Genomic DNA, 288,358 nt, shown 5'->3' with positions numbered 1-288,358 from the left:
GAATGTATATTCAAATGAAAGCTGAGAGTTTGCAGAGATCTAGAAATTACTTTAGGCTTAAAAATGTCCAACAGCTTCCAGGTCCAATGCAGACTCTGCTACAAAACCTTTAATTTGTTGTCCTTTCGTCTTTATGTCTTATTGCGGGGACCAACTTTGTGAACTTCAAAATTAGTTTGTATCTGTTTCTGCTTAAACACACTTTAGTATTTACAGTCTGTACTCCCTCCATCTCCAGGAGGTCAATGAGGACCTTAAGTGCCAGCTAGCTTTTATCAAAGAAGAAGCAGTGCTTATGAGGAAGAAAACCGCCAAGATTGACAAAGAGAAGGACCGTCTAGAACAAGAGCTGCAGAAGTACCGCTCCTTCTATGGCGAACTGGACAGCACCCATCATAAAGGAGAGGCTGGGGGTCCGCCCACCACCCGTGAGTCAGAGCTCAAGTTACGGCTACGCCTAGTGGAGGAGGAGGCAAACATTCTGGGGAGGAAAATAGTGGAGTTGGAGGTAAGAACAGACAATGCTACATGGGTCTATAAAAGGGAGTGGTGAATGGGAATCATGTGAGATTTTATCCATCTACCCCACAGGTTGAAAACCGTGGGCTGAGGGCCGAGCTCGACGACATCCGTGGGGAAGGAGAGGGCGCAGGAAGCTCTGAGGGCGGAGCGATGGGTGGGTCTGGCTCAGGGCGAGGCCTTGGAGATGACCTGACGGAGCTCCGACAGCAGCTGCAGCTGGTGGAGGACGAGGCAGAGCTGCTGAGGAGGAACCTGGCCGATGTTGAAGATCAAAACAAGAGAGTGACCACTGAGCTGAACAAGTTACGGTTCAAAGCCGGAACCCATGAGGGAGGCGGCAGGCACGGGGGAGGCCTCGATGGAGCAAAGGCGGAAGCCCTGCAGGAGGAGTTAAAGGCAGCAAGGCTACAGATTAATGACCTAAGTGGCAAGGTATTGCAAGTTGATGGATAATATTGACACATATTAAGTTGATATTTATTTTTTCTGAAATTCTTTACTTTAGTCGTAAAATAAAAAGTAGGATATGTTGTTAAGCCTTATTAGCATGGTAACACTGACAATTAGGGATGGGTATCGTTAGGATTGTATCGATACCGATACTGCTTATCGATACCGGTATTTTTCGATAATCTTATCGATACTTTTCAATAATTTGGTGCTCAAAATTATAGACATGATTACAAGATGTGAAGATTAAACAGTCATTTTATTTTATTAATTTATTTGTATTTATTATTTAATGTAACTTTTTCAATGTCATACCAAGCAGGTATGAGTGTGTTTGACAGTGTATCTCTGGAAGGGGGGCGGTAATTAGGGGCAGTTCATAAATCCATGTAAACAACGAGACGCTGCGTGCGCACCTCCTAAAGCGGATGCTCCGGTCGGCTAACCATTACGGCCCGTCCACACAGCGGCGTGCGTTGACGCTTCACCATTCACTTTGAATGGGGTGACGTCACTTTTAGCCGAAATGCATCGTGGGAAGCGACGCGGAGCGTAGCTGGCATGGCTCGCTGCAAAAGTTGAGCAATGTTCAACTTTTGACAACTCGGCAGAAGCGTCAGCCAATCGAATCATATGCCAGCACAAGCTCTAGCCAATCAAACCGCTGCTTGTGTGTCAGGGGCGGGAGATTCATGTGATTGGTTGTTGGTCGAGTTTCAGACACGCCCGCCGGCAAGCGTCAGCGCACGCCGCTGTGTGGACGGGCCGTTATAATCCATTTATAGAGAACCACAGTGACGCGTCCTAAAACCCGGATGTAAACTCCTTCCGGTTCCTTCGTCCACAACCAATGCAATTTCTCCATAGGATTTTGGAAAATAGCTGGAAATAAGGTCTGTGGTTGACACACATTTAAGAAACGGATCACGTTTTGTTCAGCCGGATAATATCCACATGCCTACCCTACTTTTATAATTTTCGAATCATAAATCTAGTTGCCAGAAGCAAAATGCTAACGTTATGCTATAAAGGAACTACAGCAGGGTCGCTGCTCCAACGTCACGCCAACTTAAGATCCATATTAAAAACTACAGATTCTAAATTGTACAAGTTGAAGCATTTGTTTTAACAGTTTTCAAGAGCGCAGGTACTTGCTTTCAAGCAGAACAGGGCAAACAAACTTAGCGGGAGTGTTTACGTTTTTGGTGTAATGACGTACAACGGCCTCGACAACTTCTGTAGTCCTATTCAGCCACACGTTAACAACCATCGTTTTTCAGACACGTAAACTCTTCAAAAATCACCAGCGGGGTCACTGCTGATGTATTTAATGTCGTAGAACAAAACGTGATCTGTTTCTTCAATTTGTGTCAACCACAGACCTTATTTCGAGTTATTTTCCAAAATCCTATGGAGAAAATGCATTGCTTTTTGTCGAAGGAACCGGAAGTGGTAAAAATGCTAACTTACTTCCGGGTTTTAGGACGCGTCACTGCGGTTCTCTATTGCGTTTATTATTTATAATTGTTATGATGGATTATCAGTAATAATTTTAAAGTTACACAGACACATTGGATTAACCGTTGTTATGCCCTTGACATAAAATGATGTAGAAAAGATCGCATTTGCCAGTTATGTGCTAAAGTAGCCATTAGTCCGGTTAGCCCGTTTTGCTAAGTATTGATTTAGACTCTTGGTGTTGGACTTCTGTTCCGTGTAGGTCAAATGGTTAATATCGTCTGTTAGCTGAGTTTTTCCCGTTAAGTGTGTATGCTAAAATGGTGCTTTATATATTGTATTTTATACTTATTACGTTTTGATATTTTAGTAAATTGCCATGACTATGCTGGCATCTCTGCTGTAGCCTAATAGGCACATCCGTGTTTTGAGTACAAAATCTAATTTTCACCACCTCTCTGTTGTTTTTTCAGGTGATGCAGTTGCAGTATGAGAACCGTGTGCTCCTATCTAACATGCAACGCTATGACTTGGCCTCCCACCTCTCCCTGCGGCCCAGCCCGCGGGACAGTGACGCAGAGAGCGATGCGGGCGGAGCCACAAGTGGTCGCCGTGAGAGCGATGAGGACTCCTCCTCACGCCTCGTCCCACCCCACCGCAAACGCGAGGGCCCTGTAGGTGGGGAGAGTGACCCAGACGAGGTCAGAAACACTAACGGAAGCAGCCGTTGCCTGACGCCCACAAGGGGCCTCTACACCCCCTCCGGGCCTGAGGGTGCCGCCTCCTCCCCCTTGGCCCGCTTCCTGCCTGTTGGCCGGTGCAGCCTCCTCGAAAGGCAACACATGACTGATATCCGCATGGAGGCTGAGAGGCTTGTTCGGACCATTGACCGGCTCATCGCTGATACGGCCACGATCATCTCAGAGGCGAGGGTATTTGTGACAAACGGTGACCTGATGTTCAGGAGAGGAGGGGAGGAGGGCGGAGAAGAAGATGGCAGCCGGATAAGGGAACACGAGCTTCTGTATCGTATTAATGCCCAGATGAAAGCCTTCCGGAAAGAACTGCAGACGTTTATAGACAGACTTGAAGTGCCTCGACCCGAGGGCAGGGACACAGAGGAACCACTGTCGGTGAGACAAATGTTAACAAAATGTCATAAGGTGCATATAAAATATCTCAAAGAGTTTAATGCTGATTCTGTTTCTTCCCTTCTCCACTTAATCCGACCTCCTGGTTTGTCCTCCGCCCAGATGTTCCAGCCTATAATTTTGCTCATCCTCATACTTGTGTTATTCTCGTCCCTCTCTTACGCCACCATCTTTAAACTAGTCTTTCTTTTTACTCTTTTCTTTGTTCTGTGATGTACGCCTCCCTTAATTCACATCATTCCTTGTTTGTTTTTGCTCTGTTGTTTTCCATTCCTCCCCACATTCTTTGTTGCCAAGGTAACCAAAAGCACAGAAAAAGCTCAGCACTTTCCGAGGCTGCAACCACATTCAAGAAAGTGCGGCTAGATTCAACACTGCAGTCGATATTATTCATTACACATCACTGTCCACGTCTATCCCTAAAGAAGGTGAGTTACAATGTGTCACTGTTTCTGTTTCCCCCCCAGTCCCACAGCATTTCGTGTTATAGTCACAACATTTAATCTATTGATTCGTGTTCACCAACACGATGTTCCCCTTTTTTTCGTGTCACACAGAACGATTTTAAAAGCAATGTATTTCTATTGGTAGTGTGTTTCGTGCCTGCAACATGTATTTTTGTCCGGTCGGGTCTTGGAGGACCGGAAGCTGTGGGGTTCATAAAAACATTTTCTTACTCAATATAAAGCCATGATTATTGTTTTGAAATCGTATAATGTATTAATGTTGATACTGCAAGGACTATGAAGAGAAATTGAAGATGTTGTTTAATTGCTGATATATTTATGATCCACGTCACGTATTCAGTTTCGGCCGAACCGAGTATTAAAATGCCGTTATGTGATGACTTCCAAAGAGAAAAGCAAGCACACTCGGATTAAAGTTTTTTTTTTTTTTTTTTAAATGTTTTTCGGATTCTATATCGCATAAACACCATATCCCAACGTGCATTGCGGCTAAACAATCCAATCACCAAGCTTAAACCATAGCTGAGGATCTTGGGTAATCAGTTCGGTGGGTGTGTATCTGTTTCCGGTTATTTTATTTTGAAATTCAGTTACATCAGTTATTGTTGAGTAAATAACAGTGTGTTATTTAGAACAAATTAGAAGGAAAAAAAGATTTAAAAAATACAGATTTCAGTATTCTGAGGCTCTCTGAGCCCCATTTATTTTCCTCACGGATGGCAACAAAAGTCCGACATTATACTATCGGAAATAAAAACAATAATCGTGGCTTGATATTGAGTAAGAAAATGTTTTTATGAACCACACAGCTTCCGGTCTTCCAAGACTCGACCGGACAGAAAGACGTGCTGCAGGCACGAAACATACTACCAATAGAAATACATTGCATTTAAAATCGTTCTGTGTGACACAAAAAAAAGGGGAAAATCGTGTTGGTGAACACGAATCATTAGATTAAATGTCGTGACTATAACACGAAATGCCATGAGACGGGGTTGCACTGAAAGACTAACCATGTTGCTGATCCTATTTCAGTTTTATAAAAAAGTACAATTTCAACATCATTGTGTCTTGATCTGATGTTTGTAATGCAGCAGAGTAAACAACAACAACATATATGTAGATAATAAGCTTAAAAACTGATCAATTGGAATCTAATATCTGTATTTTGTACATTTGCATGATAGCAATCCTATGTGTTTAGAAATTGTCATGTCAGTTTTAAGATGCATGTCTGTTGGACCTGATGATAGGTACAGTAGCCTTTAAAAAGTTTGTTATTCACCCTATGAATATTAAGTGACGGATTAATTTAAATGATGACTGATTCTACTCTTATATCTGCATACTAAACATAAGGGGAGAGCCAGCAGCTGATTAGCTTAGCTTTGCAAAAACACTTGAAACAGGGGAAATCAGATAGACTAGTCTGGATTACAATTTTACATTTCCACGTATTAATATCATGTTAATGAGTAAGCTTTAAGGTCCTGCTATGTGCATTATTTTATTTTGGAGAGGGCCAGGCTAGCTGTTGCAGCAGTCTTTATGCTAAGCTAGCATTCATTTTGAACATCAACAGAGCAGTAACACACTTTATCCCCATCAAAATTACAACTTTTTCTCAAAATATTACAACTTATTCACAAAGTCTTAGAGAACTCAGATATGTGCGATATATTTTGAATCTGCAGAACGTTTTTAACAAGCAATAATTATTCTGTAACACATAAGAGCTATACAATTCTAGGTGGTTTATAAATTAATTTAAATAAATATCATCATTGACAGTCGCATAGCCAGACCTATCTCGCGCTTTGTCTGGCTCCATAATACCATTTTAGAAAATACATCATGGCTTGTTTGTATTTCTTTAAACTAATCACAAGCACATAGGAAAAGCATGCAAGGACAGTCACAGATAGATAATACAGATAGTGGAAGTGCTGCCTGAGAGACGCAGCCATTTGCAGCCTTAAAGCCACTATTAAGTTTCAGTGAGTCAGACTATTATCTAAAGTGAACAGGTGACACATGCACATTTAAAAAGGTTACTACTCAAAATAAACACACAAAAAAAAGAAGGAACTCAGTTGGGAGAATAAGGAAAAAACTGATGGGGTTGTGTTACAAAAACTTCTTAACTTAAGGTGCAATTGACAACAATAAAAACCTTCAGCCACTAGATGGCACACTACCCCTCCCCCCTTTTATCGAGTCACAAGAAAGTGATGCCAGTTTGAGGCACCACCTGCATTTTTCATTGATAGTTTTTATGTACGGCCAAACACATTTAAAACCCTGTTTTTCTTCACCAACTAGAAAATACTATGACTCTTGATCACTGACGACATAGAGGTACCACGTGATACAAACGTCGTTATACTATTGTCTCACAAGCCCGGTTAGCGAAAGGCAGTGGCGGCAAAAATCTTTTCAGATATCTTTCACAGAAATATAAATCATTAAACCTTACAAAAATTACAACATTAGAACAATGAGCACTTAACTTCAAGAGAGACGAGTTAGAGGTGTTGGTACAAAAAATAATTGATTCTGTCAGCAATGCTAACTCGAGAGATAAAACAAAGAAGGCGCACTTGTGGCTGTTGACATTTAGTTTGTCTTGTAAAATCCATAAAAGAGCAGCCTTATAGATTAAATAATTATCTAACACTACCTGGTGGAGAGGTTAGGACAGTTTAAGAATGTTCCTAAAGCTCAGAGTGTTGTTTAAAATGTTGTTTGGATGCTTATGTAATAACCTTTTATATCTTAAATTGGGATAGGAACATTAACATATTCATTGTAGGTCCTAATCCTGATTACCATGGTAACCAGACAGTTAAAATAGGGTTGGCAAATTGAGAGCAATAATGACATCTCAACCATAATATGTAAAGCGCTTTGAGCACTGGAAAAGTGCTATAATAAATGTAAGGAATTATTATTATTATTATTATTATTATTATTATAAATTGGAGCATAAGAATTCACAAAAAAGCAGGAAAATAAAAATTGGATGAGGACCCCCACAGTCCCCCCCCTTGATATTAACCCCACCCAAAATGTTGTGACAAACCTTTGCCTTGCGTATTAGCATTGCTTACATCGAGGTTTAAAGGTTGCAAGGCTCTAAGGGAGGAAGCATTAATCAACTTTCCATGCCACTATAGGTCTGGTTTAACCTTGTTTCTAAATATATTTGATCTTGTTCCACGTTATGACAGCAGTCACCTCTTCCTTGTTTTTCAGAATGACACTTGATGCGCCACCCCCTGTTGTTGCCTCAAGGTAAAGTAAGGATACAGTTTGTACCCCCTCTCCTAACTCCTGGGGGATGTGTCATAGGGAACACAACAGGTGGAGGAATAATGGCAATGATCCCGTAGCTTTAAACTGGAAGGAATTCTGATGATAACGTCAAGTGCCAAATGTTAGATCTTGTCCAAGGGGGACAAGTCAAAGATCCCAGTGGGACCCCCAATTAGAGTCAGGCTTTAGTAATTGATGGTGTATCAGCAGGAACTGTTTTGGACGACTCAAAAACAAGGTCTCAGCTAAAGGTTACTCCAGGACATGTTTACACATTTAGCGCTTTTGAAAGATAGATCCGTAAGAAAAATATTTCATGACATTAAAATTCCGTGGCCTCCTGAAGTTTAGTTCTTAAAAAGGAATTAAATGTTGCCTAACATGCCAGGAACGCACCTTGCCGTTTCCTCTTCGTGACTAACTTCAATAAAGATATTATTGACAGTGTGACACATTATTACTAACCTTGTCACACACACTCAATTGGCATCTCTTTGAAAATGAGTTGCAGTGGTGCATGGTCACAAGGCAAAATCTGCCCTAGCATCCTAAAGGAGAGTAGCAACAGAGAAGCCCATTGGCCGAGAGATCGCAGCAGCTGAAATAGCTATGTAAACACTTTCCCTCTCTCCGTGAGCCCCAGTAATTATAGCCAGGATGCTGGTGACGACAGTTGTCCCGTCGAGACTTCAAATGGGGGAATACATTTGACATTATGATATTTGATACCGGCTCCAATGGCGCGCCCACGTAAACAGTAAGGCGCGGTATAAAGGCTGGGGACCCCGGCTGGAACAGAAATTGTTTACCATTTAGCTCAGCGATCAGGACTTAACGCCGAGGCGTGACTAGGAGAATCAGGGCCCTTTAAATCTAGTCCTAGGGGTTATACGTAATACAGAGGTGGAAACAAGCGAGGGGGAAGCACCGGAGAGAGGAGACTTCACGTGTAGGCGCAGAGGGGAGTACATGTGTTGGAGAGTCCGGAGCGAAAAGCGCGCGGGAGGTAGAGCAGACTGAGGATTTATACTGGAGCATTGAACACGCTTATGTTGAGCAAGGTAAGAACAGCTGTTTATAATGAGGCGGAATTGTAGCTTTAATGCAAATTCATCGGATTTATGGGAATCATTTCGAATTAATGGTACATAAACTGAAAGTATACAAATTGAGACTGCCTGCATGGCAAAGCCTGGTGTTGAGTCTACTGTTATATTTGTATTTTTTTCAACATCTATTCCATATACCATGTTGAATTTTCTCATCGCACGAGGAGCCTACTTGTATCTGTCACCCTCCCATGCGCACAGGCCACGCCGTAGGTTTACTATGCATAGTTACACGATTATGAATATCTCTACTGTTGCATAACAAGTGGGAGGGAAGTGGCTGGTACATTCGGGCACCTTCATTAGGATACTTGTCATACTTTAATGATGGCAACAACATCAACAAAGCCAGGGGCTGCACAATAATAGTTAGTCCTCGCTTTGGAATCATGATGGCATCAATATATTTTGACCAGACCACATTGACAGTGTTTAAAAGTGCATCTGAGGGGCAACTTTAGAGATTAAGTTATATTTTTTCTCTCCAGGTTGGGAGACATACAGAGTCAGACTGGAGGTCAAAGTGAACAAAAGCTGTCATGACATACTTACACGACTATGCATTTTTTTAAGAATGTGAAAGAAGAGGTTGGTGATGTCTGACCTTTGTTAGGCCAGAAATTGACCAAAAATACAAGCCCTTTAACTAGGCAATTAAAAAAATGGGGCAATTATGTTTCACTTGATTAATTGGAGCCTCAATCAGGTGTCATTGGCACTAGTGCAGTATGTTTTATGCTGCCTTGTGTTGAAGACATTGAAAAAACAGTTGTGAATGGTTGTTGAAATGTTCACTTGTCTAAAGCAAAATAATTTGCACCAAAAATGTGTATTTCATAACATATACTAACAGTCTTTTCCCCCACCATGTGTTTTTCTCTACAGTGTTTCCTGGCCATTGATCCTTGAAAACCTAGGGTAACATCTGACAGTAAAGTGAAACAGGAGAAAGGGGAAATTGGCATTTAAAGGGGCCTCTGGGTATTGACCGGCCTGCGTCATGGCAGCCATTGATCTGGAGCGTGGGCTGGAGCACAGTGGCAGGGGCTGGGGGCAGGAGAGGCCGGAAATGATGGACAACTTTGATTCAGAGATGCAAGAGTGGGAGGACCAGCTTCAAGACATCCAGCAACAAATCGAAGAGGTAAGATTTTGTTAAAGAAAATTAAGTCTCAATTAAGTCTCATTCTTCAACTGGACAAGTTGCATTTAAGAAAATGGATTATTCCATGCTGCTCTTCGCACTAAAAAAACACATTGTATCTAAACATGACACATACAGCGGGTCTATGCAGTGTGAATCTAATGTGAATTATAGGACAGTTGGGGTCAGTGATTCTGCATAATACTATACCTAGGAATGTAAATATATAGAGGTAAAATTCACCAGCTTCACTAGTGTTCAAGGTATTTCTGTTTTCTGGCGTTAACTGCAGAATTTAGTTATGCAAATATTTTCATGAAAGATAAAGAAATGCATAAAAGGCATAGTCTTCTTTCGCTTAATAATGCAACAGTTTTCACCGTGTGCAAACATGCTTATGGTTCTGTGTCCAGGTTATGTATGCTTCCCTAGAGTGTGTGTTAATCAAGCGTCTTTGAGTTGTGAAAAGCGCTATATAAATAAAATGCATTATTATTATTATTAATTGAAGTAATATGTGTGTGTTGCTTGCGTGCGTGCGTGCGCGCGCGCACACACACACACACGATACTAAACGAGTATTAAAAGTCGTGATGGGAAACAGATGGTTGTGCAAAGTGGAATAACATGTGTCGTCGGTTATAAATATAGGTTAGGTTTTCTGATAATTATAAAACTTGCTTGTTGTGTAAACACAGTTTTCCTGTCATTCAGCCGTGTTTTGCATGTAGTTGGATACAACATGTTGAAGTAGGAAGTTGTTTATGTGTCCTTCTGTTTCAATCTTTGCAGTTGTACAATGGAGTCCAGGCTCGAAGAGGAGCACACGATATCCCTACTGACAACCAGAAAAATGGCAGCGAGTTGGAGTGCGGCCTGGGGCACCATGGCAATGGTCTCTTTGCGCCCGGACATCACAACAAGAATCACCCCGGAGCTATAACTGTGCCACATCACTATAGTAACAGCCGTAACTATAGCCCCAGTGGGTACAGCTACCCCAGTAGTCATCAGAATGGCTATGGTTATTGCAACGCCAACTCAGAGATCGGAGACTTGTTGCAGGATTATTTGGAGCAAGGGAAGCAAATAAGCCAGAAGAATAACGGAGCTCGCCATGTGGTAAGTGGAGGCATTTTAAGCATTTCCCTGCTCGAATGCATCATTGTGTTGGCGTCTGCACATATGATTAAACCAAACACGTAATAAGAGTCAAAGCTGGGCTTCAGTTGGGAACATATCGATTACAGTTAGTTGGTTCCTTCCAGTCTGCTTACAGACAGGTTACCACATTGGCGTTAGTTTCACATACTTTCACCAACTCCTGACAACTTAGACAAGAAGGAAGCCAAGACATTAAACTGTTTCCTGTTACACATTATAACGTTCAAGTATAGTAGATGACAGTTAGGAGTTCTTTATCGTGTGAGGATCAAGGCTCAGCCAAGGTTCTGTTTTAGTAAGTTACAGTAAACAGAACATTGCCATTGGGGGATCTTGAAGTATCACTCTTGTTAAAAGCTATAAATATAGTAGGTAAAGGTTAATATGATGATGGATATGGTGATTTAAAAATATTTGACCATTTCTTTCAGCGCTTCAGCGACACAATCAAGGTGAGCCCGGTGACAGAGATCAGAAAGAGTTCTGGAAATGAAAGGTAAGTGCCACATTCAAGAACCTTTTATAGAATTACGTGATGGGTTTGGGAAATGCCTGTTAATTCAATTGTTGTCTTCTTTGGTTTGGTACAGGCTTGGTCAAGAGCAGTTTGTGGGCAGTTTTGAGGAAACTGAAAACAGAAGGAACCATGTGTCTCACCTGAAGAGCTCCTCTCGCAGAGAGAGTTCCCCCAACAAAGAAAACACAGGCTCGAAACCTCCTCTTGGACAAAGAGATGCCCCTGCTGGTCAACCACGCTCACAGCTCCCAACCACAAAAGCTGAATCTCCGGCCCTGGACAGGAAGTCCTACAGTCCTGGCGTCATGGGAGACAGGAAGTGCGGCAGCCCTTCTGTCCTCAGGAAGTTTGGAGCCATGCTTCAGGAAAACGAGGGCAAAACACTGACTGAATCAGGGGTGGTGACCAATCAGGGGCCGGCTCCGGAGCCAAAGTGCCCAACCCCTAGCTGTCAGCGCAGAGCTCAGGGAGCCACTGCAGTCGCCAGCAGGGCGCCCATGCGCGTGCCTACCCAGAAATGCCGTGCAGATTCCGATGTGCTGACAGCAGAGATAGAGCCCGGCCAAGAATGGGGGCTCATATCAGACTCTGGTAGACAGAACCACAAGGATCACAGAGGAGCCTACAAAGGGTCCCAGCGGGGTCCTCAGCTGTCCCCGAGGAGATCACCGGTGACGGGAAGCCCAAAGTTTAGACCCAGGGCTAACAGTGGGGGAGACAGAGACGGAGGACTGGCTCAAGGGGAGAGAGGAAGGAAGCCTGCTCCCCAACATGCAGAGCCCAAAATGGACTACAGGGCCTCAAGTGCTTCCTCTGGAGCTCAGAAGATCCAGAAGGGTGGCTTAGCGGGACAAGAGTTGGCAGGTTGTGGCAAAGTGAGGGATGAAGGACTTATTGAACTGCTGGACATGTTGGATATCCAACACGAGTACAGCTCCAGTCCCAAAGCGAGACAAACAGCTTACAGACAGGATCCACAGCAGGTAGGTTTTTTTTAGCTATAGTACAATTGTTAAAAAGCTACCAGTGATGATGTACAAGCTAACATGTTTGCCATTACGTCTTTGTTCAGGTAAACCCAGACCAGTCGTCCCCTGACAATCTTAGTAAAAGCTTCTCTCGTCCTGCACGGCCAGCCAACCAACGACCTCCTTCCAGGTGGGCCGGCCGCACCCCTACCGCCATCATCACCACCCCATCAGGCCCAATGTACCGTCCCCCAAGCCCCCTGGCTCGCACATCTAGCCCCATGACCAGAACCCCAAGTCCCGCGCTGAAGCGTCGGCCCCATGTTTCCTATTCTCTTCAGACTGAGACGGTCATTATGTGATACCTGTCCATTTCAGATTAAGCTTGATCCTTTCCTCCTCTCTCTGTGTAAATAGTAAGGACTTTTTCTGTGAAACAAAGTGCTTTGAGAGTTAAAGATACGCTTAATTTCATCTTGATGCCATGTTCAAGAAAAAAAAACATTCTCCAGGGTTGCTGTGGCTTTTTGCTTCTTCTGTGCTGAAACACATTAACAGGTTGCTTAGTTGCAGCCCTCCCCTTATCCTCTTTTTGTATTACATTTCAGGTGTTTTCTGTATAATGAGATTTTGCATGCAGCCCTAGTTTAAGGGTGCATGCTCATGTGTTTAATCCTCATGGCGGCCATGTTGAATCAAATTCAACCTGGACACCAGTAGGAGTAGATGAAGTTGCAACTGTGCTCCCAGCAGCAATCTGCTTACTATCAACATCAGTGTGTTTTACTGTATCATATTGTTAAAGTAATATATTTAAGATGTTCGAATAACAGCTGTGACAAATTGCTATGATATGCCTTTAATGTATTTTTTTCCTTGGTAATAAATATGACAGTGCTTTGACGTAAAGACTCTTGTCTTTGTCTACTGCATTGTTCCATTAACGATTGCTCATATTTCATGATGTACTGCATGTCAAGCCTATGGTTATCTGAGACAGGCAGCCCTCTGCATGCCAGTGCAATGGCAGCTCAAGCAGTGTCAGTTGCAAATGAGCTAACTATCCACCAACTTCAACACATCAACTGGGTCAAACATACCTGAGGAACTGTATGATCAGGTATGGGACAATTTACAGATTGTCTAATAAAAGGAGGGTTTTTGAGGTCCATAAATTACACAGCACTTGGATTACTTAGATGTAATTATATATTTTTAAGCATTAATCGTGCATAGTGTTGGTTCAAAAGCAATTATGTAATCGGTCATTAGCACGATGCCCAGCACACACACACACACACACACACACATTTTGTAGCAATAGGGATCACTTTTCATGCTCAGTGTTTCTCGCCTCTTAACAACCTATGGCTTCCTTGACACCTCCTTCACTGAGGAAGGTGACAAAACACACCCTCTCAGCTTCTCCAGTAAACACGCAAGATATATCTTGCCGTTATCTCAACGTAAAAAAAAAACGTTTGTACACAAAAGCACATATATGCTCAGCCACACATTCATACAAACACACTCTGCTCTGAAAGAGGTGGCCACAGTGTGAAATGCCACAGAAAGGCTGTGAGGGTTTGCGGAAGTACATTGGCCCGGTGATGCCTCATCCCTGTCACCCTACCTCTCGGTGCTATGTGGCACCTGATACGGAAATAGCAAGCGTGACGTGTGTTTTGGTGCCAGAAATCTTACCCTGCTGTCTTTGGGGGTATAAATAAAGAGCGGGAGGGGGACGTTGGTTCCTCTCTCTGCCCCCCGATCTCTCTTTCATCTTACCCGTACCCTTTTCTGCATGTTATACAAATCATTTTTGACAGATTAGCAATATAGTAGTTTGCTCTGTCCTCTAATATCGCCTCTATCTATTTGTAAATAATGATAATTTGTGTGTCCTATTCTCACTGGTTTTAAAGGCAGTATCTTCCTCTTATCCCTCCTCTGTCCTCATCAGGCCCCCTGGTGACTCTTGGCAGGTTGCTGTCTGCATGCTCCACACCAAATAAATATTCTGTGGTGTGCATGTTTTCACTCCTTTTTTTCCCCCCCTGCTTCCCTGAATGAGGACACTCTTTGCATACAGCATGCAAAGCTTGGCACATGTCCTCCACTGGACAGGCTATATTCATGAGAGCATAGACAGAGGGAGAAAGAAAGAGAACATGAGAGCAGACAGCTGAACTGTAGCCATGGCTCCCCTGACGTCAGAGGACCATGTTGTCACACCCACTCTGACGCCGGAAAAAAATAGTTTGGATCACAGCACAAAAGACTTCTAGGACTACCTCTACAGTTACACAGCTTTTGTAATCCTGCACAGATACAATCAAACACATTTATGAAGGTAAAACACCATCTGTACATAGATAAGGCCTTCTCTATGACATCTGGGTTTGAGTTGCACTTGTTCTCATGGCTTTGATCATAGTAAAGGATGTTGTTCTGCCATCTTGAAAGGTTAATAAGACTAAGTTTGTGGGTGTCATCATGTGTGCGTGTGTCTACAAGGCATTCATTGATGTCACTAAAGGCAAAGTGATGTTCCGCATATAAATCTAACCTGTTAAAACAATAATAGCTAGTAACCCTTAGTTTTACGGTCTTCGGGACAGAGGTTATCCTATGGTAACACTTAAGGTCTTGTTTAGACTGCCAGAACAAATAGTTTATTGGCATATCCAAATCGATTAAAAAAAGTCTAAACAGCAACGACTATTCATAGTGAGTTGAGCAGAATCCATTGTGCTGCTAGAATAACGCTATGGTAGAGACGATCAAGGAGTTCAACAGTCCATGAGAACACCAGGCGGCTAAAAATGTAATTATGGATTTGGATTCATTTGTAGGAATGTATGTTCATATGCAAGTCATTTATTCCAGCTGCATTCTGCTAAGGCCTTGGTTGTAGATATATATTAATACTCTTTAATTAAGACTTACTTTATCTTGAGTTAGCAAGACATGTTGGCAACACTTGCTTTGCACAATGTTGGTAAAAGACAATTAATGAGGACATTAAGGGCTGTTAGATTGTATTGTCAGCAATATGCTGACTTGGAGGATGCTATCAACTTTTTTATCAATTGGAAGAATCTGAAAAACGTAATGGTTACCTGTGGATGTATTAACTTGAAACAGGAGCACTGCATTTTATAATTTGGGGAGAAAGACTTGTGTGTGCTGCTAGCTGTCTAGACTCCTCCTGTGTGCACAAATACACCAAAATGTTAGAATAGGTTGTTGAAATGGACAACCCAAATATCTTGTGCGATCAAATAAAAAAAAAGTGTTTCTCTCTTGAAGATGACTCGGGCTCCGTCTTGCTGGTTTACCCACTGACGGCTTCAGAGCTTCGGGCCTTGTAACTCAGTACTTTAGTTAACATGTTGGACTTTATTAGCGTGATTGCACAGTACACTTTGGCATTGCATATTTTATATAATTTATACTAATTATTGAGGTAGTATTTATTAACTGATTAAACCGTATTGGTTGGAATGTCGTCTGGCAGGTGCTGGTCGGGTCCTCGGCTCCGCCTGAAAAGGTAGGGGAGTTAGCGAGAGCGCCGAAAGTATTTATGCTGGTGTAAGAATGACAGCGGTCGAGAATAATTAGGGTGCAAATAATATGTTGAGGGTGTGAACATCATGATGTTAAGTTGCATTAATTGTACAAGATAATAATGTATAAAGTTGACATATCACTCACCCATGTCTGTTGCTGCTGATTGTGTGCACCTGGTGCCCTGTGTTGTCTCCCCCCCACCCTGTGTCTTGTTGATTCATTAGTCTGTGGGTATTTAGGCTCTGTGTTTCCTGTTTGTAATGTGGTGTGAGATCCTTGTGGCTGCAGGATGTGTTCAGGGAGAACAGCAGGATTGAGGCTGTGAACTATGTGCACATGATTTTAATAAATGCCCACACCGGGTTGTATTTGGGACGTTTTGCCTCTGCCTCCTTGCTTGGTCGGGCCGCTCAACGGTCAGCTTCACACCCAAGATAACAAAAAATAACCCATTACCAAGAGAAAAAGTTATTCAGAGAAAGATAGTCAACAATAGAAAATAAATTATTGTAACAATAGATACGTTTTGTAATAACATGGCATGGAAAGGGCATGATGTTTTATGTTAACCCTGGAAATTCAAAGTTCACCCGTAGCGACTGGATGTCTACAGTATAGTTGCTAGGCAGACGTCAAAGTTCTATACATCTCGATAAGCTCGATATATGTATGACCTAAACATTCGTGTTTATGAGCGTTACATCTGTGTGAATAAGCCCCTGGTGGCTGACATAATGTCTTCATGGTTGTCTGAGGCATGTGTGAATCTTGTGCTCCTTCCTGCCTCCTCTCACCAACATCCACCTGTCCCCTGTCCTTTGCCCTCTTCCCCTGTCCTGCATCCCTGTCTTTACAAGCCTCTCATTCATTGGAGCTGGGTTCGGGGGGGTCTACACTGAAATCCTCAGCATGCGTCGGTTGCCACTGCAACGGACTCAAAATAGATTGTTAACTGCCACTTGTATGTGAGTGTGTCTCACAAAAATGTGGACAGATGAGTGACAGGACCACCCTGTTCCAGAGGACGACCCGGAACTGAGCTGTTTTACAGGCTTCTTCAATTCCTCTCTTTGCATTATACAGAATGTGTTCTCTTGTTAAAGTTAACAGTCCGGAGACGTTTACATGTCTCTGACTGCATGCATGTTAGTGTACTTTCAAGTTCTACAGTGTTAGCATTTTTCTCCTACTGTAAAAAGAAAGTTCCCTCAATGGCATCCACCTGCACCTGACATCATGGATGTATAATGATGTATATAGTGTCTAGAGGCACTTCCTACTGTAAATGCTTTTAAAGGTATGCTACGATTAGCCCTTCATGAAACATGTAACTGTTTTACCTGATGCTATTGCTGATGTGATTATGCTTCTTGCCACTGCACAAATGGCCTTCTGTATTTATATTTGAATTGTATGTTTTTTTTGTTTAATGCCCTTGTTTTATGTTGAAACTTGTTGTGTGCCGTGTTGGTCAGGACTCCCTGGAAGAAGAGATCTTGTATCTCAATGGGACATTCCTGGATAAATAAAGGATAAATAAAATAAAATAAAAATAATAAGAACTGGATACAGCGTCAGAGGTGGGGTCTCGTTCTTTCCTATGAGAGCTGCTCATTGGCACATGAAGGCAAAATGGCCCAACTTTTGAGAGAGCAAAACGTCACAGATTACCCATCATGCCTGGCTGTCAGAGCAGAAGTACCCGTATGTGCCATCTCAAAGAGCTTATGTGGTTCCTTCAGAAGCCGAAGTAAAAAACGTTGATGCACACCTGACATCAAGAAAAATTGACTGCCCTCTATTTGTATATCACAATGTATATAATAATACCAAAGATTCCGCTGATTAAGATCAATGAAAGCTAGACTTGGGGTCACATGAGGTTGTTGCTGGACCTATTCATCTTGAAAACCTGTATCAATAACAAGCCCAACAAGCTATTGTTCATCTACTGGTAGTGTTGAAGGCTTACATTACAAATGTAGGGGTCAACACTGTTAGACCAAAGGTGTACTTTTAATCCCACCACTCTACACTTCAATTTTTCATCCACTTTATCAACAAAGTACAAAAACTCCCATCTGACGGACAGTAGCTCGTGTCACAATCCTGCTCGCTCCATCTTCCTTGACATGTCCGAACTGTCAGTGTGTCTGGGTCCGTCCATTGAAATCGAGATCTCAAATGCCACATGATGAGTGTGGCAGTACAAGAGTTGGAACCATCAAGGACAGCCGAGAGGACCCTAAAGGCGTTCTTAAGAATTTCAGACCTCTCCATTAAAATAGAATGGGGCCCAAATATCTCCTCTTTCAAAGACAACCCTTGAAGCTCCCCTTTCAAAACAAGAGCGGCAGAGGTGACTATAGTGGTCTATTTATCGTGTGACGAATTACCAATTTTAATTTGGTTTCAGTGGAGCGGTCCGCTGGGACACTACGCGGCACGCTGTCTGGCCTGTGGCCTACGCAAACATGTTCACCTCACACACATACAAACGCACGCACTCTTTTAGCCCGGAGGAATTAAGTCTGTCAGTAATGTTAAGAGCTGGTTGAGTTTGAAAGAAAAACGCTTCAATGTTGCCTTTCTTATCTTGTTTAGAGTAGGGTACACTGTACCATCCTTTACAAAAGGAAGTGAGATAATGCCATCCCACAATTATTGCTGCAGCAATATTTAAAGTGATGTCAGACCCAAGTTAGCATTGTCCTTCGTGCATAACTGTATATGTGAAAGTCGTAAGGAAAATATATCAAATATAATTTCTTAGAGCTTTCAACCACAGTCTGAGTGCAAATGGTGTCAACTATTTCCCACAATACATAGAACTCCAATGGAGCACATGTAGGTAGTTGATACATGCTCTGAAATGTTAAGTGCTAAATGTGCCTGACTATGGGCCTTGTTGGGTTATTTTTAGTGTCGGGATTCAAGGTGACAATGAGCATGATGATTACAGCGATAAGCCCACTCATCATTACACATCCACACTCAGTTGCCAGCTCATGGTACAATAGCTTAAACTAATGGAGTCCAATTCAACAGCCCTGCAATAAATTCTACCTTAATGAAGTCAATGACAACAAAATAACTTGATCGCTTTTCACTAAAGATGTACAAATTCATTGTCTTCAGTTATGTCTGTATGCCATTAAGCAAGCTAGTGCCAGCAGCTGATTAGCTTAGAATAGCATAACGACTGAAAACAGGAGAGTATCAGAGGCAACCAGCAGACTCCAGGAAGTCACTTCACCCCACCAAGACATAGTTACAGCATGAGACTCGACTCCCCTGATAAATTAAAACTTTATGTGTTACACTAGAAGACAGGCAGATGTATTTGTATTTTTACTTTGGATAGACAGGCTTGCACAGCATATATAGTAAAGTGGCCAAAGTGTACACCATGTGTTCCATTTTTATATCTCACCTGTCATCTTTTCATTGCAAATACGGCTCTGCAGTCATATGATACTGTATTTAGAATACCAATAATATAAACTTTACGATTACAGAAGTCATCATAGTAATGTTGTGACGCATCGCTGATATACATGGTCCAGTAGCACCAGGCTCAGCGGTGCGCGTCACTTGATCTGCTCTAATGGTGTTAGCTCGATGATGGTTATAGTAGAAGTGAAGTCATTCCTGGCTCCTGCAGGACTGAGATACCCTGTCTGTGAATCTCAGCATTATGGTGAGAAATAATGACGACATACTTGTACGCACACAACACGCACAGCCACTAAATGCTAAAATGCACCAGTATACTAAGATAGATACCGAATATGTTACACTAAGGGAGACCGGCTATCAATATCCAAGCCCATTTTCTCACACAACAAACAACACATACACGTAATGCTGAAGGCCTTTCAACCTTGTACAATAAAAACAAGGTCATAAATAATCAACAATTCTCCACTGTGGGACTCGGGATGGCGAAAGATGTGGGGATGACGGGACTATTTGTGGAGGGATTGGAGACAGCACGTGTATTTTCTGTAGTGTGAAGCGGGAGGCTACAGAAGGTATTTGACCAGGATATGATAGCACATATGAGGGAGTTAAAGGCCAAACATGTGTCTGAAAACATGTAGTAGTGTTGTCTGCCTGTCTGGCTGTGTAACTATGACTGGCGCTATCATGTAAAAGACACATACTCAAATTCTGTCTTCATTTAACTCTGGTGCAACATAATTGTCCTTTGCATTGAAAGACACTATCCTATCCATGTTGAATCTAAACACAGTCTGTTTCCATGTCATATAAACCTGTCAGTGTCTCATATAGCATGCCAGTTAATGTTATGCCCTACATAACATATGCTATATTCTTGATGTACCTAAATACAGTACAGCGGGGAATGGATACTCATCTTGCTCTGCTTGGGGACCACTTGTGGAAAAAGAGAGGCAGCCAGGGGCCAGTTTATATCCACAAAACAGACATTTGGGTCTTAATGAGTGTCACCTGCCATTTTGTCTTTTATTATGCTTCTTAACTATATATGTTCAAATATATAACACAGTATTCATCTGTTAATAAGCCCAATTTTCAAATAAATGCAGTCAATTAAAGTTGGAAACATTTTCTAACATATCTTAGTTGATAAGAAACGATGCAGAGAAACTAGTCCATGCATTTGTTACTTCTAGGCTGGATTATTGTAACTCTTTATTATCAGGGAGTACTAAGAAGTCAATCAAGTCGCTTCAGCTGATTCAAAATGCTGCGGCTCGTGTACTAACCAGAGTTAGGAAAAGGGACCACATTACTCCTGTTCTGGCTGCCTTACACTGGCTCCCTATAGAACACAGGATAGAATTTAAAATTCTTCTTCTCGCCTACAAAGCCCTTAATGGGCAGGCGCCATCTTACCTTAAAGAACTCATTATACCCTACTGTCCTACTAGGGCATTGCGTTCCAAGAATGCAGGGTTGTTGGTTGTTCCGAGAATCTTTAAAAGTACAATGGGAGCCAGAGCCTTTTCTTATCAAGCTCCACATTTGTGGAATCAGCTTCCAGTTTGTGTTCGGGCGGCAGACACCCTATCCATTTTTAAGAGTGCGCTTAAGACCTTCCTTTTTGATAAAGCTTATAGTTAGGGCTGATTAGATTCAGCCCCTAGTTTTGCTGATATAGGCTTAGTTTGTCGGGGGACATCTTACTTCTTCCTTCTCTCTGTCTATACCCGTGTACACTCATGTTCCGATTAACCCAGCTTCCCCAAATGTCTTTCTTTTTGGTGTCTATATACGCTGGGATCCGGAGTCATGGATGATCCTGCGGTCCTGTGTCCTGGATCGCGAGCGCTGGATCTTGAGTCGTGGCTGTGGTCCTGGATCATAGGTCCTGGATGGATATCCTCGTGGATTCATCTTCCTATTATACACACATGCATTTCCAAACATTTGGACTACCTATGTTGCAAATGTATTATCTTTTCAATTTACACACGGCATCTATTGCACGTCTGTCCGTCCTGGGAGAGGGATCCCTCCTCTGTTGCTCTCCCTGAGGTTTCTCCCATTTTTCCCTTTAAACTGGGTTTTCTTTGGAAGTTTTTCCTTGTACGATGTGAGGGTCTAAGGACAGAGGGTGTCGTATTGTCATACTGATATTCTGTACACACTGTGAAGACCACTGAGACAAATGTAACATTTGTGATATTGGGCTATATAAATAAACATTGATTGATTGATTGAAGAAAAAAGCCCAATGACTTATTTACATAACAAGCTTGAAAAATACCCTTCATATTGCCCCTTATTATAATCAATCTGAGGCTTCTGTTTTAAGGGATGAGCTGCAAACACCCACAAGCATAATGTATCTACATCTGATTGATTTTGCTAACTTATAACTGAATTTATGAGGCAATATAACTCTAGTGAGTGGCCCAGTCCTTTGTACATTTTTCTGTATGTAGACCTCAGTGAAAAAGGTTTGGACACCCCTGTGTTAGAGCAATTTTCCACCACCTACATGTGCTCCGTTGGAGTTTTTACGCACAAGGGGGCAAAACTGTAACAGTAACAGCTCCTCCATAAGCTATGGGTCTCACACCAGACTGTCAGTGTGTCCTGCAAGAAAAAAAGAGTTAGTGTCTTTGTCTCTTTGACCATAGAAATGGTGTGTATGCGCTCCACATGAGTTGTCATGGTCAGTTGCTACTCTAAAGTGAAAGTCTAGCAGCGTGGTTCAATGGATGGCAACATTTGTGGTTCTCTAATAGTTGCTAATGATCCCGAGGCGGATGGTTGTTGGATACCGTTTGGGTTAAATAAGTGTTCTCTAATAGTTACTAATGATCCCGAGGCGGATGGTTGATGGATACCCTTTGGGTTAAATAAGTGTTCTCTAATAGTTGCTAATGATCCCGAGGCGGATGGTTGATGGATACCGTTTGGGTTAAATAAGTGTGTGATTTATGATTTGAATTTGCCATACAAATTCAAATCATAAATCAAATGTAGGTATTGTTTTTTTCTTTAACCTGTTAAACCCCATCTGCCCGCCAGCGGGGGGGGAAAACGCATAATCTGCAGGAAACAGCGTCTGAGGGCTTTTTAATATTTAATAAACTATTAATGTTTCATATCCATGTAACGGGAAGAAACTCAGCTAACTGATATGAACCATTTTTAGCAAAAAAAACACAAGACTAACGCTGAGCCTCTGAATTAGCCCTGAGCGGAGAAATGCTAATGCCATCAGCACAGAACTCAAGGTATAAAACCCTTATTACTTATCGTAAATGCAAATCCAACCCAGCGATTAGCATCGTGAGATTACACGGATTCGATAGGTATCTGTATTAGGGCTGCACGATTTTGGGAAAAAATCTAATTGCGATTTTTCTGACAAATATTGCGATTGCGATTCGAATTGCGATATTTATTTTTAAGCGACCCAATAGAAGTTTATTGTAAAATGCGGCCATAACTGTGTCTAGGAAGGTCGTATCAACATATTCTTGTCTCTAGCGCCCCGCAGCCCGAGCTACGAGTGAAAGAACTAAACTTACATGGAACTTCCGTTGGGTTGCTTTAAAGTCAAGCTTCAGTTTAAGATTCACCCTGTCATAGAAACACGTGATGGAGCATCACTAACCTGACTCAGATGGTTGGTTTCACCAAACTATCTAGGAAGCCATTTGGAAAGGGCAGGCACTTTCAAAAGCACTTGGCAGGTGATTGGATCAATCTGTCTATCACCTTCTATCATGGGCCACTTCTGATTGATTAACAATGGCTGGTACATGTGGAGCACAGCACTTCTGATTGGTGTGGATGACTGACACACAAGAAGAAAAAAAAAAAATGTGAAAAAAAAAATGTAAAAAAAAAAATGTAAAAAAAAGTTTAAAAAAATCGCAGGCTTTGCGATTTGATAATCGCATCATCTCAAATCGCGATTTCGATTTAAAATCGATTAATCGTTCAGCCCTAATCTGTATCATCACTCCATGATCAGTACTCGCGAAATGAGAAACAAAAACAGCCATCACAACATGTGGCATTAGGTAGCCAACACTGCAATATGTCTTACCTTTGTTGTTGTCTGATCAAAAGTTGTCTTCAATGGCATTAAAACGATAAAAACGCTGCTGAAGGTTAATCCATAGGTTAATCCAATGTGCCTGTGTCACTTTGAAATGATTTCTGATAATCCATCAGCAATAAACCTAGGTTTAAGATTTTAGATTTCAGAGCGTAAAATAGGTTTCGCTTTTGGAAAACTGCACGCGCATAGCCCTCATTTCTCAATGGTAACGTTGGTGTGTATGTGGAAATCCCCCTTCGATTCTATTGGCTCTAACGGTTCAAAAGAGATGTCAATCATCAAAATCGACCAATGGGTTCCAGAGAAACGGCAACAACGCCCATTTCCACCCAAATGACCCCAGAGCTGGAGTTTTTTTTTGCTAAACCTCTCTAAAAAGGTCAAATGTCACTTATTTTGCATCAATCTTGATACAGCGTACTTATTATATGTTGTACTATGGATTCCTAAAGCTTTTAGTCTACTAACCCATCATTCTAGGGTGGTTTTGACTATAAGTAAAAAAAAATTGGACGGGCACTATAATTGACATTTTTTTTACTATGTTCAATCTGAATTTTCTTTAAAATAAAAAAGATCTATATTGATTCTGACTATTCTGCATTCAACTCACAGGTTTATCATTACTTTGAGAAAAAAGATTATTAATTTTTCCCATTTAGAAGTGTAGTTATGGTCATTTGTTCTGGAAATGTCATTTTCGAGCCTGAGACATGAAAAACAGGTTTGGGGCTTAACAGGTTAACCTATCCCATTCAATTGTCATTTGAGTTACAGGGTAGCCTACATTTTGAAGCTCTGAAAAAGCACAGGCCAAAGTCTGGCTCATTAAGCAGTGTTTCTAATTCATGTCACAGTCCATCTGCACAAACTGCGCCTTTAGTTTATTCGGATGGAAAATGCTGAATTTTAGTTACATTGGTGGCAATAGTCCTAGGGTTGCCAACTCTCACGCGTCTGGCGTGTGCTTTCACTCTCAATCTCACGCTCTCACGCTGCCCAAACTATTCTCACGCCAAAAACAAGATGAACCGGCAATCGTTTTTGGTTGGTTATTTACAATGTTGAGTTGACAACCCTCCCTGCGGACACCACTCTTAACAACGTTAACAGACAGCAGAGCAGTGGGAGCCGGTTGGTCAATCCCCGACCCGTATTGCGCATGCGCAGATCTAAGATCCAGTAGAAATGATAAAAAATGTAAAAGTCTGCTGCTTATTGTTCTACTAGGGCTAGGCCAAAATAGAGTCAAAGAGTATATGAGAGTGAGTGTGTTAATTAATATATTTGGCAGTTTGGAGTAAGTCAACTGCTAGGACTGTCTTAGGGAAGACAGCTTTTAGATGCGCAGCTCCTCTGTCTTGGAATAGTCTGCAAATGAAATGGAAACTGAACAATCTGGTGCCACTAAATGTTTTTAAAGCTCGGTTAGATGCTACTCAATCGGAAGCTATTGGTACCTGCTTATGTGGATAATTATGTAAATGATGCTGTATGATGTCCTTTTGTTGTTCTGTTTATGTTTTTATTAGGGCTGTCAAGTTAACGCGTTAATAACGCAAAAAAAAATTAACGCCACTAATTATTTTAACGCGATTAACGCATGTGTATTTTTTGTCCTCGGCCGCCCCGTAGTTTCAGAGCACATCCAGTTTAAAATACCATCTACAAGCTGATGCTGACAGCCCCGCTCCTGCTGCCCGCTTGCAGCAGACCACACTTCCACGCTCACCGGGAGGGTGTGTGTATGTGTGGCCCGAGCGAGCGAGAGACACACACACACACACACACACACACACACACACACACACACACACACACACACACACACACCACACACACACACACACACACACACACACACACACACACACACACACACACACACACACACACACACACACACACACACACACACACACACACACACACACACACACTGTATTGTATGAGAGAGGTTCCAGGTTGAATTGAGGCGAATATTTGTAATATTCAGAGGTTGTTGTTGTTTAATATTCATGAGAATATTTGACATTGTTCAAATGATAATAAACATACATATAAAGCATATTTGTCCACTCATATGTTGATAAGAGTATTCAAAACTTGAAAAATATTCCTCTAAGGTACATTTAGAACGGATAAAAAATGTGCGATTAATTTGCGATTAACTATGGACAATCATGCGATTAATCGCGATTAAATATTTTAATCGACTGACAGCCCTAGTTTTTATGTTTCATGTGGAACTAATTGAGCAGGTCTCCCTTGAAAAAGAGATCAATGATCTCAATGGGATTTATCTGTATAAATAAAGGTTTGAAATGAAATGAAATCATGTCTGTAGATTTGTGTGTGTGTTTCATGTATAGGCCTCTCACGATAATTAATTTTGTTGGATACATTTTCCCGGAAATTATTGCGATAAACGATAATATTGTCGGCACCGTTGTATGGCCATTTTAGACCACTGACATAATGATAATATTAATGCTGTCAAAATTATCGCGTTAACGGCGGTAATTAATTTTTTGAATTAATTGCTTTAAAATATTTAACGCATTTAACGCATGTGCAGAATGGCCCGCCCCATACATCCCACCAGTGGCAGCGCCAGGGTATGGCTGGGGTTGGGTAGGCTACACCCATACCAAGAAATGGCTTAGCCCCACCATAACAAATTATGTTAAAGTAAGCAAAATAAAGTCTGCCAACTCGCGGAGTAAATTGCATAGACAGCAGTTAGTAAGATTGATTTCTGTAGCCACTTGTCTGGAAATACCGAAGACTAGAAACGGTTTTGAAAACTTTTGTCACGTAGTGATCGTCTTCTCAATAGAACATCTTTGATAATGTCTTCTGGCCAATCAGAATCAAGATAACGGCGTGGTGTTGTTGCAGGAAGTCCCGACGGAGAATACTTTTGCTGTAGTACAGGGGTGCACATAACTGGTACGGGTTATGTGCGTAATCTGAAATGCGTACCGTCACTTGTGTCACAAAGTGCATTTGCGTACCGACGTATTGTGAAGCTTTTCCAGAAGGCGGTTAGATCACCGGACGACAGAGTCGGTCTCCGTGTGCACAGACAGGGCTGCTGTTAACGTCGGTGTGTACAACGGAATTGTGCCAAAAGTACGCCAACCGGCTGCGGAGGGAGACTCCCCCCCTTCACTGGAGAACTGCGCTAAAACAGCTGATCACAACGTTCACACTAGGCTTGTTTGAGACAAGCAAGACCTGCGCAGACCTGCGCAGTTGCGATCAACGTCTTGCTAGTGCGTTGCATGATGGTTAGTCATTTTGTCCGACTTGCTCTGGAGGCTCGCCCACATGAGACTTTGAAATTTCGCGGGACAAAGACGCCCGCAGCCTTGAGAGCGAGGCGAGTTGGCGCAGTTGCTCTCCAGGAGCTGCGGAAGCTAAATGCTTGATGGGAAACGGCTCGCTGGTATCTCGAGCTGAGCGCTCATTGGTGGTTTTTACCACGTGCTGCTGATGAAACTCTCCAATTGGCTGGCAAAAGTTTGTTGTTGTTTTGTGTCAGTTTTACGTCGCCACATCCATTCCCATTTTTCATCATTGTTCCACAATGTTTATCATCATGAAATTAATATCTATATATTTTATACTATACTGCTTACCGTTGTCATACTTTATATATCTTAGCATATTCATACACACTGTTCATACTGCTCACAGGCTGATATCTAGTGTATTCATACCCCACTGTGTATTCATCATTCAAATCATTCTATATGTTATTCTGTAGATTGTGTACATTACTTTCCACTTCACTGCTTGTTGCACCTGGTTAGAAGCTAAACTGCATTTCGTTGTCTCAGTACCTGTAATATCTGCAATAACAATAAAGTTTAATCTAATCTTGAGCAGGAACAAATGTATTTACTACATATCTGACATTAACGATTAAACACATTTGTGCATTCTTTATAAATGCAAACAGAGTCAAGCCGACTCCGGAGGTGGCGGTATGCACCTTAAAGTTGTTTGCAATCCGCCAAAAAACCGAGAGAAGAAGAAGAAGAAGATGAAGAAGCCGCCCGTCTCCGAGCTGTCCGACTTCAGGCGAGCTTTTTGAGACCTCCCCCGGCTGCGATCGGCTACTCTCGTCTACTTTCGAGGCGAGCCGCAATGTGTCTCAAACAAGCCTACTCTGTGGTCACGAAGTACTCCACTAGACCCCCCCCCCCCCCCGTCGACTTTCCTGAAGTACTCCCCCGTTGATAGAAACCAACACGGAATGAATTAAGACCCCACGGTTTGATGATTGATAGGTGTGTGGGCTATCTTTCATTTTGACACAGACACATGTTATAATAAACATACATACTGTATGTGAAATGGATATATCTGCCTTCTTTCATTTATCTTTCCATTCCCACAACAATATACATAAATAAATGGCATATTTTGGACATAGTTCGAATGGTGATGAATCATGATTAATTAATTTTTAAACTGTGATTAATCTGATTAAAAATTGTAATCGTTTGACAAGTACATCCTTTCAAACTGCTAGCCACATCCTCATGTAAATGGCAATTTATCGAGTTCATTTTTATTTATCGTACGATAAGTCAATTAATTGCTTATCGCGACAGGCCTATGCACACAATAAAACAGTGGAAACAAACATGTATTTGACGTTCATTAGTGAATGAAACGTTGTGCCCTTTATAGTGTGTCCCAAATATTGTGTATTTGTATATATACATCCTATATATATGCTAAGGTCCCGCTATTGACGCGATAGCAGTCATTTAGTGCGCATATGTGTAATTAAACTAAATTAAATTAATATGTGTAAATATCACAAACCTGTAATTTTGGAAGGCCATAATTGAGACAGCACAAGTAACCGTGTAGTAAGTTATCACAGGCCCACAGCCACAATTGGTAGTGTTTGACAAGACCAGAAAAAGACAGATATATGAAGGGAAAGCATTGAGGTAAAAATGTCATCTAATTAGCAGGTTTTCAACCACACCATCATTCTGTAGCTTGAAAGTGTCCGTAACACGTGGGTAAAACACTACTTCATTTATGCAACAGCTCCACACTGTGGACGTTTACGATACTACATGTAGACTAAGATAAGCACACATTGCAACAGGCCTATGTATGGATCAGTGCCATTTTGTTTCCAGGCTTCCCATAACTGTTGTATGTATCCTTAAATATATAAAAATAAATCCTACAACATATGATTTTAAATGATATATTTAATAACTTCACAAAACAGCACAAGGATGGAAGTTTCTATTGGGTCATTCAGACAGTGAGACACAAACAGTGAAAAGTTGACAGTTAAAATAATAGCAGCTGAGGCAGAAAGGGAAGAATCAGAGGGAGTGAGGACTGCTAAAGACCATCCAAGAACATGTCAGTGCCAGCGCTCTGATAGTGGCCATATCCAGAGTACTATGACGAGAAATAGAAATCCAAATGTGTCTCTCTACATATATAGCTCAACACTTTCCAGTGGTTTTGCCAGTAGCTTTTCAGCACCCAACCCCTCTCACAACAACACAGATGTCATAACTCAAAAAACAAGACTTTCACACTAAAATAGGGGGAATAAAGTCTTTAACATATACACATAGCAAACTCCAGTTTAAATATGAATCTGTTCCTACTAATAAAAGAAGGAAAAGGCAGTTTTCAGCCCCTGTAACTGTAAGCTGCTACATTTAAGATGTTCACATCATCACAAAGAGAAAGAAAAATAACATTATACAAATATCAATCAACCATGAAATCAAAAGATCAGAGAAAAAAAAAAGACACATGTTACATTTCACATACTGCATTCACAAACTGATGTAAAGGCAGTGACAGATGGTAGTTTTTGGACAACATTGATCAAAAAGTTGCCAAAGTTAATCACCCCTTTTTATCCCTAAAACAAGTCTGTTATGCTTCATTATAACATGTTGAGGAGAGTATAACTGCCAGTATACAGTATATTGCTGTCTGAAACTAGCGTTGGATGGAAGTCCTTTGACAAGAGGCTTTTAGTCATGTGTGAAAGGTCTCTTGAAATGGCTATAATGCTGTCATAAGGGTTAAGCTTGCACAGTAAAAACTAATACAAATATTGTAACGGTGAACTTATTTGGGTCGAAACCATGGGGGAATAGCACATAGAAAGGTATGCTTATTTCATTGAATTGTAATCAAATTTCACGGCATTCAGCCGCACTCCCTCCCATCACAAATACAGATCGTTTGACAGCATTCCATTAAAAAGGAATTCAATAAATGTACAACCTTCTGCATGTAGCACATTCTCAAATCACATGTACAACCCAGAATATTGCCATATCGCTTACTCTAAAGGACTCCATTCTGATGATTCTGAAGTTTTTAAATAAATGACTGAAGTGGATGTAGTGTTCATATTCCGGTAAACCAGCAGTTAATCGGCATAGGCAAAGTACACAGTTTATAACTAATAACTTCTGTTTTGCTAGCTGTGTATTTGAATACAAAATGTTAAACAATAAAAAGGTGGGCATGGGTTTATCCCAGATGTTAGGTAATGAAGAGAGCTGTTAAGGTTGTTTTTTATCAAACTAACATCTAAGAACACTGCTGTGAACTATGTTACTGCTGCTACTGCTAGTTACCTCTATAGACCTGCAGGGAAAACTAATATTACAATCAACTGGATGAAGTAATTTTCAATGACCAAATAATGTTTTGTTATAAAGTAAAATACATTTTGTATTTTATTTGGCACGCGATTGATGGGGCAAAATACACCCAATAACACAATAAAGTTTCTTCATTCTTGGTTAATGATGCATATTAGTTTTGAGATTTTTTTTTGCCAACCTGATAAAAGTTTCAGAGAGAAGTTTACAGAAACCAGTCACACCTCTGTGACAGTGCACTGTCCATCAGGACTACGTGATCGCAGACTGATTGCAGAGCTCGAAGGCCCCCCCCTCGGAGGCATCCTGGCTGGCTGGTTCTCTCTTAGCGGTCTTTGCCTATGTCTAGGTATAGATTCTGCTCTCTCGCACTCCCTTTCTTCCTCACTGTCACTATTGCCGGATGCATACTCATATACCTGTAGCTCATCATCTCCTTCCACGTCTTCACCCTCTGGCTGGCTGATAAGGAGCTGGGATACAGACTCTTCCAGGCTTGGTAATGAGGCAAGAAGGGGACTGGTAAGATGGCACCCCAGGTGTGTTGGAGGTCTAACAGGAGGAATAGATGCCATAATCCCAAAGGAAGAAGACTGTGATGGGCCATCAGTGTCCGAACCATCAGCTGAGCTGATGCGTTCTGTTGCAGCTGGGGGGACAACTGGTACAGTAGCAATGGGGGCAGGTTCGGGGTCTAACCTTAGTCCTGCAACTCCCTTCTTGGGGATATCTACAATGTCCCGCTTTATCTTGCGTCTGCGGCCATGCTCATTCCGGCGATATTGCACCATGTTCTCCAGGTCTGCCACATAAAGAAACCCCGCAATTAGCATTTCTGTGCTCTTCCTGTCCTTAGCGAAAGCCTCCTCCAACTCACGACTGGTCCTCTCATCATACTGCCACCAGCCGTTGCGTCCCTCATAGTACCACGCATAGTCTCCACAGGAGCCGCCCCCAGCCCCCCCAGCTTGGCTCACCCCTGAAACTGCTGCTTTCAGTTCTTCAGGTGAGAGCAGAACTGGCCGCTCCAGAAAGTCTTCTGGGACTTCCTGTCGGCAGAGAGCACAGCGTTTACTCTGCCAGGAGGCACCTTTGACACACAGGTAGCAGAAGACATGGAAGCATGGAAGACGTACAGGGTGGACGCAGCTCTGCAGGCAGATGGAACACTCCGGGTTGACGATGGAGGAGCTGGAAGGGTCTGCAGCACAACTATCACCCACTTCCTCCATCAGCTTGGAAGGAGCCAAAGCATCCATTGAACAGTCCACTCCTCCAGAGCCTGCCATACTACAGAGAGAAACACACCAGTGTCACAACAGATCTGCATGGAAAGACTTGCACTATTATACATAACTGTAATGTGTATACTTGAATTTAAATTAAAACATGCAGTTTGGTGCTGGTCCCACTGGACATATTCTGTTCCGTTTAGTTTTGTGAACGCCTTAATACAAAAACATAAATGTATGGTTTCTATTGTGAAACAAATTGTTCAAATCATAATAGTTTAAGAAATGTGAATATTACATGCTGGGAAAGCGGGCAGCCATGATTGTCGCCCGATTGTATTACAAACTTACTCAAAGGCCTATTTTCTGCAGTCTGACAGAGCTAGCCACCTGACTACTGCTATGCTAGCTAACTCGGTCATTTGCTACTTGTTACATCTCAATGTGTTTTATACCAAGCAGTGACGCTAAAGGCTCGTATCTTTAATATGCACTAACACTTTGACGAAGAAACTCTAAAGTCAATGTGAGAAATAACAATCACCTAGCTAACGTTAACTTGACAGCTGCTTTAGCATACGCAGTTAGCATGCTAGCTGTCAGTGTGCTTCCAGGCTATTTAACTTCTCTATTTACATATACACTCACCTGAACACTGGGATACTTCTTGAAACGTCCTCAGCAGATGCTCAGGTGGGAACAATTCATAAAGCTGCCTTCATATTTGACTATAAAGTTATGAACGCCAAGTATTGACTTATTGTCGGGAGGTGAAGTATTCCAGCCAAGCCCATCTGATTTCAGTGCTGCTGGATCGGCCTCACTGCGTCCAAAATTGCAACTCCACATGATCTGTAGATCTACTACAGCTGCGCACAGTAGCCTACTGTACCGTGCGTCAGGGTCTACGCATGTATGAATCATGATACAGTATATGATCTTTTAACAGATTCATGACATGGTGCTCATCAAAGGCTTTATAAAAGTTTGGTTTATAGTAATTCGTTATTTCATTTTATCAAAAAAAAGGGAGTCCCCAACAAGCTGCATTAAGGCATAAACTGATCAGTCTAATAAAGCAGTATCAGTAATAATAATTTTACAATCATCTATGGTTACCGACAAGTTGCATCAAAAGCACTACTATATATGAAATGTCTCTGATTCAGCTTACTCCAACAGTGTTAAATGTAACCCTGGAACACAAACATTTTACAATATAACACAATCATCCATCCATTTTCTTCCCATTTCTGTTGGTTTGCATAGAAAGATCTGTTTTATTTTAGATGAATACATCTCTGCATTTAGAAAAGTTGAATACCTCTGCCATATCAACACATAGTCTGTAAGGGGGCTCTTTTACAACCTTATACAACCCACTTGGACTCTTTGGTCTCTTTCTGTTGACACACTTCCTCATCTGTGACACGGGGGGGCAGGGGTCACCGGAGACACTCGGAGACTTCAGAACTTGTCGGTCACGCGTCTCCTGTCCCCTCCTGTAGGGCCGTGCGCTGCTTCTCCGAATACATGGACCCCAATTTGTCCATCCTCCAACCTCGCAGTGGACTATAAAGACAGAGGACGATCGTGAGAAAGATAAGGTATCGGAGTAGAAGCAATAAGTAGCATAGCATTGAAATAAGTAAACTACAAGTTTCTTAAAATTGTACTTAAGTACAGTACTTGAGTACATTTACTTAGCTACTTTACACGACTGCTTACAGGTAACGAGACATGAAAAAGACAGTGTATTTGACATCTCAGCTGTGGGAAAACAGTTTTTTATTTCCTCTCACCTTGGGGGGTGCATTGCATAAACTGCACATCCGGCTCGAATCCTTTGGGGCAGGTGAGATGACATTGGCCGTGGAGAAAGTATAGGTCTGCTCTACACCTCACACACATGTTCCTCCTTACACACATCTCACAGCCTGCACAGCACTCTGACACTGAGGGACACAAACACATCAAATTGTACTGTAGACCCCCAGTATCATGGAAGACTTGTATGAGAACACACAGTGCCTTACCTGTGCATTCACGGAGCACCGTGTTCGCAGTGAACCCGATTGGACAGCTGTCTCCACATTTCCCCCCGAACAGGAAGTGACCCGGGTGACAATGAGTGCAGAAATGTTCACTGAAACAGGAAGCGCACTCGTCCTTGCACCCTGCAGATCAAGGGAAATTAACTGGTCAGTAAAGACTGTATCAATAAAAGGGTAGTGACCACACTGTCGTTTTTAAAAAAAAATTATTTATAGAAGGACCATGCATACAAAAACATTAATCTCAGCAAAGAGAAGAGATGCAATATGCCAGATTATAGCTAATAGCTAATTTCCATCTGTGGTCAAGTTAGTTTGATATTCTTAACACTGACTTTAATCAGTTTGCACAAAAAAAAGTGGTCCAGCTGCTGTAACGATATAATACAGAAATAAGCATTTCATTTTTTATTTCATTTAGCTAAAAATGAAGAGCAACATATTCAGTTGATAAGCGGTGTCTTGTGTACAATAACTTGAAATGACTCCTCCCACACCTATTATAAATGTGAAATATATACATGTTGCTGTATGTTTATATTTGATCCATTTTCTGGTTTCTAACACACCTTTACACTCTTATAATATCATTCATGTGAGGTGTATTTAATATCTGTAATCGTGAAATTAACAGACAATTAAACTTTTACTTTAACGTTTTTCCGTCACTCGTAGATGTGTATGGACTTACTTGTGCAGGTGCCGATGTGTGGAAAGCGCCTGCCATAGTGACCCCGGGGACAGGAGGACAGGCAGGAGCCCCTCTGCCGCATCCCGTCCAGCTCCAAGTGGAAGAAGAGGCGAGGTTTGCAGGACAGACAGCCGTTCAGGGCAGAGCATGACACGCAACCTGCAGGACAGACCCTGCTCACAGAGGAGCTTCCTGCGGATTAACAGATATGAAATGAGTGCGTCCGTCTAAAAAAAAAACAGCCGGAATTTTTTATTTTTCCTAAGCCTGTAAAAAGACAATAGATAAAAAATACTCCGGAACGCTGTGCTTTATGAGAGCACAGAGCTATGCTTTCAAATTCATAGTGTGCAAGGAGGTAAAACCAATAGAAATCATTGAGTACATTATTCCCTGAAAGCACTCATATTATGTTCACATGTAGGGTCGGTCTACTGTTGACTATGTTACACTAGATACATGGGGAAAGATAAGGCACATGTTACAGAAGCTTTGCAGAACATAAGCATTAGAGAGGTGAGGCTGACAAGCATACTTACGCCTTGTGTTATCTTGGCCTTCTGTAAGAATCATGAGGTGCAGCATCCAGATCAACAAAGGTATCCACATCTTTCCCATTCAGTACGGCATCAATCCAGCCACCTTGCATCACATCCCAAATCCCATGATGTAGTTCATGGAAAAAGGTTGGATTTCTCCATAGAATTCATTCAAATGGACCCACGTTGAACTCCGGTCTGCGTAAGAGAGCGGTCGAGTGCAAAATGTTTTCTTGCAGAGAAATCCCATGTGCATTCCATGAGATCACTGAAGAAGCCGGCAGAATGCCACGAAGAATGCAAACGGAAGACAAACCATTGTATGATAGTCGCAACCCAGATGTAATGCAAGTTTGGATAAGCTGCTGTGGGCTCGTCTATGTTATCCCCTCGAACACACACACACACACACACACACACACACTCCCCCCTCTTCTGTGTTACCCGTCCTCCATGACACTCCCCCTGAGCCTTAAAAATATCAAAATATGCATATTTTCAGAATTGGAATAATAATACCACCATGATATTACATTATATTATTACTTCAACTTTTTCTGTCACAAAGTCTACATTAATTATCCAACTAAAGCTTAACATTCTGGGTATTGTAAGGTCCCCCCTCTTCCCAAACGTGTCTTGTTTTTCACTTGGATATTTGACCTTCACACCAAACCTCTGTTCTCACATTCTGCAGCTGAAGGAGGGAAGTTTTTCAATGCTCACCTTGAATCAGAGTTTAAAATGTATACGTACGTCTTTGTGACCGCACAATTGGAAGCCAATGCAAGTGTGAAAAAAAACATTCTCTTAAAATGACTTTGAAGTGAAAAGGACAATGTGTGTCCGGGATTCCAACTTTTCCAAAAACTAAACCGTTTTTGTATGTTTAGTGAGGGTTTGAAATGCATGTTTGATGGGTAAAAAAAATAAATTGCATATTTCTAGTGAGATCATTGAAATATTTCGGACAAAATGTTATCGACTGTTGCTTAGATTCATATGTTGACCAACACATAATCATTTGAGCAGATGAAAGGCATGATTGCTATTCATCTTGCCTCACAGCAGGTTGAAATTAGAGCTTGTTTAGAGGCGAATGCAACACATTAGGTACAACTCTTTCACTCTCATCTTTAAACTGTTTTCGGTTTAACCATAATGTCAAACGGGGCGAATGTGTGACCACAACACCAAAAATATCTCCTCATTTAAACAATAAAACATGATGTTTTTTTGAAGCATGTCATCAGAAGATCAACACCAGCTCATCAAAGTCTTCACATGGGCTGGATGAAGTCACAATGACGAAGACATAACAATACCCAGCACAAAATAACTGACATAACCAAGTCCCCATGCTTTTTAGATGTATTTAAACTTAAGGCATGCTTGGGCACTTCGTGTTGTCCATGAAGACTGGCTTCAGGAATCCTGAACCATAACCATAACCAGACCATACATAAATACATACTGAGTGATTTGACTACCTCCCAATGAGAAAAGAAAAGAAGAGGGCTGGAGGTGTCGGAGAGAATCTGCGGTTCCCACACAAACTCTGGAAGGTTGATAAAAGCAGTAGGCTGCAGACGATTTGTTGATTGGCATCCCACTGAGTACTATCGCCTGTTTTGGGAACTCTGTGGTTCTCAACACAGATTTGAACTCTCCAGTGCTCGCCTTCCTGGAATCAAGCTTCCCTCTGCAATTCATGCGTCTTTGCTTTGGTCTATAATCCTTTCAGAACCGGTCAACTCTGATAGAATCAAATTGTGGGGGTTTGTTGCTTTTGCTTGATTCTAAACGTTTTGTTGTATTGTTGTTAAAATAACTGTATTCCTCTTTAAGGCAAAGACAGAAAAAGTTACTCAATTGATACCATGTGATTCTTATTAAGAAAGGCACTGCAAGTTATCATAATATGATGTCTGCCAAAATGGATGGCCGTGCTTTCTTCGGCCTGTCTGGAAAAATGTCAGAAAAAGAACGAGTGGAAGCTTATCAGTGAGATTTTAGACTGAAGCTGATTTATCATCCTTGAGACGCAGCTCAGTTACACAGGGCCAGACAGGGCTACGCTGGCTGCCTTAAATTGTCACCAGGTGCTCAGACACCTGGTGTCTTTTTGTTTTTGTTTTGAGAGAGGAAGAAGAGTGCGTTTCTCAAACCCCACAGGAACAAGCACAAACTCACGATAGAATAACACCTCAGAAGATCCTCTGGACGTGCAGCCAGCTGCTGCGGAGAAACGCCATCCATCAATCTGCGTGCAGTAGATACTCAAAGACTAGCCTACCTGGCAGATGGAAACTCAACAGGGATTAGAAAATATATGCAAATGCTAGAGGGCTCTGTCATGACAATGTAAAAGTAAAGGAGAGAACAAGCAGGGCAGGTACAAGGGGTTCAAATGTCAGAAGGGTGGAGCTCCACAAACCCAGTAACAACTCCACAACCTGACTGGGAACATAAACATGACATGGCTACGCTCACTGGGGTGCCAGATCAGATTCTTGAAGAAAATAACCGCCGGAGGCCAAGGAATGTCTTAGCTGCCGCAAAGAGAAACGGGGAATGAAAGAAAATGATAAAAAAAAGGAGAGCCACGAAGAGTTAGAGAGCCATGTTTATTGACACATGTAATCATGTTTGCATGGTCTAAAGTACAATGAATGAACCAACGTTGTAATTCAAATGTTTGTATCAAATCACTTGATCTACTGTTAAATAAAGACTCTACAAGATATTAAAACAGTCCACTATAACACAAACCAGAAACAGCTTTTAGGGCATCGTCTGCCATGAGCTTTTACTAAAGCACAAAATGCATATAACATCTGTTTCAAATAAAAATCAAACAGATAATGTAGGATCAGGACATTTTACAAGACATCTTCACTGCTGCTAACAGACGCATAAGAAGGCAAAAAGCCCCTCGCAGTGATGAAGGTATGAGCAGGATAGCATCGCAGCACGTAGATAGTCTATGTAGCGTGAAAAGGAGAGGAATTTGGGAGGAGGCCGAGCCCCACGCCCAATGAAGACGCTGTGAAGCATGCAGCTTTAAAACGCTGACCATGACGGGTGATGGGGGGGGGGGGGAGATCTGGAAGTACTAACTTACTCCGAGCTGTCCACAACCTCCAGATGAAAGCTCGACACAGTCAGCACTTTGTTTGGCTACCGCTTATACAGTATGTCTCCAATGCTTTCTAATGCGAAGGTGAATGTTATTGCAGCAGCATTCATGGCATGATTACATGTGATATGATGTGTGTGAATTGAAGTGTCTACAATGGGAGGGATTGTAAGGTTTACAAGAATTTAATTAAGAACAGAAAACTCTTGTGAAAGGAAAACATTTACACAATAGTAAAAACACATTTTCAGAAGAAAAAATATGATGCTTAATAAAAAAGGAAAAATATTGCCGGCGTCCTAGAAAATGTTCATAAAAATGTCGAACTTCCCCGTCTTCATCCCTTCGCTTTTTTCAGCATTTTCTATAAAAAAAAGTTTTGTACGTTTATCCCACATTCAAAATGGAGAAATTAGAATGTGTACATAGAAATGTAAAATCATTATTAGTAAGTTGTTTGAGTAAGTAAGTTAGACTACATATGATTAACTGTCAACTCCAATTATAGATAGAAGAACCAAGACAACCCATTTTAGCTGGAATACTAGGATTGTAATGCAGGAGTGCTAATGTCCTGCAATGTGTGGTTACATGTTATTAAATGCACTCGATGTAAAAACATTTTTTTTATTGTATAGCTATATGTAACTTGAGCACCTCTTCAAAGCATACCATGAATTAATTTGATTGTTGTCAACAGTTATTATGTATATTAGTTTACATGCTTGATTAGTTACCCTTTGTAATGCAATTGCCTTAATACAATCCAAGATGGGTGCAATAATAAAAACCTTGATAAACCTCCTGCAAATTAACTAAATTCAATAAATCCACTTACATGTTATTTCACACATGCAAACACAGGACCCAAAGTCATGCGGTTGTTGTGGAGGGTTCTTTAGATAGATTGGTACCTTGCTTAAGGGCACCTCTTCAGCTCGCAGGAGGTGAAAATATATCATATTCCAATCACTTGTATATAGACTCGTATTGCACTATTTTTCTTTTTGTATTTACTTGCACTATTTTTTCTGTTTTTCCGCACTATTGGTGGAGCCTGGGACCTAAGATGTTCATTGTCATAACTACACTGTAGCTATGTAGTATGACTAATAAAAGCCTTGAACTGGCACCTCTACGTTTAACGTTACTAGGTAACACTACGTACTGACTGTCTGAGTTGACCTTTCCACCATCAGGATCCCAAGCCACCTCAAACTTAATACAGCCTAGATATAATTTATAAATTATAAGATGTGGGCCACCTCCGGAAAATTAGACATTTCACAGGAGTCTTAAATACAATCAATGACAATAAAACAACTGTATTGAAAAACGTGTGAGTGCCTTTGGAGTATTCACTGCATTTCAGAGAACAAAAGGACCATAAGAAAATCTGTTGGACTCAAACAACCACTATAAAATAGTTGTTTCTTATTGTACATTGACTATCTAATAATAACATGTGAGATTATTTAATTAAAAATAACAATAATTGCAGTTTGAATCAGGAGATTGCAATAACGTTTGAAATCTTTGTCTAGTAATATACGGTTTGGCAAGGCCCTTGACATTTGAGGCACGTGTTTAGTCGTAAAATATAAATAAAGTGGGAAACAACAGTAGCTTGTACAACTTGTGATTTGAGCTTCCTTTTTAACTAACCTTGGACACTGCTTTGAGGTGATGAGCTCTGATCGTTGCAGATTTCTCCTCAAACGCATTAGCCTTCGCCTCTTCCGCCAGGTTGCTCAAAAACATCAACATCAGGAGTTCAATCTGAGGAAAAGTAACACCATAATTGTTTATTGATTAGCTGTTAGCCATGATAGCAGCGTTAGCCACAAACAGAGCACTCAGAAACATTAGCAACATTAGCGCGTTAGCTCTTCACCATTGCTTCTGACGTCGGCCTCACGGTTATGTTAGTCTTCGCTTTTGTTTTGATTATAGATTTCAATTTGGGCGGCTTCTTCAGCATGTTGGCTAATGTTCAGGGTGAAACACAAATTCACGTTGATAAAAAAGTTTGTTTACTTTTTTTCAATCTCCCGCTTCTCTTACTTCCGGTGAACTGATTCTTCTTCGTGACATTTGCATCGTCACTTGTTGCCGTTACTCCCCACCAGCGCCATATAGATAGAAGTCTATATGGCGCTGCTCCCCACTACAGTTTCAAATGTCTGGTTTATATTTCTGTTTTTACAGTAAGGATAACATAAAATACAACATTTATTCAAGTTGCAAACTATTAAATATCTGGAATAAATAGATACCATAAACAGGCACAGATGTAAGTACTGTCTGTGGTGGCTCTTTTTAGTTTCAACTAAGGTTTGTTGTGTTGTAACGCTGTCACCTAGTGGATGAAAGGTGCAACTACATCAGCAGAACACCATCCTTTGTATCCGGGTCAGCGGGCAGTAATGGCGACCACCATGGAGACAACAACCGGCATGATCAATATGCTGCAATTCATGAAATGTATCGGACAACTAAAAGTAAGACCTTTTCCCCATGGTGTATGGTGATTTGGCCCCTTGTCAAAAATGAACGACACATTATTTTAAGCCTGGCTTCCAAAAATATTGTATTGGTGCTACTGGAGCTAATACAGTGAGGCAGTGGTTTTTTGTAGTCCTTACCAAAGTGCAACTTATCCTTATTCATCTACCCACACAAACAAACATGTTGTGACAACTTATGCGTCCTGTATGTGTCAATGTATGGTCAAATAAATACAATCGTTATCAAAACATCAGTACAAAACCTTAACAGATTAGGTTTACAATCATACAAAAACATATTCACTCTCCCTTGGCTGTTGTTAAATGTATGTTTTATTCGAATATGTGCAGTCATACAAAACATGTTTGTATGTATTTTTGGAATGTTTTATTTTCTTTCAGTGAAGACAATATCTCCAAACAGAAGCTGTCTTACTTAGTTGATGAAAAAATATCACTAGGCATATATTTTAGTTGTTGTTCTCCCTTGTCTTTGCAACTCATTATTAACTCTGTGTTGTTGTTCCCTGCAGAGGGTCCCACGGACCGGCTGGGTGTACAGGGAGGTGCAGAAACCTGAGAGTGTGTCAGACCACATGTACCGCATGGCCATCATGTCGATGACCATCACAGACCCCACAGTGGATAAAAACAGGTGATTCATTCAACTGCTCACACCCAGACCTGGAAGCAACTTTAAAAAGATAAAAAAAAGTTGACATGAATTATACTAGGTAGAATATAGCAGCTCATCAACTGTATATATTTAAATAACCTACATATTGTTGTCTTTTTCCCTTACTGTCTTTAGATGTATAAAGCTGGCTCTGGTTCATGACATGGCAGAGTGCATTGTGGGAGATATCGCTCCATCAGACAACATCAGTAAAGCTGAGAAACACAGACGAGAAGAGGCAAGTGACCAGTATCCCATATCTTAACACCTCTGTTTAACTAAACAAATAGTCTGTTCAGGCTTCCATGGCATTTTTAAGTAAACATTGATGGCTTATATTAAATTAGTAATGTCTGTGTTTGGCTCTCTAATTTCTCCATCTCACTCAGGAGGCGATGAAACATATTTCAGCTCTTCTGCCGGAGGGACTCAAACAGGAGATGTATGGACTCTGGGAGGTAAGCTTCTGCTTTGGTTGAATATCAAGTAACCTCATACCATGTCCCTTTATGATGATAATTATACCAGTGGGATATTGCACTTGTGTTTTTCTGCAGGAATATGAAAACCAGAGCAGTGCGGAGGCCAGGTTGGTGAAAGAGTTTGACCTCCTGGAGATGATCCTGCAGGCTCACGAGTACGAGGAGCTGGAGGGAACACCAGGAAGACTGCAGGAGTTCTTCGACTCCACCGAAGGTTAGTTTGGAAATCTGTGGCTCTATTCTTCCCTGGATCTCATCAATTCAGTTGCTCACATTTTTGCACCTGAGAAGGCTTATTTTTTCTTTGATATTTAGCTTATAAATATGCAACTAAGCAATTTTCTTATTATATTGGAAACAGTTTTCTCAACAGTCAACAATGCAAAGTTGTGATTACACTTTAAAACGGAAAGCTGTTTGACCATAAATGACCTTCTCCAGACAATTTCATGTTATTTTAGTCATTCAAACTAAATGTGAAATGTTTACCATACTTTTTTTGAATTTTCTGGGGGTAGCCAGAATGAATAGGCAACATTCAGATAAGATATTACAGATTTTGAAGCTGCCTTTGTTTATATTTAGATTTGTTATTCTCTCAGGTCGTTTCCAACACCCAGACGTGCTCCAGCTCCTCAGCTCTTTGAATAAAGAGAGAGATAGTCACATGAGTAAAAAGGATGAAGCAAAGGACTCTGGGAACTCGCAGACGACTGGTGGTGCATCTTCACACTCATCCTGACTCTGACACATACAAACATTTCCTTAGTGAAGGTACTGTAACACAAAATATGTGTATAAAGACGCACGACACGTACCTGCACGTTCCTGCAGTACCACTGAGGATGAGGATATTTGAATATATACTTTGTGCATACGGCTATTTTTGCAAACTGTCCTGGAAAAGCATCACCATATATAATTAATACCAAATGAAAAATACAAATGCAAAAGCTGCCAGATAATATTAAAAAGCAAAAACGTATCAATATGTAATGAAATGTCCAAACAAATGTGTTGGGAAATTATTAAAGAGCTATATAAACTCCCAGATAGTGTTGTAACATTATCACGTTTTATCATCTCAGGCTTTATTCTATTTTTCCAATCCATTGACAAATACATTTTATTACATTTTGACATATACCATACATTTATCTGGTTTAACTATCAGAAGAAAACATTTTCTGATGCAGTCTAACTTTTTACAGAATAATAGTAATCAGTTATTTACTGTTTCTTGTGGAGGAGAAAAAAAGCGGTCGGACGTGGAAGTCATTTCAAGTCAATTTGTATATTTAATAGAACTTTAGCTGCACATAACTACTTTGTTTTATCGATCACATTTCTGTCTTTAGTGTAAAAACAGTCAGAGTGGTATTTAGTTTGGGTAAACAATCTTTAATATCATTCCATCAGCCATAAAACCAGTTGTTTATAATAGTTTGTGATTATTGGTATGCAGATGTCAAACACAATGTTTTTTGAATGTCACAGATCAGTAGTTTATTTTCCAATAACAGAACATGCATTACCTCAGTATTTCAATATATGAACGTTAACATGAATATTATTGAACACATTTCATTAAACATGAAACGATCCCGGAGATCTTCTCAAACCACTGCAAAAAAGAACACAATTAAACATGAAACGGAGTATATATTGAAACTTGATGGCAAAGTTATGCAGGTACTTGAAAAGTTACAAATAAAACAATGTTTTTACACACAAATTAATAAACATGTTTCACGTTTTGTGGCACCAACCTTTTCCTAACATACTCAGTAAAACTGTATGTTATCTCGCAGCATTTAACAGTTTGTCCTGGACCAGGAAGTTAAAAGAAATCGGTATATTAATGTTATTTTGCCATCAGTAACATAGGCAAAAGGCCACAGAAACCATTTCAGGGTCAAATGTCATGTGTATGCATCCAGCACTAATGTACAGCAGTTCAACACAATGTTTAAAAATGTCAATTTTCAACTGCTAGAGTGAAGAAGGGAGGTGTGTGGTGCAGTGGGTTGTGAGTTGGTATTTGGATCAGGGGGTCACAGGTTCAAACCCCACTGCAGTCAGCATGTCGTTGTGTCCCTGCAAGACACTTCACCCCAAATTGCTCCTGTGGGGATTGCCCACAGGAGACACAGACAAGCCCAAGTCGCTTTGGATAAAAGCGTCTAACAAGTGACATGTAATGTAAAAGAAGATAATTCTCAGCATAAGTGATTTATATAATTTTGCGCAACCTCCATATTCTAGCAAGCCTCTCTGTCAGTATTTTGCATTCAGCTATGCGTAGAACAGTAGGCTGTTATTTTCAAAAAGCATTATAACTGGCTGCACTTGCAAAGTTATCCCATCAAATATATTTTTAGTTGCCATAACAACATTTCAGATCTTTAGTTGTATTGAAAAGTCATTTGTACAAGTTTACAAATAATTAGTTTCACCCAGGACTTCAGGATTCCATCAATGTCTGTTATACTGTATGTACATTTTAAAACATTTAGTATAAAGTACAAGGTACTTGAAAATGTAACATAAAGACTTATCTACTACTTATTTCTATTAATACCCTAAAAATGTAGTTTTTGGTACGACAGGTGTAGTGAAGTGAAGTTGTGATACTTCATTGGATCAACGTCTGGTATGGAGCTGGCAATACACTCCTATTGGTTGAGTGCACCACACTATCGAGTAATTCAACAAAGACATTCGCCTCTTGGTAACATTTATTTTAGATTGTTACAAAGGATGTTTCCTTTAAACCGAGTTGAGTTATGTGTGGAATTATCTGAGGGTCTCACTGGGTTTATTATTAGCCCTCCATTACAGTAGGTTTGCTGTTGTGATCTTTTAAAAAATAATAGGCAGACAACGGCCCATTTGGAATATTTAGGGTCAATTTGGTCCAAACAAGATTTTCTTTTAAACTACCTTTCAAGCATTCAGGGTTGCATCTAGTGTTAGGAGGCTTCATCTCAAACATGGTTGTAAGCATCCTAACACAAGGGATCTAATACAGGTGTTCTGTAACATTTCAGTCAAGAGTATTTAGAAGATAACTTCTGCACGACAGCAGTTCCTGGTCTTTGAGTTCAGCCTGACGGTGCCGCTCTTTCACGGCCTCTCGGAGCCGTCCGTCAAGTTGTTAGTGGGCGTGTCCTGAGAGCTGGCGTTCGCTGCGGAGGAGAGGACTTCCTCGAAGCTGCCCCCTGTCTCTGCACCGCCCACCTTTGTCTGTGGAAAAAGCAGGAAAAGATGGATACACAATATTAAAGCTGAAATGTTAAAGACTTCTACCATCACCCTCTGCCAGTGAGTACATTAAAGGGATAAGAGGTCTTTTTTTTCTTTGAAAGATAATCTACGCTTTTGTTTTTAAATTGTCTAAATATGTTTAAATTGTGTTTTAGAGAAGTGTTTGATTTGCTAAAGAGGACGACATTATCCTTATTATAACTGAAAGTCCCAAAATAGAAAAAACTCTTGAGTAATTTAGAATTCAAAATGTTCCAAATGTTTTATATTTATTTATTATTTAGCATTATTAATTATTAAATTAGTTATCAATAATAACAACACATAGTATTGCCATGCTCATCTTCCATATAAGCAAAGAAAACATTTAAAGACGTGAAAAAACCCATACATACATAAAACATAAAGTAAACAATAACATATATAATAAATAAATAAAATGAATCATACTAGATTTAATAATGAAAAATATGTAGTTTGTATAATAATAATAATAATAATAATATAGTCAATAAAAAGAGAAAAACACTATAAAGTAAATCTCACATCTGACCGTGGTCCTTTCTGTGGCTACTGTAGGAGAGAGAGCTGCTGCTAAGACTGTCTCAGGATCAGTGTGATCAGAAATAACCAGCAGGCTTACTGTGAGAGTCAGGAGTGTAATCTGGCCTCCACACAGATTACAGTGTGTACCTCTCTGCTTCACCAACACTTCACAGCACTAAGAGGCAACAACATGACCTGTGTCCCTGCGTGGCGTCACAGTGCACTACTACAGATCAGCAGGTGTTTGTGTGTGTGCTGTTAGTTAGTGTGACAGTGACCAGGAACAGCCACAGCTCAGCTCGATTAGATGCAGTTACAATATAATAAATAGGCTTGTTTCTTTTATACTAGCTTAGAAATGTGGAATCAATACACATATTGTTTTTTATCGCTTAATGCACATTCTTGCTCACACACAAACACAAACATTTGTGTTCACCTTTAGAGTGGAAACTGTCGTCTCGACTTTCTCCTCAAAAGACTTGAAGCTGGGAGAGTTTCTGTGAGGAAAATTAAATCATTATTGTATTTATTTTAAACTGCACAAAACGATTAGCTACAGTACACATTTTGCTTAAATGTAAAGATTGTATGACAATGATGGCTTATAGGCTGCTCTCACACGTACACTTGGGATACATTGAATATGTAATGTAATAGCATACATGTGCTAATATGCAGGAAAAAGGTCATGGGTGTAAACAAATATATAACGCAAAAAACATCTGATATTCAAATGTTTCCCCGGGTTTCTTCTGATTAATATCATTAAATAAATGTCAAAGGAAGGACACATTAAACAGTTTACTGGGAGTGCACTAAGCAGTGCTCTAGAGGAACATAAAGATTAGTGGAAAAACAAACACAGATTGATTCTCGATCAAACACACAAAGCCAGCAGTGGTTACCTCATGGTGGGCATGCTCATTGAGTGTCTGAAAGAGTAGCTGTCCCCAGAGAGCGTGGTGAGAGAGGAGTTAATCATTAGCACAGGATACACACACACACACAACCAGAGATAGATAGAGATATCACTGTCGTTAAGCACTTTCTTCTGACACGGTGCTCATGAGTCAGTCCCAGAGCCTCTTGGAGGACGACACGGAGAGAGGAGAGGACGTCTGAACACTAGTGTCACTGGAGAGAGTTACAGTAGGTAATAGGAAATGGAGAAATATGATTTAAGCACAGATCATGATGAAAGAATGCTCACAAGTAGTGGGGAATTTTCAATATCGACACAATAGTTCATATCCTCACATGAGAAAGCTATTATTGTAAAAGAAGAAAATGAATCTGATCATTCCTGATTTAAAAAATACAGGAATGATCATGTAAGAAAGAACAGATTTACACAATGTTGCTTTTTATTTTTGAATTTTATTTTATTCATACATGGGTACGATTATGATTGTATGTAGGTTTGATTTATTATTACCTTATTTAGGATTGTTGGATTTCAATTTCACAAATATCTTTTCCTTTACAAAAAAAAACTTAAAATAATTACAGTATAGTTTGATGCCAAGAGTTTCAAGCATATCCTGATGATTTTCAGGATAAAACTTAAATAAGTTTGGCTAGAATAATCATCATGTTGAAACCTGCTAGGCAAATGTCATGTATTGTTTTTATTATTATGAAATCGTCCTGTGTCTAGTAGGTAACAGCTGGAACCTCGGAGCACACACAGATATATGACATCTATGGTGTATTATCGCAAAGGGCTGCAGCTCACTCATCATTTGAAATAGCTCACAAAGGGAAGGCCTGCATGGCCAGTCTCATGTTTGGACCTAGTTTCGGCACGGTCCTGTAACTTGGGAAAGTGTGTGAGAGCTAGTTCACACTGAGGCTGTTTGTTTGGGCTTATCAGAGAAACTCAAATCAATTAGCGATGATTCTGCACGGCAGCAGCCTTTACTGAAGCAGACCGGCCCACCTGTTAGCGCCGTCAGCTGATCGCACTGAGATCTATTGAGTTAAGACTCCTGAGCGAGGGGCAACTAATGTGACATAATCAGCTGTGTGATGCTTACCCTATGGAGCTGGACCTTGGAAAGCATGGAGGGAGAAGGAAAACACGTTTAACGATACTTGACAAGGCCTTCAGTCACACTCTTTCACTTTAGTAGAACATGTATACCAAAAAGAGGGAAGTAAACAACATCATGGGGAACTTGATTTGACTTCACTATCTCACACGCACAGAGATGTGCTTACAAGATTAACATGTTCTACTAAAGGTAATCATCGTAAACCCACGCAAAGAAACTATCAGATAGATTTGTTTACTCAATTCAAAAACATCAATGAGAACACACACACACACACACACACACACACACACACACACACACACACACACACACACACACACACACACACACACACACACACACACACACACACACACACACACACACACACACACACACACACACACACACACACACACACACACACACACACACACACACACACACACACACACACACACACACACACACACACACACACACACACACACACACACACAAAGAAATAAGAATAAGACTCAGAATTAGTTGTTAAAGGCAACAAGTGACAGAAACGCTATCTAAAGAGTGGGAAATCTGACTTTTGACTGCACAAAAATTACAAATATTTAGAAAGATACAGTATATCCGCAGTTGCTGATATGCTGTATCCATTGTGAAGTTTGAAAATCAGTTGGAAGACAGTTGAACATTTGATGAGACAAAAGGACATGCAAGAGGACACTTCCCACAGCAAATACTAACATGCAGAAACTATGCACACCATGATCTATGAGCCTCAGACACGTACCTCCGAGGAAACAGTAACTCTAGACCAACCATGCTGCAATAACCACAGATAATGCATTGGTTCCTTTCTGCCCTTTATACTCCAACAGCACACGGTGTTCACAGGTCTTACACATCTGTCTTTGCAGCGTGAACACGGTCAACATGGCACAGACAATATGACATATTTAAAAGCTTGCTTCTGTTGCAATGAATGAGCAGACGTTGTGAAAGTAATGGTATCAAACGCTTTTACTCTTTTCAGTTTCTCCAGACTCCCAAAATAAAAAGATAAATCAAAACGTTTGCTCCAACAATACCTAATGTTTTTTTGTTGACTTAGTTCAAGGGGGCCTTTCCTCACACTTTAGAACAGCACATGTTCCCCGTTTAATCAGAGAACATGCACGTATTCACCTCATAGGGAAAACATGAGAAAAGTGCAGTAAAATCTACATTTCTGAAGGAATCTAAATGGCCTTAAAGCCTGACAGTAGAAGTCGTGCTTTTACGCTGTAATCAAAATGTGTGGATGTAATGGCTTTACACTTGTGCCCTTAAACGTCTGAGTGTCTGCATTTGATTGCAAAGTGTTGTATTAATGCAGGGGTTCTCAAAGTGCGGCCCGCGGGCAAATGGCGGCCCTCGGAAATGTTTCTGGCGGCCCGCGATAGTTAATGTGACACGCTGAAATGCATGCGTTATATTTTAATCCTCCATGGTTGTATCTAGTAAGAATTAGAATGGAATTTAAGAATGGTAAAACTGTGCCCCCTGGGTTGTCATTCCTAAATTATGAATGACAGCTTGTGGAAAGTTTGCTAGACTACTGGTTGCATGGCAACTAGGCATCTTGCGAGTTGCGGTAATTGGTTGGTACAATAAAGAAAGGATTTGTTTTGGAATTATTTTGTGTTCCGTTTTTTCTTGGGCAGCCCTCAATCCAATATTGGGTACCTAAATTGGCCCTCACTCATCAAAACTTTGAGAACCCCTGTATTAATGACTTCAACTTGAAAAATACAACGGGATAAATAAATAAAACACATCGGTAAAACATGTATGTCTTATGCTCTACAGAAAGCAGCTTACAGTGGGTTTACATCATCTCAATTCTCCCTGAGCTGGTTCGAGCAAAGAGTCAAACATCTCGGAGGGAAAGGGATGGATGGCACAAATACAAAGGGTCTGTGATTGGATGAAAGTAGAAATGAGTCATTGTTGAACTGAAGCTGGGTTATGATGCGTTTGGATACAAAGACGTTTGTGATGAGTAACATGTGTTTTCTGTCTGACTGAGTGAGACGATGAGCACAGCTAAGTGCAACTGTCTAAGGATTTACTAAATTCAGAGAAAAACGGAATCATCAATCAGAATCAGAATACTTCATTTGTCCCAGAGGAGAGTGGCTTTTGTGAAAGTTGCTCCTTTTTGGAATTACATTTAAAATATCTAATATTTATCTACATAAATGTACAATATTTATATATATATATATATATATATATATATATATATATATATATATATATAAAAGAAATGGTAAGGTAAAGTAACATTTAAAGAAACTTGTGTCATCAGTATTTGAGGGACGATTTTCTGTAAGTAATAAAGTTATGACATCACTGTGTACCTCATGTCCCCGAACTTCCTGGTGATGGCGCTGCCCAGCGTGGTGAAGGCGACGGAGGTTTTCTGTCCGGCTGTGGAGATCGTCTCCGAGGTCTTCTTATAGCTAAGAAAAAGATATGCGTACAGAATATGTCATAACTCCTTCCTTACACACTTGCATGCACTGACGGGCAGATTTGGACTATTTACACAGGCACTAAACCCACATCAATTGTTTCAAAATCTTCTTAATTAATCACCAAATGTATTTCATTGAGTGGTTTCCTTTCTAACACGATGGCCTTCATCCCTTTTTCAAACTAACAACGCATTTAAATCCATACTTCCAATCAGGTCGTATCTGTATATATAAAATTGAGCTGCCCTTTTCTTTTTTAAAGTTCTGGTGGTGTGTTGACCTTTTAATTTACATTTCATCATGGACCCAGTTTCTTTAGCATCTTCCACTCCCGCGGCCGCACTGGTCCATAATGGATGAGGACGGCGACTGTGTGTAAAGTGATCTTCAGGTTGAAATGTAACTGGATAAGAGGAGAGGCCTCTGGAGAATATCCCCTTGCTCTGTTCTGTCTCTTGGCGCACGAGCTCAGAGCGAATGGTCTGGTGAGGAGATACCTTTATTTTTCTGCACACCATGTTTTGTAACTATCCTGATTTGGTGGGTGTTTGACAGTAACACCAGTCAGGACATGTTCAGCTAGTTGTTAGCCTTCAGCAGTGTGTGGCCATTTGACGAGTTTCTAATCAGGTTTACTGTCTGTTCCAAAAACACTATGGCTAGGAGCAGGGTTTACGTCTTTCTAATTGGGTTTGTGATATCTGCGTTTATAACAGACTTTAAAGTAAGCTTTTATTGGCTGTTAAAAAACAGAACTCCCTGCTCTTTGTGTGTGTGTGTGTGTGTGTGTGTGTGTGTGTGTGTGTGTGTGTGTGTGTGTGTGTGTGTGTGTGTGTGTGTGTCTTTGAAATATCATCTATGTTGACAGCAAACAGAGAAGCCATTATTTGATGTGCAGCAGACACAAACAAACGTTCTCCCCTTCACTTCAAATCCTGCTTCCTCTTCCTCTTTCTGAAGTGGCACACACACATTGACTTACGCTGTGGAGGTCTGCATGTCGTGCCATCCTTTGCTTAAGTTGTCCCTGAGCTCGCTCAGAGAACCTACGCCAAGTTTCTGTCTGAGCTCTGCGTGCTGCTTCTCTTTGGAAGACAAGACCTGCCGCAACGTACTGATCTCCTCCTCCAGCTGGAAACACAAACAGACAACGAGTCACTGAGCAGATAGTCGTCTCTTTCCGTCTCTCAACAGTCCTTCAGTGTGTGCTTGAGAAGGGCCCAGTGTGAGCATACTTTAGCTAGCTGTTGCTGGATCTCCTCTCTCTCCTCCTCGGTCAAGAGGCAGTTGTTTAGGTTGATCTCTGACGCCATGTCTTCGTCAGCTTCTCTCAGCGGCTCCGAGTCCAGAAAACCTGAAAACAATACACAAGCGGTGAGATGTACATTAACAACCTCTGTAAAATAGTGACAAACTGGAAAGGCACAAGGCAGAGAAACATCTGGGATTGAAAATTGTTATTTTATTCAAAACTGTCACCAGTTCAACTTCTGAACAGATTGCACTGAACCCGCTAAACAAAGACAACACGTAGTCTGACATTCTCGTCTTTTTCAAATATTCTGTATCATTTATATCTGCTCCTGGAATCAGATTCAGAAATTTAGCAAGAATATTAGCAAGTTCTTGTTTGGATGCACTTGTAAGTAACTGTGATATTTAATGTAATATAATTCTTATTGCTGTCAATGAAGAGTTTGACTCTTGAACATGATCTGCTTTGATTCTTCTCAAATATATCTGCCATTTCGCTAAATGTCCGACAGCCTCTATGTCCGATTCTAAATGTCCGCCTGTCTTCATGTCTGAATGCGTGTGTCTGACAGTTATGCAATCTGTGGCGGCAGGCTGCAGCGCTCTAATCTGGATTAACTCGTGTGGATTATTATGCTGTGGGACACTACAGACTGCCACACACACAAGATGCTGTTGATGCAGTGGGGACAGATTGATTTAGAAAGTTGCAATCTTGGATTTGAGTTGAAACTACATTTTAGTTAAAGTATGTTTTGCCTTAGCACTCCCAATAAAATGACTATGAAACCATGGCATGAATACCCATCTGCTCAAACAGTTTTTACACGATATTCCCAACAGCAATTGTGGACTCGAGAAGTTCTGCAAGTAAATAACCCTTATAGTTTATGGGTAAACCTTATTAGCCTTATAACACAATTCTGCCCTGCTAAGAAGTACCTCTGGCCCTTTGACAATTCTTTCCTGGCATTTCCTTTTTAGTTGTAATTAAAAAACGAAATGTCTTCTAAATTTGTTTTATTTTACATGCAGTCTAAAAAAACAGTTACGAACACACACTCTTCGGATGATCTTTAACTAAACCACAACATTCACTTCCAAAAAAAAAAAAAAAAATGCTCTGTTTGCAACTTTCATGCAGAGGAAGGAAGCTGATTCACACATTCAGTTGACAGCTGACTCTTACACGTGACAGCAACAAACTTAAACCATCATTAAGTTACAGTTAATTTCTTTCTTCACGACAATATTCTATATTAGCGAACCAAGGCGGTGTGTGAGGAATTTTCATATCCACACCGTTTCTGTGTGATCAAGCTTGTAATTTGACAGGATATTTGTGGAAGGCAAACCCGGACAAACGGGTCCCACACAGCACCAGGCAACAGCAGGACACACTGCACACACAACCCAGGAGATGCAAACAGAAGTGGGTAATTATGATGTCACTGTAGTGGAACTGTTTACAGAAGGATTACTGTACCTTCTGTGAGGTGTCCTCTCTCTTGAAGAGGCAGCATTAAAGGCAGGTGAGGAAAGTGTAAGGTTAGTGTAGACTGGTAAAAAAAACGACCTTTCTCCACTCACTACTAAAATGGACTCAGCACCACCAGCAGTAAACACACAAAGAAACACACGTGTAGATTGCAGCACTACACACCAGTACAAGGCCTTGCTATAGTAAGGGGTTAAACTTATTTCTGTATCACAGCGTCAGGACAACAACATTTGTAAACCCCCTGTGGCTAGATAGAAATGGAAGCTGTTAAAGTGCAGGGAGAACTCGGATCACACAGTGTGTTTTTAATGGTACCACACACATGAGAAGACCTTTAAACCAGTCTGAGGTCAGTATTATAGGAGGAAGGCAACTGACAACTAAACATGAACAGTTTTATTAATTCACTAAAACATAAACACTAAAAAGCTAAGACATATTTTCTTTAAGGGAGGATCGTTTCTTTTAAGCTAACTCAGATTTTCTTTTAGCAAATGTACGTTTCCTTAGACTAACACTTTTCTTTTGGGCAACACATGTTTCTTTTAAGCTAACTCAGATTTTCTTTTAGCAAATGTAGGTTTCCTTAGACTAACACTTTTCTATTGGCTAACACATGTTTCTTTTAAGCTAACGCAGGTTTTCTTTTAGCTAGCACAGGTTGTCTTGAAGCTAACGTCGTTTTCCATGGCTCGCGCAGGTTTTCTTTTAGCTAAGACAGGTTTCTTTTTACTAAACGTATAGTAGTTCCAAAAATACTGTAGAAAATTCCACATGACATTAAGGCATTTGGCTTTACAATCAAATACAGAGTGTGTCCGTTTGTTACAAGAGTGTCTATCAAGGGTCTGAAAGATGTATAGAAAATCTGTATTACAGTTTGTCAATATAGAAACAAAAAGGCACAGTGCTTAAGCTAATTCTAATATTATCAACATCAATGGATGGCGCAGGGATATTTTGATGTAGAAAACATGTAGTAGTACAAACCGGTTAAGAAGGTCTTATGGTCAAATATAAATAAAACCGCAAAACAAATTAAATGTTGGTTTTCAGAGATCATCCCTGTCATTTGTAGGATACCGTGATACATTGCCATAGCATCGCCAAATGTCAGGAATGTGAAGAATGCTGGAAGAAGTTAATGATCCCAGTCATGGTTCACTGCATAACATCGGTTAGGTACAAATGCTCTGATCCTCAGCGCTCTACTAAATGTGGGGGGGGGGGGGGGGTCAATGAGAATGATATGGTCAGGTTTCACAGGGAACATTTGAAAGCACTGTGTCCAGGCAACCGTGGCACACACTGCTAAATGAGTATCTTGTGATTTTAAGTTGATTTATTATTCTTCTCCAAACTTGCCAACTGCATTGCTTCAAAACGTACCCATAATCGCCTGTGTACATTTTTTGTAGTTTTAGGAACTGAGGCCAGCCTTATCAGAAAATGTTAACCAGACTCCACAAAGAAAGTCTTACATTTAAAGGGTTTTCCATTTTGTATTGGTGTAGTTTAATTATGATGTGTTCTGTGCTTTTTGTTTATTTAGACCCAACATAACAGTTTAAAGCTCGATCCACACTAAATCCTTTTTAAATTCTTGGCTGACCTAAAAGTAGTAGATGAAGTCTACCTGAATTTGCCAATAAAACCCCCACAATGTGTAGAACTGAAGCATTGAATCCCTGTAGTCTGCTCAAGCCCCCAAATGCCCAGATCAAAGCTAGAACACTTGGCCTCGGTGTCTTCAGTGGCAGCTATAGCTCTACCTACAGGTCCCCACAGGGGTCAGGGATGTGGAGAAGTAAATGTTCAACTAGGGAAACAAAACATTTTCTAACTCTACGGGCTCTAATCTACATCCCTCTTCACCTGTGCTGTCCAGTTGCATACCCCAAGAGGAGGACATGACCCAGGTGTCAGAGTGGGACGCTGATGCCCACTGATCCTCCCCTGACGGTGAGGTATTACCCCATTCTGTCGGGTTTTCACCATTTTGGGCCAATGGAGCCAGGTCGTCATCATACGACTTTCTTTTAACCGATTCCTCGCCAGAGGGGTTAAACATGCCCTGATTCAAACCTGAGCAAAGTCACAGTTAGACACGGTATCTTAGATTCAACCTAAAGTGCTTTATTCATCTTATTTTGCAACTGAAAAGTGCTCTTTTAGCAATGTTTTAGCTTAACTGGCAAAAAAAAAAACAGGAAGTGTCATTGAAAGGGAAGTCTCAGCTTCTGGTTAAAGTAACACATTCATTATTTGTTACTGGAAATAATTACCTTTAATGCCCACAGACACAAACATGTTGTTGTACATTCAGATAGATGTAGATTCAGATTCTGTTTTTAATCTGTCTCCTTGGGCTCTAGAAAATGATTGGGCTTTCTTTACAACATTATTAACATCCAGGGTATTTAATAATAGCCCTGCTTCACACTAGTTCCAATTGAAACCATTTAGTCACTCAAGAAGGGTCAATCCATCTTCATTTATTAACAACCTCTGGCTAGCATAAATGACTTTTCCTCTGATTTATGAAAATATGTTTTAATATTGTAATACTTAAGGACCACTCTCACTCACTCTCCAGACTAGTATCAGTCAAATCCACACTAAATCACCTGAGGAAGAAACTTGCTCTTAAAAAGAGGTTAACACTTTGGTTTTGCAACACAGCCAGTCAGTGATGTCACAGATAACACACACATGGTTGGGCATCACTTCCTGTGTTGTGCTCTGTGTGCAGCAGCAATAGAGTGGTGCAGGAATGAGTCCTAACCCAAGAAAATGAGATAGCATTGTAATACTTCCAGCTTCCCTCGTCTCAAAGTCAATGTTTTTTGAATGAGTTATGCTTCGATGAAACAAGGTCTGTGGTTAAAACAAGGTCTGTGTTCTACAACATAACATATGTCACTAAACACCCCACTTGTGAATGTCTAAAGCTTCAATGCGTTATTAAAACCACGACAAGTGACTAACTAAACCACTAAACGTCATCACGCTGACACAAAGCCGTCTTAGGGGTGACCGTGATGTGAAGTCCTTTGTAGCCTAACGTTAGCTTTTCACTTCTAGATATTGCATCTACTCTTATAAAATAGCATTCATTATCTTAATCAAGTTTGCCACAGATCCTTTTTTCTGCTACATTTCAAACTCCAATGGAAAAATCCCATTGGCTTGAGACGAGGGAAACCTTGCGATGCTATAACCTTCGGGTCGACTCACACCCACCCTGTGATTCAGTGTGGATTTACGTTCAGTTTTTTATTTTGGAGAGTTGAGTCTTACCCTGCTCTTCCTCCTGTGTGGCCGAGTTAACCCATTCCTCTCCAGGACCCATGCTGCCCCAGTCCACCACTGCTCCATTCAGAACATCAGAGTACAACTCTGCCACGGAGCAAGGCAGCAGGGCGAGAGGAGACAAGACAACGGGTTAAACACACACGCACAGACACACACACATCGACAGGGGTTTGGTGCTTCTCCAGTGTCCATCCCAGCCCTGTCAGTAACTTGATAACAGAGAGGTCTGTTTCGTTACTGGCAGCTTATCTGACTCAGGAACAGGAAGTCTGACGTTTGACCCTTAGTGGCACGGATCTTGAAGCTGTTAGAACAAGATTGAACAGATTCCTGCTATTTAAAAAAAAACAGGCCAGGGAGAAATCTGTACCACAGAGATGACAATGAGATCATTTGTAACAATTAAGCAGGAATATCCGCTTGTTCTCTGGTTGATGATGAAATCTCATTACACCATACTCCAGCACTACAGGAGGAAGAAGACCAGCGTTACTGCATTTGCACTAACAATGATTTCCTTCTTTTTAACTTCCGCATTCAGGCTGCTAAAACACGCTTTCAGGGAAGAAAAGGTCACAGATTTCAGAGTAACACATGAATATGAATGGTGGAAGGAATATGATCTTTTACATTAATCTCAGTAGGCCACATGTAGTCTAACACTACTGATAATCAAGCATTATTTTAGCAGGTCAAAGCAGGTGATGAACCATTTGTTAGCTCATATAGCAGTCTGGCTTAACTGATTAAAAACATTGGATATACATTGATACACTACCCTTCTGTACTCTCTTAGTTACTCTCCCCCCTCTGCTTTTGTCTGGGCTGAATACCCCGGTCACAAGACTCTCATTTGGCCCCCTGGTCATGTGGCTATGCTAAATCAGAGGCCTGGGGATGGTCATATGGCTGCGAAATTAATTAATGTTAAACTGGAGGCCAAGTTGCATTATGGCCAAACAGCAACAATACTGCATATAAACCTATGTTTCCGTCCATATTCAAGACCTGTGCTTTAATGTACTGGATTAAAAACATATGGGGTGCTTTTAGAGTCCATAATTTCCTTATAGATGGAAGTTATGTTATTAAAGTTTCATGGGAAATGTGAAAGTGTTGCCTTGCTCCAGCCTCCAACTCCGGACACAATGCCCCCAGGTAGCCACACAACAAGTATACCTGCTATGCAAAGGAGTGCAATAAACTACCTGCAAAAGCAAACACTACCTTTATTCCACTTCACGGATGTGGGAGTCATTGCCTTACTTGAATACTCCTATTCCTAAGTAAAACAGCAACATGCCTGAAAAACAGTGAAGCTACCACTTGTGTCAAACGTTTGCATGAGCTTGAGTTTGGATGTAAATAAGGAGTATGGAAATCATTCCTGTGCAGATATCAGAAGAATTCGCAACACCTGACACGTTCAGCAGTAGCTACAATAGCACAAGTACCACACTCTATATGTATGTTACTATGATAAACGCCAATATCATATAAAGGGTTACATTTCCTTAAAAGATGATATAAACACCCTTCACATAGTTGTGCATGGTTCACAGCGAGCAAAGATGCAGGTGTGTAGTCCAGGACACTTCATTGATTTAGGGATACATATTAAATTGGTAAATTGGATTTACTACAAATACCAGAAACTCCTGAAAACGTGTGCATTAGAGAACCAGTAAGCACCTGAGACAGGAAACAGTATCTAGCTGCAAGACTTACTTTGGTCAAGAGTTTCAATGAAGTCTTGAATCAACAGTACCACAAACCTACAGCACACTGGCCAACTGTACTTTTGATGTTTGCTTCCTTATCCAGCCCTACAGAAAGAGCTGACCCTGAAAGCAGCATATGAATGGCACGTTTGTTAATCGACATTGAAACTGAACTAGACATGCTACATGCCAGTTTATACGTCATTAAATGGTTATTTAAAAGAGCATGTACATAAACAATCGCTCCAATAGTGTCGCGCCATTTTTTTAGACTTGTCCCTTATTTTATTTTTTCATAATTCCGCTCCTTTAAACCTCCAAAGCGTGGCGTGTGCAGCCTCACTATCACACCAACAGCAAACAGCAAACAACCAAGAGACGCAGCGACTGTTTTTAAAGTTTCGCCTTGGAATAAAGAGCTGAGTGCAACATGGAGCGACAAACACTCACCTTGTTGTCTGGTCTCCATCAGACAGCCAGGTGCACTCCGCAGAATATCCTCCCGAGACAAGAAGACAGAGCAACAACAGCAGCACGCGCAGCAGCGGCCGTCAGGTCAGTGTGTTTACTGGGGCTTCCTTGGCTGTCACGCGCTGGGCGGCAGATCGAAGAGCTCGAGCCAATGGCCTCGCGCTTCTGTTATTCACTTACCAGCCATGTTTCCTGTTGGGGAAATGAGCCCATTGGACACCAACACATACTGTATAATCAATTTAGAAAAATTAATGGATAAATAATGATGGGTTTGTCAGGGATGGAGGAAATGTTCACATCATATAATTAAAATAAAAAAGACTACAGTAAATACATACATAAATACACAATTTAAAGCAAATATGATGCATATTTGCTTACTCAAATTAAAGTTAATACTCTTCAAAAGTAAGTAATTGAAATGCAGAGTAAATGTACTACTGTGTAATGTAAGTAGCCTACAAAGTATAAAGTAGAACAAATATATAAATAAGTAGGCCTAAGCATCTCAAAGTTGTACAAGTACTTGTAGTACAAGAACAGTACTTGGATGAATACTGTATATTTTCCATCACCAGTATTTGTATAGAATGTTTTATTTTATACCTCTTACAACATGTTATCTTTGTTTTGCTGTATGCAGCTCTGACAATTAATAATAATATCACGGAAATTCACCATCAAAGGATACTAAATTAATTCGCATTAACATTTTCGTTATTTATGATTGCCAATTTATCAATAAATATGTGTTATACTAGTAATACGTTCAAGTACGTTTTTATTTATAATGTTATATTATTTCGTACTATGACAATGCATGTTTCTTTGTATCTGCATTGCATATTCCAAAAATACAAATCAAGACAATACGGTTGTGCAACCTGCAGTGCACTTATGACCCCTGCTGACAGGAAACTGTAATCACAACAGGAGGGGATGATGTCACTGATTCCCAAACAGACAGTCATTAAAGGAGACTGGCTGTGACTCACAACATGTTATATGTGAAAAACAAATGTGTCCATATCAAACAAAACAGTCAAACCAGACCATTTTGGCATTTGACCCAGTTTAATGTATTCTTCATCAGATCCTTTGAAGAAAACCATTTTTGTTCCTGGTTAAGTGTGTAATAATATCAGCAGAAGTCTTTAACGGTGGAAGAAAGTGCAAACAAGTCGCACAGTTATCAAGTTTAAGATGTTTTTTTAAATAGAAAATACACTCGAAACAAAGCAGTGTGTAGACAAACAACGTGGGCATGTATTTTTTGTGAAAATGCATCCTAATGTTACTGATGCCACACCATTTAAAGCAAAACAAATATTCACAGGCCTCCTGAGTTAAAATCAAACTATGTTATACTGTCACTAAAATGACACAGCGTTTTCATATAACCACTTCCTTTTCTGAGCATTTTGCTGCCTCATGACAGCCATCAAAGGTCTTTTTAACCTTCAGAGGACGAACGGGGAGGTTCATATGAGCCCAAATAAAGTGACAGTTGACCTTGTGCAAAACTATAATAGTGTTTGGGATACAGCTGACAACCTGTATTATGGTTACCTGTAACATTTTAGAGGTTTGGTTTTATCTTAAGCTATTTAAAATACATTCATATATCTGATTGCACTGCACATTTTCCTGTACCTTGGGGTAAGAGATCCTTACATATATAATTTACAGTGGTTTCTCATACATTAGAGTTGAATAATTTAAAACATTTGCTTTTCTTTAGCTGTTCTTACACATATCTTAATCAGGGTTTGATAGATTGTACCCCTATTCGTAATCTTTGGAGTCACCAAACCACAGGTTGGCCCACCCTGATCTAGAATGGCTGTGAAGGCACTATTGCATACTTATGCCACTATCACTGGGATTGTAACACAAACAAAACAGGCCGGGGGAATCAGCCAGCCAATAAACCCCAGCAAAGGGAAACAAATCATTGGCTTCAATAATGCTCATTGCAACAAATGATTTGTTATTGAGCAACTTTTAAAAAAGGTTCAGCATTACCCAAACAGTTGCTCAATATTTAAAAAAAATTCAAGTCAGTATTATGCAAGCATACAAAAACAAAACAAAGCAATGATGGCATCTTTACATGAGCAGACTCAACACACGTTTCTACTGATCAAAGTGAAATCAATCTGGTATAAGGGGTTGGCCAAGGGAACAACATTTGTCCTGAAGCTGTAACCAGGTGAGACTAGGGATGTCACGATACCAGAAATGTAATCGCCAACCAGTGAAACCCCACGTTAGCGATTAGATACCACAATAAATAAAAAAATAAAACAGAATATTATGTACGTCAACATTCATTAAATGGACTTCAACCTACACTACTTTACCACGTTTGTGTAATTTGTTCATGTTAAGAGGTCAGGTCATATACCCCTAAATCTAATAACAAATATAACATCTATTTGATATTGCTGGGGAAAATATCTTTATTAAAGTTTCCCTGAAAATGTGAGGTTTTACTAGACTACATTTGAGCACACGGTGATAACGTTAACTTATAATTGACTGAATGCAGCACAGTGCAATGTTCCCTGCACTTTAAACAAATGTTCTATCATTCATAGGATGACAGGTTGACGTTGGGTTGAGCCCGAACTACTGACCAAAACAAGTACAAGTAACATTTATCTGAATGTATGGCAACAACTCGGTGCCGATGATTGGTTCTCGTGACATCCCTAGGTAGCACAAATTCATATTTAAATGGATGTATGCCAGTGAGTGAAAATAAGACCAATAAAACTAAACGCTCCTAAAATGTTATTTGACGACATTTTTGGTGTTTATACTGAACTATATAATTAGAAATTAAGTATCAAAGATGCCATTTGATAACATTGCTGGTACAATGTAAACTGCAGGACAACAGTTTGTGCTTAAAAGCTGTGGTAATAGTAGAATGAAAAATAATCTGCCCACACACTGTCACTCATATTTCATTCACACAAACAAAATCAGGTCAACCTGTCAGTGTAGTACTAGCCGAGCAGTAAGATTAACACGTACGCATGGAGAAGTGAATAATAGTTAATAAGATACATGTCATGTTTATGAGAATAGCTTACACGGTTCACTTCCCCGTGCTGTGTTACCAATTCATATTCTCTTGTTCCATTTTTAGTCACCAGACCCCCGAGCAAAGTTCACAAAAACAACTGAATCACGATGGGAAACACAGACGGAAATATGGATCTCTTCTGACACTACAGTGACTTCACTTCCTGTAATCAAATATGGTTGCAAAACGGCTCTGGGGAAACAATTCTCTGGGTACAGTGAACATAAAACAAACTCCCTGAGAGCTGATTTAATCCCAGGATCTACTCAAATCAGTGTGTAACAATATATTCTACAGTTTGACTGCACTTGACAGAATCGGTGTCAGATCCATTCCCTGGGATAAAGACAAGTCACATGCACGAACATCAACCCTGCTTTTCCTTCAGGCCTTTAATCCTGCTTTCAGTGAAGATTCAGTGACGAAATGTGCTGTAACACTCTTGAAGTCTTCCACTGGAAACCACCGCAGATTTAAAAATGCATTGAACTCGCATGTGAAGAATTATTGCATAATTTGATCAATCTTTATATTTTTCTAGCATAGTTTATGTGCCGATATATTGTGCTGCACATTTCTTAAACATCTCCATAGAAGTCTCATAATGGAGCATCAAAAGAAAAACAATTTATTTTTCTTTCTTCAGTGGACGTGCACTCTTGTTCAACACTTAAGGCGGACAGCAGGAAGGATAAGTGAGGAACAGCAAGCAGGCTGCAGCCAGGTGACGACCTTTAAAGCTCTTGAAAATCTCCTGTTTCCTGGCAGCGCTGTGTGTGTGACTGAGTATTATAGTGCACGTTAAAAGCCGATATGTCACTATCCAAACCCTTATAACAGACAGACCTCCTCTGAACAGAATCACTGCACAAACCAGAAGCAAACCAACCTCTACGCATCAATTATTAAAAACCTGATTGTCTAAAAATAATCATCCAAATGTATCCTAACACACTTCAGTGCACATGATGATATCCTCTTCTTGAAATCTAACAACCGGCGTGCTTCTCAGCAAACCATCACCCACTACAAAGTCAAATCTAATATATTCTATTCCTCTATGGATACCATTTGCAATAGTGTGTTCCATCATTTTAATTCTAGGCATCTGTAGCTATCTAATGCATATCCTACACTCCTCCTATATTTCTGTATGCAGACTCCACCACACACCGACAGCAGCAGCACCGCCCGACACCTCCGCAACAAGCAGCCCCTAAAAAATAATAACAAAGAAAGCTAACAAAGAGACAGTGTTGACCTTCTGTTCAGCGATTTTGTTTTGGCACGATTGCCGCACAGCAGCTCGTTTCTTTTCTGATGATGCAGGTACGGGCAGACGGCATGTGTGAGCCACTGTCCAACGGAAGGGGAAAAGGGAGGAAGAAAGCATAAAGGAGGAGATGATTTAGAACCACAACATGAAACAACCGAGGCTTAGCAAAATGTAACTTTCTAATGTGTCATTTAGGGGTTCATCGGCTAAATATTCCCTGCAAACATGACCACGTTTTGTTAAATGATGGTGGGTACAGCTTTCAAAACTAGGAGTCAATCTGAGCCAAAGAATGGATGAGTACCACATTCTTTCATTTGAATGTGAATAGTGTGTCGATGTCAAAGACCCCGAATAGCAGTAGGAATTGTCAACATCTAATTCAAATGTCCAGCTTTTTTGAGAACACATTTTTCCATCATGGCTTGGGTCCAAAAAGTTTCCATCTTTAGTCAACTGAAGAAGAAGAAGATATTAGCTCCTCCCATTTCTCTGCTATTCATCGATGAGCTCCTCCCATCACTTTCCATCAGTGTCCATACTTTAATTCCAACTCTGAAACATTTAAACCTTTGAATTATCCATACTGTCTTCATATCAGGCTGACAAAAGGCTGCTTTCTGAGCACCGTCTCACAAGTGCGGGTGTAAACACAAACTGAATCACGTTTGTTTTGATTTGTTCTCCTGCAGGATGGATGCTGTGAAGTGTGTGACTGAAGTGAAACGCTTGCACATGTGACAGCTGGGAGATTCAGTGGGGGATGGAGGGGGATTCAAACACGTCCATCATGTGAAGAGCATACCGCAAGACAGTGTTTGCTCCATGAGTCAGCTTAACTTGCCTTTTTTTTATAGAAATATCCTGCATTCCTTTTGCAGCAGTGTTCCAGTGAGAGACAAATGTTTTCCAAGTGACAGAGTGTGATAATCCAGGCCTCGCTTTACCTCCTTCCACCTTACAAGGTCACATTGCCATTGCGTTTTCTCTGATGTTCCTTCCAAGACTTTTGCGATGACTCAGGCTGGCTTGTTCATCCCTGAGGAGATGTGGGCGTCGTCTTTCAAGCGCGTGTGTGTGTGTGTGTGGTCTAGATGAAGTGCAGGTTTCAGTTAGATCCACCGCCCCGAGCCCTGCGAGCGCTGCTTCTTCCTCTTCTTACACACATAGTAGACCGGGAAGACTACCAAACCTGCACGAGGAAGAGAGGAGCCGTTTGAATTAGAGCAAACTACCCCTCTAATTGTACTTATCTTAATTAACACTCCATTTATGTGCAATATAAGTCTTGAGTCCTCTGTTAATGTTGAGCTCTCATGAGTGTTTTATTTGATTATTCCGTTTTACAGCACACAGCCTATAGATTTTGCCATTATGTGAAATTAATTAAGCTGAACATGAGAGATTGTAATAACGATGATAATACATGTGAATCTGCCAACACGGCGTGTTACCCCGCAGAGGATCATCTGTCAGACGCACAGACACGGAAACGAGATTAACACTAATTACAGTTCAGCTCTGGCATCAATAGTTCACGATACTACAGAGGGCTGGCAGAGTGTTTTCAGGAAGTAAAAGCACAGAGAGATAATCTGGATTTTTAGAACAAATAGTGGTTACTTCTCTTACGGGACGACATCAAACTGAGAATTGCATGCATATTATCAAATTGCTCCTGCCTTATTGCAGAAACTGACCTTGTGATTTTACTTTTCTGCTATATGAATTAAGGAAGACCACATATAATTGTTCTGGTCAACTACGTACTTTCTTGAGCAGAATATTTTCATAGTACTGATATTGTATTTTTTTTTTTTTTTTTTAAACAAATCTTACATAAATGTGATTTTCTCGTATTTCTCGCTCATCTTTTAAGTTGTGCATGCCACTAGCGGGTCCTGCTTCAGTTGTCTTTGGTTGTTTTACTTAATAAAACAGTTAATTGTAACTAGCGGTTCCCCTTTTCATGCAGAAACTACATGTTGATCATCTAGCAACAAACTGTATATCCATAAATCTTTAATGGGTTAAAATGATGTTTTTTACAATCGGGAAAAAAGTCCTATCCTCTAGATTAGTCATGGAATAAATGAGAACTGCCTTTCTAATTTTGTATCAAGGCAACAATAGTTGTGGCATGACTTGTTTGAGTTATGAAGACAGTATCTGTAAAACAGTCAAACCATTTAGCTGCTATCCGTTAGCTCTTCTCTCTGGAGCTTTCCCACTGATGTATGTGCATGTGTGTGTTCATGTGTGTGTGCATGTGTGTGTTCATGTGTGTGTTCATGTGCGTAATGGTGTTACCTATCACCAGTGCGAAAGCTCCGAGCACCACGACCAGCAGAGTGACCACAGGAGCTATCAGCACCTTAGTGCCTGCAGAGAACAACAGAGAGAGAAAAACATTAATCAATAATGAATAAATGCTCCTTTCAGAAAGAATACAACTTCAAAATGCATGTTGTTTAGTTTTGTTTAAATGTTAATGAATGTTGCAAAAAATGTAAGATGCCTTCAGGGCCTGAATTTGAATGAGCAGACTTTAGGGGAAATTCTGTTCAAACTAAGATGTCCCTTATTAAATGCAGAATCTGTGCCGCTAACAGTCCACGTCATGAAGGCAGCGATGAGCGCAGTAATTGCTAAGTGCTTCTTGTTAAATGACAAATGAGCTCCCAGTTCAACAAGCTGATAGAACTAGCTGTAGCAGTCATGGAGAGCAGAGCCAAACACACCTCTCAGCTTCCTGAAGGCTTGCCGATGCAGACATGTGATAACTATGTACGGATGATTAGAACCAACATAATGCTTTTCACACTTCATTACAAAGCTTTCCACAGTGGCCGCTACAAGTGTGAAGTGTAATGGAAGTGTTGCTATCAATTCATTCAAGTCACAGATAAGTTGGGCTGGCAGCAACAACACATTTGGACTATATCCAGTGCGTGATAGGTTAAATGACACTGCTACGTTTTGTATCTTACCCTCAATTATAATCCACTGCTGAGTGAAACATGGCAGAATATGTTTTGGCAACGATACAAGTTTTTTTAAAGGAATGTTGGTACACCAGGAAGTCAAGTCAGTTCATTGCCAAATTACCCATTCAATCTATTAAATTACATATTGGAAAACATCTGAACCAAAGGCAGAGTAGCTGTCAAACTGAAAGTGTGAATATGCACTTCATCACAGTGTGCTAAGAATAAACAAGTCTACGGACATGCCAGTATATCTTTATGGCTGTACGAAAGGTGTTTAAGCTAAATGCTAATATTTGTAGCTATCTTGCTTAAGTGTAAATGTGCTAATAAGCAATACATACAAGTACAGCTGATTGGAATGGCAATAGTCTAAGAAGAATTTTGTCAAAAATGGGAGTACTGGACACAAAGTTGACTTAAACTGGCAAAAGGTGAATAATTAATAGTAGGAGGGTTTATCCTCTGGGGACCATGAATGCAAGACGTCACAGACACCCTTCAAGTTTTTGAGATTCAAGCTTCATCATTATCCTTAGAGCCACGCCGTTAAACAGCACCACAACAATCTTCAACTAACAGAGGTTAATGAGTTTCAGTATAAAGGACGTACAGACTCACACACTTACCACAGACCGACCCTCTAATTAGCCGCCTCAGGTGAGGTCTGTCAGGTAGATAGCGATACTTGCATCCAAACACGCTGAGGTTGGATGTATGGTCCCCAAAAAACCTGAAGACAGGAAGATTCATGAACATTATTGGAAATAAAGAGGTGGAAAAGGCACTCGGAGTAAAAGAGTCTGATACCTTAGGTGCCGGTAGCGCTCCCCACAGCGGTAGCAGAAGTTAGTGTTACACTGCGTACACGTCATGTGATCACACCCCTCTGTGCGCTGAATGTGGATCTATAGAAGTAGACGAAGCAAGAAAATAAGGGTGTTAATTAAACATTATATTAAAAATAGTTATTTTACTCTTTCGAGCTGGGACACAATTTGAATATGTCATTATGCTTTCCTTCTCAAGATCAGCTCAGTTCATTGTTAAATGGATTCACTTTTCCAACACTCACACTATAAGCATCTGCTTCAGCATGTATTGAACTGCACTGCAATATGCATGCAGCAGTAATGGATCTGTGCTATTTGGCTGCCTTTACTATATATTGAGCCTTTCCTCAGCTTCTTTTCCAGCAAAGCACAGCATGAGAGCAAATTGCCACACACATGGAAAGCGTTGCTGCTGTGAGCATAGAACAGTTCCCACAAACCGGCAATTAGCCAAGTCTACATCTGCTGTAGTCATGTTCTGACAGTCAAATTAGATATTGGGCAGACTTGTTTTATGACTGTGAAAGAGATGCCAGTGAGTCTTCCAGATTGTGCAGCAGTGGCATCATTATTTCCCCAATATGTTTACTGCCTGCTGCTGTTCCACATGCACTTTAAATCTGAGCACCCATCTACTTCTCGATAGCTCCCCCATCTATCATCCACTATGTGCTCTTGTGCTTCTCCTCATTGATTCGTTTCTTCTGCATTGTTTCCATCGTCCATCAGTCAACCTTCAGCCACCTCACATGGTGGCCAGGTTCAGCATTGTGCGTGGTTCCGCGGTATCAGAATAACTTGTGTCCTTACCTTGCAATGCGGACATTTCTGGGCGTTTCTCTGTCCGTGTTCTATGACACTCGCCCAGTTTCGAAGCAGCTTGTCTCCTTTCCTGTACTCGCGACATTTGACCCCGTTGTGCCATGGCGCGTGGCACTTAAAGCACCACACGAACTGGCAATTGCTACACAGGATCTATAGAAGGAACAGAATAAAGTGCATCAAGGCTTGTGTTACTTTTTAACATAAAAGTTAGATATAGGTTTGCGCAATTAATCTTATTAAAACATAATCACTGTTTACACAATTGAATGAACATGATCGTAAGGGGATAATGTGCAGAGGCTGGAACTGTGGCAACAACAACGTAACTAAGAATGACGGCAGCACTAATCGAGGATTTTTGGAACTGTCCAAGTCTGTTCACAGTCTCCTCTCCACCAACAAGTCCTTAAACAATACCAGAGAAGCCCATACCGTGTTCCTGTTAGTTATTACTTCCTGTGGTGATTTCACTGACATCCAATGATCTAACCTCTTCTCTTCTCTAACTTGATCCTCCTTAGCAACGGTGAAGTTATGCTTAGCAGCGGTGTGCTATCAAGTACTAATAACCTCTGCAAAGTCAGAATTTGCCAATCAGAGTCAAGTATTCAACTTAGTCGTGTAATAATGGCGTTTAAAATGTGTTCAATGCTCATAGAAAACGCAGCTCCATATGAAAAACACTTAAGATGTTTTGGACTATATTTGATTTTGGAGAGCCGTCATGCTGCATGCCGACTAATCCTGATTAATGATCATGATCTCAATAAACCAAGTAATCCTAAATATCGTTTTGGCCATTATCTTTCAGCTCTAATCTGCCGTTTTCTCATGTTTATTCCTTGTGTTGGAGTTTCGGAACTGTCATCTCACCTTGTACTTGTGCTCGGAGTGGCTGTGGTTCTGGTTCTTTAGCGAGGTGAACTCACTGCACTGGGGGCAGGGTTTGGTGCTCGAGTCCAGCTGACTCAGCTCCAGGAAGTAACGGTATTTTGCCACGTCTTCATTGGCTAAATGGGAAATCACCACTTCCTCGTCCAGGTAGCCGCTGCACTCTGGGATCGGACAGCTGATGTAAGATTTGGCAACTCGCACCTGGGAAACAAGTAAAAACAAATTCATATTGATCCAGGCATGTTTACTATAATACCTACAAGGTAAACAACACAAGTGTGTGTGACAGTAACACTACAATGTTAAGCATATCTTTCAACATCACCTGCTCAACTATTTGAATCTGTCTTTGTTTTTCGTGGTGGTTTCTCACTTTCAAATCCGGAATATTTCCATACTACTGATATGGGAATGGTTAATAATTGACCCAAGCAAAGAGGGAGTAAGAGGTAGATGAGTGAAGGGCTGAACGAGGCAGTGGTGAGAGAGGAAGGTAATATGTATCAAACACACACACATTGAGCTAACATCACACAGCCACAGTGAACATAACATATTTAAAATTGGAAATAATTACTCATACAAAATTATTCAAATGTGTGAAAATATATTCATAAAACAAAAAAAAAATTGATATTGTTCAAGATGCACTATTTCATAATCCCTTACCCAATTATTTGATGAAACAGCCTCCTAGCACATTGCTGACATAAAGTTCACACCTGGGTTAAATTAAAACCAAAACAGGACCCGTGTTTGTGTGTTGCAGATTTAATCTCATCTGACTTTACATACAGTCAAGATCCAACTTCCTTTTCACCATCAAGTTCTCTTTTTTATTTGCATTTCCTCCCAGGCCATCGCGGCTTCTCTGGGTCTCTAACTCTCTTCCTGCTTATTTTTCACATTGAATCCATTACAGCCCGTGAGACCAGTTGTACCGACACATGATAAGGCCTTTTCTCTTTGTGTGTGTCTGTGGAGGCTTGTGTGAAAATGTCAGCATAGAGAAAGCAAAGAACAATAGCATATCGTTACACCCAACAACCCCCACAGCACGTACACGCAGACTCAAAGCTTGTCATATAGTTATGAAAATGCATCCTCTGAGAGAGAGAGAGCTGATGTGTTGTTGTCACAAAAGTGACGCTGTGACGATGACCACTGCCAGACTGGTTGGACCAGTTAGGACTGCTGCCAGATGCATGTGTGGTGTTAAAATGTGGGGCGAAACATGAGCCAACATAAAGCCGTAATGTGATAAAAGCAGTAAAACAATTAAGCTTACAATGTTTGTCCCAGGACAGTATGACGATAGGCTCGGTTAAAGCTAAAGATAGTGCTATGTAGTGTCAATGTGCTGACAGTATAGCGTCTATATGGCTGTATGGTTTGTGCACATGATGGTGCTGTTTGAACTATTACAGCAGTGATCAAATTGTAGTATTTGCGTTCTGAGGTGTACTTAAATCAGTTAAAGATTAGGGCAGCAACATGTTGCATTTAAGATGAACATGTATGAATCTTCTTTTTAGTGTCCTGACCTGTAGATTATTTGATATGCATCATAAAAGATGAACCTTTAAATCAAAACCAGAGTGAATTATTTAAAGGACATGTCCCATGTTGAATGTATTAAAGAAGATGAATAATATTATACAAACATTCAGTTTAAATGTCACTTGGAACATGCCAGTAAAGAGGAAAAGGAGATCATCTGATAAGGCAATGTAGAGATTCAATCTAAACACCTTATGTTAAGGCATATTAAACTAGATTGTAAGGAACTATATATTTGTATATATAGCTTTTAAAATAAGCACAACACAGTTGCTTTCATTTGAGGAGGCACTGACCTACTCTCAGGGTGCCATCGACATTTGACCGCATTTCTCTCGACATAATGCTCACTGTAGCCATTGAGAGTAAACAGCAAGCATGAGTGCTGACAAACTTTGCAGTGCATCGATGGAAAAATAAATTCCGCCGACACAGGAGAGTTTACAGGGCCCTTATCTCATTCTCAGGGTGCTTATCGGAGATCCTGCTTGTCTCTTTGTTTGTGTGAGTAATGTTCATGCCTTGCTTTCAAAGCAAGATAATTGCTGTCGCGATGACTGATAACAAATGTTTTATCCAAACAGATTAAAGAAGATTATAGGAACAGTAGCAAAGGACCTAAGATCGTAACTTCTGCACAACTCGTATGAGTATGAGTACCAGCTCACGATCAAGGCACTTAAATACAAATCTGTCCTGAAACACTTAAGCTCTGTTAAGGAGCAGCGATTGGCAATATGCCTTACATTGCTGAGTCTCCACTGCCATGGCAGCTTCAGTAGGAAGTTCATCTTTCATCCATCTATTATTGAATTCCTTGACTTATGAGTGCATGTAGCGAGCAGAATCAATGCACAGGAGCTCCTACTAAACATATGTTGTGGCTGCAGAATGCATTGTTGTGTCCCCATTGTGACCTTTATTGGCTGTATTAAAGAATTACTTTGCCATGGTGCTGCTCCACTACCTAAAACCCACTGCTGCTCAATGCTCAGGCAAATGTTATGGCATCAAGCAAACTGCATTTTGGGAAGTGAAGGAAACAATGGAGAACAAGATGAAGAACATGTGTGTGTGTTGTTGGATTATAACTGGACCAATAATACACAACAGAACACAAGAAAGGTATCTGATGGTGAGATCTTCCTTCAATAGGTGAGCCTGAGACATGGAAATAATCCTATTTTAGTGCAGAATGTGTCATTGTTGGAGACCCATATTAAAAAAATAACAGTTGTCATCACAAATTGAGGATACGTGCAGATGCTGCACTGTAACATTTTAGAAACTATTACATTAAATGTTGTCCGTCATTTATTAGAGAGCCCATATAATCAAAACATGTAGGGTGAGAGTGTTCAAGGCCAGCTCCAGGCCAAATATCACAAGTGAAGATTGTGTGTGTTAGTTGTGGATGCTTCACCAGCTGCTGGCTGACCCAGCACTGCCTGGTTTCTGGGACAGGCTCAACCTCAGCACTGTGACACCCTGCAGCACTAAACAATCCCCTTTTCCCTCACACTCCCTCCCTTATACCAACCTGGGAGCTGACGTAGAGTTTCAGACACGCATCGCACACGGCCTTCCTGCAGCAGGGCAGGGGTGCGATGGTTTCATCTTCCAGGCACACCCGGCAACTCTGCATTGCAGTCTCTGCACCGTCCTGCTCCACGGACAGCCGGTGAGACATGTCCCCGAAAGGGTCCACCAGGTCCTCCAATGTGTACAAGGCCGGTTCGGGAGTCGAACCCGCATCCTGTTCTTCCTCAAAGTCCATTTCTGTTGCGTCAGAGGTGACATCGTCTGTGATTTCAGCGTCTTTTCGTTGACTGTCGTTAGCGATACAGTACACAGTGCAATAGATGTGTTCTTTAGGGTAAAAAGGCTCGTCTAAAGTGACCGTGTTGCTGTCACTGTCATATGCATAACGACGCTCACCTGTAACGCTCACAAATTCAACTCCGTGAACAGCAGAAGTGGTAACCTCGCGCAGGGTGGGCTCGTTTTTAGTCCCCGCTTCGCCCGTTTCACGCTCCGACTTTTTACATTCGCCTCGTTCCGTTCCATAACCGTTTGAAACGTCGTTATTAACGATCCCCTCGGTGTGTTCATGCTCTGCGCCGCGCGGCATCCGACTGCTTGTGTTCAGACACAGAGAGGAAGACTTTGACACCCCGAAATTCCTCCTCAAAATCTCGACAGCGCTCGCTCTCCTCCTCTCTCCTCCGCTACCGTTGCAGTTGTTGTTGTTGTTGCCCCTCGCATCCCTCTCCCCGGGGTCCCGCTCACCTCCGTCCAGAGATAATCGCGAGGTGGACCTGGTGACACGGCGGCTCAAATCTCTGACCGACCACTCAACTTTGCTGTCCGTAAAGGAAGTTTCAGTCGGCAGGTAGCGGCGGGACAACTTCACACTCCCCTCCTCCAAACTGCTGATAAAACTCGGCATTGTACAGGCGTCGGTTATCGGTCCGTCATCTTCCATCCCCGATATGGCTCTCCCCATTTATCAGCGCGTCTCTCCTGGCCTGTCCACCTCTTACCCAACTCCTACTACCAAAACAAAACAAAGCAGGCTGCTCGCTGCTTCCGGGTCTCGGCGTCAGCGTGCAGGAGAGCAGCGATAGGCCGATGGGAAGCCTAGCGGTGGGGTAACACAAATATCAGAGAAATGAATAGAACAACCTAGGCCAAAGTTATACATCAACATGTGTCCCCTCTGTGTAAAGAGATTCTGAAAGTTTCAGGAAAAAAGATTTGCTCACTTTTTGTCCTGATCCATTTATATAAAAACCTGTCTGAAAATAAGCTGACTATGGCCACTTTATGATGTTATAACGATGTTTTGGCTTGTGTAACCATTAGCCAATCACCAACCAAGGTAACCCCCCCAACCACACACACACACGCACACGCACACACCTTATCACCTGAATCTCCGACCTAGAGTACCATTGTGTTCTTTTTAACCAAATCATCTCTCATCTAAAGTAAAAGACAGAGAATCAGTACTTTTGAAGAATGGCTGAAACAGAGGGGATTATGGGATGCAATAATGATCTGTTTGGTGTTTAGAGCCAAACACTTCAGAGACATGTTTTGTATATATCTGAGACCTAGTAAAGTAATGAAAAATAGTATAATTTATCCCTTTATCTACTGGAAAAATGTTTCCCAAACATTTATGATATACTTTATATCAAAGCATATACAGGATATGCTGATTATAGTTATCTAGGAGACTACATATAGTGTTCAAACGGTTGCTCTCTTCTTACTTTTCATTGCAACACACACACACACACACACTTTTCATCTTTATTAAATCCCCAAAACTTTAATTTGTTTCATACCGACAGAGTGACACTTGAACACATACAAATGAAAGTCATTTGGACCGAGAAATGTTTTCGTTCAACGCTGTTGGCACAACTTTCGAATACATTCAAGTGGGGCGCCTGTAAAATGGGATGTTAGCTCCGTTACAAATCCTCATCAATGCCATAGGGCACAAGACGCATGGTAATACTTTTACTTGTCCTGGCTGTGCCCAGTTGCTTTTAGTGGAACATGCACATTATTTAAAAAAGCCTATACAAGTGCAAGTCATCCACTTATTACATAAAGCCTGAAAAACCCTTCAGACATTTTTCTGGATTGTACTGTTCCACTTTTAACAGGTTACAAAATGGGGATGCTCTGCAGGATAGTATTTCAAATTTTGAGCATTTACTCCATTAAACTTAGCCTATTGCAACTATCATAAAAAAAGGTTTTTCTTTCACACCGGCTTTTTTCTCTCTTAATAAGGTAGATATTTTTTTTTTTTACTGTAAAACCATTTTTCTGTAGGATTTTTAATACAGAATGTACCTTTGAGCACTAAATGAGCATGTAAGAATACCACCCACTCAATTCCCCTTAATGTTTACCATATGTTTCCTCTGCCAAGGAACAATAGTGCTTCCCGGCAATGACTTGGCAAGGATTTATTTGTGTGTGTGTGTGTGTGTGTGTGTGTGTGTGTGTGTGTGTGTGTGTGTTTAGTTAAGGACATACTGATATCACTAGGATATGTGATGTCACCCTCAGCTGTTTTTTTTAGATTCCACAGCTTTCTCTTCTTTTCAGTCACTTTGTAAGTTGATTTAATTGTCTTTCTTTTAACTGAAATTCTACAAAACATTTAGCTAGAAAGCAGAAACTCAACCCCCAGGACTTTGAAGACTTTGTTATTCACATGCACAATGTAGCAAATGTAGGATTTGAGGACACAAAATAAATGAGGACACAATGTAAACTTTCCTTCTCCACTGTCTACTTTATTCCCAACTGTCAAGTTTATGTACAGTCAGTCACCTGTGGGAAAACCATCATAAAAAGAGAAGACACCCACATAGATGTTCTAGTCAATGGTGAACATTACCAAGTCAACCCAGAGTACATAGTTTGGATAATGCCACTTTACTGGCATGTTCCTGCATTGATGACACACTGACATTGTGAATAGTTGTCGAAGGTATTATGAATATGTGTTATTGCACTTTCTAAATACTCCTATAACATGCTTGTTTCTGGTGCGTTAAAAAACAATATAGGGCAATACAGTATAGGGCAATTTTCAGAGTATTAAACAATTTGTAGGACAAATGTTTACTCTTTAAGATGAGAAGTTGTCTAATAACTGTATTTAGAAGCTAAATTAAGCTGGGAAGTACCTCAAGGTTCTGTAATGGGTCCTATGCAGTTTTCTTTTGCATGACATTCCAATTATAATTTTGTGTCCCTTTAACAGCTGCATTTTCTTATCAAACAAAGTATGCAAGCACCAAACGTAATATTTTAAGACCCAGAACACCTATTTTCTTAATTATATTGTGAATTAAGCTACATTTGAATCCAAACATGATGATAGTTGGACACTGACAATTAAATCTGCCTGAGGAAAAACATTATCTAAGATTATAAATGGTTTTCTCTTAATAAATAAAACCTAAATATGTGTTATCAACCTTAACTTTTGATTGTTGCGAATTAAGTCATACATATTTAAGATGTTATTAAAATATTTATCATTTGAAAGTTTGATGGGCTTTGCATTTTTTAAATACGCAAATATTTATCAAATTATTTGTTATTATTCATACAATTATTATTTATTTCAGTAATAATGAATAATTGCCAGAATTTGTAGGCTTAAAATAGAGTAGTTATACTTAAGGAGGGATTTTGAACTATTAGTACAGATTTAGAACTTTGCAACAAAAACATTTAACAAAATAACGGCTTGCCTCGAGCTTCTTCTGCAAATGTTTAACACTTTATATACAGATGTGCAATCTTAGATCTGCAGAGAAAAAGCTCTATTGACTGTTTCAAAGTCTAAATGTAATCGTGAAGATAAATAACAAACTGTGGAGATTCTGTCTTCATTGTTACTTTAAAATATATTATTACGGTTGTTATTGCTGTTTTTACGACACTTGATGAGTTCTTCTATTTCCTTTTTTGTTTGTGATGAGGTTGCAGGTTCTGGGTTAAGCGTTGTTCAGTTCACCATGACAGAAAAGTACAATGAACTGCAGTACAAGGTCTCAAACGCACACCCAAGCACACACACATACATACACATACAGTTGGGTTACATTATATATCCGAAATCTTCTCTATTTCCTGCCAGATTGGCGTTAATATTGGTTCCACAATACCAGGTGAAATTGAATTAATCACACAAATTAACAAATAAATTCACATTCAGTTCAAATGTTCTAATTACACCAACGACTATCTTTGTCAATTATGCTTCTAATAATATTCACAGCTTTAGTTCCTGATTTGAATTTTTCTACAAGACACTTCATCTGCAGTTCTCCTTTATGAAATATAAATCATTGGTGTTGGTTGACAATTCAAATCTAAATTCAAATTGTAACGCTAATTATCCGGTGAAGTGAAAGTGAATTTCCTGCCCTGACAGAAAGGTGAATAAAAGAATTACAGACTATAGTGCAACTACAGTAATTCCCTTTCCTCCCATTCTCCTCTTACTCTCTCATTTCAAAATACACTGTACAATTAGAAGAAATAAAACACAGTAGTCCCACTTGTACACAACATCATACATTAGTAGTCAACTAGAAAAAACAGTAAACACGGCCACATGTGATTAAAAAACGTCTAGAAGTTCAAAGTTACATTTCGTCGTTTTACGTTGTAGCTATTTTATCTCCTTTACTCAGCAGACATTTCAGACTGTTATTTATAGAAAAATCACAAAGTTCACATTTAGGACTCTTTGAAGAGAGTTGAGGAGCATTCAACAAACCAAACAGTTCCCATCTTAAGTAGCTAGTTAGTCACACGCAGCATGAGATTAAATACGCAACAGTTTGGAAACACCTCATGCAAACACACAAAACGTTGTTTCTGTCCTCCGGAGTGACTCTCGGTGGAGCCTCATGGGGCAGCGACTCTGAACGTACCCACAGAGTTTTGTTACAAAACAAGAACGGCTGAAGATATCTGGCAGAGGGGGGTGGACTTTGTAGCTTGTAGAGGGGAATAGTCCATCGTCATGCCTGTGTTACCACACAGAAATGTTCCTTGGTTGACAGAGAAGGCCTCACACTTTTGGTCCAGTGATTGCAACACAAATGCAACATGATAAGTTACATTTCCAGAAGGAATCAGTTGAATTTTCAGAGCAGAATAAAATAAAAAACCTGCTGGCAGCAATGAATGCAAATGTGTTTTATTTTGCTTTTTTATATCCTTGCTGTATTCTATCTATTTTTCTTACATGGAAACCCAAGAAACTGAACCGGAGACCCATTCTTTTTGTTCCCAGTCTGTGGATTTCAGAAACTAGGCTCCACGGATATCCATGTGGTGATATGGTTGGCACTTTGAACATTAACATTTGAGTGGTGAGGTGAAGAGAGGGAGCTGCTGTGACTCTGGAATCTCTCTGGTACCGTCTTTGACCTTAGTCTGCAGGCGAGGGCGAACGTTTGCAGATTCAGCCTCAGTCATTTACTTTCTCCTTTTTTTCACCAATCTCATCCTCTAGTGGTTTGAATATGCAACAAATAAATCAAAACATTAACTTACTAACTTAGATGCAATGATGGCCATTTGTCAGCTTCATGTCACATTTGTTATGGTACAAAAAAAATGCCAATCAATGATCAAATTCAGGTCACTTTAACTGTGATTGTCATTTCTGTTGTGTTTGTTTTTCTCATGATGTATGCCTGTGGAAGAGTGTGAACTATGTCTGTTATTCAGATGAGCTGGATGCTTCAGATTTGGCAGATTGGACACTTGATCTGACCGCCAGCTTTTAAAACAATATTATTCAGAAATACTGCAGGGAAAAACTTGCCTGCTTTAACGATGGGCGAGTGACAAGGGAAACTACAAAAGGACTGAGGTGGAAAGGAAACTGTTGCCTGACCTCAATCCCTCTCCTCGGGTTGTTTTCTTTGTCATGTTCTGTCTTTATATACCTCTACCGGTCTGTCTTGGATGGAAGACAAAGTATTTAGACAGCAAGAGACCGGAAGACACATGTGGAACATCTGTTATGTCTGTTTAATGTGGCAGAAAACACCCCGTGGCCTTTGAGATGATAGATCTTAAAAGTGTCCTGTATGTCAGTCTCTCTGTCCGGCAGACCGAATTACTATTGTAAACATTGTTAAGATTCATATTAGCAGTAAAAACGTTAACACATCTGTTTAGTTTGTGTGTGTGTGTGTGTGTGTGTGTGTGTGTGTGTGTGTGTGTGTGTGTGTGTGTGTGTGTGTGTGTGTGTGTGTGTGCGCACATGCATGTGTGAATTCACATATGCATCAGTTAATGTGTGTGTTTTTTATACACATGCACATATTGAATGAAAGTATGTAAATCTAACTGTCGCACTGACATTCAACGTTTCTGATGAAACGACAGATGAAAACGTGTGGTGTGTGCTCGAGTCTGGAGTTGTCACAAGCTCAAAACTGGCACCAATCAGAAACTGTAGAAAATATTTCTGACATTCCTATATCGGTCGTCTTGTTAGTCGACGCAGGGTCAGTCTGGTTGGAAGTCCAGTGTCTGATGTGTCAGGCACAAAGAGCAAAACCTTCCAGAGATGGTTTAACAGGCTCTTCTGTTTACGTGAGGATGTGTTTTATTTTTTTACTCTTTGGTCAGGCATATCTGCATTGTCTGCAGCAGCTTGAAGAAAAAGTGTGAACATCTTGGATTCCTGATCTTTACATCCTTTTGGTTTCTTTCACAATGCAGATACCCAAAATCACAAAGGGAAGCAAGGCATTGGTTCCTGATGTTTCCTTCAAGAAGAAAATGCACCGGAGCGGCTTGTACTGGTGTTTCACACAGTTACAGTGTTCAACCACACGAGGCCAGTGTTTCATCACGAAACAGAACTAACTCCATTAAAAAACAGCAGAAAGACAGACCAGGGAAGCAATGTGACCAAGTACTGGAAGGGGGGGTTGGAGGTGAAGCAGAATATCTTAGTATCCTCTGTATCTTGTGGTAAAAGTTGAGCAGCGGTGGTTGGTAAGGCAGCGCTCCTAGGTTTACTTTGACCTGAAAAAAGAGGAGAGAAGAAGGTTATACGAAATAGTGACTGAATCCCATTTATTGCTTTAGTATAGATTTAGCCGTAAATGTTAATGTGAACCACTTAAAACGAAACTGCTTGAGGTATAATTGAGTACAGTAAAGATTAAGAGGTTTGTGATTAAATGCTTAGCGGTGCATTTGCTCAGGATTGTCCTTGATAAAGTGAATTAATCTGGCAAATAGGCTGAACAACATAATGTTCAATGAGGACAGCTGAAGCACTTGTGCTGTGTATTTTTACAAAAGATAATACTCAAGAGGCCGCTTGAGGACATCCTCCCAACTATTAAGGACAAAAACAGGAAAAGTGAGAAGAAAAGAGCTAATTATTTAATTTGTTAGCAACAAATTCTTGACACAATATAAATGGAACAATGTTACTTTTAGCAAAATAAACACGAAAAGTTGAATTAATTGGCTGTAAAACGCACCGTTACTCAGTTATAAAACTAGCTTACGGTGGCTAATGTTAACGATATTAATAAAAGGTTATATTGAAAAAAGACGTAGTGTCCCCCTGTTACAACAGCTAAGCAACTTAGCTTAATGCTACATATGTGCCAGATTTGCTCCAGTTTGTGACTCTTACAACCTCAGATCCAGCGCCTGGATACGGTTCCAGGTTCCTGCGGCTGGGAAAAGGAGTCTTTTTCATTATGGTCCTTGGTCTTGGAATGACCTTCAATCACGCCTCAAACTGAGGGCACTTGTCTCAATAGTATGTTTTAGATTGAAGTTGTCTGAAGTCCTTACAACCAGCTGCTCTTGCAGTAATAAGTAGTGCACCTTTCTTACTGTCCTAATGTGCTCAATGTAGTGACTGCTTTTTCGTCTTTTGTTTTCTTAGTTATGTTCTCTGTATTTTATATGTTTGTGTTATGTGTAACGTTGCTGCCTTCTTGGCCAGGTCAGCATTGCAAATGAGATTCTATCTCAATGCTTTTATCTGGTTAAATAAAGGTTAAATAAAAATAAATAAAATAAAAAGAGAGGTAGTTAGAGCAGTTTATTAGTGTAGGATTCTCCTATAACGGTTTTGAGTAAGTAGTCCATTAGCTATGCTATGACTCTAAAATAAGTTGACTATTTACGTTTCTTTGAGGAAATGTCCCTCTTATAGCACTGATTCTAATCTACCCTTGACTTAAGAAAGGCTTACATTAGTTTCTTCATCAACGTTTCATAATTCCTCATTTTAAGCTCAGAGAAAGACAATAGGTTACAAGTGCAACCAAGACTGAATCGTGAGGTTGGATAAATAAAACATCAATTGTCTTAAAAGAAAGATGTGATGTTAGATGTGAGGATGTGTTTAGATTATGCTTAACTCTCATTTGAATGCACACAGAGAAAAACATGCATTTGAAGGTCAACAATAAGTTGATCTTTTTTTTATGTATTTGCAAAGAAGTGCAGTAATTCTTGTGAAGTTATTTTGTGTGTGTGGGTAGTTGGGTGTTGGAGATTTCCACTGGGACCATACAGCTGATCCTTCTTTTATTGGTCCCTGCGGCCGGGGCCAATAAACACCAAAGTGAAGGGACAACAGCTGGGGAACAATGATAGCATATTGATGATGTTTGTGCAAGTGTGTGTGTGCATACACGAGCGTGTCGATTTATCTGTTTGCGCATAAGGGTACGCGCACAATACGTCTATCAGCACATTTACAGATGTGTGTATTCACGCTTCAGCTATCGTGCGAAAGTGTGTGTTTGTGTTTGTAGCCATTATCTTGGGGGTTGATGATTTATGATCTGTGTTATTATGACTTCCACAGGGGACATATAAAACTACAGAGGGGCCCTTTATTGCCTTTCTTCTTTGTTTAGTCCTACCTTTCATCCATCACTCTGTGTTTTCTCTACCTATCTACTAGTCTCTCGCCCATCTTGATCCCAGTTTCTCTCTCTGTCCGTCTGCCTCTGGCTCTAATTTGCCCCCGCTCTTTCCTCTAATAACAGTTATTGATCTCCTGTCTCCTGCAGGTGATCAGTCGTATTTCTGTTTGTTGTTTGTAACCGTGTACTTTTGCTTTCTTGCTTAGTGCATTCAGATTGATGTTGGGATGTCTAAGCCTGGACTCAGACTACTTTTGTGTTATCCTACAGGCTTCCGGGGCCTAAGAAAAGCTGAAGATCTTGACAAACTGGCATTTGTTGTTTTGAGTCTGTGGAAATCACTGTATAAACTACAAAATAAAAGCTTCCAAATCACACAAGGATTACATCAGGAAGATGCCCTTTTCAGTTAATTTGGGTTTAACAGCTGATGATGAACAGTTTTAGCGAGAATTGTTTTTTCTCACACACCACACATTTATTTTCCACTTGTGAAGGGAGCGATAAAAGTTCTAGGAGAGACCTTGGGCTGATACATGATAAAAACTTACGCTGATGCGGCAAGAATGCGCTAATATCAGCCTCACTGCAGAACTCCAGATATTAAACACAGAGAAACGTCCCCTAACGATGCTTGCTGTTGATAGCGGGTTTGGATTTAAGAGGGTTTAAGGATGTGAGAAACAGAAACACAAAACATGCACGTATTATAATAAGTGGGACTAATATTGTGCCTATGTGATAAAAAGATGATGATTACAGATGAGTACACAGACTTCAGCTATACTCACATGTACATGGGCTGTAGCTGAAGGTGGGAGGTCTTCTGAGGGCCCTGGTAGCCGTACGAGTCGAACCCTCCTATAAAATCAACTGCACAAAACAAAAGACAAAGCACCAATTAGAGAAATCCTTGGTGGTTATCCACTGGGAGCCTGCAACCACAGATGATTCATTGCATCGGGCCTCCTACACCAACAGACGTCTCTACGGTACATTGTCTACCGGAAACACCACCTTAATCACTGCTGCTCTGACTAGATAATGGCAGATTTTGGCATTCAAATGATTCAAAAATAAATGTTGCCTCAACTGTACCACAATGTGACTCAGATGTAATTCTATTTTGAAGAGGACTTATGGAGCGGTATATGTATGCCTTGAGAATACTCTTAACTCTTAAATTATCTAGGATGGCTCGCCAGTTTCTCGGGCTGAGCGGCTGCCAGCAGGTGGTTGCTTTCCTCAGACTGAGGCAGAGTGCCTGGTCTTTTGAAGAGAGGAAGCCATGATGTATATTTATATATATTTGGGCTTTGATGTTGTAGAGCTCATAAAAGGGTACTTCCTTGCCTTGATCAGAAGCGCACTTTCTTATTTATTGAGTGAGGTTTCCTAGCGTCAAGTACAATGTGGTATTTGGCTGTCACTGTAGAGATAAAAGTAGCTTTACGTATGCCTTAAGTCGGCAAGAAGCAGGGATATAACACCAAACCTGATGTGGAAACCAAACATAGACATCCTTTTACTCTAATTAGCTTGTTTATGCCTCTATTTAAAATACCATAAATAAAACACATGAATATGTAATGGTGCGGTTATATTTTCAATTTTTCATTTCTTGGCTTTCAGAACATACAGTCACTCGCCTTAAATGACACAATATCATGCTTTATGTCTCATACTTGTATTTTTGGTTTCAAATAGAATGTGTACATGCTTTAATGTTAAAAGGAACACTTTTTTTTGTTTACTGTCTGTCTTTATATAGCTGTATTCACCCGCTTTCAATAACACACTTTTTTTTGCTCCCATCTCACAAAATGTTTTTATACTTTTGTTTTTAACCAAATTTGACAAACTAAATATTATGTAAGTAAATCAGATAAAGGCAGATTTGATCTTTAAACAGAGTCATGATGATTACGGTTTACCCCTATGTGTGGCCTCTATGCTAAGCTAAGCTAACCAGCCAGCGATACATTTTTGTTTTGGATTTGGAGCAGGGGTGGCCGATATTTGAGGATTTGAGCGAAAAAGAAAAAAAAGAAATCCGAACTAACTGGATGCAAAGTCATGAAGTGCGTTAAATGTAATCAACAGGATATTTTCGTCTGGAGGGACGCAAGAGCGGGCCATATGAGGAGACCGACGGCTAGTTCTAGTGTTCAGCCTGCGAGCTGCATTTTGAACTAACTGTAAGCAATGAAAAATGACCTGGAGAAAAGGAAAAGTATATATAATAGTTTAAGATCTATAGAAGACAAGGTACATTTTATTTTTCGTATATTTCTTACCTAAAGAAAACAACTTAAAAAAAACAGAAACCAAGCTTTAGTGAATCGGACCAACAAACTGATCATCTTCAATCTATCTGTTCATACATAATAATCTTCTTCTTTAATTCTGTCGAAGTTGGGTAAAAGAATGTCACCATAAGCCACAACGCCTTTTCACACTTCTCACTTAATCCTCTTAATGCATTCATGTGAAATTGTGATTACACCACACGACGGGACAACGGATGATCTTCTTTGTCTATCAGCGGTTTTCTCGACTGCTGCAATAATGTGATATTTTTATGATCATTGTGCTCGTTGAGCTTGTTCAGTCAGACAATGCAGAGGAGACATTGCCTCTGCCTTTCTTTTGTGAGGATCCTTTTGGTGGCAGAATGGCCCGGTGTGAACGCTAAGGGTTTCCAGCTGATTCATGCTGCAGTCGAATAATCTCGGCAGACTTTCTGCCATGCTCGACCCTTCCGACGCAAGAGGAACTGAAGCCTCTAAGCTCGTCAGAATGAATAGAGGCTCATTTAAACATTCTGATGTTATTCATAAGGTGCTGGGGTTGTCCAACGAGCGAATGAGAAGAGGAACAATTGCCCCAGAAACTGCAGTCTGATCTATAAAAGAACAGATGTTCTGATTTTGTATGACCACATTCTGTGTTGAATATATCTTACCTATGTTGAACCAATGTTAAGACTGATCAAATACATATTTAAGGCCATTTAGTAGTTAGGATTAGAGTAGTTTAGTTTTTAGGGTTTTTGGTAAATGTTTGGGATGTTTTTTGGCTTGTACATTTTCTGTATAATACATGCACTTCTCCATTTCTAGATGTGTTAATAATATATCATGTAAAAGCTTGATGTTTAGTGTCTAGGCTACTATTTTCAAACTTCGTATATCTCATCAGGGTAAACCACATGTCAGATGTCTCCAATATGTCTTTTGATGGCAATTTTGGACTAGTGAATAAATGATGAGATTATTTAAAATGATTGTGGTTTTTCCCAGTTGTCAGTTTTCACTTAAAAAGGACTCCACTCATTTAAAAGGGCGCTATGTAGTGTGTCATATAGGTTTGTGTGCATATAAATGGTCTGCAAAGGCTTAAATCCCAAAGTTCCCTCCAGAAGGAGTTTCTCTCCCACAGCCTGAAACGCCTCCATTGGACTCCTTGTTTACATAACATAGTGACATCACTATGTAACACGCATGCTTCTATTGTGTAGCGCTCCAACACATTGTACGTGATACGCTAAGGGGCGGGACAACTATAAGGGGGTAGACCTATCACAACAGAGCCGGCCAGCTAACCAATCAGAGCAGACTGGGCTCTGGTTTCAGACAGAGGGTGACAAGAGGAGACAAATAAAGAGCTTTTTGAACATTAAAGCATGTAAACATGTCAGAGGCACAAAATACAATGATGGACCGGAAAAGATATGAACCTGCATGAATGGGCCCCTTTAAAGAGTGATCAGACAACGATTCCAGGCAGATGTTTGACATGAATCTGTCTGACACATTTATGCAGCACTGAGATCATGTCCCACACACTGATACAACCACACAATCCACACACAGACTTTATCACACACAGACTTGTTCACACATGCACAGAATAATTATCAGTGTAATTAGCTTAGTCAGCAACTCAAAACCTTCATTGGTCCTCGGTGAGTATTAGCGTTTTCACCCAAGGCACATTTCCCTACAAAGCTCCCTGATTATTGTGTGGTCTCCCACACTGCATTATCGCGCAGAGCTTTTTCCCGAAGCCGTGTTAGGGACTTACGGAGCAGCAAACACAGGATTACAACAAATGCAAAAATCACACTGGAGAGAATTATCTTCTTGTCACATTGAAAATGATGCATGTGACATGACGCTGCCATTGAGTACATATTCATCAAGGCTCAATGACGGCCTCAAACCTTTCATTTCAATCCATCTGATCACATGTGTTCCTTGAGAAGAAGTGGGAAAATGAGAGGTGTGGCTTACAATATGTTTGCCCATTTGTGTGCAAAGTAAAAAAAAAAGATCGCCCGTGTTGTGTGAATGTGTTTGTCTGCATGTGTTAGCTCTGTGATAGACTGGTGACCTCTCGAGGGTGGACACTGACTCTTACCCAGTGCTTGGCTTTAGCTCCCAAACATGCATAGTGGTGAAATACCTCTGAGTATTTGTACGGCCTAAAAACGTAATGTGTTTCTTTAAAACCACTGCGAGGTCACAGATACATTTTAAATCATCACAATGTTAACAAGTTAAAAGTCATGTAGGGTTGAATTGATCTCAAATGTATGGAGTATAATCAAGCTTCAGGGGTTATTCTGAGACGTTTCTTTGTAGCACTGCATTTTAATAAGCTTTGTGATGACAGGAAACCTAAAATGCCACTTGTTCCGTGTCTGAATAATTAATGTCTCGCACTAATTATTCGCCCTTTGCTTTACTGTTGTATTTTGGCTACTGTTGTATGTTGGCCCTTGGCTCTCGATTCTGCACATTTTTGAGAGTGAGATGTACAATATTCTTGTCTTAGTCCAGGGGTCTGCAACCTTTTTGACCAAAAGAGCCATTTTGCCCCCTTTTCCACCAATTTTTTTTGTCTGGAGCCGCAAAACATATTTGATAGCTTGATAGCTTATAAAGTTGTATATATTGTTACATCATACTAACTACAGTTGTTTTGCATTTATTATTTATTACATTATAGAAAACCGTTTACCTCTAATAATAAACAAAGAACTCTTATAAGGAGAATACAAAAAATACACACGCCTACTTTAAAATAAATCAACACTTGGGGAGTCCTCTGCACACTTGAAGAAAATTAATACAATTAAAATGGGCCCGCTTTGAAATAAATAAAACATAGCTGCACCCTAAAAAGAGTTTACTGATTGCATTATGAGTGAAGATCGTCAGCTGTCTTCCTCTTCCGTGTTTCTCCTCCAATACGTAAAGGCTGCAGCACCTTTAACAACTTCTCTCTACATATCAAACATACCGGTAAGCCAGCATCGTTTGCTGTGAAAGCAGATAACTCTGTCCACGCAGAATTAAATCCTGTGTTCCTCCGATACTTTTATCTTCTTTGATTGATCCATAGTTCGCTCATCGAGCCGGGGGTCAGGTTATTCGCCTCCAAGAAAAGGCGCTCGCGCGGGACCGGAGCAGGATGTGACGCATATTTTAGTTGACCTAATTAAAACAGTTTTGTTTTTTATTTATGCGTCACATTATCACCTCAAAATACAAGATACGAAACATTTTCAACCGTGCAACATGGTGAAAGAGAGAGCCGCAGGTTGCCGACCCGTCTTAGTCTGACAGTTTATGCTAGCTACATTTTGAATGAACAATTGAGGTATTTGTTTAAACCCTTAAAACTCACATATGCTTCATCAGGACTCTGTTTTGGAAAGTTCTGGCAAACATTGGCAAAACAATCACACAACTTCATTGCTTTAGTTTCATTTAAATGTCATACTGCATGGAAATATTGCACATTGTTTTCTCCACCAAGGATGTTATGTTTTTGATTTGTTTGTCTCTGTCAGCAGGATTACAGAAAAAGCTCTATTTTCACTAAACTTGGTTTAAGGGTGAAGCATGGGCCAAGGAAGAACCCATATTCAAATTTGGAGTCCAAATCACAGCCTGAATAAACACATCCTTTTCACTTTAGTCAATATTGTAAGGTATTTGGCCTTGGCGAAGGTCTATCCTCTCAGAGATAGTTTTAGTTACATCATACTTTCCGAACAAGTGAGAAAAGCAAGGTTAAAATCTCTCATGTGAAACACCAAAAATTGTTCTAACTTTAGCCGTAAATAATGTGTTTGTGTCGGTCGCCATCACTCACACTGAGAAGCTGATTGATAAGATGGTCTTAATATGCGCTTAAAACGGGAAACTAAGGTTATCATTTAAAAGCTTCTGCCAGATATTTCAGTTGCTACAGGGAGAATGTATCAAGCCGCATTTTACATGTCACTAAGCAAATGAAACTCTGGCATAGAAACACAGCGCAACTCCTCTAGTCTGAAATGGTTGTTTATTTCTAACAAGCTCTCACTCTCAGGCTGCGAATAAAGCTAAAATGTGCAGGTATCGAGAACCAAGGGCCAAAATACAACAGTAAAGCAAAGGCCAAATAATAAGTGTGAGACATTAATTATTCAGACACAGAACAAGTGGCATTTTAGGTTTCCTGTCATCACAAAGCGTATTAAAATGCAGTGCTAACGTCTCAGAATAACCCCTGAAACTTGATTATACTCCATACAGTTGAGATAAATTCAACCTTACATGACTTTTAACTTGTTAACATTGTGATGATTTAAAAATGTATCTGTGACCTCACAGTAGAAAGGCCATACCCGGCATGAACTGCAGTTTTATAACAAATGCAAATAATAAATAAGAATGTGTCTACTCTCAGCTCTTTGAATCCTTTCCATGGATTCAGTCCTCATTTATCACCTATCAATATTGATATGTTCACAAAGACCACTCTCAATTCAGTGTTGAATAAAACATGGCGGCGTATTGATTCTCCTGCAAAGCGTCTACTTTAATGGAATAACTAAACTGAGGCCTCAGGTAAATGGGCTCATTTAAATTAATGCTCAAAGGAACACGCTGCCTTCAAAACACTAACATGTTGATTTGCCTCATTTCCCCACTTGTTACTGGTATTGGCACTTCATTGATACTGTCTAGTCTTTGACTGTAGACGTTTCATTCATCCCAATGGTTGTAATGATGATTAGATGCATTGTAAAACATTGAATAAAGATAAATGAAACATTTTGTTGGTCTTCCCTCCCTTTTTGATTCCCCCTGTGCCTGTAGATGGTGATGGCGGTTTCAAAGTGGTGAACATGAAGTCGAATGAAAGACAAACTTTGATCGAGCATGAATCTACCGAGCACTCCTTCACACACTCTCTCTTCTCGTCTCTTTCTCTGTGTGTCACTGTAAATGAATGAGCTGGAGGCTACACGTTTCACTTTGAATTCCAACTTCAAGTGTCAGTAAACTCCCTCCAGTCCGAGATGGCTTCCACTCAAACCTGCTGCTTCACTGGCAAGGGAGTGAATGTACAGATTGCATTCACTTTGGCTTGATTCCACTTTCAAAAGGGCTCGGTGAGTTACGGTCTGAAGTCGCAGAGACCATTAATGCAGTGGCTAGGCATTATTCTTCATATAGCCTGTTTATTATTAATGTATTAGCATTAGGAGAATGACACATATCAAATACTTAAACTACTTTATCAAATATATCTAATTGGTAAATCCAATTTTTTTGGATCGGGAAAATCGGTCGGATTAGTATCTCTTGGGTATAATGTCTATGATGATGACTCCAAAAAGCTATCGCCCCCTCCAGAAGCTGCCGATTACTATAAGGGATTGTACAATAAAGTCCAATGAGCTCAACTCAACTTCTCTACACATTTTGGATTACATTATAACAGGACATTTCCATGTATCCTTATATAGAAAACATATTTTTCTTCAACATATTGGTGGGACGGACCTTTGTAAACAAGATGGGTGTGTGTTTCAAAAAGGTCGGTCTGAAGTTGCAGAGACCAGTAATGCAGTGGCTCGGCATTATTCTTTATATTTTATAGTTTATCATTAGCCTAATAAACAATCATATTTTACCTGGATTTTCTCCCGTTTGACCGAGAGATTAAAACCAATTGGATGGAAACCCTGGCGGCAGGTCCTTGCATTTTTGTCACATTTTCAAGTACACAGGGCTGTAGTAAGAGTGATACATGACATTTAAAGCGTTTCGGGGGATTTGCCTTGTATTGACCTTTCCAAAATGAAAAACATAAGAGCAAAAGTTTAAGCAATAGATGAAGCGGAGCGTTTGTCAGCACTCCAACAACCACCAGCCAACGCTCCTTAAAGCCTGTCCTCTTTAATGTCAAAAAGCAAGAAAATACTGTTTGAAAATATGAACATAAATGTAATGTATAAGCGCAGAAGTGTTATGATAGAAGGAATATCAGTGTGATTGTGCACTATTCCTTATCATACTCACAATACAAGGACCAAGTAGCTTTACACAAAAACAATATTGTTCCTTTTTTCATGTCTATCTTTTTTCATGTCTGTCTTTTTTCACGTCTATTCCACACAGCCTAATAGAACAATGTTATGTGTGAAGCCATGAAGGGCGTATTTAAGTGTTCTTTTTCAAACAAGCTGGAAACAGGCTTTTCATCCAGTTCTTTGTGCTGTTGTAAGCCTAATTAGCTGGGAAATGGGGCGCGAGCTTTTTTTCTTCCTCAATCTAAAAAAAAGGAACTACTTTAAAAAAATGACAAAGAACTTGGATGTTAGCGCTGCTTCCATTATCACTTTAAACTTCATATGTGCAGAATGAAACAGTGTAGAAACAATGGCGAGACTTAGTGAAAAGGAAATAGATAGAAACAGTATATTTTACAGTGGTATGAGTAAAGACATGCAGGGTGGGTAAATGTGTGTGTTTGTGTACTTACAGCTATCCTCTTCCTCCGAAATGAGCTTGACCACATAGCAGGCGTAGATAAACCCCATCAACTAGAGACAAAGAGAGCAGCAGAAACAGAGGGGGAATGATTTCTTTGTGAGAACAGAGAGCAGAGAAAGCATGGACATCGAACAAATTGTTGGACAAAGCAGTGAAAACAGGTGTTGGTGTAAGTGGGGCAGAACAGCCTCAAAAACAGAGCACTTGAATCAATGGATACACACAAACACACACACGCCGGGTGACTGTCTGGTATCCTCAATGACAACCTCAAGGTTAACCTGACACTGTTTTAATACACATCTTCAAAACATACAACTTTAAACACACGTTGGTCGATTGTGGCACTGTGGGTGAACATTAGCGCGATCTTTGAAATTGAATTTCCAGACCCCCTTTATTGCTTCGGTGTTGTTTGATGTCAAGGCAGATAGTTTTTGTATTTGTTGCTCGAGTCAAACTGAAAACCCGCCGCCGCCGCCCTCTCTGAAAGTGCTTTATTTGGCCTCACCTTGTAACTAACTGTGTGTGTGTGTGTGTGTGTGTGTGTGTGTGTGTGTGTGTGTGTGTGTGTGTGTGTGTGTGTGTGTGTGTGTGTGTGTGTGTTGTGTGTGTGTGTGTGTGTGTGTGTGTGTGTGTGTGTGTGTGTGTGCGTGCGTGCGTGCGTGCTACGGTTGTTACCAAAAGGATTCAAATATGTAGACAGTGATATAGCAGTCCGCACTAGCAGGACACCTTTGCTCTATGATCTGCTCTGCCATTGGCTGTCTGTTTCCAAGGCGACGTGTAGGAAGTGCCCGATGCAGGAAGGAGCGGTCAATGTAAGGTCGGCTTTCGAGTGACCTTATTACTCCGCAACAATGGAGAAGGAATAAGAGACAGAGAGAGAAGTCAATGTGGTACGAGAGGAAGACGCAGGCGGAAAGTGAATGATGTGTTTGTATGAGGCATTAAACCAACACATTACCTGGAAGAAAGAGGCAATATCATTCAAAGGAGGATTTAAGGTAAAATGACATTGACCTGGTTGGTTTTCTATTGACTGCATGGAGACACACACACACACACACACACACACACACACACACACACACACACACCACACATCACACACACACACACACACACACACACACACACACACACACACCCACACACACACAACACACACACACACACACCACACACACACACACACACCCCCACACACACCACAACACACACACAACACACACACTTAAGATTCAGGGTATATCTCAAGGTCTTGACCTCATTTAGTCTAATAATGTTCAGCTCCCAAAGCACCTCTCTCCTCCCTCCTTTTCTACCCCCTCTCTGCGATATCATTCCTGCTTCTGTTTCTTTCTATTTTCCTCCAATATCTCAGCTTCCTTGTTTTATTTCTTAATTCACCTCCTTATATCTCTCCTGTTCCCGACGAGTACATGAGTCATATAAATACAGTGTTTTTCTCAGAGGGTGATGACTGTACTTAGAGCCAAATACTGCAAATAGACAATGCTGCCAGTGTCAGCATGGGGATCAGCAGTGATGAGAAAATCAATGTGGGTAACACAGAAGGCTTTTATTTATCAGATATGCTTTGAAAAATTACCACCGGTCAAGTTTATTTCAACCTTTTACTGGCTGTAAAATCTCAATGCAATTGACAGCAAGCGAGCAGCATACCTTTATGCCACAGTAGGATTTGGAAGAACTTGTCCATGCTTTTATCTTCAGTAGACTCGACTATTGTAACGGTGTCTTTACAGGTCTCACTAGAAAATCTATAGAAGCTGCAGCTTATTCAGAACACATCACTCCAGTTGTGAAGTCTTTACACTGGCTTCCTGTCAGTCGAATAATTGATTTAAAAATACTGCTGCTGGTTTATAAAGCATGGAATGGTTTATTCTGACCTCCTGCTAAATTATGAACCATCCAGATCTCTCAGGTCTTCAGGGACTGGTCAGCTTTCTGTCCCCAGAGTCAGAACTAAACATGGAGAAGCAGCGTTCAGTTATTATGCTCCAATATCTGGAACAAACTCCCAGAAACCTGCAATCTTTCAAATCCAGGATGAAGACTTTTCTTTTTGCCTTAAGGTCACCTATGCAAAATCCACTTTTCCATGTCTGTTATACATAAACATGTGTTTCAGGAAAAAGAGAAAATGGGCTGATCAGATTTTAGCCACTTTGTGATGTCATAATGTTTTTTTGGCTTGTGTAACCATTAGCCAACTGGTTAAGCCCCACCCCACCCTTATCACCTGAATCTCCTCCTTGAGCACCATTGTGTTTTAAATATATATAAATATCTCTCAGAGGGGCGTGGGGAGTGGCTCCTTATTTTCATCTAAAGTAAAAGACAGAGAATCACGCACTTTTGAAACAGGGCTGAAACAGAGGGGTTTATGGGATGCTACAATGCATGATCTGTTGGTATTTGGAGCCAAACACTTCAGAGACATGTTTTGTATAACTGAGAGCTATAATATATTGGATGAAAAACAGTATAATAGGGGACCTTTAAGCTATTAATGTCTTTCATTTTTGCAAAGCAACATGCCTTGTGTTGAAAGGTGCCATTTAAAAAAAACTTGCCTTGCCTTTAAAACCTAAGATAACCTCGAAGTAGCCTCCCCTGTCCGCTACCACTCCAGCCAGAATTATATTAGTATTCAATTAAAGGACACAAAGTAAAAAATGTTGTTTGAAAGACATTCAGGAGTTCTCGGTCACATGCAGTCAAAGCTGAGCCCGTTGTGTCTTCTGCGGGCTCATTGCCTCTGGAAATGACTTTGGGGTGCAGATATGTTGGTACTGCAACAGAGTGCAGAGAGCCGTGCCGCCCTGCGGTAGAGAGCGTTTGATCAGCTGTGACGGAGTGCATTTCCCTGCGCATCAATATCCTGTTAATATTCTGGATGCTGAAGTATTCGGTTTTGGTGTTGCTGCATGTAAACATAATATCCTGTTTACAATGATTTGATCTTCTCCCTATGCCCAAATAAGACATACCGATATTAGCTATTGGTTTGTGTTCCTTATCTCATTTCTTGTAGGAGTTCTGGCACTGAGAAGTTTTGGTGCCTGCAGTTATATTCAGACTTTTCCTGATGCATCTATCATTTTGAGTGGTGCAGGAATAAATATTTCATATCTAAAGTACATCATAAAACCCCCACAACAGATGTTGATATGACGATTATTATCAGGAAAATCTAAACCACCGTCTAACTCTTAGCCCACAGCGCTGTACTCTGACCTCGAAAGTAGCTTTATTTATTTATTTTCTTATCTACAATACTTTACTGACAGTGAGTCATGCAGTGGAGGTTACAGCTTTTAGATTATTATATTTCCACAGAGAGAAATACACAAATATGAGGAAGTGAACATTTACCAAGAGTTATGTATGGGACAAAGTATGAGTGAAATTATTATGTTACGCATAAATTATAATTACTCAATCTCAATTTCCTTAAATGTTTACATTATGATCATTTATAACGTTCTTCAACTGGAAACTTCACCGTTTTCATCTTTATTTGTTTAATTGAGAAATGATCACACTTTATGATGTCAGTTACTCTTAGTTCTTGAAATTGAACTGAATATTCCACCTCCTTTCAACACTCTAATTAATTATAAGTGTTGAATGAAGTAAACCTTAACTTTAATCAGCGCTAAAGTTCTCTCGACCAATTTTCAATGCCTTTTTGGCTTCTTTCACAAATTGAGTTTCTCCACTTCAACTTCTTTCTGGATTTCTTGTTGCAGCTCTTCTTTCGGACACACTCTGATCCATTTCTACACTGACAAAACTGAATTGTTGACTTTAATTAAATGTATTATGTCAATATATTTCACATAACTGTATTAGGTTAGTTGAAAGCAATATTTAGTTGAGCCTAATATTTAAACTTGATATTATTGCTTTCAACCAACTAATACAACCCAATACATTTATGTGAAATCTGTTGACACAATACATTTAATTATAGTCAACGTTTCAGTTTTTCAGTGTAGTTTCAAACCATTTTGATTTATAGTTTTTTTTATATAAACAGTTCATAATGGTAATTGACTACAGTGTCAGTACAAAATGTATTTCGGTTTCTTCCTTGTTCCTCTCTGTTGTCTGTCTAACATTTCTTCCCATTTTCTGTCTGTATTCGGATGGGCTGAATTAAACTGAGCTGCTCCCAATTGTGTGCTCTGACACAGGTTCATTTTTCATTTTGTCTTTGGATTAGTGTTACCTAGTTACCGCGGGCAGTACTGAAGGTGCTGGGTGTGATGAGTGGAAATGGAAATAGCGCCGCTTCAGCACGAACAGGATCCCTGCCCTGGTCAGTCTGACATGCAATAACCTGTACAACCTTCCCCCACTTCCCCTCACAGCGCTCAATCAGAGAAAAAACATTTTAATGGGCTTTTATGTGCACAGTGACACACAGTTTCCTTGAAGGCATGACGACAGTCTTTATCCCATTTCTTAAAATACTGTGCAGCAGGTGCATGATAAACAACGCAGCTAGTTAGGCAAAAAGCTAGTGGCATTATTCTAAGGCAGGAAAGAGTAACGGAATGGTTGATAAACTGTCGGTGTCAAGCATAAATGTTCTCGACTTTCTGAAAAGTTAGTCTAATGTGTTTTTCCCTTCAGAGCTAGGACAGAATGTTCTGAACAACTTTGCAAAGATAATGACTCCAGAGTGGGATTCCTACATTGCAGGTGCAGCCTCTAGTTTCACAATGTATTTTTAACATATTTTTCAGAGAGTTAGTAAATGATGGCATTGCATTAAAATGATGACTAAAGTGATTCATCCTCAGGGAAACATCAATGTGTGGTCAGAATTAAAGGACAATCCACTCAACAGTAGGGTTGGGTACCGAGAAAACATTTAGATTCCAACGGCATCATTTAGAAATGTGAATTTCGGTTCCGCTTTTCGATTCCTGAGGAAATGTTTCTCGCCGCTCTCCGTAGCCTACTGTATGACTGCGGCGGGGCGGGAAATGTAGCGTTGTACCCACACTTCCTACAGCGTAACCTGAGACCAGGGCCGGCCCGTCGCACTTGCGTTATAGATGTTCGCCTCGGGCCCAGATCTGTGGAGGCGCTGCGCTGACAGCTCTGGGAGGGAAAACATTTGTTTTGACCGTTGGGGCTCATCCTAATTTTCGGCCTTGATGTAACAACATTCATAATTAAGTAAATGTAACACCCTTTTCATCCCGGTTACACTTTTCATTTGCCCTGTACGATGGGCGCTGTAAGTGATGAAAATGGGGGATGTTGGCTTATCTGGCACCCGCAGCTCACAGCCAAAGTGCGAGCGTGGGAGCGAGCGAGGGAGAAAAGGAGGGTGCACCGGTATCAGCGCTGTTGTTATTAGCATCTGGTGCTAGCTCCTCTAACTGAAGAAGAAGATGTTTCTACAATGATGTGGAGGGAGAGTCCTCTCCAGTCAGACTGAGGCTGATAACTTCAGCTCAGTGAGGTAAAGAACTCTGAGTGTTTAGATAGTTCACTTTAATCTAAGTTATCTCAGTGGGTCTCAAACGTTTTGATCACAATTTATGTAAACACATATTTCCAAGGCACTCCTTTATAATTATTGGGATAAAACAGGTTTGAAATCATTCCAATGTATACTATAGGACAGTAAACCAGACATATCGTTTTAAACTGGAGAGATACAAACATATGCATAAATAAAATAGTAAAATAAGATATGAATGAACAAAAAAATAAAATACGTTACTTGTTATTGGCTATGGTAGGTTACTGGTTATGCTCACAAACCGATCTTTTTCATATGGGTGTTTAGAGTTGCACCCCCTAGATCTAGTCTCTAGTAATTCTGCTTAAAGTGCACCAGATTGCAGCATTTTACTTTAAAATGTTCAAACATTTCTTCCCGGTATGCCTGAGAAGGCGTGTGCTTGTTTTTCTCAACAAGAACTGTTTTTAAATGGGGGGGGGGGGGGGGGGGTTTCGTTTAAAAGTTGCACTGTTGTAGCTTCAGTGGTTCTCAGGTTACAGTTACATAGCAGTGAATATAAACAGACCGATTAATGTGAATATTACTGTAAACTAACCTGTGTAAAAGTTTCTCGAATAAATGTAATTTTTTTTCATTCCACACCGTGTTCGGACTCTGAGATAATAAAAAAAAGCTATGTGATGCTGAAAACTGGTGTAGGCCTACTTTACAGAAATAGGGCTGCACGATGTATATCGTGTCGATAATCGCGATATGCGCATGGACATCGCAGGACGTGCGATTTTTTAAAAACACGTCATGTTACAATTATTTTGCTGCTTGCTACAAAAGGAAAACTTGCGCGGCTCTCATGTCAGGGGAACTTGAGTGAGTGACAGCAAACCACCAATCACAATCAAATCTCCAAAGCAAACGGACCCGGTGATTAAAGGTAAAAACACTGAATAAAGTAGTTTCATATGTTTCTCCAGGGCAGTTCGGCGCTGCTAATGGAGCTAGCTCAGCTTGTTGCTCTTAAGATCCAGACGTCCGTGACTAAAATCCTTCATCCGGTTAAATATAGTTAAAAAAAATATCAATTGTATAGCATTACATTTCAAAAAAGGATGGTTTGCAGGGGGAAAAAACGGTCTTTTCTTCAATTCCTGTATGTTTTCATATCTCAATATATATTGCAGGGGGAAAGAAATCGCAGAGTCAGTTTTTTCCAATATCGTGCAGCCCTAATCAGAAATCAATAATAGAATCACAGCATCTATCATAACAATAGCATTGTATACATTCCCCTCCCTTCTCATAGCCTCAAAGAGCTGTATCATGGCTGTTGACTCTTCAGTGACCCAAATACAGCGCTCTGTGTTGGCAGTACTACTTGCTTGTTCTGTTTTGCATCATGCATATATTTGGTGTACATAAAATAATCCGCAATTCAAAAAATTACTTTGAAAGGTTGCAGGGAAAGCAAATACTAACGGTCCTAAAAGCTTATTATTGCGTGTTGGTTATGGGCTATTTTAAGAAAACTGTTGCAATATTTTAGATTGTACATCAAGGATATGAGCCAATTTGGAGCAAAACATCATTACCTACCAATACGGTCGAGCAGTTAGGCTAAAATGGCTGCAATTTGTGCTCATTCTCTCAGTGTTCAGAGTTGCTAACATGCAAACAAGCAGCACAGATGATACTCTTCATCACATGAACACACAGGATTTAAAATTCAAGGCTTTTTCAACTGTGTGTGCAATGGGATGCTGAGGGTATGGAGGCTGCCTTTACAGTAGGTGATTTCACTGATTAGTTTCCCCACTCTAGTTGAATTATGCTAATCACTGACATTACTTAAAGGCAGGCACTTTGGACAACCATGCCAGCAGGAAGCCTAATCTCAGTCGTTCTTTGTTGCAAAAATGTAATTTAATGATCAGCCCATGCTATTAGATAAGGTAGGAGGAGAAAAACAACAACTCTCTAAATCTCCCTGGAGAAGCCCCATGCTCCTCTTCAGCTCCTCTTCAGCTCCTATCTTCGTACTGTGCACCAAAGTGTAAATAAATCCCTATCAGTGCTGTAACAGTCAGGGAGCACGCTAATCAGCTTGTCAGTACATTTGTTTACTTTTTTACACCTCTCACTTTCTTATCTCATGTAGAAATAAGGAATAACTTAAGAGATGCGATGATGTGTGACCTAATCAATCTGTTGATCGGCAGCAAAACACTTTGAATACATTTAAGATATTGTTAATGCAAAAATGGCTGAGAATTCCAAATCTGTAGCCTATTAAAGTGAATAGGTTTGGGTTTTGAACTAACACAAATGGAAAGACTTTGGAATTGGACTTTAGGATGGAAGTGTATTTTTGACAATTTGAAGACCAAAACAACTTTACAAGGTTGCATTTGCCAAACTTTAATTTCTACAACAGATACACCTGTCACTGACTGGGGACATTAGCAATCTTTCCCAAACAAAAACAAGCTCTGTTGAAGACCTTGACAGCTGACAGTGGTTTTTCTCCCAATCCCAAACTTCCCTGACATAATGTTCATTTGAGGATTGTTTTCACGTCTGTCAAAAAGTGCCATGATTTGTAGAAAACATTCGACTCACCTGTAACCTCTTTCCTTTACACCGCTAACAATCAGCTAACCAGTAAACATGCAAAGAAGAGAGCAACCCAACCGAACCCTAACCCTGCACTTAGTCATCGAGTCCACCGGTTGGACGTGTGCTATTAAAGAGCCTGACAGTGTTTCCACCAATTACAGTGAACCAGTCAGTCAGCTAGTGAACCAGTCACAGTGTTGAGAGTGTGCTCATGGAGCATGACAGTGTTTCCACACACCAATTACAGCGAGACAGTGGTACAGCTGTGCGGTGGCTTGGCACTCAGCCACACTATAAGTACCGCTATCGATTGACAGAAAGTGCATGAGGAGAGCAAGCGAGAGAGACAGTCATGCCAAGTGAGGGGAGGAAGACGTGGAAAATAAAAAATAAAAGCCACGCTGAAACTCCTAAACTCTTTTTCTGTCTTTGTGTTGGTGTAATGATGCATGCAGTCACATTGAAGCGCCTGTTTGTTTATCGTGCATGCGTCTGTATTCATAAGCGCTCTCGAAAATCGGAGTTTCAGTTCTGAGGAGACTCAGATTAAAAGTGACAGGCCTGCCTCATTCATGCTCTTTTCTCCTCTCTCCACTGTCTCTTCTGATCCTGCTAATTACCGCAGTCTGACAGCTCAGGAGAGGAAGAAATACAGAGGGCGAGGGTGAGCGTCAGGCAGAGGAAACAAAGAGAAGGGAAATGTTGTTGTTTTGTTGTAACAATGAAATAAGGCAGAGCGAGCACGAGAGAGTTACAAAGAAACACTGATGTGGTGAGAGAGACTCTGAAGCAGTTTATCTATCTTTTTAATGTTAATAAGGGTATGAGGTTATTAACTTAATGGAGTCGGGATGCTTTATTTTACCACTAAGTTGCACAATCACCCACAATTCCCCGAACCATCGCAAAAGACAGAGAAGTTGGCATGGTTGTGGTGCACTTTAGAATACATTAAACTAAATGTACTAGCGGGGGTAACTCTATAGATCATACATATACTAATTTGATTCATTTCAAAGTTTCTCTCTCTCCGTCACGCAGACAGTGCAATATTTTGGAATTGATTTGGTCTTTTTTTCCAAGAGTAAGGTGAGAACATTTTTAGTATGTTATTTCATTAGATAGATTTCACTTTTAAATTAGTACTGGATGTGTATTTAGTAAATATCTTTTATTATTTGTATATGCATGCTTCTTGAGTGATATCAAGCTATCTTTGGCTCTTTGCTGTAACAATTGTAAATGTCCCCTCTGTGGGACGAATAAAGGTATTTTGATTCTGATCCTGATTAATGTACATTGTCTTTTGAGTGTGATTATTGTCTCTAATTCAAACTGATTATTGTTATTAATATCACTATCAATGTCTTTGGATAGAATCACTCACGATATCTAAACCCATTTTCAACAGTCTGTAGTTTCTTTAAACTCTCCTGAACATGTATTTTGTATATTTAACTATATAAACAACTTTTAAAACACAGTTTTTGTTTTCTTATAGTTACATGCTGGAGGCTTTTATGGTAATTTATTTAACAAGCGGGTTGTTTAGCTGCACTTAGCTAGCTAATTAACGCTAACTCACTGTGATGATGACTGAATAACATTCATTTGCTTTTCTCCTGTGCCCACCAATCATGATTGGAAAATTCCAAGCTAGCTGGTATGATAGCAAGGCTAAATACATCCCTAGCTACAAGCTTAAGGTTAATTTACTGCCTCATGTCAGAAAGAAAGCAAATAGGTGATGCAAATATAATAAAATAATAATATGAACTGCTACACATTTACAGCAGCACTCACTGTTAGGGACAGGTCACTTGTATTAGTTACAAGGCTGTTCAAAGCCACGAGCGTAGGCGTAACAGTGTGTGTCCTTACTGTATACTTGAGTTTGAAATTGCAGAGCATACTGGAAAGTACTCATTTAGCTCCAGTACTTACAGCCAGGAGTATCTGCAGCGAGGAGTGAGCCACCTCTATGAACTGGAAACCCATCAGACAGCCGGATATAGATATATATCGGTGGTCTTCGGGTGCCCAGGAGGGAGGAGGGGTGATGGGTGTCACCCTGCACCCCGGGCCGTTCTCCATCCACCAGGAGCGATGCATGGACAGGTTGAACGTCAGGACAAGGTCAGAGTCCTGGCGAGAAAAAGTCACAGAAACAGACAAAGAGAGAGTTTAATTACATATTCATACACGAGACGGACCTGGAACAAGCTTGAGATTTAATTAAAACTAAAGTGTTTGTCATATAAAGGTCTGTATAAGATGGAAGAGGAAGAAAAAAGGTTTGAACCGAGCTAAAAATAGATCCCAGACTTATAATTCCATTGATCAAGGATCACTCAGATTAGATGTGAATCGTTCACAGGCAGGGTTATGATGAGGACAATAACAGAGGGAGAAGGAAAATGGGAGGAGGCCACGGGAACCAGAGAGAGGTTGAGAAAAATCTTTTAAACGTTTTAGAGATTCTTTGTAAGAGATAGAGGCTTTGTGCTGTGGTGTCATTGGAGGTTTAGAAACGTAACCCTTTGGAGTCGACCGTCACGCGGCGTGATCAGATCACATGACCTGTTCAAGCCGGTGCCGCATAAAAACAACAGCCGGACAACATTGCCGTGTTTTCTGTCGAAAGTACTGGCTTGAAACTATATCCCAGTCTTTGTTTCATGCAAAAAACCCAGTAACACGGAGATACGATGATATAAAGTTAATACAGATATTTCAAAAGTATGAATAATGGAAGCACATATTTTAATATCTTCGCCGTATTTTATCATTTTACGAAACGGAAAATACTGGAAACTGTAGATTCTGCTCAACAGGATGTATTTACCAGGAGGGGGTGAGGTAATCAGGTAAACGGAGTGATACGAAGCGAGACGAAGAGGGACGGCGGGAACCGAAGAGAGACGGCGGGAAATGGAGAGAGACAAGATATACGAAGACAGGCGGCGGGAGACAAGAGAGACGGCGGGAGACTGCGATTGAAGTAAAGTGACAGACAAACATTGAGAATTTAGATATAGTTAGATTTAGAGTTTTGAAGATTCAACTATGATGAAGAGAACTCTGAACGTGAGTCAAGCTTTAAGCTTGTTTTTTGACATGGAGGAGGAGGAGGAGCCTGTGATGTTGCCCTCTGTGTCGTAGTTGACAGAAACTGCTTTGAAGCGTGGCACAGATAAAGACAGAAAAAACAGATTTTGTACATAATGTGTATATATATATTTGTATTATATTTATAATAACACTTTTGCCTTATCAGAATGAAATCACATGTACATTATTTAAGCTTTTAAATGTTTGTTGTGCCTACTGTGTCACTGTTGACAGAACTTGAGAAATGAGGAAAAAAAGCCTATGGATACACCTGTTATTTGTTCATAACATTTGTATATAGGTTCATGCTACCTAATCAAACTTTCACATTATCATAGTGACATCCCATGTATATATTTCCAGCTTTCAAATGGTTTCGTTGTGTATGTTTGTGTTACCTATATGAAAAATAATATCATTTTCAAAATCTGTTTTTACGTTTTTTTGTGATTTTGGGTCCAAAATGTTCATATAGTATCTCAAAATGACAAAATAACTATCAGGTATATAGGTGAGGTTGTCCTTAAAAAAAATACCAAACATTACATGCCAAACATTTCTTAATGGGGTTTAGTAAGACAAATCAAAAGTATGTGAAAACGGCCAAATTAGCCCAGGACTCCAAAGGGTTAAAGGTCCCCTAGTATACCGTTTTTCATCAATATATTACAGGTCTCAGATATATACAGAACATGTCTCATAGTGTGTTTGCCTCCAAACACCAAACAGATCATGCATTGTAGCATCCCATAAACCCCTCTGTTTCAGTCCTGTTTCAAAAGTGCTGATTCTGCATCTTTTACTTTAGATGAAAATAAGGAGCCACTCCCCACGCCCCTCTGAGAGAGATTTGGTTAAAAAGAACACAATGGTGCTCTAGGAGGAGATTCAGGTGATAAGGTGGGGGGTGTTACCTTGGTTGGTGATTGGCTAATGGTTACACAAGCCAAAAAATCGTTATGACATCATAAAGTGGCCAACAATCAATCAATGTTTATTTATATAGCCCAATATCACAAATGTTACATTTGTCTCAGTGGTCTTCACAGTTTGTACAGAATATCAGTATGACAATAAGACACCCTCTGTCCTTAGACCCTCTGTCCTTAGACCCTCACATCGTACAAGGAAAAACTTCCGAAGAAAACCCAGTTTAAAGGGAAAAATGGGAGAAACCTCAGGGAGAGCAACAGAGGAGGGATCCCTCTCCCAGGACGGACAGACGTGCAATAGATGCTGTGTGTAAATTGTAAATGGCCAAAATCTGATCAGCTCATTTTCAGACAGGTTGTTATATAAATGGATCAGGACGAAAAGAGAGGGGGTCTTTCTTCCTGAAACGTTCAGAATCTCTTTACACAGAGGGGACACATGTTTATGTAGAAAAGACATGAAAAAGTGGATTTTGCATAATAGGTGACCTTTAAATTATACTGTTAAGGTTTTAGTCAGCAAACTCATGATTGGTTTCCCTGGTGTATTTCTCCTCAAGCAAAAACAATGCCAACAAAACTATAGCTACCATTAAAAAGAGAGATGCATTATTGTAAATGTTGCAAACATTAGGGGGTTATTAGCCGCACTGGCATATGGCTCCACATATGGAATGTCTTTGGTCCAGACTGATGGATACTGATGGATTATAACTTCTTAAAGCATCAACAGCAAGCCCTGTGAAATATGTCTACATCTTAGAATAAGGACACATGATTAATTAAAATGACTTTAATGTCCTGGTAATAGCCCTCAATCTAGTACTGCCATGATTGATTGATTGATTGATTGATTGATTGATTGATTGATTGATTGATTTAGTTTATGGCCATCCTCCAAATATCTGGAACAAACTCCCAGAAACCTGCAGGTCCGCTGCAACTCTGACTACTTTTAAATCCAGGCTGAAGACTTTTCTTTTTGCTGCTGCTTTTAATTGATATATTCGTATCTTAAACTGCACTGTAACTTTTATTATCTTTGCTTTTATCGTTTTAAATGAGTGTTTTTAAATGTCATTTTATATCATTGCTTTTAAATGAGTGTTTCTTTTCATTTTATAATATGTTTCTTAATGCTCTTAATGTCTTTCATTTTTGTAAAGCACTTTGAATTGCCTTGTGTTGAAGGGTGCTATATAAATAAACTTGTCTTGCCTAGCCTAGCCTGCCACATTAGCAATTAGCTGTTCCTCAGTGAGGCTACACAGAGACACTATAATATCTGTGTACAATCTGAGTCTTGTTATTTCTACAGAAACAAAAACATTGTTTTCTCTTTATTTGCTCAGCCTGTCCACCACAGCATGAGCAGTCCCATCACTGGCAGAGATAACTTGAAACAACAGCCAGAAGCGGCAAAGAACTGCAACACGAGTAAATAAAAACACATCTTTGTTCCTTCGTTGTTTCGGTTCCACTTCACAGCAGCAGAGAAAGAGCACAAAGAAAGCCCTGCTGCAGTAATGTGCTGTGTAGGGTATTTGTTTGGGCTCCTCTACAATTTTACATTCTAAAAGCCTGAAAGACTCACAATACATGAGTTATAGATGTCTTGGTTTAAATAATGCAAATATTAACAACTCCATTTAGCAAGGAGGGACATAGATCACTCCACAGATGGCCATGCAATGTGTGTGCACACACACACACACACACACACACACACACACACACAAATGCATTAAACACACTTGTTTTTCTCTTGCACTGCTTTGCCATTAGTCTAATGAAAAGCCTTGATGCTTTTTAAAAGCACTCCGATAGCAAAAATGACTTTCCTTTCATTTGCTAATTTCTCCTTGATGATACATCATTTTTACCAAGGCATCAAAATAGTGATTAAACTTAGTTTGACTTTTATTCATCTATCAAGTCCTCTAGCAAGCTAAGGTTTTCTTACTGTGTGATTGATATTATACATTAACTTAAATCAATACATAATATTGAATAATCTCCCCAATGAGACAAAAACCCACTTTAAAGTACATTTCCACGCGGACTATATCATTAAACAACTGCAGTATAGAGGAGTTAAGGGGTAACACATCCCAGACATTGGAAAGCTCAGAGCCTTTTCAACTACTACGACTAATTCTAGTAAAGACCCCAAATGGCAGATCTTTAAATAGAGCCAAAGGTTTTAGTTCCTACATCAATACTATCTGTTTCTACACTGCGTATTCACTCTGTCTTTACCTGCCCCACTTATCCCCCCATCACACCTATACTTGACTGTCACCTCCCTCCATATTGTTCTCTTTCTTACTTCTTTAATTCATGCCTTGGTCTCTCTTTCCGTTCTCTCCCCCCTCCCCTTTTTCCTCCCTTCTTTTTCCCCCTTGGCCTCTCTATTTCAGGGTAATGAGTAAATGCCTCATTAGCTCAGAGCTTGATTAATGCCATCTCCCCTTGTTGTGCTCCTCTTTTTAATGAGTAAAATCTCTCAAAATGTCCCTCTCGCTCGCTCTCTCTCTGCCATCACTCTCTCCTTCTGTCTTTTACTGTCACTGCCTTGCTCCAAATCTTTGTCCCTCTCTTTTTATATTTCATAACCTCTTCTTGCTCTTGTTTTGGACTGCTTCCTCTTTCTTTCTGTTACATGGGGTTGGGAAGGAGGCATTTTTCTTTTAGTACAGTCTCCATCGGTGCTTTTCTAATGAGCCTCTCGAATAAACACACACAAACAAAGAAATAAGTAATTATCAGTGAAAAGCTGGATTTGGCTAAATGTCATCAAGGCAAAGCAGGATGAATGCTAATACTGCCTCTCACGTTGTGAAGGCAATGAAAAGGGACATACTGTAATGGGACAAATGTGCCTGTTATCTTGGTGGTGTTAGTTTGGCAAACTACTTGGGGAATACTAATCAAAATAGACTGCCCATTCTTTTTTATTCCGAAAAAGAAATTAGTATTTAAGTGCTTCTATGAATAATAAATAGACTTATAAAACATGAGCCAACAACCAGTTTAGTTGCAGAGAGCACTAGCGAGATGAAAAGGTAAGCACAATTTGAAATTGCTTCAATATGTCTACTTTAAATGTGCAAATGCCGAGAGTTGTCTAGTTGTCTATATGGTTTCACTTAGCCAATAATTAATACATTGATACGAAACAAACCAAAACAAACAACAAAAGAGACCTTGAAAAGAGATTTCCTTTTCCATTCAGCCATGTCTGAGGATCCTGTGCCTGTGCACGAGTGCATTAAGGTTACACAGTTTGTAATAAAGCTTGGATCCAGACTGGTTCTAATAATACAATTAAAACGGCATTATCTTTCTTCTTTTGTGCAGCAGCAGTGAGCGGCGACAAAAGCCTCTGCCCCCACAGAAAGAAAACAACTCATATTAAAAAACAAACTTAAGCCCATTTTTCCAAAGTAAGGATAGACCCATTGTTTGAAGAGATTGCTTTTGTATTAACATGTTTTAAGCAAATATGAACAGTTTAGTGTTTGCAACCCTGTGTGACGAAGGTAACTTTGTCACTGATGGCTTCGGGCCTTGCATATGCGCACATGTTTATATTATTTAGTGTTTATTTTATTTTGAAATGTGTTCCCCTTTCCCCATGTCTGTTGCCATTGATTGTGTGCACCTGGTGCTCTGTGGTGTCTCCTCCCCCCTCACCTGTGTCCTGTTGGGTTGAGCATTTAGGCTCTGGGTTTAGCTGTGTGGGAGAGTGTGTGTGAGATCCGTGTGGCTGCAGGCTGTGGTCAGGGAGAAACAGCAGGATTGAGGCTGTGTGTCATGCGTTCATGACTTAATAAATGCCCACACCGGGTTGTATTTTGGACGTTCTGCTTCCTTGCTTGGTCGGGCCGCTCAATTGTCAGCTTCACAATTGGTGTCAGAAGTGGGATTGACCAAGTGAGGAGGTGAAAATGCTGGAGGAGAATAACCGCAAGTTTGAGGAACTAACGGAGATGATTGTTACTCATGCAGTCTCAGGCAGCCGGAGAGCAGCAGTTGTTACGGATACAGCAACAGGTATCTGAGATAAAAGAGGAACGGAGACTCCGGAGGAAAGACGGCAGATTGGCTGAGGAGCTCGACCGCATCAACGTCCGGTATGGGGACCGGACCCAAAGAGGGGAAAAAGTGATGCAGCAGATTAAAAGAGTACCGCATGGAGCTTCGAGAGCAGGACCGTAGAAAACAACAGGAGGAAGAAACATATAAGCGGGAGGAGGGTAAAAATCCTGGAGGAGAATAACCGCCAGATGAAGAGGGAATTTGAGCGAGCGGCCGCTAAGAAGCTGAAGAAGGTGAACATCAGCCTGCAGCGTCACCTGCAGCGCAGCACGGAGGAGGAGAAGGAGGAGCGCGAGAGGGAGCTCATCCAGATGAAGCAGCAGATAGCCTTTCTGATGCAACTGCAGCGGTCCCGGGCGGATCCCGCTCAGCTAGAGAGGCCGCAGTCCGGCTCTCTAAGAAGAAACTGGCAGAGGAGGAGCGGGTGAAAATGGCTGAGAAAATCAGTCAGGAGAGAGAGCGCGTCATGCAGCAGAAACAGCAGGAGCGCCGGGAGAGGAAGAATCAGATCCCGAAGAGGAAGAAAGGGAAGCTTCCTGTCGACTTCACGGCCCCCAAAACCCTGCTGCACAAGGGGAAGCAGGTTGTTGCCGTGGGGATAGACGTCTCAAAGGTAACCATTTCAGACGCTGAAGCAGACACAGTACAGCTGAGACAGAGAAGCTCCTGGTTGATGAGCGTGTCAGGAAGGGGTACGATGAGGATCCGGTGCAGAGGCAGCTGAGGCTGGAGAAGGTCAGAGCCACTCCGCAGCACATAGAGGAGTCCAGGAAACACCGGGCGGAGTGGAGACGCATGGAGGAAAGCAAAGTGGCCAAGGCCAGAGAGATGCAACCATGCGCATTAAAACTACAGAGGGGCCCTTTATTGCCTTTCTTCTTTGTTTAGTCCTACCTTTCATCCATCACTCTGTGTTTTCTCTACCTATCTACTAGTCTCGCCCATCTTGATCCCAGTTTCTCTCTCTGTCCGTCTGCCTCTGGCTCTAATTTGCCCCCGCTCTTTCCTCTAATAACAGTTATTGATCTCCTGTCTCCTGCAGGTGATCAGTCGTATTTCCTGTTTGTTGTTTGTACCCGTGTACTTTGCTTTCTTGCTTAGTGCATTCAGATTGATGTTGGGATGTCTAAGCCTGGACTCAGCCTACTTTTGTGTTATCCTAGCAGGCTTCCGGGGCCTAAGAAAAGCTGAAGATCTTGACAAACTGGCATTTGTTTGTTTTGAGTCTGTGGAAATCACTGTAGTAAACTACAAATAAAAGCTTCCAAATCACACAAGGATTACATCAGGAAGATGCCCTTTTCAGTTAATTTGGGTTTAACAGCTGATGATGAACAGTTTTAGCGAGAATTGTTTTTTCTCACACACCACACATTTATTTTCCACTTGTGAAGGGAGCGATAAAAGTCTAGGAGAGACCTGGGCTGATACATGATAAAAACTTACGCTGATGCGGCAAGAATGCGCTAATATCAGCCTCACTGCAGAACTCCAGATATTAAACCAGAGAAACGTCCCCTAACGATGCTTGCTGTTGATAGCGGGTTTGGATTTAAGAGGGTTTAAGGATGTGAGAAACAGAAACACAAAACATGCACGTATTATAATAAGTGGGACTAATATTGTGCCTATGTGATAAAAAGATGATGATTACAGATGAGTACACAGACTTCAGCTATACTCACATGTACATGGGCTGTAGCTGAAGGTGGGAGGTCTTCTGAGGGCCCTGGTAGCCGTACGAGTCGAACCCTCCTATAAAATCAACTGCACAAAACAAAGACAAAGCACCAATTAGAGAAATCCTGGTGGTTATCCACTGGGAGCCTGCAACCACAGATGATTCATTGCATCGGGCCTCCTACACCAACAGACGTCTCTACGGTACATTGTCTACCGGAAACACCACCTTAATCACTGCTGCTCTGACTAGATAATGGCAGATTTTGGCATTCAAATGATTCAAAAATAAATGTTGCCTCAACTGTACCACAATGTGACTCAGATGTAATTCTATTTTGAAGAGGACTTATGGAGCGGTATATGTATGCCTTGAGAATACTCTTAACTCTTAAATTATCTAGGATGGCTCGCCAGTTTCTCGGGCTGAGCGGCTGCCAGCAGGTGGTTGCTTTCCTCAGACTGAGGCAGAGTGCCTGGTCTTTTGAAGAGAGGAAGCCATGATGTATATTTATATATATTTGGGCTTTGATGTTGTAGAGCTCATAAAAGGGTACTTCCTTGCCTTGATCAGAAGCGCACTTTCTTATTTATTGAGTGAGGTTTCCTAGCGTCAAGTACAATGTGGTATTTGGCTGTCACTGTAGAGATAAAAGTAGCTTTACGTATGCCTTAAGTCGGCAAGAAGCAGGGATATAACACCAAACTGATGTGGAAACCAAACATAGACATCCTTTTACTCTAATTAGCTTGTTTATGCCTCTATTTAAAATACCATAAATAAAACACATGAATATGTAATGGTGCGGTTATATTTCAATTTTTCATTTCTTGGCTTTCAGAACATACAGTCACTCGCCTTAAATGACACAATATCATGCTTTATGTCTCATACTTGTATTTTTGGTTTCAAATAGAAGTGTGTACATGCTTTAATGTTAAAAGGAACACTTTTTTTTGTTTACTGTCTGTCTTTATATAGCTGTATTCACCCGCTTTCAATAACAACACTTTTTTTTGCTCCCATCTCACAAATGTTTTTATACTTTTGTTTTTAACCAAATTTGACAAACTTAAATATTATGTAAGTAAATCAGATAAAGGCAGATTTGATCTTTAACAGAGTCATGATGATTTACGGTTTACCCCTATGTGTGGCCTCTATGCTAAGCTAAGCTAACCAGCCAGCGATACATTTTTGTTTTTGGATTTGGAGCCAGGGGTGGCCGATATTTGAGGATTTGAGCGAAAAAGAAAAAAAAGAAATCCGAACTAACTGGATGCAAAGTCATGAAGTGCGTTAAATGTAATCAACAGGATATTTTCGTCTGGAGGGACGCAAGAGCGGGCCATATGAGGAGACCGACGGCTAGTTCTAAGTGTTCAGCCTGCGAGCTGCATTTTGAACTAACTGTAAGCAATGAAAAATGACCTGGAGAAAAGGAAAAGTATATATAATAGTTTAAGATCTATAGAAGACAAGTACATTTTATTTTTCGTATATTTCTTACCTAAAGAAAACAACTTAAAAAAAAACAGAAACCAAGCTTTAGTGAATCGGACCAACAAACTGATCATCTTCAATCTATCTGTTCATACATAATAATCTTCTTCTTTAATTCTGTCGAAGTTGGGTAAAAGAATGTCACCATAAGCCACAACGCCTTTTCACACTTCTCACTTAATCCTCTTAATGCATTCATGTGAAATTGTGATTACACCACACGACGGGGACAAACGGATGATCTTCTTTGTCTATCAGCGGTTTTCTCGACTGCTGCAATAATGTGATATTTTTATGATCATTGTGCTCGTTGAGCTTGTTCAGTCAGACAATGCAGAGGAGACATTGCCTCTGCCTTTCTTTTGTGAGGATCCTTTTGGTGGCAGAATGGCCCGGTGTGAACGCTAAGGGTTTCCAGCTGATTCATGCTGCAGTCGAATAATCTCGGCAGACTTTCTGCCATGCTCGACCCTTCCGACGCAAGAGGAACTGAAGCCTCTAAGCTCGTCAGAATGAATAGAGGCTCATTTAAACATTCTGATGTTATTCATAAGGGTGCTGGGGTTGTCCAACGAGCGAATGAGAAGAGGAACAATTGCCCCAGAAACTGCAGTCTGATCTATAAAAGAACAGATGTTCTGATTTTGTATGACCACATTCTGTGTTGAATATATCTTACCTATGTTGAACCAATGTTAAGACTGATCAAATACATATTTAAGGCCATTTAGTAGTTAGGATTAGAGTAGTTTAGTTTTTAGGGTTTTTGGTAAATGTTTGGGATGTTTTTTGGCTTGTACATTTTCTGTATAATACATGCACTTCTCCATTCTAGATGTGTTAATAATATATCATGTAAAAGCTTGATGTTTAGTGTCTAGGCTACTATTTTCAAACTTCGTATATCTCATCAGGGTAAACCACATGTCAGATGTCTCCAATATGTCTTTTGATGGCAATTTTGGACTAGTGAATAAATGATGAGATTATTTAAAATGATTGTGGTTTTCCCAGTTGTCAGTTTCACTTAAAAAGGACTCCACTCATTTAAAAGGGCGCTATGTAGTGTGTCATATAGGTTTGTGTGCATATAAATGGTCTGCAAAGGCTTAAATCCCAAAGTTCCCTCCAGAAGGAGTTTCTCTCCCACAGCCTGAAACGCCTCCATTGGACTCCTTGTTTACATAACATAGTGACATCACTATGTAACACGCATGCTTCTATTGTGTAGCGCTCCAACACATTGTACGTGATACGCTAAGGGGCGGGACAACTATAAGGGGGTAGACCTATCACAACAGAGCCGGCCAGCTAACCAATCAGAGCAGACTGGGCTCTGGTTTCAGACAGAGGGTGACAAGAGGAGACAAATAAAGAGCTTTTTGAACATTAAAGCATGTAAACATGTCAGAGGCACAAAATACAATGATGGACCGGAAAAGATATGAACCTGCATGAATGGGCCCCTTTAAAGAGTGATCAGACAACGATTCCAGGCAGATGTTTGACATGAATCTGTCTGACACATTTATGCAGCACTGAGATCATGTCCCACACACTGATACAACCACACAATCCACACACAGACTTTATCACACACAGACTTGTTCACACATGCACAGAATAATTATCAGTGTAATTAGCTTAGTCAGCAACTCAAAACCTTCATTGGTCCTCGGTGAGTATTAGCGTTTTCACCCAAGGCACATTTCCCTACAAAGCTCCCTGATTATTGTGTGGTCTCCCACACTGCATTATCGCGCAGAGCTTTTTCCCGAAGCCGTGTTAGGGACTTACGGAGCAGCAAACACAGGATTACAACAAATGCAAAAATCACACTGGAGAGAATTATCTTCTTGTCACATTGAAAATGATGCATGTGACATGACGCTGCCATTGAGTACATATTCATCAAGGCTCAATGACGGCCTCAAACCTTTCATTTCAATCCATCTGATCACATGTGTTCCTTGAGAAGAAGTGGGAAAATGAGAGGTGTGGCTTACAATATGTTTGCCCATTTGTGTGCAAAGTAAAAAAAAAGATCGCCCGTGTTGTGTGAATGTGTTTGTCTGCATGTGTTAGCTCTGTGATAGACTGGTGACCTCTCGAGGGTGGACACTGACTCTTACCCAGTGCTTGGCTTTAGCTCCCAAAACATGCATAGTGGTGAAATACCTCTGAGTATTTGTACGGCCTAAAAACGTAATGTGTTTCTTTAAAACCACTGCGAGGTCACAGATACATTTTAAATCATCACAATGTTAACAAGTTAAAAGTCATGTAGGGTTGAATTGATCTCAAATGTATGGAGTATAATCAAGCTTCAGGGGTTATTCTGAGACGTTTCTTTGTAGCACTGCATTTTAATAAGCTTTGTGATGACAGGAAACCTAAAATGCCACTTGTTCCGTGTCTGAATAATTAATGTCTCGCACTAATTATTCGCCCTTTGCTTTACTGTTGTATTTTGGCTACTGTTGTATGTTGGCCCTTGGCTCTCGATTCTGCACATTTTTGAGAGTGAGATGTACAATATTCTTGTCTTAGTCCAGGGGTCTGCAACCTTTTTGACCAAAAGAGCCATTTTGCCCCCTTTTCCACCAATTTTTTTTGTCTGGAGCCGCAAAACATATTTGATAGCTTGATAGCTTATAAAGTTGTATATATTGTTACATCATACTAACTACAGTTGTTTTGCATTTATTATTTATTACATTATAGAAAACCGTTTACCTCTAATAATAAACAAAGAACTCTTATAAGGAGAATACAAAAAATACACACGCCTACTTTAAAATAAATCAACACTTGGGGAGTCCTCTGCACACTTGAAGAAAATTAATACAATTAAAATGGGCCCGCTTTGAAATAAATAAAACATAGCTGCACCCTAAAAAGAGTTTACTGATTGCATTATGAGTGAAGATCGTCAGCTGTCTTCCTCTTCCGTGTTTCTCCTCCAATACGTAAAGGCTGCAGCACCTTTAACAACTTCTCTCTACATATCAAACATACCGGTAAGCCAGCATCGTTTGCTGTGAAAGCAGATAACTCTGTCCACGCAGAATTAAATCCTGTGTTCCTCCGATACTTTTATCTTCTTTGATTGATCCATAGTTCGCTCATCGAGCCGGGGGTCAGGTTATTCGCCTCCAAGAAAAGGCGCTCGCGCGGGACCGGAGCAGGATGTGACGCATATTTTAGTTGACCTAATTAAAACAGTTTTGTTTTTTATTTATGCGTCACATTATCACCTCAAAATACAAGATACGAAACATTTTCAACCGTGCAACATGGTTGAAAGAGAGAGCCGCAGGTTGCCGACCCGTCTTAGTCTGACAGTTTATGCTAGCTACATTTTGAATGAACAATTGAGGTATTTGTTTAAACCCTTAAAACTCACATATGCTTCATCAGGACTCTGTTTTGGAAAGTTCTGGCAAACATTGGCAAAACAATCACACAACTTTCATTGCTTTAGTTTCATTTAAATGTCATACTGCATGGAAATATTGCACATTGTTTTCTCCACCAAGGATGTTATGTTTTTGATTTGTTTGTCTCTGTCAGCAGGATTACAGAAAAAGCTCTATTTTCACTAAACTTGGTTTAAGGGTGAAGCATGGGCCAAGGAAGAACCCATATTCAAATTTGGAGTCCAAATCACAGCCTGAATAAACACATCCTTTTCACTTTAGTCAATATTGTAAGGTATTTGGCCTTGGCGAAGGTCTATCCTCTCAGAGATAGTTTTAGTTACATCATACTTTCCGAACAAGTGAGAAAAGCAAGGTTAAAATCTCTCATGTGAAACACCAAAAATTGTTCTAACTTTAGCCGTAAATAATGTGTTTGTGTCGGTCGCCATCACTCACACTGAGAAGCTGATTGATAAGATGGTCTTAATATGCGCTTAAAACGGGAAACTAAGGTTATCATTTAAAGCTTCTGCCAGATATTTCAGTTGCTACAGGGAGAATGTATCAAGCCGCATTTTACATGTCACTAAGCAAATGAACTCTGGCATAGAAACACAGCGCACTCCTCTAGTCTGAAATGGTTGTTTATTTCTAACAAGCTCTCACTCTCAGGCTGCGAATAAAGCTAAAATGTGCAGTATCGAGAACCAAGGGCCAAAATACAACAGTAAAGCAAAGGCCAAATAATAAGTGTGAGACATTAATTATTCAGACACAGAACAAGTGGCATTTTAGGTTTCCTGTCATCACAAAGCGTATTAAAATGCAGTGCTAACGTCTCAGAATAACCCCTGAAACTTGATTATACTCCATACAGTTGAGATAAATTCAACCTTACATGACTTTTAACTTGTTAACATTGTGATGATTTAAAATGTATCTGTGACCTCACAGTAGAAAGGCCATACCCGGCATTGAACTGCAGTTTTATAACAAATGCAAATAATAAATAAGAATGTGTCTACTCTCAGCTCTTTGAATCCTTTCCATGGATTCAGTCCTCATTTATCACCTATCAATATTGATATGTTCACAAAGACCACTCTCAATTCAGTGTTGAATAAAACATGGCGGCGTATTGATTCTCCTGCAAAGCGTCTACTTTAATGGAATAACTAAACTGATGGCCTCAGGTAAATGGGCTCATTTAAATTAATGCTCAAAGGAACACGCTGCCTTCAAAACACTAACATGTTGATTTGCCTCATTTCCCCACTTGTTACTGGTATTGCACTTCATTGATACTGTCTAGTCTTTGACTGTAGACGTTTCATTCATCCCAATGGTTGTAATGATGATTAGATGCATTGATAAAACATTGAATAAAGATAAATGAAACATTTTTGTTGGTCTTTCCCTCCCTTTTTGATTCCCCCTGTGCCTGTAGATTGGTGATGGCGGTTCAAAGTGGTGAACATGAAGTCGAATGAAAGACAACTTTGATCGAGCATGAATCTACCGAGCACTCCTTCACACACTCTCTCTTCTCGTCTCTTTCTCTGTGTGTCACTGTAAATGAATGAGCTGGAGGCTACACGTTTCACTTTGAATTCCAACTTCAAGTGTCAGTAAACTCCCTCCAGTCCGAGATGGCTTCACTCAAACCTGCTGCTTCACTGGCAAGGGAGTGAATGTACAGATTGCATTCACTTTGGCTTGATTCCACTTTCAAAAGGGCTCGGTGAGTTACGGTCTGAAGTCGCAGAGACCATTAATGCAGTGGCTAGGCATTATTCTTCATATAGCCTGTTTATTATTAATGTATTAGCATTAGGAGAATGACACATATCAAATACTTAAACTACTTTATCAAATATATCTAATTGGTAAATCCAATTTTTTTGGATCGGGAAAATCGGTCGGATTAGTATCTCTTGGGTATAATGTCTATGATGATGACTCCAAAAAGCTATCGCCCCCTCCAGAAGCTGCCGATTACTATAAGGGATTGTACAATAAAGTCCAATGAGCTCAACTCAACTTCTCTACACATTTTGGATTACATTATAACAGGACATTTCCATGTATCCTTATATAGAAAACATATTTTTCTTCAACATATTGGTGGGACGGACCTTTGTAAACAAGATGGGTGTGTGTTTCAAAAAGGTCGGTCTGAAGTTGCAGAGACCAGTAATGCAGTGGCTCGGCATTATTCTTTATATTTTATAGTTTATCATTAGCCTAATAAACAAATCATATTTTACCTGGATTTTCTCCCGTTTGACCGAGAGATTAAAACCAATTTGGATGGAAACCCTGGCGGCAGGTCCTTGCATTTTTGTCACATTTTCAAGTACACAGGGCTGTAGTAAGAGTGATACATGACATTTAAAGCGTTTCGGGGGATTTGCCTTGTATTGACCTTTCCAAAATGAAAAACATAAGAGCAAAAGTTTAAGCAATAGATGAAGCGGAGCGTTTGTCAGCACTCCAACAACCACCAGCCAACGCTCCTTAAAGCCTGTCCTCTTTAATGTCAAAAAGCAAGAAAATACTGTTTGAAAATATGAACATAAATGTAATGTATAAAGCGCAGAAGTGTTATGATAGAAGGAATATCAGTGTGATTGTGCACTATTCCTTATCATACTCACAATACAAGGACCAAGTAGCTTTACACAAAAACAATATTGTTCCTTTTTTCATGTCTATCTTTTTTCATGTCTGTCTTTTTTCACGTCTATTCCACACAGCCTAATAGAACAATGTTATGTGTGAAGCCATGAAGGGCGTATTTAAGTGTTCTTTTTCAAACAAGCTGGAAACAGGCTTTTCATCCAGTTCTTTGTGCTGTTGTAAGCCTAATTAGCTGGGAAATGGGGCGCGAGCTTTTTTTCTTCCTCAATCTAAAAAAAAGGAACTACTTTAAAAAAATGACAAAGAACTTGGATGTTAGCGCTGCTTCCATTATCACTTTAAACTTCATATGTGCAGAATGAAACAGTGTAGAAACAATGGCGAGACTTAGTGAAAAGGAAATAGATAGAAACAGTATATTTTACAGTGGTATGAGTAAAGACATGCAGGGTGGGTAAATGTGTGTGTTTGTGTACTTACAGCTATCCTCTTCCTCCGAAATGAGCTTGACCACATAGCAGGCGTAGATAAACCCCATCAACTAGAGACAAAGAGAGCAGCAGAAACAGAGGGGGAATGATTTCTTTGTGAGAACAGAGAGCAGAGAAAGCATGGACATCGAACAAATTGTTGGACAAAGCAGTGAAAACAGGTGTTGGTGTAAGTGGGGCAGAACAGCCTCAAAAACAGAGCACTTGAATCAATGGATACACACAAACACACACACGCCGGGTGACTGTCTGGTATCCTCAATGACAACCTCAAGGTTAACCTGACACTGTTTTAATACACATCTTCAAAACATACAACTTTAAAACACACGTTGGTCGATTGTGGCACTGTGGGTGAACATTAGCGCGATCTTTGAAATTGAATTTCCAGACCCCCTTTATTGCTTCGGTGTTGTTTGATGTCAAGGCAGATAGTTTTGTATTTGTTGCTCGAGTCAAACTGAAAACCTCGCCGCCGCCGCCCTCTCTGAAAGTGCTTTATTTGGCTCACCTTGTAACTAACTGTGTGTGTGTGTGTGTGTGTGTGTGTGTGTGTGTGTGTGTGTGTGTGTGTGTGTGTGTGTGTGTGTGTGTGTGTGTGTGTGTGTGTGTGTGTGTGTGTGTGTGTGTGTGTGTGTGTGTGTGTGCGTGCGTGCGTGCGTGCTGCGGTTGTTACCAAAAAGGATTCAAATATGTAGACAGTGATATAGCAGTCCGCACTAGCAGGACACCTTTGCTCTATGATCTGCTCTGCCATTGGCTGTCTGTTTCCAAGGCGACGTGTAGGAAGTGCCCGATGCAGGAAGGAGCGGTCAATGTAAGGTCGGCTTTCGAGTGACCTTATTACTCCGCAACAATGGAGAAGGAATAAGAGACAGAGAGAGAAGTCAATGTGGTACGAGAGGAAGACGCAGGCGGAAAGTGAATGATGTGTTTGTATGAGGCATTAAACCAACACATTACCTGGAAGAAAGAGGCAATATCATTCAAAGGAGGATTTAAGTAAAATGACATTGACCTGGTTGGTTTTCTATTGACTGCATGGAGACACACACACACACACACACACACACACACACACACACACACACACACACACACACACACACACACACACACACACACACACACACACACACACACACACACACACACACACACACACACACACACACACACACACACACACACACACACACACACACACACACACACACACACACACACACTTAAGATTCAGGGTATATCTCAAGGTCTTGACCTCATTTAGTCTAAATAATGTTCAGCTCCCAAAGCACCTCTCTCCTCCCTCCTTTTCTACCCCCTCTCTGCGATATCATTCCTGCTTCTGTTTCTTTCTATTTTCCTCCAATATCTCAGCTTCCTTTGTTTATTTCCTTTAATTCACCTCCTTATATCTCTCCTTGTTCCCGACGAGTACATGAGTCATATAAATACAGTGTTTTTCTCAGAGGGTGATGACTGTACTTAGAGCCAAATACTGCAAATAGACAATGCTGCCAGTGTCAGCATGGGGATCAGCAGTGATGAGAAAATCAATGTGGGTAACACAGAAGGCTTTTATTTATCAGATATGCTTTGAAAAATTACCACCGGTCAAAGTTTATTTCAACCTTTTACTGGCTGTAAAATCTCAATGCAATTGACAGCAAGCGAGCAGCATACCTTTATGCCACAGTAGGATTTGGAAGAACTTGTCCATGCTTTTATCTTCAGTAGACTCGACTATTGTAACGGTGTCTTTACAGGTCTCACTAAAAAATCTATTAGAAAGCTGCAGCTTATTCAGAACACATCACTCCAGTTGTGAAGTCTTTACACTGGCTTCCTGTCAGTCGAATAATTGATTTAAAAATACTGCTGCTGGTTTATAAAGCATGGAATGGTTTATTCTGACCTCCTGCTAAATTATGAACCATCCAGATCTCTCAGGTCTTCAGGGACTGGTCAGCTTTCTGTCCCCAGAGTCAGAACTAAACATGGAGAAGCAGCGTTCAGTTATTATGCTCCAAATATCTGGAACAAACTCCCAGAAACCTGCAATCTTTCAAATCCAGGATGAAGACTTTTCTTTTTGCCTTAAAGGTCACCTATGCAAAATCCACTTTTCCATGTCTGTTATACATAAACATGTGTTTCAGGAAAAAAGAAAATGGGCTGATCAGATTTTAGCCACTTTGTGATGTCATAATGTTTTTTTGGCTTGTGTAACCATTAGCCAAATGGTTAAGCCCCCACCCCACCTTATCACCTGAATCTCCTCCTTGAGCACCATTGTGTTTTAAATATATATAAATATCTCTCAGAGGGGCGTGGGGAGTGGCTCCTTATTTTCATCTAAAGTAAAAGACAGAGAATCAGCACTTTTGAAACAGGGCTGAAACAGAGGGGTTTATGGGATGCTACAATGCATGATCTGTTTGGTATTTGGAGCCAAACACTTCAGAGACATGTTTTGTATAACTGAGAGCTATAATATATTGATGAAAAACAGTATAATAGGGGACCTTTAAAGCTCTTAATGTCTTTCATTTTTGCAAAGCACATGCCTTGTGTTGAAAGGTGCCATTTAAAAAAAACTTGCCTTGCCTTTAAAACCTAAGATAACCTCGAAGTAGCCTCCCCTGTCCGCTACCACTCCAGCCAGAATTATATTAGTATTCAATTAAAGGACACAAAGTAAAAAATGTTGTTTGAAAGACATTCAGGAGTTCTCGGTCACATGCAGTCAAAGCTGAGCCCGTTGTGTCTTCTGCGGGCTCATTGCCTCTGGAAATGACTTTGGGGTGCAGATATGTTGGTACTGCTGAACAGAGTGCAGAGAGCCGTGCCGCCCTGCGGTAGAGAGCGTTTGATCAGCTGTGACGGAGTGCATTTCCCTGCGCATCAATATCCTGTTAATATTCTGGATGCTGAAGTATTCGGTTTTGGTGTTGCTGCATGTAAACATAATATCCTGTTTACAATGATTTGATCTTCTCCCTATGCCCAAATAAGACATACCGATATTAGCTATTGGTTTGTGTTCCTTATCTCATTTCTTGTAGGAGTTCTGGCACTGAGAAGTTTTGGTGCCTGCAGTTATATTCAGACTTTTCCTGATGCATCTATCATTTTGAGTGGTGCAGGAATAAATATTTCATATCTAAAGTACATCATAAAACCCCCCACAACAGATGTTGATATGACGATTATTATCAGGAAAATCTAAACCACCGTCTAACTCTTAGCCCACAGCGCTGTACTCTGACCTCGAAAGTAGCTTTATTTATTTATTTTCTTATCTACAATACTTTACTGACAGTGAGTCATGCAGTGGAGGTTACAGCTTTTAGATTATTATATTTCCACAGAGAGAAATACACAAATATGAGGAAGTGAACATTTACCAAGAGTTATGTATGGGACAAAGTATGAGTGAAATTATTATGTTACGCATAATATTATAATTACTCAATCTCAATTTCCTTAAATGTTTACATTATGATCATTTATAACGTTCTTCAACTGGAAACTTCACCGTTTTCATCTTTATTTGTTTAATTGAGAAATGATCACACTTTTATGATGTCAGTTACTCTTAGTTCTTGAAATTGAACTGAATATTCCACCTCCTTTCAACACTCTAATTAATTATAAGTGTTGAATGAAGTAAACCTTAACTTTAATCAGCGCTAAAGTTCTCTCGACCAATTTTCAATGCCTTTTTGGCTTCTTTCACAAATTGAGTTTCTCCACTTCAACTTCTTTCTGGATTTCTTGTTGCAGCTCTTCTTTCTGGACACACTCTGATCCATTTCTACACTGACAAAACTGAATTGTTGACTTTAATTAAATGTATTATGTCAATATATTTCACATAACTGTATTAGGTTAGTTGAAAGCAATAATATTTAGTTGAGCCTAATATTTAAACTTGATATTATTGCTTTCAACCAACTAATACAACCCAATACATTTATGTGAAATCTGTTGACACAATACATTTAATTATAGTCAACGTTTCAGTTTTTCAGTGTAGTTTCAAACCATTTTGATTTATAGTTTTTTTTATATAAACAGTTCATAATGGTAATTGACTACAGTGTCAGTACAAAATGTATTTCGGTTTCTTCCTTGTTCCTCTCTGTTGTCTGTCTAACATTTCTTCCCATTTTCTGTCTGTATTCGGATGGGCTGAATTAAACTGAGCTGCTCCCAATTGTGTGCTCTGACACAGGTTCATTTTTCATTTTGTCTTTGGATTAGTGTTACCTAGTTACCGCGGCAGTACTGAAGGTGCTGGGTGTGATGAGTGGAAATGGAAATAGCGCCGCTTCAGCACGAACAGGATCCCTGCCCTGGTCAGTCTGACATGCAATAACCTGTACAACTTCCCCACTTCCCCTCACAGCGCTCAATCAGAGAAAAAACATTTTAATGGGCTTTTATGTGCACAGTGACACACAGTTTCCTTGAAGGCATGACGACAGTCTTTATCCCATTTCTTAAAAATACTGTGCAGCAGGTGCATGATAAACAACGCAGCTAGTTAGGCAAAAAGCTAGTGGCATTATTCTAAGGCAGGAAAGAGTAACGGAATGGTTGATAAACTGTCGGTGTCAAGCATAAATGTTCTCGACTTTCTGAAAAGTTAGTCTAATGTGTTTTTCCCTTCAGAGCTAGGACAGAATGTTCTGAACAACTTTGCAAAGATAATGACTCCAGAGTGGGATTCCTACATTGCAGGTGCAGCCTCTAGTTTCACAATGTATTTTTAACATATTTTTCAGAGAGTTAGTAAATGATGGCATTGCATTAAAATGATGACTAAAGTGATTCATCCTCAGGGAAACATCAATGTGTGGTCAGAATTAAAGGACAATCCACTCAACAGTAGGGTTGGGTACCGAGAAAACATTTAGATTCCAACGGCATCATTTAGAAATGTGAATTTCGGTTCCGCTTTTCGATTCCTGAGGAAATGTTTCTCGCCGCTCTCCGTAGCCTACTGTATGACTGCGGCGGGGCGGGAAATGTAGCGTTGTACCCACACTTCCTACAGCGTAACCTGAGACCAGGGCCGGCCCGTCGCACTTGCGTTATAGATGTTCGCCTCGGGCCCAGATCTGTGGAGGCGCTGCGCTGACAGCTCTGGGAGGGAAAACATTTGTTTTGACCGTTGGGGCTCATCCTAATTTTCGGCCTTGATGTAACAACATTCATAATTAAGTAAATGTAACACCCTTTTCATCCCGGTTACACTTTTCATTTGCCCTGTACGATGGGCGCTGTAAGTGATGAAAATGGGGGATGTTGGCTTATCTGGCACCCGCAGCTCACAGCCAAAATGCGAGCGTGGGAGCGAGCGAGGGAGAAAAGGAGGGTGCACCGGTACCAGCGCTGTTGTTATTAGCATCTGGTGCTAGCTCCTCTAACTGAAGAAGAAGATGTTTCTACAATGATGTGGAGGGAGAGTCCTCTCCAGTCAGACTGAGGCTGATAACTTCAGCTCAGTGAGGTAAAGAACTCTGAGTGTTTAGATAGTTCACTTTAATCTAAGTTATCTCAGTGGGTCTCAAACGTTTTGATCACAATTTATGTAAACACATATTTCCAAGGCACTCCTTTATAATTATTGGGATAAAACAGGTTTGAAATCATTCCAATGTATACTATAGGACAGTAAACCAGACATATCGTTTTAAACTGGAGAGATACAAACATATGCATAAATAAAATAGTAAAATAAGATATGAATGAACAAAAAAAATAAAATACGTTACTTGTTATTGGCTATGGTAGGTTACTGGTTATGCTCACAAACCGATCTTTTTCATATGGGTGTTTAGAGTTGCACCCCCTAGATCTAGTCTCTAGTAATTCTGCTTAAAGTGCACCAGATTGCAGCATTTTACTTTAAAATGTTCAAACATTTCTTCCCGGTATGCCTGAGAAGGCGTGTGCTTGTTTTTCTCAACAAGAACTGTTTTTAAATGGGGGGGGGGGGGGGGGGGGGTTTCGTTTAAAAGTTGCACTGTTGTAGCTTCAGTGGTTCTCAGGTTACAGTTACATAGCAGTGAATATAAACAGACCGATTAATGTGAATATTACTGTAAACTAACCTGTGTAAAAGTTTCTCGAATAAATGTAATTTTTTTTTTCATTCCACACCGTGTTCGGACTCTGAGATAATAAAAAAAGCTATGTGATGCTAAAAACTGGTGTAGGCCTACTTTACAGAAATAGGGCTGCACGATGTATATCGTGTCGATAATCGCGATATGCGCATGGACATCGCAGGACGTGCGATTTTTTAAAAACACGTCATGTTACAATTATTTTGCTGCTTGCTACAAAAGGAAAACTTGCGCGGCTCTCATGTCAGGGGAACTTGAGTGAGTGACAGCAAACCACCAATCACAATCAAATCTCCAAAGCAAACGGACCCGGTGATTAAAGGTAAAAACACTGAATAAAGTAGTTTCATATGTTTCTCCAGGGCAGTTCGGCGCTGCTAATGGAGCTAGCTCAGCTTGTTGCTCTTAAGATCCAGACGTCCGTGACTAAAATCCTTCATCCGGTTAAATATAGTTAAAAAAAATATCAATTGTATAGCATTACATTTCAAAAAAGGATGGTTTGCAGGGGGAAAAAACGGTCTTTTCTTCAATTCCTGTATGTTTTCATATCTCAATATATATTGCAGGGGGAAAGAAATCGCAGAGTCAGTTTTTTCCAATATCGTGCAGCCCTAATCAGAAATCAATAATAGAATCACAGCATCTATCATAACAATAGCATTGTATACATTCCCCTCCCTTCTCATAGCCTCAAAGAGCTGTATCATGGCTGTTGACTCTTCAGTGACCCAAATACAGCGCTCTGTGTTGGCAGTACTACTTGCTTGTTCTGTTTTGCATCATGCATATATTTGGTGTACATAAAATAATCCGCAATTCAAAAAATTACTTTGAAAGGTTGCAGGGAAAGCAAAATAACGGTCCTAAAAGCTTATTATTGCGTGTTGGTTATGGGCTATTTTAAGAAAACTGTTGCAATATTTTAGATTGTACATCAAGGATATGAGCCAATTTGGAGCAAAACATCATTACCTACCAATACGGTCGAGCAGTTAGGCTAAAATGGCTGCAATTTGTGCTCATTCTCTCAGTGTTCAGAGTTGCTAACATGCAAACAAGCAGCACAGATGATGATACTCTTCATCACATGAACACACAGGATTTAAAATTCAAGGCTTTTTCAACTGTGTGTGCAATGGGATGCTGAGGGTATGGAGGCTGCCTTTACAGTAGGTGATTTCACTGATTAGTTTCCCCACTCTAGTTGAATTATGCTAATCACTGACATTACTTAAAGGCAGGCACTTTGGACAACCATGCCAGCAGGAAGCCTAATCTCAGTCGTTCTTTGTTGCAAAAATGTAATTTAATGATCAGCCCATGCTATTAGATAAGGTAGGAGGAGAAAAACAACAACTCTCTAAATCTCCCTGGAGAAGCCCCATGCTCCTCTTCAGCTCCTCTTCAGCTCCTATCTTCGTACTGTGCACCAAAGTGTAAATAAATCCCTATCAGTGCTGTAACAGTCAGGGAGCACGCTAATCAGCTTGTCAGTACATTTGTTTACTTTTTTACACCTCTCACTTTCTTATCTCATGTAGAAATAAGGAATAACTTAAGAGATGCGATGATGTGTGACCTAATCAATCTGTTGATCGGCAGCAAAACACTTTGAATACATTTAAGATATTGTTAATGCAAAAATGGCTGAGAATTCCAAATCTGTAGCCTATTAAAGTGAATAGGTTTGGGTTTTGAACTAACACAAATGGAAAGACTTTGGAATTGGACTTTAGGATGGAAGTGTATTTTTGACAATTTGAAGACCAAAACAACTTTACAAGGTTGCATTTGCCAAACTTTAATTTCCACAACAGATACACCTGTCACTGACTGGGGACATTAGCAATCTTTCCCAAACAAAAACAAGCTCTGTTGAAGACCTTGACAGCTGACAGTGGTTTTTCTCCCAATCCCAAACTTCCCTGACATAATGTTCATTTGAGGATTGTTTTCACGTCTGTCAAAAAGTGCCATGATTTGTAGAAAACATTCGACTCACCTGTAACCTCTTTCCTTTACACCGCTAACAATCAGCTAACCAGTAAACATGCAAAGAAGAGAGCAACCCAACCGAACCCTAACCCTGCACTTAGTCATCGAGTCCACCGGTTGGACGTGTGCTATTAAAGAGCCTGACAGTGTTTCCACCAATTACAGTGAACCAGTCAGTCAGCTAGTGAACCAGTCACAGTGTTGAGAGTGTGCTCATGGAGCATGACAGTGTTTCCACACACCAATTACAGCGAGACAGTGGTACAGCTGTGCGGTGGCTTGGCACTCAGCCACACTATAAGTACCGCTATCGATTGACAGAAAGTGCATGAGGAGAGCAAGCGAGAGAGACAGTCATGCCAAGTGAGGGGAGGAAGACGTGGAAAATAAAAAATAAAAGCCACGCTGAAACTCCTAAACTCTTTTTCTGTCTTTGTGTTGGTGTAATGATGCATGCAGTCACATTGAAGCGCCTGTTTGTTTATCGTGCATGCGTCTGTATTCATAAGCGCTCTCGAAAATCGGAGTTTCAGTTCTGAGGAGACTCAGATTAAAAGTGACAGGCCTGCCTCATTCATGCTCTTTTCTCCTCTCTCCACTGTCTCTTCTGATCCTGCTAATTACCGCAGTCTGACAGCTCAGGAGAGGAAGAAATACAGAGGGCGAGGGTGAGCGTCAGGCAGAGGAAACAAAGAGAAGGGAAATGTTGTTGTTTTGTTGTAACAATGAAATAAGGCAGAGCGAGCACGAGAGAGTTACAAAGAAACACTGATGTGGTGAGAGAGAGACTCTGAAGCAGTTTATCTATCTTTTTAATGTTAATAAGGGTATGAGGTTATTAACTTAATGGAGTCGGGATGCTTTATTTTACCACTAAGTTGCACAATCACCCACAATTCCCCGAACCATCGCAAAAGACAGAGAAGTTGGCATGGTTGTGGTGCACTTTAGAATACATTAAACTAAATGTACTAGCGGGGGTAACTCTATAGATCATACATATACTAATTTGATTCATTTCAAAGTTTCTCTCTCTCCGTCACGCAGACAGTGCAATATTTTGGAATTGATTTGGTCTTTTTTTCCAAGAGTAAGGTGAGAACATTTTTAGTATGTTATTTCATTAGATAGATTTCACTTTTAAATTAGTACTGGATGTGTATTTAGTAAATATCTTTTATTTATTTGTATATGCATGCTTCTTGAGTGATATCAAGCTATCTTTGGCTCTTTGCTGTAACAATTGTAAATGTCCCCTCTGTGGGACGAATAAAGGTATTTTGATTCTGATCCTGATTAATGTACATTGTCTTTTGAGTGTGATTATTGTCTCTAATTCAAACTGATTATTGTTATTAATATCACTATCAATGTCTTTGGATAGAATCACTCACGATATCTAAACCCATTTTCAACAGTCTGTAGTTTCTTTAAACTCTCCTGAACATGTATTTTGTATATTTAACTATATAAACAACTTTTAAAACACAGTTTTTGTTTTCTTATAGTTACATGCTGGAGGCTTTTATGGTAATTTATTTAACAAGCGGGTTGTTTTAGCTGCACTTAGCTAGCTAATTAACGCTAACTCACTGTGATGATGACTGAATAACATTCATTTGCTTTTCTCCTGTGCCCACCAATCATGATTGGAAAATTCCAAGCTAGCTGGTATGATAGCAAGGCTAAATACATCCCTAGCTACAAGCTTAAGGTTAATTTACTGCCTCATGTCAGAAAGAAAGCAAATAGGTGATGCAAATATAATAAAATAATAAATATGAACTGCTACACATTTACAGCAGCACTCACTGTTAGGGACAGGTCACTTGTATTAGTTACAAGGCTGTTCAAAGCCACGAGCGTAGGCGTAACAGTGTGTGTCCTTACTGTATACTTGAGTTTGAAATTGCAGAGCATACTGGAAAGTACTCATTTAGCTCCAGTACTTACAGCCAGGAGTATCTGCAGCGAGGAGTGAGCCACCTCTATGAACTGGAAACCCATCAGACAGCCGGATATAGATATATATCGGTGGTCTTCGGGTGCCCAGGAGGGAGGAGGGGTGATGGGTGTCACCCTGCACCCCGGGCCGTTCTCCATCCACCAGGAGCGATGCATGGACAGGTTGAACGTCAGGACAAGGTCAGAGTCCTGGCGAGAAAAAGTCACAGAAACAGACAAAGAGAGAGTTTAATTACATATTCATACACGAGACGGACCTGGAACAAGCTTGAGATTTAATTAAAACTAAAGTGTTTGTCATATAAAGGTCTGTATAAGATGGAAGAGGAAGAAAAAAGGTTTGAACCGAGCTAAAAATAGATCCCAGACTTATAATTCCATTGATCAAGGATCACTCAGATTAGATGTGAATCGTTCACAGGCAGGGTTATGATGAGGACAATAACAGAGGGAGAAGGAAAATGGGAGGAGGCCACGGGAACCAGAGAGAGGTTGAGAAAAATCTTTTAAACGTTTTAGAGATTCTTTGTAAGAGATAGAGGCTTTGTGCTGTGGTGTCATTGGAGGTTTAGAAACGTAACCCTTTGGAGTCGACCGTCACGCGGGCGTGATCAGATCACATGACCTGTTCAAGCCGGTGCCGCATAAAAACAACAGCCCGGACAACATTGCCGTGTTTTTCTGTCGAAAGTACTGGCTTGAAACTACTGTATATCCCAGTCTTTGTTTCATGCAAAAATACCCAGTGAACACGGAGATACGATGATATAAAGTTAATACAGATATATTTCAAAAGTATGAATAATGGAAGCACATATTTTAATATCTTCGCCGTATTTTATCATTTTACGAAACGGAAAATACTGGAAACTGTAGATTCTGCTCAACAGGATGTATTTACCAGGAAGGGGGTGAGGTAATCAGGTAAACGGAGTGATACGAAGCGAGACGAAGAGGGACGGCGGGAACCGAAGAGAGACGGCGGGAAATGGAGAGAGACAAAGATATACGAAGACAGGCGGCGGGAGACGAAGAGAGACGGTGGGAGACTGCGATTGAAGTAAAGTGACAGACAAACATTGAGAATTTAGATATAGTTAGATTTAGAGTTTTGAAGATTCAACTAAGATGAAGAGAACTCTGAACGTGAGTCAAGCTTTAAGCTTGTTTTTTGACATGGAGGAGGAGGAGGAGGAGCCTGTGATGTTGCCCTCTGTGTCGTAGTTGACAGAAACCGCTTTGAAGCGTGGCACAGATAAAGACAGAAAAAACAGATTTTTGTACATAATTTGTATATATATATTTGTATTATATTTATAATAACACTTTTGCCTTATCAGAATGAAATCCCTTGTAGCCTACATTATTTAAGCTTTTAAATGTTTTGTTGTGCCTACTGTGTCACTGTTGACAGAACTTGAGAAGAGGAAAAAAAGCCTATGGATACACCTGTTATTTGTTCATAACATTTGTATATAGGTTCATGCTACCTCAATCAAACTTTCACATTATCATAGTGACATCCCATGTATATATTTCCAGCTTTTAAATGGTTTCGTTGTGTATGTTTGTGTTACCTATATGAAAAATAATATCATTTTCAAAATCTGTCTTTACGTTTTTTTGTGATTTTGGGTCCAAAGTGTTCATATAGTATCTCAAAATGAAATAAATAACTATCAGGTCATATAGGTGAGGTTGTCCTTAAAAAAAAGATACCAAACATTAACATGCCAAACATTTCTTAATGGGGTTTAGTAAGACAAATCAAAAGTATGTGAAAACGGCCAAATTAGCCCAGGACTCCAAAGGGTTAAAGGTCCCCTAGTATACCGTTTTTCATCAATATATTACAGGTCTCAGATATATACAGAACATGTCTCATAGTGTGTTTGCCTCCAAACACCAAACAGATCATGCATTGTAGCATCCCATAAACCCCTCTGTTTCAGTCCTGTTTCAAAAGTGCTGATTCTGCATCTTTTACTTTAGATGAAAATAAGGAGCCACTCCCCACGCCCCTCTGAGAGAGATTTGGTTAAAAAGAACACAATGGTGCTCTAGGAGGAGATTCAGGTGATAAGGTGGGGGGTGTTACCTTGGTTGGTGATTGGCTAATGGTTACACAAGCCAAAAAATCGTTATGACATCATAAAGTGGCCAACAATCAATCAATGTTTATTTATATAGCCCAATATCACAAATGTTACATTTGTCTCAGTGGTCTTCACAGTTTGTACAGAATATCAGTATGACAATACGACACCCTCTGTCCTTAGACCCTCTGTCCTTAGACCCTCACATCGTACAAGGAAAAACTTCCGAAGAAAACCCAGTTTAAAGGGAAAAATGGGAGAAACCTCAGGGAGAGCAACAGAGGAGGGATCCCTCTCCCAGGACGGACAGACGTGCAATAGATGCTGTGTGTAAATTGTAAATGGCCAAAATCTGATCAGCTCATTTTCAGACAGGTTGTTATATAAATGGATCAGGACGAAAAGAGAGGGGGTCTTTCTTCCTGAAACGTTCAGAATCTCTTTACACAGAGGGGACACATGTTTATGTAGAAAAGACATGAAAAAGTGGATTTTGCATAATAGGTGACCTTTAAATTATACTGTTAAGGTTTTAGTCAGCAAACTCATGATTGGTTTCCCTGGTGTATTTCTCCTCAAGCAAAAACAATGCCAACAAAACTATAGCTACCATTAAAAAGAGAGATGCATTATTGTAAATGTTGCAAACATTAGGGGGTTATTAGCCGCACTGGCATATGGCTCCACATATGGAATGTCTTTGGTCCAGACTGATGGATACTGATGGATTATAACTTCTTAAAGCATCAACAGCAAGCCCTGTGAAATATGTCTACATCTTAGAATAAGGACACATGATTAATTAAAATGACTTTAATGTCCTGGTAATAGCCCTCAATCTAGTACTGCCATGATTGATTGATTGATTGATTGATTGATTGATTGATTGATTGATTGATTTAGTTTATGGCCATCCTCCAAATATCTGGAACAAACTCCCAGAAACCTGCAGGTCCGCTGCAACTCTGACTACTTTTAAATCCAGGCTGAAGACTTTTCTTTTTGCTGCTGCTTTTAATTGATATATTCGTATCTTAAACTGCACTGTAACTTTTATTATCTTTGCTTTTATCGTTTTAAATGAGTGTTTTTAAATGTCATTTTATATCATTGCTTTTAAATGAGTGTTTCTTTTCATTTTATAATATGTTTCTTAATGCTCTTAATGTCTTTCATTTTTGTAAAGCACTTTGAATTGCCTTGTGTTGAAGGGTGCTATATAAATAAACTTGTCTTGCCTAGCCTAGCCTGCCACATTAGCAATTAGCTGTTCCTCAGTGAGGCTACACAGAGACACTATAATATCTGTGTACAATCTGAGTCTTGTTATTCTACAGAAACAAAAACATTGTTTTCTCTTTATTTGCTCAGCCTGTCCACCACAGCATGAGCAGTCCCATCACTGGCAGAGATAACTTGAAACAACAGCCAGAAGCGGCAAAGAACTGCAACACGAGTAAATAAAAACACATCTTTGTTCCTTCGTTGTTTCGGTTCCACTTCACAGCAGCAGAGAAAGAGCACAAAGAAAGCCCTGCTGCAGTAATGTGCTGTGTAGGGTATTTGTTTGGGCTCCTCTACAATCTTTTACATTCTAAAAGCCTGAAAGACTCACAATACATGAGTTATAGATGTCTTGGTTTAAATAATGCAAATATTAACAACTCCATTTAGCAAGGAGGGACATAGATCACTCCACAGATGGCCATGCAATGTGTGTGCACACACACACACACGCGCGCGCGCACACAAACACACACACACACACACACACACACAAATGCATTAAACACACTTGTTTTTCTCTTGCACTGCTTTGCCATTAGTCTAATGAAAAGCCTTGATGCTTTTTAAAAGCACTCCGATAGCAAAAATGACTTTCCTTTCATTTGCTAATTTTCTCCTTGATGATACATCATTTTTACCAAGGCATCAAAATAGTGATTAAACTTAGTTTGACTTTTATTCATCTATCAAGTCCTCTAGCAAGCTAAGGTTTTCTTACTGTGTGATTGATATTATACATTAACTTAAATCAATACATAATATTGAATAATCTCCCCAATGAGACAAAAACCCACTTTAAAGTACATTTCCACGCGGACTATATCATTAAACAACTGCAGTATAGAGGAGTTAAGGGGTAACACATCCCAGACATTGGAAAGCTCAGAGCCTTTTCAACTACTACGACTAATTCTAGTAAAGACCCCAAATGGCAGATCTTTAAATAGAGCCAAAGGTTTTAGTTCCTACATCAATACTATCTGTTTCTACACTGCGTATTCACTCTGTCTTTACCTGCCCCACTTATCCCCCCATCACACCTATACTTGACTGTCACCTCCCTCCATATTGTTCTCTTTCTTACTTCTTTAATTCATGCCTTGGTCTCTCTTTCCGTTCTCTCCCCCCTCCCCTTTTTCCTCCCTTCTTTTTCCCCCTTGGCCTCTCTATTTCAGGGTAATGAGTAAATGCCTCATTAGCTCAGAGCTTGATTAATGCCATCTCCCCTTGTTGTGCTCCTCTTTTTAATGAGTAAAATCTCTCAAAATGTCCCTCTCGCTCGCTCTCTCTCTGCCATCACTCTCTCTCCTTCTGTCTTTTACTGTCACTGCCTTGCTCCAAATCTTTGTCCCTCTCTTTTTATATTTCATAACCTCCTTCTTGCTCTTGTTTTGGACTGCTTCCTCTTTCTTTCTGTTACATGGGGTTGGGAAGGAGGCATTTTTTCTTTTAGTACAGTCTCCATCGGTGCTTTTCTAATGAGCCTCTCGAATAAACACACACAAACAAAGAAATAAGTAATTATCAGTGAAAAGCTGGATTTGGCTAAATGTCATCAAGGCAAAGCAGGATGAATGCTAATACTGCCTCTCACGTTGTGAAGGCAATGAAAAGGGACATACTGTAATGGGACAAATGTGCCTGTTATCTTGGTGGTGTTAGTTTGGCAAACTACTTGGGGAATACTAATCAAAATAGACTGCCCATTCTTTTTTATTCCGAAAAAGAGAAATTAGTATTTAAGTGCTTCTATGAATAATAAATAGACTTATAAAACATGAGCCAACAACCAGTTTAGTTGCAGAGAGCACTAGCGAGATGAAAAGGTAAGCACAATTTGAAATTGCTTCAATATGTCTACTTTAAATGTGCAAATGCCGAGAGTTGTCTATATGGTTTCACTTAGCCAATAATTAATACATTGATACGAAACAAACCAAAACAAACAACAAAAGAGACCTTGAAAAGAGATTTCCTTTTCCATTCAGCCATGTCTGAGGATCCTGTGCCTGTGCACGAGTGCATTAAGGTTACACAGTTTGTAATAAAGCTTGGATCCAGACTGGTTCTAATAATACAATTAAAACGGCATTATCTTTCTTCTTTTGTGCAGCAGCAGTGAGCGGCGACAAAAGCCTCTGCCCCCACAGAAAGAAAACAACTCATATTAAAAAACAAACTTAAGCCCATTTTTCCAAAGTAAGGATAGACCCATTGTTTGAAGAGATTGCTTTTGTATTAACATGTTTTAAGCAAATATGAACAGTTTAGTGTTTGCAACCCTGTGTGACGAAGGTAACTTTGTCACTGATGGCTTCGGGCCTTGCATATGCGCACATGTTTATATTATTTAGTGTTTATTTTATTTTGAAATGTGTTCCCCTTTCCCCATGTCTGTTGCCATTGATTGTGTGCACCTGGTGCTCTGTGGTGTCTCCTCCCCCCTCACCTGTGTCCTGTTGGGTTGAGCATTTAGGCTCTGGGGTTTAGCTGTGTGGGAGAGTGTGTGTGAGATCCGTGTGGCTGCAGGCTGTGGTCAGGGAGAAACAGCAGGATTGAGGCTGTGTGTCATGCGTTCATGACTTAATAAATGCCCACACCGGGTTGTATTTTGGACGTTCTGCTTCCTTGCTTGGTCGGGCCGCTCAATTGTCAGCTTCACAATTGGTGTCAGAAGTGGGATTGACCAAGTGAGGAGGTGAAAATGCTGGAGGAGAATAACCGCAAGTTTGAGGAACTAACGGAGATGATGATGTTACTCATGCAGTCTCAGGCAGCCGGAGAGCAGCAGTTGTTACGGATACAGCAACAGGTATCTGAGATAAAAGAGGAACGGAGACTCCGGAGGAAAGACGGCAGATTGGCTGAGGAGCTCGACCGCATCAACGTCCGGTATGGGGACCGGACCCAAAGAGGGGAAAAAGTGATGCAGCAGATTAAAAGAGTACCGCATGGAGCTTCGAGAGCAGGACCGTAGAAAACAACAGGAGGAAGAAACATATAAGCGGGAGGAGCTGGTAAAAATCCTGGAGGAGAATAACCGCCAGATGAAGAGGGAATTTGAGCGAGCGGCCGCTAAGAAGCTGAAGAAGGTGAACATCAGCCTGCAGCGTCACCTGCAGCGCAGCACGGAGGAGGAGAAGGAGGAGCGCGAGAGGGAGCTCATCCAGATGAAGCAGCAGATAGCCTTTCTGATGCAACTGCAGCGGTCCCGGGCGGATCCCGCTCAGCTAGAGAGGCCGCAGTCCCGGCTCTCTAAGAAGAAACTGGCAGAGGAGGAGCGGGTGAAAATGGCTGAGAAAATCAGTCAGGAGAGAGAGCGCGTCATGCAGCAGAAACAGCAGGAGCGCCGGGAGAGGAAGAATCAGATCCCGAAGAGGAAGAAAGGGAAGCTTCCTGTCGACTTCACGGCCCCCAAAACCCTGCTGCACAAGGGGAAGCAGGTTGTTGCCGTGGGGATAGACGTCTCAAAGGTAACCATTTCAGACGCTGAAGCAGACACAGTACAGCTGAGACAGAGAAGCTCCTGGTTGATGAGCGTGTCAGGAAGGGGTACGATGAGGATCCGGTGCAGAGGCAGCTGAGGCTGGAGAAGGTCAGAGCCACTCCGCAGCACATAGAGGAGTCCAGGAAACACCGGGCGGAGTGGAGACGCATGGAGGAAAGCAAAGTGGCCAAGGCCAGAGAGAGATGCAACCATGCGCATCGCATCCAACTTTGCAGTTAAGTACCGGCCAGGGAAGTAAAACCGGGTGGCTGACTGGTTGTCCCGAAGCCGAGACTGTTAAGACACTGTGCTTCCTGGGGAGAGGGGTAAGGAAATGTGACGAAGGTAACTTTGTCACTGATGGCTTCGGGCCTTGCATATGCGCACATGTTTATACAGTTTATATTATTTAGTGTTTATTTTGAAATGTGTTCCCCTTTCCCCATGTCTGTTGCCATTGATTGTGTGCACCTGGTGCTCTGTGGTGTCTCCTTCCCCCTCACCTGTGTCCTGTTGGGTTGATTGGGTTGGGCATTTAGGCTCTGGGGTTTAGCTGTTTGGGAGAGAGTGTGTGTGAGATCCTTGTGGCTGTGGTCAGGGAGAAACAGCAGGATTGAGGCTGTGTGTCATGCGTTCATGACTTAATAAATGCCCACACCGGGTTGTATTTTGGACGTTCTGCCTCTGCCTCCTTGCTTGGTCGGGCCGCTCAATTGTCAGCTTCACACCCTGCAACAAAGAATTTGGAACCAACATATTCCACAGTCGCCAGTCAGCGGAATACAAAACAATTAAAGTGCAGCTGTGTGCTGGCATTGATGCATTGATTTTATATGGCGCAGTTTACTTAGCATTGCAACATTTATCCAAACAGGATGATGAAGCCATAGCTCCAAAATAATCTTGAGATATTAATCTGTCTAGTGATGAATGGGGTTGTTTGGCTTGCAATTCAAACAAAACAATATTGACTAGACTTGTAGAGTATATCCAACTGTGTGTTTGTGGATTAAATTACGAGTTTCTTTTAAATCACCATTTCTGTCTCTATTGTCCACACACACACACACACACACACACACACACACACACACACACACACACACACACACACACACACACACACACACACACACACACACACACACACACACACACACACACACTGTGTGTGCTAGTTGAGGATCATACACTCATGCTCTCAGGTCTTTGTCTCTGACTGGGCTGGCTCCGCTTCAATGAACCACATCTGTTTTCCTACTGAGACTCGCTCTCTCTGAATTTCCCACTCCTCCTTTGTCTTCCACTCCCGAGAGATGGAGGAATGGAGGGGGGAAAAGACCAGTAAAAAAAAAATGGTATTTCCCCATATGCCCTAATGCTACCTGGAGCTACATCTGAAAGCAGTTTAGCAATTAAAATAAAGACATCCGGCAAAAGTTGTGTGTCTACGACAAAATAAATAAATTAAGCTCCAAACCTTGGCAGTATAAGAAAACAGGGCATTTGGAAATTAATTATTTTAAGTTGTGTCCAATTCTGATCAAAGCAGATGTGACGTAAACAAAGTTTTTTCGGAGGATATGCAAATGTTCAGATCATGGTTCACACTGTCAGCAGGATATTACCAAATGTGTCAACTCGTTGGTGCTAATAGGAAAAATGCACACCTTAGGTCACCCAGTCAATGCAATTTTGAAAGGATGAAATTAATTGTATTTTTTACTCTCCAGACCCACATTTCATTTAATTTCAAACCTTTATTTAACCAGATTGGTCCTATTGAGATCATAGATCTATTTTTCAAGGGAGACCTGCAGTAAATAGGTTCCACATGAAACATAAAACAATAAAGGACATCATACATTATATTTACAGGATACATAGTTATCGACATTTACATGTGCCCATAGTATCAAAGAGCATTTCCTTTAGCCTAGCTTTAAAAACATGCAGAGGAATGGGATTGCTCAGTTTCAATTCTTGCTGAAGATGGATAGATAGAGGGCATAAGGGAGGCAGTGCCAGCTTTTTCCCTACGAGTGCTTCAGCATCTGCTCCCTGGACACACACACCGACTCGCACATAATCTAACACCTTCCAACATGCTCCAAACACACAATGCAAGTTCCGGCAGTTATATAATGACAGACTGTAAATAAAAGAGTCAGTGTGACATCCTGACAGACAACAACAACAGTCAGACATTCAGTCGGTCCGGCAGCCAGAAAGATCAGCACATCGTCAAGCTAAATGGCAGAAAATCATAGATTGGGCGATATTAGCTTCATTCTCTCGAAAGTAAATGTTTCACTCTATTGAACCCAACCTCTATCTATTATTTCACACCAATATCATCAGTCACGGTGCATCTCCCTACGTTGTTTTGCTGTGATTTCCCAGGGGTGGCAAAAGAGGCCTTAACCCATAATGCCTAAAGCACTTTTCTTCTATCAGATTGGTAGGGGGTGTTAGGGAATTGTGTGTGTGTGTGTGTGTGTGTGTGTGTGTGTGTGTGTGTGTGTGTGTGTGTGTGTGTGTGTGTGTGTGTGTGTGTGTGTGTGTGTGTGTGTGTGTGTGTGTGTGTGTGTGTGTGTGTGTGTGTGTGTGTGTGTGTGTGTGTGTGTGTGTGTGTGTGTGTGCTGGGGGGTAATTGGTAGAGATGAAGTCTATTCAGGATCCTAACCCTGACCTTAACCGCCCCATACCCATTACCATCTCCAAGCAAATGCCTCAACATAACCATTTTAACCCCTAAGATCTTTTACATTGGTGCGGCCAATTATAGTGCTACTGCCCTACACCAGGTGGGATCCATTATTGCATAAGGGAGGGGGGGTTGCTAATTCAAGCTTTTAATGTGTTTTTAAAATAATGGCTAGCCCATACTGTAAGTCAGATGTATATTAAAAAAAGTAATGAAAAACAGCCAAATATCAGCAGCTGAAGTTATGTGGAAGGTAATAGTAATTATCGCCCAACTTATTGGTAACCCTCACCTTAGCGTTTTAGTGAGTTTAGCTCATTGATTTGTATTTTCCTAAAGCAACTTCACTCTTTTGGTTCACTTAAAGGTCCCCTATAACACTGTTTTTCATCAATATATTATAGGTCTCAGTTTTATACAAAACATGTCTCTGAAGTGTTTGCCTCGAAATACGAAACAGTTCATGCATTGTAGCATCCCATAATCCTCTCTGTTTCTGCCCTGTTTCAAAAGTGCTGATTCTCTGTCTGTTACTTTAGAGCAGTGGTTCTCAACTGGTCAGGCCTCGGGACCCACCTTTTACTTGGTCAATACATCGCGACCCAACATTTTGAAGCATTCAAATCTATTCAACAAAAAATCGTGCTGTAATATAAACGCTTTTCAGCATACAATATTAATAAAAGTGAAGTACAGTGCATATATCCCTTATATCCCTTCACAGAACTAAAGTATGCTTTTAAAAAAGGTTTAATGAGATGATGGAATCAAAGCTGAACTATATAAAAAGGCACGCATGCTGAAACCCCAACCCCAGCAGGGGGGTCTGGGGGGATTGTCCCCCAGGAGATTTTTAGAAATACTAACATAAACTATGCATTCTGGTACACTCTGAGGAGAAAATAAATAAATCTATTACTAGCTTCTCCGTGGGGACTTCCGGCAACAAGAAGACTCGAAAAAACATCAAAGATATTTTATTGAGAAGATGATCACTATGTGACAGAAGTTTTCAAAACCGTTTATGGTCTCCGCTCTCCGGTACTTCCAGTCCAACACCGACTGCATGCACAGCGTTAGAAAATCGGGCCTTCAAAATAAAAGTTTGACTTTTTTCTTCTTCACTCACACACATCCACTCGAAACGGGTCGCGACCCACCAGTTGAGAACCACTGCTTTAGAGGAAAATAAGGAGCCACTCCCCACGCCCCTCTGAGGAGATTCAGGTGATAAGGTGTGTGTGGGGGGGGGGGGGGTCCTTGGTTGGTGATTGGCTAATGGTTACACAAGCCAAAACAACATTATGACATCATAAAGTGGCCAAAATCTGATCAGCTTACTTGCAGACAGGTTTTTATATAAATGGATCAGGACAAAAAGTGAGAGAATCTTTGTCCCTGAAACTTTCAGAATCTCTTTACGCAGAGGGGACACATGTTTATGTATAAAAGACATGAAAAAGTGGATTTTGCATAATAGGTGATCTTTCACGCAGCTGTTTTAGACTCAAATGATGTGATAAACCAACACTACGCTACCAGCCAAAATCCCTGTGATAGACACAGTTAATGGCTAGCTATTGAACCGGTTAGAGGACTTAGCCACTAGAGTCGGATATTTTATTCTAGAGTTGGTGGATACCGAAATCAGAGCTAATAATAGATCAAATACATATTCAACTTGGTTGACCAGAATCGCAACTCCAACTGGATGCAAATGTTGCTCTGTGTACTTTATTGGTGATAATGGGTCAATGTAATGTTTAAAGATTGTTGACAAAGACATAAGGAAAGGATATACTAATGTTCAGTGGTTTTATTACAACTGATGTCTTTGTTATGTTAGAGGCCATTCCTTTTGTAGTCTGCTAAGGTAAGTATCCCGAGCAGCCATGACAATGTTGCAACGTTCCTAAACTTAAAATATTACATGAGTTAAATATTTTCGCTAGTCCATAAAAATGAGACGGAAGCTACAAAAATATGACTACATTTAAATAGACCAGACATGTCCTTTTCATGTTTCAATAAAAGGTCTTCTTCAGGCCTTTTCAGTGAAGAGTTTTTAAAGAACTGGCCGTTAAGACCTATAGGTATTATAGGTGTTGTACATTTACAACAAAAAAAACACTGCTGCTTACACAGCCAAGCCAAATCCATTATCAAAATTAACACCAAACATCCAAATGCTGGAACAAGTTTAACTGCGGCAGACAAGTCAATCAAATCCATTATCTACTGCGTCGTGCAACCAAATCTGTGTTTAATTTGCTTGCTCAAATTCACCAAGTAAAAAAATAACTCATGTCACTGCATATAAAACTCTACAGTAACAATGAATAATCAAATTGAATCACCATCCACGATAGCTCGGGGCTCAAAATCATAAAATTGGCTGGTAGGAACGAACCACTAGAGACGTGTTGATGAAAAAAAAGGCAATTTCATGCCATGATTTCAACAAATGCGTCCATTGATCAAACCCCGGTAAGGGTTGATGCGTTGACTCAGTGAATCAGGGTGGATGTTTTAACTAGAACGCCTATGATTAAATGTGCGGGATCCTTTTGATTCATTGTCTCAATTGGCAGAGGAGAATGAACACTAAGGGGAGTAAAATAAAGCCACTATTAGCATTTAAACTGGCCCTGTTTTTTTTTTAAACTTTCCAAGATGAATTGGGTGGTTTGCAATTTGATTTACTGTCATATTCCTCCCACAATTTATCCTGCAGTAAAAAGCTCGCCCCTGCACTGACAACCGCAGCCATTGATGTTGATATGGAATTGATGTGAAAGAGACATTTTTTCTCTGTTAGATAAGCGATCCTATCTTCCCTAGACATTCAGTTGCTCGAACTTTCTCTGTGTTTGTACTTCTTTTTCCCTCTTCCCCACACTTCTCTCTTGAAAGAGACACAGATTCGCATGAGGCTCCATCCCATAACACGTCATCTTTTATAGCTCCTATCATACCTTCGCCTGTCTAAATCTCTCCGTCTTCATGATGTCTGACTTCTCTAACCCAAATCTTTCAGTCTTCTTTCGTTTCTCTTCCCTCGATATATCAGTTATATTTCTCATTCTACCAAGTCACCTGCAATCATTCCTCTCTGTCTATTTTGGTGCCAATAGCTGACAATACGTTTACATTGGTTTGTTTCAGTGTGTTATGTTATTGCTCATTTGACATTTGACCTTTTTTTTTTACAATTTCTCTTTATTTTCTGCCTCTTCATTGCGTTTTTCCAGACTGAAATTAGACCTCCCGGATGATATAATAGGGCTGCTCGATTATGGCAAAAATCATAATCTCGATTATTTGGGTCAATAATTGATATCACGATTATTAAAAACGATTATCCATTTACTTTGAAAACATCAATGTATTGGAGATAAAAGTGTTGAACAGTATGTTTTTAACAGTTGATTGCCCTGAACTTTCAGTATAATTCAACTGGAAAACCAATAATAAAAAAAAGTAAAAATAATAAAAAAATAATTGTTTTATTTCGATTACGTTGTTTTCGGAATCGTTACAAGCCATATTCGTAATTGCGATTCAAATACGATTAATTGAGCAGCCCTATGATATAGGATTGAAAATGTTTTTAAGGCCGCTTGGGTATACAAACGGACGAAAGAGTGTGTCCCTCGTGTTTTCTTTGCACTTGATAGAAATTAATGACAGGTTCTCCAACTCCTGGCTGAGCTAACAGACACACACTTGCTGGCAAGAACAGTATGCAAAAAAGCAGGCATGATATCCCCCCCACACAGTCAATGATTGACAGCTGAGCGGTGTGTGTGTGTATCTATGTGTCTGTATCTGTGCGTCATCTGACGCCCAGAGGGTGGCTGCATCTTTTTTAAATGACAGTGGACTTCTGACAGTTAGCCATCTGTGTGTGTGTGTGTGTGTGTGTGTGTGTGTGTGTGTGTGTGTGTGTGTGTGTGTGTGTGTGTGTGTGTGTGTGTGTGTGTGTGTGTGTGTGTGTGTGTGTGTGTGTGTGTGTGTGTGTGTGTGTGTGTGTGTGTGTGTGTGTGTGTGTGTGGTGTGTGTGTGTGAGTGTGTGTGTGTGTGTGTGTGTGTGGTGTGTGTGTGTGTGTGTGTGTGTGTGTGTGAGAAAGAGCTGATGTGAATATGCGAGTGTTTGTGTGCAACATGGTGACAGTTTCCTCTCCACAGACTTCTCTCCAAATCTGTCAGGGATGCCACATCAGAAATCTTTTTCAAAGATTAATTCTATGGCACCGCGGCTGTATTAGATAGAGCAGTGGAGAGTGGAAGGAAGGACGGCAGTGTGACAGACAGATATATATGGTATGAATCTACGGCTTAAACTTAAATTACTGTCAGCACAGGATGTACACCTTATCTAGCCTCTGGGGCTCTACAGGGGCCTTATAGGAAGCAATTATACACACTAGATAAAAAGTTCCTTCAAACGCAAGTGGTTGAGAAGGCAAACATGTTGCAGCAAGACTACTGATAGCAGTTTATCAATACGTGGCTTAGACAAAATGGTATAGATTTTGTTGAACACCATATCTAAAATATATTATTAAATGTACTCATAATGTGGTTTAATCTGTTTATAGCCCTCAGTCGTTCAAATTGTTAGCTATCAACCATATAGGTATAAATAGATACTTTATACATTGGTTTTAAGTCTCTATAAGTGGTCTTTGTGTCCTTTAAGTAAGGTGTTTGTAGCTTGAAGCCTGCTGTAATAGAGAAGGGCAAGACACACACGTTCTGTACATCAGAAGATGAGTAGTGATGGTTAATAATGTGTGCGTAGACAGGCAGCTTCTGTGAGCAATTTCATTTGGACACACAGCACCTTCCAAGATGACGTTCCATTGTGTTACCGTAAGTTTAACAAGTCTAATGTTGCTGTTTTTCCCAGACGCCACGTGAACACTTCTTTTTCCAGGACCACAGCAGAGAGTCAGGACACCTACATTTATACTGCACAAGGAAACTGAAGCAGCTGATGAGATCTGATGTGTGATATGGTTGAAAGCTAGGAAAAAGGGGTAAGTGGAAGAAAAATAGATAAATAAAAAAAAGTATGTCACGTCTAACATTGAGTAACAGCCCTCCTGTCAGCATGGGACAATGTCAATGATTCATAACATGATGTATCATCAAAGCCAACATTATCTCAATCGTGATGATCTGTTTGTTCCTCCAACGTTCCTCCATCTGGCCGCCTGACTTCAAGCTGAGCTCACGAACTCTGACGCATTTCCCCCTCCTCGCTGTCCCCCACCTTTCCACTCACTGTCTGGGGTCCTTGTCAAGGAGAAATGTCATACACGCTGGGCAAATCTCAAACTTTTACAGCCGTTATCTGTCTGACTTTGCTGCACTACTACACAGGGAATAATTGCTGAACATCAAATAGTCTGAAAGGATTGTTCTGCACACTTAAACTGACATATTTCACAACAATGTCAGACACTGTGAAAGGAATTGAGTTGTTGTCGGTAATTTGTTCTTTGTACAACATCCAAATGTATGGAACTGCATTTATTTAGTATTCAGTCCCCTCACTGGGAGTCAAATTCACACTGCTGTCACTGAAGATGCACAATCTTGATATCAGTTCCCTTCACGGATATACGAGAGTGTTGGTAAAGGAAAATGACATCAAAGCTACAGCAGAAAAATCTAAAAGTCACTGATAACATGGCATAAATCAAAGCTGCGACTGATCCTCTGCCTCTTTCATGCACAGAATGATGTCAATTCTCCGTAATGAAGAAAAATGGAGTCTGTCGTAACCACTTTTGTCCTGCGACCCCGAAAGTAATGGCCTGAGTGTATAAAGTAATGTATTAAATTGGCACTCGGTACTGGCCGATACATAAAGCCCCGCACTGTGAGCCGCTGCAGGCCATAAATAACAGCCCCTTCTAGACGGCGACCCATTTCCTCAAGTCCTGACATTGGAAATATGGCGGAAGAGAGTGAATGAAAAGGAGGCGAGAAGGCGAAGGCGAGCGAGGCGGAAGAAAAGCGCGGGACGGATTTACATGGCACTTTGCAAAACAACATGAAAAAGACTTGATTATAGTGCAGGAGGGATGAATTACACGGAGAGCGAGGCACAGGAGGAGGGGGAGAGATAGACCGAGAGAGCGGGAAGAGGCGTCTCAAAGCAATAGAGAGGGAGATTAAGAGATTTCATTTATATCACTGTATAGTTGAAGCACATAGCGCATCATCATTACCCTTATCAAACACCGAAGAGTTATTTTGATCCCTGCTGAGTAGGATATATGAAAGTATGGTATATACTCGTCTCGCTCTCTGATTTATACCCAATTTATGTGTTTTTTATATCAAGCCAAACCTGTAGTCAGTATTTCTGCTTGGCTGTCATAGATTTTAACTTTCAAACTAATTGGCTCACTCTAAAGCTAAATGTGTAATGGTAATTTTGGGACCTGATTTGGATGTAAATCAATTAATGATGAGTTTTAGAGAGCAGGAAATGTAGGTTTTCCTTCTTTTCCATATTTGTTCGTGTACTTTTTATTGTGCTTTCTAAAAATCGGGAGGCCCGTCACATCTCAGATGTGTTAAGTTACAGAAGTTGTCTGTTGTGTGGTTGAGCATTTACTAAAATACTGTTTACCGTTTTGGTTCATCTTGAGACAAGTAGCTACAATGTTGGATAGTCAGCTTAAATAAAGGTAAGAATGCTAGCCTGCTGTCACATTTTTAAAGAGACCGTTGTTCTTATCACTGTCCTTACAACAACTTTAATGATATACAATTCTTATTAGGTTAGCATTTGCTAATTACATTTTCTACAACATTGCTTCTAAACTGTATTTTTTATCAGCATTTTTGTTATAAATGATCTTAACATCCCAACAGGTTTCAATAAATCAATTGCTATGATACTGGCTGGATACTTCAAAACATCTGGCTCACTCTAGCTTGTTTCTCCAACTCCCATTTTAATACATTTAATTCATTTCTTGTTTTTATTGTTAAACCAAGGTTGGTACTGAATATTTTTGGTTGTTGTTGCACTGAAATAACAAGATGAGGCTCTTTATTTTAAAAGCGTATGTGTTTGACATTATGCAGTCGTGCCAGGGGAGTATAAATCTGGTTTCATCATCGTTTTGAGGAGTTTCTTTGTTCTGAGCCGAGATGCAACAATCACAAATATATCTGTGTTTGTTGAACATGTGGTCCGGTGTTAATAATAGTCCTCCGGTCGGTAAACCACTGGTGCGGTTGGTCATCCGTATTTTATACAACAGCTAGTGAATCTGGGTGGGGGGGAATCGCCCATTGGTGACTCCCCTCTCACTCTGCAACTGGGTCAAGGTTGATGTGCCCTTGAGCGGGGCGAACGCAAACTGTTCTGGTCGTAAAAACAAGCTGTTTAGCGCCCTGGTTCGAGTGTGCTGCTCTCTGATTGGTCAGCTGCTAATTGCTAAAGGTTTTCCTAATTAGCTTGCTGATTCACCCTCGATAGAAAGCAGATGTGATGATTTTGGTCTGAAGCGCTTATTTCTAATAAAATCAAGAGTAATATTCGAATCATTAAAATCCATAACAGATTGTAAATGATAAATATGGTAACATCATTAATTTTATTCCATTCAATTAACATTTGAACTGTTATTATGCAGCTTTTCAAGATGTTTTGAACATGGCCTTCCAACATGGCAGACATGCTTGCACTTTCAGTTTGATACAAATAAAGCTTGCTTTCCTCCCAGCCGTGGTACAGTGAGCAGTGTAAATCTCATTGAAATAGAAGATCAGTCAATGAAGCTGCAGGTAACAGGCAAGAACGTGGAGGGGGGTTAGAGAACTGTAAAATGATAGCCTAGCTTGGATGGCAACACTAGTTAACAAGGTTCTTGTGTGGGAAGAGCAGACAGACACATGGCGAGTGTATCCAACAGTGAGTGAATGGGAAAACTTGCAAAACAATACAAGACAATTGTGCTTTTTGGGAGTTTTCTCTTTCTTGTAGTGTGTTTTTATAGATTTGTGTTTATGTGAATGGTCTGCAAAGGCTAAAATCCTAAAGTTACCCCCAGAGAGAGTATCCCCCCACACACTCCTCCCTGCCTGAAACACCTCCATTGGACTTTGCATCACTATGTAACACTTCTATTGGCTAGCGCTCCAACAAATTGATCATGATGGCTTCATGAGGCTAAGGGGCGGGGCATCACTAAGCGGTTGACCAATAACAACAGAGCTATGTGCTGCAGTATGAGAAAAATAAAGCACTTTTTGAACATTTAAAGGTGGGGTAGGTAATTTTGGAGAAACCAGCTCGAGTGCGCTAGAATTTGAAAATACACAGCCGGAAAAAATCTGCCACTTCCTTACAGAGCCCCTCCTCCAACACACACGAACGCGCACATGACCAATGAGGGCACGAGATAAGTTTGTGCACAGATGGAAGGCTGACAGGCAGGTAGGCCATCCAGTTACTTTAGCCGGGCCGGCTCAGATGATTGGTCGTGCTTTTTACAGCACTACAGCTTCCACAGATGACATTTTTGTATGGATTTGGTGTCAAAGCACTTCAGATATTCATTCCTATCGGGATGTTAAGAGCATTCCATGGAATATAACAACAAGTGTATCTCGAGCCGGTTTCTCAAACTTACCTACCCCACCTTTAAGCATGTAAACATGTCCCAGTAGAGGCACAAAAACTAATATGAAACCTGAACATTTGCATAATAGGCCCCCTTCAAGTGCACTCTAACAGTAATAATGTTCAACAAACTGCTTGTAAGATGGATTCGCACAGATGTGTGGTTTTAAAACTGCTCTTTGGTGTGATTTACTAAACTGATAATAGACGTGTTACATAACTGTTAAAACATTTTAAAAACAAATTATGATGGGAAAACTACTTTTTTCTATCACCCACACCAGAGAGTGTAATCAGCCGTAATCAGCAGTCCCATCAACTGATTTCCTCTGTTTATGGAAGCGCTGATTGGCTTTAATTAATTGTGCGAGTTGATAATCTGTATTCAACACATTTGTACTGCACAGTGAGAAGACTTGAATGGCCTCTGCTTGTGTGCCGTATCTTTATCAGTTAGCAATGCAGAGAACTGACATGCTTTCATTATCACGACTCCGTGACAATCTAACCATTAAAGCCCCTTAATGTGGCCTAAACATTATAGCGAGAGGTTTAAAAGGTGTAAACAAGTCCACCCCTCCTTAAGTGGCACTGTCAGTAAGCAGGAAGTGTTCACTGACGGGGTCTTGCCCCTATGATCACGGCAGCTGAACTAACACTCAGATTATAGTGAAATTATGTGACCCCTTCTGTCAGGGGAAGACAGGTAGAAAGCCAATCCAGCCATTTCTGGGCGTGCGGTCAAAGAAGAGGCATCATTCAAGTGTGGTTGTGAATACACACGTTCCCCCGGCGACAGTAGAGTGATGCTACAGAGTGGCACCTCTTTTACTTAGCTTGTATTGAGCATCACAGAAACACAACAGTGGAGAAAGGAAGTGATCTGTGTATGACAGCGGGTCAGTGAGCGAAGGCAGAACTTTCTTATCCCTTACGGTTCTGTCAGGGGACTCAGTGGTTGGAGCTTGTTTATTTGCTCTCAGCCAAAGCTATTCTTCTTGTTGCTTCTAGCGAGTTACTAAGCAGTCTCAAGGGCATTCCCATGCTCTTCTTGACTTCTGCATCATGCATGGGACAAGTTAAACAGATGCAATGTCTTATTGATATGGTGATCTAGCTAAGGCAGACGCACATTTAAGGCTTAGTACCAAAAGAAAATTGTAGTTATTAGTCTCAAAACTTCTTTGCCTTGTCCAAACCAAAACCTAGTAGTGCCTGCTGAACAAGAGGATCTTAAGAAACATGGGTCACAAAAATAGTAAGAACAATTAAAAAACAAAAGTTAATCAAACAGAGGTCAATAGTGACACATTTGTACACATTCGGCACGATAGTTAGTGTGAATGACAGCAGGACGGTGTGTTAGGAAGTAATACAAAATAAATAACAGTGACTGTGTTCATAGTGATACAAGATCATGTCACCCAGTGCACAGTTGTAGATTATTCATGTTTTTTTGTTTGTTTTTGGAATAATATTGTGCTCTTTTGTGCATGTGAATGACTTTGGCAACACAGGCAACCCTTGTGAGTCAAATATATTCATTACTGATATTGGTATTTTATGAGATAAGTTTAAAGGTCCCACGTCATGCTTTTCCAGTTACTACCCGTCCCCTTGTGTGTTATGAAGCCTTTTCTGCATGTAAACGGACTGCAGAGTCACAGACCCTCAAAGTACACCCTGTAGCGAGTACAACTCTAACACAGAAAAGACGTGTCTATGCTGCCCCAGAACGCCTCGCTGGAGATTTCTCTTTTTCCATTGTTTACTTCCTGAGTATAGTGACGTGCTCAAACCCAAATGGACACATTGGGTTTAGGACCAATCCATGGAGCTCCTCACACACACACACAGCAGAGTTCCCGTTAGCCGGTAATTACCGGACTATGACCGGTAAAATATGCTGAAGACCGGCAAATCAAAATCTCTCCGGTCAAAGTGTCCGGTCAAAATCATTTCCGCTTAGCGCAATACCGCATCAGTTGCGCAACTTGCGCCACTTATGTGACAGACAAAAGAGTATGTGACAGACAAGAATAGTCAACTCTAATGTCTAACACTTAATGTGGAGAAAGAGATGTCCTGTATGGGTTGATTGTGCGTTGATCTATTGGTAATGCCTCGGGGTTCCGGTGGGCATGTAAACAAATGCATAATGCTGCGCTATACTTTGCGGCCTCACCCGGTTGCATAGCGACGCTTATTGTTTAGGTGTCTTTTAATAAGCAGGTAGTCCTATCATTAGCTAGAACTAGCTGGATCTGATCGATATGGACATAAACGCGAGTGAAGTCTAATCTGACGGGAGAGAGAGATCAGCTGCTGCTGACGAGTCGAGACTCGACACGCAGCTCTGCATGATCACATGCAGCGGTGAGCGGACAAAACACACACTTCAGGTTAGAATATCACACGTAGCTATTTTAATTAACTCTCAAACTACCGTAACTAGTTATAGATAAGTTTAGTTTTACTGTCGGGTCACTCATTACTGATCCGCGAGCTGCATGATACTGACGGGCTGTCAGGAGGGGGAGAGCGCTCCGTTTATTATTCCCGTGTTATTGTAAATTACTGAACACGTTTGAATAATGTAGTTAATCTACTATTATTAGTTTGTTTAATATCGAATCATATCAATTTGTTTTAAAGCTCAATAAATAACAAAGAAGACCTTTGACCGGCACTTTTCAAATTTTGTCCGGAAGATTTAAACTTTAACGGACATGTTGACAGGCGAAAAAATATTCTAAAGGGAACTCTGACACACACTCTCAGCGGCTAAACTGTGACGTGCTTACACTGGAGGTGCGCCGCGTTTGGGGGTGTGTGTGAGGGGGGGGGGGGGGTGCTGCAGCAAGCAGGAAATGAACCCAGCTCACACTGTCCGCTCCTCGCAGCGAGCCCCGCTACGTCCCGCCAACACGGCACCCAGACCCCACGCAGCATTCTCATCTGTTTGTCCTTACTGGTGTCATTTTCTGGTTGCTAACGCCATTGTAACACATAATCACTGATGTCCCACTGTAACGGTGATAGACCATAGTGGTAGACTCATCAGAACAGAGTGGGCGAGCAGACCAATCAGAGCACAGTGGGCTCACAGGGAGGGGGGGGGGCTAGGAGCTCCAACCAGCCGTTTAGGACAGAGAGTGAATACACATACTATACAGAGATGCCGTATGAGAGACCAATGTGAGTTTGGAAAATTGCACAATATAAATCTATTCTAGTAGACCTGAACAATGGAATTATGATCAGTAGAAATGGCCATGACATGGGAACTTTAAAACAAAAAAAACATGATATATAAGAAATGTATATAGAATACTGCCAGTCTTATTATTGCTTCTGTTTTAAATACAAGACACTTAAAATGAAGGTGTAATACGGCCTGTCTTTGTTATATCTTTGCTGTTGGAGTAGAATAATTGACAAGCATGCAGATAAAATAATCCAAGAAAAAGTTCTTACTCTGGACAGATCTCCAACCTCCAGGTAGAAACAGATGATGAAAACATTCCAGGTCATCCACACCACCAGCCAGGCGGCATACTGCACAGAAAACAGGGAGAGGGAAGAGAAAGTGAGTGAGAGGCAGACGAGATCTGACAGGCCTTTGTTGGAGAATTAGAAAAGCATGTCTCGCATTTGGAGCGAGCTGGAGATGGAGAGAACAGACAGAGGGAGGCTTCACTTTTGATGTTGTTTAGATGCGTAGGAACCAGTCTATGGTAGGAACAAAAACAACAGCAAAGAGTGCAATCAATCACCTGAATCAAACCTGACAGAGAGAGAAAATAGTCCTCATTACTCGATGTAGAGAGCTGAGCAGCTAATGAGAGGCTGTCGCTAAATCTAGGGCAAATTATATGTATGTGTAATGGCTGTTTCAAATGTGTGTGTGTGTGTGTGTGTGTGTGTGTGTGTGTGTGTGTGTGTGTGTGTGTGTGTGTGTGTGTTGTGTGTGTGTGTGTGTGTGTGTGTGTGTGTGTGTGTGTGTGTGTGTGTGTGTGTGTGTGTGTGTGTGTGTGTGTGTGTGTGTGTGTGTGTGTGTGTGTGGACTAGCATTACTATACTTGTGGGGACCTACATCTGTTTACATAGTCACGTGTGGGGACTGGCTTCCCTTATGGAAACAAATTTGAGGTCCCCATAAGGGGGATCATTAATTTTAGGGTGAAGACTTGGTTAGGTTTAGGATTAGGGTAAGGTTAAGGGTAAGGGTTAGGGTTAGGCATGTGTTGGTTATGGTTAAGGTTAGGATAAGTCTCTAGGAAATGCATGTAAGTCAATGTCATGTCCCCTGAAGTGATGTATACATGGTGTGTGTGTGTGTGTGTGTGTGTGTGTGTGTGTGTGTGTGTGTGTGTGTGTGTGTGTGTGTGTGGTGTGTGTGTGTGTGTGTGTGTGGTGTGTGTGTGTGTGTGTGTGTGTGTGTGTGTGTGTGTGTGTGTGTGTGTGTGTGTGTGTGTGTGTGTGTGTGTGTGTGTGTGTGTGTGTGTGTGTGTGTGTGTGTGTGTGTGTGTGTGTGTGTGTGTGTGTGTGTGTGTGTGTGTGTGTGTGTGTGGTGTGTGTGTGTGTGTGTGTGTGTGTGTGTGTGTGTGTGTGTGTGTGTGTGTGTGTGTGTGTCAACCTCACCCCCGTGACCATATCTCGGCCTGAACTGGATTGTGCCAAACAGACCCAGGATGACGATGATGATGTGGAGGAAGTTGGTCAGGATGGGAGCCCACTGGTAGCCCAGGAAGTCGATCACCTGACGCTCCAACACACTCACCTGAGAGAGGAAGAGGAAGTTAGTGGTTAGAAACAAAACAAATTATCAACAGTTGAGCCTTGCAACGGCAAAAGCTTAAACAATTTTAACAATCAAAATATGGTTTTATTATCTTGACATGCATCTTGTTTTACTGTATATATATATACTATATATATATATGACTTGTTCATTTAAGCCCCATATTGTAAATCCATCCATCTTCTCCCGCTTATCTGTGGTCGGGTCGCGGAGGTAGCAGTTCCAGCAGAGAGCCCCAAACTTTCTTTTCCCTGACCACCTCAACCAGCTCTGACTGGGGGATCCCAAGGTGCTCCCAGGCCAGCGAAGAGATATAATCCCTCCACCTGGTCCTAGGTCTACCCCTTGGTCTCTTGCCAGCTGGACCTGCCTGGAACACCTCCCTAGGGAGGCGCCCAGGTGGCATCCTAACTAGGTGCCCGAACCACCTCAACTGGCTCCTTTCGACGCGAAGGACGAGCGGTTCAACTCTGAGTCCCTCCCGGATGACCGAACTTCTCACCTTATCCCTAAGGGAGACACCAGCCACCATGCGGAGAAAACCCATCTCGGCCGCTTGTATCCGCGATCTCGTTCTTTCGGTCATGACCCATCCTTCATGACCATAGGTGAGGGTAGGAACGAAAATGGCCCAGTAGACAGAGAGCTTTGCCTTCTGGCTCAGCTCCCTTTTCGTCACAACGGTGCGGTAAAGCGACTGCAGTACCACTCCCGCTGCTCCGATTCTCCGGCCCATCTCACGCTCCATTGTTCCCTCACTCAAGAACAAGACCCCGAGATACTTGAACTCCTTCACTTGGGGTAAGGACTCATTCCCTACTTGGAGTGGACAGTCCATCGGTTTTCTGCTGAGAACCATGGCCTCAGATTTGGAGGTGCTGATCCTCATCCCAGCCGCTTCACACTCGGTTGCGAACCGATCCAGTGAGTGCTGAAGGTCGCAGACCGATGAAGCCATCAGAACCACATCATCTGCAAAAAGCAGTGGTGCAATCCTTAGTCCACCGAACTGCAGACCCCCTCCCCCACGACTACGCCTCGAAATCCGATCCATGTATATTACGAACAGGATTGGTGACAAAGCGCAGCCCTGGCGGAGGCCAACCCTCACCGGAGATGGGTCCGACTTACTGCCGAGGACCCGGACACAGCTCTCGCTTTGGGAGTACAGAGATTGGATGGCCCTGAGTAGAGACCCCCTCACCCCATACTCCCGCAGCACCTCCCACAGTAACTCCCTGGGAACTCGGTCATACGCCTTCTCCAAGTCTACAAAACACATGGAGACCGGATAAGCGTACCTCCAGGCCCCCTCCAGGATCCTTGCGAGAGTACAAAGCTGATCCGTCGTTCCACGACCAGGACGGAATCCACATTGTTCCTCCTCAATCTGAGGTTCGACAATCGGCCTGACCCTCCTTTCGAGTACCTTAGAGTAAACTTTCCCGGGGAGGCTGAGTAGTGTGATGCCTCTGTAATTGGCACACACCCTCTGATCCCCCTTTTTAAAAAGGGGAACCACCACCCCGGTCTGCCACTCCTTCGGTACTGTTTCCGACTTCCACGCAACGTTGATGAGACGTGTCAACCATGACAGTCCCTCAACACCCAGAGCCTTCAGCATTTCTGGGCGGATCTCGTGGCTTTGCCACTGTGGAGTTGTTTGACGACCTCAGTGACTTCTCCCCGGGAGATTGATGTTGATCCCCCGTCATACTCCAGCTCTGCCTCTAACATAGAGGGCGGAGTTGTCGGGTTCAGGAGTTCCTCAAAGTGTTCCTTCCAACGCCCCCTAACACTCCATCAGTTGAGGTCAACAACGTCCCATCCTTACTGTACACAGCTTGGATGGTTCCCTGCTTCCCCCTCCTGAGGTGTCGGACAATTTTCCAGAACAACTTTGGTGCCGCCCGAAAGTCCTTCTCCATGTCTTCTCCGAACTTCTCCCACACCCGCTGCTTTGCCTCGGCCACGGATGAGGCTGCTGCCCTTCGGGCCTGTCGGTACCTTGCAACTGCCTCGGGAGTCCCCCGGGATAACAAATCCCTGAAGGCTTCGCTGACTACCGGTGTCCACCAGGAGGTTCGAGGGTTACCGCCCCTTGAGTCACCTAGGACCTTAATACCACAGCTCCTCGCCGCGGCTTCGGCAATAGAGGCTTTGAACACCGACCACTCTGGTTCAATGTCCCCAACCTCCACAGGAATGCCCGAAAAGCTCCGCCGGAGGTGTGAGTTGAAGGCCTCCTGAACTTGGGCCTCCTCCAGACGTTCCCAGTTCACCCAAACTACACGTTTGGGCTTACCAGGTCTATCCAGAGGCTTCCCCCGCCACTCGACCCAACTCACCACCAGATGGTGATCAGTTGACAACTCTGCCCCTCTCTTTACCCGAGTGTCCAAAACATACGGCCTCAGGTCCGATGATACGATAACGAAATCGATCATGGACCTTCTGCCTAGGGTGCTCTGGTACCACGTACACTTATGACCATCCTTATGTTCGAACATGGTGTTTGTTATGGCCAATCCATGACTAGCACAGAAGTCCAGTAACAAACCACCACTCCGGTTCAGATCAGGGGGGCCGTTCCTCCCAATCACGCCCCTCCAAGTGTCTCCATCATTGCCCACATGTGCGTTGAAGTCTCCCAGCAAGACTAAGGAGTCCCCTTCAGGAGCCCCATACAGGACTCTTTCCAGGGTCTCCAAGAAGGCTGAATACTCTGAACTGCTGTTGGGTGCATAAGCACACACAACAGTCAGAGTTTTCTCCCCCATAACCCGCAGGCGTAGGGAGGCGACCCTCTCGTCCACTGGGGTAAACTCCAACAACGAAGCCCACAACCGGGGACTTGTGAGTATCCCCACACACCCCCGCGCCTCACACCTTGAGCATGTTGCCCCATATTGTTTTTGATGTATTTCTTTATTTTAATTGTATTGTTTTCTACTGATGGGTTGGTTTGTGTGTTTCTTGTTGTATTGTTTTTATATTGTTCTTGTTTGTTTTTCTACTTTAGTCAAGGGGAAGTTCCTTGACTTCTCGACCTGGGCTGACACCTTTTTTTAAATATATATTATCCAGAAAAAGAAAAGCTCCCAGGAGAGTGGTGTGTCCGTATTATCATTCAGCCACTGAAGCCTCATGCTGAGGATAGTTTAATGATGTCAGCACAGCATATGATACGGCACTGCTAATATATTAACACACACACACACACACAACACACACACACACACACACACACACACACACACAGGGGGACGGAGAGGGAGAATACATAGGAGGAAGAAGATGAAGCAGAGGACAGAGGAGGCTGGGCGTTGAAAATAAAAAATAAATACCATTGGTAGCTTCATTCAACCCGAAAAACTGATATTTACCCTGTCAACTTAAAGTGTTAAATCGCAACAGCGTACGTACATATCAGCAAAGTTGTTTATATCCTGTTATTCTCACTGGTCCACACCACACACACACACACACACACACACACACACCACACACACACACAACACACACCACACACACCACACACACACACACACACACACACACACACACACACACACACACACACACACACACACACACACACACACACACACACACACACACACACACACACACACACACACACACACACACACACACACACACACACACACACACACACACACACACACACCATGTATACATCACTTCAGGGGACATGACATTGACTTACATGCATTTCCTAGAGACTTATCCTAACCTTAACCATAACAACACATGCCTAACCCTAACCCTTACCCTTAACCTTACCCTAATCCTAAACCTAACCAAGTCTTCACCCTAAAATTAATGATCCCCCTTATGGGGACCTCAAATTTGTTTCCATAAGGGAAGCCAGTCCCCACACGTGACTATGTAAACAGATGTAGGTCCCCACAAGTATAGTAATGCTAGTCCACACACACACACACACACACACACACACACACACCACACACACACACACACACACACACACACACACACACACACACACACACACACACACACACTTCTGGATGGCTGAGTTTGAGAGCCCTAATGTGTGACCATATGGCAACACTACAGCCTTTCACAGCCACATAGCAGGTTAACACACATACAGTCATACACTGGGTATCCCACACATAAACTGACTTTGTGTTAAGTACACCTATTCAACGTTCCATTTCCCTATAATGGTGCGTATTGGAAGTGAGAGTTAAAGAAAAAGAATGAATACGTGTGTGTGTGTGTGTGTGTGTGTGTGTGTGTGTGTGTGTGTGTGTGTGTGTGTGTGTGTGTGTGTGTGTGTGTGTGTGTGTGTGTGTGTGTGTGTGTTGTGTGTGTGTTTCCATGTCAGGGCAGTTCTGCTGTGCTTGCATTTGACAGCACCTGCTGTTATTGGACACACTGGGCTCAGCTGGCACCACAATGTGTGTGTGTGTGTGTGTGTGTGTGTGTGTGTGTGTGTGTGTGTGTGTGTGTGTGTGTGTGTGTGTGTGTGTGTGTGTGTGTGTGTGTGTGTGTGTGTGGTGTGTGTGTGTGTGTGTGTGTGTGTGGTGTGTGTGTGTGTGTGTGTTTGTGTGTGTGTGGTGTGTGTGTGTGTCACGGTGTCTCTTTGTGTCTATGCCTCTATGTCCCTTTCTGTCTGTTGTGTATCTGATTCATTTTATTATGTTAAAGTGTGTCCTTCCTTTTACAATTATATAGTCCTGCAATTGTGTCTCTCTCTGGCTCCCTCTCACACTCCCATACACACACGTGCACAAAGGCCATTATAAGAAGTCAGAGGCCTCCCAGCCCATTACCGAGGCCCCTGGGGGCCCCTCTTTCATCAACAATAATATAAACAGTCTTCACTACAGCTAGGACGTGCGCACACTCCCCAAAAAAACACAATAAATCACGTGCAAACACAATGGGTGGCGGGTTAAAGAATGAGTTTGCACGCTCTTGATGTAACAACCATATTGATTTCTCTTGGTTATTCCTGCACACCCTAATGATCAGTGAGCAAAATCTAATCCTTTTTCTGCTGGTGTTTATTTTAACCTGAGTAATAAAGAGGAATATTCCAAAGCAGACCATCTGTTCATTTGGACTTCGCTCCATCTTTTGACGTGAAATTCTCATTACATGCTTCAGCTGTGAAACAACTAACTTCAGCTGCCTCGGTTCATCACTCTCTGTAATTAAGTCACCGCGTTCTCCAGACAGACAAAAGACAAAGCACGGGCAGCCGCGCTCTGTCGTAATCCCAGCATCCTTTGCACGTGTCACACGGCAGAAGCTTCAGATAGGGTGTGAAGTCGCCTGGCCTTTCAACAACTGCAGTATGACTCCGGGGAGAGAGAGAGGGAGAGAGGGAGGTGCAGACAGTGTTGACGCTAGCAGCAGCTACGTCAGTTCAGTGATATGAGCGGCTGATGAGAGCTTTGCCTCCTGTACAGGTGGAGCTTCAAGCTGGCGAGCCCGGGTCCTGTGGGATCTGCTGCGACAGGCTTTGATACTGCCGACAGAGATGTTGTTCCTTTCACTGGTGCTGCTTAAATAAAGCACAAGGGTGGGGGGGCATGTTCACATTCAGATTGTTTATCTACATTGTGCATCCAGCTGTGGAAACAGCACATTAGTTTATTTTGACAATTATTTCGAGTTGCAAGTATTGACAGGAGAGTTTTTGTCTTCTCTTAAATCTAAAGCGTCTCTGCAGTGGCTGCCCAATCTGGAGGTGAATAAACGCTGACAAGCCTGCTATGACTATATATAATGTGTCTATGAATATGTGCAGTGCGGTATCTCTGTGTGTGTGTGTGTGTGTGTGTGTGTGTGTGTGTGTGTGTGTGTGTGTGTGTGTGTGTGTGTGTGTGTGTGTGTGTGTGTGTGTGTGTGTGTGTGTGTGTGTGTGTGTGTGTGTGTGTGTGTGTGTGTGGTGTGTGTGTGTGTGTTGTGGTGTGTGTGTGTGTGTGTGTGTGTGTGTCACATAAAGCAGATAAAAAAGTAAGTTGGAGATGCAGTTGCTTTCTGACAATCCGTCTCATGTCGGCACAGAATCCCTCAGGGACCAAGGATGTTTATTTCACTTATTTTCTGTTTGCACACACTGACGCTCGAGCCCTTGTTAGCACGAGTTTCCAAATGCAGTAGTTGGCTGAGAGCCTGCATACAGTAGGGTTAATAATGAAGTTTTGTCGAAGAAAAACCCTGACTACTTTAGTCTAGTTTTAGTCAATAAAAACTGAAGGGGCCCTATTATGCTTTTGGGGGTTTTGCCTTTCCTGTATTACGTAATATAGCTTTTGGTGCGTACATGGTCAGCAAAGGCCTTAATTCCAAAGTTCCCTCCGGAGGGAGTTTATTTCCCATAACCCCCCCCCCCCCCATCAGCACGTTTCTCTCAGGGATGTTGTCATTTGTAACTTTAATTTACAACAAGTCCTCCAAACTATGATCATGTGTTTTGCATTGCATGTCTATTTGATTTGCCTTGCCATTAAAGTACAGCTAAAGATAGACGGATAGCCCAACATGTGTCGATAAACGTACAGTTAGTGTGTCATGACATCATTCTCTAAAGAAACTTGTTGATGAACTTAAACGCACCATTCTTTGTAAACAATATGACCATAACTACAGAGCTAGAGTGAGTGCATCCATTCTTCCCCATAACATAGGGCCAAATAGGGAACGTTTTGGAGTGGCACAGAGCATTTTAGAAGAAAAAGTAAACCACGACACAAACACAAATGTACCCAGTCCGGAGACATGTCACTAAAGTAATGGAGAAAGACACTCAAACACTTAGGGAACAGATTGGCAGCGGAAAGACAGGGCTGATGAAAGGGACGGCAGAGAGAGGCAGAGGACACAACAGGGAGGACGTCTTCAGTGAGTATGGGAATACATTTTTGATAATGAAACGATAGGATGCTTTCAAAGGTGTCTTATTGCTCCAGACAGGGAGACAGCTGCACTGAGTGACCATCATGAGACACTGCTACGGTGGGATGAAGGTGTCTTTTATCCGGAACAGAGGAGAAGAGAGAGAATATAACGATGAGGGACAGAGAGACAGGCCGAGAGATGTGATGAGAGGCCCTGAAGAGATAGAGAGGTGATTAAGAACCGACAGCTACTGACTGAGGATAGAGGAAGAGATGAGGGAGTGGCAGTGGGTGAGAGAAGAGAGAATGTCTCGTCTTCTCATCCTTCAATTCCTCCCTCCTCACCTTTTTTCTCCTCTCTCGCCCACTCATTCTTCTCCCTTCTCATTTCCTTCTGCTTCCCTGTTCTCCACATGGCCCCCTGCTCTCTTTCCTCTCTTACATATTTAATACGCATTCATCTGTTACCAGATCTGTTGTGTCGTAAAACAGCAAATTACCACACCTCCTTTCCTTCCATTGCTCCCTCTCTTCCCTCCTTTATGCTCTACCTTCTGTCTCTCTGTTCCGCTTTTTCTTCTTCTTTATTTCCACCTTCCCTTTGTGCAGCATGCCCTTCTCTATAGCTCTCCTCCCTACATCCTCCACTCTGCATGGCCCTCTTATCTCTTCCTCTAGCTTGCCTCCTTCCCTCCCTTGTTCCCTCAGCGCTTTTGGTTGAGAGTTTTTGCTTTGCTTCTGTGACCTTTAAAAAACTGCTGATCAAATTCTGCTACTCATCCCATTATAGACGACAGAAAGTAGAGAGGAGGAAAGGGGGAGTGGGCTAAATATAAAGATAAATAGCCAGAAGAAAGCTGGGGAAAGAGATGGGAGAGGAGAGGAAGTCAGGGAAGCAGCATGGAATAGAGAATAAAACAGGCAGAGCAAGTGAGAAAATGACCAAACAACACTTTATGAGTCAGACAGGAAGCATCACGACTGAGTAGCACATCGAGGTAAATATATACCGGGTTTCTCCTCCTTCATTCAGAAACCATAATTTTTTCCCGAAGCCTCTGTATCCCTCGTAAACTTTATTCTACTAATAAAACTCTGAAGCGATCGTGGTTCACTGTTAACTTAATTAAGGCCGCCTGCCTGTGCCGTATCCCACTGTGTACAGCAAAAGCAATCTCCTATCGATTCGGTTCACACACCGATCAATTCATCTCCATTGGAGGCTATTAGGGGCCATTTGTGGCTACTTAGGGCTCGGAGAGAGAGAGAGGAAGAGACGGCAGGGAAGATGGGGGGAGCAAAGTGATAGGGGGGAAAATATATAAAAAGGTGTAGAGGAAAGAAAAGGGGAAGGGAGGGCAAATGATGGATAAGAAAAGAGAAGGAGGGCAGAGATGGAAAAAGACAATGATGATCATAGGTGAAACCTTTCCATTAAATATCCAATTTCCTCACTCAAACTCATCACAACTGCTCAATCATATCTGTAAAAGCCATAACGTCCTTAGTTGCCCAGCTATAGATAGAATGGATAGAATTCGACTAAGAGTTCTACCCGCAGCGTTTCCCACAGATCTGAAATATACATGGGGGGGGGGGGGTGACGTGCCGTGCCTTTGTGACGTGCAATGACATTAACATTAACCTTTCTGTTGGTCGCTTGTTAGCAGACCCTTCACGCGATGGCAGAGTGAACAGGTACAGGCAGGGCCCATAGTGATAGCCCTTTAAATCTACTACCCACAAATAAACATATGGACATGGGTTACCATTTAAAAAAAAAAAAAAGGTAAATGTCTTTAGGAACCTATCCATGTGATTTGAAGTAGGGGTGGACCTCAAATCCTCTTGGCGGGTCCGGGGGCATGCTCTCCAGGTAAGATTTTTTATTTATTTTGGAGTGAAATGCATCAATCTGGTGCACTTTGAGGGGGAAATAAAGAGACTAGATCAATGGGAACACCTATATGAAACATAACTGTATACATTTCAATAATCCAAAAAATATGGCCATAACCAATAACATACCATTTCCAATATGAAAAAACACTGAAACTTCTTTATTTATTTATTTATTTTTGGTTCATTTATATTTGTGAGTGTGTCTGGGCTCCTGGATCAGCCTCTCCCGTCTCCCTCCTCTCCTCCCTGCTCCTCTTTGAGGCAGCAGCAAAGACTAGTTTTAGCTCTCAACAAGTTTTAAAAGTGTATCTTACATTTTTTCCCCTAGTTAACTTCTTTATTTATTCATGCATATTTTACTAATCACTACCCAGTACCCCCTCAAATGAAAATATGTGTTTACATAAACGGTGACCAAACCGTTTGAGACCCACAGAGAACTTAGACTAAGTTAACTATCTAAACACTCAGAGAGTCCTTTACCTCACCTGAGCTGAGGTTATCCAGAGGCTGACTGACACACAGAGACCAATCAAGGGCTTTGATTTGGATCTGTATGACAGTGGCCATGTCGGCAGGCCACATCATGTGGACAGCCAGTCACCCTGTGTGAGGCAGGCCACATCGTGTAGACAGCCAGTCACCCTGTGTGAGGCAGGCCACTTAACAGGCCAGGCCATCGGGAAATCCCCCGGTCCTCCCGATGGCCAGTCCGGGACTGGTTACAGGAGGCGTAGAGCGAGAGATCATTGTCCGCAATCAGGCTTTAAACCTCGGGCTGTGGTCATAAACGTTACCTGTGAGTCATGCAGCTGACGTGTGAGTTAGCAGAACTTTCCAGAGAGTTGTGTTAAGCTCCTCTGAGCCCTGAGGTGCCTCTTTCAAATTGTCAAATATCATGAGCTTTTCTGAGCTGCTGAAGGAGATTATCAAGATATTTGGCAAGATACGGCTTACCATTCAATTCTGAGGGAGAAATTGCATCAGATGGTTTTACATGCTGGGGTGAGGATGATAAAAAACAGGGTTTAAATAATATTGGAAATAACCAATGTTTCTACACTGAGACTATACATTGTGTCAGAATCTCTTAATGTTACCATAACAATAATCAACGAGACAAAAGTGATTCAACACGAACCCCAGAACGTTGTGTTGAGAGGGAAAAAAATCATGGTCTAAAGCCTCACAAGGTGTGTTTGTGGCTCATAACCTATTAAAGGACTCATTTGGAAAGTTTGATACCAAACGTACCAGAGCCAGGCTGGTTTGGTATGAGATTGGTATCTATTGATCTTCTCCTTTAAATCACTGCCTTATTTCCAAACTAACTACAGCCAAAAGCAAGGGAGTTCCAAAGTTCAGAGGACATTCAGTGGATCTCTAATATGTTTTACCATGCAGAGTTTATCAAGACATTTACAACGTAGTAGTCAAAGGTTTTTCAGCAGTGTTTTAGTGAACTTGTATATAATCCTGAGATGTTCGAAATGAACAAAATGTGTGGACGTTAGAAAACAAAAACGCAGCCCTGTCCTCTGGAAGAAGTTCAAGATAAATGCCTTCGGGCGGTTTCTGCACCGGAGGTCGAAGGGCATTGTTCTGACCTGCCAAAACAAACTAGAGTAGTACTGTACATTCTCCATACTTTATAGGATTCAAAGCTCAGTGTGAAAATACTCAAACCTTGCTCGTGAAATTCACACTCGAAAAAATATTTTGCACTAGATAATCAACATTAATTATAATTATATTAAGTAGGCCCAATGTATAGAAATGTAATTTAACAATCAAATACAACAGATGCTAAAGAATATCAAGCCTTCTTTTGCTAAATGTTGTCAAATATGTCTGAAATATCTGATTAAAAATATTGGCCCAATAAATCGGCCTGACCCAACACTCGTCATAACCAGTGCTTGAATTGGGCCGGTACTCAAGGGGAAGCAGTACCGGGACTTCTGATTTTTACCCATAGGCGTACAGTTACTTCTTACTGTGTACCGGCACCTCCTGACACATCTAGGTACGCTGCGCATATTTGTTGTGTTTATGCTTAGTTGCAACTCCCACCCAGTAGGTGGCTCTGTAGCCTGCGATAGACTAGAGCAGGCACGGGAGAGAAGGAAAGCAGAAATGACATAACGTTAGCTACCATTTCAAAAATGTTAGCGTGGCTTATTAATAGTGCGAAAAGAAAGCGGTTGTCGCCGGACAAGGAGCCGAAAGAAACTCCAGTTAATACTGATGCAACTGCAAATACAGAAAATGCTGTTATAAATTAAAAAAATGTCCTGCTGAAAGATGCATTAGTGTACTCCGGGACGAGGAGTCATTTAGCCAGTCGCCAGTAGGAGTCAGGCTTTAGCCATATCCGCTGCCTTTCATACTTTTTTTAAGTACAGTGAGCCTTTCTAAAATATACAGTAAAGAGACAAACCCACCAGCATTATAGGATACTATATGACCTGATGCAGGCACATGTATAGGCTACGTCATGTTCGAGCCCCGGACACCTCCCTGATTAGTCGTGGAAAAACATGCAATTTCTGAACGTTACAGTAAATATTCAGTTTTTTAAAAAACAATTTCCTTGTCTGTTAAAGTTATTTTGTGTTTCTTTTTCATTTCTGAATCAAAGATATGAGGATAAGGATAGAGGGAGTCGTATGTTGTACAGATTGTAAAGACCTTTGAGCCAAATTCTTGTTTTTGGGCTGTATAAATAAAATGTACTTGAAACAGTGGCTGATCTAGAGTACTGGTATCTTTTTTATTCCAATTCAAGCACTGGTCATAACTCATAGATCGCTGTCCTGATGATCTGATGATATCCGTTTTCACTTTTGTCAGGCCGTCATAATGTCCGTTTGTATCTATCTGGCTGCCATGGCTGTCAACAGATGGAAAGAGAGGATGGAGGCGATGTTAGCCAGTTAGCAACACCCCGTAAGTGCCCTGATGTGTCATGTGGAACAAGCGAGATGGATCAAGATGGCAGTGTGTTAATGAAAGCTGCTGTAGAGGAGCACTCGCAGGCTGTCATTATGGTCACTCATCTCTATGCTACAGCTCTAGACAGGCTACTTAAAACTGAGATGAGAAACTCTTGGCCCACAGGCAAAAATAGTTTCTTGCCTAGTTTGCAAAAATATGCCCAAGCTCTTGAACAAATTCTAACTTTGATTTAAGTCACACGGACGAAAGACATATTTAAAATTCTTAAAGACAGATGGAAAGACCTTACATAAATCTTACCAGAAATGCCACAGAGAATAACCTTTTTTTCTGAGTCTGCTTCTCTTTGTCCTTTTGTCGTTTTTATTCTTGGCTCGGAATGTCACTGACAAATTGCCTCAATGCTGCAATACATTCAGCTTTCTTGCTCACTCGATTACAAGTATTGGAGCACCACATGTTGAGAAGTTGTTTCAGCCCAGCAGTGGAGACGAAGACATTTTCGAGCTAGACATTGTGATTTCATGAAATGGGTTGTGCTGTGTGCGAACCATTGACTTAAAAGATGACATTGCCAGAGGTTCCATTCTACACTTAAATAACCTACTGTATGCTAAAGAAGTATTGTATTCCTACTAACTGAGATAAGTACAAGTAGTAGATAAATGCTGTTGACTAAAGGGTGTCTTTTATGTATTGGTCCCATCATGTTTGTTGGGTTTTTTGAGGGTCATTGTATAACATTGAGGTAATAGAGAAAAAAGGGTAATAAAAACAGTAACGCAATTCTTCCATGGCTATTTACGTTTCATTGCCATCAATACCATACATTCTGTCAATGTACCTCTTTATTTCCTCCACCACATCCAAAAGGAATACATTTCCCACCTCTTTGTGAATTAACTGGAGTGATTAATATTCTTAGGAAATATTTCTTTATGTAAACGTGACATTTAAATGTCAGAACCATTGGCTAATCAGTTTGGTATTTCAACAGATCTTCTGCGACTGTCCTCCCCTCTGTCTCTATCTATTTCTGCCGTTGCTCTTTTGTTTTTCTGTCAGTCTCTTTCTCTTTCACTGGAAATGACAATAGGAAAAAAGGTCTGGCATGAAATACTGGTATTGTCATTTGAATAGGAAACCAACCATACTTAGCAAGATGGTTGGTTTGTGACATAAATATTTAACTATTCAAATCGTTAATAATAAAAATGAATTGGGACGCTTTTCGTACTTTTGACTTTGCCCACGTGTTTCAAGCAGTTTGGCATACACATCATGACGGTCTATTTGAAACGGTTTTCATATTTTTTGAGTACTGTTTTTGACAATCAGAAATATTGTTTTTTGGCATCACATTTTACGAGGATAATCTGGTATGAGGGTGAAGCAAGATGTCATTCATTCTTTTTGAGAAATAAAGGTATGTTTTCCTGCTCCAATATCCTTTTGTTAAAACTAATTGTGAGGGAATTTGATCGTGAACAGTGTCATACCATAACAGTGTTCTACTGTGAATTGTAATGACATTAAAAGTAAAGTGTTTTGTTCCTATACATTTGAATGTTTTGTCTTTTTTTCTTTACCTAGCCAAAAAAGTAAATATGTGTAACCTGAACTTGTGAGGCACAAACGATGGCTTGTTCCCATCCCGAAACACAGAGCGAGGGAATGTTATTTAAAGCATCTGAAGGGTGCGCACACAACAATAAACCTCCTTCCAATAAACCCCCTTCCAATAAGGCCGCCACAAATTCAAATACACTAAATTAAGCACACAAAAGCCATCCAACAACCACACACACACAATGTTGGAGGACTTTCTCTCCAGACTATCAATCAGACATCATTAGACTAAACAAGAACATGTGTGTGTGGTTGAGTTTGTCGTCTGGCTGTGTGTGTGTGTGTGTGTGTGTGTGTGTGTGTGTGTGTGTGTGTGTGTGTGTGTGTGTGTGTGTGTGTGTGTGTGTGTGTGTGTGTGTGTGTGTGTGTGTGTGTGTGTGTGTGTGTGTGTGTGTGTGTGTGTGTGTGTGTGTGTGTGTGTGTGTGTGTGTGTGTGTGTGTGTGTCCTGAGCTGAATGTGTCATTAGCACCAATTGCAGGTTGCAGCAGCAGCTCTTTACAGTTATTTACCACGATTGACCAAGTGATTATAATTAATATCGTATACATCATCGGGATAAATGCACCCGTCTTCAGCTCTTTGTCCCTCTCGCCTGGTCACTATCTGTGCCGTATTAATCAAACAATGTAATCGGATATTTAGCGTCCTTGATGGAAAGCATGTCCATCTGCTTGTCCTCCCTGCTGCTGCCTTTGAAAGCCTTCTCTTCCTCTATCTGTCGGACCGATTGCCTTTTGTCGTCTGATCCAGTCTGACCAATCAGAGGCGAGCAGAACGTGTGAAATGCTTGGATTTGTCTCAATATGTTTGATCTGCTCTGCCGTTTTGATCTTTACTGTGCCAGTTTCAGACATAACAGGAGGAGGAGAAGACAACAGAGCTGGACGGAAATCGTTTTGATGAGATAACTCGTTCAAAGGTGGAGGAGGGATGGCCTCTTTACATTTCAAATTATAATTCTGATACATTATTCAGATCTCCGTGATAGATATTTGAGCTGTTAGGGGTAAAAACCTTGTTATGCCCTGTGGTTGTACATCCACAAATTGACAGTGATCGGTGTAGCTGCAGTGATTTTGAACAGAAGTCAGGACGAGCCAACGGTTTTTGCTTGGGTTTTGAGCTTATTGCTTTTTTGCTTTTATCTCCAACCCTCGCAGTGGCTCTCCCTTTCACGCTCTTTTTTCCTTCCTTTATGAAAAAAACCCTCTTCTCTGTTGTGTCAGTTTTTATTTACTCTTCTCATTTTCCTTAATCAATTCCTCATCCTCTACTTTTTTCTTATTTCGATCATTCTTCTCTCCGTCTTCCCTTCTTGCCTCAGCTTCCATTATCTCTCCTTCCTCATCTATCCTCCTTTCACCCCACGCTTGCGTCCTCTCTTCCCTCTCTTAATCGGCTTCTGTGATACTATTCTCCACACACACACACACACACACACACACACACACACACACACACACACACACACAGTTTCTAAATTAATTATCAGCCCACCAGTGGCTTTCCGTTTGTAGACTCTTATATCTTAATGGCTGATCTAAGCAGGCAATGCTTGTGTGTGTGTGTGTGTGTGTGTGTGTGTGTGTGTGTGTGTGTGTGTGTGTGTGTGTGTGTGTGTGTGTGTGTGTGTGTGTGTGTGTGTGTGTGTGTGTGTGTGTGTGTGTGTGTGTGTGTGTGTGTGTGTGTGTGTGTGTGTGTGTGTGTTAGAACGAGGGGGGTTCAACTGCTGAATGATACATAGGAAGTATTAGGAGGCACCTCTGTGCACTCATTGTACGAGCCCATATTTTACACAATTTCTACGTGTGCTTGAACAATGTAATGGTAGTGCACGTGGTGTGTGTTTTTAGTGTATTTAATATGTTAAGTGTGTGTGTGAGAGCGGCGTAGTGGGATATGTAGAGTGGAAATGACACGATACAAACCCACAGATGGACGCCCAGCGGGCTAAGAAACATTAACGCTGCACTCACACACACACACACACACACTTTGTAAGTAGAAATCAACCACATCATTGGTAGTTGTGGGGTGTGCATCGGCGACTATTAACATGTCCACAAGAGAGGAATATAAGCAAGTTTGTGGCAACGGCGATTAATCATAATATTAAATAATAAACAATTTGGCCGTATGATTTTCATGTCGGTTAATTGCCTGAAAAGTGACTGCGGCATGAAAACAGGTAGACTTTTTAAACACCAGCTGCACCTCAAAATCGTTTAGTTCCTTCATTAAGTCAGGAGACAATAGCCTCAGTGTGTTTTATTGTGTTCGGGTCACTGGCCAAGACTAATTTAACTTTATGTCCGGGGCTGAATGGGAGACATGAAAAGAACCTGTGGTGTCCCAGCTGACAATGAACTGCCGGCCAACTTGGTCACCTTATTTAAATGGGCTTCATTGTCCTCGCAGCGCTCGTAGCATCAATGGGCGCTGGGTGCTTTATATCCTCCTGCTCGTTGTTATGGAGCAGAAAAGGTGGCCATATTTCCATAATATTACTCCGGGCGCCATCACCGAGGCTGCGCCGCTGATCGCCCATTCGCTGTCGGTGGAGCACATCGAGCCGGCACTTGCTCCCGGTGCGTGTGGACATGAAGGCTTGTCTGCGTGTTAACTGTACACAAATGTCCACAAGCAGATTGCACTTAAGCTATTTATGGTGCTGTAAATCTGGAAGCCTCTGCAGTTTTCCATCAGCGGGCTAGCTGCTACTACAGGCCAAACGGAAAGCGTCTTCCAATAAGGCCAAGTATGTTTTCAGCGGGCGAGCCTGGTCTCTGCTTTACTGGAACTTGGCCTGGTTTCCAAATTGGGTTATGTCTACAAATCCTTCATTTACCTGCGATTTGTTTTGCACGTTATTCCTGGCATAGCTTTAAAGAAAAGTATTCATCTGTGGGAGAAATTGGACTGCAGGTGCTTGCTGAGTCATAACAAGATTAATTACAGCTCTGATGCATTAACAGGAACTTTGATTTTTTTAGGTTTGCAACTAGCAATTATTTTAATAATTAAATAATCTGCCTTGTTTTTTTTTATTACCATAATAGCTGTTTGATCTATTAAAAGCCCCAAAATGTGTGAAATATATTTTCTTCTGCTTGTTTTTTTCCCACCAAACAGTCCAAAACCCACATATATTAAGTTTTCGCATCTTCCAAAAATACAAAACTTGTAAAAGTAGCAAATCCTTCCATTTTAAGTGGAAACAGCATATTTTTCTTAATGAACTGCTTGAACTTGTCATACCTTTGATTTCTTTGCAGCAGCTGGTTTGTACCTCACATTGCACTCTAAAACTCATAAGTTACTTTGTGTTGTGTGCATGATGCCAGAGTCGCTGCTAACAGTACTGTGAGTGGTTCTCTAAATGCTTTTCTTTAATGTGATTTATCAATTACTCTAATCCATCAAGGGTGTGTGTGTGTGTGTGTGTGTGTGTGTGTGTGTGTGTGTGTGTGTGTGTGTGTGTGTGTGTGTGTGTGTGTGTGTGTGTGTGTGTGTGTGTGTGTGTGTGTGTGTGTTTAAGCATCTATGTCCATCGTGCCCAAAGCCAACTAGCCACTCCAACACTACTTAAAGATATTACTCTTTATACTTTAAAACACTTTTCAGCATTGTCTGTCTGAGAGCTATTACAAAGTCTTTTTTTTTTATTTCTCTCAATACAGACATAGAAGAGTGTCTGAATGTTTGCTTTTCATTAAGCTAATGGCCTGACAGGAGAATCAGCATTTTTGTTTAGTGGCCATCTGGGCCACTTTGTATTGATTTCAAATGAATGTATCAATATTACTCATGGCAGTTATGATTCAGTTTTTAAAAAAAATGAAGGGTGGCGCCTTTTGTTATCATCGGGCCAACTTCTCTCTTGTCCATCATACTGATCACTGCGGCCGTTAACTGCTCAGTTTCCTCTCTTAATAACCATGGGAAGATTGAAACCCTAATGTGTTAAACTACTCAGCAATAGAGCAGGACATTTATTAGATCAACATATCATTAAGACAGCACTTTATGAGTATGGAAAATGGATCTGAAAGTGAAAATAGGCTCAGAGAAATTAAAGTTCTCCAACAGACATTTGGTTGGGTTCGTGTTTCTGTTGCAATATAAATCACTGCAGCCAATACACAAACAACTTCTATGTATAAAGGCAGTGATAATGGGTGGATGTTGTATTATTAACCTTATTTTAAACGATATGGTTCTTGTCAGATTACCTCTGTAGTGCAATGTGAAAATGATCCCTAAATCACTAATGTGTGTCTTTAAAAAATAACTGCACAGCAAGAAACAGTAGCAAGGTTAATTTGGTATTGATATTTAATTCGGAAGGTGCAGCGTGGGGCACTCCTTCTGTGCTGATATAGCTTCCTGAATATAGGGAGCCAAAAACTGAGGAAGTCAATTCTGTGCAGCTGCTGGAGCCCTGCCCCACTACTGCTGCTATAATAAGCAGAGTGAAAGTAAATGGTAAAAAGAAGCAGCGGGTTCAAAAATCTATTTCCTTATCAATGTGCAAATGCATTGATTCCTGTGAACACCATCCCTTGCTATTGGTCGACTTTAAGGACATGTGATGCTTATTGGTTGATCTCCTCTTATTGAATTAGTTATTGAAATAGTTATGAAGACCTACATTCGTTTTTTTAGTATGACGCCATTGTTCATGATGATATCCAAGTAACCATACACTAATGGAATCCCAGCTGCTTTTGGATTTGCACAAATCGTAATGCAACTTTGATGAACTTTAATCCATAAATCTGCACTGTGGTCCAGTGTGAAGCAAAACGTAGGATGGTATTGTAGCCATAAGCTGTGTTTTACTATTCACTTTTATTAATCTTATCTGTGGAATTAAAAACGTTTCCACATAAGAGGAAATGTTTGCAGACACTTGTGATTCTGAGATTGAAGTCCATGGTACAAATATGTCTTTTGAACAAACTTATTGACCTGTTGGTGACCTGGCTAATTTAACAAGCTAATTAGTCTGCTAACTGCCAATTAGCAAGTTTGTTAGCTTGGAGAGTGTCCTTTACCTCGTCAGTAGATTGTTATTGAACAAGCTTTTCTGCGCAATGGTGAACAAATGCCAGCAAAATGGTAATAAACCGAGCAGTAGAGATACAATAGAGGAAATGCCTGCGAGCCAGTATGTCACCAAGATTAATAACACTCATGTTTGGGTGATAATGTTTTATATTTTAAAGAATTGTTATTTTATGTAAATGACACTAACACTGTGTCTGAGGAACCAAAGATAGAAGCTTATTTGATTTAGTATTTCTTTCATCTGATTTTTCAGTTTTTATGCATTGTTGTGTTTTTTACAGTGTAGTGTATCTAATCTTAATATAATAATAATAATAATAATAATAATAATAATAATAATAATAATAATAATAATAATAATAATAATGGATTTATCTATTTGCACCCAGGTGACTATAGTAGTATTCGCACGAGAACAAACGTTGAATAAAACTTCATACTAAGACAAAGACATGTCGTGTTTAAAACAATAAGCTTCAGCCGAGTCACAGTCCTTCTTCTTTTTGTTCTTTCTTGAGGGAAACTAAGTAATGGCAAGTAGGTCTGTGCCAGGTCCGTGTACAGTATAAAGGTTTACAGAGATTTACTGTGTTTGCTACAGAATCAATCTGTAGACACACTGGGCCATTACGCTAAGTGTTTAAGCATCTGCACTTCTTCACCAGCATTCTGTGATTACAAAAACAACTGCTTTAGCTCTGAACTCTGAGTTTTCTGTGTTATTTCATGTTGAACGCTTGTAATTATGCCTTTACAAGCTTAAAAGTTGTATTTATCATCTGAATTTGGCAAAACAAGTTTAATATTCTAAACACCAAGACTTAGTTTGTTTTCATCTGATTTCAAATAAACAGTCACGGACCCTGCCGTGTTATCTATGATTACTATACGCCTTTCTTTCATAATGTCAGCGGGAGGGGGGGGGGGGCGGCGCTGAGGAACAGCAGGTGTCTGTGTTGACATTCCCCTTATCGTGGAATAAGGGGAATGCAGAGACAGGCTACAAGTATCTTAGGTTCAAGTTAGACAACTAATGTCTGGGTTAGTGTTCATGACTTCATGTTTATGTCATCTTAATGATTAGTCTTAATGCACACACATTTTCCGTGCTTTCCAATAGTTTAAAACAGTTTTATTCCACTGTTAAATAACCTGTTCAATACAAACATGCCACACTTCTTCTAGAAAGATCTCCTGAACTTCCCCACTCAATCTATCAAGACCCGAGCAGTTCTACCAGAAGTCCCAGGTAAAGGCACAGGCCGGCGCATACCGCTCATGGAATCCCTCACCATATGAACTCTGACCCCTCAAGTGTACAAGTGAAGAGATACCATGTGTCAACTCCTTTTTAGAATAGTATTTCTTCTCTTCTCAGAGAAACAGGGGTATGAAAAGAACAGCCAGAAACAGAGGAAGAGAGGCAACTACGTACATGCACTCTCCTAAATATTACACGAGTAAGGGGTGAAGAAATACAAAGCCAGAAACTGAAATGAAAAGGCATCACAATGCTTCCCCTTAGAATAGGGTGGAAATTATGAAAAGGGGACAGGGGATACTAGTGAAGAGGGACAAATGTGAAAAGGCCCAACGTATCTAACGTAATAGCACTCTCCAAAGAGAAAGTGCTATTGATATTTAAGATGTCAGACTTAGTATATTTGTTAATAATTACATACAATACATGGAATTTGTGTGCGTGTGTGTTCCAAGTGAATCTGCGGCCCCCTGGTGGCCAGTACATAAATTGTGTGGCCCTCACCACCATCCAAGTTGCCCATCCCTGGTCTAGATATACTACTTTGTTGAGGGAAATTGTGGATTGGGGTTCAAACTAGTTCATTAAGGTTAAAAACCATCATACGCATAGTAAGTGATAACCACTTTATTGCTTATGGTATGAGAATGACAACATAACTAGGGTTATGGATAAAAGAAACCAACGTTGACTGTGGTTGAAATGGGAAGTCTGAGGTTATGTTGACCCTTTCACGCACTAGAACCCATTCACTCTGCAAACCTTTGGCTTACGTCGCACTACCTTTTTATTTTGTTGTAATCTTGCTATGTCACTTGAATGAGAAACGTTTGTAATATTTCAGTATTTGCTAAAATAGCCGTTGACAGTCCCAGTAAAAAGTGTAAGATGCGCCCAAACCACAATGTTGCTAATGTTTCCCGCCCTTTGGCACATTATCCCTCCCCCCTTCATTTCTGCATCTCACCTGTGTATTCCCTTTTATCACACCTTTATGTGTCCTTCAGTCCCCTCTTTTACCTTCCCCCCTCTGTTCCTCCATCCTCTCTGTGACCCACCCTTCTAAATCTCAAACATTATCCCCTCTCTATATGAACTTTACCAGGATTCCTTCCAAGGTATCTCTGTCCTTATCAATCCTTTCCTCCCCTTCATACCACCTTGTATCTCTGGCCCCATCTGCTGCAGCTTAATTTAACCATCCATCCATCCTCCACACCTTCCTCTGGACCATATCTGTTGTATTTGTCTCATCCTTCCTACGACTTACAACTCCATGCATCCCTTTCTGCCACATTCTCACTTGTCCTTCACTGCCTCCCTCCCTACTTTAGTGCCACATTATCACCACTGGCACTCCGGGCTCTGCAGTAACACACGCAAACACAGAAATCAAACATGGACAGACTGCAGCATCACCTTTACACTTAAACACATGCAAGCAGGGAAACGCTTGACACCCTAATCAACCCTCGGCATGGAGAATCACATAAAAAACATCCTCCTTTTCCCAACGCCACACACACGCACACACACTCTCAGATGTAATCACTGTGAGTGCTGAGAGTGCAGTGCAGAGGTGTAAGACTTCTAAATGCTACTGCCTGCTATCAATCATAAAATCCTTTCTGGGGATTGGACAGCTGACACTGTCTGCATTACGCATAGTCTCCCTTTATTTCAATCAATCATGTCCTCCGCACTGCAAAAGGCCTGCAGATTGCCAAATGATATTGGCTTGCTTTCATCAGACTCAGTGAATGATTACGTTGGATACAGAGGAGAGATTTGATTTAATTTGTTTTGTTGTTTGTCCAGGTTTTGTGTTTTTCAGTTAAAAGTTTTGAAGCTTCTGTTAGACGTTGGAAGTTCAGTAACAGTGGTATAGGTGCCCCGAGATTTGATACACATTTGGCTATAGAGTTTACAGCAGAATAAAATAGATTTTAAATATCACACCACTCAGTGCAGCTGCTAATGCCGACTGTAGGCAATTTCACTGATAGGCCGATAAAAACAGACAGCGACCCAGACATTTTGGACTTGGTTTCAAAAAGTCTGGCCCAATATTATCTGCAGACTACTCCGGGCAACAGTTGTTGCCAGAGGTGGCATTAGGAGCAATATTTTCTGTGAACTTAAAATGAAACATGGCCCTAAGTATGAGGTAAGTTTAAGGGAGCGCCAACACACATACCTCTTGCAAAGGTGAAAAAAGGAAAACCCAAGGCAGACCTCAATGCCTAATGCTTTCATACGATAAGAAAGACCAGGCGGTAGGAAATTATGCATATATATTTAATTTCAAGAGCTTAAATGTTATCCATTTTGAGGTGAGGTTGATGGGTTTGGAAACTTAAATTAAAACTCAGTTGCCAGTTTATACAATGAACCTAGCTAGACTAATCCAGTCCAACACAACATTCCTACAGAAAAGCTAACTTTGTGATGACAATGTTCTGCTTTGGTTTGAACTTTGACTTAAAATGCAGAATTGTTTGCAACCACTTTTCAACTGACTTTGCTATTAAGCAAATGAGGTGCTGCTCACATGGGAACGTTTGCGTTTATGCACAGTATGCGTTTTCAAAAAAGTCTTCCGTTCACACGCATTCGATTCATTTAACGTGTCCGTTCACACGACACCGCTGGAAACGCTGGAAACGCTGGAAACGCTGTAGTACATATGCCAGGCCTGTAAGTGGCGCTGCTGCCGCCACAAAATACACCAAAAGCAGCGAAGAAGACCCCGGAGCATGGTGGACGGCGTGTGCTACCCGATCTGCAGCTCTGCCCGATCTGCAGTGCGCATGTGCGAGATGGTCCGCCATATTGGACAACTCCGTACGGCAACCCAAGAAGGACACTTGACACAGTGGCTTTTGGCAAAGCTCAAAAAGAAAACTCTAGAGGGATGAGTTATTGTTATTACAACGTGACTTCACTATTTTAACAACTATTTTTATTGGGTTCTTTTATTTAGGGTTAAGTACATTGTCAGAATATGAATTGAGAAATGAATTTAACTTCTGACAGCTATCATAATGAATCAATATTTACTGTGAATGTATGCAAAATGTATGGCACTGTCTAACAGAAGTTAAATCCATTTCTCACTTATTCTGACAATGTACTTAACCCCAAATAAAAGAACCCAATAAAAGGAGTTGTTAAATAATAGTGAAGTCACGTTGTAATAACAATAACTCATCCCTCTCGAGTTTTCTTTTTGAGCTTTGCCAAAAGCTACTGTGTCAAGTGTCCTTCTTGGGTTGCCGTATGGAGTTGTCCAATATGGCGGACCATCTCGCACATGCGCACTGCAGATCGGGCAGAGCGGGCAGAGCTGCAGATCGGGTAGTGACACTGCTGTAAAGATGAAAATCACCCACCTCTCCGCCTCTTCCAAGGGACGAGGGAACCGTGCGGCAGAGTTTCCGTTAACGTTTTTTTCGCCAGTCAACATGTCCATTAAAGTTTAAATCTTCCCGTACAAAATTAGAAAAGTGCCGGTCAGAGGTCTTCTTTGTTATTTATTGAGCTTTATAACAAATTGATAACGACTCTATATAATAACATAAGAATAATAAACGGAGCCTCTCTTTTCCTCCTCCTCTTCTGACAGCCCAGCAGCTGATCTCTGGGCAGGAGACGTGGGGAGAGGGAGACGTGGGGAGAGGGAGGCAGGGCTATTTCATCGTTATCAGAAAATGATCGTATAGAGGCGTACAGACGGATCCGTTTGACCCCCCAGAGCGTTTCGTTTGCAAATCTGTCTACTTTGTGACCCGTTATCGTTTGTGGGGTCCGTTTCTATAGTTTTGTTACGGCCTCGTGTAAATGAAAGGGCTATACGCAAGAGAAACGATGCGGATCCAACCCGTTTTGTTCTCGTGTAAACGGGGTCTGAGAGACGTAAATCAGAGCCATATCTATTTTAAATTGCTTCATCTTAAAAAAAGTAAGAGGGGGGGGGTGCGGTGCCCCCACAAATAGAATCAAATTCTGTGGGAAACACATAATCAACACCTTTTGATCAATCAAAAGGGCCAGAGATTTTCTTATTTTTTGGTTCGTTGGGGAAACGTAATGCCTTTACTAGGCAGCGGCAATAACAAAAGGACAACACAAGGAACCTAAAACAGCCTTCACTTGGCCTCCGACCATGGACGCAGTGTGTCATGGTCAACGTTTTAACCCCTGAGCCATGGGATGCCCAGAACCAGATATTTTTTTCAACACAGTCGCTCATCATTTATAATGATGTTTCCACCAGGAGAGTTTCATGCCCATCCAAGCCTTTGCGGAACTCCAACCGCTAGTTGCCAACATCGTCTGTGCAGAAAATGACATGCCTTTTATTTTCAGAATCTTAGAGGCATCAAAACCCAACTCTGCCGTGACTGTCCTTTCTGTGACAAACTCATAGCATGACGTACTTGTACCGCTGCCAGAAATAAGGACAGGGAGATAGGACTTGTTGTATAATTACCCTGGAGCCTTTCACATTGCATTTAAATTGGGCAGGAAAGTATGATCTCATGTACATTTCCTCACTGCAGGACAACTAAAGGATTTCTGGTTCTGATTCTCATCTAATTTGATACAATTATAGTGTAATATTCAAATATACCATTATAAAAACACAGTTGCACACACTTAAGTTGTTTATGTGTTCATATATTCTATCATTGTGCTATTTTTTACCTGAAATGTTGCAAAATGTGTCCAGTTTTCATACAGGTATCCCTGTGGGAATCGAAGCCCTTACGGTACGTCCACACAGCAGCTGCAGAAGAAACTTCCACCGCTTCCAACGCTTCTCTGCCCATTGACTTTGAATGGGGATGACGTCACTTTGCCTCGCTTTTCGCCGAACTGCATTGTGGGGGAGCGAAGCGAAGATTTCCAGGATGTCCAGGATTTCCAGGATTCCAAAGTTGAGCAATGTTCAACTTTTGAAGCTGAGCTGGAAGCGCCAGCCAATCAAACACGTTTATTCAAATCTGACAGTAGAAGCGCTAGCCAATCAAACCGCGTGTAAGCAGGGAGAACCAGACCGCAGTTCATTTCCTCATATTCCAAACGAGAAATTACGGTAGCAAATCACCCGGTTCTTTACGCCCAGAACTATTAACGGGATACAAACCGGAGGAACCAGGCATGGAGGGAGGTGGCAGAGACAGTGGGTGAAACTGGTAGGTTTTCGCCTGTTTGGGGAGTTTATATATATATATATATATTGCTCGCATAAAATCCCCAGGGTTTTTTGCTTTGTATGTCGGGGGCGGGAGATTCATGTGATTGGTTGTTGGTCGCATTGCTCGCAAAAAATCCCCAAGCTGTCAGACACGCCCAGCTCCAAAATGTTCAAGATTTTTGAAAAGCTGCTGTGTGGACGTACCGTTAGTCTGTTAGTGCCAATGGGGGATTTCTTCTATCCACAAGACTATGTATGGACAGTCCTACAAACACAGAAAACATCCCTGCCACCACAGTGTCAGCTATACTTTCAAAAACATACCATGCTTCTATTTTGGTTTCGACGTGACTACAGTTTGCCTGATATGCTGATATGGAGACGAGCTGAAAGCTGAGACTGTATCCCTATCTCATTTTCGCTACTGTATTCAAAAATACAAGATTGCCGGATCTGATTACTGTGTCTGTGTGTGTTTGTGTGAGTATGACAGATAGGGCAGGAAAAAAAGAGAAGGCAGTGGTTGGTATATCTGTGTCTATGTGAGAGCGAGAGATAAGAGTGGAGCCAAACCGGAGGGCAGGTGTGTAAGGTAATAAGACAAAATCAATTCATACTGAGAGTGAGAGTAAGAGGCCATAGGAGAGGGATGAGTGGTGGAGGGAAAATGATTACAAGTAAAGATGAAAGTGGAATGTTGAGCTCTTTCTGTTCTCACACATTACCCAATATCTTCAATACTCCTTGAAGGGATTCAAAACTGAAACAAAACTCTTCTTCATTGGTGCCTTCAGGGAACGTGAGGAGAAACGGATTCTCTGGAATCAAATATTGCAAGACAGAGTGAAAACACAGCAAGGCCACATCTCAGTGTGTGCCGCCTGGCAGTGCCTGGATAAGAAATGTGTGTTCATTTTAGGGATGCCAGCGATTATTCGATTATTCGAATATTCGTTACAGTCTCCATAATCGAATATTATTATTTTTTTTTCTGGCTTAGTTTCAACCAAAATATATATAAATATATGCTAATAATAGTAATAGTATTAATAATTGTAAATGGCCATTGGTCACACCACCAGTTTGTTTTACTGTAAACTTGGAGGAAGCCTGCTTGTGGGGTTAGGGTTAACTAATCGGGTCGAATAATCGATTATTATTCGCCAGGGCTGCCGAATAATCGATTTTGATCATGGTCAGTTTCTGGCAACCCTAGTTCATTTGTGTGTGCAAGAGAACAATTTAAGACCCAAGTAATATATTTATAGATCAAAAATAATGGCAGCTTTTGGAGAAGAGGCAGAAAATCTTGGCAGGCGCGAGTAAAAAAATATGTCCCATCACGGATATGAAAGCTGCTGTTAAAACATGCTTTTGTGCTGTGGTTTTCTGTCATGCTACCAAAACGAATAAGCCAACAAGTATCAGGGCGGTAAAATAAAGAGTGTTTATTATGCGTACATTTGTGTTTTACAATTCACAAAATCTGTCTAAATGGATGCCATAGTTTGACAATTTGGGTAAATATGCCTATGAAAGCAGTGTTGATCGAAGGAAATGTAGCGTATTTCCCAATGTGTCACACAAATCTTAACTTTAAAGCTTTAACTTATGTGTTATCTTGCATTATGCAATTTATTACACGGCCCAGGAGAAGGTCTAGGAGACAAAAGAGTCAACAAAGTGGGGTGAAAATGAAGAGGATGCTGTCCAGGCTGGGGAGTAATGGAGGTTCAGGGTGAAATTGGCTTCAATTTCTTAACCCTCAAAACAAAGAGTAAAGGAAAAACTGTAGCGTAGAATAGGGCTGTTTTAACCAAACATACTTTCTATAGCATCATGTCTTTCTGCAGATATTACTGCAAACACACTGACCTTTCTCAGTTCCAGACCAAAAGTGCTGGGTAGAAAATGGCTCAGAATTTTATAATGTAATCGTTGGTCCACTTACTGTATGTTCTTCTAAACCTAATAATTAAGTCCGCTTGTACTAACTGAGTATATTCTGTCCCAAAATGTCAAAGATATCAAAAAAGCTGGAAAACCATTTCCATCATTGATGGGAGTTTTGGGAAGGCGCATGTTAGAAACATGCATATAATGATAAATGAGTGAATGATAATTCAAGTTGAAATAAACTTAAGCTCACACATTGCAAATGTCCATTCAGTGCAAGTATGATGGTTAACGCTTCGGAAATTATGCCAACTGAAATGCACCTGAACCGTACATTTAATTATCCTCCAAGTATTGGTCAAGTCATGATCAACCCGAATGCAAAGTTTTGAGCATAAATGTAAAACATTTGCAAAATAATTGAACAGACGAGATGTCATCATGTTAGCTACAATCACATTATGGTAAACAAAGTGCTACATTACAAACTGTACCATATGTTGTGTTGCTGCACTGAAGTCCAACAAAGTGCTAAAACTAAGTGTGTGACAAGACCCTGCAGTCAAGACACTGCAGTCACAGATAAAAAGATATGTTTTGTGTTATGTTGTATTGCTTATTCTTTCTCACAATGAATTTAAAGTGATTTGTTTTTTCTTGGTATGATAATTGCCTTTAGCTTCTCTACTGTTGCCCAAGGCAACCACCTTCTTGTCACCTCGGTGCTCATCAGTAGAGGCAGAAGTGAGGTTCAAGATTTATTTCATAGTAAACTCTTAAAATTCCTGAAATGATACATATTTAATTTGCCAAAGAACAGAAAGATCTTCACTACAAATGTAGCTTTTTCATGGCTGCCAGAACAGACAACCCTTCTTTAAGAGCAATGAATGAATGAATGGCATTGAGGTTAAAAATCTGATCTTTTTAGTGACAGTAAATCTTTTGGAGTAATATCAAAAAAGGTTACCCACCATATTGGCCAGTTTTACCGACAATAACCTTTAGATACTGGCCCGTTTTCAAACTTTGTCACTTTTTGGCCACTGTCCACTCCCTCTGACTGTAAGCCAATACCATTAAAGCAACAAAAAGGCTCTTTATCTAAAAGGAAGACTTATGAGGCCAAGGAATTCACTTGTTTTACATCTGTACCCGGTTATTGGAATTGTGTTTGGTTCTAATTTGGATTTTAACAGAGTTTAGGTTTCCCAACCCTATTCAGACAGCATGTACAGATTATTTACTCCACTCGCACAAAGTAAAACACCCAACATATTTGGCTTTGTCCACCATCTTTGGTGATTACTAAACTTTGCAGCGTTAAACGAGCCACTCATCCATTAATCACCTGTCCATCCATACGTCTTGGGTATCTATCTTTCATCGATCCATCCTCTCTTGTTATCGTCCGCTCCTCCCCTGCTTCCCCAAATCATCTCCCCGGGCCCTCTCTCCCTCCGTTCATCCAAATCGTAATCTCTCCATCCCAATATCGATCGGCACACAGACATCCATCTATCCTCTATGAATGTATCTATCCAACCCATCCATTCTTCCCTCCCTTGGCTCCTTATCCCAGTCGAAGGGCTTCTAGAGCAAGACTTAAAACGCTCCACTGCCTACGTGGTCCCTGCACGTGAACACACACATAAAGGCACTCCCCACAGGATGCCGACGCAAAGACACACAGACATTGTTTCACAGCTCCCTGAGCAACTGAAATAGCCCTGGAGAGAGAGACTGTGCAGAGCAGCGAAATAGAGAATAAAAGAGACAGGGAGCTTGGGAGAAACATTGGGAGACGCAGAGAGAAAGATTGCAACACGGCAACAGTGATACAGATAGATATGGTGGCAAATTATAAGAAAAGGGAAAGTAAGGACTTGAGTAAGGCAGAAACTGAAGCAGAAACTCGCCAACGAGTCACCAGCACGATGAGGTTCCAGACTAAACATGATTGAGAGAGCATTTATCCGGAGGCAATTCTTCTGAGGCAATTCCTCAGGTGCTGGTGTCAGACACGAAGATGAGGCCTTTGGTGCCACCATGGCAAGAAATTGATGTTAAGGAGTCTGTGAAGAAGTCCAAGGGTTCATCATGGGATCTTTTTAGATGAGTGTCTTCCGTAAAGCCACCACTTAAAGGTCAACTTCTTTGACCTCATTGACGACACTGAACGAACAAAAACAAAGAAGATACCCATTCTCAATACCTCACTGCAAAATATCGGAATCCCACCACCTACCTGTGGGATAAGGTTCATCTTGTTCCTCTAAAGTTCAAGACCAATGGAATGCTTAAGATAAGACAGAGGGAATAAAAAGGCAAAGCAGTGTCTAAGCCGGAGTCCCCGCTGACCATACAAGCACAGCATCCTGCAATATTGGCTCAGCCTTCTACCTACACCACAGAGCCCTGAGGCAGGACAAACACCCCCAAAGAATGGCAGGAAAATACTGGCCAGCTTTTTGAAAACCTCAGGTGCTATAACTGTAGTCACAGCCACGAGATCTGCGTCACTATCTCTAAAAGAGGAAAGATGAGGAACTGAAGGCCTACCTTTTGCACCAAATGTAGCTAATGGGGTTGATCCTCTGGAATAGCAATAGTCCACAAGGGAAACTTTCTAAGGGTTGGCAAACCAGCAACAACCTCAGAGTTAAAGTTGATAAACTCATGTTCCCGTTTTAAAATATATGACTGAAGAACCAATGTTCATTTGTAGGGTTTTGAAAAAGGTTCTCAATTGCTCTTAAATGCAAGTCTCAACTTTTTCAGATTATTAATTTGGTGAATTGCACAGGTATGCAAGGTCTGTTTTTCTTTCTTTTTTGGCAAAGAAAATGTCCAAATAGTATTGATAATCAATCTCAATAATAATCTTGTGAAGATTGTGGATTTGGATCCAGCCTGAAAAATATTGGAGTAGAATATGTTTGCCATTTCCCTCAACCCTACTTGTCACTGTTCTTGTTTTCTTTCTTGCTAAATATAACATTTTGATAACTTCATAAAACTTTCTGTACTAATATCTTTCCCAGCCACCCAAAATCTATTACACTTGACAAAATATAATGGTTATTCTGAAAATATAGTTGTTTTTCCTCCACGTGGGATGTGTTCATCTGACACCAGTCAAATCATCTCATAATTAAGTGTAATGAAGCTCGAGGCATTACTTTGCAGTCACTCGCCATTATAATTAAGTAATAAGATCAAAATGACTGCACGGGCGAAATATCAGGATTCACGGCAACAACAACAATAGCAACAACTACATCTACAGCATATGAGCTCTCAGAGAACAATGGGGGGAGTGTTTCACCTTGAGGGGTAAATAGCAATGCAGGAGCAGCAGAGCACCACAGCAGTTTGATGTGTATTAAAATAAAACAGAAAGAAAAAAGTGAGTGCCTGTCTGTATGTCTGGCTGTGTGCCCTTCATGTCAAGCTGTCTGTCTGCTGCCTGTCTGCCAGTGTGTAAATATTGAGGCAGCAGTATTCGGTCAAACACCATCAGCTCATCCATCAGTGATGGTCACGCACAAGGTCGGATTCCAGCACCGTCGATACACATCTCAGCAGCTCAGCAGGCCTGTGGTATCGCTCGCTCAAATCCAGTACATGACCTTTCTTCCATGTCGTCGCCTCACTTTCCTCTCACTCGATATGAAATCGGCAGCCGCTATCAAAGATGTGGTTTCGAGTCAGGAGTGTGATGCAGGAAGATTGAAATTGGCCACCAGATTGCTCTCAAGAAACAAGCAATCCCATGTAGCTTTCTGCAGTGGCTTTGACAATCCCCCCTACAGAAACACTTTATGGTTTGAAAGATTTGATGTGGTGAAGGGAAGATTACTTTGAAAACACTCAATAATGCCATGTAATAAAGAATGCTTTGAAGTATTCAAAACGGCCTATGGGTGTTGAAGTATTTAGAGCCATCCGCAAACATTCATGCATTGTCATAAAATAACTTAAAGACTAAGTCACGCATCAAATACCAATTTAACCAAAATATGTCTAAACCATTGCAATCATAGTATAAAGTAAACATGAACATTGTGTGTGTCATACGTTTGCTACAGTACAGAGCCACATCAAGAGGCACAACAGTGGTATATACAGTATCAGTAATTCCACACTATGCATGTGAGTATATCACAGCATAAAACAAATAACCTAACTGTGTAAGGGTTCAATTTAAAGTCTCCACTGAGCTGTGAAGAATATAGATTGAGTCAGGTTTTCCAACTAGAAAACTGGTGTCCTTTTTTAGCGATTGCACTCTTCCACTCGTGTGCAGACTGTTTCATGATGACAGCGTGAGTTGAGACAGTACCCCTAATAAACACTGTATATAATAAAAACAAATCATACATATTTGAATTTGTAAAGAAGAGGAAATCTATCTAGGACATCTTCTAATGGAGCACGGGAAATATAAAACAGGAGGGGCTAGCGACTCATTGACTTAAATATGATACCTTGCTCTAAGAGGAGGTCTCAAATGCACACTTCCGATATCAATTGTTGTAGAGAGAATCTCTGTCACCTGCAGATGTGATGTGAAAGACCTTGTCATCAGCAGCATCACTCTAGCATCCAGGCTGAGACGCTCTAACAGCCTCCTGCTCTGTCCTTGGACACATTCCAGCGTGAAATACACCCTACTGCTCATTTTCAAGTTGGTAATTTTCCAAACCTTAATGTATTGACTGAACTTGAACACTGCTTTTGGATTCCCTTTATTTTCTCATCGCAGCATATATGGTGTCACATTGGGAAGTTCATTTGTAAAGAACTACAGCTAAAGATAAGAATCAATGCTTAAAACTAAAAAGGGAAGAAGTAGCTTCTTACTGTGTCATCATCATCATCTTTATTTAAAGAGACTCTTGGTCCATTATTACAAGACATACAACACTCAAATATAAATTAAAAAAGGCAGTTATACCAATGTTTCCACAGAGGTGACTGGTGTCGTACAGCACTGAAACACGGATTTGAAAGCAGCATAATGACAGAGTTATGAGAAACATTCAATCGACAGATGAATTTGTACATTAGATTTCTCAAGAGAGCATGGAACGTGTTGACTCGTGCATTACAGAACATTTCACTTGCACTGCACCACCTTGGTTTTCTAAGCAGTATACGCAAACAGTCATTATATGCAACCTGGAGCTTCCGGAGGCTCGCCTTCTTATACTTGACCCACAAGGGGGCAGTATAGAGAGGAGTGCAATAAGCTCTAAAGAGGTTCACCTTAACCTTATCTGATCACCGAGAGAATTTTCTAGCCAACATGTTGGCTTGTATATATAAGACACGCCGCTGTCTATACATGTCATCATCATCATCATCATCATCATCATCATCATCATCATCATCATCATCATCATCAGCCATTTCATCTGTGATGATGTGTCCCAGATACTTAGTATTACAGCAAACAGACAGCACCTGTCCTGACAGGTAGAATGTTGGAAAACAAAGGTTCTTATCCCCTTTTGCTCTGCAGATCATTACAGCGCTCTTCCTAGCATTGTATTGAACGTCAAATTTGACTCCGTAATCAGAACAAACATTTAGCAACTGTTGAAAACCAGCACTGCTAGGAGAAACAATTGCCAGATCATCGGCATACATAAGATGGTTTACAATCACATGACCAATCACACACCCTGTTTTACAGACACTTAAATCATCTGATAGATCGTTCATATAGATATTAAAAAGGCACGGTGAGAGGAGCCCCCCCTGGCGGACTCCATTACCAACACCAAATGGCACCGAGACTGCATTCCCCCATTTGATCCGCATGCTCTGGTTGGCATACCAATAAGCCAGGTTCCTAATTATACTGTTAGGCACACCCCTTTGTCTCAATTTTAAAAACAGTTTATGATGGTTAACTCGGTCAAAAGCCTTAGAGGCATCAATGAAACCAAATCGGAACAGTGGAATCTTCTATATGTTTCTACCATTTCCTTCAAAGCATAGATGCATAGCTCAGTACCATGCTTAGCCTTGAAGCCAAACTGGTTATCTGAGGTACATAAATAAGAACATAGTCTATCTAAAGAAAGTTCTTTCCAGGACTTTGGATAACACACTGGCTAGAGCAATTGGTCTATAGTTATCCAAGCTCCCTACCTTGCCCGCTTTGTCCTTAATGACAGGGACCAAAGTAACAGTCAACATGGAGTCTGGCAACATACCATGAGTCCGGTAAAACAAATGGCAAGAAGAACTGCAACCTTCGGGCTTGCCAGTTTAAGGTGCTCTGCAGTGATTCGGTCAGAGCCGCATGCTTTGTTATCAGCTAGCTGTGCAATTGCTCGATAAACCTCTTTAGCTGTGATTCCCACTGTGTCACCTTTCACAACACTACCAACTTTGTAGGGGTCACTTTTAACACAATTAAGTATAGTAGAGTAATGTTGCCTCCACCACTCAGCTATGTTATGGGCTCCAGATACTCCCTCTATGGTACACGGGTAATGACGTACTGGCCCTGTTCAGAGCTCTCACCTCCTTCCAGAAGCCAGTCACATCATTATGAAGGAGCTTTTTACATTACATTACATTGCATTTAGCTGACGCTTTTATCCAAAGCGACTTACAATAAGTACATTCGACCAGGAAGACACAACCTTGAAGAAAACAGAATCATATAAGAACATCAGGTTTCAAAGAGCCAATCGTTTCAAGTGCTACTCAACTGGCTTTAGATAAGCCAGTCCTTTATTAGTATATAAGTGTTAGCAGTTCTTTGTTAGTCATTCTATCGCTCGAAGTGGAGTCGAAAGAGATGAGTTTTCAGTCTGCGCCGGAAGGTGTGTAAGCTTTCTGCGGTCCTGATTTCGATGGGGAGCTCATTCCACCATTTTGGAGCCAGGATAGCAAACCCACGTGTTTTTGCTGATGGGAACTTGGGTCCCCCTCGCAGCGAGGGTGCAGCGAGCCGTTTGGCTGATGCAGAGCGTAGAGCACGTGCTGGGGTGTACAGTTTAACCATGTCCTGGATGTAGGAAGGGCCAGATCCATTCGCAGCATGGTACGCAAGTACCAGTGTCTTGAAGTGGATTCTAGCCGTTACCGGAAGCCAGTGGAGGGAGTGGAGGAGCGGCGTGGTGTGGGAAAATTTTGGAAGGTTGAAGACCAGACGAGCCGCTGCATTCTGGATGAGCTGCAGAGGTCGGATGGCACATGCAGGTAGACCAGCCAGGAGGGAGTTGCAGTAGTCTAGGCGTGAGGTGACGAGAGCCTGGACCAGAACCTGCGTCGATTTCTGGGTCAGCTGTGGGCGTATCTTCCTGATGTTGTAAAGCGTGTATCTGCAGCAGCGGGTTGTAGCAGCGATGTTTGCAGTGAAGGACAGGTTGTTATCTAGGATCACACCCAGATTCCTTGCAGTCTGAGTCGGGGAAACAACAGAGGGGCCGATGTTGATAGTTAGGTCAAGAGAGGGACAATCTTTTCCCGGAAGGAAAAGCACTTCAGTTTTGTCAAGGTTGAGCTTGAGATGATGAGCGGACATCCACTGAGAGATGTCAGCTAAACAAGCAGAGATGCGTGCGACGACCTGGGTCTCTGAGCAGGGAAAGGACAGAATTAATTGGGTGTCGTCAGCGTAGCAGTGGTATGAAAAACCATGCGGGCTAATGACAGATCCGAGCGAGTTTGTGTACAGGGAGAAGAGGAGAGGACCAAGAGCCCTTTCAGCCATAGAGTCCGCTCTCAATGTTTCTGTATGTTTGTTGACATAACGAACTGCATATTTATATCTAGCATTTGTACGCTTTTTGAGATCCAGGACAGGCCCCTCTCTGGGCCTTCCTGCCTGGACCCAGGCCCCAAAAGCATTCTTGGCTTCAGCGTATTGATCAGCCACATGTTTATTCCACCCTGGCTTGACGTTGTGTCTCTTCCTAGAGTAGGTACAGCACGGTCTACTGGCCTCCCATACATCCCCACAATACAATCATACATGTTACAGAGGTCTTCACGGTGAGAGCTTTCATCACAACCCACATCAACACACAGAGTTGCCACTTTGGGTAGATATACATCACTCAATAGGACATCAGTTCTCCCATAGTACAATAGCCTATCCTCATTTGTGAGCTTGGACCAGTCCACTTTAGTGGTACAGGCATTTTTAACCTCCTGAGACATCTCAGGGAGACTATCATAATCTAGTGACATTACAAAAGGAATGTGATCTGACATTGATGCCTCATACACAATCTCAATTGATCTTACAATGTCATGGGCATTAGCAGTGCTTATGCAATGGTCAAGCCATGAAGTTGTATGCCAGCAGGCCTCGCTTATATATGAATAGCTATCTGTAGGCAGAAGTATTTGGCTTGATAATATAAGATTGTTATCATCACAAAACTGTAGCATATGCTTAGCAAACAAGGACCTTTTGTCTGATATGTCAGCATTCATATCACCCACTACATAAACACTGGAGGAATGATTATCAACAATAAAAGAATGTATAAAAGCAAGTCTGTTCAGGTATTCATCTTCATTATGCTGTGACTCATATGGTGTATATACATTGAGAATGCTAAACTCCTTGTTATTCATTTGGATCTGTACAGCAATACACTATTCCCAGAGATAGGTCCGTAGTGGACTCACCAGCCACGTGAAAATTGTCATTAAGAGAGTTCAACTTTCCCAAGTCCTGCTTTGGTAAGAAAGTTTCTTGCAAGCATAAAATGTCACATTTTTGTAGCAAGTTGTCCACCACTACACGTCGGATCCTATCAGCAGCGCTGTTGCCCAGGCGCAGCCCGCGACAGTTAAATGATCCAACCCGCATAACGTTTAGCTAAGCAGCTCAGCCGTAGCCCCATTCAGTACCCTCGCACCAGCAAAAGGTCTAGCTCTGCTAGCCCCTATCACCTCCGCTTTACGTGGTTCATAGTATCGCCTCACAACTGAGCCTTCAGGCCAGAGTTCTGGGTTAAACATCTCCACAACTTCATTGCACTCAGCACTAGGGATGCACGATATTGGTTTTTTGAAACCGATACCGATACCGATAACTTCCTGCTTCTCAAGACCGATACCGATAACCGATAATAAAAATAAAAATTACGCCACTAATTATTTTAACGCATGTGTATTTTTTTTCCACAGCCGCCCCGTAGTTTCAGAGCGCATCGAGTTTAAAATACCATCTACAAGCTGATGCTGACAGCCCCCGCTCCTGCCGCCCGCTTGCGGCAGACCACACTTCCACGCTCACCGGCAGGCACCGACTGGCCATCTGGAGGACCGGGAGGGTGTGTGTACGTGTGGTCCGAGCGAGCAAGAGAGAGACCTTAGTGCATTGTTGTTGTTAGCATCTGGTGCTAGCTAGCTGCGCTAACGGATATAAGGAGCTGTTTAAATGAAAACAGAGGAGCGCTCTATCCACACAACTGCGCCGAGCACTTGACTTTATGCAGGAAGCAGACAGCGGGACATTGTAGGAGAAGTCAGCACACTCAGCAACATGATTGCAGCGTCCAGGCTGCTCCGGTTCGAGCATATGCCTTGAGTTGCACATAGCTCCAACGCGCTCGCGCAGACACACACACACACACACTGTATTGTATTATTGTCTTCGTACGCTTTTAACACACCATCGTAGCGATGGCGATGTTTCAGGTGACTGATCAGGTTCGAAGTATTAGGGAGCGCTGGATTTGTGAAGAACTCCCCTCTTCCTAAACCACTAACACCACAGTACTGGCAAAACGGGAGGAGCCGAGTGAAAAACAAGCGCCCCTCATCCCAATCCACCCACACCGCAGTATGTTTTCTTTTTTTTTACCCAAAAAAAAATATTGTATATTATCGGGGCTATTAATACTGTATCGGTTTATCGGGATGACGTTCATAATCCTAATATCGGACCGATAATTATCGGGCCGATAATTATCGTGGCATCCCTACTCAGCACACACTTTAAACGAGCTATATCTGCTGCTCACAGTGTCAATACGGTGACAGTTAACATCACGGCCGAGTTGTTTCAGTTAGATATTCGGACAGTGTCTCAGCGTCAAGGTCTGGCGAGAATTTGGGTAGCAAAAACACCTCACCAACTTCGTACGGATCACATTTATATTCCCTTGTGCAGCAGTGCCCAACAATAGGCTTAGGCATCCTCCGTTCAGGTTTTCCCAACAAGCTGTTTAGATAAGGCAGACTGGCCCTCGGCCCTATATCTCCGACCTCGGCCCTGTTTCACACTTGACTCCATACCTGCGAATTTATCGCAGTTCCTCCAGGGCTCACACAGGCACTCACGGTCCCTGACGCAGCAACCGGGGTCAACACAGTTGGGATGTACATCAGTAGAAGAGCCGGGGGGGCTCGCATCCTTCACCGACACCGCACCATCCTGGCCATCACCCTGAGCGCTCCCACAGGTAGTTTCAGCGTCACTTGGTACAGCCAGTCCCTCCACCATGACTCGGCTCCAACTTGGCGTTCTACGGCAGCACACTCTGCTGTCCATGGTCGCAGCCACAGCACGCAGGTCCTCACCGATATCTGCCTGAACTTCCACTACGTGTCTTAATGCGCAAACCTCGCTGTGCAGTCGCTCCATCTTGCTCAGCAGGTTGGACACATCCAGGTTGTTAAACGTAACAGGCGGCAGCTCATCCAGGTAGTGGGAGACAAAACGGGGGATGTTTTCACCGCATTCATTTAGCACTTTTAGGCAGCTTTTGATATTGTTTGCATCCTTCTGGTTGCCTTTAAAGGCCACACACCGCTGCTTGGTTTCAGGACAGAGTTCAAACAACGTCTTTTTAGAAGTCTCGATCCATTCGGAATCAAAGGTGTTAGAGGCTACAAGGACTAGCTCGTCCTGGGTCATAGTTTTAATTTTAACCGCCAGGAAGTTGAGTAACTCATCCTCTACAATAACTAGGCCGTCAACAGTCTTGTATATTGTAGGTTTTAATCGAGGCCGGTGGTTTGAATCAGGAGCTACCGAGCCACGACACACACCATCAGCCATCTTTGATCTGTCTATATCAAAGATGCTGATAATCGACTGTGTAAAGTCGATTATCTGAAAAAGTAATTCCAAATATTTGTTGATATATTTGTCTGACCTACAGTAAAATACTGGGTATCACAGCACATTGTCCTGAAATAAACAGAAAAGTGAGGTTTACTCTTAATATCCCTGCTATTGCTTCGAGAGAGCTTAGCCACTGCAGATATAATTCCTGCAGCAGGAATATTACTTCTGCACCATTGCAGAAAAAACGGTAGCAATTGGACTACTGTTTCCTGTCACAGGTTGATCGGCCTGTTGTTTCCTGCCTGTACCTTGCAGGCATCGGAAGGTAAAGTAAAGCCTACAATGAATCTGGTGGTAATGTGTTGCTTTCGACTGAACAACTTCACCGAGGACACTCGTATACACAAACTTTACACCAAGCTCATTTATATATAGACTTACAACTAGAAAAATGCCCTTACAGGACTGGAATGTCCCCTGTCAGTGGGCCAAGGTATGACATTTTAGTGTGTAACAAAAAGATTATTCCTCAAATTATCAAGTCTAGCTATATTAAAGAATGATGCAGCAAAATACTAACATGAACACATAGATCTCAAGCTTACCCTGAAATACATAAACAAAGCTTTTGGCCAGGGATATGAAGCCTCACATATTTAGCAGAATATCATGTTAAACTAAAATACTTGAATTGTAGTAAAAGATGATTTAAGAGGTCAGAGTGACCTTGACCTTTGTCGACCAAAATATAATCAGTATATCCATGAGTCCCAGTGGACATCCGTACCAAATTCAAAGGAAATTCCCTCAAGGCATTCCCTAGATATCCTGTTCTCTGAATCTATGGGACGGACAAAAACCGGAAAATATGATGCTTCTGGACTAGGGCTGTGCATCTTCACTGGTCTCACGATTCGATTACGATTATCCTTTCAATGATTCGATTCGATTCGATATCCCGATGCATCACGATTCATACCAATGCGTTGCATCCTCAATTTTCTATATTACTGCACATGGCTTAATTTTTCATCAATGCATACATGCAGTAAATAGTACATATGAACTCTCTTTTTATTATTTAGAAAGTGCTTCAGAAATCAATAACATAAATGTCTTGACATTAATTTATAAACCAAAATAAATTAATTGTATAGGTCTAGCCTCCCTATATCTGTGTGTGAAGTTGTTCCATCCTCAAAAAAATAAAAATAATGCTTCTGCAGTCTAGCTGCAGCTTCTAGCAACAGTCTTCTGTTAAAAAAAGGACACTGAAGGTCCTGAATGTGGCATCACACACAGGACTTGAGTCTGAACACAGCAGACAACAGGAGTATTTACAATAGCATATACAAAAATACTGCATGTGGGTGCACACTTACATTCTCTGTCTTACTGTTATATAAATCCCATGAATGTATGAGATTAAATTAGCTTCATTATATCTCAGTGATTAAGTGAATAATAAAGTTTCTATCGGGTCACTATCAGCCTGTCACTGATTATTTTCAGGGAGGGGGCGGGGTTTGGAAGAACGGAGAGGAGACGGTGATCGCGGAAGCTTTTTTCCTCCTGCCTTCACAAACTTTACACACGTATATATCGTCTGAAAATTGCTAGAGGATATTCATACTTTGCAATCCAAGACTTAATTAAATCCACCAAAAACCTGACATGATTGTAACGCGATTATTTTTGAAAAACATAAATCCCTGTGCCGCAGCGACACGGAGTGATTCAGAGCGGGTCCTTCTGCTGTTGGTTCTGGACTGGTGGTGTTGTGTTGGTGGATAAAGCAGACTGCTCCGTGTTTGGTGTCGCTGTCACGTCTGTTCCCTGATCTCTGCGGCACCGACCGATAGATATTAAAGTGACAGAGAAAAAAACGTTATAGTAAAGCCGCGGCCGGAAAATCAGGAAGCAACGTTACTACGCTATAACCGATTATCTTCCGTCACTGCATCGATACCGAATCGTCCACGTCCGCATCACAATGCATCGTAGAAACGATTATTTTCAACACCCCTATTCTGGACACAGTTGTACTCTGGGGGATATCGAGGCATTAAAGTAAATGCCCTCAGCTTACTTGTTAGTATCCTGTCTCCTAACAACCTAACCTAACTGCTTTCACTAGCAATATCTCGAAAAACCGGTCTTAAAATAATTGTATTGATATTTTGTTGGGGGCAATTTCATTTTAATTTGAAAGTGTAGCGATTACTACATGCAACAAAGTTCCCAAAACAGGAATTGAAACTGTGGTGTAGCAATAATGTGGAACCACTTTGCTACCAAAGCTCTCCAAAGGCCAGCACTATTCAAGACACTGTATTTTATTGACAGCTGAAAGCACAACAAGTACAATACCCTTTCATCAAAGTGAACCACCTGAACAATAGGAATGCAGCTCAGCCTGATCTACGAGGTTCAAGCTCTAATGTGGGACTGATTTGGCACAATGGAACTACCTCAACAAGACCAGATTGTGAAAGCTTTTTTTTGTGCACAGACTCTATTGAAATACGTCGAATGCCAGTCAAGCTACAAGCGAAGGTGTGATGGCTGGAATCCTCTAGACCAGGGATGGGCAACTTGGATGGTGGTGGGGGCCACATAATTGATGTACTGGCCACCAGAGGACCGCAGATTCACTTGGAACACACACACACACACAAATTCCATGTATTGTATGTAATTATTAACAAATATACTAAGTCTGACATCTTCATTGACATTTTACAATCTTTCAGGGAACATCCTCTAGTAAGCTCACTAAACAAATATCAGTTTACATAAATGTTATTTAATTTTTACAAGTGGCATGTTTGTATTGAACAGGTTATTTAACAGTGGAACAAAACTATTTTTAAACTATTGGAAAGCACGGAAAATGTGTGTGCATTAAGACTAATCATTAAGATGACATAAACATGAAGTCATGAACACTAACCCAGACATTAGTTGTCTAACTTGAACCTAAGACACTTGTAGCCTGTCTCTGCATTCCCCTTATTCCACAATAAGGGGAATGTCAACACAGACACCTGCTGTTCCTCAGCGCCGCTCCCCCTCCCGCTGAAATTATGAATGTAAAGCGTATAGTAATCATAGATAACACGGCAAGGTCCGTGACAGTTTGTTTTCATCTGATTTCAAATAAACAAAGTCTTGGTTTTTAGAATAATAAACTTGTTTCGCCAAATTCAGATGATAAATACAAGTTATAAGCTTGTAAAGGCATAATTACAAGCGGTAACTTAATGACACAGCAGGCATAACAACAGCCGGTGTTTCTTGTGAGTGTTTCCCCGGGAAACAAACACAATATACACAAAACGCGTCACAGATTATTTTGCGGTATTTTGGCTGCCGAACGAAATCATGTACGCAGATCACGATGTACTATGAGTCTAGTGGGACAGTATCAGTACTACAAGTAAATAAAAAAAAATACATGCCCCCGGGCCTAGACTGAAAGATAGAGGTTAGAGGAGACAGATTAAGAGATGAAGAAAGCCAAGACATACACCGAGAGAGTGGGCATATATAAAAAGTAGGGATGCACGATAATTATCGGCCCGATAATTATCGGTCCGATATTAGGAATTATGACGTCATCCCGATAAACCCGATACAAGTATTAATAGCCCCGATAATATACAATATATTTTTTGGGTACAAAAAAAGAAAAAAATACTGCGGTGTGGGTGGATTGGGATGAGGGGCGCTTGTTTTTCACTCGGCTCCTCCCGTTTTGCCAGTACTGTGGTATTAGTGGTTTAGGAAGATGGGAGTTCTTCACAAATCCTGCGCTCCCTAACTCATGCCTGGCTGTGACGTAAATGGTGTGCGGCCGTGAAGCCAGGACAAACATGTCAAACATGTCGAATGTCAAAACAAACATGTCGTCAAAACAAACATGTCAAAACAAACATGTCGTCGGTGGTATGGGACTATTTCAAAGTTTCAGAGTTGGAAAGTTCGCTTGCTATTTGTAACAAATGTAATGCAGAAGTTCCACGAGGAGGGAAAAAGGCAACGAGCTACAATACTTCGAACCTGATCAGTCACCTGAAACATCGCCATCGCTACGATGGTGTGTTAAAAGCGTACGAAGACGCCTGCGCTGCTAAACTAGCAGCAAATCCAAAGCCAGCTGCAAAGACACCGGGGCTTTTATCTATCGACGAGGCTTTTGAAAAAGGCAAGAAGTTTGCCAGTTTTGCAACTCAAGGCATATGCTCGAACCGGAGCTGCCTGGACGCTGCAATCATGTTGCGCACTATCCGTGCTGAGTGTGCTGACTTTTCGTACAATGTCCCACTGTCTGGCTTCCTGCATAAAGTCAAGTGCTCGGCGCAGTTGTGGCGAAATGTCGCTCCTCTGTTTTCATTTAAACAGCTCCTTATATCCGTTAGCGCAGCTAGCTAGCACCAGATGCTAACAACAACAATGCACGTAAGGTCTCTCTCTCTCTCGCTCGGGCCACACATACACACACCCTCCCGGTCCTCCAGATGGCCAGTCGGTGCCTGCCGGTGAGCGTGAAAGTGTGGTCTGCCACAAGCGGGCGGCAAGAGCGGGGCTGTCAGCATCAGCTTGTAGATGGTATTTTAAACTCGATGCGCTCTGAAACTACGGGGCGGCCAAGGAAAAAAAATACACATGCGTTAATCGCGTTAAAATAATTAGTGGCGTAAAAAAATGTTGGTATCGGTATCAGTCTTGAGAAGCGGAAGTTATCGGCATCGGTTTCAAAAAACCAATATCGTGCATCCCTAATAAAAAGATAAAGACCAGGGAGAAAAGAGACTGACAAATTAGAGACTGCCAAAAAAGAACAAATGACAGAAAATCTATAGACTCAGAGCTGAGAGTGTGTGTGGCCTTTGTTGAAAGCGTCTTTGTACATAAAGGATAGAAAAGCCCTTTTTTTATCTAATGCGGCTTTCACACCAGCGCTTTTCAGTTTCTAGCTCCGAGCGGGAGCTTTTCTACTTCAGCTCCGGTTTCCCTTTTCAGCTCCCGCTCTGTGCACACCGCCCACTGGCGCCCCAGAGCTGCCCTTGCTGCGTCATGACGTCACCGTTTACATCGCTGATTTGCCACCCAACGGAAGCCATTACGGCGCTCACAACAACAACAACAACTGCGTTGGGTCGATGATCGTGTTGCTTTTAATCACACGAAGCCAGAATAAATTGAATAACGACTTCTCCAACCTTATACTTTTCTCCAGAGTGCCGTGGTTCATTGTTTATTAATGTGTTTCTGCAGCATTTACCGACCGCTGCAGTGCTGCTCTTCCACAGAGTGTATTCTCCCGTTAGCTCCCGGTTAGCTCGCACTGCAGCGGCCGCTCTAAAGTATTAACTGTCCGACTCACACAAGCAGCTGATGCATATCCCCAGTTCCCCTTAGCCTAAGTGAATGTGTGTCAGTCTGAATTGACGCTGTTTGGTATCACAACGCTGTTATGAAAGTTTCTCTGGTATAAAACGGGTGATGTTAGCATAGCAACCGAAGCTAAACTGACTACTTGCATCCGATAGCTGCAATAATACAAAACAACACGTCTGCCTCTCTCCACAATGATCGATAACAGTGAACGGATGGTCAAAGTAAGGCACAAATAAACAGAATCACACGAAGCCTGGTTAGTGTTGCCTGACTTTATAAAGTGTGTTTATAAGCACTACTGCTTGTAGGCAGGCATAACAGTCGACCCATGGGAGGTGGGTTTAGTTTCCTGCACGCCTCGACGTAAGAGAGACGTAAGCGACGTCGCCTCTTAGCTCCAAAGCTCTTGCCTCTGGACCGACAATTTTTTTGGAGCTGGAAATGAAGCGGATTCCGGAGCTAAGAGCCGGCGCAGCTCCGGTGTGAACTGGCTTTTCAGGCTCTAGCTCCGAGCCGGAGCTGAAAAGGCACTGGTGTGAAAGGGGCATAAGTGAGTTGTGGCGATGTGGAAGGGGGCCTGAAGATTATATTTGTTGCTAAAGTGCAGGAACTCCCTTTGCTTTCAACTCAAATAACTCTCAAAGTAGATTTGCTTCAGAATGCTACAAAAAAACACATTCACTATGGCAAAAAAATAGCAGTGACGGAAAAGTCTGAGAGGGAGCACCATTTTGCAAAACCAAATATCTGAAACTAAATGGACAATAGATGTTGCCGGTTAGGATAATCGCTCGGTGACCTCTAGGTGTGAATAAAAATGTCTTAATGTCTTTATGGGCCAGCTCTGTTGAAGACAATAAACAGAAAGCTGGTATGTATTCCAATTTGCCAAACAACTCAACAGAGATTATTGGACCAAACTACCAAGTAAACATGACCCTGTATTCAAGTTGTGGAAATTGACGTTTGCCTACAATTCCAAAGTCAAGATATCATTTAACTGTGATATGGAAACTAACATGTCAGCATTGATTTATCCGTTTTCTTCCAACTGAAATGCATTTTAGATGAGTATTGACTTCTCGGTTTCAATGACTGCACATGACTGTTTTGCAATCAGGTACAGAACGTGGCAAACATGCAAATATACCATTCCTGCATTCATGTCACAGCTTCCGAGTGGTAAATTATTCATTATGTTGCTCTATGGTGGGAATGTCACATGAATGTATTGCTGCAGACAGACACACACTGGGTCTCTGAATGCATATGGCCATTGTATGTGTCCAACCTTGTAACAGTAAATGTATACAATTGACATTTGGAGTATGACTGACAATTCTGGAAAATTAGTTTTTAGGGGGAAAAATATATAAATGTTTTTGCAATGCCAGCTGAAACCGAATTAGACAGTCTATCCTAATTTTGTGTTTATTTGAAAAGACCAATTCCGTATGTTTTATATTCGATTAGGAATTGTCATCTAACCCTTAATGTGCATTATGCTCGGTTGCAAATTCAACTCCACTCACTGTATTCAATTAGCTTATACAACAACAACAACATAATTACCTCCCATCAACATAAACACCCACCAACCATCTGCACCAGCTCCACCGAACCAGCCAATGGCGCGATTCCACGGGTTGCCGCTATTGGGTGATTTAGTAATCATCTTTGTGACAGCAGTTGGTGGGTGTACGAACCAATATAGCAACAAGGACATCAACCATCGTGACAGAAGTGAGTCACCATTGGCTTTAGTGTTCATGTGTGTGGGGCTGTGTGTATAACAAGGTGTTGGTAAAATCACAATCTGATTCACTATGATCTTTTTGCTCTCTGATATTTTCTACCTACTTTATAATCTTCCTCCATGGTCCGAAAACCAGTCAGTATCTGGTGTGACCACCATTTGCCTAACGCAGTGAGACACATCTCCTTCGCATAGAGTTGATCAGGTTGTTGATTGTGGCCTGTGGAATGTTGGTCCACTCCTCTTCAATGGCTGTGCGAGGTTGCTGGATATTGGCAGGAACTGGAACACGCTGTCGTATACGCCGATCCAGAGCATCCCAAACATGCTCAATGGGTGACATGTCCGGTGAGTATGCTGGCCATGCAAGAACTGGGATGTGTTCAGCCTCCAGGAATTGTGTACAGATCCTTGCAACATGGGGCCGTGCATTATCATGCTGCAACATGAGGTGATGGTCGTGAATGAATGGCACAACAATGGGCCTCAGGATCTCGTCACGGTATCTCTGTGCATTCACAATGCCATCAATAAAATGCACCTGTGTTCGTCGTCCATAACATACGCCTGCCCATACCATAACCAGGGATGTCCCGATTTTTGCTCCCGATCCGATTCCGATCATTTGATTTTGACAATCTGCCGCTACCGATTTTTCCCGATCCGATCTTTATGCAATGCATTAAGAGAAAAAAAAGGTAACATAACGGCTGGTCATCCAACGCGATGAGTTCAGCTTTCTTGGCTGTTATTGTGTTGGCCTTTTCACTGTTCTGGGGCAGTTTCTCTTTCCTTTTAAAAGTCTCTGAAAGTGTCGGTTGTTTCAGTGCCGTTACCTGAGTGGCCGCTGTGTACTCGCCGTGTTGTTGTTGGTGTTTGTTTCTCAGGTAGCGTATTAGATTGGTCGTGTTGAACGTAGCTCTGTTCTTTCCACCACGCGGAACCTCTGCCTTGCAAACATTGCATCTGGCTGTTACACTGCCTTCGCTTTCAATTTTAAAATACTTCCAAACTCCTGACATTTTCTCTGTCCCGACTCCCGAGTCACCAGCTGAACGTAGCCTCTCGTTAGCTTACTGCTGCTATTAGACACTGCGCCCTGCCCACTCTGTTGCCAGATTTCAGAGAAATAAGCAACCAGGTCTATGAAAACAAGCCCAAAGAAAGCAACACATACATGATGTTGTGTAATTTTAAACCAAAACTAAGTCCTCAGGATGACTTTAAGACGTGAACATGGTCATTTTTTTTTTGTAACATTAAATAAAAAAAAAAAAAAAAAAAAATCCCGATCCCCGATTTTTTGAAAATCACGTGATCGGCTCCGATCCCCGATCACATGGGCCACTCGATTCACAACATTGACATCAGAAAACCGCTCACCGCCACACACACGCTGTCTGCCATCTGCCCTGAACAGTGAAAACCGGGATTCATCCGTGAAGAGAACACCTCTCCAACGTGCCAGACGCCATCGAATGTGAGCATTTGCCCACTCAAGTCGGTTACGACGACAAACCGGAGTCAGGTCGAGACCCCGATGAGGACGACGAGCATGCAGATGAGCTTCCCTGAGACGGTTTCTGACAGTTTGTGCAGAAATTCTTTGGTTATGCAAACCGATTGTTGCAGGAGCTGTCCGAGTGGCTGGTCTCAGACGATCTTGGAGGTGAACATGCCGGATGTGGAGGTCCTGAGCTGGTGTGGTTACACGTGGTCTGCGGTTGTGAGGCCGGTTGGATGTACTGCCAAATTCTCTGAAACGCCCTTGGAGACGGCTTATGGTAGAGAAATGAACATTCAATTCACGGGTAACAGCTCTGGTGGACATTCCTGCTGTCAGCATGCCAATTGCACGCTCCCTCAAAACTTGCGACATCTGTGGCATTGTGCTGTGTGATAAAACTGAACGTTTCAGAGTGGCCTTTTATTGTGGCCAGCCTAAGGCACACCTGTGCAATAATCATGCTGTCTAATCAGCATCTTGATATGCCACACCTGTGAGGTGGGATGGATTATCTCGGCAAAGGAGAAGTGCTCACTATCACAGATTTTTTCATATTTGTGAACAATATTTGAGAGAAATGGTTATTTTGTGTATATAGAAAATGTTTTAGATCTTTGAGTTCATCTCATGAAAAATGGGAGCAAAAACAAAAGTGTTGCATTTATATTTTTTAGGGATGCACGATATTGGTTTTTTGAAACCGATACCGATACCTTCCTGCTTCTCAAGACCGATACCGATAACCGATAATAATATAATATATATATATATTAAATGTACCTGTAGTTTTTGCACACCTGGTAAAAAAAAAGACTAGTAGTGAGCAAATGACATGAGCATTACTACTATGAACAAAACAAAGCCAAGAACAGTTTTGACTCTTCAAAGTGACCATATTTATTTTCACAAACAAATCTGGCAAACTTCTTGCCTTTTTCAAAAGCCTCGTCGATAGGTAAAAGCCCCGGTGCCTTTGCAGCTGGCTTTGGATTCGCCGCTAGTTTAGCAGCGCAGGCGTCTTCGTACGCTGTTAACACACCATAGTAGCGATGGCGATGTTTCAGGTGACTAATCAGGTTGGAAGTATTATAGCTCGTTGCCTTTTTTCCTCCTTGTGGAAGTAGGGGGGAGTAGGGGGAAAAAGGCAGACAGGTTAAGGGGGTGGGGGGGGAAGTAGCGGAAAAATAACCCTATTAAACTAACTATACAGTGGGGAAAGCCTTGGTAAAAAGGTGCGTTTTGAGGGCTTTTTTGAAAATGCCCAGGGTTGGGGCGCTGCGGATTTCGGGGGGGAGAGAGTTCCAGAGGGTGGGGGATGCCACACTGAAGGCTCTGTCACCAAAAGTCCGCAAATAACTGTTACCTCTAATCATTATGTTTGTATAATGTAGTTAGCTCCGTGTGTTGCTGCTAGCATACATAACACCTGACGTGAAAACGTTACTCGTGGACGGGGCTACAGAGCTACTAGAAAGACAGTCGAACCCGGTGCATTCCTCCGTCTGGATGTGGAGCACTTTTGCTAAATGTTTAGAAAAATAGCTCGTGTTACCGCCCTTACGTGCTAAACTCTTATTCCACTTTTGGTAACGAGCGTTCTCCACATCGAGACGGGTAAAGTTTAACCACCTCGGAGCGCGTTCTCTCCGCCATCTCCCACGTGTGTGTGTTGCTGCATGTTGCAGCTGCCCGTGTGTAAACTGCCCCGCCCCCTCTAGGGCTGTGGCGATACACTAATCTCACGATACGATACGATACACGATATTCAGCCAACGATACGATACGATACACGATATTCAGCCAACGATGCGATTCGATATAATTCGATACACTTATATCATTTTCTGAAAGATTTTAAAGGGACAGTGGGATTTTGGTGACATCTTGTGAGTGTTCCAGTGACTTGGATTGAATTAATTCAACTGAAAACTGAAAGCATCAATTATACAATATATGGCTCTGACAGAGCGTCTCCAGCTTGCAAATGCTGGACAAAATGAATCAAAAGATGTGGTGAGAAAATTAGTTTCATTTATTGAAACAGTGCAAACTGTAGCTGTAAAGTGCAGTATCACAATGGACAATGGAGAATTAAAAGGTGCAGCAGGTGGTGGAACACGGGGGATTTGAATGGGACTTGTTAGAAATTAAAATCAATGTTTTGATGGCATAAAGTACCATAAACATACAGTCAGTTTAAATGCTGTTTTATACTGAAAAACCAGAAGTTGTTGTGCACAACCAGTTGTTGAGCTTTTATTCTGAAAATCCTTTATCTCCGGTTAGCATTTAGCATGTGGCTAATATACAATTTCCTATAGAGGTGAATTTAGTAGCGATATGACACGGAGTGTTGCACACCGAAACCTACTGATTTCAACACTACAACTATAGACGTCGAGATATTATTATTGCTGAATATTAAATGAAGGTACAGTTTATTTGAATACGTTTGTTTACAGACGTGGGTAGCATGAGACAACATTCGGAACTACCGGAAATGATACCAGCCGTGAGGTATTTTTGGAGTATTGATTACAGCGTTTAAAATGTATTAAATGAAACGTCATGAAAGAGATAAGGAGGAGAAAAGGCGTGTTTAGTTATATATTTAATGTGCAATGTCTGAATCCTCTGTAATGCCCAACAACGAACATTGGAGACGTGGAGGGCCGATCCCCAGCAGCGCCAACCGGCCCACAGGGAGGATTCAGCAGAGGATATTTAACAGCTGGAAAGGTGGAGCTCGCTCTCTTCCCTTCGCTCACGAGAGCCAGAACACAGCTTGTAACATTACCGCTCTTTTTATTAATTAAAGTATACATTTGAACATTCTCAGAGACTCAATTAGTCTCCTTTTTAAAGCTTCTCTCCTGGACGCGAGTATAACGAACACAGTTATCAGACTTAATGTATCGATACCCGCGGCCGAAATATCGATACTTTCTCGGAAAACTAAATATCGATATATATCGCAAGATCGATTAAATTGCACAGCCCTAGCCCCCTCGCAAGCAGGCGGGGGAGAGAAAGATCGAAAATACATCATAGACGCATTTGTTTGTCTTTTTGCATATTAGAGACGAGTTGGCGACACTAAGACTGCGATATAATGTCTTTGTAGCAATACTACATGACATATATTTTTTAAATGTCTCCAGTACCGATAAAAAGACCAATAAAGTTAGAGCTTAACGGGGCGTAAAACACACGTGATGACGTCACCAACGAATCGACGACTGAATTAGTTGGCAACTAATTTGGTAATCGATTTTAATCGATTAAGTCGATTAGTTGTTGCACCCCTACTATTAATACTGTTATCGGGTTTATCGGGATGACATCATAATTCCTAATATCAGACCGATAATGATCGGGCCGATAATTATCGTGCACCACTAATATTTTTGTTCAGTGCATGATGTTTGTCAATTTTGCAAGTGAAAACAAAAAAAAATTGTCGTAAAACTGTGAAGTAACACATTTTTTTGTGTGAAACTATCAATGAACTACATCTCTTACACAACAACACATGTCACCAAGATGGCCGTCACTACTGTCTTGTCAAAAAAGTGATTGACCACCCTCACTATCACCACAATGAAACACGTCCAGAAGAATGTCATGCAAAGCTGCCTGCCTTCCTTTGATTCTCTCTGCCTGATCTTTTTAATATCAACCATTTGTGCAGATAACATGAAGTCGAAAAGATCGCCGATGCTAATGTAGCGTTAGCGTTAGCATTTCTCCCCCGGGCTTAAATGGTGTATTATAGAATGATCCCACCGGTGTGACAGTACTCTTCAAAGGGTTCACGAAATATGACTACTCGTACTGTTTAACATTTTGGATTACTTAATGTTACTTCATGTTAAGGCTAATACAAATGACAAGGCTAAGCCGGCTGTAATGCTAACTAACGTGCTTGCTACTAGCTAGGTAGCTAACTTGATCCAGCCACTCCTGGTCCTTTCATCAGACGGGAAGCGAAAGAACGAGCAAGACCCATTGCTGGTATGACAACAACCTGGTACTAAGCACTTAGGCATCTTGTTAAAGTTATCTTATCTTAGCTATCTCTATTTTAGTGGAGGAAAACAATTGTGACATCAGTGTGATATCACTTACGCGACTCTGGGATTTGTAGTCTTTCTAGTTGCGTATTTTTCATAGTCTTATATTTCAACAGTTTTACGACAAACTGTGTCTTTTTTGACATGGAAATTATTTTTTAAGATTGACAAACATCATATGTGTAATTCATGACACAATTCAAACGGGATCGAAAGATAAGTTTTCTCTCTCCATTGACTTCAATACATAATTTTTCCGAAATAAGGTCCCATGAACCGGAAGTAGATGGGCGTGACTTTGCCACTCTATAAACACTTGATCCCAAAAAATTAGGACAGGTCACCCTTGAAAAAGAGATCTTTTGATCTCAAGGGGCTTTCACCTGGTTAAATAAAGGCTACACACAAGGACAAAACACATGATTACAGTGCTTGAGCCAATACTTCAATCAACGTATCCCACTGAGCCTGAGGCGCCATACAGCCCTTCAAATGCAGCCCAAACAATTTATCAAATTAGTTGATTGACAGAAAAGATACCTTCAATCTCCACATCGATTCACCATTTAAGTCATTTTCGAAGTAAAAGGGCTTAACATTTCTTTGGTTCCACCTTCTCCACCTGGCGGATTTGCTTTTTGCTTCTCTCTTAACTAACTGAATCAAAATGATCATATTGTCCAGAGATTGTGATGTCATGTTAAAAGTCTGTTTTGGTGTCTTTTTGTCCTTGTTGATGTTCTTAATGTGATGCAAGAAAAATGTCAATTAACAATTAAGTATTTTTGGATCGTACATTTGAGTTTTGTATTGTTTGTAGATGTTACTTTGGCCTTTAGGAAGTTGCACTTGTAAGAATATTGTGACATTTTAGGGTAATTGATCATTAATGAAAATAATCATTAGTTGCAGTCTTAAATCCCAGTGAAATGACCAGAAGCCAATAGCCACAGCAGGAAAGCAGAAAACAATTATTTTAAATGATATAGCAGCATTTGTATGTGGTTCATTGTGCTGTGGTTTGACATCTTAAAAAGCAGGTGACCTTTAAGGTAGCTAATAAGCTTATCACACAGGATCACTCACAACACATTTCCTCTCATTTAGATCTCCCACTGGCATAGTTGTACCTGTTGGGGCTGATTATACTTGACACACGGTGACGTCAGCTGGGAAATAGACATATCTCCACCCGGTACCATTGATCTCTGCTCAGCTACACTGACATCACCTATCTCCCCAATTAGCCTAGCTAATGAAGCGGAAGAAAAAACTCTGGTTAAGAGTTACATAAGACATCAGTTCCACTACATAAGACACACCGACCACCAGCATTGTTTTCTGCTCTGTAAGGTCAACTATTAAGTGGAAAGCTTACATAGCTAAAACAATTACCTCCAGAAGGGGATAGGCTGAGAAAAGGCTGTCTTTTAATTAGTGGTCCATTAGACTGCTTTTACAAAGAGGATTGTGGGCATTGTGGTTTCCTGTGGGTAACTACAGCAATGACACAACAAGAACTTAACATCTTGCGCAAAAGCCTAATGTATATCCTTACAACATGGATGACTGGTGTTTTAAGAAAGAGTGCATGTTGCATGTTCTAAAGTAGTATTAGACTTTCAGCTCAGCTAGTGGTGGTATCAGCTGGCTTAGCTATTACAACAGTTAATAGAGCAAAACATGTTGTTGACTATGGCATATCATTAGTTCCAGCGCATTAGACACAATGACTATCACTGTGACAGCGTCTCATTCACGAGCACACTCACTCTCACTATGGAAACATCCACATTTACAGCACAATGGTGATCTTCATGTATGTAAAGCACAATCTAAATTTGGCATTTTCCTTTAGACATGTTGGCTTACACAGCCTATGTTCAAAAAAAGGATTTAAAAAGGTGCATGGACATGTCCCAGTTCACAGCACAATGGACTTGTTAAGGCACAACAAGAGTTGTACACATTAATATCCTACGGTAAATTAGGTGGATTCATGAGATATGTACTGAATACAAACACACACGCATGCATGCCGTCACACACACATACGTCTGTAACAGGGTCCTATTCAACATGACAATAGGTCTTTACACACTTACTGTACATGACTCCATGAACTGGGAATTCTTCAGTTCTGCTCATGTTTATGCATCAGTGTATATACAATGTCTCTTTCTATCACAGTACTGCTTCAGTTTGTATGCCCACCTCGAGATCCTCAGGCATTAAAGATGCATTGAAAGAAAAGAAGGACTGATTTTGTGGGAAGCATTGCCTAAATCTCTCCACTCTGTTTCTACTTGACGTCCTTTAATTTCCAGGCTAATCCACACAAAATATTGCCATGACTTACCTCTCACAACTAAAGCTGTTACTAGGGATGTCCCGATCACCTTTTTTTGCTCCCGATCCGATTCCGATCATTTGATTTTGACAATCTGCCGATACCGATTTTTCCCAATCCGATCTTTATGCAATGCATTAAGAGAAAAAAAAGGTAACAGATAACGGCTGGTCATCCAACGCGATGAGTTCAGCTATCTTGGCTGTTATTTTTTTGGCCTTTTCACTGTTCTGGGGCAGTTTCTCTTTCCTTTTAAAAGTCTCTGAAAGTGTTGGTTGTTTCAGTGCCGTTACCTGAGTGGCCGCTGTGTACTCGTCGTGTTGTTGTTGGTGTTTGTTTCTCAGGTAGCGTATTAGATGGTCGTGTTGAACGTAGCTCTGTTCTTTCCACCACGCGGAACCTCCGCCTTGAAAACATTGCATCTGGCTGTTACACTGCCTTCGCTTTCAATTTTATAATACTTCCAAACTCCTGACATTTTCTCTGTCCCGACTCCCGAGTCACCAGCTGAACGTAGCCTCTCGTTAGCTTACTGCTACTATTAGACACTGCGCCCACTCTTTGAGATAAATAAGCAACCAGGTCTATGAAAACAAGCCCAAAAGAAGCAACACATACATGATGTGTAATTTTAAACCAAAACTAAGGCCTCAGGATGACTTTAAGACGTGAACATGGTCATTTTTGTTTTGCAACATTAAATAAAATAATAAAAAAAAATTATATACATTTTTTTTTTTTTAATTCCCGATCCCTGATTTTTTTCTCCCGATTCCGATCTTTTGAAAATCACGTGATCGGCTCCGATCCCCGATCACGTGATCGGATCGGGACATCTCTAGCTGTTACTCTTGCTGATATATTATATTAATGATAGCAATCAAAATAGTGATAATAATGGGTTTAATTACTGTATTTAATGTTAAGGGTTTTGATCATAGTGACAAACAAGCAGGGATTAATTACCTTACCTCTGACTTCAAAGTTCCCTCTGCTTCTTTTGTATTTAGGTATATATATAATATATAATATTTGCTGTACCCCCTGTCCATCTCTGCACCAAAGTCAGACTATCACTGCACAATATTTTGTATTTTTGTATGTCATTGCAATGTTTTTTGTTTGTTAATAAAAGAGCGTATTCGTGAGAAACTGCACAACAAATTTGAACTATAATTCTTTCCATTTTGGTAACTTGTTTTGTTCAGTTCAATGTTTATTAAAAGACTTCAAGGAATTATTTCCTTTCAGTTTTTGAATTCAACAGGCAATTTGTTGTCTTCTAGCAGAAAATGGAAAGTAGCAGAAAGGAGGACCAAGTTAATTAAATGTGTTCATTTATTGCAACTAACATTCTTATCGTTATACTCAATGTTTTAGTATATCACATATTATCCTCATATTGTGCACCCTTTATTTCACTAAATGTTAGTGGCTAGATGGACAAGCTAATGAATCCTTCTGGCAAAGAGATATTACCCTCATAAGGTTGTGGCAAGCTAAACTTAGCTAATTGATTTGGCCAGGTCTCCCTTGAAAAAGAGATCTATGATCTCAATGGGACCAATCTGGTTAAATAAAGGTTTGAAATGAAATGAAATGAGAAACACATTTCCAAATAAATGCTTAAGTTGGTAATGTTCTGTAAATAGATTAATAATTAATAATAGTAAGCCAACATGCTCACCATATTAACTTTTTAGGCTACAATAATATGCCAAAGTTGTGTTACTTTTCAAGTTGTCCTTGATGAATTTCTCAAATTAATGCCAATTTGTTTGGGCCTTTCTAGCTACATTTGGCCATTTTATGTTTGGGAGGGTAAGACAATCAATCTTCAATTTGCTGTTTCATTGTTCATAGTTGGAGTTCTAGGTGGGATCTTTCTCTTTGACGTGGAAGACTTAACCAAACAAACTGAAAACAAACAAACTGAAAACAGCACTTGTGTTCCTAGACCCTCCCTATTGTCTCGCCTGGCACCAGTTTCCATTGACACAGATGGAGATGGGAGAATGGGGTACAAAGAGTGTCAGACACACAGGAAGTTCATTCCATGAGTTTATATCGCCGGACCATTCCTTTCTGCCTCAGTCCATACATGTTTCCTCATAAATCACATGTACCTGCCCCATATCCATCTACCATCCAGCCATCCATCCTTCCTTTACATCCACTGCCTCCATTCATCACTCCCAGCCTCCATCTATCCATCAATGTTCTGTGGGGACTCTTACTACCATCTTAAGGCTCCCACCAACAGCCATTCATCCTTCCAGTCAATGCATTTGTCAGCCTGTCGCTGAAACCAGATCCTTGCTTGTATCATGACCTTTTACACACCTATTAACTTCTGAAATGTGACCTTTCAGCCATCCATCTTTTTCCCTACATTCATCCATCTATCCACCCAAATTCTGCTCCATGTCTTGGATGTGTGATTTCTTCTGAGCTCTTACAAAAAAAGAATTCCTTTCTCCTGGTTGCTAATTTGACATGATCAATAGTAAAAAGAGCACTTACCAGCTGCATGCCACAGATGAAGGCCAAGGTGCACCTGCCACTACAGCACCCCATGGTGTCCTCCTTCCTCTCTCCCCGGTGATCCAGGTGGAGCAGAAACTCTGGGTAAAACTCCCAAATCCTCCAGCTGGACCTTCAAAATCCAAAAAGCCCTCGGAGGGCCTGTCTGGCTGGCTGGCCGCCCAGGTAGAGGCTCTGGCAGCTCGACCTCAGCGAACTGAGTGCAGCCCCTGTACTCACTGGAGCTCAGGGGAATAAAAGGCTACTACTTCATCCAAATGGCTGGGTTGCTGACACTTAAACAGATTGAAACGTGGTTCTTTGGATTTCCAACACACATTGGGTCAGGGATCAAAATGATGGAAAGGTGGGCCTTGGGGATGAATCAAGTCCACAAATTGTTCTTGATGTGTCCATGGATCCAATTATATAGGAAGAGCCTATCCAACCCTCTGCAACTGTAGGCAGTTTGATAGTCAGATTGTGTGATGTATTTTTGACTGACTGGTTTAGAATCAAGTCAGATTTCTGATCATGTGTGATCTTGACACAATCAAAACTATCTTGACCAATGAAAAAGGGGTAACTGTGACTCTCCTCTACTGGACTAGAAAGTGTACAATCACGTCGAGTAGTCGCATCCCTGTCACAGGATTAGCATGGCACCGTAAAGTAAGTAGCCACTTGCACAAACAGTGACAAATCAGGGGGAGATGGTAAGATTAAATGGATGTATTGCCCAAATTAAATGCTCTTTTGTTTGACAATCCGATTAGGCGCCACTCGGTGTTGGATCATTGAAACATGCTAATTTGTTTCAGGGTGGAGAAAAAAAGTGAAAGTGGTCCCTGCCTCCTCTCATGGAGCAGCTCCTCTCAGGGGAAGTACCGGGCTTGTCGCGGCAACATCCTCACATTAACACCGTTCAAAAACACGTGGTTATTTTTATCTCCAAAACCGCGGTTGTAATCCAAGATTTTGTATTTTTTGTGTCTGAATTCTGTGTTTTATCCACTCAAAACGGGGTTGCTAGTATGTTGTGATATGTCTCCAGACAGTGGAAGCTTTTTTTCGGCGTCTCTGTTGGCTAACAAGTCCTCCGGAGCATCTCCACTGCAGCTCCACAACAACCCCCGGTTTGATCAGCTGCTGGTCGGGTAAATCACTGCCTCCTCCGTAACAGCGAATACATCTCTACAGCGTTAAAAAGACAGAAAAGCGTGTCCACATTTCGCATGGACAGGGTGAGGATACAGGTCGAGGTAAGTGTCCAAACGTAACGTACCCGAGGTGGTGTGAGAGGGAAAACGGCTGAGTTTAGTTTGTAGTCTCGGTGTTGTCTTCAAGGAGTGAAAACGGGAGACAATGGGAACCGGGATGGACCAACGGACCGAGAGAGACAGCCGCCAAGAGCGTCTCACGCCTGCCATCTGTCAAGTCAAACAACACGCATCACCGAAGCTGTTCCGGTTGTTATTTTCAAAATAAAAGCCAACATATACTGTTTCAATGGTGTTTTCATTGCTTGCCATTGGTGAATAAAACATTAACTGTAGGCTATGTTTTTCTAAACAGCTTTTACTAATGAATAACCCATCATTTTGCCTAAAAAACATAATCAACCACAGCAGACAATGTATTATTTAAGAATATAACAATAGAACGTAGATCTATAAAATACTTTACTTGCAACAGAAAAATATTACATCGAAAATACTAGAAATAGAAAAAGTAATGAATTTGAAATTGGGTCTCAACAGGCTCCCATATTGTTTTAGGAGGTTGTTTAGGAAGTAACAGACCTAATTCAGGTTTTCTACTAGTGTTCAAAATGTTTGAACCTTTGAGTCGGCTACCTAAGTGCACATTTATCTTTAATACAGAACTGTCCCAATGGTAAGTAGTCGGCATTTATATAGCACTTTTTCTGTCTTTACAACCCCCTCAGTCAAACTACCATGCACACACACCGACATGTTGTTTGTGTTTGATTTGTGTTGTACCTTGCTTAAAACAGTATGTTTTTTCTTAGATTTCATATGTCCAAAGGAACTAAGTATTTACTCAAGTACCATACTCAAGTACAATTTTGAGGGACTTTACTTGATTTGAGTATTTGGATTTTTTTTTGCTAATTTGTAGCCTACTTCTACCTTACTACAATTCAGAGGTAAATATGGTACTTTTACTCCACTACATTTATTTAATATGTTTAGTTACTTTGCAGATTTGGATTAATGATGTCAAATATAATCAACACTTAAAACTTTAGTTACACCTGGAGTAAATTCACAAGCTACCCTGCAGTATACAAAGTAATTAAAACTATAGCTGCACCATCACCAGCTTTGAAAACACTTTAATGCATCAATACCTATAATCAGAACATTGATTGAATATTAGCCAACCTGCATAATGAGCACTTGTACTTTAAGTATATTTTGATCCTTATACTTTTGTACTTTTACTTGACTTACATTATGATTGCAGGACTTTAACTTGTAACAGAGTATTCCTACACTCTACTAGACAAGATCTGAGTACTTCTCCCACCTCTTGGGTTAAGTTGACATTCAATGCACCCTAGTGCAAATTCATCCCTTCAAATGTTAAATATTGTCTAGTGCCTTAGTGACCAAAGGGATGTTGCTTAGTTTATGTTATAAGCTTGTTTATCAAAACTATATTAAGTTATGTTGTTCATATTGTTGAATATTATAGCGAACATTTTTTTTTAAACAAACATTTATGTATTATATTTGTTTTAAGCATATGCATTTTATTTTTACTTTTCCTAAATACTTCAGATTTATTTATGTATTTTGACTATTCTGTGCCTTTATTTTGAAGGCCAAAATATCTTACTTCCGTTCCTGGTGTCGTTGCCTATAGCCCACTTGATGCAGCTGATGTTCCGCTCGGCAGGGGAGCGGCGGGGCTCTTTTCACTCACTGAGACTCACAAACATAGACAGAGAGAGATGAAGCTTTGGTCGGCGTGCAGCTGCTCAAAAACATGGCCTTCAACCATTATAGTAAACGAGTCTATTTTCCTGTCTCTCTCTCCCTCCCTTCCTCTCTCCCTCTCTCAGTGGGGAGTCTTGTCTCATTTGTCAAGATAATAAATTCATCCCAATTTTTCTTGATAACCTGCTATTAAATCTCAATATCTAAAGAAAAAAAGGGAGGACAGAGTGTTTAAACATTTCATGTAGCATATTGAAATTGCTCACATCTATCCATCAATTATTGGAAAGAGCCTTGGGTTAATACTTCAGAGCGTGATTGCCTCTTTTATGAATGCCACTTCATTTAGCTCAGTAGCTCTGTAATGTTCCCACAGCGGCTGGAGTTCAGTGAAGGCCTCGCGGCTGCAGCCTCCAGCCAAAATTAGGCAACAAACTGCTCCTGAAAGCAAGCAATTAAAAGTGAGGAATCTGTGTGTGTGTGTGTGTGTGTGTGTGTGTGTGTGTGTGTGTGTGTGTGTGTGTGTGTGTGTGTGTGTGTGTGTGTGTGTGTGTGTGTGTGTGTGTGTGTGTGTGTGTGTGTGTGTGTGTGTGTGTGTGTGTGTGTGTGTGTGTGTGTGTGTGTGTGTGTGTGTGTGTGTGTGTGTGTGTGTGTGTGTGTGTGTGTGTGTGTGTGTGTGTGTGTGTGTGTGTGTGTTGTAGGGTCAGATGTGCCACGCCTATGAAATGGGCAGCAGTTTAAACAGACACAGAGGTGTAGAGGCTATCACTGCTTTAGCTATACAGCATAATGGCCTGCTTTCCCCACACCATCAATCTCTGTCACAGTCTACCCCTCCCACACACACATACACCCTGGAAAACAACACACACAAACAAATGCACATACACACACATTCGAACCACACGCAGTGCGACAGGAGTTTAATTATGCCGCTAATCTTGAGTGACAGTGGCATGTATAATGGTTGATTCCCCGGGGGCCATGTGTCAAAGCATCCACCCATTCATCCAACCATCACTTCTTCTATTTATCATCTTACCTACTTAGTCATCCACCCATATGCCCATGTTTCCACTCAACTTTCCATTTGTTATCCTCAACATCCCTTCATCTGTCTTTTTATATCACTTCCTGCTCCACATCTTTATTCCTGTCCACGTCTTTGTCATCTACTGTATGTGGCCTGTGTAATAGTTAGCCTCTCTAATTTTCTTTTTGTCACACATCATCTGCTCATAGCAAAGGTGACTGACCGAGCCAATTTGGCCATTGCCCCGGGGACCACTGACCACTGGGACCTCGAACTCGGTTCACCTGAGGGTCAGGCCCCTGATGGTCAGAAGGGAATGTATCAAACACATCTCATTCGGAGCACATATAAAAGCCATATGAGCTCTCTATTTAAAAAAATATTAATTGTTAAAGTAATTTTGTGATGATCACTGGTCCAGACTCTGAAATGAATATTTTATTATAGTCAACGTTACATCTTTGTGTTTTGGATTGTTGTTCGGGCAAAACAAGACATCTCTGGGATCTTGTAATGATCACTTTTCAGGATATTTTGAAATCTTAAAAACCAAATAATTAGTATAACAGTTGGGTAGTCAAATAATGGGTCGTTGGCTCCCTATAATATAAGAAGACCCTATTATCAAAAGTTATTTAAAATGATATATTGCTTTTAAATTGACAAGCAGGAATGTCACGTATGGGTTTGATTCAAACAGTAGTTTTTCTCAGCACAAGGTCGACCCAACCCTTTATAACAAGATCTGCCTCAGCAGAGGAGCTGTCCAGCCGTCATGGATTTGTATATGTTTAAAATGAAAAACATGTTTTGCATTTCTGGTCCATGTTGGCCAAAATGTAAAAAAACAAAGCGAAAGAGGTAACGGCACATTAATTAAAACATTACAGCAGTAATTTGTACAGAGAAAGAATGAAAATGCTTTGAAAAGACACATTTTTATGTTGATTGGAAAGGTTGGCCAACATATGCTGCTTACCTGTCAAGTCAATAAAGAAAGAAAGTGACAAAGAGAGAGAATCTTCCTCCTGCCAGATAGTGAGTGTGTGAGTACGTGTTTCTTACTTTATCTGTCTCGACCAGATGTCACCAGATGCCTGCTGCTGCCAGCCTATCACAGCCCGCCCCACACACACACACACACACACACACACACACACACACACACACACACACACACACACACACACACACACACACACACACACACACACACACACACAGACTCAATCGCACACACACAAAATACATAAAGAAAACACTCAGACCTTCTGCCACTCATGACATGCTACATCTCCTACACGTCGTCCTATTTGAAAACTATCTTTGAATGCAGACCCAGGTAGCTTATATGCATGTGGAATATCAGTAGCAGTAACTGAGCCAGTGAAGAGTAATCACACACCTGCTGTCTACGCCACACAACATTGAGGATGGACATCATTTGACACGAAACGAAAGACAGAAAGAGAAAAGAAGGGTAAGGAGTCAATAAAATGGACTAAAACTGACTTAAGTATTATAAGAGTATAGGTGTCAAATTATATATTTTTGCCACTTAGGGGAGAGAGATCATCTTTAAACACAACTGAAATAATACCACCATTTAAATTGATATGGTGTATTATTTAGACGTGGACCACCGTTACTGTAGTATTAATTTGGAGTCTGTAAAATGTCAAACCAATCATTTTAACTCTCATTTAAGCTCTGTTTACGGCTAAAAATAACTGGCTTTCGTTGAAAATGACTCTGACGTGAGCTGTGAAGTCACCTGTCTTAGTAGCTTTCAAAAAATACTGTCAAATTTTGGGGGATATTTAAACATCTTTTAAGTATTTCTAGTTTTTTTTTTCTTAAGTTAATGATAAGAAAAATGGGGGAAAGCTTTATAGTTGGCACCTCAGTGTCGGCAAGTTGAATACAAAAATAATTCAGACAGTACAGACACCTGTCACCATCTGAAGTTAGGAGGTGTAGTAGATTCACTCTGAAGTATTACGCATTATAATGAAGCAGACCCAGAACCAATATAGAGCTGGTGTCAGAATGGAGGGTGAGGTCCAATCTCGAATCTTAGTAACGGTTTCTTAATCTCTTGATGTGCTTGTGCAGCAAGAGAGCATCTTTTACCGTTGGCCCAGTGGCACAAGGGTGGTTCAGACAGACTCAGTTTTCAGCATCACTCACTTCTTTTTGAGAACATTGCGTCACTGACAGTATTGATGTTGCCAGACAGGAATCCACAGGCACCGTCACTGATTTTCTGTAGATGCAAAACAAAAACAACATGAATTCTAAGGGTTATTCAACACAACTCACCATGTGTGGACGTACATTTTCTGACCATGTTTGTCTTTGGGATTTGAGACAATGAAACATTCTATTCTTTTTTTCTATTCGCAGCTGATACTATATGAGATGTCAATTTCATGGTGATATATTGAACAGTTTACAAGGTCAAATAAAACTGCTCAAAGTATAACATATATACAATGTTCATACCAATGCAATACACATCCATGTTACCTTGAGTTTCCATCACATAATACCACAAAATCTGTGTTCTCAGACTGGAACTAGAACAAGTGGTCACAGGATATAACAGATGTGCACATGTAGGAATATCAAAGGTATCATTACACTTAGTGTCATTGTAATGAATGTAAATGTATGGGAACAAAATATAGACATTTTCCCACAACTTTGATTTCCATATTTTTGAAATCTCATTAACATCCCATTTAAAGTGTCATTTAAAAAATATTAACCTATAATCATTGTGAAACATTGCTTGAGGCTTTGTGAAATGATTGTCATTAATTTCACAATTACTTAATATGCCTAAAAGCGATGCACCAACCAAGGTGTCTTTCCCCCTACTGTATAATTATTTTAGTGCTGGGTGATTACCAGGGTTGGGTTGTAACGGAATATATGTAACGGCGTTACGTAATCAGAATACAAAAATCAAGTAACTGTATTCAGCTCGCGTTACATTTGAAAAACGAGTAATCTGATTACAGTTACTTATGTAAAGCTGAAGTGAATACATTTTGGATTACTTATTGGAATTATTGGTGGAAAGATTTCCTCACAACATTTAATATTCATTACTAAAGGTACAGCGGAATCATCACAGCGCACAAAACCTATTACCGCCGCAGATGGGCCAAAAAAGCGTTTGAAAAAAAATCGCGGGTCCGCTCGCTCTGAAACAATAACAACGAAACATGGAGGAACAAAAGTCTGCGTTTAAATCGCGTGTGTGTATATAGAGGTGTGTGTGGTTAAAACACATCAGCCTGCGGTCCCTCACTCACTCCTCACATCCCAAACTGCATCCCCAACAAGTGTATTATGTTGTTAAATCGTTTCAGATGTGATGTTTCAGTTGTGCTCTTGATAAGCCATTAAAACAGTAAAAACACGTTCAGTTTCCTTTTGCTTTTTGTGTCTCCTGTTCACCAAAACATACCCATTTTAGATGGAAAAAGAAAGTAATCCAAAAGTAATCTAAAAGTAATCTGATACACGTAACTGTAACTGTATTCGGATGACTTTCAGAGCCATGTAATCAGTAATCAGTAACTGATTACATTTACAAAGTAACCCTCCCAACCCTGGTGATTACACATCCTAAGTATCCGCAGCAACTGTGCTTACAAGACTTTGCAACAGTGACTGAGGGGGGGCTTTTTCTAAATTCTAGGAATCCTAAATTGGATTTTGTTGGGCTTTGCAAATTGAGCACAGGGTGACATAATTTAGTACACTTAAAATAATGTCCCTGAACATTTTATTCATTTTGTCCAAGGTAAACAAAGAAATGAAAACACAACAGGGAAAACAAAAAGCAGCACTTTGCCAAACTGCTTCCTTAAGAAATCCATTTTAATCTCAAAATCTTAATTTGGGTCTGCAACAAATGAATTATGGGTAAGTAGAGAGCAGGTTAACAGATTCAGAATGTGTGTGTGTGTGAGAGAGAGAGTGTGTTTTGTATCTACCGTTTGGATGTAGACATTTGTGCCGTGAATCACACACTAATTCTGTTTTATTTGTGGTCCTTGTCTCAGAAAGCGTTTTTCCTTTTTAATAGGCTTGCCTCAAGTGAGTGAGTGTGTGCGTGAGTGTGTGTGTGCGTGCGTGTGTGTGTGCGTGTGTGTGTGTGTGTGCGTGTGCGTGCGTGCGTGTGTGTGTGTGTGTGTGTGTGTGTGTGTGTGTGTGTGTGTGTGTGTGTGTGTGTGTGTGTGTGTGTGTGTGTGTGTGTGTGTGTGTGTGTGTGTGTGTGTGTGTGTGTGTGTGTGTGTGTGTGTGTGTGTGTGTGTGTGTGTACTCAGTCATGTGTGCCTAGAGGCAGAACTGTGAGTGCTATTAGACCTGGATATTGCAGCAGTAGCTCACGGGAGTTCAATACAATTCAGTGCGTTTGTCAAATATTTATCAAGAGCGGGGTCTAAGTGCATGATGTAAATCACAACAAGCTTTAAGTCTCATTACGGAATCCTGCCTTAGGTCAAATGCAATGCAATACATTTCATTCAGCCGCTTCTATGGGCTCTTTTTTCACCATAAGAAATATTCTCAAGGACAGCCTTTCCTTATATCATCCATATTTCTTAGACAATGTCTGCACTTTAGGATAAAGCAGAAATACCTTTAACCCTCATAATAATTATTAATTAATGTCCACTGTAAATACATTGAAACCACTGAATTATCCCCACATGGTTAGTAGCTATTGCCTCGATGAATGACAGGGTCATTATTTCACCTTTCAGGAGTTTCCTCTCTAAGGAAACATGTACGTCCTGAATTGCTTGCTGTGCTACAATATGTTTAAACAAGTGGTCGTTTTTTTAAGGGTAATTTTCATTACAGAGGGGAAAGTAAAAATTGAGACTTAAAAATATGAGAAGACTGATCAATACCTCCATAATCTTCAGTGTGGTTAGCTATGAATCTTCCAAAACTTTGAAACACCTTGTCATGGACATAGTTTTTACAGTATAAACTGTGCAACGCCGAGCGTCGAACAGCACTTGAAATGGGATGGAACCACGGCAGACTGTCCAAAACTGGATTTGAACGGGTCCACCCCGTCCCCCCCTCCCCCACCCCGTCCCCAGAACTACACATGCTGGCTATTGTGTTTCGCAACATGTTCTCTATTTATGGCACGTCTCTACTGGGAATTGTAGTTTTAAAAGACGTTTTCGTATTTCCCATCATAAGAAGTTACCAGTATTAAACTGTGTACATCCCTGGAGGTTTAGGGGATAGGAAACACTCACATTTAAAACATATAATTAATAAATGGCTGAAAATTGCTTGTGCCCATAATGGGCAGCATTAATATATACCCACATGCCAGCTAAGGTCAGAAGAGCTTTATTTAACAGCTGGTCTTATGTATGTGACCCCTCCTGTTGTTAATTGATAAGCCTGAAACATGCACTTGTCAAGGTTCAGATGCACATTTAGCAAATATGGCAGTAGCCATCGATCAGCTTAAGATAAGATATACTTTATTGATCCTAAGTTGGAAACATTTGCGTTACATTAGCATGTGTAACAGTTGTAAATATGCAGTGGTGTTTATTTGTAAATCATTTAGTATAATCACACAAATTCTGTGTTTTATATTGAATAATTCTGTGTTCTTTATTTATTGATTGTTCAATACCTGACAAGGCCGGAGATTAAATATCTACATACATCTTATAAGAGTATAATGTATAAAATCAGTTAAAATAAGTGCTTCAACGTAACATTGCTGGACGTACACAAATATGGATAGATGTCTTGTAATGCACTGTTGAGGAACCTGCATGCGACCCAAGTTTTTCATTCATTGCATAACTACACCGTTTGTGAATATGATATGTCAATAAACCTTAGAAAATCTTGAAATCTTGAAAGGCATGTGCAAAATAGTCATTATATACAGTCTTTAATTAACTATTAGTAGAGAATAACGAGTAATGAATATACTTTATAGGGATCCTATTAATATCTAATAATAAAAATAATGAAATTCAATAACATAATTTAACCACTAGGTGTCCCTTTATATCAGCTGTGCACCTTTATGGTGTAAATACAGCCTATCTACCAATTGGATCAAATATAAAAGTCAGCCGAATTAGTGTTGATACTGCAAGGAGACGTATTGTGTGAAAAGAAATGTAAGATGTTGTTTAATTGCTGATATATTTATGATTCACGTCACGTTTTCAGTGTTGGTGGCAGTTCTTCCTGTTTGTCTAGAAGTCTTCTCATCAGGGCTCTATAAATAGAGAACTACGGCAGATATGTAATATGTAATGCAGCCGAACTGTGTATTACAATGCCGTTATGTGATGACTTTCAAAGACAAAAGCAAGTACACTCGGAATAAAGTATTATTTTATTTTTTTTAAATGTTTTCGGTCTGTTTCCGGTATTTGTTTATAACGATGTGATGTGAGATGTGAGACTGGAATTGCACAGGGGAAAATAACGTATCTATGCCACAATTTTAGATGCAGATTTTGTTAAACTAATACGTTTGCGTTGTGGACCAACACTATACATTGACGGGGAAGGGGGTAGCAATAAAGATAACACCATTAAACAGTTACACAACATAACAGAAATAATATCAATAGCAGCGTCCCTAGCAACCACCTTGGTAACAATGAAAACGTTGTATGGACACAATTTCCTGAAGTAATCTTCGTAATAACTAGCAAACTAAAGATCATGTACATCCACTGCACACATAATCTGAAATAACAACTCATATTTCTCGCATCAAATTACATAAAAACGTATTTTAATGGCCAAACTAACTTTAAAATAGGCATTTTCCACCGAGAATAAAACGAAGTTCGGCCATGTTTTTTTTTTCTGCAGGGAGAAATTTGAAGATCACGTGACATAGACAGCCATTGGAATGAATGGTGAAAAGAACGTAGGGATCTTACAATTTCAGAGGCGTTTTTGTAGAAATACTACGTCCTACGTTGTGGACCAACGTAGTTATTACATGTTTTTTTGTGAGACTGGGTTGGGGAAACACCATATCCCAGCGTGCATTGCGGCTACAACATCCAATCATCGAGCTTGAAACGGGCCTACGTCTGTTTCCGGTGACTTTATTTTGAAAATCAGTTCCTGACGGACGGCTAAAAAGCCCAATATTATAGAATTAAACGAATAAATAAAAACAAGGATAATTGTGTGTTATTGTTGAGTAAATAACAGTGTGTTATTTAGAAAAGGATAACAAATTCGAAGGAAAAAAAGATTAAAAAAAATACAGATTTCAGTATTCTGAGGCTCTGAGCCCCATTTATTTTCCTCACTGACGGCAAAAAAAGTCTGACATTATACGATTTAAAATAAAATCAATAATCGTGGCTTGATATTGAGTAATAACATGTTTTCATGGACCACACAGCTTCCGGTCTTCTCAGGCCCGACCGTATCCATTTGCGTCTCATATGCACGCAAAACTCGGACTCAGAACTCAATGGGAATAGTTGGCGTATGATAGGCACGCAAAATCGGACTTTAGCATATCTATTGCACGCATTTTCCAATGTGTAAAGTCGTGTCATTTGTATGCAGACTGAAGAGAGTGGGTTGGATTTTTTAGACATGCCTTCTTTAAAATGAAACGTTGTAAGTCTCACTCTCTATGGGCTCTGTCATTAGACACTCAAACAGACATACTTTTATTCTAATTGAGACAACGTAAACTGGGACATTTACAAAGTTAGTCAATTGGGGCAGGGCGTCTACGACCCCAGTCTTTCATCATGTAATAAAGCAGAAACTTAGTGATGGTGATTGGAGCAGAGATAGACCAGACAAATGAATAAACTTAGCCGCAGTTCAAGGGGAAAAGTCAACAAAGAGAGACAGAGGAAAACTATTTAATTAGCCTACATACATTGTAAGTGCAGAGATAAAGTAAGTAGGTAGTAGAAGCAACTAACAGAGAGAGGCTGATGAGAGCAGAGAGACAGACAGAGCAGGGGATAGAGATGTAGAAAAGAGGATATCGATTGGTTAAAAATGCATGAGGTGTCTGGTGTGCATCTCATTTTTAATGCCCTGTGACCAGACAGTCATCATCTCCTTGAATAACTGTGCTGAATAGATCTTTTTATATGTTTTCCTGTCAGTCAGTAAGTCTGATGGTCAGTCTACTCCAGGACCAGGAAATGGGAACATAATGAACAATTCCTGAAGTTACTTTGTCAATTCCTTACATAATATCAAATTAGATCTTTAGGACAGACTGTCCGCAATGACAATGCTAGCATAATATTCAGGTATAACGTTATGAATATTTTCATAGTGTGATGCATGCTACCTGCTGATAGTACTTGAACAGTTGCAGCTTATTGGAATGTCATTGGTTTTGTAGGTCGTAAACTAAGATGGTCTAAATGAAACCAGACCAGATCTGACTTGTTGATACTGCACCCAAAGCATAGATTGTTTGATGCCATAAATTGCTCATTTCCAAATAAATTGGCTAAAAATCAAACAAAAACAGTCAAGGCTATGGGGTCAAGTTAATTAGGAATAGCCAAAGCTAGCCAAGGCTAAAGCTAAATGTGTTGGCTTTGATTGAAACATGAAGGATTTTGTCTTTAATTGAGCTAATAATATATTAGTTATCATCTCATAATTTAGGTTGCAGCTACATTTCTCTCATTTTGAATTAAAACATTTAAATTAGCTATGCTAAAATATAGGCTATAGCTCACCTAGCTTAGCCGAGTACTAGCATTCTTGGAACGCAATGCCCTAGTAGGACAGTAGGGTATAATGAGTTCTTTAAGGTAAGATGGCGCCTGCCCATTAAGGGCTTTGTAGGCGAGAAGAAGAATTTTAAATTCTATCCTGTGTTCTATAGGGAGCCAGTGTAAGGCAGCAAGAACAGGAGTAATGTGGTCCCTTTTCCTAACTCTGGTTAGTACACGAGCCGCAGCATTTTGAATCAGCTGAAGCGACTTGACTGACTTCTTGGTACTGCCTGATAATAAAGAGTTACAATAATCCAGCCTAGAAGTAACAAATGCATGGACTAGTTTCTCTGCATCGTTTTGAGGCAAGATATGCCTGATTTTTGCAATGTTACGTAGATGGAAGTAGGCGGTCCTTGAAATTGATTTTATGTGGGCGTTAAAGGATAAATCCTGATCAAATATAACACCAAGATTCCTTATAGTCTCACTGGAGGCCAAATTAATGCCATCCATAGTTAGTATATCTTTAGATCATTTGTTTCGTAGATTCTTCGGGCCAAGTACAATAACTTCAGTTTTGGTCGTGTTTAACATCAAAAAGTTTAAGGTCATTTAAGGCAATCTTGATTTTTATTTAGATGATTAATTTCATCAGGCTTGATTGATAAATATAGTTGAGTATCATCCGCATAACAATGAAAGTTTACAGAATGATTCCTTATAATATTGCCTAACGGAAGCATATATAATGTGAACAAAATAGGTCCGAGCACTGAGCCCTGTGGCACTCCATGGCTAACTTTGGTTTGCGTGGAAGATTCATCGTTAACACGTACAAACTGAGAGCGTTCAGATAGATAGGACCTAAACCAGCCTAAAGCAGTTCCCTGTATGCCAACTAAGTGCTCTAGTCTTTGCAATAGGATATCATGGTCGATAGTATCAAATGCAGCACTGAGATCGAGCAAAACAAGAATAGAGACAAGTCCCTTGTCTGATTAGAATATCATTTATGACTTTAACCAGAGCTGTCTCTGTGCTATGATGTGTTCTAAAGCCAGACTGAAAATCTTCAAATAAATCATTGTTTTTTAAGTAATCACACAGCTGCTTTGCGACCGCTTTCTCAATAATTTTTGAGAGGAACGGAAGATTAGAAATAGGTCTATAGTTGGCTAAAACCTCTGGATCGAGGTTGTGCTTTTTAAGAAGCGGTTTTATCACTGCTACTTTGAATGATTGTGGAACATAGCCTGATAATAAAGACATATTCATAATATTTAATAAAGAAGTGCTAATTAATGGAAAAACTTCCTTCAACAGCTTAGTTGGAATTGGGTCTAACATGCACGTTGATGGTTTAGAAGAGAGAATCATTGAATGTAATTGTTCAAGGTTAATGGCTGAAAAGTATTCTAGTTTACTATCTAGTGTAATATTAGAACTTACGTTTCCGGGAGCTGTTGATAACACTATACTGGTCAAAGGTAAGAGGTCATTAATTTTGTTTCTAAGAGTAACAATTTTATCATTAAAAAAGCACATAAAATCATTAGTACTGAGTGCTATGGGAATAGAAGGCCCAATCGAGCTGTGGCTCTCTGTCAGCCTGGCTACAGTGCTGAAAAGAAATGTTGCATTATTCTTATTCTCATCTATTAATGAAGAGTAGTAGGCTGCTCTCGCTTTACGCAGTGCTTTCTTATATTCATTGAGAGTAATATGCCAAATCAAACGAGATTCTTCAAGTTTAGTGGAACGCCATATTCTTTCAAGTTGTCTAGACTTTTGCTTTATTTTGCGGGTTTCGGCATTATGCCATGGAGCTAATCTATGTTGTTTTATTTTCTTCTTTTCAAAGGAGCAACAGAGTCTAATTTTATTCGCAGCGCATCTGTAGCACTATCAACAACATGATCAATTTGGGGTGGTGTACATTTTGTATAAGTTTCCTCCCCTACATGCAGACATGCTATCGAGTTAAGTATTGGTGGAATCTCTTCCTTAAATGTGGCTATAGCACTAACAGATAGGTTTCTGCTGCAAGAGCTTTTGACTAATGCTTTGTAGTCTAGTAATAGTACTTCAAAAGTTACTAAGAAATGGTCGGATAAAGCAGGATTATGCGGTTCGACTAATAGATGCTCAATTTCAATACCATAAGTCAGAACAAGGTCGAGAGTGTGATTATAGCAGTGGGTTGGTTTATTTACACTCTGACAGAAACCAACAGAATCTAATATAGAGTTAAATGCGACAGTAAGGCTATTTTTATCATCGTCAACATGAATATTAAAGTCACCTACGATAATTACTTTATCTGTTTTAAGAACCAAAGTTGATAAAAACTGGTGCACGATACACTGTAACAAATAAGATTGGCTGCAAAGTTTTCCAGGTCGGATGCGTAAGACTAAAAACGAGGCTTTCAAAGGAGGTATAATTTAATTTTGGTTTAGTATTGATAAGTAAACTTGAGTCAAAGATTGCTGCAACTCCACCTCCTCGGCCCGTGCCTCGAGCAATATGAGTGTTGACATGGCTGGGTGGAGTGGCCTCATTTATGCTGACATGTTCTTCATGTCTCAACCAAGTTTCAGTGAGACAGCATATATCAATATTATAATCTGATATTAAATCATTTACCAATATTGCTTTAGATGCTAGAGATCTTATGTTTAAGAGACCACATGTAATCTTCCTGTTTTGTTGCACTGTAGTAGTTGTTACATTTACTTTTATTAGGTTATTATGTATAACTTGTCCTTGGGCAGACACACACACCGCTAATATTGGGTATTTTATTGGGTTCGGGATTCGTATGGATGACTGCCTAGGAGAGAGCGCAGAGAAGCATGTAAGACTGCGACTCCGCCTCCTGGTCTCAACTCCAGTTTGTCATGGATTAAGTCCACAAAGCCCTGAAATGTTTGCCGAAATGAGATCTGCACCTTCCAAAGTAGGATGAACGCCGTCTCTCTTAATCAGAGACACTATTTGCTAATAGTGTTCGTTCGACCAGCCCCTTATACAGAGCGCAGTTTTCAGGTTTTGTCTTCTTGTTCATCGTTCTGAATATCTTGTTGTAAAATAATCAATCTTAGATATGTAATGTAAAAAAAACAATATAACAATGTTAAAATGATAACGGACCTCATCGTTATTCCCTCTGGTTAGTTTTCAGTCAGAGTCAGTGTATATGTAATATTAGTCCCTGAGCTCAATTTTTTCTTGACACTGTGACTTTAATTTCCACTTTCTCCCTGCTCTCTGCTGTCTTTCCATCTGGCTGGCCTTCCTCTGCCAAAACTGTGATTGCAAGTGTGGATGTGTGGTGTGTGTGTGTGTGTGTGTGTGTGTGTGTGTGTGTGTGTGTGTGTGTGTGTGTGTGTGTGTGTGTGTGTGTGTGTGTGTGTGTGTGTGTGTGTGTGTGTGTGTGTGTGTGTGTGTGTGTGTGTGTGTGTGTGTGTGTGTGTGTGTGTGTGTGTGTGTGTGTGTGTGTGTGTGTGTGTGTGAGAGGGAGTGTGCTTGTGTGTGCATGTGTGTTTACTGTATACTGTCCAATACGTTTCCGGGTCTGTGAACTTGTATCAAGACACAGCATGGTTTGGCGTCTGTGACCAGCAAGTGCCAGTGTGACGGAAAGACCCGACGACCGGCAGATCAGAGTCAAGATGAAAAGGCTTTTTACATTTCCTCAGCCAGAAATTTCAAAATGTGTAAATGAAAATCCTTGAAGAGAGTTATGTGTCTCATTAAAGTCTAATATAATTTAAATAAATGTGTTAAATTAAACATTCATTTAGCAAACGTTTTTGCTCAATGTCAACAAATGTTTCCCTTTCTACAGACAGCAGGAGCAATCTAAGGTTCAGAGTTTGCTCAGGTTCAGAGTTCTTTACACTGTCCAAATGAGTCCAACCTTATATACAGCTGTGAATATACACAAATGATCTTCCGTTGAACAGAAGAACGATGAACCAAACTAAAGTAGTGCTTCCCATTTGGTGTGAACTCAGTATAAGACATGTGGACAAACCATCAACTGTTGGATTACAAGAAGCTCAGGTCTTAATAATGAATCATAATCATCATAAACATCTTTGTTTCAATAACTGACATTTTAAAAATGTGAAATAAGCAGGTTACTGTGGACATTCATTTTCATTTATTTTGTATTCTATATTATCACTTTTTCACTTTAAGACAAATCTAATAAGCTGCAGGCCACTTGGATTTAGCAGATTTCATGATCATACAGACGTCAACTCCACTAGTTGACATAATTATCTGAAACAGCAAGAATATTTTCCAGGCTAGCACATGCAGCCAATAATCAGTGGTGTGTGTGTGTGTGTGTGTGTGTGTGTGTGTGTGTGTGTGTGTGTGTGTGTGTGTGTGTGTGTGTGTGTGTGTGTGTGTGTGTGTGTGTGTGTGTGTGTGTGTGTGTGTGTGTGTGTGTGTGTGTGTGTGTGTGTGTGTGTGTGTGTGTGTGTGTGTGTGTGTGTGTGTGTGTGTGTGTGTGTGTGTGTGTGTGTGTGTGTGTGTGTGTGGGTGCGTGCGTGCGTGCGTGTCTGTCTGTCTTATCCCATCAGTAGTATAGCTGTGGGCTGGTTTACATTTGCATAATGAAGTCAATAACAATGGTCTCCTGGGAGAGAGCATGGTGACATTATTACTAATTTAAGAGTTTGTGCATGTGTGCGGCTTTGGGGAAGAAAAAAAAATGGCACTGGACAGTATGTGGTTAAAGAGAGAAAGATAAGTGCAAGAGGTGAAAAGGAGGAGATCAAAATAAATAGGGGAGAAAGCAAGTGAAACTAGAACAGGGTGAAGAAGAAAGAAAGAGGGAGAGTGGACCAAGAGGTGAGGGGGAAAGAAGGACATAATGTTAGAGAAGCAGAGAGAAGTGTGGAAGGACCGTGGGGGAGGTACAAGGTGAGAGAGAACAGGAAGACAAGTGTAGGTGAAGGAGTCATGCAGTAATGAAGACGCAGAGAGAGTTACGGAGAGACCAAGATGTACAGTATGGTCGGAGTGTGACTGTTGTCTTCTTCACTTGTGTTTTAATCACAGACTCGGTGCCCTCGTTGTCCTCTGCTGGTTCAATGCCTGGGGCTGTCTGCAAGTCCACAACAGGCCGCTGCAGCTCTGTGAGCAGCTTTACTAACACCCAAGTGGACCCAAAATACATTTAGTGTTGAAAGACATACAGAAAAGGTCGATACCAAAGTGGTGGATGAAGAATTTCAATCCATTACTTATGGTAATACCAAGCTGTGAAAAGACTCAAGTGCTTCATTCAAAACCTTACGTAAGTCAAATTATGTTATTTTATCAAAAACTGGAGCAAACCAAAAAATGGTGCAGAAATATGTTCCCTGTCAGTATTTTACATTGAAACAATACGTTTTGGATTAATATAACATTGTTTTGTAGGTTGTGTTTTACTGTTGTAGATATTATTTGATAGTTGTATTATACAGTAATGCAACCTTTTATATTCTATTATGTCCTGTAAACATCACATATTTCTAAAAAGACACTTTTTCACATGCTCAAAATAGCATTATTTACAGCTTTGTGAAAATGTACTTTCCAACAATGAGGCTTTAAAGTTTATTTGGCCTTAAAGGTCTCTTTTTCAACCCAAAAAGGAACCCTTTCATTGCATTCATCTTATCGGAAAATAATAACAAATCCAACACATTTGGAGGTAGGTGGTTTTCATAGAACAAAACAATTAAATTATATCTCTAAAGTAGTAACGAAGTAGAGTAGGAGTATAACATTGATCAAAATGAGAATGTTACTACAGTGTACCAAGATATGTCCCAACACTATTCACAGTTTAAGATATAATATATAACTTGCTTCTAGAAGAAATGACATAAACCGGCCATTATGTAATGTTCATGCATCCTGATAGCAGAAAGCTCAGGTGTGACTAATATCATTAATGAGAGCTCTGTTCTATTTAAAGGCCCTGCACAGGTGTTTTCACTTATCTGCTTAATTAAACCTCCAGTCATGTTGAAGTAGAGCACAGAGCTGGAATTACATTGTGCCAAGGAACCTTATGGAGCCATTATTAAAAAAACAATGTCTCGCCAACCAAACAGGTACAACGATATATTGTGTAACTGTTTGTAATTTATCAGAACGCTTTCATAGCTTTTACATCTTATCTGATTGAACTATGGTGTGTATTGAGAGTAATGTTCAGACCTGGAGTTTGTGTCTAAACACTAATCACAGGCTTCACATGTATTTATACTTGAATTCGTTATCACTTACAATTTCACAACGGCATGCTTTCACACACGACATGTCAACTGGCATTGTGTTTTAATGAGCCTTTTATCCTAATGCTTTCATACACAATAAACAGGTAAGTGGTTTCACACACATTCTAGGTTCATACAGGGAAATATTTGGGAACCGAAGCAGCATTATGTCATGTCAAGTAGATCAGATGAATCCAATAATATCTGCATGGAACTTATCTAACCACTTTATTAAATGAAACATGAGGCAACAAATAGAAAAGCCTAAAACACAATTGATTTTACGAAGCATATGAGTTGAAGTTTCGCCAACACACCAATTACATTTGAGGTGAAGCAGTGAAAAAAGTAGAAAAGTCAACATTTAATGTCTGCATGGAAACTATGAAAACCAACCTTGTGGTACTATGTGCAGCAGCCCCCCCCCCCCCCCCCCCCCACCAAAAAAACCTCCCCCCTCCGACCTCATTGAATAAGAATGCCTTCCTCCTCAGAAATACCTACCACCGACAGTTGTTGATGTTGTGATAAAATGCAGTTTTACGGTGTTTTCTATTAACCCCTAAGTCTGCAACTACAAGTCGGAAGACCTGCGTGTTGTATAGGGTTCATACCACATGTCAGGTTTTTAGAAAAGTCGATTATCTGCTTACTGGTGACGACACAAAGCTTTTAGTTGACTCAGACCTGAACAGTAATTGGAGTCTTAAAGGACTGGAGGTCATGCCGTTAGTGATGTACAAGAACTGTTCAAGTTGGCTGAAAGTCATGGAAGTATGAGTCACACAATGAAGAGCCTTTCTTGATTGGCTCTACATGAAGTGCTGTTGGAAGTGCAACAGTTCGCCCTGGGGTGTTGGAGCAGCCTCTTGGTCCTGATAACAGCCAGCCGTGTAGCCCAGCTGACACAGGTGTAGGTGTGTGTTCCCTGTCCAGGGTGCTGAGCAGGCTTCAGCCGCACCAGATAGCTCTTCTGCTGTCCGAAGCTCTGAACCTCAGCCAGAGCCGGAGGTGCTGTAAAGTTTTCTGGGCTGACAATTTCAACGAGACAAAAATATCCTCCAGTTTTGAGTGTGATGCTCAGAAGTGTAGTGTCGTACAACATTCGCAAATCTCACAGCTACTGTACCAGGACGTTCTGTGTGTGTGTGTGTGTGTGTGTGTGTGTGTGTGTGTGTGTGTGTGTGTGTGTGTGTGTGTGTGTGTGTGTGTGTGTGTGTGTGTGTGTGTGTGTGTGTGTGTGTGTGTGTGTGTGTGTGTGTGTGTGTGTGTGTGTGTGTGTGTGTGTGTGTGTGTGTGTGTGTGTGTGTGGGTGTGTGTGTGTTATCTCTTCAATACATCGAGTTACAGATGGAGGGAATTATTCAGGATGCGTCTCTCTGTCAAACCAACACACACAATCACAGACAGACACACACACTCACACTGAATAATGTGGCGCAGACATGTTCTAGTTGATTGCTGTTGGTTTCATCAGATTACTTTGGATGGTTGGTTTCATCAGAACACATCTCACGGGGGTGGCATTTGTGTGTGTGCGCATTTGTGTGTGTGTGTGTGTGTGTGTGTGTGTGTGTGTGTGTGTGTGTGTGTGTGTGTGTGTGTGTGTGTGTGTGGTTGTGTGTGTGTGTGTGTGTGTGTGTGTGTGTGTGTGTGTATATAGCAGCAGTCAAAACTACTAATGACAGATAAATAACAAAAAAACGAAAGGAGGCCGACGGTTAACATTCATTAAGGCTGGCATCACACTGTCCCGAAATTGACACCCGATAGATACACGAATATGGAATTGTGAATTTCGCACGAAGATGGCCCCGAACCACACACGAAGGCAACATTTACATTACATTTAAGACATACAACTGCCACGAAAGTAACAAAAACAATTATGTTAAAGTACTATGATACTGTACTGTCTTCAGACTTTGTTCTTTACTTTATGCGTCTTTATATGTAGAAGATATTAAGTTTTCTCCGTAATGTTGTTTCCATAGCAACAACAACTTCCTGTCAACTCTCCTTCAAAATAATATATTATATCCTTTTCAGTTTCACAGAACACAAATTGGGTTATTTACATAATATGTTTACATGATTTTGAAAACAACCCGATGGACACATGATAAAGGAAATGTTCAAATTCGGCTGTGATCGTAGCAACATCGGGCCATTCGTGAGGGCGTCTTAAGCCATCGTATGACCGCCGGTGGAGTTTCTCAGGCTCCGGCAGCAACTTCGTGAGCGGTGGCAAAATCTTTGGCATGCCAAAAAATTGCCGATGGACCTTTGTGAAGGTTGATTTTCATGTTGAATTTGTGTGTTAATGTTGCCCTTCGTAAGGCCATCGTGAGGGCATCTTATTATCATCGGTGCCATCGGGCATTCGCCCCGATCAGAGTGAGGGTGAATGCCCGATGGCACCGATGATAACAAGATGCCCTCACGATTTGACAAGATGCCCTCACGAGTGCCTTACGAAGTTGCCGCTCACGAAGTTGCTGCCGGAGCCTGAGAAACTCCACCGGCGGTCATACGATGGCTTAGATGCCCTCACGAATGGCCCGATGTTGTTACGATCAGAGCAGAATTTGAACATTTCCTTTATCGTGTGTCCATCGGGTGTCAATTTCGGGACAGTGTGTCAGGGGCTTAAGTGGATGAGCCAAGCACCTTGACTGATTCTAAATAAACATCAGTAACTGGGAACAGTTTGTTTGTGTCCGTTTCTCTTGCTTTGGCTGATGTTTTTTTCTTTGTACTTTGCAAAAACATGGAAACGAACCTTTTAGTATTTTTCAGGAAAGCAGGGACATTTAAACTAAAGATGTGCTTAATGTGCATGTCCCTAATGCACTTAGGGACATGCACATTAAGCACATCTTTAGTTTAAATGTCCCTGCTTGAAGAGATGAAAACAAGATGAAGGAATAGAATGAATCGAAAATCAAGAAAAATACATATTTTTAGCACGTGCCAAGAGAACAACACAGGAAAGGATAATGGCTCGAGATATGTTTTTAATTTCCCCACATTCATTGTATTTTGGACTACAGTGGAATGTAAGTCTAATGTGGGACGTACATTACGCGTGTCAAATCATTCATGATCATTTTATAATTTTAAGACGTATCAACACATTTGTTTTAACAACATTCCAAGGAATGGCGCAATAACAAGTAATGCCTGTTGTTTTCTTTTCAAATGTTATGTGTGTGTAGCGTTCTCCAGCCCACAGCCCCCTCTCTGCGCCCTAAATATAAAGCAGTCCAGTCCAATGTTAACACCAGCTGCTGTCTGTACCTCTAATTATAGCCTCTGCAGAGCAGGCTCCCAGGGCAAGACTGGGGGTCAGGTTACTTATTCCCAATGCACACACACCCTCATTCAAACCGGGTCTTAAAAAAAGCTTCTGACAGGACCTTAAAACTCGCATTGGGCTCTCCTAGATATTTATTCACTTATTTACTCTTTATTTTGGCCCCTGTTTGACAAGACGGGGCACTTAGGAGGACATATCCCTTGGAGGAAGTGCACGAATGGTTGCGAGATTACGAATTTTAAAGTTCTGGGTATGTTTTTTTTGTTGAGGGCACAAAATGAAATTGCCTGCTCTCCTGTTGTGTTACAACAACTGGGGATGTTGTTATTGGGGGACCAACCAAGGGTTTATTATTCAGAAAATGGAACTAAAACATTTAGCAAATGACAGGGGGTATTTTCAGTGAACAGGTCGGTATACAGTAAGTCAGGTCATGTGCCCCTCAAAGCAGAATAGCTGATGTTAGCTGCCTCTGGCATGCCTTCAATCTTTCTAACATGATTAATAAGCTCTGTGTTTCCAAGACACAAAGCACAGGAGACTTTTACACCTTTATCTTTTCGCTTTATCGTTTTCTCCTCTCCATCCTTTGATCTTTTGCTCCTCTTCACTCTTTTTCTTCAAGCACTGTCCCTCCCTTCTCTTCCTCCCCCCTTTCTCTTCCACTATCTCTCTATTTTGGACCCTCAGAGGGGGCAGGGTGACTCACAGTCGGCCACCTCCTCCTCCTCCCTGCTCCTGTCTTTCTGTCTCAATCTCCCCAGCAGTTAAAACTGAATCTCCAAAAACTTTGACTCTTGGACACAAACTAAATCCTTCAAGAAGAACGTTGAATTAAACACAAACTCAAAAATTCAAACGACCTGTTTACTGGATTTCTTTCCATTCTCCCCTGTAGGGTAGGTTTGAGTGTATTTTTAGACCTGCTGTGATCCAGCTTAACTACAATTGCTGTGCGCTTTTTGCTGCCTGGATTTGAGCGTTGCCTCCATCGTCTTTTTCTCACAATCAACGGGAGCCAAAGAGGATTTAACGAAGGAGTTACATGCACGTTTCCATGGTAACGGTGCATTTCCAGAGCCTTTGAAGGACTGAAGGTTATCACTGAACATCCGGCAAACTCCCAAGGTAATGTGGAAATCCATGTCACTGTGGCTGAACTTTATAATAATGATCTGATCTGACACCACTGAAGGCTGGAGGTCTAACTGGTTGTTTTTTCTTATTGCGAATTTTAATATCTACTAAAGGTTAGCAGCTGCTCAGGGCATACTCCCAAACTTTATACCTTAGAGAACTGCAAATGTAATTTGTTTGAAGAATATTAATGTTATGGTCGAGAACACCAAAAGTGATGAACATTTGTGTTATAATCTATGGTACAGTTGTTTATCTGCACATTGTCATTGTTATTTTACTCTGTAGAGAAGAAAGAGGACTAGGGCCGAGGTGAACATTTTGAATGTTATGTTTTCAGTCTGAAAAAAAGAAAATAATTATTGCTGCATCTGAGAACAATTTTTTTTCCTTTTGGTCAGATCTAAAAAAAAAAATCATATGTGGCTGTAATCCTCTTCAGTAGAAATCAACTTTGAAATCCCAATTTGTATTCAAATACTGCGCTCCGCTTTAGCCACTTCCACACACAAATCTGTTTTGGTTTATCAGACCTCCTTGACAAATGTGTTGAAGTAAACTAAGAGAAAAATGATCAAAGAATAATTGTGTCATGTGAGGGATTTATCAAATCAAATCAAGTTATCTTTATATAGCACATTTAAAAGCGATTTTTGGTCGAGCCAAAGTGCTGTACATGTAATAAAATGTTATCCTTTTTGCATGTTCAAACAGTAAGATAAAGTAATATCACAAACATATGACTGAGGTTTGGTTGCCACACAAACCAAAGAGCTACTTTGACTATTTTATAAAGGCCTAAAATGTGCAGTCTGGTGGTTATGACATGACAACACCATTTTACACGTATTTGGAGCTTTCTGTAATCATTTATATGTTTGTGAAATATTAGATCATCTACCTCTTTGGGCCTTCAACCTTTATTTGTATGAAACCATCTGAAGAGTTTAGACATAAAATATATAAAAACAGAAATCTACAATGTATAGAAATCTGAAGCATGACACATACTCTAAAAGCTTATCATGATGTTTCATCCTAATAGGAAAAGTTAACTTGATAAAAAGTGCACTATTGACCTCTGAGATGAAGTGCTGTAGGTGTAAAGTAGCTACTGTTTAAAAGTACAGTAGTTTAGTGTTACTAAGGAACTTCCTACCAATGGTACCAAACCAGCTGACTTTATAAGCAACCTATTCGTTATTATGTTTGTGTTCTTTATTTCATGACTCACACTATCCACAGTGCCTCTGTCGTCTTTCATTCGCCCTCAAACACCAGTCAGTATCTGCACCCACATCGTTCTAATTCTGTCCATTCCTTTGGTGTGGAGGAGGACTCAGCAGCAGTTGGTGTCCTTGAGTTTGTGTGTGTGTGTTCGTGTGTGTGGATCAGCTCCGCTTGGTGGTAACAACAGGTGGGCTGGGTCATCAGGACAGACACATACGACTGCGAGGAAAAACATGTTGGCAGACTGTGACTTACTTTGACATAAAACACGGCTCATGCTGGTTCTCTTACATAGATCTGGTGAAGAGCGGTGGAGTGGATGATCGCATAGTGCAGCCTTTTCTCTTCTCTCTGCTCTAGGTCAATCAGACTGTGCTCCTACCTTCTGTCATTATAACACTGTGACTGTTTTACCTGCTGTCGATCAATGCCTTAGCCTGACTAGCCGCTAAAGAAATCAATGGCCAGCTTTTATATCACACACACACTGATACCTTTGCCCACACTGGCTGTTGTTCACCAGATCAATGGTTTCTTGAATCACATTCGAGCGTGCGTGCGTGGGCAGAATTATGTTAAATTGATTTTGTAGTTTGCTATCTGATTGCAGAAACAGAAAGGTCAGCCTGAGACCTGCTACTGAATCCAAACACATCAATTGGTCACATTATACAACCGTCCTGGATCACATACAGTACATTGTGCAGCAGATACATAGATTTTTTTGTTGTTGCAGTTAGTATACAAGAAATCAACATTGTTTACTGGATATTTCTAATAGAAGATGATACATGTGCCGTCTGACGTCAATCAAACTGTGACTTCGGAGAGCTCCTGCCAATCAAACTTTACAAAGAACTTCTGTTATTTGCAGTCTTTAGAGTGTTTTGCTTCTGTCAGTTTGGGTTGTGTCTGTTGATGTTGGACATGGAGCTGCTGTGACGCAAGTCACATTTCAGACTTGATCTGACAAATAAAGTAATATCGTATCGTAAAATCATAGACGATACATTCAAGCACACTCAAATATCAAACATTTATCAACACTTCCACCATCCTCTCTTCATCACAACGTTCTCAACCTTACTCCAAAGTGCTGGAATAACCCTTTAAAGTTTCGAATGAATGTTACCTGTTGACGGATTGACAGACATTAAGCTGTCTTTGGCTCTTTTCTGCTGTAACAAATTTAAATGTCCCTTCTGTGGGACGAATAAAGGTATTCTGATTCTGATTATTAGATGACTCACTCATTTCTAAAAATAAGCTATATCATTATCATTGGCATTGATTAAGGCAAAGTGATCAACAATATCGATATCAGCTTTCAACTCTATGTAATAATCTGTATACCGTTATCTTGTAGCCTCTCTTGGGGGGCCTTATCTCACTGACAGGAAATGCAAGATGCGTGCATTGGCATTAAGGGGAATTGAGCAGTATACATGCACAAAGGACGGGTCGTGGATAGAAGGAAGATGTTCTTTAATAGGGGCCAAATTACCATGCTAATCTGGCCACACCAAACTCATTTTTGATTTGCAACAGGTTCTAATACCTGTTGCTGTATTTACTGTTAAATGGTGTTGTGTTGTCCAGTTCACGTCTGGGATTGAGTGCACAGGCTACATAAAGGCTATGATATGGACACATTTCTCAAGTGTAAGCATACATGTCACCAACGTTATTGTTCCATTGTCACCAATCTATACTCTTCTATTAATCCACATTGAGAATGAGTGCCACAAGAGTCCAAACTTAAACCCTTTCTTTCAATGACTGTCATAATGAATCATGTTAAATGTTAGCCAGCAAGGCATACAGGAATCTAGGGAGGTGCAACCTTAGGGGGTCATTTACAACCTTAAAAAGGGCTTATTTCTCTCAATTGAGTCATTCGCGATTTTAATTCAAATCTCGAGAACAGTACATATCTATCATTTTATATTTGCAGATAAGCTTTGTAGGAGGCAGGCAGAGACACAGATGGAAAAATAAATCATTTCAGACGTTCATCGCAGCGCATAATGAACACAAACAACCTAACGCAGGCACATAATCATGTTATGGCACACGGCCACACTGTCATACAATGATGAAAACTTTCTTTACAGAAGTAATTTGTCTTGTAGAGCAGATTTTTCAAAGTGAGACGGAATTTAATCTCCTCATCACCTCGGGTAATCGCTGTCTGTCTCTCACTCTCACAAACAAAAACATACTTTAATGATTCACCATGTGAATAAACAGCTGTTGTGGTCATTGATCAAAATAAATGATAACACGACTCCAGCAGAATGCCTGTTGTGGATTACTCATATCCAAAACAGAATGAAGTTATATAAATTGGTGAATGGTGGTGAAATGCCAAAATCATCAACAACATCAGACCGTAACCCTGTTGAAACCAAAGGCCTACCACCCCCACAACACTCCCAAGGATTCCTCATGGAACAGAAGTCTAACGCAAAAGCGTAATTTTTTATTAAAATCTTCTGGATCAGATGCTATTTGCACTGGCTTCTGATTCCCATAGTTTTGATCATAGATAATGACCAATGTAATGGTAAGTTCAGCAGTTTTTATAAGCTTAAATAACAGTCTCAGCCCAATTGTGGGATTTTCATTGTTTATTGGACAACAGGTAGACGAAGATCATTCAAGTTAACAGGGCATATTGTGAAAAGCTGATTGTACGAGTACCCACTCTCACGTACACTTCCCATATTTAAAGTAGCTAAAACCCATATTATATCATTTACAATAGATACAAACCAACTTGGGTAGATGTGTTTTGCAAAACAATGAACCCCAAGAAAACTAGGAGACGACAGGCCTCTGCCACAGCGTTTCTATAAGTGAAACAAAAATCTACCTTCACTCAATTTATACAATTTTCCTCAGAAATCCATTTCACTTTCACACTTCTCTCTTTCTTACTTTCCTTTTTTCTCCTTTTTTATGTTCCACTGACCCCTCTTCCTGTCCTCAGATCTTTTCAACAATGAGCAGTGAAACCAGCGGCGAGGAGGCGGTCCCTCCTCCCCGGACCAATCAGAGGACATTTTTAGATGATGTCATTTTGACTTTTACTTCACCGATGGCCTGGTTGCTGGTTGTGGCTCTGATCCTCACATGGTCGGGCGTCGCCATCGTTCTCTTTGATCTGCTCGACTACAAAACTCTGTCAGGTAACGAGAAATAGTTGATTATTTGTTTTTATTATATTTTTATATTTACTTTGTATTTAAAGTATAGCTTTACCATTCAACAATTCCATGATTATAATATGCTTGTGATGTTTAATTTTGTCACTTTTCTTCCACTCACTTATACCCATTTTTCACACGTAATTTAGACATGCATATTTCATTTGAGCACCTTTCAACAACCTTTCAAGCATTTTTGAAGCAGACTTCAAAAGTGGACGTGCTTTCATGAAGGTCATCAATGTCCATGTGTCTTGTTAGGGGACACACACCATCTCGTTAATCTATTCAATACACGTTAATGTTAATGTCTCCACATGTGTGTGCTTTAACCCTTGTGTCTCACTAGATACATTTTTATCTTTTTACTTTTAAGATAAATATGGTTGTTTTAAGGAGTAGCCTTTCTGGCATACATGTTGGCACAGATGTGAGGTTTTAGTCCATCTCAGCTCCTATAAATCTAGCTAAAATACAGACCCCCTTCAAAAACAAAATGTCCCCTGACCCCACAACCATTACAATATAAAATCATGTATTTTATTGTTCTAAGCCTTTAATATACAGTCTAGTTTTTACTGTTTTCGACCTGATTGAGCCAATTTCACATAATTGCCCTTAAAAGCAAACACATGTTATTTTCCCAGTGGAACTAATGATGAAAATGCATTTTTTTTTTAAATGGATGCTTACTATTATAATATCACAGACTGTAAACACCCCCCACCCTTAGCTTCTATATAGACATTGTATTACATTTACAGAGTCAATAGAGCAATTTTTGTATGTGAGGCACAAGGGTTGATTCTGGTTGTGTTAACGCGGTGTGTTGTGTGCTTCCCCTTCGTTGGACAGACGGATATATTGAAAATGACATACTGGAGTGAAATGTTCTCACACCCACATTGTCACCTTGATTTTAACATCACTTAGTCTACCAGTTAACATTTGATGTACCAGTGTAGAAATACAGCTGTGTACATGGTTAATCCACTCCTTCTCATTTTCACTTAAATGTCATACACTGGTAGAATGGATTGAAATCGCACTTCCTGTAACATGTAGTTATTCATTTAAAATGACCATTTCTCCGGTTCACTTTAAAGTTCTATACATTGCCTGCCAGAAACTGAAAGCAGCTTAGTTTCCTCATATATTTCTAATCCTTTAATCTGCAGCAGCTCTTAATTGTCTTGAGTGATCAAATTTCATTTTCTCTGATCCCAGTTTAATCACTTAATTGTCGTGAGATCACATGAAATACATTTCCCTGTGAACGCAACTATGTTATTGATTGATGAAAGTGAATGCAGCAGTCAAGATATCCTTCAAACGTTTTCAGTCCTTTGTAAGACTGCCTATTCACCGGCACCGTGATCAGGCTATGCAGTGCACAGCCAATAATTAATATCTTGAGATAATGAGAAATGTCTGATTGCAGCATAACAGCAGAAAGCAAGAGTGAACTGTGCTGGGCTCTTCTCTTGTTTTGGTTACCACTGAATCCAGGATGTTAATTACTCCATCAAAACACTGAACTAAAAAGGTTGACACAAAAAGCAAAAGTTTGAGGTTGTGGGAAATGCTACAATCTTTTCACTCTCTTTTCAGTAAGTTAAACATAATATTACTATACAGTCGGTTAGCTCAGTTTAGCATGAAGACTTGAAACAGCTAGCCTGCCTCTGTCCAAAAATAGAAATATGCACCAATGTGCTCTTATTGACATTTGATTGTTCAAATCGTAGAAGAACAAACTGTTAAAACTTCAATATGCAGTAACTACCTTGGATCCCTGCTGTTTTGCTTCCTTGGTTTCAGACAAAAAATATTCAGGCTTGTAAACGTACAGTAAAATGAACCCTTGGTGTCAGAATTTCAAATACGTAATAAGTCTTCGAAGGGTTATAAAATGACAGCAAAGGTGAAACAAAATTACAATTTGAAAAGTACAAAAGTATAGGCAAACGATACAAGGAAAACACAATGTAAATGTTAACTGGTGCAGTTCATATCAGGTGAAAAATAAAATGTCGAATAAGCATAAAGGTAAAGCATTAGCATGCACTGTAGTGATCTAAACAGAGCTGACACAAAGGTCAAACTGCCTACGATCTCCCAACCAAACAACAGGAAATCAATCCCTTTGATTTTGTCACAGGTGAATTCTGGACTGAAGTTAATTTACTGTGATAATGACCTTTCAATCAATTCTACTCATATCAGCTCCTTATCACTCCACCACTACCACACATCACCATGTATTTGGACTATCCTACAATGTAAGGGATAGTCCTGCCTCACACATCAAATACACTCATCTGTAACTCCTCTCCCCGCTCTCCTTCTTCCCTCACCCCTTCACCTCTTCTCCATCTCCATGCTGTCAATCACCTGCCATCCCATCCAAAGAGTACACTTCACACTGTGACGACCCCGTGTGTTTTTCCAATGGTAAAATCCCAAAACAGCAAAACCACTAACAGTTTGACTGCATGGCTTGCTTGAACTAGAGTGTTGCCTGTGGCAGACAAGAGCTAAGCAAGATATATGTGAATGTGTCAAGTATTTCCACTGTGAGACTCTGCGTGCTACATTATAAGGGGTAAATCAGCACTAAGACACCAGTAAAACCAGTTTTCTGCATAATGGGATAAGTCTAAATACCAAAATGCTAAATGTCAGTAGGCTAATTGAGTCAGTTAGCAAGCTTGCTAGCTCAGTCACTAATGAGGCAATAAGTGTAAATACCAAAATGCTAAATGTCAGTCAGCGAGTCAGTTAGCAAGCTTGTTAGCTCAGTCGCTATTGAGACAACAACACGTTTTACCTTTAAACTAAATGTCAGTTAGTGAGTCAGTTAGCAAGCACGTTAGCTCAGTCGCTATTGAGACAATAAGACTTTTTACCTTTAAACTAAATGTCAGTTAGTGAGTCAGTGAGTCAGTTAGTGAGACAGTTAGCAAGTGTGTTAGCTCAGTGAGACAATAAGACTTTTTACCTTTAAACTAAATGTCAGTTAGTGAGTCAGTTAGTGAGTCAGTTAGCAAGCGTGTTAGCTCAGTCGCTAATGAAACAATAAGACTTTTTACCTTTAAACTAAATGTCAGTTAGTGAGTCAGTTAGCAAGCGTGTTAGCTCAGTTGCTATTGAGACAATAAGTCTAAATACCAAAATGCTAAATGACAGTAAACTTGAGTCTGTAAGCAACCTCGTAAGGTCAGTAGCTAACGGGACATTAAGAAATCTTGACACCTAAATGCGTGAATCAGCTAAGCCATATAAATATATGGGAGCTTTCTTAGTTGTGATAAAACCTACTTCCCCAGGAACCCTTACTTTGACCTTGAACATTTGTTTACTTATTTACATACATTCACATTCTGGTCGGCTATCAAAATACAAGCTGTTTTTCAAGCATCTTATCCTACAGATGGATCAACCCAGTCTCACGGCATTTCGTGTTCACCAACACGATTTTTAATCTATTGATTCGTGTTCACCATCACGATTTGCCCATTTTTTTCGTGTTGCACAGCACGATTTTAAAAGCAATGTATTTCTACTGGTAACGTGTTTCGTGCCTGCAGGCTGCAGCACGTCTTTTTCTCCGGTCGGGTCGTGGAAGACCGGAAGCTGTGTGGTTCATAAAAACGTGTTCTTACTCAATATCAAGCCACAATTATTGCTTTTATTTTAAATCGTATAATTTCGGACTTTTGTTGCCGTCTGTGAGGAAAATAAATGGGGCTCAGAGCCTCAGGATACTGAAATCTGTATTTTTAAATATTTTTTCCTTCTAATTTGTTATTCTTTTCAAAATAACACACTGTTATTTACTCACCAATAACACACAATTATCCTTGCTTTTATTTATTGGTTTAATTCCATAATCTCGGGCTTTTTTGGTGTCCGTCAGGAACTGAATTTCAAAATAAAAATAACCGGAAACAGACGTAGGCTGTAAGGGACATTTCGAGCATCATTGCGATTGTCAACATTTCTGAGTTTAGGATGGCCGAAGACACTACACTACCCATAATCCCCAGCTATCGTTTAGGACTACAGTTCCCGTAAGGTTACGCAGAGCGTCAAACAGCTGTGTGAAATGGAACGAAACCACGCCAGATTATCCAAAACTGGAATCGAACACCCCCCCAGAACTACACATGCTGGCTATTGTGTTTCGCAAAATGTTCTATGGGACGTCACGTCTCTACTGAACGTTTTCGTTTTTCCCACAATTAGAAGTTGCCATTAGTAAACACATTGGTGTTATCAAATGTAAAACATATAATTAATAAATGGGTGAAAATCGCTGTCCATAATGCGCAGCATTAATATATAGCATTAATATATACCCACATGACAGCTCATTGCTACTTTGTAATTCTACTCCACTACAATTCAGAGGTTAAGCTGGTATTTTTACTCCACTGCATTTATTTGAGTTACTTTGCAGATTCTGATTAATTATGTGAAATATAAACAACCCTTAAATCAGACTTTAGTTACACCTGAGTAAAATTCAGGGAAGGTGATTGTCAAGTGCCAACAATCAGGTGAGATATTTCATAGTTGGTGCTTGAGAAGACTAAACATGTATCTGCAATTGACATGAATGGAAACAAGTAATAAAGTATATTCATTACTCGTTATTCTCTACTAATAGTTCATTAAAGACTGTATATTATGGCTATTTTGCACATCCCTTTCAAGAGTTTCAAAGGTTTATTGACATATCATACACAACTACGGTGTAGTTATGCAATGAATGAAAAACTTGGGTCACAGGTTCCTCAACAGTGCATTACAAACATCTATCAATATGTGTGTACCTCCACCGTTAAACTGTCATATTCTGCACATTTCTTATTCTATCTACATACATAAGAGTATAATTAATGTGTATAATATCAGTTAAAATAAGTGCTTCAACATAGTTAACATTGCAGGAAAGCAATATATTAGACGTTAATTACTTTGTCAGGCTTAATATTTAATATTTAATGTTTAAAAAAAGGTTAATCCGTTTTTCTGTTTTGCACCTCCTCCTATTAATATCTGTGCATCCTGCACTAAACTGTTTTATTGTAGAGATCACTTATAGTATCTTCTTGATTTTTTATATTCTATATTTCTATATTTATACTCTCCCCCTATGAAAGTATGTACTCTGTACAATAATTCAATAACGTGCTTTAACCACTAGGAGGTGCACACAAGGTGCACACAGCCATAATAACTTTGTATTATGTGTGTATGTACAACATCTGAAGATGTATAGTTTTATGCATGCTTTCACATCATTTTACAGCATATTGCTATACTATTTCAGACTCAGTATTTACATTCTTACATTCAAAGAAAATCAGTAATATCTTTAAAAACTACAGTCCTTTTATATCAGCTGTGCACCGTTATGGTGTAAATATAACCTATCTATGAATTAGATCAAATGTAAAAGTCAGCCGAATTAGTGTTGATACTGCAAGGAGACGTATTGTGTGAAGAGAAATTGAAGATGTTGTTTAATTGTTGATATATTTATGATCCACGTCAAGTATTCAGTTTCGGCGCCATTTCTTCCAGTTTTTCCAAAGGTCTTCTCATCAGGGCTCTCTAAATAAAGATCTACGGCAGATATGTAATATGTAATGCAGCCGAACCGTGTATTACAATGCCGTTATGTGATGACTTTCAAAGAGAAAAGCAAGAGCACTCGGAATTAAGTATTATTTTATACTTTTTAAATGTTTTCCGGATTTCATATAATATAAACACCAAATCCCAGCATGCATTGCGGCTAACACATCCAATCAGCGAGCTTAAAACCATAGCTGAGGATCTTGGGTAATCGCTCGAAATGCCTACGTCTGTTTCCGGTTATATTTATTTTGAAATTCAGTTCCTGACGGACGCAGAAAAAGCCAGAGATTATGGAATTAAACCAATAAATAAAAGCAAGGATAATGTGTGTTATTGGTGAGTAAATAACAGTGTGTTATTTTGAAAAGAATAACAAATTAGAAGGAAAAAAATATTTAAAAATACAGATTTCAGTATCCTGAGGCTCTGAGCCCCATTTATTTTCCTCACAGACGACAACAAAAGTCCGAAATTATACGATTTAAAATAAAAGCAATAACTGTGGCTTGATATTGAGTAAGAACATGTTTTTATGAACCACACAGCTTCCGGTCTTCCACGACCCGACCGGAGAAAAAGACGTGCTGCAGCCTGCAGGCACGAAACACGTTACCAGTAGAAATACATTGCTTTTAAAATCGTGCTGTGCAACACGAATAAAAGGGGCAAATCGTGATGGTGAACACGAATCAATAGATTAAAATACGTGTTGGTGAACACGAAATGCCGTGAGACTGGGTTGGATGGATGCCAAATTAAAGAAAAAACCGTAACATCAAGTCTAGAAAAGGTGTTCAGACACCCTCATTAAGTGTTTTAATGATAAAGGAGGAGAATGCCTTATCATATATTCCTCGAAAATGTATGTGCATACATTTAGATATACAGTAGCATCTGTTTTTGTTAAATTTTGCTCATTTATTTTTGTATTTGGCACCAGCCTGTGTCTTCTCAGTCCTTGTCTTTAGGTGCATGACATCTTAAAATGTGTGCCTGCATTACAAGTCTGAAATTGCACTTACATCTGTGTTTCATCTGTACCTGCTAACAGTACTCAATGACTAAGAAACTGTGACACACAAGCTTAAAATAAAATGACTGTTTTGGCAATTGACAGTCGATATTGAAAATGATGTTCAAGCTTATGTGTCTAATACAAAAGCTTAAACAGGTTTCCGTTTCACTACCAGAAAATGTAGTCTCTAAGTCTAAGACGAGGAAATACTTCTCCCAGAGCTAAGGATATTGTGAGAAAATGTCTATGAACAGAAAAGTGTCTGTTTTCTTAAGCAAATATTTCTTGACAATGAAAAATGCCGGGCTGCATTTTTAATCACAAGACTTCTCTTCCACGATGACATTTCAATAAATGCCAGTGTGTGTAAATGAAGCAGCGAGGAGAAATTGTCTGAAAATAAAGAAGAAATTAAATTATCTCCGTTGTGAAAGAGACAGAGTTCTGTGTTTGTTTGTGGGGAGAGATATGGAGAGAAACACACTTGCTGAATCTGAATTTTCATAGTATTTAAGGTTGTCGGATACAAATAGTATAAAGCAAAAAAGTTGCCTATAAATTGTAGTGGAGTAAATAGATACTTTTGACTTCAAGGAAAATCCTCAAGGAGTAAGGAAATAGGAAAAAAAGTGTATACAAAGGTGGGATTAAGGGAAGGAAGTAAGAAAATAAAGAATAAAGTTAAAAAAACAAAGCTCTGCATCAATTATCCCTTCTTATCCATTCCAGGTGTGTCTCTTCTAGCTAGGTTTTTCACAGCCCCCTGGGGTTTCTTTGTTTGTTTTCTTGTTGTGTGGCTGGTAAACCGAACCAAACAAAATGTAAAGAGCCAGAAGAGAGAGACACAGTAAAACCGGAAAGTAAGACGGAGACAGAAAATAGATTTCAAGAAGGAAATAGAAGAAAAATAAATATGGGATGAATGAGAGAGGGAAACAATAATAGACAGTGAGAAGAAAGGTAAAGAAGAGAGACTGAATGCATAAGTAACAGAAATAAAAAGGACAACAGAGAGTTAGCAGGGGGGGGTCTCTGTCTGGAGTGCCAATCAAAGAAATGTCAGTGCATTAATCAGCTGTTTATGAGTATCCTTTATCCACTCTGGGCAACAAAGAGACACAAAGCTTCCTCCACCTGAGAGGGAATATTAAAAAGATCATTAATCATTAAAGCTGCTGGGACAAAGCCTTTGTGAATAGCAAAGAAGGGTCAATGTTAAAGATCCATACATAAAATAATAATAATAATTAGCATACTTTTGGAATACCTGGGGGGTATACTACGAAACAGGATTTTCGCTTAGCCGGCTAACTTCAGGGAAAACTCGGGGTTTCCGGTCCTACGAAGCTGGTTCTCTTTTTAGCGGGCTAGATCTCCATGGTAACTTAAGCTGAGCGGCTAACCTGGGGGGTATACTACAAAGCAGGATTTTCATTTAGCGAGATAACTTCTGGGATTTCCGGTACTACGAAGCTGGTTCACTTTTTAGCGGGCTAGATCTCCATGGTGACTTATCCTGGAACCTAGCATGTGCTCCGAAGCCGGATAGGTTCCAGGATAAGAGATCAACTCAGCGAAAGCACCACGCCTGCTGACCAATCAGAGCTCAGTGTGCGGAGGAAATACAGTTTAAACTGCCGTTGCAGGAAAGACGGCCGGCCAAAATCACCGACTGTGTGAACGTGAAAATGAATAGAACATCACCTCCCATGTTCAGAGCAGTCTGACTATTATAACTATTATACTAGTATGTTAAGAAAGCTTAATTAAATATCTGCCACAACATAAGTAACCGGATCAAAGTAACATTACGTTGCCTACAGTCCGCGGCACTGTGAGTCGATATGTCCCATTATCATTCATATCACATCATAATGTATCATATTATTTCATTATCTGAGTCAGCTGAGCCGTATCTGGCTGTGCAACACTCACAGTGTCATATGGCTACTGTATGCATAAGTATTGTGTCCTTGGGCAAGACACTTCACCTGAACTTGCTCCTGTGGGTATTGTCCACAGTACATGACCATTGCATGTATGTGTAATGTGTATTTGTGAAGCGCTTTGAGCATCTGGAAAAGCGCTATTATAAATATAAGGAATTATTATTATTATTTTAAGCAACACATTAAGTTGACGAAACACTCGAGTCAAATGTAATTAAAGTCAGATCCACTCGTGTCTTGGACGGGGCAGTGATATCATAAACCTGTTAATGTACGCATTCAAACACTTTTTCTTTTACCAGCTGTATTCACCTTGCAGGTGCAGCTATGAGGTTTTTATCCTGGATAAAGTGTTTAAGTCATGGATGTTTAAAGTTTAACTTCTTCATATTTGTCTATTATAGTTGACTTTTCATTCAGGAAGTATGACGCTGCCCTGTCAGTGCGCTTCTCCATGTTTGTGATTGGTCGAATGCTCCAGATACCACCCCTTTCATGTGAACGCGCACCTAACTAGATAGGACACGGCTGGCTTGAGCGAATGAGTTGATAGCCAGCGTTGTAGGACAGTTTAGCGAGAGCGGCTTCGTTTTGGATTAAGTCAACCGGATAACTCAAAACATATCCAGGATAGGTTGAACCAGCTTCGTAGTATACCCCCCAGGCTAGCCGTTCAGCATAAGTTACCACAGAGATCTAGCCCGCTAAAAAGAGAACCAGCGTCGTAGGACCGGAAACCCACATTTTCCCCTGAAGTTAGCTCGCTAAGCGAAAATCCAGCTTCGTCGTACAGGCCTCTGGTCTCTCTTGAAAAAGAGATCCTTAACTTCAACAGGGCTTTCCTGTTAAAAACTAACAAGGGAATTGATAGATATTCATGATTTAAAGTGTGCATTTTTTAATTTGAATACTTTGTCAATAAATAGATCTTTCTGTAGATGTTCTGCAGCAATTTCCATGAGGGTAAGAGGTCAAGTCCATTGCAGTGCAGTAGGTTAAGCGAAAATCTGGCAACACAAAATCCATCAAAGGGGACCTATCATGCAAAATACACTTTTTTATGTCTTTTATACATAAATATGTGTCCCCGGTGTGTCAGGGAACTCACGCAGCGTCAGCAAATAAAACCCTCTCTCTTTTCCTCCGTACCCAAATCTCTAAAAACGGGGGTACAACGGAGCTGATCCAGATTTGCGTCCGATATGACGTAATATTGGAAATGTGGACCCACGGCACTATCAGAAAGTTGCTATCAGAAACAATGCCCTACTGTTTTGGACGTAATATGGTCGGTGTTTACATTAGCATCGCTAACACTCAGAGCTAACCTGTACTGGAGAGCATGTGTGTGAAGAAGCAGGAAATAAAAAGGAACTCACCTTGTGGTATAACCGGCAAGAGAGAAAGCCTTTGAGCTCCATACTGTTTCAGAAATAATCCATGATATGGCGTTTCATCACGGCAGTATTTAGTTTAGACAGTAGCTGCCAGGTCCCGCATGAGCTCAGACCCCTCCTTTTTTCTTTAAAGCTTTATACATAAAATCAGCACTTTTGAAACAGGAACTGAAATAGAGGGATATGAGGCATGGCTAGAATGGGTGATCTGTTTGGTATTTTGAGCAAAACACTTCATCGACATGTTTTGTATATATTTTTATATATCTGAGACCTATGCTATTGCCTAAAAATAGCATGATAGGTGACCTTTAAAATGATTGCCTTATAACCGATCTATAAAGCATAACTAAATATTGTAGTAACCATTATAAAGGCACAAGTCACAACTTATATACACATAACAGAAGTGGCCTTTTGGCACTTGTTTGAGGTGCACATTTCAGACTACTGGAGTGTAAATCAAAATTTAGTGATTGGAAATACTGCTACACACAGTTTTTTTGTAGTATACTATAGATATATTGGGACAAACAATGCCAGCGGTGGTTATACAGATGAAACTGTTCGTAATGTTGAAATGCTTTTTTTTTCTTCTGCGGTTTCTTGCTGTGTTCTCATCCAGCATGTCCTTCAAGTCATCTGAGATACAGTAAGTCCTAACAGCTGCAGTGGTGCTGGTTTGGTTTTCTTTTTTTATCACGTTTGCCATTATTGCATCAAACTATATATCTGGCTGTGAATGATTGAAACTTGCAGTACATTGAATGTCACAAATCATTGTTCTTCTGGGTGACTTTATCTTTTGTTATGGATTGTCTGGAAACTCTATTCTCCACTTCCCATCATGGCGTCTCTGTTAATGTTGTGTTTCTCGTGTTTATGTGTCTTTTCCTCTTAGGTCTCCCTCCTCCTTCTGCCATCGGCAAGAGAGTTCTACGGACCAGAGGCAAGCAGAGACTCTTAAGCCATTATCACATTCACTCCCTAGTGCTTCATTAAGTAGATTTAACCCTCACTTTAAAGTTGCTCTGATGTAATTTAAGAATCAAAAATTCTCCATGCTTTACCTACTATGGTCCTGATTCTCACTACCACAAACCATTCATACATTTTCAGAATTCAAAATAGGTAAAAAGATTAGAAAAATAGAAAAGCCAGTTTGTTCACTGTTGCTTTTGGACAAAAGAAACCGCATCAATTTGAATTAACTTAAATTCAAAACGCCTAATTTGTCCCCAGGGGTACAATTTGTAGTTAAACATTAGAATAAAATACAATATTAATACACATTCACATGAAAAAACATCAAAAAATGCTTACATACTGATTAATACAATTGTTAAGTTTAACATTTGAATTTGAATGATGTGTAAAGTTGTTTTTCAGACATAGTTAGTGTCCCTAATATTGTATCCACCCCTGTTAACTTCAGTTAATTGGTACTCAATAAAATATGTTGGATATCATCTGTTGGTAATATCCCACACAAGTCTGCTTTGCATTTAGTTGTATTGTATTCTATTGTTTGTTTCTGTGTTCTATTTAGGTGGTTTTCGTCCAATCAAATCAAGCCCTGCAGGAGTCCTCGCTGATGTCACTGCTCAGGAAAGCTCTGATTGGTTGGAGATGATTTGGAATTTTGCAGTCAGTTTGGTAGCCCCTGATGATGAGGAGCAAGGTATTCACCAGCTTACTGAAACCCTCACATGTAAGAAAATCGCCTCATGCTAATTTACCATTTCATGTCTAATAATATCGCGAATAAAATGATTATCCTGCCTTACATCTTATTCAGGACATGGCATTTACATGCACCAAATCATGATTTAAACTAGTTATATAGAAAGACTATAAATCAGCATGGAAATACATTGAAAATCAAAGTTTACGCTCATCAAGATAATCCAAACTCACTATATAATGGCAATAATGAAGCTGCAGAACTTCATCACTCACTGACTAACGGAGTTATAATGAATTTGACGCCCCTCATGTTAAATTGGGAAAATACATTAAGCAGAAAATAAACCTTGTATCTCGTCTTCCTTCTTTAATTAACAGAACCAACAGCCCATTAAAATGTCTGCTAATTCACTGGAACTGAAGTGCTTTTTATTTCACAACAGCATTTAATGGGTGCTCTCATTAAGATTGAGTAGGTAGTAAGTCAGAGAGTTTGTGTTTTAGAAATATTAGAAGAAGTACATTTACAGAGGTTCAAGGTAAAAACAACAGCAGAAAGACAGACTTTTTTTTATGCTGGCAGCATATATGGCATTTACTGCTTGCCAGGTACTATCAAAAATAAACTGAATTTGTCGTGTTTAAACAGAGAAACTACAAGTGAATATGGTAAATATTTTAACCAAAATATATCACTTTGAAACTTTCTCAGTTGTATACTGACATTTAAGCAATATTTGTTTGTATTACAAGTTGTATGCCATGTTATGTTTTTGTTCTAATGAGGAATTGTCTGCAACAAGAGTTAGAACATTGGATAATTCCAGGTTCAAATATTGACTTGACATATTCGAGTAAATAGTTTTTACAGAGGAAATTTGGTTTACATGCCTTTTCAAATGTTCTATTTAAATATGCAAATGAGGCATTATCGAGTGCTTTCTTCTGGTCAATTAAGAAATACAAAAGTAGATATAAAGAGATGATATAAGCACCTTTGGGTATGTTCAATTGGAAAAGCTAAATAGACGAAACTCTCAAAATTGACCAGTGCATAAAAAAAATTAAATTATTGCTTGTCTCGTCTTTATATTTATTCTAGCAATAACTTGGATTGATAAGCACCTCATTTTGTCCTCTGGCCTTCAGCTTTCCACTCTGAGGAGCTGTGAACAAGATGACTGTGGAGAGGAAGAGTATGAAGAGCCGGAGAGAGGAAGAGAGGGCAAAAGAGACAAGTGTCTGATTGAAATTGAAGAGAGGATGTGAAGACACCGGAAGAGGATGAAGAGGATGTATAGTTTATAACAATGATGTTTCTCTCAGTCTGTCTATAGTTAACTGGAATTTGATGAATAAAAACTTTGAAACCATAGCCTTAGTTTAATTGAATTATTGGTTTAACAGAATGATCTTCAACAATATATTTTCTATAATTTGCTTTTAAAAGATTCTCATATTTTTTAATTAGTAGTGTCATAATAGACACAATTAAAACATTTTCCCCAAGTTTTCCACACTTTTACAAGTTGTATCATTGAAGACACAAAAGTGACAAAATAATAGAAATGTAAAAAAGACCTTTATTCTATAGTGAGAAAGAGTTAACAGAAAACATTTGAAAGAACTATATGATCTATTGAATTACACTACATTTACTTTTTCAATAAAAAGGTAATTTCTTGATTTTTATAATATTGTTTGCATTGTGCATATGCAGAAACAGATATACTGTGAACCATCAAACGCACAAAATTACGCACAACATGTTTTTGTAACTAGAAGTACTTTGCATTGACTTATATTCATCACCAGAGACTTTAATCTTAACCTAATTAATCAATGGGACACACACACACATGATTTTACACATCATGTGTAGGTTTTCCTTTGCATAAGGGCCTTTTTGTAATAGAATCACACACAGTGGCACCCCTACATTCCCCCCTCTTCTTGTACAGTATTTCCTTCATGCACAGGAGGAGGTAGTCTGAATTCGAGATCAGCAATGATAATAACAAGCCCCCAAGACAACAGCAGGCAGGTGATGAGGTACAGTAGCAGCAAGAAACCTGCCGGTGCAACAAGAGCAATGGTTTTGCCAGAAGGAGGCCGACAGGGAAGAGATAAGGATCAACCGGCCCGTGGTGGGCCCCTGCGGCATCAGACACCGTGACTCCAAGAGTATGAATATTAGAAGTGGATGGTGGTGGGCGACAGAGAGAAAATACAGAACCGCAAATACATAATTCTTCTTGAGATAAAGAGGGCAGTGTGACCCGCAGTTAAAAGAAAACAGGGCTGAATAAAAGAGGTGATAGCATAAGAAAAATTGACTGTTAGTCTGAGCATGAGATCACCAGCAAGATATATCAATACCTCATGTATTGTAACCTCTATAATCCAGAGTAAAACCACGCATTCGATATAATATGCAGACTTAAAAAAAAAAAGGGGGGGGAATTACTGCATTGCAAGTCTTGTATCAAAATTAATACTCAGGTGGTAGTAGTATGTAGTAGTATTTAAATATATATTTTAAGAAAGTAAAGGAACGGTCAATGTTAAATAACTGTAGTTGGTGGTGAAAAGGAACAATATTTTACACTGAAATGTGATAGAGAAGTATGAAGTAGCATAATATAGTCAAGTATAATATAGAAAATCCAAGTGCTCAAAATGTGATTGTTAAAATACTGTACTCAAGTAAATGCAACAAGTTACTTAATGGACAAATTAAACATGAAAACAGGTGTAGCATGCGACAAATAAAGCGTTACTATCATAATGAGGTTGGTGTTTGGAATGTAACTGTCTTGTAACTAATTTTATTATTTGATTTGGTGTACTTCTTCTTTGCATGTACAGTAAACAGAAAGGGTTAGAAACAGCTTTGAATTGTCTTCATTTCCTAAACAAATGTTTAGTTGCATCTTCATTTTCTTTTTCTGATACTCATCTTCATTTTCAGCCTCTAATGGAGCACTTTAAAAGACCTATTTATAAAATGTAAATATGAATACATTAATGTTAAATTAAAAAGAGTCTACAGGCAATCAGTATTGTGGGAATTGTGTTTCTGGGGTAATGAAATTGTCATGAAATTCAAATTAAAGCATAATGAAATCACTTAATTACAGCTCTAATGGATTCATCTAAATGGAAGTGAACATATCGCAGACTTTCCGTATGACTGTATGGGGAGTTGAATCTGTTAATTACATTACATTACCGATTCAGGCTGCTCAGCGAGATATATTATTTTGAAAATAATCACAAGCATCATCCTGGAAACACCATTCAAAAATGTTTTACATACAAACAGAATGGTCAGATAACAGGACTGAAAACCTATTAAAAAATGCACAGCAGCTCAGACTTGAAGATAAAAAATTATTCGCATAAGCTTATTCTTTTTTAATGGAGATGAAAATTAAAAGGGCCTTTGATTTGTCAAAACAAACACAGCATCATCTCTAATGCACACTTTCATGTCTCATCATTATTCAGCAAATGTCGACCATTTACAGTTTGGGAATGGTTGGTTAAGGAGCTAAGCAGTATCCAGACCATGATTTCGCACAACATTCTATGTAAAATTATGAATGATTTTGTATTCAAACTGTTGTTGTTTGACCATGCCACAACATTAAACAAAGAAAAAATGGTTTGACATTTGGGAAAACACGAAAATTAGCTTTTTGGAAAATAGTTTGTTGAGAAGAACGATAATACCACTTGATATCACTCTCATGTCTTAAAGTCCCCCCGTAGGTGGTTAAAGTCCCCCACGTGTGCCATTTTGGTTTCAAGACCCTGGTTCGCGGAGGATATTGGTTTTATCAGTAGATTGACAGTGGATAAGAGAGGCGCCAGGTTTGTGTGGTCATCATTACACATGACCATGAAGGTTTCTGTTGAAGATGTATCCACAAGATGATCTTACTGGGCAGGACGTGCTGGTAGAATTATAACTCAGCTGACCTGGAAAAGATGTAAATGTTATTCGATTTCATCAACATAATAATGCGGTGGGGTAAAGCGGTTAATCTTTGAATAATTGACAAAAAAATACTGGGACACACGCACACACACCTGCCTTTAGATTCCTGGCAGTAAAAACCATGAATAATGGATCTGCGTTTTCCTGGCCTGAGGGAAAAGCTTTTAAACATAATTTGTTGCTTTAATTTATTTACACAACCTGGCAACCCTGGCCCTCAGGCTAGATGCATTACTGCACCAAGCTGGAGGCACATGCACAAATATTCTCACACAAACACACACATAGACACACACACAGGAAAAAGTACATATGCAGAAAGTATGACACACATTTTGGTATGTCTTTTATTCAAATGACATCTCACAGAAAAGATGTCTGCTTCACACATTCACAAGAGAAAATATAAATGTTAAATATTTTATAATATGTCACATCAGTCTGCTACAGCCCCATCGAAACCATTTATCTTTCATAAATGCATTTCCCTAAACTTTTATTTGCTGTTGTTTATTCAACAGATAGCTATTGACTTATTCATTGTCACAGCGACAGTAAAGTGAATTAGATTAATGTTGCACTAAGAGTTGATCCAAAAAAATCTAAGAATTAAAACCAGCAAAATTCTGATTATAAGATTACATAAAATAGTGAGACTGACGCTAGAAGCCATTTTAGTTATATATATATTTGATGTAGTTCATATCCATATGTATACATGTATGTGCAGTGTCAGTATTAGTCAGGAGAGAACATTGCATCTGGAACGGCAGCTGCTCTTGCATTTTATTTGTATAAAGTATGAGAATGCAACTTTGATTTAATGTTGTTTGACAATATCTGTATAAAAGTGCATTGCACGTGGGTTTGCTATCCTGGATCCAAAATGGTGGAATGAGCTCCCCATTGACATCAGGACAGCAGAAAGCCTGCACATCTTCCGTCGCAGACTGAAAACTCATCTCTTTTGTCTCCACTTCGAGCGATAGAATTACTAACATAGAACTATTAACAAAGCACTTGTATACTAATAAAGGACTGGCTTATCTATAGCCAGTTGAGTAGCACTTGAAATCTTTGGCTCTATGAAACCTGATGTACTTATATGATTCTGTTTTCTTCAAGGTTGTGTCTTCCTGGTCGAATGTACTTATTGTAAGTCAGCTAAATACAATGTAATGCAATGTAATGTAATTTGTCAAAACCTGCCACAAAACACGATTAAGGAATAATGTTTATGACAGAATTATACTATGGCATGTAAAAAATATGGCAAGTTACAAAACTGTGATGGAAGCTGCACTAATTATCCAAAAAGCAAGCAGCATACTTCCTCCTCTTCTTCGTCTGGGTTGCCAGATTCAGTTCTTAACAAGACAAGGGTAGACATCAGCAGCTGTTGAGCGTTAGTTGGGATGCCAGGTCTGTTGTCAGAGCAGCGTAACATGTAGCAGTTTGCTAACTTCAGATGGGTTGTTTAGATTCAGTTTCAGTTTAATGTATATGTATATTGTATGTATATGTATATTTTTATGTATATGTCATGTGAATAAAAATGGTCACAATTGTACATGCAGGACATATCATGAAACCACATAGGCCAATACTTATGGTTTAATTTGAAAGAGCAACGCTGTTTAATTTCCTCCATCTCGGGCGTCCTTTAAACCAAAAACTAATTTCAGGATCAGCAGTGCCGCCAAGCTTCGATTTCACTCACCCGATGATGAGTTTCTTGTTGCCAAAAGTCCAGAGTGTGTTTACAGATGGTACTTATGGCATTTGCCCGTGATCCCGTAGTTTTATAATCACAATAAGCTGTCTACTGTATATGCAACTTCCTATCCCCAACATTAATAATCCTTTAGGTCTTAATATTAGATAGAAATCAGACACTGAGCACAAGAGCATATTTGACTGGATTATGATTTTGCGGGGTCCACCACACTGGCCAGTGTTAGAGCAGAAACATGGACATAGTAACATAGTGATTTCGGTATCACTTTACAATAAGACTACCCTTATACAGGGTTTATGAATAGTTTGTAATTCATTTATTAATTAAGTTGTGAACACTTTATAAATCATTAATAAGCTTTTATAAGACATGAGATAAACAGGGCAACTGTGACCGGTTGCTTGCCAAATAGAGAGCCCACATTTATCTGTACTGCTAAGTCTTATATTGGCTACTTAGCTTACTTCGTCTTCTTCATCAGCCAGCATCCTTGGTATCTGTTGCTCACTGAGTTGATTCTCGCTAAGTAGCCAATATAAGGCTTAGTCATCTTGCCAAATAGTGAGCCTGTGTTGATATATCAAAACTGTTAGGGAAATAATTGTCCTAGACTCCTAGATATGACGTGCATGACCGACCCTGACGTCTGTTATCTCCTTTAAGGAGATGTTGTTGTTCCCATTCTATGACCGGGCAACCCTAGGTCACAGATGGTTTATTGTTGTGGGTACACTGGGACACTTCCTTCTCGGTGTTTGTGGACTCCAAGGTGTGAAATCTTCGAGGCCATAAGTGTCAGACGCAAGTAACTCAGTGTTCCCAATTGTTTAGGCTATCTTCTCAAATATGTTGATTACTCTCTGCGAAACCAGTTAAATGGGCCAACGAGAGCGAGGCGCTCCAGAATTGACGTGGCAACTCTCCCGTGCAGTCAGACCGTGGCTGCTGTGACTTGTGATGTGAATTCTCCGGCCGAAGCTCCAAATAAACCATCAGTGTTTGACATCAAAGCTCCTGTTCTTCTCGTGTCTCTTTCCTGAGTCGGTGACTCCCACTGCATTGCTACACAGAAGTTTTCTGACAAAAGCTATGTTAGAACTGGTTTATAAATGGTTCATAATGATTAATAAAGTGTTTACAACATAATTCATAACCTAATTATAAACCCTTCATGAATCCTTTATAAGGGTAGTCTTATTGTAACGTGGTACCATGATTTCAGTCTTTATGCTAAGCTAAGCTAAACGGCTGCCAGCTCCAATGGTTTCGATTTATCTTATCTAACTTATAAACATATTTCCCAAAATGTCAGATTATTTCTTTAGAAGAACAGAGGTGTTTATGAATGCTAACGTTCAATCTTTCTAGAAGATTTTTTTATGGATTAAATAGATATGAGTTGTCGAAATATTTAGCATTATGCTCAAACAAATTAAATCCAGCTCCCCAATAGACTCCTTATAGCGCAGTGTTTATTGTGGAATTTGAAGGATAATACATTTGCTGGTGAGGTTTGTCAACCTGAGAGCGCTTTTTCTGTCACCGCGGCTGCAAACGATAATCTATTTCTCCATGCCGCAGTCATGATCAAAGGGATCACACTCCCATGACTATCACACACAACAACCCACATAAATAGACATAGACAAATATAAAGACATAATGAGGCACAGGGATACACCCTGACTCATATGTGCATGCACCAACATACACACACCATTCAAACACAATTTTAACACAAACACTGTGACTTACATTCACACAAAGCAAGTCTTACCACCACTTGATGTTGTGTGTTTTTGTTAAGAAGCTTGTATCATGCTTTGAAGATGGCAGTGTGGGAATACACACACACACACACACACACACACACACACACACACACACACACACACACACACACACACACACACACACATTTGAACCTACTCATGCAACAAAGCAGCTGCACAGCAGAATCCAACAGGAGAGTAAATGATCAGTCGAGGCTCCCATGCCATTTGAGACTGCACTGTAAGGGAAAATTGTTTTTTGACATTTAAGATGTTTTTGTAACCACTCCACATATTATACACTTCAATGAGACACTTAGTGGCAACCACATGAAGGCTTGTAATGCTGCTTTTCATTTTCTTTTATAAAAAAGGTCTGTTTTTCTGCAACAAATGTACTGTATTGTTAAACCGTAGATGTGCTGCTGCAGGTTTGCAGTCTTTACCATCCTCAGACCCCCTCCCTCCCTCGCGAGGGACTCCCACCCTCCTTTCATGCTTTAGTCATCCCGCCTGGGCTGCTGCTCCATCCCTCCTGGCTTGACTCCCAAAGCACTCTTTAGCCTTTACTTCGAACACACACACACACACACACACACACACACACACACACACACACACACACACACACACACACACACACACACACACACACACACACACACACACACACACACACACACACACACACACACACACACACACACACACACACACACACACACACACAGTCCCTGCACTGGCTTCACAAGGCTGTTTGCATCGAATACAGAACACTGTTGCTCAAACCTCCAGGCCGCAGTCTAGCAGCACACGTAGGCCTGTGATCTGCATTCTGTCGTTAGCTGCCACTTAGCTTCAGTCTCCCTGCGGCAGGCTGGTTATCGCTCCCTCTCTCCTCCTCCCTCTCTTCTCCTGTCTCTTAAAAAGTGGAATAACTTTACTCCTGTCAGATCAGCAGAGTCACTCCCTATTATCCCCCATAACCCCCAAACCTGTCTATTAAATACTATGTCTCTTTTTGAATATCTATATTTCCCCATTTTTCTCCCTCACATGTTTTACCCACATGCGTTTGGAAGAAGGGATTGGCTTGTGAAAGAGAGAAAGCTCCACTGACAGGTAAGACTGAAGTTATTCCCTCTCCTGTTGGCTTCAATCAAGCGTTAAAAGAGAATTTCTCTTAACTTCTCATGAGAGTATAGGGGAGTGAATGCTGCAGGGTGAGCGAGCACTAAAAGGAAAACGGGAGAATCATGAAAAGACGAAAAGTATGATAAGTACTCTTGACATAGCTACCGAATGAACAGTTTGATGTTTTCTGTTTCACCAACCAGGTGTGGAAGTAGAAGGATTTTTTTTTAATTGCAAAGCATCCTTTACCATTGTGGAGTTAATTTTGGTTGTTTATTCATTTATTTTCTATTTAAATCATGAAGCTTTAAGATATTTGTTTAGTTGTGCAGGTTGTAATGAAAAATAGGTCTCAGTTGTGAGGGAACCTTGGTTCCAGTATTTTGTTTCCCTTGGGACTCTTTTGACGAGGGACCGTCAGCCATCTTTAAAATGCCAGTGAAATGTTTGTCACTTATGTTTTGATCAGCCACAGGGCACACAGTGAGTGTTTGGTTTACACATGTGATTTTGGTGACAGACTTTTGTTGTGTATACTCTATGTAATTTTTGTGTAAATGTGTTTTCTATTAGGTTGATAACCTAACTGTAAATGGATTTGTATGAAGATAAGCTGACTTGCTGATACCATGTGCTTCTTTGAGTGGAGAAGAGCATGTTAAATAAACATAAATCCGAAACTAAAGTTGAGTGGTCACGCCCCGTGTTGTCTAGCCCTTTCGGTGGGAGTAAAACCGAACAGTTATCAACCGGTCCCGGACGTGGAAGAAAAGAAGCCGGGTGGCATGGGATAACAAGACAAATTATAAAACAACCAGCAAGGACCTGAGGAGGAATCCCAAGACGACTGTCAGCTAGGAAAAATATTGTGAATGCTCCATGTGCCTGATACATGCTAGCTAGCAGAAGATTGCTAACAAGTGCTAGCTAGGCTACCTGAAGCTAGGCTAGCTGGGAAGGCTAAGCTAGGCTACCAGAAGCTACCAAGCTATCCTCCTGAAGCTAGCAAGCTAAGCAAGGCTAAACTAGGCTACCAGACGTTACCAAGCTATCCTCCTGAAGCTAGCAAGCTAAGCTAGGCTAACAGAAGCTACCAAGCTATCCTCTTGAAGCAAGGCTAAGCTACCAGAAGCTACCCTTCTGAAGCTAGCAAGCTAGGCTATCCGACTGAAGCAACTGAGCTGAAGCCTAGGCCTGGATCCCTGCAGAAGCTTACACACTGAGGAAGTGGCTAGCTAGCCCTGGCTCAAGCTAAAGCTTGCAGGAAGAAGAACCATCATAGCTTCAGGAAGCTCAAAGAAGAAGCTAGTAGCAGTGGGCGTTGGACTGGAACAGAATGGCAGGCGATAAAGAGAAGCAAGAGTCCAGTGCTAAATTGGAAGAAGAGGAGGAGATGCTTGGAGAGCTCAAAAGAGATCGATCTGGAGCTCAATCAGCATTCACCAGAAAGACAAATATCCTCACCCGAACCGCAAACTCGTCCACAGAAGAAAAGCTGAAGGCTGAATGGGACAAGTTTGGCAGCGAATACTGCAACCTCATTTCAGCCAACACCAACTACATCGAAGCACTGTCTGAGGCAGACACGGAATCCAGCAGGCAGCAAGTGAACAACGTCGGGAAGATGGCCGAGGATTGCGACCAAAGGTTCGCCGAGGTCGAACAGGAAGTCAAGTCGTCTCTCTGGTCCAGATTCGCTTTGCTTGAACTAGCTCCTCTCGCTAGCCGAGCTGAGAGCCATGGACCAAGCAGAGAGGATCGAGGTGAAGCGTGAAACTTTCGGGCTTCTCAGCTGAGAGGAGCTGACTGTCCTTGATGCCCGATCTTCCATCAAAAACCAACGGGGACGACGAGTATAGGCAGCGGCAGCCGAGTGGCCCATCATGAGAGTGCCGATGGGAGGCGAGAGAATCTTGCAGCTGGCCAGGCACGGTGGACGCCCGGGCGATGTTGGCATGTGTGGGCATTTATTACTCTCAGGGAACATGACACAGCCTCAATCTCGCTGTTCACGTGAGCAGTCACCAGCCACAAGGATCTCACACACCAAACAAAACAGGAAACACAGAGCCTAAATACCCACACTAATTAACCCAACAACTTTTGACTTTTGGTGACAGAGCCTTCAGTGTGGCATCCCCCACCCTCTGGAACTCTCTCCCCCCCGACATCCGCAGCGCCCCAACCCTGGACATTTTCAAAAAAGCCCTCAAAACGCACCTTTTTACTAAGGCTTTCCCCACTAGTTAGTTTAATAGGTTTATTTTTCCACTACTTCCCCCCCCCCCTACCCGACTTGTAAAGCGACCTTGGGTTTCCTGAAAGGCGCTATAAAAATATTATATATTATTATTATTATTAAGACACAGGTGAGGGGGGAGGAGACAACACAGGGCACCAGGTGTACACAATCAACAGCAACAGACATGGGGAAAGGGAACACTTTTCAAAATAAAACGCATGTGCAATATACAAAGCCCGAAGCCGTCAGTCCACAGTGATGAAGCCATCTTCGTCACATTTCCTCCTTCCTCTCCCGAAAGAGAACAGTACCTTATTCCTGCGACACTTATTGATCTTGGCCATTTTGCTCTCCTCCATGTGTCTCCACTCCACCCGGTGTTTCTGCTTCCCCGTGTGCTGCATGGTTTCCTTGAGTTTCTTCCTCAACTCTTTCTCCCACTCCGCGATGGCCTCCGTCAGGTTCTCCACGTACGCCGTCTTCTCCGCCTGCAGTGTCTTCATCACCTGCTTCTCCACCTGAGTCTGAGCGGCTGACAGGGCCTCTGCATGAGCCTGAGCCCTTATCTCCTTCAGCTGTCGCTGCATGACACGCTCTCTCTCCCGACGGATCCCCTCGGCCATTTGTTGTCTAATCTAATTAGCCTTTGATGTCTTGACACTAGGATGGGTCAAATGCAGAGAAACAATTTCCCCACGGGGATTAATAAAGTATATATAAAAATAAAAAATATAAATGTGTCTCTGTACTCTTTGTTCGCTGCTTTTAGGCAATCCCATGCTAACGCTAATGCTAAATATTATCGTCATACATTTTCATGTTGGCATTCTTTGAGTGCATGTCAGCATGCTGACATGCACACAAAGCACTCAATTGCACTCAATTGGTTTGGATCACAGATTGAAAATTAGACAAATATGGCTTTATAATATAAATACCGCCACTGTTTCTCTGCTGTTGACTGATCCACTTCCCCCTTCAGCTCCGTCGCGAGGTGAGGGGGTTGCTATTTAATCAAAAAAAGTGTCACATTAATTCAGACAAATTCAAGCAATCTAGTTTCTAGTTCTAATAAAGCTGTCATATTTGCATCCGGTGACTTACACTCACCATCGTTTCGGATTAATTTCTGTCACAACCCTTTTGATTTATGAATGCACAATAACTGAGGGCAATGTGAGCGAGTTTGTGTGTGTGTGTGTGTGTGTGTGTGTGTGTGTGTGTGTGTGTGTGTGTGTGAATTTGTGTCTACAAAGCACTGACTTTTAATCTAACATGTTGCTCTAAGAGAAAAAAAATCACATTTTGCAATAACTGAGCATGTTAAGAGGGAGAGATGAGACTCCTGGTGTGAAGGAGCTTGAGTATCATCATTGGTTCCCTGTTCTCCAGCGTCTCATCTTTTCTTATCGCACCGCTGTTCATATGAAAAGACCAAATGCATGAAGATTTCTTCTTTTTCTTCTCCACTGGTGAAACATGTAGGTCAACACCTCATGCACACACAAGGAGAGGCATTGTTCTTGGTTATCTCTAAATTGCTTATCTGTAGAGACTGGCAGTATTATTGATTAGACATCTTTGATTATTTTAGGGATTTCAATGACAGTTTTTCCAAATGTAATGGATTTGCACACAGTAGATTACACAAAATGCCTCAAGTGTACTGATCTTATATCTGTGATTCAATAACCATTATATCTTCTATTACTCTTGTTCCGGTTGTTTTTCCTGCCTTGCAACTCAATGCTTCAATGCTGCTTGAATATTATTAGGTAAACATGTGTCGTCTCCAATTTGTCTTCTCGGGTGGTGCTCCCCTCCTAAAATACTATTTGGGACTGTCACAGACAAACACCCACATCTGTTCTATATTATTTTCCTCTATGCTTCTGTTATCACTTCATTGGTGCTGAGTAAAGTAACTTAAGTGCACGAGAGGGGGCTTCACAATGTATATAATCCTGTTATCGCAACCTAATCCAAACTAAACAAAAGGCTGATCAAACTGTCGAATTCTAAGCTCATCCACAAACATTTCTGCCACTGTCAATTTGCCTTTGTATTGACATTTGTGTTACAGCATCCAAAATCAACTCTTTGCAGTAGAATAGACGATGGAGCAGGCAGAGGATGTGAGATCAACCGAACAAACGAAGAGTGATCCAGGAAGGAGACATATTTGCCAGTGGATCTGCTCTTGGATGTATGTCTGTTAATGTGACTCTCCTGAAGTGACATTAACAGACTCATGGGACATTTGACCAAATAAGAGCCTTGACAACTTAAATTACGTGTTATCATGATGAAACCACTGTTTTCTGAACTGTTGTGCATGCGGATTAAAACAAAGTGATAATTTACCAGAAAAAGCTTGTTCAATCGTGTTTTTAATCGTCTTCATCTATCAAAAATCCATTGAAGTAAGAGACCCTTTATTTTATTTCATTACACTTTGATACCTGTTTGAAACAATAACCTACAAATAAGCACCAAATTATTTTAGCCTCCTGCATCTGGCTTCAAGTGTTTTTGAGAATTGATTTTAACTCTCTTCATGGCATTGCTCATTGTTCTTGTCTTTTAGTTCTCCAGGTTTATACTTTGAGATTCGTTGACGTCTTTGATGCCTAACACAGGCTTTTAACAAGGAGCTTATCCTGATTTAATAAAGTTAAAACGTTTATTTGAATCCATTTTTATTTTATTTTGCATTTCTGGCATTGGCTTTACCTGTTATATGGTTTTATCATTTGTTGATAATAATTTGCCTTGTGTGAAGCACTTTGTACGCTCGGTTTGAAATAACGCACTATTAATCGAAAACTTGGATGTTTTTTACAACTCACTATTATAATTATCCTATTTAAATTACATGTATTAAGATTCTCTCAGTCTTTGGTCTTTTGTTTGATGATATATCTGTTTTGTAAAATGTTGTTGCTGTCATGATTGTAACTACCCTCGCATTTTTCTCTGGATGCTTTAATCGTGAAATGTTTTCAAAATAAGAAAAAAATGAAACGTCCATAACTAAATCTTTAGCCTCTTACTCAGAACATGTTTGATATCATCTTGATGGCCATAAATGAGATCAGCAAGTAGGACTGAGACATCTGCTTATGTTAACTGTTGGCTCTGACCCTAAAATGTGCTGATGCACAGCAGAGCTGGCATGATCTAATAGTCAGGCTGGAGGCCAAATCATCCTCTGAAAAAAATAAACTCTATTAAGATTTCTGCATTTTCTGATTCAAAACAGATGAACTTGTGATATCTGATTACCATCTTCTGGCCGATGTCTGTCACTGCATGTGAAATGTACTAAATAGTAATACCACTGAACCTGCACCATATATGGTTTATTTATTTATTAAAGCTGAAAAGCCTGAAAATACTTAACACTTCTGCTGTAGCCTACTCATTATAAATACAACCTTAATCCTTCTGTTTACATGATTTGATTTCTGTTCAAAGATCGATGCCACTGACGAGGCTTCAAAAGACTGAATATCACGACCCTGCCCCCTCTTAAGCTGTTGAAGAAGCAGTCACACATGTTCACTGTCTCCAACAGATTTGGCATTTCATTACACAGAGAGCGCTAAATGTTACTGTGAGGATCTGCAGTACTTCTTCTTTCTTTTCCCCCTTCTGTGTTTGTTTTGTCTGTTTGTCTGTGTGTCTGTCTTCCTGGCTGGGCGTGGCTGACCTACATTGTGATTCCCGCCAACTCACCTCTGCTGCTGTTGTTCATCTCACTGATTGCCACTACTCACCTGCACCTGCTTAAAACCCTGGTTCCCATCCTCAGACTTCGCCAGTTCTTCGTTTATTCTTCAGTGGTAAACTATCGTCCAGGCCTACTAGTATTTTTCCTCGTGATTTTTTGATGCTCCTTGTGAAAGGAGATCCTTTCATAATCCTGCTTGTTTTTCCTGTTCCAGATCCACATACTCCAGCCGCTCTGCCTGCCACGTCCAGCCCTCCCTCCTGGTCAGCCCAGCTCCACGTCTCCCCTCTATGTGCTCTATGTGGTCATCGTCAACTCCTTGTCAGTGTCGTGGACAAAATAAAGCCCTTTTTTGACATTTCACCACTGTCTAAGTTTTAGTGCTTGCATAGCGGGTTCTCATCTCCAGTCACTTCTCGGGAAGCCTAACAGTTACACTCTCAGATCTGTACAAAACTCTCTTTTATTCAACCGTCATACATGAAGCAAAGCCACCAGGAGCTGTCTCCCACAACAGACAAACACATTATGTTACATGTCTTAGTGGAGAAGGTCATGTGAACGCAAACCTGTATGTGTCTAGCTGTACAGAGTAATACACAGCTAATTTCAGTACACACACCATCCAAACAAGTGGCCGGTAAAGGTCATTGTTCTGCAAGTGACAGGTGACAGTCAAGTCTTTTATCTCAAGTCCCAAATTGAGACAAGCAAGTCCTAACTTTTAGTTTTGAGTCAAAATAAAACAAGTCCTAATGCACTCTAGAGCAAATGCAATGCCATTTTAGAACCACATAATCAAGCAAAAATCATCATTGTATCACTATATATGATCATCATCATAATGCACAATACAGGTCAACAATGTTTTTCAGGGTGCGGGACTTTAGATGTGTCAATTACGCTGCTCACTCGACCAATGATCGTTTGAAGCCTAATCCACGCACGTACACAATTGTATCTTTAAGGCCGCTACACACCAACCTGAGACCAAAGAACGCGTACCGAAGTCGTCCCGACTTTTACGTCGCCTGCGTCGCCCGCCTACGCCGCCCGCCTACGCCGCCCGCCTACGCCACCCGCCTACGAACACACCGCAAAGACTTCAGTCGACGAGTGGCAATAACTGTCCTTACCAGCAGGCAGCGGTAGTGTGTATTCGTCATTCAAAAGAGGCAACAGCCAATCAGAGTGATTTCTTTGGCCGACTTTAATCGGCCGCGGGAGGTGTGAAAATGTGCCGTAAAGCAGCGGCGGTGGGGTACACACCAACCTGAGTAGCCCGCCGCGAATGCCCGACTGCCTCTGACGGCCTCTGACTCCGAAAATCGGGTAGGTGTGTCAGGGCCTACAGGCTTGTTTGAGACGAGCGAGACCGACGCAGACCTGCGCAATTGCGATCGCCGTCTTGCTAGTGTGTTGCATGATGGTTAGTCATTTTGTCCGACTTGCTCTGGAGGCTCGCCTACTTGAGACGTTGAAGTCTCACGGGACAAAGATGCCCGCAGACTTGAGTGCGAGGCGCGGTGGCGAAGTTTCTCTCCACGGGCTGCGGAAGCGAAATGCTTGATGGGAAACGTCTTGCTGGTATATCGAGCTGAGCGCTCATTGGTGGTTTTTACCACGTGCTGCTGATGAAACTCTCCAATTGGCTCGGCAAAAGTTTGTTGTTGTTTTGTGCAGTTTTACGTCGCCACTTCCATTCACATTTTTCATCATTGTTCCACAATGTTTATCATCATGAAATTAATATCTATATAATATATTGTAACTATATGTAATGATAGGTGTTTATGCTTAGTTACAATGCATATATGTTACCACTAGGCGGCAGTATAACATCTATGGAAATAGAGTGGCAAAGTCCCTCCCCTTCCGGGGGAGCTCCATGGGACCTTGGCTGAAGTCGAATAGTCCATTTAGCTTAGGAACCTTCCTAAAGGAGTGAAATGACCCAGAAGTCCCTCAGTGGCAGCCATGATAAGTGCCGTTCGAATTCTCTAGAATGATGAGAATGAAAGGAAAGGAGGTTTCAAACTTCCTTTATCACCTCCTTTAGCTTAGGAACCACTGGACCTCCCTAACCGACAGGAGAAGCGAAAATGCTGCCCCACAATGCATTGCAGCCGCAGCATTTGCCGTCACTCAACAGTCGGCCGTTCACGGAAACAACCGATTATGACCGAGAAATGATATCATGAAAGTTACGGTGCTTATTAAGCATTTTAAAACATAGGTGGTAAGTTGCCAAAGTGCTTTGTTTTGAACGTTCATCAGTATTATAATCAAAAAGAGAAATATGAACGTTAGTTTTCACTGAAATTATCAAATAAAGTCAACATTTCAGTCTTTACTGAGCTGTGTGGAGTTTGTTCAACTTTTAAAAGATGTTTGAATGGTGATATACACAGTGATAGATGTTAAGGACTAACGTTTATAATAAATACATTTGTATTGATTTTAAGATCTTTAGTTCATACAATCATACGTAGGCCTATTGGGATCATTTGTATTAATGTGGACCGGAGGGAGAGGGGGACAAGCAGAAGTTTCACTTTCCTTTTGTATTTCAATTCCAACTTTGGTCCTGAAGAATATGTTTCTCTGTTGTCCACGTTCATAAAGCAAAGCAGCAGCATCAGAGCACGGTGCAGAGTCTCTAGATGAGTTCACAGTAGTCCCTCGTTCTTATTGAACATCCATGTTGTAGTCCGCTGTATAGAAAACTGTGGTTTCCATGGTTTCCCCACAGCAGCAGACGCACACAATGACGTCCGCTGGCGCATCATAAACACGTCGGATAGTGAAAGTGCATTCGGATTCTCTAAAGTAGCGCAGTCTCTTCTCCTAAGTCCTTTTGAATTCTCCTGTCCACTATCCCTTAACCCCGTGACGTTTCACTCAGAGGTCAAGGAATAGACGATAGGGTTAGAACTTAGGAGCTGATTTTTAAACTATCCGACTGCAGCCCTGATTTCGGAAAAAGTAGGCTTGTTTGAGACAAGCAAGACCTGCGCAGACCTGCGCAGTTGCGATCAACATCTTGCTAGTGCGTTGCATGATGGTTAGTCATTTTGTCCGACTTGCTCTGGAGGCCCGCCCACATGAGACTTTCAAATATCGCGGGACAAAGACGCCCGCAGCCTTGAGAGCGAGGCGAGGCGAGTTGGCACAGTTGCTCTCCACGAGCTGCGGAAGCGAAATGCTTGATGGGAAACGGCTCGCTGGTATCTCGAGCTGAGCGCTCATTGGTGGTTCTATTTCGTCCCTACTGACCGCCAGAGGCGGTGCTTTAGCACTGGATATGTCCATCGCGCGCATGTGCAGCTCGAGTACCAATAACAACAAAGTCACCTGTGACCCACGTGACACCGGCTATATCAGCCGGTATTGTCAGAGGATCTGTTCCTTTTCATCTTCTCGCTGCGCGAGGGTACCGTGGCTACGTTTTCGTAGCCTACAGCGTTCAGGTTTGAACGTTTGATCTGAGGGATTTCTCTGCAGACAGCTGGCCGCGTGAAGCTTCGCGACTGACAGTCGGGGCTACGGGTCGTTAGACGCGTCCTCCAGGAGCTGCGCCGGCTGTGCAGAGCCTCGACAGACAGGTTTGTGTCAGCTTGTTGCTGGTGATGGCTGTGTTTCCACACCCGCTCCCAGCCAAGTTGTCCTGATTACCGTCTTATTGTTTGTGGCTTAGACTTTCTGGTGACGACAGTGTTCCCGCTTCCTCTCCCATAAAGTTTCCCTTATGCTCTTTTGAAAGTTCTGCTTGTGGCGTTGTGCCCGAGCTATCATTAGCATTTGAGTCCCAGCTTTGGCTGCGTCCCTTATTCGATTTAGTATGGAAAGCCAAGAGTGTCATACTTTAAACCCGTTTTTCGTTTAGATGCAGAAAGTAAGGTAAGTACTTTCTATTTTCTAGAAGCTATTATCTGGTCTTAACATTTGTGTTCTGACTTGGTCGCTTGATTGTTAGCAGCAGCCGCTTGGCTAACACCTTGCTGTTGAGCTTAACTATTAACTCAGGGCAGTGCTCCCGCTCCCTGTAGCATAGGGTTTGATTGCAGTAGTGCTAGATCGTTGTATTACTGCTCCTAGTACTAGACTCCTAGCACTAGGATGATATGCAGAGAACATCTTCACGGCGGGTGCTGTGTGCTCGGCATGTGCGGTTACTACTGTAACCAGACACGGTTCTATGCGGGCTGTTCTCTTTCTTAGAAGCTAATTATCTGGTCTTAACATTGTGTTCTGACTTGGTTGCTTGATTGTTAGCAGCAGCCGCTTGGCTAACACCATGCATGTACGGTTAAGCTTCATTATTTAACTCAGCCGGTGAGGGCAGTGCTCTCGCTGCTGCTCCAGGTAAACGCATGGTATGGTTGCAGTAGCGCTATATTGTTGTATTTACTGCTCCTAGTACTAGACTCCTAGCACTAGGACGATATGCAGAGAACAATCTTCACTGTGTGTGCCGTGTGCTCTGCATGTATGGCCATTAAGGAGGATTTCATCCTCCCAATATTATATTGTCTAGTGGGCAGCCGTTGGCTGACACTTTTAGGCACCGACCACAGTTACTATTTGTAACTAAGGTTCTAAGCCGTAAGTACTGGCCATAATTACTACTGTAACTACGGTCCCAAGCTGTGTAAGTACTGGCCATAGTTAATACTGTACCTACGGGGTTAAGCCGTAAGTACTGGCCATAGTTACTACTGTAACTACGGTTCCAAGCCGTGCACGTACTGGCCATAGGCAATACCGTAACTACGGCTCTATGCTGTGTAAGTACTGGCCATAGTTACTACTGTAACTACGGTTCTAAACCATGTAAGTACTGGCCATAGTTACTACTGTAACTACGGTTCCAAGCCGTGCAAGTACTGGCCAGAGTTACGACTGTAACTACGGTTCTAAGCCGTGTAAGTACTGGCCATAGTTACTACTGTAACTACGGTTAGATGCCGTGTGAGCCCTGGCCATGGTTACTGCTGTAACTACGGCTCTGTGCTATTCTATTCTTTAGAAGCTAGTTATCTGGTCTTAAACATGTGTGTTATTTGACTTGATCTCGCTTGATCGTTAGCAGCAGCCGCTCGGCTAACGTCTTGCGTATACTGTTAGCTTCTTTATTTTACCCAGCTAGGTGAAGGCAGTGCTCTCGCTCCCGCTCCCTCTACCGGTAATGCGGATGTAGCTACATCCCTTTTTCTGTTCGGCGAGTAGTAGCACCGCTCTACTCTTCCCGTTCAGCAGGTAGCCGGTGAAGGCTGTGTTCCCGCACCCGCTCCCGGTTACACTGCATCTGGCGTTCGACTCTAACTGGACCAGTGAAGGCAGTTCTCGCCCCCACTCCTGGTAGACGCCAAACGGCCTCGTTTTTCCGTTAAGCAGGTAGCCGGTGAAGGCTGTGTTCCCGCACCCGCTCCCGGTTACACTGCATCTGGCATTCGTCTCTAACTGGACCAGTGAAGGCAGTTCTCGCCCCCGCTCCTGGTAGACGCCAAACCGCCTTGTTTTTTCTGTTAAGCAGGTAGCTGGTGAAGGCTGTGTTCCCGCACCCGCTCCCGGTTACGCTGCATCTGGCATTCGTCTCTAACTCGACCAGTGAAGGCAGTGTTCTCGCCCCCGCTCCTGGTAGACGCGGAACTGCCTTGTTTCTCCGTTAAGCAGGTAGCCGGTGAAGGCTGTGTTCCCGCACCCGCTCCCGGTTACACTGCATCTGGCATTCGTCTTTAACTCAACCAGTGAAGGCAGTTCGCGCCCCCGCTCCTGGTAGACGCTAAACTGCCTTGTTTATTCTGTTAAGCAGGTAGCTGGTGAAGGCTGTGTTCCCGCACCCGCTCCCGGTTACGCTGCATCTGGCATTCGTCTTAATGTAACCAGTGAAGGCAGTGTTCTCGCCCCCGCTCCTGGTAGACGCTAAACTGCCTGGTTCCATTAAGCAGGTAGCTGGTGAAGGCTGTGTTCCCGCACCCCCTCCCGGTTACGCTGCATCTGGCACTCGCCTCTAGCTCAGCCAGTGAAGGCAGTGTTTTCGCCCCCGCTCTTGGTAAACTGCCTTATTTACTAATCCAGCTAGGTGAAGGCAGTGATCTCGCTCCCGCTCCATCTGCCGTAACGTGGGTGTAATTACATCCCTCTTTCTGTTCGGCGAGTAGCAGCAACGCTCTACTCTTTCCATTAAGCAGGTAGCTGGTGAAGGCTGTGTTCCCGCACCCGCTCCCGGCTACGCTGCATCTGGCTACCTACAGAAGGGTTCATTCATGTAGCGCCTGTAGGGTTTCTCTTGAGCCCGAGGACGGCCACGACCGCTGCCCCTCCTGCCTCGGCCGCTTCTGGCGGTCAGTGGGGACGAAATTCGAGCATCTGAGGGAGGTTCTCACGGTAAACGCCTGCATGAGCTGTAGCTGCATGCCTCGGGTGCTCAGAGTGGCTCGAATCACTGAGGTGGAACGTCTGGCAGCAGCCAACAGACACCTCTCCTTGTCACGTACTCCTCCAGATCAATTCGGCCGTTCCCGGCGACTTGAGGGAGCGATGGCTTTGTGTGCTCCCCCCAATAGAAGGACTAGAAATAGGCTGTCCTCTAATGTGGATCGGCTAGCTGCCGATAGGGGCATGATGAAGTCGCCTCTTGGCCCTTCAGCCTGGGCCCGGTGTAGGGGCTGCTAGCCCCCCCCCCCTCCTTCGGTTGGCGCCCCTCCTTCGGTCAGCGCCCCTCCTTTGGTTGGCGCCCCTCCTTCGGCTGACGCACCTCCTCCGGTTGGCGGAGAGTCCTCCGTCGCGTACCAGTCGAGCCAGGGGAGCTGTTTAGATCAGCTGCCCTGGAGGCACTGGAGTGTGCCGCCCAAGCTAGGCAGACCAGGCAGCAGCACTCGGGTCCTCGCAGACCTGTGCCCACTCCCAGCAGGCCCAGGGGCCGCTCTAGCAGCCGCACTCAGCCGCTGGATTACAGGGGTGGTCTGCAGAGGTCTTAGCGGCCCACTCAACCGCCTCCCAATGACTTTCGTGCCCCATGTCGCCCGTCTTCCAGGCGGCCTCGTGCCCCAGAGCCTTACCGGAACCCCCCCCCAAGAGGCTCCAGGTTCCGGGGGGCTGGGCTCTGAAATCCCGGGGGTGGTCGGCGGCTGCTTTCCCAGCAGCAGCTCAGTTTCTGGGCAGTCTGTACTTCCGTCCGTTGGGTGGTTTTCACCTTAACCCGGGGGTACGGACCGCAGCTCCGGCCCCTAGCCTTCGGCTGGGTCTAATTGACAGTCGTCAGCGATCCGGCAGGGGCCCTACCTCTGGGCCAAGAGTTGTCCGTCCTTTTGTCCAAGGACGCAATCAACCCAGTAAGACCCTCTGCTTAGCCAGGGGGTTCTACTCGGCATACTTTCTCGTGAGCAAGAAAGTCGGCGGATTTCGCCCGATCTTGGACCTCAGAGGAATCAACAGATTCCTGAAGGTGCTGCCATTCTATATGCTGACTACTGCATACGCACAGGTGGAGTGGTTCCCAACCGAGGGATGCCTACTTCCACGTGGGCCGGGCAAGAGGGTGCCTTATATTCAGTTCCTCCGGCCCTTGGGCAGACTGGCAGCTGCCTCGGCCGCTGGGCCCTTAGGCCCGCTGTCGTTGTGCCCCATGCAGATGTGGCTGAACAGCCTTCACTTGGACGCCAAGTGGCACAGGCACAGTGAAGTCAGGGTGTCGCAGCATTGCTCCACTCTCCGTCACGCTGGAGGGGCAGGGTCTATCTCCTGGTGGGCGTGCCCATGGGCGCCATCCCATCCCGCCAGGAGACCATCACCATAGGTGCATGTCTCTCAGGGTGGGGTGCAGTGCGGCAGGGCAGGACCGTTCAGGGTCAGTGGTCTGCCCAGCAGAGTGCGTGCCGGGTCAACGTGCTAGAGCTTCGGGCCGTGCAGCTTGCACTCACGCACTTTCTACCCCAACTGGGGGGCAAGAATGTGCGTGTTCCTTGGGGACAGTATGTACATTGTTGCTTAGACAACAGTCCCTTCTAGATAGTGGACGTTCTCACTCCACTCTGAATTTATGTGGCTGCGATTCTGCCCAACATGTTCGGGTCGACGGCGCCACGGCGGGGTGCCACAGGTCGGTGTCCCTCTTTATGAGAGGGGCTTTACGGCAGCGTCCCCCTTGCACCCCGAGGGCTCCAGCTTGGGACCTGCCCTTGCGGCCGGATGCCCTATCACCTCCTCCCTTCGAGCCCCTGGCCCAGGTGGGGCTTAGGTGGCTGCCCACGAAGGCAGCATTTCTGCTTGCCATAGCCTCAGGGAAGTGAGTCGGGGAGTTGCATGTCCTCTCCATAAACAATACATGCCCGAGGTGAGACTCTCAGGCGTTGCCCTTTGGACAAATGTGGCATTCCCGCCCGGGGTCCTTCCACAAACTCACTTCAATCAGCCTGCCCAGCTGGCACGCTTTGACATTCAGGAGTACGGCACATCGAAGTTGCTGTGCCCGGGGGGTGCCCAAAGGGCGTATATCAAGGCTACAGCCTGTATACGGCAGGAGGAGCAACTCTTGAGTTTGCCCTGGCGGCACTAAAGGAGGTTAGGCCCTCTAACCAGTGGCTTCCCCACTGGGTTGTCGATACCATCTCACAGGCTTACGGGGCCAGTGGCCGCCCCCTGCCACCAGGCTGAGATGCCACTCTACAAGGAGCATCTCAACATATTGGGCTGCCCTGAGAGGGGTGCCCCTGGAGACCATCTGCGCCGCGGCGTCGTGGGCGTCTTCTGGCAAATTCTCCAGTTGTCATCAGGTCAATGTCGCCACTCCCCATTCTTTGGGCGTGGTCCTTTTGCCGAGCTCCGCTGCTTCCAGTGGTGAGCAAGGGCTTGGATTCTTCATGACATTGTTGGTATAGGTCATCCAGTGCTAAAGCACCGCCTCTGGCGGTCAGTAGGGACGAAATAGAACGATAGTTACGGCTGTAACTACGGTTCTATGAGTCCCGGATGACCGCCAGAGTTCCCTGTCACTCAGAATTCTTGTGTGCTCGCGAGAAGATTCGGGGAACAGATCCTCTGACAATACCGGTTGATATAGCCGGTGTCACGTGGGTCACAGGTGACTTTGTTGTTATTGGTACTCGAGCTGCGCATGCACGCGATGGACATATCCAGTGCTAAAGCACCGCCTCTGGTGGTCATCCGGGACTCATAGAACCGTAGTTACAGCCGTAACTATCGTTTTTACCACGTGCTGCTGATGAAACTCTCCAATTGGCTGGCAAAAGTTTGTTGTTGTTTTGTGTCAGTTTTACGTCGCCACATCCATTCCCATTTTTCATCATTGTTCCACAATGTTTATCATCATGAAATTAATATCTATATATTTTATACTATACTGCTTACCGTTTTCATACTTTATATATCTTAGCATATTCATACACACTGTTCATACTGCTCACAGGCTGCTAGTGTATATCTAGTGTATTCATACCCCACTGTTTATTCATCATTCAATTCATTCTATATGTTATTCTGTAGATTGTGTACATTACTTTCCACTTCGCTGCTTGTTGCACCTGGTTAGAAGCTAAACTGCATTCCGTTGTCTCAGTACCTGTAATATGTGCAATAACAATAAAGTTTCTCTTTAAGTTAAACCAAATCATTAAAATAAAATCTGTTGTAATGTAATGATTTGGTTTAACCTTATGATATGGAATACATCATTTAAAATGGCAAGATTAAATCAAATTACATCCATGTTGTACACATCATAAAGCTTAAAGTGGCAGCTAAAGAATTAACACAGCAGCAGGTCTGTTCAATGCATGCTCATGAAGCTTCATGTGTGCGGATCTGAAGGGACTGATCATTTGTAGCCTGTCCACCTATCAGTTTTGCAAACATTAAGAGGGAGGAGCATTTCTAATTATGGAACCCAGTCACTGGTGTGGTTCCTCATCATGACTGAATTAACAAACCTATATAAAGCAATAGTGATCACCTTTGTCTACAGTGGGTAAAATGGAATTTGTGGTGCGTGATGGACAGGGAGACATCACTGTAAGAGTCTCACAAGACATTTCCCAAAGACTACAAAATGGTGAGTAAACAACTAAATTGCATTCCAACAATCTGGATATGATTTTAAATTATGTAAATTATTTTTCAGATAACAGTTTAGCAGCTGCACTTATGCAGCAAGCAATTAGGGCTGCAACAAATGCACAAGGTAATCTATCATTTAAATCAAAAATGGTATTGTCTTTTAATGCAAATCAAACAAATGACATATTCATGTTTATTGTAAACAAATATTTAATTTTCTCTCAATCACAGTCCCTTTAGATCATGTCATTCTCCATACAATACATGTGGGATTTCTATTGCATCCACTTCATCTGCAACGAAAAACGCCAACGCAATTTCCGCCATTGCAAACCCAGCCAGTCAAGCCGACTCTGAGTCCGAGCTGTCCGACTTAAGACGAGCATTTTGACACCTCCCCCGGCTGCGATCGGCTACTCTCGTCTACTTTCGAGGCGAGCCGCAATGTGTCTCAAACAAGCCTAGTATGTATTGAAGTCAATGGAGAGAGAAAGATTATCTTTCGATCCCGTGTGCCACGAATTACACATACCCCTATGATGTTTGTCCATTTAAAAGATAATTTTGCAAGTCAAAAAAATTGAAATTTGTCGTAAAACTGTGAAGTAACTAATTTGTTTTGTGTGAAACGCTTAATGAACTACATCTCTGGTCTCGCAGACTCTCACAACAACACACGTCACCAAGATGGCCTACTGTTTTGTCAAAAAAGTGATGGACCCCTCACTAACAACACAATGAAACACGTCCAGAAGAATGTCATGCAAAGCTGCCTGCCTTCCTTTGATTCTCTCAGAACTGCCTGATCTTTTTAATGTTTAATGTCAACCATTTGTGCAGATAGCATGAAGTAGAACAGATCGCCAATGCTAATGTAGCGTTAGCGTTAGCATTTCTCCCCCGGGCATAAATGGTGTATTATAGAATGATCACACCGTTGTGACAGTACTCTTCAAAGGGTTCACGAAATATGAATACTACTCTGGTATGGTATGATAACAACCTGGTACTAAGCACACAGGCATCTTGTTAAAGTTATCTTATCTTACCTATCTCTTATATTTAGCGGAGGAAAACAATTGTGACATCAGTTATGACATCACTTGCGCGACTCTGGGATTTGTAGTCTTTCTAGTTGCGTATTTTTCATAGTCTTATATTTCAACAGTTTTACGACAAACTGTGACTTTTTTTTACATGGAAATGATTTTTTAAGATTGACAAACATCATATGTGTAATTCGTGGCACAATTAAAACGGGATCGAAAGAAGAAGTTTTCTCTCTCCATTGACTTCAATACATAATTTTTCCGAAATAAGGTCCCATGAACCGGAAGTAGGGCGTGACTTCGCCACTCTAGAGGTTAGAAGAACAAGATGTGAAGTGATTGCATGTTGGCTAATAAAGTTGGCAAGTAAAGCTAGTCTAAAGATTCAAGAAGATGTGTTATTTATAACCAATAAGAACATTACATGATACCAGGACACGGGTAAAACTTTGCCGGGAGCAAAAAGCAACACAGAATGGATGCATTAAAACCGCCAAGTCAGTTAAATCTGACTGGAAATGTGGATATGAAATGGAGGACATTCAAGCAACAGTTTCTGCTGTACGCTGCGTCTGTCGGAGCGTATACAAAGTCAGATGCTAGAAAAATAGCATTACTGCTAACCGTTGCCAGACTAGAAGCATTGGAAGTCTACAATACTTTTGTGTTTGCTCAACCAGAGGACAAAGATAAGTTGGATGGTGTCTTAAACAAGTTTGATGAGCACTGCCTATCGAAAAAGAACGAAACATTTGAAAGGTACGTCTTTCGCACAAGAATGCAGCATCAGGGGGAAACATTTGATAACTTTCTCACAGACCTCAAGCTAAAGGCAAACGTCACCACACGTCACCCAGAGTCAACTAAATAGATTGATTGCCAGCAGGGGCGGATATAGAAAAATATTCATGGGGTGGCAGGAGATTTTGAGGGGTGGCAGAAGTATATGCCGATTTAATCGCAGTCATATCAATCAATGTTAACAATCAATGTTAGACCCCCACAAAGAGGTTAAGGATGGCAGCTTCCTCATACGTTGCACTCGGAGAGAAATAGTTGAGACAGAGATGATGAACTGTTAAGTCCTTAGGCATGGTTTATTTTACTCTGCACTGCAGGTGCATCCTTTCGCTCAGCCGAGCTAACTTAGAATAACAACATTTATTGCCTCACAGTGGTACAATAATAACATGACATCCCTTTGACATCCCTTTGTGAGCTTGAGTACAGAATATATATATATATATATATATATATATTTAACAACTGAGGACAAATGTACACATTTCCCTTAACACAAGTTTATCACGTTAACAGTTTTCTATGCTCATCGAGTCATTCGTGAGCAGAGCATCAAGTTGGCTATAACTTCAGTTCACAAACTTATTGAGATCCAAAGCTTTACTGCGTTTGGATTCAATGCTGAGTACAGCCAAACTTGACAGTCTCTTTTCTGTCATTGTAGACCTCAAATAACTCTTAATGATCCTAAGAGTTGAAAAACTTCTTTCACAGGATGCACTGCTCACCGGTAAAACTATTGCTATTTTACACAATCTGGACAACTCATAAAAAACATCCTGGTATGGGTCCAAAAATTGAGCAAACTCCATCAGAGTGGTAGGACTCCCCTTTTCCTTCTTCTTTCTTTCTAGTACTCTCCTCGTCTGATGTAATTCGTGTTTAAGATCCTCAATATTAGAATTATAGGCATTAGCCAATAAAAGAACAGCCTCCTCACTCAAAAAAGTAGCACTTGATGGATTTAGTGCCTGGACACCTTGCATTATGTTGCAATTTGTGTGAGAAAAGCGTCTTTCTATTTCTCCAATCATGTTATCCATAACTGGATAGTACACATTGACGCAAAAAGAGTGTTTGCCATCTGGAACTACATGCTATCCCAAAGTGGAAGGGATGACACTATCTTGAAGGGTCCTTGTTGTCTGTCTTGACCTCTTTGGCTTTCGCTGAGTTGTTTCAATGCTACTTCTTTCACACAAAACAAGTGCTTCACTCCACACTTCATCAAAGGAGGCTTCACTGCGATATTGTACCAGTGTCTCTTTAAGTGCTTCAACTAGTTCCACGGCCTAAGCCAAGCCCAATGTTTTGGACTGGAGCATATCTGACAAAAATGTAGAGTCACTCAAGACCTTTCGGAACAGTACAAGGCATCCAACAAAATGCAGATCAATCTGAACCAATATCCCCCTGGCTTCAACAGCTCTATGTGGATGGTTCTCAGAGGAAATCTCTTCAAGCAGCTGTACTATTGCAGGTAACCTATCCATAACATTGCGACATGCTACATGTCTGCAGGCCCAACGTGTATCACTAAGCCTTTGGAGTTCCCTTGGTGCACCGTCAAACATCTCCCGCTGCACTTCCAGCCATTTGTTGTGTACATAAGACCCAGATATGAACACATACAATCGTTCCATCAATGAGAAGAAGTTTCCCGCATCTGTTACACTTTTGACAGAGTCTACTACTGACTAAGTTTAGGCAGTGTGCACTGCAATGCACAAAGAAAGCATTTTTGGCTATTTCTTTTATTTTCGCTTGAACACCAGCATGTATCCCGCTCATCACTGCAGCGCCATCGTAGCCCTGACCGACAAGGTTTTCTTTATCTCCAGCCCATGTTTCTCAAGAAAACAAATAATCTTACCACTTAACGCAGCAGCATCCAGGCCTTCTGCCACGTCAAACTCCAGAAAGCTCTCGTGAACAACACCATTGTAATAGTATCTCAGAACAAATTAAATGTGCTCTTTTATCTGAAGATCTTTAGTTTCGTCTACAATAACTGAAAACTGCCTGCTCTTTTTAACCTCTTGAATTATTTCTTCCTTAACCATTGCAGCCAAACATTCCAGTATCTCGTTTTGGATAGTTTTACTGGTGTATGTTGCATTTTTAGCTTGCGTTTCAAGTCTTTTTTTAATCATAGGATCATGGTTTCCCAGCAAATCTAACATAGCTAAAAAAACACCTTTTTTTTTCTGAGTCAGGATTCTCCCTGTGACCCCGCTGGGCTGTGTTTTCTGTTGCAGTTAGAATCAGAATCTCAGCTAGTGTTTTAATGTAGTTTTGATTTTCAATCACCTGTTTCTTATTTTGCTCATCCATTATTCCCATCATTGAGGTATTTCTGTCACTCATTTTCTTGTTTTCTCCCCATGCAAACATTGCCTTTACATGGCTTTCAGATCGGACATGAGAACAGAAACCACTGTCTTTCATTGTGGCCTTTTTCCAGTTACGATACCCGTCAATTGAGGTGAAAACGGTCTTGGGGGCATCAGGTAAAGAGAAATGTCTACAGGGGAAACAATACGCTGAATCATTGGACTGTGAGTACTCAAGCCATGAATGAGTTTTGTACCAGTCCGTTCTGAAGCTTCTTCTGGCTCCTCCCTGAAGGGTCTTTGGGAAACTCTCCCGTGTCGGCTGAGCTGGCTCCTCACACCTGGACTTGGATATGTCTAAAAAATGGAAGTAAAACATATTCAAACTGTAATAGAGCTCAACTGATTACACATTATAATCAACTAATTATAACACAGCTTGGAGCTGTCATTTATTCAATATGTGTTTATCCTACTGGCTGTGTTAATGTGTGCAGCACAACATTTTGGCCTGGGTGTGTATTGTTTTGGATAATTTTTGAATTTCAACCTCAGCTGCTATAATAGGTCTAAAATACATTGTACACAAAATACTCACAATCTACCCTTTTCCTCATACTCAAAACTATCTAAGGAAGGCAAACATAATTTTCTTGAATTAATAATATATTTATTAGACTGAGGCTAGCCCTGTCTCTTAAATAAACTGTTTTGCAAAATGTCCTTTTGTGTGATTTTTGCATCTTATTCAGATGCATTATACTTTATATTAACAATGTTCATACCATGTGGACCAACTCGACTGGCCGTTGGTTGCAAGGGCTTAGGAATATTCCTTTCCCCCTCACTGTCTGAGCTCTGCATGCCGTCTTGTTGTCTCTCGCTCTCTCCCTCTTGCACCTTGTCTATGTGATGCTCTCCCTCTTCCATCTCTCTTCTTCTCTGTTGTGTTCTCCTTCCTCCTCCTGTCCGTGTTCATCTTTGCCTTCTATCTCATCACTGACACTTTCCTGTTGCTGTTCTTCATCTCCTTCCACCTCCTCATGTCCCTGGTCATTTACCTTGTCACTTCCCTGTTGCTCAGCCTCACTTTCTATCCTCTTTGGTGAGAAAAAACTTGCAATGCCACATTTCCTCTTCATTTCTATAAGATTCAAAGTCCATTTATTACGTTGTTTTCTTTTATATTACCATTAATCATTATTAATAATGATGTTCAAATTAAAATGCTGTATGGGCAAATGCTTGTTTTCCCACTTACTGTGTGCTTCAAACTCCAGCTTGTGGCCCAATCTTTGCTTGCAATCCAAACAGATTCCTGAAATAAGATTCAAAGTTATTATTGAAGAGCAGAATCGTTTAGCCTTGATCAGGTCGTACATCTTGCTAAATGATTGATAATATAAAAATATTTCATGCATGACATTTTTTTAAACAAAAACCTAGCTAACGTTCCACGCACACTGTACAGTAAGTAAAGAGTTACTGATAATAACGTTACTCAACCGGATTTGTATCGTTTCAATATCAGCGTTAACGTTATGATTCACATGGACATATCTAACTTCTCTCTTTTCTGTAACGTTCTGAAAACATTAGCTTTGTTCTACACTTATTTCACAGGAGACGTAGTTGATCAGTCTTACCTCATTCCTTCCGTCTACTTCACCGAATGCTTCTGTCCCGTTCAAAATGAAATCGCCGCCAATCACATTTCAGCTCGCGCCAAGGACTGGCTCTCGTCTTGTGCTGCATTCACTTGCACTCGGAAATTAGAGATTTTTTCTCATAAATGTCCGATGAGCCACAACTTTTATTTTAAAACAAAGCTGCCAACTGGGGTGGCAGCTGGGGTGGCAAGGATGTGTTTTAGGGTGGCAGCTGCCACCCCATGCCACCCCGGTAGATCCGCCCCTGTCAGGTATGTTGTTGAGGACATGCTGCCCATCGCAACGGTCGAGTCTGTTGCCTTCATAGAACTAGTCAGCAAAAAACAACACAAAGGTAAAGTAACTTATTACTAGTTACTTTTATAATTGAGTAACTAATAAAGTAAATAGTTACTTTTTTGAGAGCAGTAACTATAACTATTACTAGTTCCACCCAGTTGCCGTCTGTCAAGCCGGCACGCAGTGACGCCTTCATGGACCGGTGAAACCGCTCACACAATCCGTTAGCCTGGGGGTGATATGCGGTGGTGCGGTGCAGCTTGACCCCCAAACCCACAGCAACAGCGTTCCACAGCTCCGAGGTCAACTGAGAACCGCGGTCAGAGGAGAGGTCAGACAGGGTCCCGAAGCGCACCACCCACGTGCCGATGAAAGTGCGGGCGACGTCGGAAGCTGATGTCGAGGCGAGGGGAACGGCCTCGGGCCAGCGGGTCGTCCTGTCCACCATCGTAAACAGGTAGTTGAAACCGTAAGAGGGGGGAAGCGGACCTACGAGGTCGACATTGACATGGTCAAACCTCCTCTCAGGAACCGCAAAAAGTTCAAAAGGGGCCCTAGTATGGCGGTGGACTTTGGCCCGTTGACAGGCCATGCACGAGTCGACCCAGGACCTCACGTCCTTCTTAAGCCCCTGCCACACGAACTTCTGCGACAACAACTTCACGGACGGCTTCCTACCGGGGTGGGAAAGATTGTGAACCGCCTCAAAAACGCGTCGACGCCGGTCCGCAGGGACCAGCGGTCGAGGCTGGCCCGTGGAGACGTCACACCACAGCTTTTCGCCAGAGTCACCGACCGTGACCTCCTCCAGGCGTAATCTCGTGACCGAGGCCTTGAGGGTCTGGACCCCGTAGTCAGAGGCCTGGTCAGCGCCCATGCGGAGGTAATCGAGGCCCAGCTGCACAGCTCCGATGACCGCTCTGGAGAGGCAGTCCGCGACCAGCGATGTGTCGTATGTCCGTGGTGTACTCGGAGATGTACGAAAGCTGGTGTTGCTGTCAGGCGGACCACGGCTCGGCCACCTTGGACATGCAGAAGGTCAGTGGCTTGTGATCCACGAACGCCGCAAACTCCCGGCCTTCCAGCAGGAAACGGAAGTGGCAAACCGCCAAATAGAGACCAAGGAGTTCTCTGTCGAAAGCGCTGTACTTACGCTGCCTGGGAGTCAACTGGCGACTGAAAAAGGCAAGCGGTTGCCAGGCGCCGTCGACCCATTGTTCATGCACCGTGCCCACTGCGTAGTCAGACGTGTCGGTGGTGATAGTGATGGGGGCCCTGTGTGACGGGTGAGCCAACATGGCGGCTTCGCTCAGGGCGGCTTTGGTGGCGTTGAAAGCGACCTCCCTTTCAGCCGTCCAGTCTATGGCCTGGCCGGGGGATTTGTCCCTGAGGGCCTCGTACAGCGGGCGCATGGTGTGGGCCGCCCGGCGGATGAACCGGTGATAAAACGTCACCATCCCGAGGAACTCTCGGAGCGCCTGAGCTGTAGGCGGTCGTGGAAAGGCAGACACGGCCTCCACTTTCGACGGGAGGGGGGCGGCCCCATCCTTGCTGATGAGGTGCCCGAGGAAATGGATGGAGGACAACCCGAACTGACACTTCGCTGGGTTGATAATCAGGCCGTGTTGGTTGAGCCTCGCGAAAAGGACCCGGAGATGTGCCTGGTGCTCTTCGGAGGAGGAGCTGGCGACCAGGATGTCGTCTAAATAGACGAAGATGAATGGCATGTCTCTGAGCGCTGAATCCATAAGCCGCTGAAAGGACTGAGCTGCGTTCTTAAGTCTAAATGGCATACGCAGGAACTGGAAAAGCCCAAACGGCGTAATTACCGCAGTTTTGGGGACATCCGAGGGGTGCACCGGAACCTGGTGGTAGCCCCGCACCAAATCCACCTTGGAGAAAACCAGCTTGCCTGCCAGGTGTGCAGAGAAGTCCTGGATGTGAGGGACCGGGTAGTGGTCTGGCGTAGTGGCGTCGTTAAGGCAGCGGTAGTCACCACACGGTTGCCAGCCACCGGCTAATTTAGGGACCATGTGAAGTGGCGATGCCCAAGGGCTGTCTGAGCGGCGGATGATGCCCAGACGCTCCATGTTGACGAACTCCGACTTGGCGACTGCCAGCATGTCAGGGTTGAGCCGCCGGGCCCTTGCGTAGACAGGGGGGCCTTCAGTGTCAATGTGGTGCTCTACCCCGTGTTTGGTAGTGGCAGCGGAAAAGGTGGGCTGCATCAAGTCGGGAAACTCACTGAGAAGGTGCTGGAACTTGTCGCCCTGTGAGAGTGAGCTGGAGAGCCCGCTGAATGACGCCTCGCCGCGGGTACACGTGAACGAGGCAAACGTCAGTGCGTCCACCAGGCGGCTGTTCTTGATGTCCACCAGCAGTCAGGAAGTCTGCGCCGAGGAGAGCGAAGGAGATGTCAGCCGTGACGAAATCTCACTTAAACCACTGACCCTCGAAGCACAGGTCCACTGTCTTTGTGCCTGTTACGTTCCCAATTGGCTAGGGGGAACAAAAGGAAAACGACACGACCAGAGTGGTATTGGTATTAATTATAAGTGGTTTTATTATAAAGCAAGGTGTAACAAAATGGCAGGCAGGCAGCCTGAAACAAACAAAAGGGCCAAAAGGGCACAGGTTGACAGATAACCAAACTAAGGGAGGACTCAAAAGGAGTCTAAAGGCATACAGGGAAAATACATACGAATATACTAAATAGAAAACAAAACCTCACTTCAAGAGTGGTACAACTAACAAAAGGGAGTCTGGACAAAACACAGCTAAACTAAAGCAACAGTCACAAAATCCTAATGATACTCTAAACACTAACTAAGCTACTCTACACTCTAACTAAGCTACTCTAGACACTACTACTCACAAGTTTAACCACAGTTAACAGAATTCTATCATAGCGAGAGGCGTCTGTCCACATGTCAGAGCCTCCAGAGTGAGGATTGTCCGCAGCCTTTGTACTCCTCCCCAGCAGGTGTGTGCCGGCTGTGCGCGGCGATTGGACGACGTCGATCCAATCACCATCGTCAGAGGCGGACCAGGAGATGGGCAGCCAAGGATGTTGGAGCAACCACACAGCTCATTTGCATGAACACACACACACAGCTGAACACAATCCCAGACAGATTAAGGAGCAGACAAACAGCATCCGTAACAGTGCCATAGGTGCGAATAGGGGTGCGAATAGGGGTGTCGTTAGCGGACGTTAAAGGTGGGCCGTGGCCTCCACCGGCAGCGTCTTCCACGGTAGCCGGCAGGATGCTCCGCTGGGTTCCTGTGTCACAAAGGAGTCTGCGACCAGAGAGGGTGTCCCTGATGAACAGGAGCCGGTTGGATGTGCCCACGCTCGTGGCCACTACCGAGCGCAGGCCTTGGCGTTTCCCGTTACCTTGTAGGTGAAGGGAGGACGGCACATCTTCGCTTTCGCCCCGTAGCGTGAATGGTAATAACACAGGCCAGGGCTGGAGTTGCTGACGTCGGCCCCGGAGCTTCTGCTAGGTGGCATGCCTGTACCAGGGAAGGTGCCGCTGCGTGTCGGGGCCAGCACCTCCGGGGCAAAACGCTGGGTTGCCAGGAAGAACCGGTCGGCTTCTTCGGCCAAAGCGCAGGGCTCAGTAACGGAGTGTCCACACTACAGCTTCAAAAAAAGCTTGGAGCTGGGCGTGTCTGGAGCTTGGGGATTTTATTCAAGCTACGCGACCAACAACCAATCACATGAATGTCCCGCCCCCGACATACAAAGCAAAAAAAACCCGGTTCTTCTCCACTATTGCTAAAATGGATGCCGGTGTTGTAGCAAGGGTAAGAAGGGCAAGAAGGGTAACACGTGTGTGTGCAAGGTTGCATACATTGTATACATTGTCTCGCAGGAAGCCATTTAGTGTGCGTCACTGTTGGGTACATCCTATACTCCGAAAACGTTTGCAACGGGGGGAATACCACGTTCTGGTCCAAGAGCTCCGTCTGGATGACAACCTCTTTCAGAAATACTTCAGGATGAGCAAAGACGTGTTTGACGAGTTGCTCGGAAAAGTGGGTCCACTCATTACAAAGGCTGACACCCATCTGCGTTTGTCAATCGGACCTGCCGAGCGACTCGCCATATGCCTACGGTACGTTTTGTGTATTTCTACTTCTTTCATCTGACTCTGTATAGAAGGAGAGATAATGCATGAATGAAGTCTGTGATTTAGTTCAGAAGATGGATAACATTAATTAAGATAGCTAGGTAAACAAAGTATGTGTGGGGGGTGTGTGTGTGTGTGTGTGTGTGTGTGTGTGTGAGATCAATGTGTGATCTGTGTGTGTGTGTGAGATCAATGTGTGATCTGTGTGTGGGGGGGATCTGTGTGTGTGTGTGTGTGTGTGTGTGTGTGTGTGTGTGTGTGTGTGTGTGTGTGTGTGTGTGTGTGTGTGTGTGTGTGTGTGTGTGTGTGTGTGTGTGTGTGTGTGTGTGAGATCAATGTGTGATCTGTGTGTGTGTGTGTGAGATCAATGTGTGATCTGTGTGTGGGGGGGATCTGTGTGTGTGTGTGTGTGTGTGTGTGTGTGTGTGTGTGTGTGTGGTGTGTGTGTGTGTGTGTGTGTGTGTGTGTGTGTGTGTGTGTGAGATCAATGTGTGATCTGTGTGTGGGGGGGATCTGTGTGTGTGTGTGAGATCAATGTGTGATCTGTGTGTGGGGGGGGGATCTGTGTGTGTGTGTGATCAATGTGTGGGGGGGGATCTGTGTGTGTGTGAGATCAATGTGTGGGGGGGATCTGTGTGTGTGTGAGATCAATGTGTGATCTGTGTGTGGGGGGGGGGATCTGTGTGTGTGTGTGATCAATGTGTGGGGGGGATCTGTGTGTGTGTGTGAGATCAATGTGTGGGGGGGATCTGTGTGTGTGAGATCAATGTGTGATCTGTGTGTGGGGGGGGGGAATCTGTGTGTGTGTCTGTGATCAATGTGTGTCTGTGATCTGTGTGTGTGTGGGGTCTGAATAAATATATTTTGTAATCATGTATATATATTTTTTCTCAGGTACCTAGCAACCGGTGACTCGTACAGGACCATATCATTCAGCTATCGGGTCGGGCATGCAACCGTGGCTGTCATTGTCAGGGAGGTTGCGGGTGCCATCTGGACCGCCCTGGTCGAGGAGACCATGCCGGTACCACAGACCGAGGACTGGAGAGCCATCGCTGCTGGGTTCCAGGAGCGCTGGAACTTTCCAAATTGTGTTGGTGCCATAGATGGGAAGCACGTGGTGATCCAGGCTCCGGCAAATTCTGGGTCCCTCTACTTCAATTACAAGTCCAGCCACTCCTTGGTACTACTGGCTGTCGTGGATGCTGAGTACCTCTTCAGGGTAGTGGATTTCGGAGGCTTTGGAAAGAGCAGCGACAGTGGAAGCCTGAGGAATTCCGCTTTTGGAGAGGGCCTCCGAGATGGCAGTCTGCAGCTACCACCTGACACAGTCATCCCAGGAGCAGAGCGGCTCGGCCTTCTCCCCCATGTCTTCGTTGGAGATGAGGCTTTTCCGCTGCTGGACAACCTGCTGCGTCCGTTCCCTGGACGTCACCTCACCCGTGAAAGGAGGCTGTTCAATTACCGACTCAGCCGGGCCAGGTTGGTTGTTGAATGTGCGTTTGGCATCCTCTCATCCCAGTGGAGAATGTTCCGGCGTGTCATCACCACCAGCCCAGAGGTAGCAGAGTTGTGTGTGAAGGCCACCTGTGTGTTGCACAACTTCCTCCGCAGGAAGACCATCACGCACACCTATCGCAGAGTCCACGGGTGAAGCTACTCCAACCCTGTGTGATGCACCGAGGATGGGCTCCAACAACGCCACACGCAGATCCATCCAACTGCGGGAGACCTTCAGCTCCTATTTCAATGAGGAGGGTGCAGTGCGATGGCAGCATAGAGTGGTGGAGGGTCACCATTGTCTCCAAACCAAAAGCTCTTTTAAGAGCTACCCATTTTCTTTAAAAAGCAAATATTCCAAATGAGCCATTTTAAAATCAACCATTCCTAATAAACATGTTTCCTGAATTGATATTATGATATGACTAACAACCTTTTTCCTTCAGTCCTGTTTTTAGTGATAAAAATTACAACAGGTTTTCAGCTGAAGAATTACAGAAGACAGCACATTATATATCGACATACATGAAGCTTCTGGTATGTTGCAACTGACAAACCACATGAACAAGTCAAGACACAGTATAGCCATAACATACTTTAAATAACTTTTATTTATGTAATGTTGTGAGTGAAGTGTGTGATGAGTGTAAAAACATGTCATGTGGATCAGTATCAGTATCAGTATGTAATTCATTAATTATCCAGGATCGCTGCCTCCAGGACCGCCTTTTGAATGGTCAGTCTGAGCCTCAGCCTATTTATCCTGCTCATCAGCCTCATGGTGGGCAAGAGACTCCGGAAGAAGAGCAGGTCGTCCTCCTCCTCCACCACTGGTGGTGGTGGTGGCATTTCCAGCATTGGACCTACAGTGGAAAGCAGATTCTCCTCAAAGGGAGACATCTCCCTTCCCCTTCTCTTTTTCCCCCGGACTCTCGCCTGTGCTGGCTGGCTGGCTGACTGGCTGGCTGGCTGACTGGCCGGCTGGCTGGCTGGCTGGCTGACTAGCAGGCTGACTGGCCGGCTGGCTGGCTGGCTGGCTGACTAGCAGGCTGACTGGCACCTGGCTGACTTTCTATGCTGTCATCCAGGCTCTCTTCCAGGCTGTCTTCCTCTTCCTCTTCTATGGATAGAGGCAGGGCTTGCCGGGGGAAATTGCTGGACGTCTCGCGGTCAAGCATGAATGGCTTTAAAAAGCTCATGATTGCCGCGAGACGCCAGGGCTTAGATCCCCCGGAAGACCCTGCCCCGCTCCTTTTCCCTTCCTTCTCCAATAGCTGCTCCTTCCTGTATTTATCCCTGAGGGACTTCCACTTCTTTTTGCACACTTCCTCTAATAAAATGAAATGAAAGAATACAGTTAATTTCTTGAATTTAAGAAAATGATTCCTCTATTAATGAAAAACAAATCCCTTTATCACTGTCAATTGCATAAAAGGTTTTACATGTCACACTTTATCAGAAAAAGGTAAATTGCCAGGTAGCTTTGCACATAGGCCTACTAGGAATTTGACTTGATGTCATGGTGCATATATAAAAAACAAGAAATCTAATATAAAGCACAAAATGTTTTACACCATAATAAAATACAGTTAAAGTGCAAAAAGATAATTAAATAAAGCAGTAATTTACATGGAAATAGAATGCATTTTTGCATATATATATATATATAACTAAGAAATGTGAAAGCAGAGTATGACATTGTGTGCATTAATGTAATGCAATATAGTCTATGATGTGGCAGAGGTAAAGTGTCAGCGGATGATGAACATGTATGTGATTAATGTCTATGGTGCTATTTTATGCCAAATATAGTGGCTAATGGCTATGCTTGCTAGCTATGTTAACACTACGTAAACTGGATATAAAATCCCCAAACAGGCGAAAACCACAGTCTCTGCCACCTCCCGCCATGACTGGTTCCTCCGGTTTGTATCCCGGTATGTGAAGAGGGTCTGGTCATATAAAACCGGGTGATTTGCTACGGCGATAATCAATTTCTCCTCCATCTTTTTTTGAAATATAGAAATGAACGGCGGGATATCTCTCCCAGCTTAGACGCGGTTTGATTGGCTAGCGCTTGAGCCTGTCAGATTTTCAGAAACGGGATTTGATTGGCTGGCACTGGCTACTCCGGCGTCTCCGGAGACGCCTGAGACGGACCGCTCTGCTACCCACAATTCAGTTCGGCGAAAAAGCTCGGCTACGTGACGTCACCCCATTGAAAGTGAATGGGCAGATTGGAGCAGATTGGAGCTTTCGACGCTGTAGTGTAGACGGGCCGTAACGGAGCGTCCACACTACAGCTTCAAAAATAGCTTGGAGCTGGGCGTGTCTGGAGCTTGGGGATTTTATTCAAGCAACACGACCAACAACCAATCACATGAATCTCCCACCCCCGACATACAAAGCAAAAACCTCCGGGGATTTTATGCGAGCAATATATATATAAACTCCCCAAACAGGCGAAAACCTACCAGTTTCCCCCACTGTCTCTGCCACCTCCCTCCATGCCTGGTTCCTCCGGTTTGTATCCCGGTAGGTGAAGAGGGTCTGGTCATACAAAACCGGGTGATTCGCTACGGCGATAGTTAGTTTCTCCTCCGACTTTTTTTGAAATATAGAAATGAACGGCGGGATATCTCTCCCAGCTTAGACGCGGTTTGATTGGCTACGGCTTTAGCTGTCAGATTTTGGGAAACGGGATTTGATTGGCTGGCGCTGGCTACTCCGGCGTCTCACGGCCCGTCCACACAACGGCGTGCGTTGACGCTTCGGTGACGTCACTTTTAGCCGAAATGCATCGTGGGAAGCGACGTGGAGCGTAGCTGGCGTGTCTCGCTGCAAAAGTTGAGCAATGTTCAACTTTTGACGCCTCGGCGAGGCGTCAGCCAATCGAATCATATGCCAGTACAAGCTCTAGCCAATCAAACCGCTGCTTGTGTGTCAGCGGGGGGAGAGTCATGTGATTGGTTGTTGGTCGAGTGTCAGACACGCCCGCCGGCAAGCGTCAACGCACGCCGCTGTGTGGACGGGCCATCAGGCGACAGAAGTTGAACGCCTGAGACGGACCGCTCTGCTACCCACAATTCAGTTCAGCGAAAAAGCGCGGCTACGTGACGTCACCCCATTGAAAGTGAATGGGCAGATTGGAGCTTTCGACGCTGTAGTGTAGACGGGCCGTAAAATAGCCGTGTTAGCGAGCGCTGTCTGTACATGCGGCGGCATGTGCCGAAGAAACAGTTCTATGAACAAAAAATTAGGTTCTTCTGTACCCAGCAGGCTGAGCATCATCTCCATGTGGTCAGAAGGCTTGTTGTCCCCCAGGCTATGAATAGCGAGCAGGCGTCGTTCCCGTTCCGACCGTGACAGCTCGAAAGTCTTTAGCAGGAAAGCCTTGAACGCTGCATATTTATCCTGGGCAGGAGGAGATGTAATAAAACCCACCGCCTGGGTCGCAGTGGAGCTCCCCAGCGCCGAAACGACGTGAAAATAGCGTGCTGCGTCGTCAGTCACTCCGTGGAGGGCGAACTGAGCCTCCGCCTGAGCGAACCATGCAGCCGCAGATGTCTCCCAAAACTCCGGCAGTTTGAAAAAAACGGCGTTACTTGCCATGCTCGGTTCAGTCTCGGATCCTTCAACGAGACTTATGTCGGGGTCACCAATGTAGTGCCGAGAGACGGAAGTCGGAGGCGGGGTATCAAAGTTACAAGCTATACTTTTATTTAGCATCTAAACACACATGTAAACAACTTCATGCCCGGGAAGCGAAGACCGGCGGAAACAGGAAGTCCGGCTCACTCAAATGTCCGTGCGGAACAATACCCCAACCCATAGATCCGTGGGTGAATAATGTCAATCACCACAAGATATACTTTATTGATCCCAAGTTGGAAACATTTGCGTTACATCAGCATGTGTAACATTGTAAATATGCAGTGGTGTTTATTTGTAAATCATTTAGTATAAACATACAAATTATGGGTTTTATATTTAATAATTCTTTATTTATTGAATGTTCAATACCTGACAAGGTCGGAGATGAAAAATCTGGGTCGCAGGTTCCTCAACAGTGCATTACAAGACATCTATCAATATGTGTATACCTCCACCATTAAACTGTCATATTCTGCACATTTCTTATATTATCTACATACATCTTATAAGAGTATAATACATATGTATAATATCAGTTAAAATAAGTGCTTAAACATACAGTAGTTAACATTGCAGGAAAGGAATATATTAGTACTTTGTCAGGCTTAATATTTACACCCCCAAAGCTTTTTTCTTATTCAAAATAAGACCTTAAAGGTGGGGTAGGTAAGTTTGAGAAACCGGCTCGAGATCGCTAGAATTTGAAAATACACAACCGGAGAAAATCTGCCACTTCCTTATAGAGCCCCTCCTCCAACACACACGAACGCGCACATGACCAATGAGGGCACGAGATCAGTTTGTGCCCCGATGGAAGGCTGACAGGCAGGCAGGCCATGGTTGTACTTTTTACAGTATTACGGCTTCTACAGATGAAATTTTTGTATGGATTTGTTGTCAAAGCACTTAAGATATTCATTGCTATCGGGATGTTAAGAGCATTCCATGGAATATAACAAAAAGTGTATCTGAGGCCAGGAAAAGGCTAGTCACTGTGACCTTTTTACCTGTGCTGGACTATGGTGATTTGTTGTATATGAATGCACCTGCCAATTACCTGAGCAAATTGGATGCTGCGTATCACAGTGCTCTGAGATTTGTCACAAATTGTAAAGCGCTTACACATCACTGTACACTGTATACCAAGGCAGGTTTACCATCACTCTCTGTACGGAGGCTCAGTCATTGGTACACGTTTATCTATAAAGCTTTGTTGGGTAAACTCCCGTATTATATCTGCTCTCTGATAACACAGAGAGTTGCAAGCAGCTATTGTCTGAGGTCACATGATGTAGTCTTGTTAGATGTGCCAAGAGCAAGGACTGTCTTAGGTAAGACAGCTTTTATGTGCGCAGCTCCACTTGCTTGGAACAATCTTCAGCAAGAATTGAAACTGAGCAATCTCATTCCTCTGCATGTTTTTAAAGCTAGGCTAAATGAAATGCTTGCTGATACAATGGGCACTTGTAAATGTCTATAACTATGTATCCTGTAAATATAATGTATAATGTCCTTTATTGTTTTATGTTTCATGTGGAACCTATATGCTGCAGGTCTCCCTTGAAAAAGAGATCTATGATCTCAATGGGACCAATCTGGTTAAATAAAGGTTTGAAATGAAATGAAATGAAATGAAATGAAATGAAATCTCGAGCCGGTTTCTGAAACGTACCTACCCCACCTTTAACCTAAAGTATTCTTTAATGTTTAAGCCTTATTAGTTTGTCTGTGTCTCCTATTAATATCTAATAACAAAAATAATACATTTCAATAACGTGCTTTAACCACCAGGTGTCCCTTTCTATCAGCTGTGCACCGTTATGGTGTAAATATACCAATATACCGATTGGATCAAATATAAAAGTCAGCCAAATTAGTATTGATACTGCAAGGAGACGTATTGTGTGAAGAGAAATGTAAGATTTTGTTTGATTGTTGATATATTCATGATCCACGTCACATATTCAGTTTCAGCGGCAGTTCTACTGTTTGTCTAGAAGTCTTCTCATCAGGGCTCTATAAATAGATAACTACGGCAGATCTGTAATATTTAATGCAGCCGAACCGTGTATTACAATGCCGTTATGTGATGACATTCAAAGAGAAAAGCAAGCACACTCGGAATAAAGTATTTTTTTTTTTTAAATGTTTTCGTATTTCACATCAACAGAAAGTCTGGTTAACTATAATGTCCGTGCGGAACAATACCCCAACCCATAGATCCATGGGTGAATAATAATCACCACATTACACACATCCCTTCACATTGAAATTTGTATTTGCATTAAAGTATTTCGTGAGGCCTTCTAAAATATTTTCAAATATAATTAGGGTTGCAGTTGAAGAGTTTGTAAATGATTGCGTTGCGCAATCGCACAACGGCACGTCCATTAATACAGATACAGATTTCAGTATTCTGAGCCCCTACTCTCCCCATAACTGACGGCAACAAAAGTCCTACATTATTCAATTAAAATAAAGAAGTAAAAACAATAAGTGTGGCTTGATATTGAGTAGGAAAAAGGTTGATAAACGCTGTGAGAATGGATCTGCGGGTAGCATTCGCTCGCGATCTCAAGTCGTCTACTCTATAACATACGTTTAGGGAGCTACATAGAAGCCTATGGACATCCCGGAAAGTTGAAAATGTACGCTAAGGGCCGCCCCCTTGCGTTGGAAAAAGCCGACACGGGGGACTTGACATAACGTCAACATAGGCCGACCTGAGAGTGAGGATGTGTTGTTGTGACAGTAGTTGTAGCATTTTTGAGACTTGTGTGTGTGTGTGTGTGGGGGGGCACAACTTCCAACAGGAGTCATTTGGGGGGGCATTGGGAAAAAAAGTTGGGAACCACTGGTCTAGTGTATGGGTGTGGACAGTTTCACAGTTACGTTTATGGTTTACCAACCTTTACAGCTGAGAGTGATCACAAACCGCTGATCTCAATCATAAAGAAAAACCTAAATGACATGTCACCTAGAATCCAGCGCATGAGGATGAAACTGCAGCGATATGATTTTGAGTTAATATACACTCCAGGGGAATACATTGTACTGGCAGATTTATCTAGGGCACCTGACACGAGTCTTAGATTCACAGCTGGTGATGATGTTGAAGCACACGTTGACATGGTGATGGCATCGCTTCCAGCTTCTGATGTCATGTTGCACAAAATTGTGCAGGAGACAGAAAAAGACCCTACACTACAGAAAGTGGCCTGCCATACTTTCAATGGTTGGACAAAAGGAAGTTGTCCACAGTTCTATCCTGTACGAGCAGACCTGAGTGTGGCAAATGGCCTGGTGCTGCGACAGAACAGGATTGTCATCCCTCAATCCATGCGTCAGGACATGCTACATCGTATCCACGAGGGACATCTTGGCATGAAAAAATGTAAAGTAAAAGGAGGGCCAGATAAGCAGTTTATTGGCCAGGCATCAACATGGACATTGAGAGCATGATAGGAAAATGTGACACATGTCTCAGACACCACTACAAACAAACAAAGGAGACAATGCTGACTGCAGACCTACCAGCTGCACCATGGCAAAAGGTGGGCACTGATCTATTCCATCTGAATGGCAAGGACTATCTTTTGTTAATAGACTATTATTCAAACTACCCTGAGGTAGCACAGCTCTCCAGTACATCAGCACGTTCTATCATCACACATATGAAGGGCTTCTTTGCCAGACATGGCATCCCACAATGTGTTGTCAGTGACAATGGTCCACAATACAGCAGTGAGGAATTCAGACAGTTTGCGTAGCAGTATGGATTTCAGCATCTTACCTCAAGCCCACTGTATCCACAGGCTAATGGGCAGGCTGAAAAAGGGGTCCAAATTATTAAAAGGTTGCTGAAAAAAGCAAGTGGTGGTAAAACTGACCCTTACCTGGCTTTGTTGAGTTACAGGGCCGCACCGCATGGAGTGTGGTGTATCCCTTGCTGAGCTCCTCATGTGTGCGACACATGAGGAGCTCAGCAAGGGATACACCACACTCCATGCGCACCACGGTACCACACATTTCAAACTACAACAACGACAAGAAGGTGCTGGACAATAAGAGAGTGAAGCTCAAGCTCAAACAGAAAAGGAACTATGACAAAGTGACAAGGAGACTGGAACCTCTTCGGGAAGGAGATGTTGTGAGAATTGAGGGTCCTGATTCCTGGACCAGGAAAGCAACTGTCCTCAGTGAAGTGGGTCCCAGGTCATTCACTGTGAAAACTGAGAATGGACAAGTGCTTCGGATAAACAGGAAGAGTCGGTTAAAGACTCAGGAGAACATTGAGGAAGTTGGTCAGAAGACTGAGTCTGAAAAGGGAGTTGAGGAGACACCAGACTTGCAACATAGTGAGCCTCCTTCACCTTCCCCAGTAACTGAAGCACCAGATCTGAGAAAATCCACAAGACATAGAAAACCACCTGACAGACTTATAGAACAATAAACTGTGGACATGCAGTTATAAGTGACTTTAAGAAAAGAGCATGGTTGGCATTTATTTGATATTTGTGTCATAAGTGTTGTTAACAATAGATATTTTATTTAGAGTAAAAAAACAAGTTAAAAACGGCTATACTTTCTTGACAGTATGTTTAGACATTTTGAATGTTAAAAATGTTTACATTTGAAGACTGTACGTTCCAGAAGCTTTATAATTAAGAAATGTTTATACTGACCTGTTTGGAAAGGGGATGTAATTATAGGTGTTTATGCTTAGTTACAATGCATATATGTTACCACTAGGCAGCAGTATAACATCTATGGACATAGAGGTGAGCAGAACAAGATGTGACTGCATGTTGGCTAATACATTTGGCTAGTAAAGCTAGTCTAAAGATTCAAGAAGATGTCTTATTTATAACCAATAAGAACATTACACTACTTGTACTGCTTACCATTTTCATACTTTATATATCTATACTTTATATATCTTAGCATATTCATACACACTGTTCATACTGCTCACAGGCTGCTGTGTAGCATCTTAGCATATTCATACCCCTCACTGTTCATTCAATTCATTCTATGTTTTATTCTGTAGATTGTGTACATTACTTTTCACTTTACTGCTTTTTGCACTCCTGGTTAGAAGCTAAATTGCATTTCGTTGTCTCAGTAGGCTACCTGTAAT

The 288,358-nt window shown here is 41.4% G+C and overlaps 8 protein-coding genes and 1 long non-coding RNA gene across 24 annotated transcripts in view; 3 read left to right on the top strand and 6 right to left on the bottom strand.

Moving 5' to 3' along the window:
- LOC117439777 (microtubule cross-linking factor 3-like) overlaps window positions 1–9,461 on the top strand; it is a 12,262-nt gene extending 2,801 nt beyond the window's left edge. The window contains exons 5-10 of one of the 2 annotated variants that reach the window (XM_034075849.2): window positions 239–508; window positions 592–954; window positions 2,904–3,563; window positions 3,879–4,009; window positions 7,304–7,342; window positions 9,358–9,461. In XM_034075849.2, coding sequence (XP_033931740.1) covers window positions 239–508; window positions 592–954; window positions 2,904–3,563; window positions 3,879–3,947 — 1,362 coding nt within the window. In that variant the 3' untranslated portion in view covers window positions 3,948–4,009; window positions 7,304–7,342; window positions 9,358–9,461. Of the gene's footprint in view, window positions 1–238; window positions 509–591; window positions 955–2,903; window positions 3,564–3,683; window positions 4,010–7,303; window positions 7,343–9,357 lie in introns of those variants that run through there. The other variant, XM_034075848.2, reaches the window with a different exon arrangement.
- A 19,178-nt stretch (window positions 9,462–28,639) lies between these two features.
- Window positions 28,640–37,003, bottom strand: LOC117439858 (E3 ubiquitin-protein ligase rnf146-like). Of its 3 annotated transcripts, XM_034075971.2 has the most exons (6): window positions 34,608–37,003; window positions 34,069–34,260; window positions 33,360–33,500; window positions 33,126–33,278; window positions 32,707–32,895; window positions 31,229–31,381 (listed from the first exon to the last, which is right to left on the bottom strand). In XM_034075971.2, exons 1-6 carry the CDS (start codon window positions 34,684–34,686, stop codon window positions 31,323–31,325), a joined length of 813 nt encoding a protein of 270 aa, XP_033931862.1. In that variant the 5' UTR covers window positions 34,687–37,003; the 3' UTR covers window positions 31,229–31,322. The 3 variants fall into 3 exon arrangements, with proteins under 3 accessions (XP_033931861.1, XP_033931860.1, XP_033931862.1); XM_034075970.2 differs by lacking the exons at window positions 33,126–33,278; window positions 33,360–33,500; window positions 34,069–34,260; window positions 34,608–37,003 and having other exon boundaries at window positions 28,640–31,381; window positions 32,707–32,797; XM_034075969.2 differs by lacking the exons at window positions 32,707–32,895; window positions 33,126–33,278; window positions 33,360–33,500; window positions 34,069–34,260; window positions 34,608–37,003 and adding an exon at window positions 31,972–32,695 and having other exon boundaries at window positions 28,640–31,381.
- A 3,135-nt stretch (window positions 37,004–40,138) lies between these two features.
- On the top strand, window positions 40,139–44,568 carry hddc2 (HD domain containing 2). Its single transcript, XM_034075934.2, has 6 exons — window positions 40,139–40,247; window positions 40,787–40,908; window positions 41,065–41,167; window positions 41,319–41,387; window positions 41,487–41,625; window positions 42,014–44,568. Exons 1-6 carry the CDS (start codon window positions 40,173–40,175, stop codon window positions 42,151–42,153), a joined length of 648 nt encoding a protein of 215 aa, XP_033931825.1. The 5' UTR covers window positions 40,139–40,172; the 3' UTR covers window positions 42,154–44,568.
- tpd52l1 (tpd52 like 1) lies at window positions 42,792–58,188 on the bottom strand. 8 transcript variants are annotated; one of them, XM_034075996.2, is made up of 11 exons: window positions 58,024–58,188; window positions 55,852–55,936; window positions 54,413–54,594; window positions 52,523–52,543; window positions 51,018–51,136; window positions 50,765–50,913; window positions 49,666–49,767; window positions 47,264–47,278; window positions 46,133–46,171; window positions 45,664–45,724; window positions 42,792–44,657 (listed from the first exon to the last, which is right to left on the bottom strand). In XM_034075996.2, the coding sequence occupies exons 1-11, from the start codon at window positions 58,040–58,042 to the stop codon at window positions 44,538–44,540; spliced, it is 912 nt and encodes a 303-aa protein (XP_033931887.1). In that variant the 5' UTR covers window positions 58,043–58,188; the 3' UTR covers window positions 42,792–44,537. The 8 variants fall into 8 exon arrangements, with proteins under 8 accessions (XP_033931887.1, XP_033931883.1, XP_033931884.1 ...); XM_034075992.2 differs by lacking the exons at window positions 52,523–52,543; window positions 54,413–54,594 and having other exon boundaries at window positions 55,838–55,936; window positions 58,024–58,183; XM_034075993.2 differs by lacking the exons at window positions 52,523–52,543; window positions 54,413–54,594; window positions 55,852–55,936 and having other exon boundaries at window positions 58,024–58,175.
- Window positions 58,189–59,102: 914 nt separating this feature from the next.
- Window positions 59,103–72,142, bottom strand: rnf217 (ring finger protein 217). The gene is made up of 7 exons (XM_034075883.1): window positions 71,057–72,142; window positions 67,936–68,157; window positions 67,048–67,212; window positions 66,215–66,312; window positions 66,034–66,137; window positions 64,728–64,799; window positions 59,103–63,609 (listed from the first exon to the last, which is right to left on the bottom strand). Exons 1-7 carry the CDS (start codon window positions 72,020–72,022, stop codon window positions 63,530–63,532), a joined length of 1,707 nt encoding a protein of 568 aa, XP_033931774.1. The 5' UTR covers window positions 72,023–72,142; the 3' UTR covers window positions 59,103–63,529.
- Window positions 72,143–80,781: 8,639 nt separating this feature from the next.
- On the bottom strand, window positions 80,782–99,107 carry LOC117439438 (sodium/potassium-transporting ATPase subunit beta-1-interacting protein 2-like). The gene is made up of 3 exons (XM_034075317.2): window positions 98,910–99,107; window positions 88,824–88,884; window positions 80,782–80,867 (listed from the first exon to the last, which is right to left on the bottom strand). The coding sequence occupies exons 1-3, from the start codon at window positions 99,075–99,077 to the stop codon at window positions 80,782–80,784; spliced, it is 315 nt and encodes a 104-aa protein (XP_033931208.1). The 5' UTR covers window positions 99,078–99,107.
- Window positions 99,108–106,790: 7,683 nt separating this feature from the next.
- Window positions 106,791–204,908, bottom strand: LOC117440029 (sodium/potassium-transporting ATPase subunit beta-1-interacting protein 2). 2 transcript variants are annotated; one of them, XM_034076235.1, is made up of 6 exons: window positions 203,471–204,908; window positions 147,819–147,962; window positions 146,657–146,737; window positions 124,938–125,138; window positions 114,836–114,896; window positions 106,791–106,876 (listed from the first exon to the last, which is right to left on the bottom strand). In XM_034076235.1, the coding sequence occupies exons 1-6, from the start codon at window positions 203,522–203,524 to the stop codon at window positions 106,791–106,793; spliced, it is 627 nt and encodes a 208-aa protein (XP_033932126.1). In that variant the 5' UTR covers window positions 203,525–204,908. The 2 variants fall into 2 exon arrangements, with proteins under 2 accessions (XP_033932126.1, XP_071058007.1); XM_071201906.1 differs by lacking the exons at window positions 147,819–147,962; window positions 203,471–204,908 and adding an exon at window positions 146,956–147,028.
- A 21,586-nt stretch (window positions 204,909–226,494) lies between these two features.
- LOC117439528 (triadin-like) lies at window positions 226,495–244,472 on the top strand. Of its 5 annotated transcripts, none has more exons than XM_034075446.1 (7): window positions 226,495–226,953; window positions 231,185–231,383; window positions 233,814–233,855; window positions 242,037–242,063; window positions 242,313–242,360; window positions 242,961–243,092; window positions 244,247–244,472. In XM_034075446.1, the coding sequence occupies exons 2-7, from the start codon at window positions 231,197–231,199 to the stop codon at window positions 244,267–244,269; spliced, it is 459 nt and encodes a 152-aa protein (XP_033931337.1). In that variant the 5' UTR covers window positions 226,495–226,953; window positions 231,185–231,196; the 3' UTR covers window positions 244,270–244,472. The 5 variants fall into 5 exon arrangements, with proteins under 5 accessions (XP_033931337.1, XP_033931335.1, XP_033931338.1 ...); XM_034075444.2 differs by having other exon boundaries at window positions 226,496–226,953; window positions 242,961–243,122; XM_034075447.2 differs by lacking the exon at window positions 233,814–233,855 and having other exon boundaries at window positions 226,496–226,953; window positions 242,961–243,122.
- A 27,505-nt stretch (window positions 244,473–271,977) lies between these two features.
- Window positions 271,978–273,658, bottom strand: LOC117439560 (uncharacterized). Its single transcript, XR_004551169.2, has 3 exons — window positions 273,626–273,658; window positions 273,241–273,297; window positions 271,978–272,336 (listed from the first exon to the last, which is right to left on the bottom strand). It is a non-coding gene; the product is annotated as an uncharacterized lncRNA (long non-coding RNA).
- Between the last annotated feature and the right edge of the window lie 14,700 nt (window positions 273,659–288,358).

This window comes from Pseudochaenichthys georgianus, chromosome 24, assembly GCF_902827115.2.
Source record: "Pseudochaenichthys georgianus chromosome 24, fPseGeo1.2, whole genome shotgun sequence".
In the NCBI taxonomy this organism is placed as follows: domain Eukaryota; kingdom Metazoa; phylum Chordata; class Actinopteri; order Perciformes; family Channichthyidae; genus Pseudochaenichthys; species Pseudochaenichthys georgianus.
Note: the sequence above shows the minus strand (reverse complement) of the source record. Positions and strands in the feature narration are given on the sequence as shown.

What these genes read in the sequence shown, in the direction of transcription:
- hddc2 (XM_034075934.2), top strand. Translation starts at nt 40,173, where the DNA reads ATGGCGACCACCATGGAGACAACAACCGGCATGATCAATATGCTGCAA. An exon ending in CCCACAGTGGATAAAAACAG is followed by an intron (nt 40,909 to 41,064) that starts GTGATTCATTCA and finishes TACTGTCTTTAG; the next exon opens with ATGTATAAAGCTGGCTCTGG. An exon ending in GTTCTTCGACTCCACCGAAG is followed by an intron (nt 41,626 to 42,013) that starts GTTAGTTTGGAA and finishes TTATTCTCTCAG; the next exon opens with GTCGTTTCCAACACCCAGAC.
- rnf217 (XM_034075883.1), bottom strand. Translation starts at nt 72,022, where the DNA reads ATGGGGAGAGCCATATCGGGGATGGAAGATGACGGACCGATAACCGAC. An exon ending in GAGCGCTACCGGCACCTAAG is followed by an intron (nt 66,138 to 66,214) that starts GTATCAGACTCT and finishes TCCTGTCTTCAG; the next exon opens with GTTTTTTGGGGACCATACAT. An exon ending in AATTAGAGGGTCGGTCTGTG is followed by an intron (nt 64,800 to 66,033) that starts GTAAGTGTGTGA and finishes TGTTCTCTGCAG; the next exon opens with GCACTAAGGTGCTGATAGCT.
- LOC117440029 (XM_034076235.1), bottom strand. Translation starts at nt 203,524, where the DNA reads ATGGGGTGCTGTAGTGGCAGGTGCACCTTGGCCTTCATCTGTGGCATG. An exon ending in CGCTGCAGATACTCCTGGCT is followed by an intron (nt 114,897 to 124,937) that starts GTAAGTACTGGA and finishes CTTTGTCTCTAG; the next exon opens with TTGATGGGGTTTATCTACGC. An exon ending in TTCGGAGGAAGAGGATAGCT is followed by an intron (nt 106,877 to 114,835) that starts GTAAGTACACAA and finishes TGTTTTGTGCAG; the next exon opens with TTGATTTTATAGGAGGGTTC.
- tpd52l1 (XM_034075996.2), bottom strand. An exon ending in GACATGCAGACCTCCACAGC is followed by an intron (nt 49,768 to 50,764) that starts GTAAGTCAATGT and finishes TCTTTTTCTTAG; the next exon opens with CTATAAGAAGACCTCGGAGA. An exon ending in CGACAGTTTCCACTCTAAAG is followed by an intron (nt 44,658 to 45,663) that starts GTGAACACAAAT and finishes CTTTTTCCACAG; the next exon opens with ACAAAGGTGGGCGGTGCAGA.
- LOC117439858 (XM_034075970.2), bottom strand. Translation starts at nt 31,380, where the DNA reads ATGGCAGGCTCTGGAGGAGTGGACTGTTCAATGGATGCTTTGGCTCCT.
- LOC117439528 (XM_034075444.2), top strand. Translation starts at nt 231,197, where the DNA reads ATGAGCAGTGAAACCAGCGGCGAGGAGGCGGTCCCTCCTCCCCGGACC. An exon ending in CCCCGTGTGTTTTTCCAATG is followed by an intron (nt 233,856 to 242,036) that starts GTAAAATCCCAA and finishes GTTCTCATCCAG; the next exon opens with CATGTCCTTCAAGTCATCTG. An exon ending in GCTTACTGAAACCCTCACAT is followed by an intron (nt 243,123 to 244,246) that starts GTAAGAAAATCG and finishes TCTGGCCTTCAG; the next exon opens with CTTTCCACTCTGAGGAGCTG.
- LOC117439438 (XM_034075317.2), bottom strand. Translation starts at nt 99,077, where the DNA reads ATGCATCGCTCCTGGTGGATGGAGAACGGCCCGGGGTGCAGGGTGACA. An exon ending in CGCTGCAGATACTCCTGGCT is followed by an intron (nt 88,885 to 98,909) that starts GTAAGTACTGGA and finishes CTTTGTCTCTAG; the next exon opens with TTGATGGGGTTTATCTACGC. An exon ending in TTCGGAGGAAGAGGATAGCT is followed by an intron (nt 80,868 to 88,823) that starts GTAAGTACACAA and finishes TGTTTTGTGCAG; the next exon opens with TTGATTTTATAGGAGGGTTC.